General features: G+C 40.4%; 1 protein-coding gene across 1 annotated transcript; it reads left to right on the top strand.

Annotated features, from left to right (window-relative positions):
- Positions 1–140733: 140733 nt before the first annotated feature.
- On the top strand, positions 140734–279805 carry ADGRL1 (adhesion G protein-coupled receptor L1). Its single transcript, XM_032211328.1, is given in 26 exon segments — positions 140734–141922; positions 215663–215808; positions 225374–225417; positions 225419–225484; positions 225486–225592; positions 232870–232979; positions 245022–245036; positions 253288–254088; positions 256191–256502; positions 256940–257043; positions 257186–257371; positions 258473–258511; positions 260115–260298; positions 262170–262292; positions 262466–262671; positions 262968–263138; positions 263510–263719; positions 265517–265737; positions 266097–266163; positions 266531–266622; positions 270716–270884; positions 272066–272194; positions 272368–272464; positions 272849–272977; positions 273323–273340; positions 275390–279805. Coding segments are annotated over 25 exon segments (4449 nt in total). The 5' UTR covers positions 140734–141922; positions 215663–215738; the 3' UTR covers positions 276169–279805.
- Positions 279806–288358: the final 8553 nt, after the last annotated feature.

The raw sequence follows: 288358 nt of genomic DNA, 5'->3' as shown, positions 1-288358 counted from the left end.
TGCATGAGTCCAAATTAAAGAATGACTGGACATGACTGTCTACCTTCCATTCAAACACATCCAATCCCAACCTTTTGGGGTAATTGATTCCACTGTTGAAATGCTTTTATTGTTAAGACTTTTTTTTAGTACCATATAGCCTTCTAGTAACTTAAAACCATTATTTGGCATCCTGCACTCTTGGAACAAGAAAAAAAGATCTCAACCTACTTTATAACATCCTTTCAGGTATTTGGAGTTCTATTATATCCCCTTTTATCCATCTTATCTCAGGGCTAAACTTACTCAGCTCTTTCACTCTCTCTTCAAAGGGCTTTTCTAGTCCCACTATCATCTTTATTGCCCTACTCTCAACCCGTTTCAAGCTGCCTTAAGAAATGGACATATTATGTAAGGTGCAATCTGACCAAAGAAGAACAAAGTGGCTCCATTATTTCTCATGATTTGGAAATTATAGTTATGTTGGTGCAACCTTATACTACATTTGTTGCCACATCTAGCTTATATTCAGTTTCTAAATAATGGCTATTCCAAAATTATTTATTTGTGGCACTAATTTTATCAAACCATGTAGCCTCCATCCTGTACCTATGCATCTGATTTTTGTTTCTAAATAAATAACATTGCAGTTTTAAATTTCATTCTGCTTCCTTTAGTCATTTCTTCAGTATATCAACATCATTCTGATTTTGTGCTTCTGACTATCTAGTCATTAGCTATCCCACTCAGTTTTGTATCAATTGCAGATTTGCTAAACTCCACCTCCGTCTCTTTATTCCAATCATTAATTAAAATATTGAACAAAGGAATATGTGGCTGATTGTTGGCACATCTGTTTGACAAACACTCTGTACAATTGCCAAACTTACTACCGACACACACACATATAAACATACAAACACACACACATTTATATATATAAATAAATTATCATTCCATCCAAACTTAACTAATGAAATGTCATGAGGCATTTTGTTAAATACTTTCCTACATTATGTTTAAGGTACATTATGTTTAAAGCATTTCCACTATCTATGGAAAGATACATTATGTTTAAAGTCACTATCTATTTAGGGACTTGTCCAATCAAAAAACTAGATTAGTCTGCCAAATATTGAGAAATCCATGCTTTCTGATAATTATTATTTTCAAGAGATTTACAAATTTGTATTTTTATGATCTGCTCTTAAATCTTTACCAGAATCCCTGTCAGACAGAATGATCTGTAGATTGCTGACTCTTCCTTTTTCCTCTTTTTTCCCCTCTTTTTAAAGATAGGGACAACATTTGCTCTTCTCCACTTATTTAGCACTTCATCAGTTCTCCAAGATTTTTTAAAGACTGTAGAGATTATTTTAGCCAGATCATCAGTTAGTGCGAGGGAATATAGTAAGGAGGTGGATTTCCAGGAAGAAAGGGGGGCATTTCAGAAAAGAGGCAACTCAGTCTGGATGTTACATGTGAAAGAAGAAGGGTGAAGACAGCACCTCCCTAATAGTAAACAGAGGTATATTCTAGATGCAGATAGTAGAATCTTCAGTCTGGCAAGATTTTGTTTATAAGTGTGAAACCAATAAAGAACTCAGCTGGGAAAAATCACCATGTTACATTCTTGGTGTTCGGCTTGAAAGTTTCTTTAGTACAACAGGATGTAATTGATCTATTCCTGATAAAATGATGTAAGGAAAAGAAATATTTCCTGATCATGTTATGATTAATCTCAGTCTTTGACCCTCCCCCTTCATTATGCCCTTCATAATTTCCAAGTGAAGCATGTGATTTTTCTTCAGAGAGAATTAAAATAGGAGTTGTTGAATAGTCTTGATAAGTCTTCAAAGTTCTGCCATGTCTTTGCTCCTTGTAACAGCATACTTCATAATCCAATTGGTTGGTCAATATAAAAAAAATCAATTCCTCATAGTAATGAATCACCAACTACTAGGACTCTTCTCTTAGTTTCCTTACAGCTATATTGTGCCCTTTAGTGATTCACCATCCACTCTCTTATTCTGCAACGTCTCTTTTTCTTCCCATGAATACTCAGGGTCCATTTCATCTACAAGGACCTTAAAACTTTTTCTGAGTTTGAAAAATGCAAAGTATCTTCTATGTCCCATGTTACTTATTAGCAGTGATGTGCGGTGAGGTTTATGGCTAGTGAGGCACTGACACAGTGGTGGGTTTCAAATTTTTTTAGACTTGTGGATTTCAACTCCCAGAATTCCACAGCCAGGCATGCTCAGTTCTGATTTAAAGCGACAGCATTTGTTTTTCTCCTTTGCAAAAAAGTTTCCTTCATTCTTTTTCTTCTCCCTCCCCCTCCTTCCTCCCTCTCTCCCTCCCTACCCACTCTCTCAAACAGACACAAACACAGAAGTTGGATTCGATATATTTTCCAATGGCTTGAAAGCAGCTCCTCTGCCACACACGCCCTCACGCTGCCTTTTCAAACTTGTAATCAGTGAAGCTGGGCTTATATAGTTTTATCCAGCTGTGTGTGTGTGTGTGTGTTTGAAAAGGCAACATGGCTCTGCTTTCAATCAAACTACACTTGGGGAGGGATCTACACTTGAGGATGAAGTTTGAATTCCTCCCCCTCCCTCCAACCCACACATACCTTTTTCCAGTTGTTTCAGAGAGGATTTCAACTCTGCTCTTGCCTGTCATCATAAAAAAAAAATGTAAAAGGAAAAAGGCAAGAGCTGAGGTCAGGCTGAGCTAGTTGCTGCCAGAGTCACCATGGATGACTCTGCTTAACTGTTTAAAAAAGCCTCTAAAAGGCACCCCCTACAAGAGGAGGCAGGAGAATGACGTCCCTCACTTACGTTAGGAATTTTTAGGCTTTTAACCCTTGCTTAACTCTGTTTGAGTGATCATAAAACGCCTAAAATCAGACTAGATGAGGCACATCAATGAAGGAAACTTTTTTGCAAAGGAGAAAAACAAATGCTGTCGCTTTAAATCGGAACTGAGCATGCCTGGCTGTGGAATTCTGGGAGTTGAAGTCCACAAGTCTAAAAAAAATTGAAACCCACCACTGTGTCAGTGCCTCACGAGCCATAAACCTCACTGCACATCACTGATTGTTATAGTTTAGTAATACAGGTTTCCAGATTTTATATGGGCTCCAATATAAAATAATGGATTCCCAATAATGAGCTATATGGGCTTTAATGCTTAAATTAGCATTAAAGATACCTTCAGACATGTCTTACTGTCTTGGATTGCCAGTTCTATGGGTCTTTTCAAAAGGGAAGCAGATGTGGGAAGGGGGGAAAAAGTAGAATCCACTAATCAAGAAACTTGGTAAACATAGTTTAAACAAAACATTAAGCCATTAAGTCAAAATAGAGGATGAAATTGATTTCTGGAAAGGTGACTAGGATTGCCTATGACTATTTTGATCAAAAAGACTTTCCTACAAAATGATACTGAATCAGCAGAAAATGTGGCAAGTGGTGCAAAAAGTAAGGTTATTAATATTTGCATGCTTTATTTTTTTCCCACTGCTGTCCCCAACGTTATTTTCCTTTGAAAAATGAAATCAGGTAATATTTGGTTCATGAATTCTTAATTTTGTGCTATTCTTGATTAAATTTATCAATTATTCAGTCTCTCCCAATATGTAGGCAAGAGCTAGCTAGGAATTGTGGAAAGATTGTAGTGAATTTGACTCTTTTTGTTTTGCATTAGGCATTGCCTTACAGCCTTTCTGGTTATGCTGATTGTTAAATCCAAGGAACACACTATAACAATTAGCCTACAGTTCTTCATCTTGGAGTCATTGTCAACCATTGTGTTCAGAGAACTGGCAGGAAGTAAGGATTGGAATAAGAAGGGATAGCTAGTGTAAAGGATTGTACATGCAGTGTTTTGGTAATGTTATCTTAATTTTTGAAACAATTCCAAAGTGTCTGAGTGAGTTTAAATTGAGTAATTTCATTTTCCCCCACTTTTCATCTTCAGTTCTGTCTTTGCCAAATATGCCTTCTCCATTCCTCTTCTTCCTCTATCTCTGTGTTTCTATCCCAGCCACAGCATTCTTTGTAGGAGAACAAGTTCCACAATTTGAGAAAGGAATAAGGTTGGCCAAGTTTTATGAATTCAAAGATTCCAAGCTATTTTGATATGAAGCATGAACATGGAGAAATGTGTCTCTGTAGCCCTGTTTGACAAACCTCTCCACCATTTCCTTTACTGTAATGGGTAAAATGCTTTTGTGTGTACATTCATATTCCTACTCGTGCATACATACATTTGGTACATCTCTTGTTCCCCATCACTCTTTGTGTGTGCGTGCATGCGCATACTTGTGTACATGTGATATCTTATATCATTGATGGTATGTATTTCTTGATAAGTCAGGATTACATTTTTCTTTTTGTTTCCTTATCACACCATTATTTCATATTTAATGCATGATCCTCTGTCCTTAGGAGCACCAATATTGTCCTTCCAGGCGCTGCAGACAAAAGGTGAGAGACAATCTCAGCCTCAAAGTGCTCGGAGCTTGTGAATAGCTCGCAACAAAAGAAAGCTGGAGATTATACACAGGCGTGCTGCCCATCAGCTCAGTGGGGGGAAGGTGCAAGGGAGGAGAGACAGGACTCTAAAAAGGAAAATGAAGGTGAAAGCTCCAAATTCTGGCTTACTTTTGGAGCCAGTAAAATGTATGGGAAAATGTGATTCCCAGAGATGTTAGGGTTAGGGTTAGGCATCTCTGATGTCAGAGCCAAAAATTGACATCAGGATTACATTTGCAATGGGTCTCTAAGGAAGTGTGGGGTGCAGTTTTTTGTTCAGACTTATTTGTGTACCACAATAAAGTACATGGGAAAATCCTATTCCTGGTGATAATTAAATTAGGGTTAGTGCTAGAGTTAAGCTTTCTTGGAATCAGGCCTGAAAATCAATATTAAGGTTAGATTCGCAAAGGCTCTGTAAGAAAAGTGAATCTGACAGCTTTGCATTCAGACCTATTTTTGCAAATATACCAGAAAATATTCCAAGTGAAAATCAAACTACAGTTAGGGTTAGGTTTCCTTGAAGACAGAGCCGAAAAGTGACATCAGATGTAGGTTTGCAGAGGGTCTCTAATAAAAGTGAAGGTGACAACTTTACATTCAAACTTATTTGTGGAGCGCAGTGAAATGTATGGGAAAATCCCATTCCAGATTAAAATTAAATTAGGGTTAGGGTTCAGTTCCTTGGAATCAGAGCTGAAAACTACTTTGTTTCCTTGAAAATAAGACAGAAAAGATTATTTTCTTTTGATTCCACGAAATAAGCACTTGGCCTTATTTTCAGGGAGGTATTATTATTTTTGAGGTGCAGGAGGTGGTGAGGGTGGTCACCTCATGACTGCTGATATGTTGCAATATTTTCGGGGAGGGATTATTTTAGCACATGGGCTCAAAAGCCCAATTGGGCTTATTATCCAGAGAGGTCTTATTTTCATGGAAACAGGGTATCATCAGGGTTATATTTGTAGAGATTCTCTAACTAATGTGAGGTTGACAATTTTCATTTGGACTTATTTGCCAACCACGATAAAACACCATGAGACAATCCCATTCTCAGTGAAAATTGAACTAGGGTTAGGGTTAAGCTTCCTTGAAATCAGGGCGCAAAACTGACCTTCGGGTTAGATTTGCAGAGGGCCTCTAAGGAAAGCTAGCATGACAGGTTTACATTAGGACTAATGTGTGAACAAAATTATGTAAAGGTGTTGGCTCTCTGCTTGTCCATCGGTGGGAAAACACTTAAACACAATAAGGTGGAGCCAAACTTGGTGTGGCAGGAGAAGTTGACCAGAGGATGCAGCTAAAAGTCGCAGAGAAAAATATTTCAGATACAAATCCTCCAGTATTTTCCTTTGGGAGAGGGTCAATGACGTGGAATGTTGTTGGCTCCTTCATTCTAGATCCCTCTCCATCTTCCTTCCCAGACAGAATTATTTTTAAGAGATTGGAAGGAATTCCATTAAATTCCATACATTTAATATGCTTTTCTGAGCTTGTTCCTTTGAAGAGGACAATAGAACAGCATTTTCTTTCAGCAGAGCTAAAGATAGGGCGGTTGTGCTTCCTGCTAGCTCAAAGGTGTCAAACTTAAGGCCCGGGGGCTGAATCTGGCCCACAGGGTACTTAGGTCTGGCCTGCGGGGCTGCTTTGGAAATGGCGAAGGACTAGCTGGTGGTGCCTCTGTCAGCGGAAACGTAGCTTGGGAAGGCTTTGCGTGGTCAAAAATGGAGCCCAGGGAGCCATTTTCGCTGGCAGAGTGCTTGGGCTGCCACAGGAGTGACATTGAGCTGGCCACGCCCACCCTGCCATGCCTACCCTGGCTCCCTGACGTCAAACAACCCTGATGTGGCTCTCAATGAAATCAAGTTTGACACCCCTGCTCTAGCTGCTCTAAGTCCTCTTAGGATGCTAAGGATGATTATTGATCATCTAAGTCCTCTTAGGATGCTAAGGATGATTATTGATCATTTATTGAATACTGTTGGTGTTACAGAGAGATAGACTCTGCCCCTAGATTGTTTTCTGAATTATACAGGCAGGGTAAGGAGATGGGGAGAATGTACAATCCAGCCCATTTTGCTGTATGCACATAAGCCAACTACATGGAGAAAGGAGGTGGTGTACTTGGGCAAGGGTCTTATTTCTAAGTGTACTGAGTAAGAACAATCATGTGAGAAGGAGAGGCAGAGACTGTGCCCTGTCTGAATTTAACCATAGTACAATGGTCTTCTAGCAAAACCAATCTCTTGCCTTTTCCCATGATGGAGCTCTATCAGTGATGAAGTAGCTTAAGTCATCACTAACCTCACTCTAATAAATATATTTTCCCCTTCAAGCTAGCACCATTCCAGCACAATTTTAAGAAATGTGTATATTTGGGAACAGTACATCCCTCATTACTTGGTAGTAAGCTGAATGGAAGTGTAATTGCAGATATGTTTGAGGTGTTCTCAGTTGTGAATGTCTGTGTGCCATTACCTGTGTTCATTAGCCATTTCTCTCAGTTTATTCTCTTTGCTAGCATTGCCTCTTGTGCTCTGTTCATACCCATACTCTTCTCAATCTTACATCTGATGCCAGGAGGGCTTCTAGGCTTCTGGCAAAACAGAGGGCAGCAGAGCTCTACAATTCTGTTTGAGAAAGAAGAGGGGGGATATTCCAGTTTAACAGTATTCTGAAATGCATATTGATTGTGTGATACTATCTTTTTGCTTTGCCTCATTGCAGCACCCACAAAATAATGAAGGTTTTTGAAACTACATTTGTGGTTTATTTGCCAGTTTTCCTGCCTATCAATTCCAGTCATTTCTTCTCCTTGAAGTAAATGATTGCTCAGCATTTCTTGTATTTCTTGGGATTTAACTGTTGCACAATTGCAGAAGGATCTGCCTTCTGTCTCTTTCCAGCTATTGTTGCCCAGGGTTTCCCCATATACTAAACCAGAGCCCATGGGGCAGATGCGTCACATGCGGGCCATGGCCACCCCAGCTCCACAAAGGAAAAAAAACATTGCAAAACATGACGCCATGAGTTTGACACCCGTGTACTAAACTATGCTGATTTGATCAGTGGTGAAATTCAATTTGTTTTTACTACTGGTTTTGCGGGTGTGGCAGGGGAAGGATACTGCAAAAATCCCCATTCCCTCCCCACTCCTGGGGGAAGAATATTGCAAAATCTCCATTCCCACCCCACTCTAGGGCCAGCCAGAGGTGGTATTTGCTGGTTCTCTGAACTACTCAAAAGTTCCGCTACCAGTTCTCCAGAACCTGTCAGAACCTGCTGAATTTCACCCCTGGATTTGATGTTTTATGTTATGTTTTAATATTTGCATGCTGCCTAAAGTCGCCCCTAGGTGAGACAGGTGGCTACATGAATTCTTTAAACAAATAAATCAATAAGCTAATTTCTGTATTTTGGTTTTTCAGAAAAACACGGTGGATGCCAAATAGAACGAACCAATCCAACATCTGGAAGGGAACCATCTTGACTTAGAGCATGGGTATCAAACCTGTCTGGGCCACAGTGAGTGAAGAAGAATTGTCTTGGGCTGCATATAAAATATATAACATAGTTGATGTATATAAATAACAAACGTTATTTTTTAATATTTTATTACATCATGTGAGGCCACATTACTAATGGTCCAGGGCCGCAAATGGTTCACAGGCCATGGATTGGGCAGCCTGACTTAGAGGAAAGCTAGGACATCAGAGACAGGCCCACACACCTACCTTTATTCAGGACTCCATATATACCTTTCTCCTTGGCTCCCTCCATTGTGATTGATCATCAAGGCTATGTCCCTGGCTCTGCAGTAATCTACTGTTCAGCTCTTCACTGCTTTGTTTAATCTACATGTATGTAAAACATGCATGTATGTATTTTCCCTCATTTATCATTTTTTTCAATTGAAGTAAAAATGCAACATCTACACTACCTTTACATGGGTTCCAGTGCTGGGCAAGTCCTCCATTTAGCTAACTAATTGCCCTCTTGTCCTCCTTCCCACTCGCTGCCTTCCATCACTGCATTTGTCCCTCTTGGTAATCAGAATCTTTTGCCACCACCACAATTTTAGGGCATGTACCCTACTTCCTTCATTGGGAAAAAATGAGGAGACAGGCAAGGCAGGGTTGCTGCAGGAAACAACACATTGTATGAGAAGCAAATCTGTTCACCTATTGTGGTAGGTAGGTGGGTAGGTAGATAGACAGCTGATAGCTGATAGATAGATAGATAGATAGATAGATAGATAGATAGATAGATAGATAGATAGATAGATAGATAGATAGATACGGTAGATACGGTAGATACGTTTGTTTATTTAACAATCCTTTTACTTTTTTGCAATCCCAGAGAACTCTAGGTGGCAAACAGCAATATAGCAAAAACCCTGAATCATAAAACTTCAAAAGTGAAATGCGCAAGGTGAATGCTGCACTCAGATCACTAGGGTTCAAAGGCTTAGTGAAATAATACAAACTTTGATTGCCTTTGTAATATGAACAAGTTAGGGCTGTGCTTACATCCAGGGGCAGAGAGTTCTATAAAGAGGGGGAAGGGACAGACAAGATCTGCTATCTGGCCCATATTCTGTGAAGCCCACAATGGGGAAGAAACTTTTCATAGATGCTTCCTAGAAGGCCAGATTGGTAGATGTTACAGCTTATCCTCCATTAACCATAAGAATTGGAACCAGCAGTTCCATTGCTAAGCAAACACTATCATAAAATGTGATACCACACCATCATGTCAGCTTATGTCAACAATTCCAGCAATTCCAGTTGCCATCTTTAAGGGAAGCCTGCAGTCATTAAGCACACCATCATGTGATTACCCTTTGGGATCTGTCAGATCCCCCATCAACTTTGTGGGAATCTGGCAGTGCAGGTTGCAAATAGTGATCGTGTGACTGTATGATAATTGTGAATTGGTTGCCTTATCACAATCATGTGAATGTGGAGATGCTGCAACGGTTGCAACTGTGAGGACGGATCGCAACTTTCCTCATTCAGGGCTGTCATAACTCTGAAGGGTTGTTTAACAAGTGGTCGTTAAACAAAGACTTCCTATATATACTATAGATTACAGGAATTTAAAGAGAACAACCAAGGCTTTAAATTGGTTGCAAAATATTTTGAGTGTGAATGGTTAAAGTTAGTTATAATGTTTTATAGCTTCTATATTTTGTTACTTCTGATCTTCTTGGACTACATATCTTTGAACATACATCTAAACATGCAATCAAGATCCTATCCTATGTATAAGATAAAATAGACTACAGTCCAGGAAAGCATATACCATCTTAAATGCATCAGTTTTTAACACCATTCAAGATTTCATTGGCTTTCCTTATATGTCAACTTCATCAAAGGCATTTAACTAGAGAGAGAGAGAGAGAAAATGTGCTTTGAATGTCAGTTTTCAGGAAGGTGAATAGGCATGCATGTTTACAGAACATCACACTGTTCTCTTTATGGCGTTAACTATTATAGATTGTGATGCATATAGCCTATCTATGGATGATGATGATGATGATGTTAGTGATGATGCATTATGTTGGACAACCATTTGTCTGCAATGGTACAGGGTTTCCTGCCAAGCAGGGGGTTGGACTTGAAAACCTACAAGGCCCCTTCCAACTCCGTTGTTCTGTTCTGTTCCATTCCATTCCGTTCTATTCTAGTCTTCCAAAATTCTAAGTAGCCAGAACATACAGACATTCTCACCAAGTGAGGCTTTTTGGGCAGGTCAACACATTTGAGTATCACCTTTTGCCTCTCCACTTGGATTGGAAATAGCTCAATATGGAGAACTTGGGGAACTGAATCACTACCTACAGAAAGCCAGACCTGAAATCAGAGGACCATTTAATGCTAAGTCTAGTTAGAGCTCTTGTACCTCCCAAAGTATCCCAGAGATGCTAAGAGGCACAAGTGCAGAGAGAGTTGCTTACAGGGGTAGGGACTAGAATGAATTAGACTGTAACTTTTTGTCCTGTGTACAGTCACGGGCATATGGCAGACTACTGTGCCGGTTCTATTTTGATTCTTCCCATACCATGTACCAGCAAGAGTCATGTCCCTGTCCTGCTATTACCATATTTATGAGGTTCAGTGGAGCATAAGAAGCCTAACCTTCTGCCAGTTCTCCTTTTGCATCATCCATCCCCTTTCCCAGCAAGGTGCCATGAGATATTTATGAGTAGCCTCATTCCTTTCCCAGTGGGGCCTTGCTGCCGGCTGGCAGTCAGTACCATCTTTTTTTTTAATTTTTTACTCAGACACCTGGTAAGGCTATGCCAATGTGTGTGCATATGTGTGTGTTCATACAGCCCAGAACTGCCATAATGTTAGATCAAGACAGACAGCATCACAGCTTGATTCCCAACTATCCAGATCTGCTCCACACCCTGCCTTGCATATGTTTCTCTAGGCCTAGTTTGTACTTGTTACATAAACAATGTCAATGAACTACTGGGGATCAGTGGGACTTTTTTTTTTTGGATCATATCCTCAACTGTACAGTGTTAGTTCACCTAGATTCAGATTGAGAGGTTAATGGTTCTGTGGCATGGTAATCAGTGTCTGAGCATAATGGCAAATCCCAAACTCAACCTTGTCTATGACAAAAAATGCAAAGCAATGTGCACAGCAATTGAACTGATCCCCTCCAGGCCTTCTCCGTTAGCCTCTCCTGATCTTGATCCAGACTTGCTTTTTTCCTGGACCTTAGCTTTGCCTTCTGGACATGATCCTCCCTTGATCCCAGTGCATGAATATAAACAACTGTTGTGCAATTGGTCAATCTTCGTTGGTCAATTTTCTTTTAATCCATCCCTCATTTGGAGGGAAGCAGAATTGGCTTCAGCATGAACACTGTTGCAAGTCAAGGCTGCATAGGACAGTGCAGGCATTCTCCCATGATTTCACTCTTTGGTAATGTATTCCAGCCTGACTGCAAGCATTCCTTAAGTCAGTGTTTCTCAACCTTGGTGACTTTAAGTCCTGTGGACTTCAACTCCCAGAATTCCCCAGCCAGCTATGCTATGCTGGCTGGGGGATTCTGGGAGTTGAAGTCCACAGGACTTAAAGTCACCAAGGTTGAGAAACACTGACTTAAGTGTGAGAACTGGTCTTAATAAATGTTTGACATTCTATCAGGAAATTCCTACCACCTTGGAAAATATTTCAGCGTAGCAAAGGGGTCAACTGCAGAAGATATGTGGTTTGGAGATGTATGCTATTTCTTGAAGTCAATACTTTTTCCTCCAGCCTGCTAAAGCTAGCAGCCACAAAGAATCAGAACCAATTCACAAAAGTACAAATTAAACATTCTTTTTTCAAACCTGCACTGGAACTAGGTAAGGCAAAAATGAGACAATGTGGATATGAAATTTTACATATTGCATTCTTTTTTAACTACAGGTGGCTCTCAACTTATGACCATAATAGAGCCCAGCCCAGCTATTACTGTGATACGTCATGTCAATAGTTAGGTAAGGCATCCATATGACTGTCTCACTTAACAACCACTATCTCTGTTCTGCCTGTTGTAATCTTTAAGTGACTGTCCGAGTCATTAAGCATGGGGTGCCTCACACAGTGGGAATGGCCCTGCCTTTTAGGACCTGCCAAACTCACACATGGTCTGCTTGCCCTCTCAGGTATCTCAAAATAGGCCCTAGGTATGTGGGCACCAGTTGGTTGAGGTGGGAGCAATTGGGGGGGGGGAGAGACTAGTGCAGCATCCCTGCAGTCAATTATAAGGGAAGGCATATTACCAAGTGCCCAAATTTTGTTGGCATGACCCAGGGATGCTGCAGTGGCTGTAACTTGGTGTATACCAGGTTGTAAGTCCCTTCAATTAGCACAAGTTCAAGCAGTTGCTGAATGAATGGTTGCAAGTTGAGGACTAGTTGTATTTAAAGTTTGGGTTTTCTTCAATGTGCAGAAAGGCTTATAATGCAGCCTTTCCCCACTTGACATCTGAGTGCACTGGACTATAATAACAGCCAGGTGGGATGGATGGATGGATGGGCAGGTGGGCGGGCGGGCGGGCAGGCAGGCAGGCAGGCAGGCAGACAGGCAGACAGATAAATGTTTTTCCCCGAAAATAAGACCAAGTCTTATTTTCTTTTGGGCACTGAAATAAGCACTAGGGCTTATTTTCATGGATGGCTTATTTTTTTCCATGTATGGGCGGTCCACTTCTGCTTAGTTGCAGTAGGGCAGTAGGCCACATGGGGCACCAGTGCCACTCATGCACCGAGACTTGTCTTGCCTCGCTGCGGCAGCTCCAGCAGCCCTGTCCAGCAGGACCCCATGTGGCCGCCGGCTCATTTCTTGGCTGGCTGGTTGCACAGGTGCTTATTGGGGGGATTAGGGCTTATATTAGGATCAATTTAAAACATGCTAGGGCTTATTTTCAGGATAGATCTTATTTTTGTGGAAACAAGATAGATAGATGATGGGTGGGTGGATGGATGGATGGATGGATGGATGGATGGATGGATGGATGGGGAGGGATAATATATATTGCACATATCCTCACATTATGTAAAGCTATAATGTTTGATTTTGGTTTACCACATTGCACAAACCTAGCCACTTTGTACAATATATGACTTACAGTGTTGCACAAATAGTTAAACATAGCTTAGCACAGCATGTGAATTAGTGTGTCAGTGGTTCATTGAGTGAAAGCTTTGTGCATTGTTGACATTTCAGTGAAGAGGAACACTGGTTAGGAGTCAAAACTAGCATATGAAAAAGAAGACAAGAGTCTTCAGAGAGACTGAGACTCGAAGTATATTTTATTTGAAAACCATTTTTTTATTTGTGCTGATTTTTTTAAAAATGTAGATTATATTCACTAAAGGAAGCTAGAAATAATTATTGAGAATGTAACAGACATGGTATATGCTCCAACCACAGTTGCAGATGAAGTGGAATAGTTCCAGGAGGAATTGCAACACCTCGTTGACACTACCTTCCCAAAAGACACCCTATCAATTATAAGAAACTAGAATGCTAAAGTTGCAAATAAAATACCCTGTTTTCCCCAAAACAAGACCTCCCCGGATAATAAGCCAAAATAGGACTTTTGAGTGCATGCATATAAGCCCTCCCTGAAAATATTGCAACACAGCAGCAGCCATGAGGTGACCACGCTCTCTGCCTTCTGCACCTAAAAAATAATAATACCTCCCTGAAAATCAGGTGGAGCACTTATTTCAGGGGGTCAAAAGAAAAAGGACCCTGTATTATTTTCGGGAAAACATGGTAGAATCTGGACTGATGGGAAATTTTGATATTGGTGATTCCATTTGGTGGTGCAGCACCATGCAAAACATCTATTTGTAAGAGACTATGAAAGTCAAGGGTGATTGAATGTGGCTATACTGGAACACAGAAAGGTTTTCCAGCTCTGCCTTTCACCAGAATTTTGTTTCCCATAATTAACACTTTCCAGTGCCAAAATGTATCCTAACTTTCTATCTCTGCATTTGGTATATCCCAAATCTACAAAAGCAGCCTTTTTTTCTTTTTGCTGAATAAAAAGGGGTGGGATCTTCTTTTTCTGTCTATGGAGATTCTTAATCCAGGTCGTGGTTGTCCAAAAAGTGTTTTTTTTTTCCCAAGAAGCAATTGGGTTTTCTTGGGGTTTTTTTCTTTGAAAATATTTCTTTTCTCATCTGTTTATCTGTATCACATAAAATGGCTTCAACGACTCTCAGAGAGCTAATGACCAAATAACTGCAAGGAATATAAATCCTTCCATTCCCCACCATTCCGTTAGAACTGAAGAAGCTTCTTGGATTAGAAGCGAAATATTTTCAAAGAAACACCCCCCCGCCCCCAAAAACAGTATAGATTCCTTTTTGAAAAAAAAGCAAAAAATCCCACTTTGGGATCTTCTTTTTCCCACTGATTTCAGGAAAATCAAAGCGTGTGCAGTTTGGCACAAAAGGGAAGGATGTTTTTATTCCCACTTCCACATTGTCAATTGGTTTGTTAATGGATTGGGAGAATGATTTTGTTTTGTTGCGTTATTTTGCTTTTCTGACCATATGAACGGACATATTGGCAATCAGAATCCTGTACCAATGCCAGACTCTGCAGATCGAAAGAAGGGAATGCTTTGTAAAGAGAATGCTAGCTAGTACCATCACTGAGTGACTGTAGAGAAGCAATTTTTGTTTATAACCTCTTTTATGCTGTTTCACTCTGGATGACTCTTAGTGACATACAAGTCAACAGGGCCTTCAATGCATGCGCAGAACCAAAAATCAAGACGCTGCCACCGCCGATAGAACCAGTTTGGGGGCGTGGCAGGCCGAGTTACTACCTACTTGGCTGAACTCATCTGGACTGGTAGGAACCCACCTCTGCCTCAAGTGCATCCTCATCTAGACCAAATTACAGTAAGCAATTTACAAGGTGCAGGGGTGGGTTGCTAATCCCATTCCAACCAGTTCGGTTGGAACGGGGCCTGCGGCGTCCTCGTGCACGCGCGCAGTTCACACATGCATCTTAGCGCCTGCGCGATGCTCCAGCTGCTTGCGGAGACTCACGCAGGCGCTATATGTGCCATCCAGCTGCTCACGGAGAATCGCGCAGGCGCTGTATGTGCCATGCACCTGCGTGGAAGCGCAGAAGCCTTCAAAGACCGGTAAGGAGCACGGGCGGGCGGGTGGGTGGGCCCTTCGCCGTTCCCGGAAGTTACTTACTTCCGGGTTCGCCGACCAACCCGTTCACGGGGACCGCCGCGAACCGGTTGAAACCCACCCCTGACAAGGTGGCAAGGTTTTAAGTGACTGTAATTGGTGCCTTTTGTTCCAGAAAAGGCAGCTACTGGAACACTTACAATACCTGGCCTTTTTGGCCATAATCTCCAGTTATATATGCAGGTAATCTGTGAATTCAAGCCCCCAGGAGAACAACCCCCTCCCCATTTAGGGCTGTTCTTTCAGGAAAGTGTAATCACAGTTGGAGTCAATTTGGAATTGGCTAGTTTCTGAACTAACATCCATTTCATCATCTTGAGGTAAGCCAGAAACTATTTCTCACTATCCAGGCCTGATATCCTCTAGGGATTGGATCACCTCATTTGTTTAGCCAAGAACCAAGATGTATAACCATGTATTTTCTACAAACTGATCTTACTTAATCCCATGCCAATAAATGACCCCAGCTAGTATTTTCATGTAGATTACAGATTTAACAGAGTTGGAAGGGACCTTGTAGATCGACTAGTCCAACCCTCCGCCCAAACAGGAGACCCTACACCATTTCTGACAAATGGCAGTCCAATCTCTTCTTGAAAGCCTCCAGTGATGAAGCTCACACAACTTCCAAAGGCAACTTCTGTTCCATTGGTTGATTGTTCTGTCAGAAAATTTATCCTTTTTTCTACGTTGAATCTCTCCTTGACCAGTTTCCATCCATTATTCCTTTTCTGGCCTTCAGGTGCTTTGGAAAATAGTTTGACCCTCCCCTCTCTATGGCCGCCCCTCAAATATTGGATTCAGTGTAGCTATTCAAAAGAATGGGAAAGATGGTTGACCCAAGGGCATCCCATGCTGGAGTGCCTGAGGGGTTCACCTGTCCTCCCCCATGATCACCAACCGAAATCTCACTCAGGAAGAAGCAAAGCTGCTGTAATGTGGTGCTCTTACTCCTAACCTTCACAGAAGCCCCGGAAGGATACTATGTCCAGTGATATCAAAGGTGGATGAAACATCTCCTAGGCAAGGACAGTTGCAATGCTCTCTTGAACTCCTGCCACAGATCACCCACAAGAGGAACCAGGACCTTTTTATTTGTCCTGTGCTCTTATCTGAATGCTGGATTTAGAAGACAGGGAGGCCAATCTCCAACTCTGTCTCATCTCTCTCCTCCCAAAACTCTGGGAACTCTGATGCATCTTCGCCTGGAGCAATAGCCACTTGGTGCTATTTTTTTCTGCTGACACAAGTATTTCCTCTTGAATAGCAGGGACCTTGAAGATTTTGATTGTTTTTTCTAAGCTAAGAAAAAATGCACTGATGTTAAGGAAATGATTCTATACACACTTCCCAGGAGTATGCCCGGGTCAATGCCACAGGGCTTACTTCTGAGGAGAAGTGCATTGGACTGTAATATAAGGCTTGCTGCAAAGGGATATCTCATCAATATTGTTTATTCGGTTTATTACTTTTTATCAAACCTTTTTATTGTTGAAACCTTAACCAATTTCTGCTTTTTTTCTTCTTCTCTGCCTCATTGAAATACTATTTTATTTAAAATTCTGCTAGGGATCACATTTGGCCTCCCTTGAAATTAAATGCTGTGGTGGATTAGAGTAGGATTTGTAGGCAAAAATCCAAGGGCCCCACTCAATAGAATAAGCAGGAGTGGTGTGTTGATGTTTGTGCACAAAATATGTAACTATCCAAAGGAGAGTCCTTCCAATAAAAACAGGGACTAAGTGTCCCTGAGGCTGGGCTCAAAAAAGCAGACTAAACTCTTGGGACGTTTCCTGCTTGGTTTTCATTCAGATTTTGCTTCACTGTAAGAGTGAGGGCAGAGTTTATTTCTTTATAGCCATCTGATAAGCTGCAGGGGTATGGCAGGGGGATAATTGCATTGCTGGGGAGATGGGACAAAACTATGGCTCTTTTGGGACAGGTTAGCATTTGAGGGAAATAAGGAAACTAGGATCTTTAAACCTGGTAGAGACTTAATGCACCTAATTTTCTTATGTATTTGTATGAAAGAGCGAAAAAGTGGGGGCTCAATTATTTTATTGTTCAATTATTGCACTATGATGAAATATTATTAGAGAGTCTGTGGGATGTAAGGTGAAAGTATTGGACTAGAGGCCAGGACACCTAGGTTCAAATCCATCCTCATTTACAAAAGCTCTAAGGATGAATTTGAGCCAGTCGCTTTCTCTCAGCCCAACTCCCCTCAGATGGGGAGAAATGGGTGGGGCAGGGTAAGCCACCTTGAGATCCTGAATGAACTGGCCCAGACCTGCCCCCAATATATATCCATTTTGTTTCCCTTTAATAAAATCTCTGATCACTAATAACTGTAAGTCCATTATCATCCAAGACATGCGTCATTCTGTTAGAACATATTTGGAAGGATCCGCTTGCCTGGGTGATGAGCTGCTGGCAAAGGTGAGACATTTATCCAAATGAACCAATGTTTTGCTGCTTAGGAGAAGAAAGCTAATTCTGAATTCAGGGTCCATGCTTAGAATTACAATAGTAGAGAAATTTCTACCTTTCTGAGAATTAGAGGAAGTCAGACAAATGAACAGTGAAGGAGCTGTGCTACTTAAATAGCACTATTGAAACTCCTTTCATATTGCGGCACTTTAGGTCAATGTGATGGGCACCGGTAGAACCTGGCTGTTCCTTTTTCATAATATTTTTAATTGAAGTTTAAAAATACAAAGATAAAACACTAATAGAAACTAAAGATAATATTAAAAAGAGAAAGTGCAAAAAAGAAAAACTGGGGAAAGGAAAAGGGAAAATTTATTTAAAAAGAAAGAAAATATAGAAAGAAATGACTTTTCCCTTTATCAAGCCAGGCACAAACACTTTAAATAACTCAATAACCTTCTCTAATATTTCAACCAAAAATCTCTTCATCCCATATATCATCTTTTGTCTATTGGCAAATAATAAAGCCTCATCTTTCAATCTTAATCAGCAAAAGTCCATTAAGAACTACCAGAAATAACTATATGTATATATTTACTTTAAGTAGTAAATCAATTTCATATATCTTTTCCTTACACCATACCTTGTCATTTTCTCTAAAAAATACAAAGAAAAACAATCTTCTTACAATGTCTTATCTCATTCTAAAAACAAATCTTTAAAACCTCATCATTCAAACTTAATCAAGAAAAATCCATTAAGGGCTACTAGAAACAACAAATTAAAAATATTAATCTTTAATCCCTTCAAATGATGTCCCACAAATTAATTTGTTATCTTCTCTTCATCTCCTCTCAATTTTAATACCATAACTTATCACTTTCTCTACAAATACAACAAATCTCTCCTTCCTTTATCTTACATCTATAAACAAATCTTTAAAGCCTCATCATTCAGTCCTAGTCAAGAAAAGCCATTAACATCTGGCTATTTCTCAAGAGAAGAGCAACCCAGCACTTTTGAAGACATGCAACTTGGACTTGAGCCACCATCTGCTCTTGAATGAGAAGATGCCCCCACTGGGGAGGGCAGAACTGAAGATTCCTCCTCCTTGGCATTAAGCTTTTCAATAAATGACTTTAGTTTTTCCTGTTACTCAGGCTAGCAGGCAAGTGGTTTTGAAGTGTGTGATGCTACAACACAAGGACGACAGAATTTTTATTTTAACAGATGCAGCAGAGTAAATATTTGTGGAATAAGATAGCTGTATGCTTAGATCTGCATACAAAAGCTAGCAATCATGTAAACAGAGCAGGCAAAGAAAGGAACAGAAAGTGGGAGCAAAGGTAAAATTATCCAACTGAGCAACACAGTTCCAGAAAGAAATAAAACATCCCTGATATTCTGACTGTACTTTTCCTGCCAACACATCCTCACTAGTTCCAGCTCTTCAGGTCTTTTTATCACAGGATCCTAGTCAAGGTTCAATAAGGAAAAATCTGCTTGCCATATTTGTTACTCCCAGGAGCAATAGCCCATCCAAACTCAGGGGAAAAAATAAATTTTCAGCTGCATCTCCCATCCTAGATTCCACCCCCTCACTGGAAAAGGAGAGTGGCTTTTAGACTTAATCTGATTTACTGCTGGCAGCCAACCTGCAAAACTTAGATCCACCGTGGTACAATATGTCATGTAAATATATCTAATGCATGTGGATAAGTGGGTGTAAACACAGCAGGGAATGGATTCAGCTCTGCCTTACTCCACATTTTTGATGTGCTTTAAAAACAGTTCCACTCTTAGCAACCAGATTCAAAGGAAGACAATGGGATAGGAGCTTTGTGGTGCATTAGAAGCTTTGTGGTGCATTAGTAAAGGGGATCTGAGCAGTTGTAACTTCTGTGCCGTACTTGTTCTGCTGCCACAAATTGTTCTCTACGCCACTAATCCTTTTTAAAAGTTATATACAGCCCAGCTTGAAGCTTTTTTCTCCTGCCCTAGTCCATCTGCATGTACATTTTTTCTCAACTCAGCATTCCAAAGAAATCCCATTGCTTCTCTCTTGCTGTGATATATTGTCTGCAGGATGTCCATTAACAGATGTCAAGCTCCCTTCTGGGTCCTTGCTTGGACACTTTCCATAACATTCCATGATCATTTCACAACTCAGAATCACACCCGATGAATATAATATTAAGAATCATAATTTTTCGGCTTGCCATACACATAGGGAAAAATTACAATTTCGTGATTCTGAACAACTTTTTATAGAAAATGGAGTGGAGATAGCATCACTTGGTAAGTGGCCATGTAAATTGAGTAAAATAAAATCAAAAGTCCTTCTTAAGTAAATTGATGCTTTTAAAAAACATATTTCTTAGCTTTTCCCCATGCCAGATCCAATGAAATCTTTGGAGTGGAACACAGAAAGTTACTTTATGGCATAGAATCCTCCTAATTCAGTATTTATCTCTCTACATTGATCAGCAGCAATCTTCTAAGACAGTGGTCTCCAACACTTGTGGCTTAACAGCCTGGCTGGAGGGGGAGAAGGAACTAGACTGCATGAGTGGTGGCCCAATGCATGTGCGTGGCTCAACTTGCACAAGCGGCAGGACGGTACAAACATGCATACAGCTTGACGTGTGTGAGTGGTGGACCGACACGCACGCACATGCAGCTCAACGTGTGCAACTTGAAATACACACATGTGAGTGAGCATGCTGTCCCACTGCTTGCGTGGCCTGGTCTGAATAGCCATGGCCGGGTAAGGGCCATGGCCAGAGGTGGTATTCAGTAGGTTCTGAACAGTTCTGGAGAAATGATAGTGGAAATTTTGAATAGTTCAGAGAGAACTGGTGAATGCCACCTCTGACTGGCCCCACCCACATCTATTCTCTGCCTCCCAAGTCTCAGCTGATCGGGAGGAAATGGGCAGTAATCAGTAAGCTTCCCCTGGAGTGGGAAGGGAATGGAGATTTTACAGTATCCTTTCCCTGCCATGTCCACCAACCCACGCCCACCAAGTCATGCCATACCTACCAAGCCATACCCACAGAACCAATAGTAAAATAATTGAATCCCACCGCTGGCCATGGCCTAGGGGTTGCGGACCCCTGCTCTAAGCTTTCACACATGAATCTTCTCCATCCCTGTGTGGAAATAGAATGGGATAAATCACCACGGGATAACTTACTGCAGGACAATTCACGTGATAAATGTTATCCACCATTGTTTCTTTGACATTATTTCAATTGACAAAAATGAAAATAATGTAGAAGAAACAGTAGTGGATAACATTCATCACATTGAGTTATCCCATGTGGATTGTCCTGCAGAAAGTTGTCCCATGGTGAATTCTCTGTGGCAAGATGGCCACAGTGAGATGGCCACAGCAAATTTCCTGCAGTGAGATGGCTGCGGCGAGTTGTCCTAGAGCCATGTGGAAATGCCAAGAAGAAGAGAAACAATGATCTATTCTACATTATGATCTTCTATGTCCTAATACTTACTCAATATTTTGTCCCTTTTGCTTCCATTAGCCACACTTACTGTATTAAAGACTCAAACAATTGCTAATTAAGAGAGAACATCTCTTTTGCTCGCTCCACTAGAAGACCAGCTAGATTTTAGGATTTGAAACTTGAAAATTATAATTTAATTTGGAGTCCTTTAATTTTTTAATACACATAGGTGTCACAACAGCTGTTTCTGTACACGATGCTAGAAGAAACTTGGTTTCAAATTCTGGTTCCAAAATGGCAGCTGCTCGGGATATGAATAATACAGTAAACTTTCAGTTTGAGTTAATGAACCATGCTTGAGAATGGTAAGATGGCCATTTGTGCATAGTAACCTAAACTGTTGAGCTTAGAATTCCATATAAACATGGCTTCAGGCACCCGGCACTGCCATCCTTTCTATGCCTGGGTTCTTTAAAAAGCAATGGATCTGTCATTGTCCTTGTGCCTGTTGACCTGAAAATTGGAGAATAAGGCTGTTGCAAAAGAAAGAAACCAGGAGGTGTGATGAGATGAGAATTCCCACCAATGGGGCAATAGACTGCCCAGAAGCTCTGCTGAGCTGCTACACTTCAAGAATAATGATTGGATTTGCTGGGGTTTCATATACCTTGCAACAGAGCTAATAATATATTGACCCAGCTCCCGGAGTCTGCTGATCTCATGAGAACAGACAGATTTGGAGCTGATTCCACACTGCCACAAAAAGTCCATGTGGAACTGCCTTTAGTTATCTGCCAGTGTTTCCATAAAAGACAGTCAACCCATGCAGTTTTCTTCTAACAGTGACCTAGTTCACAGTTGTACTGTCATGATTTATTTAACCACGATTTATTAAATAAGCCACAATTGACTGGTCACATGCACCATACTAGGTTAATAGCTACTGTTTACAAGCCAAGTGACTTGGTTCAAAGAAAAAGCCAAAACAAGCATGTATGCCATATCCTACAGAATACTGGGAACTTGGCCACAATTTCCTTTTGATATCACAGCAGAAAACATGCCCACATTGTAACTAGAGAAGAATCAGAGAAACCACAAATAATAAGTGGCCAATTAATTAGTGCTCTGTTCTAAGTTTGCAAAGCCTCAAATCAGAAATCGCAAATTTGCAACTCTGTCCAATAGCCCTTTCGTAGTGATACAGCCGATTTACACATTATATGGTTTTTGGCAATTGCTGTTGGTTTATGCCCGTGATTGCAAACCTATGGCACACATGCCAGAGATGGGACACAGAGCTCACTCTGTGGGCATGCACGCCATTGCCAGCTGCTCTTCGCAGACACTGGAGCACCGGAAAACGGCCTGGAAACGGCCCGAAAAACAGCCTGTGAATGGCAAAAAATAACCAGCCAAAAAGCTGGCATGCACACTAGCCAGCTGGTCTTTGGGTTTCTGGTGCTCTGGCACACACACATACATGTGCATGCATGCACATTCCAGTTTGGGCACGGTGCTGAAAAGGTTCGCCATCACTGGTTTATGCCATATATGTACTTAATAATTAAGACATGCATCCTACCGAGAATGGTAATGTTGCAGGTTGTAACCATCATATGGAATGAAAAAGACAGCAATAGCTATTACTCCCACCACTTTGGTTTCTAGATGATTATGTTTTAAGGGTGTCTGTGTGTGGTAGAATGTCTAGCTAAGTTGGAGGGAGCAGTCAAGAGAGGCCCGAGTTTAGAGTTGTTGAAGTACAACAGTGAAATGGCACAACCTGGACCTCTCTCAGAATCCTTGTCTTACCATTCCCAAGAGGATGCAGTCATTCTGGCAAGGTTTTTGTAATACAGTGGACTAGCAATAAAATGAGACTCTTCATGTGTGGTTCTGGTTGCTTTTGTCTGACATTAAGCCAGTATTGATCCGTGGGGACTGCCTGGACAAGTCCCTGCAGTTTTCTTTGCAACCTTTTTGGAAGCAGTTTGCCACTGCCTCCTTCCTAGGTCAGAAAGTGACTGTCCCAAAGTCACCCTGGTTGGCTTTGTGCCTATGACCGGACTAGAATTCACAGTCTCCCATTATTTTGTAGCCTGCTGCCTTAAACACTACACCAAAGTGGCTTTAGATTATATTGCTCACCCTTTTTTTTTCTTTCTGTTCAGAAAAATAGGACTTCACTTTTTGCCTGTATTAGAGCAGAAGAAGGATGGAGGGACAAGGTTTCCTCAGCTTGGTGCTTTCCAGATTTTGGTTTAGAATTTGGGGACTGGCTCGTAAATTGTGGAATTTGAAGGACAGCTTAGTTATGATCTAAGTGACAGTGGGTCAGTAAAAAACAAGATAGCAATTGCTACTACATTAGTTTTACTTGTAATACAGGTCATCAACATTTCTTTCTCCATCTGCAGCAAATTTAAAAGATAATTAATTATGATTCATTTATTTCCTATGTAGCTGCCATTATTCCAGGGGCAGGATACCGCCTATACATAGAATAATGACAAACTCTTAAAAGAAGACTGTAATAGCACCACATGGTGATCCTGGCCACAAGAAACATCAATTGCTTACAGGTGTCACTCATGGTTATAATGACACCTTATAATTAATTGGCATGGAAGAAAATAATTATTTTATTTTTGTATTTCATAAATGAACTTACTCATGTCTGTAATAACTGGGTCCAGTTGATTTTTATAATCAATTCCTAGTGTTTTTTTTTAAAAGATGGACCTGCAATAAGTTGGAATCTTGAAAATATATACTATCTGTCTGCATTGTTCTGTTCGGTAATTATTGCCATTTGTTATTAATTATTACAGTTGTGTTTTAACAGTCTCATTCCCATTGAAAATACAATGGTGTGCAAATTTGTCCTTGAGGGACTTTGCCAAGAGTAAAAATCTCATTAAGGGGCTTGAGGTTGTTTTCTTTTTCTTTTTTTAAATAGATTAGGGTTTCTGCGTTGTGTTTTTCTTCCTCCCTATTTGATTTGAATTAGTGAGATAATGAGCTCCCAGAGGGGTGAGATGCCGACAATTCCCAATCAAAGCACCAGAGAGGAATTAAAGAGAGAGAAAATGTTAAGGCACTTCTGTGCTCCAAAAAGATCTAAAGCATCACTTTAGGATATCGAACTAGTACTTTTTTTGGACCCAGTTGAGTACTGAGAGAGGTGAAGATAGGATTTTGGAGTCAAGAATTCAGAATGCTGATCAATGAAATGAGTAGGGAATCCACCAAACTCGTTGGCATGGCTTACTACAGATTGAAGTAAGTGAAACACCCATATAGATTGCTATTTAAAGCAATAGGAACATAAGAATGTATTGAGGCCAATCAAAAAGCCACAAATTAGCTAGCAGCATTGGTGGGCTTTCCTTCATTCTGAAAGTTACATTAAACAACAAGGGCCAAAAGGGGAAAATATGGTAGAAAGACTGCAGTATAAATAATATATCTATTAGAAATGTAGAAAATAACAGTTTTTGAAGTAAAAGCATGACTTTGGGGAGTTTTGAGATTATTATACAAAAGGTGCAGTGTACATGTTACAATATGGTACTAAATCTGCAAACGTTTCACCGAAATAGAACAAAATAGTGGCTTTGAAATTACAACGTACCTCTTTTTGCAGTGAAAGTATTTTAATCCCTTGTGATTACTTTCATGCTTATGATACTGATATTTGGTTTTTCTTGTCTCTTCAGTATTTATCAAATTTTATAGATGATAACATTTCATTTGTTTTATATTCTAGGATTATTTAAGATCATATTAACTATGTAAATGACCTCCATTTCTGGCTGCCAGACTGGCAAGCAAGTAGCAAGCAGCCAAATGAGAAGGGATAAGGAAGAAATGTGGCTTGATTATCCCTATAAGCACCTGCGGATGTGACATGGAATTTCAGCATATACATTTCTTGCCTTTGCTGGACAAAAATCACAGAATAATCAATCATTTAAAAAAAAAAATCTTTATTAAGTTTTAGCAAGAGATGAAATATAAAGTGTAAAAAAGAATTAAAATGTAAAATATAAATAAAAAAGAATTTAAAAAGAGAAGGTTAGAAAAGGGCAAAGTTAGGAGTGCGGAAAAATAAAAAATAAAAAAGAGTAACTTCTGAATATTTTTGGTACACTACACATGCAAATATAAAACACATTAATCTCTTAACTCTGAGATTAACAATAATACATGGTATTGCTATAATCATAAACAGTTCCAATTGTTAAATCCCAAAATTAAATTTTCATTTTTTTCAGTTTTAAACGAAAAGTCCAAAAGTGACCTCCACATAGAAACATAGTTGACAAAGTCTTTTCTTTGATCAAAGCAATTAATGTTGCCATCTCAGCCTATTCCATTAATTTCACCATTCGCTTTTTCATTAAGGAAATTTGTAAGTCCTTCCACCTTTGTGCATACGAAAGTCTCCTTGCTGTTGTCGTACAAAGCAACAAAGTCCCCCATTTTCCTTCAATCTGTTTATCTGTCAAACCTAAAAGATAAATCTCTGATTTCAATTGTACATTTAAGAATTATCTGAATTAAACTACATACATCTGATCTCAATATTTCTTAACTTTCTTACAGATCCATCAAAGAGAATAGAAGTACTTTCACATTGGTTAAATTTCCAACATATATTTGATACTCCATTATACATATTTGATCATTTATCAGGTATTAAATACCAATTGTATATCATCTTACAAAAATTCAAATTATAATTCAGTGAAAATTTCATCCTTTATCCCACATATTCTCCCTTATATTCAAAAAATTGCCCATTTAATTGTATAGTTTTTAACAAAGTCATCTTCCTATTCATTTTCAATAAAAGTTTATATATCTCAGCAAAATGTGCTCATTATTAGTACACAAATCCAACTCAAAGTCAGTCATAATGAAATGAAACAATTCTGAAATGATAACTTTGTAAATCCAACAGGGATTAATTAACTTCAACCCAATGTCAAAATATAGCTGATGAGGAAGACAATACAGCCCTATTGTGAAAATCCCATACAGCTTTAAAATAGATATATGCTGGTGCACACAAACACTTATACATTCACGGAATCATATAAAGAATCTTAACATCAATTCTGACATCTAAGGTTTTTCTGCTATGTGTTGAAGTTGTTATTCCAATTCATGTTAGTAGCGAAACGACACATGAGAAATTTAGACATTGTGACAGGGTTCCAAGTAACACCCCTAATGAAAGTCTGTTCTAGCTGGAAATTTCTCCTAGTTTTGGGCATAGCCAAAAAGCTAGATTAAATTGCTACCCTCCATTTGTAGGAACTGGCAGATAAGTATGCCAAAAAATTGGCTGTTCTCATCATTCATCCATTTTTGCCTCAGTAATGAATCTGGCAACTAGTACTGTCCTTACTGTTATAGTGGGGGACAAGTTAAGGAAAGTGATTAATAGATAACTCTGGTTTCATTTCTCCTCCCACTGTGTATCACTTGCCAACAAGAAAGAACACTATTAATAGCTCTCCTGTTTGCATCATGGATATATTTTACTGTACCATATATACAGTACCTGCTAGCTGGTGAGTGCAGGCACTAGTATATTACTATGCAATGTAGATTATATATTAAAAATCTTAATTTGAATAGTATGGCATGAACATGTCAAGAAAAATAGGTAGTTGCACTTGTGTCAAACTCATCGCGTCATGCTGCCATCACATGACATTTCATGACGTTTTTCCAATTCGTGGAGCCAGGGTGGGCATGGCCTGATGTGACATATCTTTCCCGCGGGCTGCCAGTTTGATACCCCTGCTCTAGAGGCTCCTTAGGGACCAGGGCATATAGAAGATTGCAGTGTGGCTTATAAGAAACCAACTAAGGAAATGAAATTGAAAGCAGGCATGTTGTATGTTTATGAAACTTGAAAAGGGGGAAGTCATATTTGACTAAAGATGGTATAATGTGAAGTGAACGTATAATGCAAAGAAGTAAAAGCACGGTTTTAATTATGAATGAAACAGTTGCAATGTATGTAGAAAATATGAATTGGCATCATCTAAATTAAACTGGGTGATTATGAAATTTGAAATCCGTAGATTGGTGATAGTTACATGTTACATTCTGATGAATGTTGGTAATATTTACTAGTTAGAGAAGAATGTGAGCCGGAACTCTGCTGGCTGGAGATGCTTGGACTGAACCTTAGCTTTTCAGCATGGAAACAGCTATTGCATTTTGAATTCTGAATCTTACTACCCATAATGACCTATAGAAAAGATTAGGCAACCTTCTTGGGGAAAGATTTGTGCTGTTATAGAAGCTTAAAGAGATATGCAGGCATCAGCAAACTGATGGAAATGGACATTCTTAGACCAGAACTCTGTAGTGAACAAGTTTTTCATCATATCTGGGCATAATAGACTATTGGAGATCAATATGTAGGTAGCTGAAATAATTTAGAGATTAGGCACTCCTTAGACCAGGTCTGCTGTCTTGGGATTTGTGTTGCACTCCAAAATAAGTTTCCTATTTGCATTTTGTTGTGTTGCAAGCCACTTTATGAAATACCATAGAATATAACACTAATAGACAAATAAATAAATTATACATTTGAAAGCATTGTCTTATAGTTAAGCAGAAAGCAGGATAGAAATATTGTTTTCACTTTGGTTCAAGCTCTGTCTATCTATCTATCTATCTATCTATCTATCTATCTATCTATCTATCTATCTATCTATCTATCATCCACTTACCCACCCATCCACCATCCATCTCTCTCAACCTTCTTAACCCACATCTCAGGGGCTTTGGGCGGTGTTAATCAAGCATGTTATTTTTTACCTTGAATAAAGCTTAAGCATGATATATCTTACAGTACATTATAATCAGAACTATGAACACTTTCCACTCAAATCTTTATTACTCCTGCATTTCTTGGGCACAGATGGAAATACCTTTTATCTATCCACTTGCAACCTTAAGGTCATTTCTGAATCCTCTTAGTCATTTCTCACATCCAGGCAGATGCCAATTGCTGCCACTGCTGCTTTTTCAACGTGTTTCCCAACCTGCTGTTTTCTTCTTTATAATTATCACTTAAACCTTGCACTAAACCTCTCCTCTTTCCCAGATTAGTATAACCTCTACGTTGCTGCTCTGGGTTTTTTTTTGCCTCCAGTCAGTTCAGAACAATTCTGCTAAATTCATTGTTCTCATTTTTAAGACTTGGCTTTAGTATCTTGCTAGTTTTCTACATCAACATCAAGCATCCAGTCCTTTCAATTTAAAGTTATTTAAAGCTTTCAGTTTCTTCACCTCAATTATATATCTAGGTTTTTCTTCTTTCTCTCAGCCAAACTCTTTCAGACTATCACTTTTTTTTCTTTCTGTAGTACTGTAGATTTGTTCTTGCATTCTCACCCTAGAAAGCAGGCACAGTAGGCACCCGCAATTAACCTCATATAGAATTCACAGGCTCCATTATGTTGCCATAGATAAACAACTGCTATTCTATGGAACAGCTGACAGCAGTTAAATGATCAACACAAGTACTCTGCCGTATTGTTAACTGCAGCAATGGAAGGATCAAAACATCAAAATCATGATCACGACTCCTCCTCCCCCCCCCATGCCATCACTCTGCTAAACACCTAACTCCTACAGTACTGTCTTTTTATGCCTAAAGATATTTACCCATGTAATGGGGCTGTATTGCTATTATCCTTCTCTACTTTCCTACTACCTTCTCCTATTACTATAACTAATTTATGATCTATGACTTATCACTTTGTTGTTTGTATGTACACTGAGAGCTTTTGCACAGTGTGTCCAATCACACAATAAAAAATGTTCTACTCTATGGTGATTGTGACTGCAGTCAGATCCTTCCTCTTCATCTGTTCAGTGTTGACACAAGTACCAAACACATTGTCTCCTGTCTTATATGCTCCTCATGACCTTCTTTGATATTTTTTCCCTTTTATACCCTATAATTGGCCCAAGATTTGCATGACCTCCATAGGCTGGAGATAAGCCAGAAAGATTAAAATACTGTTGTCAGCAAGGTGCTCACCCTATCGTATTCTCAGGAGACGTTCATCATACTAGGATATGGTATTTTTTTCTAAGTACCAATTGGCCAATGTAACACAGGACTGCCTTTCCCTCTGCATTCAGTAGTATTTGGTGTCTCTTAGGTTTGGTTTCTCTTTGCCTTAAAAATAGATCTTTTTATTTCTTCATTACAGCTGGAGGTACTTAAACTAAAGGATTGAGGAACTGGGATACTATTATAAATTGATCATGTCATCAAGATTCGAATCAATAATATTTTAGCCAAGATGGAAACATCAGTTGATCCCTTTTGGTAGAAAATGCTTCTTGGCTAGAGTCTAATAGCCTTCTGGCTTACATTTTATTCTCTTGTGGTAACATTAACTAGATGAAGTGTTTATAGGAAGATATGTGATAGCTTTGGCTTGATAGATGAAATACCAAGTACTATAATCTAGACACAATTGGCAATTGTACTGCTGCTATTGTTTCATGATGCTTATATCCTTACCCTCAACAACAGGGGGAAACTGTTTGGAAACATTCATACATTTTTTAAAGATAGTCTGCCACTGGAAGGATTACACAGGAAAAGTCTATTCTTGAAATTCAGGCACGGCACATCCCTATGCAATGTACGTTCTTTTCTTCAAGAATCCCAGGTGAATCTGAATTAATGCTTCCACTCCTCTGTTAACACTTGTAAAATTACAGACAGTGTCTAAGGGAGCCATAGAAGTAGTCACCTAGCAAGATTGGTGCTGATTTGAACCTTCTTATTTAAGTCAAAAGGAAAGAACAGATTGTACTGTACATACTTTTCTAATTTTTGCTGATGTTAAAGGGGAAAAAGTAGACTAATCTTGAGATACTGAAATAATTGGTAATTCCAGTATTAAAATGTATCAAGTCCTGCTGATACTACCATATATGAAAGGGAAAAAAAGGTCAGGCTAATAATTGGGACATCTTATTTTTCTCTGATCTTTATGTTAACAACTCTTTTTTTAGCCCCTTTAGCCCAGGAAGGAACAGGAAGAAGGGATTTTCCACTGATGAATATCAGTGGGAAGTTGGTTTTGTTTCTTAAAATTTGTTAATTTCTCCAGGGAAAATATAACCCCATAATAACCCCAATCCAGCCAATCAGAGGAAAAGAAAGATTTCTCTTTAACTGAGAAACCCTCTTCTCTTTTCCTTTCATGTAGTTTTAACCTAAGAGAAGCTAACCCAGCTTCCATCACACACAAGCCAACGTAGACAGATATACAGTATGTCCTTTCCCAAAAAATTCTCATAAATTTAGCCTGTTTCTTGCCTTTGTATTTTAAGCTTGTTTTATCCACTTGTCATCCTATTCTTTTCCCAGAGTCAACCTAATGCATTGACCAAAGCTTTGTGAAGATGCATTTAACCTAAGATCTATGTGTTAGCTTGAAAATAGTTGCAGTTACCAAATACCTTCCCTCATTTGCCATTAGTCAAAATTGTATGTAATAAATTGTAGCCATTGGTTATTACTTAAAGCTCCATTTTTGTGCTTGCTGAACACAAAGTCCAGAGTAATAACCTTTGAGTCTGCTCCTGTGGAAAATCATGCTTGTTACAACATCACTGTGATATTTCATTTATTCATGAGGCACACAACCCACTCAACCTGACATTCTAACCTGACTTCCTCATTATTTCTGTTTTTCCTCAGGCTTATATGTTAATTGTAATTGATACACATGATCCTGTAATATATCCTATTTCACCCATTATATTAAGCTATAACCTGATTTATTTGTTGGTATAGCATGCTTACCAAACGTGTGTGTCAGGCCATGGTGGTTAAAACAGTGTATTAAACCCTAGCTTGGTATTACTATATATTTGAACCAGATCAGTGGTGGGTTTCCAATTTTTTTAGAACCTCTTCTGTAGGTGTGGCCTGCTTTGTGGGAGTGGCTTGCCAGACATGTGACCAGGTGGGAGTGGCTTGGCAGTCATGTGACTGCGTGGGTGCGGCCAACTTGTAAAATGTGGTCAAACTCACTTAACAACACTCTTGCTTAGCAAACAAAATGTTGGCTCAGAAACTCTGGCATTTGAAGCACGCAAGTCTTGAAGCTGTCAAGTTACAAGACCCTTGTACCCCTAACCCTTTAGGAAAAAAATCCCAGGCAGGGGTGTTCATACTTGACACTTTAAGACTTGTAGACTTCAACTCCCAGAATTCCTCCTCTCACTCTTCATCTTGATGATGTGCAGACGGGCGGGGGGAGGGAGCTGGAACCGGTTCTAAACGGCACTGTAGATTTGTGGAACCTCTTCTATAGAAGAGGTTAGAACTGGCAGGAACCCACACCTGAACCAGATGGTGATGCCTGATTATAGGAGCTATTACAGTAGCTTTAAAAAGGAACAGTGAGCAATGCTTTCTATATCAGTTTATCTACAAATATTTAGTGTGAGGTGGAGATATGGAGAAAAAATAAACTGAGAGGAAAGAGAGCTGAAAACAAGTGAGTAGGCAAGAGGACAAGAAATGAGATAGATATAGGGATTCTGAATGTGGAAGAAAAGGTCATTGTATTTGTAGTCTTAATGCTTCATAACATTTGGTATGAGGTGTAGTTCAAAGCTACCCCACGCAATAGCTTCATGTAATTCCTCCAGAACCATACATTCAGTACATGATTTCGCAAAACTAACTAAATAAGAAAACAGCTGTGGTCAGAGTTCATTGAGTAATCACTTTATGTGATTTCTCAAATTTTAAATGCTATGGATAAGTAGCCTGAGCTCTGTTGGGTTCATGGCCAGGAGCCAAGAAAGCAACAATTGCAGTTAGAAGAAATATCATCACCACCGTGCCTCCCAGACCAAACAGGTGATGTATAGTGTGGACCCCGCCATCCTATTAAGATCTTACTGAATAACTTACATCTGCACCCCAGAGCTGCAGATTACTAGAGAAAAGATAATCATTTGTCCCTGGAGTTCAATACAGGTTCCTTCTTTCCTTATTTCCCTCACTCCCTTTTTCTTTCTCTCTTTTTCACATACAAAATTGTGCATTTGTCATTTATCTTGTTTAACTTATTTCCTTCTATTCTGAGTTTGGGACCAGTGCCCCTACACTGGGAGATTAGGGACTTTGCCTAATTCTGAGGTTTGTTGGACTCTGAACCCTGTGGTTCTTTTCCCAGAGATGATGGGACAATGTTTATTGAAGATAAATAATACACAGAGGCCCAGAGTTTGTGATATATTCTGCTTCTTTTCCTCCTGCTCTACATGTCATCTTGTTTACTCCTTTCTCTGAGTCTTAACCTTATGCACATGCAATGCTTCACATGTTCTCAAGTAAAGCCAGCTGTTACCCAATATCTTAGATTTGAACTCCTTTTTCTTTTCCATTGTTGTGATCTCTACCTTTGATGTTCTGTTGTTTACTAACTCTCTTCCAATTTGATATCTACAGAAATTCCAGATTACTTCAAATCTGGGCTTTCTGGCTAGTTCCATCCACTAAGGATTACTCACCTCTGATTGACCATACTTCATATTTCTTGGTTAGAAATAGGATGTTTTCTGGAACTCCATGCTCTAACCATCTAAGCATTTCAGACAATCATATAGTTTAGTTGCCCCTGAATTTATTTCAGCTACTGTTTTGTTCACAGCCCCTGTCACTAAGTGATTGGAATTACATAACTTGGATGACCCTATGAAGGACAGGCGAAAACATAATTTGGTATCTGAAGAAGGCAACAGGAACTATTTACTAGGGGGATCCCAATAGCAATAGCAGTAGACTTATATACCGCTTCATAGGCCTTTCAGGCCTCTCTAAGCGGTTTACAGAGAGTCAGCATATTGCCCCCAACAACAATCTGGGTCCTCATTTTACCCACCTCGGAAGGATGGAAGGCTGAGTCAACCCTGAGCCGGTGAGATTTGAACCGCTGACCTGCTGATCTAGCAGTAGCCTGCAGTGCTGCATTTAACCACTGCGCCACCTTGGGCATGGAAGTACAGTTTCTACTTGTTTCAGAAAGTCATTGAAAACTTGGCCATTCTCTCAGGCCTTAGAGCAAAATAGTGCCAGTCGAGGAAGTTTTAGTATTTTTCAGTGTTTGGTTTTTGGATGCTTATGAGCTATTTATTTTTATTATTTCTTTCAATTTAAACCACCCAGGGTCATTTGGAGTCAAGGAGCCTCTAAATTGGAAAGCAGAAAGTGGGTAGGCAAGGAGGACAGACGGATGGATGGATGGATGGAAGGAAGGAAGGAAGGAAGGAAGGTTCGGTTCTGCTTTGGCTAGCAAAATTATCTTTCAGAGTGATATCATAATGATGGGATTGCATTATCAGTCAAAATTGGGAGACCATTTCTCGATCAGTTGCAGTCCTAGACACTTTTCTTTTAAAAGCACCGTAACTGCTAGCAAAAATTATAAAGGAGAGTTTTAAATGGCAGGCAGAGCTAGTTTGGTGACATTTAATGTTGTATGTGTAATAAGCCTGAACATTTGAAACATTCTGGAATGGGAAAACCTTACCCTTTCCCTCTATTTTGCCACATTGTATGAACAAATATTAGAATAAAGTGGTAAGCTGATATTTGAGAGCCATTTATTATATTTATATGAAAGAAAGATTACTCTCTACCTACCCTTTAAATTTTCTGACAATAAAGTCAATGTGGTAATGAATCTTTTTCTACTTTATCTCCTGAAGATGAATGGTCAGCTTACAACTTGGACGATCTTCCTTTTAAGTAAATATGACATTTATTTATGATTATTTTTTATAAACATTTTTGGTGCAAAATGGGTATAATCTTCTGGCTCGAAGATACTAATGTGAGGCTATTTCAGTGATGGAGGTGTGGAAGATCTAAAACGATTGTTTGCTTGCTTTGAAGATGTTACTTAGGCTGGTAACAAAACATCTGCAAACAAAATCTAGCTCTTGAGAGCACCTAAGTCTCCATAGTTTAATCTTGAACTACATATATTCTCTTCTATTAGTATTGATAGGTTAGTTGCTTCCTATATGTTCATAAAATAGAACATTTGTGGTTGAAAAGATGAACAGCTTTGTTGGGAGCAGGAAAGTTTTCAGAAGCAAAACAAAAGACACTTTAATTAAAACACATTTCTCAGTAGCTTCTTTTTTGCCTGATTTCACTATAATAAGCAGGTTTCACACTTGCTTGGTTACTCTATTGCACAAAAATGCATTAGATTTTTCCCCCCCAGAATCCTGGCTAGTGGTTATCAACAAACATCTTGGCACAATCTGCTGATCCATCCTATTTGGCTTTTCTTGCAAATGGAGGAACTAAATTATTTAGGAGCCTGGTTTAAAAACAAATCTGGATCTTGGTGTATTGCCAAGTCTGGATCCAAAAACCTACTTTAAATTATGGCTTCAAATTAGGTTAATTAAAAGAAGAAGCAACAAGAAGCCAAGTTTGGCTATACCACTAAACTTTTCACATACTTTAGGTGTTGTGATTGCTCCTATTTAACCCAATGTTGTATAACCTATGGATCAAACAAAGACATTTGAGAGAGAGGGGTAGGTTTTCCATAGCATATTTTCAATGTATAACTCCAGTGACTCTGCAACAATTATAACATATTTACACAGCCCAAAGCAATTGAACAACATTCTAAGAAGCTGTTACTGATATACCAATATTTCTAGGCCTACCATAGGCATGAAAGCCAGCTGAGTGAGTCTGGGTGAGTCACTGTCTCTTAGTCCAACCTATCACACAAGGGTGGTGATTGTGCAGAAAATATGAGGAGGAAGGAATATTAAATATGTTCACCACTTCTACATATATGGCATCATGTTGCTTGCTCTTTTCTAGGCTAGTTAAAAATTTGCCAATGGACCAAATAATTTGATTGGCCTTAAATATTATATTTGAAATATTGGCTTGAAGATGGTGGGGTAAGAGATTGCTCTTTCTCCTCAAGTATCAAAAGAGCCGTGAATCCTGGGGTCTCTCTTTGTTTCCTTCAATCTGATAACTTTACAATAGTCTGGATTATCTTCTGGAAGGGAAGGTTGGAATGGTGCTTTAGATGAGAGATGAACCATGAATCATGCAATGTGTGTACCCCCCACCCCATTTTTGCAACTTACAGAGGTATCTGAGATTATGTTAACAAAGTAAGTTCACAATCACTGACCAATAGTGACATAACTTCCCACCAATTTTGTCAGGAAACAAATGACATAGAATAACGGAACCGGGCATGAAACTGTTCAGTTGGGCCCAGAAAAGTTTTTTTTTTTAAATCCCTCTGTATAAAAAAAAAGGGGGGGGAATCTCCTTTTCCAATGAGATTGTCCCGTCATTGTCAGCTTGCAGCAGCTCTTGTTCAATGATATTTTCGGATGTACAGTTGAATGATTTGGATCCATTCTCATACAGCAGGGTTGTTAAACTCCCGGCCCGCAGGCCAAATGCATCACGTGCTTGCCATGCCCACGCCTGGTTTAGCAAAAGGGAAAAAAGTCCTTACGTCTTGTGACGTTGCCGTGACGACATGAGTTTGACACCCCTGCCATACAGATATTGATATGTGATGCACTATTATTACAGAATAACAGAGTTGGAAGAAACCTTGGGAGGTCTTCCAGTCCAGCCTCCTGCTTAAACAGGAGGACTCATTAGACAAATGGTTGTCCAATGTCTTATTAAAAATCTCCAGTGATGTACCCCCCACAACTTCTTATTGAATTTGTCCAATAAGAACCAATTGTCTTTAGAAAAAGGCTTTCCCTCTCTCATACAAATATGTTCTCAGTCTGAAATAATCAGAGTTTGCAAAACTCTCAGTGGAAGAGTTACTAGGAGCCCTACTATGGGCTCAGTATTTAAGAGTACTTAAATGCAGAAAGGAAGTATTAATTGTTCCCAAGAAGAAAACTTACTCAGCTTAACCAATCAGCTAATGACTGCTAGAAATCTGTATTTGCATAGATCTTTGCAACATTTCTTGTGGGAAGATAACAGAACAGAAGGGACTTTTCCCCTTCTAATCCACTCAGCCTGGCTTTTAGTACAGTTGACAGAAGCCAGTTATTAATAATTCTGGGAACAGAAGTATGTCTCTGTTATAATGAGCTGCAAGCAAAGAATATAGTAGCCCATTTACATGATACATTTTCACATGTATGTAATCGTGGCAAGGATGCCAAAATCAGCAAGTAGTGCTGAAACTGGCCTGGAGAAGCAAGACTACATGTGCACAATGGCAAGGCTTGTATTCTCGATAGGTGTGTAACTGGTTGTTTAGCTAATTATAACCAAACTTCTCTAATAAAAAGTGGAGTTTTCATTTTGTGGCACACCGCTCTCCCTTCCCCTCCTCATATTTACAAATATTCTTTCTTTGAATAAAAACACCATTCTAGAAAACAGATTCTAATAACAATTTTTATTCTAAGAGGTTCGCTTCCCAGATTGGAATCCAGATTTAAATGTTGAGCCAAACTCTTCCTCAGTTTTTTCTTCTTCTCTGCAGAGATCCATAAGGTTATCAATGAATCACAGAGGATATCAGGACAAGCCTGTGCCATTCATTTTCTGTCTCCCCAGAAGGCAATCCAGTGATGACATGGGTCAGCAATTGTGATTGTGGGGGGATGGTCCAAAGACTTGTATCCCCTCCCAGGTCCAGATTCCCATTTGTACCCAGCCAGATCTTTTCTCTTCTCCGCTCTTTTTTCCATCTTTTCTACTGTAATTCATGTGCAGCCTTGGAAAAAGTTGCCAAGGCTGCTAAGCAACAAATCACAAAGGGATAAGCCTTTGGCTCCCAACAAGCCTCTGGCCTTCCCTGGCTACACAGAAAATGGCTGGCCAGCCTGCCTTCCTTTCCTCTCTCCTCTCCCTCACCCCTTCCATCCATTCAGGCATTCCTGATTTAGAGACAGTTTTTGCCCAGGCAGCTTACTGCTTGGTGATTATTCAAGCCTCCCCACCCCCACCCCTGCCTTGACCTAGTGGGTCACAATGACAACCGAAGACAACAAATTGGCAAGGAATATGCAAATACTGCCCTCCAGCATTAAACTCAGATGGTGCCTGTGTTCTCAGGGGGACCCAGGAGATTGTGTGTGTATGTGGTGGTGGTGGGGTTACCAAGCTCTTGGTAGTTCAAGGAAGGGCAGTGAACAACAAGGCAGCTGCAGCTGCCCCAAGACTTCATGTAGGCGGTACCATGCAGGTCATTGCCCATGGCATGCAGTCTCCATTTTTGGGTCCTCTCATGAAATCGTTTTGTGGTTGGGATTTTTATTTTCATATATTTACTGCTTTACAATTTTGGAAAAATGGACGCCACTGGTAACCCCCAGAAAGCATGTTCAGTGCTGCTGCAATAGGTATGTGCATATTTTACTATTGTGATTGTAGATGCCTCATGGCGCCCTGGAATACTAAACTACCCATCAGCTGGGTCCTATATCCTGAGCACTTTGTGGCTACTTTCAAAATTCAAGTGTCTCCCTCTCCCTCTCTCTCTCTCCCCTCCCTCCCTCCCTCCCTCCCTCCCACACTCTCCCCCCCCCCCCGGTGTGTGTGTGTGTGTTTGTAGAGAGAGACAGAGAGAATGAAAGGGGGGGGAGGTATATATGCTATTCCACAAGAGTGCTTCTGATATGTGTGTATGTTGGGGGAAGGGAAGATTAAATCAATGCAAGGCTACTTACACCTTTTTGCCTGTGATTTGACATGTAAAAATGCTTTTCATCTTCTTTTTCTAAGATAGTTAATATTATTAAAAATAAGTTTCTCTGAAACAGCATGAATAGATGCCAGTTTTTTTCAGAAAGCACCTGAACAGCATGCTACATTTTTTGACTGTTTTATCATGTTAATGATTTCACTGTTTTAAGTGTTCGAAATCATCTTGTAATCTACCTACAGAGCTTTAGTTAAGGACTAGATTAAAGGCATAGTCAGTCAGAGTTATGTGAACTCCTCTGCATCTTTTCCAGTCTGACTATCTCCAATGTACAGCGGCTTTTAGGGCATGATTTCTCTTTGCATGGAAAACAATCCGTCTAGGTGGTCAGAGAGGCACTTCTTCATTCTAGGCAGAGTACATTTGCAGAGGATTCAAAGGAGGCCTTTGGGCATAGTCTCTCACTTCACACCGTATACTGAAGTCTTTTGCTTAGGATTAAGAACTCTGTAAAAAATTTTTATCAAAAGTTGATAGTGCTATTCAAAACATATTGTACTTGCTGTCAGGTCAGGGACTGAAGCCATAACCAGAGTTTAACTAGAGCAGAAAAATACCCTGCTTGTTCCAGTGGTTGATTCTGCCTGTAAAGTTACACCAAGCTGGTAGACTCGTGTTGGATGGAAAGGGAAGCAATTAATGAATTGCGTATATTATACATAATGAATTATGTATATTAATCCTATAGCCTTGTCTATCACTAGCTACTTTATCTGTAGGGGCAGCAGCTATGGAGAAGGCACATAATACCCAACAGACTCTTCTGTAATCTTCATACACTTCCAGGGGGTCCATAGTTGAGATAAACATGTTCAAGAAGTGCTGAATTTTATTCAAAACATTAATCAGAATATCAGAACCCAGCCAATGCCTGGTTTTCTGCAACCCCTTCAAGTAATTGGCCCACACCAAACAAGACAGCTGACCCCTTGCTTTTTGTATATCCTGCAACCTTATGTTCATTGGCAGATGATCTGGGTCTACCCTTGGACTTTTAGATCTTAAATGGCTCTTCTAGCAGTTTCCCCTATCATAGGAACTCCATTGAAAGAAATTGAATGGATCAGGGATCCTACTTATATCATGTATTCACATGAATACATGATACCAAGTATACCATACTTATACCATGTATTCACATGAAGCAATGGAAGAAGATTCAGTCCTCAGAAACATGGAGCTGAGATTATCTCAGATTCTTTTGTAGACTAAGTGGAACATTTCTTTTAAGAAGAGTGTAACTTTGTCACTGGGTAACTTCATCACTTACGCCACTAAGTGTAAGTGGTGACTTCATCAAAATATTTGAGAAGTTTTCTTGACAACAGTACAGATGTAGTTTCCCATTGCCTTTTTCTGGGATGTCTATGGAGATTCTCAGTCATCCAGGTCATGGTTGTCCCAAAGGTGCTTTTTCAAGAGGCAACTGGACTTTCTTGTTTTTATTTTGAAGACGTTTCGCTTCTCATCCAAGAAGCTTCTTCAGCTCTGACTGGATGGTGGGGAATGGAAGGATTTATACTCCTTGCAGACAGGTGGTTATTTGTATTCTTTTAGCGACTCATTAAGGCCATCTATGTCATCAGGGACACATGAGTGGTGCAAATGGGTGTGGAGCCTTCTTGAAACAGTTGAAAGGACTATGCTGTAGATTGGAGATAGATGATGTCATATCCCTCCCCCTCTGTTGAGGGAGGACTATCCAATTTTGACCCCTCTTTCAAACCAGCGGTCCTCTTTTCCCCTGCTGAGGCTTGCAGTATATTGCCGAATAAAACCAGCCCCACTAAAAATAGGAGATGGAGATGGCATCATGTATGTCCTCCCTCAAGAATCCTGACTGCAGTATAAGCAACCTACTTTTTCTCCCAGCTTTTACATCAGCAGTTCCTCAAAATCCAAATGCTTTCTTTTCAAGGTTTCCAAACTATCATCTATCATCTAAAAAAAAGTAGTGTTTCTCTGAATGTTGAGGTGCTGTGCCCTATCTGTTTATTTTATTTATTTATTTGTATCCCGCCTTTATTATTTTTACAATCAAAGGTGGCAAGCATATCCAACACATCTTCCTCCTATTTGTAGGCGGTGAGAAAGTGATAGGCCAAAGGTCATCCAGCTGGCTTTCATGGCTAGGCCTGAATTCCTTTCCTTCCCTCCCCCTCCTTCCCCTCTCATCATCTAAATTTCATTAGTGATGTTCAATTTTCTTCTTCAAATCATTTAGTCAGAACTGTCTTGGCTTCATATGATCACTACATGAACCCTACATACAAAGTACATTCATAATAGTCATGTGAATGGTATCCCTAAGTTTGCATACCTATTTAAAGAACATTGCAATAGCTATCAATAAGATACTGAACAATAAAAAAATAAAGCATCATAAGCATGCTAGGAAGGATAAATATTGGAGGTATAATAGCTAATACAACACACCTCTAATTTGAGAGAAGGCAAACTAAAAGTCTGGGAATATCAAAAGTTCTCCTGGGATAGAAAAAAAAAAGCACTGTACCAAATGTTGTTCCTTAAATTGGAATATGACCCCAAAAGATAATTTCTCTGACATTCACTTGTCACATTCACATGGCTTTGTAACCCAACCCTTCTTGAAAGAGTTTTTCAGAGTTTGGCCAAACTTCGGAGTTTGGCTCAGCCAGAGCACATGAAAGAGGAAGTAGCCATTCTGGTAACCTCCTAATTCTTGAATACAGTGTAGATAATGAAGAGTTTATACGCAGAGTTGAAATCATACAGTCCCCAGTAATAATCTTGTCTTTTTCCAAACTAGATGAATTTTCTGATTGATGCTTAAGGCAGGACTGGATATAACACATATAACACCTGGCTCCTTTCCAATATTTTTGCCTCTAGCAAAAATCCATTGGCATTGGTATTCTGGCTGCGATTTAATGAGAATTGAAGTCCAAAAGACTTGGAGGGCACCAGGTACATTCCCAAGAGGAGTTTAGGGGAAGAAAATACAAGGTTATTTTTCCCATGGGCATTTCCTTCATAATTCATCCAGCATCTGCTAAGAGTTTTCATTTTAGAAATCAACACCTTAATCTACGTTTATACAATATAATTGTCAATGACAGCTGTAATTTGCTTCTCCTCATATCTCCATCTTAAAAGAGCACCCAAACTGCTAATTTGCTGGTCCCAGCATTATGCATTAAGACAAATTTCCACTTTCTATTCTCCTAATCACCAATATGGGAAACCTACTATTTCTTGAATTTGGACCAATGATTTTATCCTCCACCTTTTCCAGTCCATTGCAAATGTACCTCTTATCTATGTTTTGATGTTTCAGAAACTATTTTCTACTAGTAATGAGAAAAGTAAGGTCCTGCACTTACGCAATAAAAACCAGATGCACACAAATAGGATAGATGGTACCTGGCTCTAGTACCAGTAGTAGCTGAGTGGGATGTAGGAGTCCTAGTAAATAAACTTTTAAGTATGAGCCAGCAGTGTGCTATAGCTGCCAAAAATGCCAATGCAGTCCTAGGCTATATCAACAGAGAGATAGCACACAGGTAACATGAAGTGATAATGCCACTTTATACTGCATTTGTGAGATCAAATCTGGATCCAGTTCTGGTTACCATGATACATAAGGTGATCCTAGAAAGACTACAGAGAAAAGCATCTAAGATGATAAGAGGTTTGGAACTAACCATATGATGAATGGTTGAGGGAACTAGATATGTCTACTCTAACAAGGAGAAGGACTAAGGGTGACATGATAGCAGTCCTCTAGTGCTTGAGGGCTATCAGGGAAGAAGCACCTTAAGGGTAGGGCCAGAAGTCACAGGTGGAAGATCATTAATAATAGAGCCAACCTAGAACTCAGGAGAGATTTCCTGACAGTGAGAACAATTAATCATGGAATGGCTTGCCTCCAGAAATTGTGGGTACTCCATCACTGGAGTTTTTCAAGCAGAAATTGGACAATCATTTGTCTGGAGTGGTATAAGGTATGGTTGAGCAGGGGATAGACTAGATTAGAAGACCTCCAAGGTCCCTTCCAACCTTGTTATTATTCTACATTATTCTATGCAGGGATGGGTTGCTGCCGGTTTTACTACTGGTTCTCAACCCCCGCACACATCAGACGCACTGCGCGTGAGTGCGCCGTTCAATGTAAATTGTTCTTCTCGCATGCGCAGAACAATTTACAGGGAACTGCGCATGTACAGTCAATAAAAACACCGCAAAATGGCGGCAGCCCAGTGGCAGAGTGGGAACCGGTTCAGAGGCGTGACAGGCTTGGGCCGAACCGGGAGCAACCCGCCTCTACTTCTATGCTTTCTTTTATTTGGCTGCTTTTCCCTGTTTACTGGTGGCTGAAAAGCTTCTAAAATACACATCTCCTCTCATACCTGTTTCAAGTTGCAGATTTATAGGCAACTCTGCTATGCTGATCTTAGGGGAAAGACTCAGATCAGAAGGGAGGAAGGCCACATGGGTGCCTGCAATTTTTCTAAGTAGCCTACTCTTCCACATGGACTTGGCTCCAATTGGCTGTAGCACCTGGCACACCATCTCCAGCAGATGTGCCCCCATTTTGCTCTGAGCTATGGGGTGCTATGTTCTTTAGTGGGCAACAACTGCCTTTTTATTGTTGAACCACAAAAGACCCATTAAGGCAATGACTTTTTCTTGCCCCGTGTTACCTCTTCCCTCTAGAAGTTCATTGTTCATTCAATATGTATATCCCTCAATGGGCACCCTTTTGGGTATATTAAGTAATAGGAATGATAGTCCAAGCATACAAACACAGACCCATAGCCTGGTTGTTTTAGAGCTGTTATGGATTTCCAATAAGTGATGTCCTTTTTGAACCGTCCCACACAGCTTGGTTGAAGGCAACTGCTTATGAATCTTTTGCTCATTCATTGAGCTTTGCCCCTATTTGGCAGGTTGTTTGACATTAAATTTTGTAAGCTCAAAGGAGAAAGATACATCTCATATAACAAGACGATCGTGCCCAAGAGGCAGATGCTATGAGACCACTTCCATTATCTCGCCCATGTGGTAAATTGGTGTATGTCTCAGTTTAACTCTCTCTCCCTCTTCCTGTTCCTCACAATAAAAAGGAAGTAGGAACAAGAGGACATGTAGCTTTCCTTACATACATTATTCATGCACATACATGGCTGCTTACATATTCCTGAACCCACTACTACTGAAATTCTGAGTGTACTCCAGTAAAGCACTAAGGTGAAGTAGATGAGATGGAAGCCCATCTCACCTGTTATTGTGTCTGAGCTCCAAAAGAGAAATATATTGAAGTGAACTGTGTTTCAGGGTGACTCACCAGACTTTTGGCAAGAATTAGAGGCTTCCTATTCTTCTAGCAATGATTGGAGATTTAGCAACACTTTAGTTTAACAACAAATTCCTCTCCTTTTTAGTTCTTTCTGTTTTATTTTTAATTTTTTTACATATTTAATTGCATCAATTTACTTTAAACTGCTTCATTCTTTCCAGTCGCACAAATGGTAGATGAATTATATCTCCATAGACTGAACTATTAGTAATATTGTTAAAAATTGAATTCTGACTTATCGTATTTTTCGGAGTATTTTCAGCCTCAAAAAGAGGCTGAAAATCTGGGTGAGTCTTATACACCCAGCAGCACTTATACAGCACTTTTTGCCTCCCGAAACCCCGCCCCTTCACCAAAATGGCTGTGCATACCCTTATGGAGGCTTTCAGAGAGCTCCTGGGGGCAGGGGAGGGCAGAAATGAGCAAACAATGGGTTGTCCCCCCCCCCCAGCCCCCAGCAGCACTCTATAAGCCTCCATAAGGCGATGCATGCAATTTGTTTGACAAAAAACAGGCCCGTTTTCATGAAAAATGGGCCGTTTTTTGCTCATTTTTGCCCCATCCCCCAAGAGCACTCTGCAAGCCCCCCCCCCCAGGCTATCCCTGCCTTTTAAAAAAATGGGCTTGTTTTTGTGAAAAATGGGCCATTTTGGGGAGGTTTGCAGAGTGCAAAAAATATTTTTTTTTCCTTTTGGAAAGCTCTTTAACTGATTGATGAGAATTACATTGATCAAATGCTGTGCCAGCAAAAACACCTACCTATCTACTGTATTTCTCTCTCTCTCTCTATTTCTCTCTATCCCTCTACCTATCCACCTACCTACCTACCTACACACACTCTCTCCCTACCTACCTACTCTATTTCCCTCTATTTTTCTCTCTGTGTCTCTTTCTGTCTCTGTCTCTCTCTCTCCCTTTATCTACCTACATACCTGCCTTACTACTCTCTCTCTCCTTACCTATATACTGTATTTCTCTCTGTCTCTATTTCTCTCTATCTATCTCTCTACCTACCTACCTACCTACCTACCTACCTACCTACCTACCTACCTACACACATTCTCTCTCCCTACCTACCTACTGTATTTCTCTCTCTCTCTCTCTTCTATCCCTTTATCTATCTATCTACCTACCTAACTACTCTCTCCCTCTCCCTACCTATCTACTGTATTTCTCTCTCTCTTTCTATTTCTCTCTCTCCATCCCTCTACCTACCTATCTACACACTCTCTCTTCCTACCTACCTACTGTATTTCTCTCTCTATTTCTCTCTCTCTATCCCTTTATCTACCTACCTACTCTCTTTCTCTCTCTCCCTACCTACTGTATTTCTCTTTCTTTTTCTCCCTCTCTATCCCTCTATCTACCTACCTACTTTTTTTTTAAATTTGCCTCTTCAAAACCTTGGTGCGTCTTATACTCCGGTGCATCTTATACTCCGAAAAATAAGGTAATAGAAAACAAAAATCCTTCCCCATATCTATGATTTTAAATCTTCTCTGTAGCTGAACAATAATCAATTTCATTATAGTTCCCACATACTCTCCATATGGCAAGACTTATCTCCCCCTCCCCCCCTCAGTATTTGACATCTATTATTATTTCAACTGCCAATAAACAAAAAAAAATCTTTCTGAACTTGACAATAGCAATAGTGTACATAGATGAAAAAAAAGAGGGAAGTGATGTTTTATTTTGACATGTCCCCCAAATATTCCTAAATGAAGTACTTGCCCTGGTTGTATACAGAGCAGGTGTTGAGGAAGCATCAGGGTTTGGGATGAATAAATTAGCTGAATCAGCACTCTGTTATCAGCATGGTGGTAGCCAAGAAGATCTTTAGCAGCTTGCCCCATCATAGCCATCTGTCACTAGAGACATGGTTGCTCCCACTGAGAAGGGAAAAACTCACCCAGACAGAAGGTGACAGTATCTGTATGCTCCCATCTTCCCATAGAAAGGCAGAGCTCTCTTTCATGTAATGCTGCTGATGGCAGATGCTTCTCCTCTGTTCTCAGTACATTGCCCACAACTACCAAGCAAGTTCATTGCATTGCTATCAAAATAGTTTGTTCACAGGGTCACCATACAATGTCTTCTGAGTGCATATCTTGCGCTCAGACGCAAGGTGCATGACCCCCGACTGATCTCTGATTCAAAATCTCTGGCTATTGGGTTACTGAGGCACAGAGAAGAGAGCTTCACAAAATAGTGGTGGCTGGGGTATCACATGTAGATATTTGTGTATGTGTATAGAAAGGTAGTGCTGGAGTGGAATGTGGGAATATAGAAGCAAGATCCTTAGATAGCTGTATTTATTTCATTTATGAAGAATTAGGAAACTGTGGTGGCACAGTGGTTAGAATGCAGTATTGCAGGCTAATTCTGCCGACTGCCAGCAGTTCTGTTTTCACCAGCTCAAGGTTGACTCAGCCTTCCGAGATCAGTAAAATAAGGACCCCAAATAGGCATATTTTCTTTTACAAAAATCTGCAGTGTTAGCCAAGTGCCAGTCAATTGTTGTTTGACTTCCTAAAAGGGTTGTCTTTTAATTTTGGAGACCCTCTGTTCCATAGGCTTAGTATAAACTATCTAATTTTAAACTCATCTGAGTGACAGTTTCTTGGTGCTTCAAGATCCTGCTGGCTTCAGCTGTCCTACCATCATTCCTTGTATTCTTGTTTACGTACATAAATCCACACAATTTAGATTCATTCCTTTATGTATATAAGAAACTTGTATTTATAAGGCTCATAATAGTAAGTATCTAATAAGCCTTCTGATAGGCTTATTTTGGGATGAAATTCTAATCTTCTGAATTACGTTGGCAATCCATTTATATTATGTGGAGCCCTAGTGGCACAATGGTTAGAATGCAGTACTGCAGGCTAACTCTGCCTACTTGCAGCAATTCGATCCTAACTGGCTCAAGGTTGACTCAGCCTTCCATCCTTTCGAGGTCAGTAAAATGAGGATCCAGATTGTTGGGGGGAATATGCTGACATTGTAAAAATGTTTAAAGAGGGCTGTAAAGCCCTGTGAAGCGGTATATAAGTCTAAGTGCTATTGTTGTTGGAAGATTAAGGAAAACTTAGTCTGTGAATTCAGCTTTTGGTACTGCAGATGTGATTCTCAGATTTTGACTGTTCTGGATAAAATTATCGATTGCCCTGCTGCTTCAGTTCCTCAGTTTTGTCTGTCCTAGAACCAGATTATTCTTTCAGGTCCATAGCAAAGCCCCTTCTTGTTCATGCTCATCCTTTCTTTCCCTGACTGTAGTCACACATCAGTCACGCTTGACTCTTTCTCCAATGTTTCAAACACTCAGGACTGTGCTAGCCATCAACTGTTTCCAATCATTTCTAGAGCTACAACTTCCTGGCCACATGCCAAGCATTAGATTAGATTGATCTGTAGTAGTGATGACTTGTGGGTTGGAAAAGGATTTCTGAGAAGAAATTAATGGTTTGGAAGATGGTCTAAGACCGTGATGGCAAACCTGTGGCATGCATGCTACAGGTGGCACCTGGAGCCATATCTGCTGGCACACGAGCTGTCAGCTTCAGCTGATTTTCGGCCTTCCAGGGAGCTGGGCAAGACTGTTTTCGCCTTCCCCAGGCTTCAGAAAAGCCTCTGGATCCTGGGGAGACCCATTGGGCCTGTTTTTTGCCCTTCCCGGGCTCTGGAGGCTTTCCTGGAGCCTGGGGAGGGTGAAAATGGCCTTCCCCTGCCCTATGGAGGAAATACCAAGCTCAGCTTGGCAAGCAGTGTGGTGCACGTGGGGAGGAGCGTGGGGGAATTGTGCGTGCGTGTGCATGTGGGGGCATGCTTTGCATTATAGGTGCCAGCACGCACGTGGACTGTCGCACACACACACTTCCATTTTTGGCACTCGACAACAAAAAGGTTAACCATCACTATATGCAATGTGCAGGGCTTAGTGAATGTTTAGGCAGGTGGGAAAGGAAACCAATAAAAAAGGAACCAGGAAGCAGTGTTTACTGAAGTTGGTTATCCTTTAATTCAGAGGAATAATTAGCATTATGCCTGTTGGAAGATTTTGTCCTCTCAGAACTAGAAGCAACCCTGAAGCCTGTAACAGATATTTGTTCATATGTTTATTTTTATGCAATAAAATAAAATGGGTATTTTAATTACTGAATGAGTAAAAACACCTTTTGTCCATTTATTTGTTCAAGAGTTCATTTTTAAACTATTTCACAATAAAGTACTATGCACTGGGAAAAAAAGTCAAATAGTCTACAGTGTACAGTTCCCTAAAGAGCACAGCAAACAGGAAAGCGAAAGAACTGTGAAATTAAAACAAGTAGAAATCTCTATTTAGAAGAAGCAGTGCAGATGAGAGAAGAATAATAGAGAGGGGAACAGAAATACACCAAAAAAATGAAGAATATAGGAACATCAATAGACTGAAAAATCTGTTTTGTTTAGACAGCAGCTAAACTGGGACCTCTAAAATAAACTTTGCAAGATTTGTTTGGCTAAATGGTGCTGTCATGAAACTTCAGAACTTATCCCTGGTAACAAATTGTCCTTTATTTTTATCAATACACCACTCAAGCTATAATTTGAAGATGGTTTATAAATCTTGGCTAACAATGGCTTCTAGTTATGAATGAACTCAGAGGTGTGGGCAACTCTTGGTTTGTTTTGATGCTAATTAGAAGCAATCAACCCTTTCTCTGCAGAATTTAATTTTGTGCTTTTGATTCCAATTTCTTCACTTTTTAGTTAAACAATAGTATTTCCATACTTAATATCTTCCTGAGCACAAGACTAAGATCTGTCCCTTCCCAAACCAGCAAAACATAAGGAGGTTCTTAGTAAGAGTGCTCAGAGGCAAATCATGTACTTATTTGACATTAAATTCTAGAACTGCTGCTGAAATTCCACAACAATATAACATTCTCAAACAATCAGTAAAATAAATAGTCCATCAAAAAAGAGAAAATCCACCATCTTCTGAGGCATTCTGTTGTGTTACTAACCAGCTTGAACCATCTTTTTTTTTCAAAACATAGTCTACTTTTAATATAAATTTGTATTGAAAGTTTTACAAAGAACATCAAAACTAACACAAACTAATAAAAAGAAGCGGAAAAGGGTGAAAAGAAAAAGAAAGAAAGAAAATACAGAAGTACAGAAACTAAGAAATAGAAGCTTCAATTCTCTTTGCAGCAAATATAAAAACAATTGCAAAGTTATTTCTTATTCTATGATTACAAAAGAAAGCTCACTTTTTCTATTATCCATTTTTCTAGCCATCAAAACCACAATCTTAAGTGCATTTGTTCCATTTTATGTAAAAAGTCTATAAGAGGTTTCCAGTCACCATAAATGTAAGTATTGTTTTTCTCTAAGCAAAGTACATCTCTGCAAGTTCCATCATCTTCAACAACATCTTCAATATTGTCTATTTTTAATAGTTGGTACCAAGGTTTCAGATCTCTCTTTGAAGCAAGAGGAACAAAGTTGCTTGGATAGCAATATGAGACCCTTTCAAATAGTTGATGATGATGTTCACTGCTTCTTCTTAAGCTAATCCTGTCCAACTCTTCTCTTTCTTCTTAGGAACATTCTTTATTTTAGACCACGGGTGCCACACTTGTGCCGTCATGATCCCGTCAGGTGACATTTTGTGACATTTTCCCCCTTCGTGGAGCTGGGAGGTGCGTGGCCTGCACATGACACATATGGCCCATGGGCCGCCAGTTTGTCACCCCTGTTTTAGACTATCAGGTGGAGTGAATTCTTGAACTTTATAGGGTCTTATCAATCATCATAGAAAGCAAGAGTTGGTAGTTTGCTATCTCTGTAATTAGAAGAGGGCTTGCCAGCAAGCCCCTCCTTCCCCCCTCTCGAGTATGTTGTTCTTCAAATAACATCTCACCTCCCTGTTTAGCTGGAAATAAACCATCCCCAGAAAGGAAAAGCAGCCCCGGCTGTCTGTTGGCCAAGCATAAACCAGCAAGGGCATCTTGGAAACCTATTGTTAAAGAAGACAGGGAGAAGAGAGTGGCTGAAAGCACCAGCCTTTGGACTTCGCCTCTCTTTTGTGAGTCTTTTAGTGTGAGTGTGAAAGAGAAAATGACCGGAAGGGAAGATGAAAAAAAGGGGAATAAAAAAATCATTTGGAGCTATAATTATTCCTAGGGGCAATCAGAGAGAGACAGGGCATGCCTTAACAGCTGGAGAGCCCTTCATGCCAGCCTACCTGCTGCAGAGGGATTAATGATGTGGCACTGGAGGGGACAAGAAGGTTTGGCCTAGGCTTATTGAATGGTTGCCTGGGTGGCTGTATGTATTCTTGCTAATAGGATGAGATTGTTCTTGGGAAAGACTTGCCACAGGCCATTGTACCACTTACACAGGCCTCCCCTCACCCCATGGTCTTCTCCCTCTCTCCTTTTCCCATTTCACCCATGGCTCATCCATCTTCATAGTCCCCTCTCTCTTTTTTTGCAAGGCTGACGCCTGGGGCACAACTGGCAGCCCATTATCTCAGCAGGCTCCTGCACACTGACAGCTACCCTGCCTCTGTTTCAGTGGGTTTAACACAGCAGTGGTATGATCTGTGCAGCTCCACCCTTCAAACCATGGGCCCCACTCGGGTTCCTGAAAGAGTGCTAACAGATTTGCTACACTGGCTCTTTTCCACTCTTTTAAGGGTCCTAGTTCTCCTCCTGTTTATCCCTATTTATTTATTACATTTTTGAGTTGCTGAGAGCAGTAACAAGCAAGCAATAGAAAGCAATAAAAATCATGGGAACATCTATATTTGTATCAATTCCTATTATACAACAAATGTGGAATTGTCACAGGGGTTAAAACGGTGATATAAAGTCCACCATTTTAAAAGTGAATGTTGTTGCATTTTAAATGCTATCACATTTAAATTAATGGTGTAAACTTTTAAAGATTACAGCCCATTTTGAAAGTTCCATGAATTGGTCTCCTGAGCAACAGATTTTTATAGACATAGTATATGGGATGCTGTATAATATGGCAGGGTGAGATACAATTGGGTATCTTAAGAGTGAATCAGAGAGAAATGAAATGTTGAAAATGCATATAGTAACATAGTTTGAATTGTCATTATTCATACAATTGTGGTTATTGATAAAAATATTTTCTGGCATCAGGTAAATCAGATAATACATGATTTTTTTTTTAAAAAAAATAATCTTCACCCTTTCAACTCATAATGAGTTGTAATTCAGAGATCTTTCTCATTCAGTTACAGCCAAATTAAAAGTTTAGCTTATTTGTTTATGCAATTTATTAATTGCTTCAATTCAATTGGCTTCTAAAGGTATACTGTATTAACAATAAAATAACAACTGCAAGAAGCAAAGAATTTCTGGAATAATAATAATGCAGTACTAAAAACTGTAGTTGAGAACAAAAGGTTAAAATCCTATGAGGCTTCCAAATGTAAACCAATAACATTTTAGCTCATAATAAGACAAATATGAATGTGTTTACAAAGAAACAAGTTGGTTATTTGATGTTGCACTAGGTGAAGACAGACAAGTCTTCACCTAGTACAACTAGGAAGAAAGAACTAGGAAAAAAATGAATAGAAAGACCTTCAACAGAGTTTGAGTAAATGGTGAGTGGGGGACCTGTAGTAGTACCAACAGTAGTTGATGTACTTGGTGACAAACCAAAAAATGTCTGAGAAAGCAATTTTTTCTCAGTAATAGAAAATAATAGAAATTAATCAATTTATCCATTACAATTTTTTCTCAGTGCTCTTACTTGGAACATAGCATATAATTACAAAGGTATCTTTAGTACCTTAAATCAATAGGAAGGATCCTATAGTGAAAAATACCGGATCCAATCAGAGCTATCTGGTAAACAACAATAATAATTACAAACACAGTTAAAAACATTAATACAGAAATGTACAATAAAACTAATACTATATTGTACAATTGTATTCATTGTACACTGACCAAGTAACTCTGTGAGTGAAATAGGTGTTATCCAAGCTTGGAGAGCAAACCACTGCCAAATTCACCAAACAAACAAATAAAATAATGGCACTGATGTCTCCTTCCGGAAGAGTTGGGTTTTTAATCAACTCATGGAAGGCCAAGAGAGTGAGGACCCTCTTGACTCTGGAGAACATTCTTCTGCAGTAATATAAACAAGGACCACTGAATTTGGTCTAGCTGACAGGGAGTCTTCAAGAGTAGCCTCACAGTAAATCACAATAATACAAGTAGCAGGTGACAATTGTAGAGTCATTATCCTTAATGCATCCTATTTTCAGTAAGGCTACAACTGGCTGGGGTTGGGCAAAGGATTTCCATCCATTCTTCCAGCAGGCACTATGAAGCTGGAAGCAGAGAACCCACTAATAGTCAAAGGTGACACTGTCCTGTAATTAGCAGGCTTCTGAATGAGTAGCCATTCTGTCTTATTTGAGCTTGGTTGAGCCTGTTTCTCCCCGACCCATCATGCACTGGGTCAGTTCTTTTATTACATCTCCTATTAGGTCTTGGGTAGAGCAATACAGTTTGTGATACTTCATATCAAATTGACAAATGACTTTTCCTGGCAATAGTTAGGATAGGGGAGAGGACTGAGTCTTCAGGCATCTTATAACAGATTTTCTAACAACCATGACCTCTTGCCCTAACGTCACCAATTGCACCGGGAATCTCAACACATATCATAAAACAATAAATCTGTAAGCAAGTTGAAAAATGGATTTGTAAAGATCAAATATTACAAGACAAATCTCAATTTATTATTTCATCAGGTAAGATCTTAGAACATTATGGGATTGCTGTGGTGGTCCTAATATGTCTTGATTTCATCATAGCATTTTCCAGTGCTCTCTGATAGTCTCACCAGCTAACAGATTAACATGTATCACGGTTGGCATAAACTGTACTCGGAGAATGTTCATAAATGATTCCACTCAAGTGGAAGTAAGAGGTCAAGTTGGGTGCCATAAGGTTCAGCAGTATTTTTCTGCATTTTATTAATTATTTAAATGAAGAGATTCATAATTTGTAAATGAAAAAGTGGATGAGAAGATAGCAAATGCTCCACATGACAGAAATATAAAGCTATGTCCTTTTCTCTACATCTGTGTGGAAGTGATGTGTCATTGCCTTCTTTCAGGAGTTGTTCTGGTTTTCTAGACCTGATATTCCTTGTAGGCTCCCACTGAAGTAAAAACCAAGCCTGAACCTGCTTAGCTTTTAAATTCAGACAAGGTTGGCCAGGTGCTGCCACCTGCTGAGACAAAAACCAGAAACAAAATTCAAAATGATCTTGACAGCATGGAGAAGTGGGCTGGAAAGAACAGAATGAATAATGGACGTAAATGCCAAGTTCATTTTCTCAAGACACCATATTTTAAGAAGGAACAGGTGAAAAGTAGGGAAATGATGATGAACAGAGGATTGGAAACAGTCTCATAAGAAGAGAAGGAAAGAATTACCGTATATACTCGAGTATAGGCCGACCCGAATATAAGCCGAGGCACCTAATTTTACCACAAAAAACTGGAAAAGTTATTGACTCGAGTATAAGCCTAGGGTGGGAAATGCAGCAGCTACCGGTAAATTTCAAAAATAAAAATAGATACCAATAATGTTTTTGAATATTTATTTCAAAGAAAAACAGTAAACTAGCGGTGTATTCAATGAAATACTTCACTCACCTCATGATGCTGATGTCCCGCTGTGATGATGATGTCCCGTGCAGCCGCGGGAGCGATGTCCCGCCTCCTATGACACACGGCACAGTGATTCCTATCATTGGATCACTGTACCAGAGGAGGTGGGACATCGCTATGTGGCTGCTTGCCATAACAAGGAGGAGGTGGGACATCGTTGCAGAGCGGCAGGAGGGGGAGGAAGGGGAATCGTAAGACAGCCCTGCATTACATTAGAACGTGAGGAGGGGGGATGGTGCGGTGCGCGCTGCGCGGCAAACTGACACAGAGGGAGGGGAAACTCACAGGGACACTGGGCCATTCACAAGTGTCACCCAGCGGCATGGCCCCGCCCCTTTTTCTCCTCCATTTCGGGCAAATTTTTCACTGACTCGAGTATAAGCCGAGGCGGCTTTTTTCAGCCCAAAAAGTGGGCTGAAAAACTAGGCTTATACTCGAGTATATACAGTAGGTATATTTAGCCTTGAAAAAAAAAGGTATATCACATTTCTGCTTGATTTTCATGACACACAGCTACGGTACTTTACGTTGAGGTCAGAGCAGTTTCTTCTTTTGGTAGCATCTTTCCTATAAACTGCTTGTCCTGACAACTTCAGATAAGCTCACTTTTTCCCATTAGGGGACTAGAAACGAAGTCTTATAAAGACAGATTGAAAGAACTGAAAATGCTTAGCCTTGAGAAGAGAAAAATGAGGAGGATTTGACAGCATTCTTCAAATATCTAAAAAGATGTCACTCAGAAAAGGCCAACCCTGTTCTGCCTTGTTCCAGAACTGCAGGATGCAGCATAATGGATGTGTTTTACAGGACAGCCAATTGAATGTTTAAAAAATCCTTTATAACTATTAGATCAATTTAACAGCTGAACCATTTGTCAAGAGAAATGTTATGGTCCCCTTCAGTGGATGAATCAGAGGCTGGACAAGATAATTCTCTATTTGGGGATACCTTAATTTGGAATCCTGCATTGATCAGAGGTTTGGGCTTAGTGATATAAATTATCTCTTCCAACTCTGATTCTATAATCAGCCTTCCTCAACATGGCGCCCTCCAGACATCTTAGTCAATCACTCCCAGAATTTTGAGTCTCTGTGGTCAAGGAAAGCTCTGAGAATTGTTGTCCCAATATATTTTGAGCATCCAAGTTGTGAAAGGCTATTTTAACTACCAATGTCCAAAGCCTAAAGGACATTAGGCTTAGATGAAAATCAGTAATCTGAATTGGTGTCGTTTCCCCCAAAAAAACCCACACAAAGAGATAATATACAGTAATAGGGTTGTAATCCCCATCAATATTTCTGTTGCCATATTTTCTAAACTGAATTGTCCAAACAACCTTCAAAGGGATTATAATAATCCCAAAAAGTGATTACTTAAATATGGATTAAATCTCCATGTCCTAATTCACTTTTTTTTTAGATTGAGAATAGGTTGAGGAGCTATTAATGTTGGTATAAATGGAACTTGCATTTAACTCTAGGTTGTGACTCCGAACTGGGTTTTGCTCCATTTTAAGGTAGGTTAATTTCAGAGCATCTAGTATACACACACACACACACACACACACACACACACAAACACAAACACAGTTCAGGGTTTTTAAAAAAAAACATATCAAGGAGGGAGGGTGGAAGAAAAAGGACATCGATGGGAAACAAATAAAACCTAAATCAAATTAAAGTTGTTTCTTTTTGTAATTGGGTTACAGATAGATCCCAAGTTAGAAAAGCTGAAGCTGCATTCAATCAGAGATGACTGTGCCCATTTTGGGACCTGTCTTGTTATACTTTAGCTCAGCTGGAGAAATGTTATCTGACAATTTATTTAAAGCGAGTTTGCAGCATCTACCTCCTACTGAAACATTCGTTCTCTACTGGAAATCCTGGCTTTTGTAGCATTTCAGCATTGCAGGCCATGATAAAGTGGCTTCAAGGACGATGAATCCTGCATCTGTGCATTCAACTGGGATCTATGGATTCTGTTCCTCATCATCCTTCAGTCACAAGGAGAGATTGCTCCTGGCCCCCTTCAAGAGCAGTTTGTGTTACTGCTATTCTAGGGAATGGTCTGATCCCAGAACCTGAGATTTTAAAGCCTGTCAGCTGAGCCATGTTATGGCCACAATGCTTCAATTGCAAAACAATCTGATTTTACATTAATCCCATCACTAGCTCCCTGGCACATCCTTGCTATCTTCTAGCCAGTCTAACCTGATGCTCTCTTTGCTGCAGGAAGGAGGTAGCTAAAAATAGCCTCTGTCCAGGAAAAGATATTCCTGGGGGCACTGTAAGTTCAGGCAATTCTGGCTGCATGAAGAGATTCTCCTTTTTCCTCCTCCTCCTTAAACAAGGCTCTATTTTATTTTGGCACAATTTCCCTGTCTATCCTGGAATAATTGTTTTTCCTGCATAAAGCAAATGTCAGATGATGGATAGGGTGCAGGTATTGTTGGAGGTCAGAGGATTGAGAATCAAATATTGTTACGATGAGATGCAATAATGCAGAAAATAAACAAATGACATCTATCCCTCCCCCAATATGATCAGCAGAAGGAGAGGGGCAGCCAAATGCTAAAAATTGACAATAAAGTATACTTAATTAGTGTCAATTAATCAGGAATTTATTAAATAACCGAAGAATAGGCATGTGTAATCTTTACATATTAGAATTCTTTGGATTCAGGGATGAGCAACTCAGGCCTTGCAGGATGTGGTATTTCAGTCCCCAGATATTGTGTCACTGATTTTTAATCATAAACTACCAAGAAACCATGGCCTGGTTTTGCATTGTTTTTCTATAAAGAAAATCTGGTTTGTATATTTCTGTTCAAACTGAACACATCTAAGAATTAAAACAGCAACAACAAAAAGACTTTCCCGAAATAAGAAAAAATAAAATCATGGAAGTCTTGACTTACCATTTCAAAGATATAATCACATTATGTTGTCTATTGTAGCTGTTGGCTGCCCAAAACAAGAGGATCAAAAATATCAGTGCCATCACTCAGCACACACTTCATCTCCATAACAATAAATTCTTTTTCAAGCTGAGCACAAACTCGTGACTTTGACCCAACTGAACCTGGTCATTGTTGCCCAACACATCCCAATGTTGTTGGGGTGAGTTAATCTGAAGGCTGAAGTGGATTCAGAGAATTTGAAAAGGCCTTTTAAAGCTCTGACCACAATTCCTGGCTCCCTCCACAATTTCATATTCAAACAACCATGAAACGTTTTATGGGACAAAATTATGAATGAGTAAAATTTTAGTTCAGGGTAGGCATTTATAAAATTTATATCGCTCAAGCTGCACTGTAAAAATATATTCACACTTTTATTGTTTTCCTTCCTTCCTTCCTTCCTTCCTTCCTTCCTTCCTTCCTTCCTTCCTTCCTTCCTTATTTCTTTTATTGTCTCCCCCACTTCCATCTTGCTATCAAAATATCCTGGAGGAGATAGTTCATAACTTTGCAGTGACAAATTTCAGAAAAGTATTGATTAAATGTAAAGTGGACTGTTTACTGTATATACTCGAGTATAAGCCTAGTTTTTCAGCCCACTTTTTGGGCTGAAAAAAGCCGCCTCGGCTTATACTCGAGTCAGTGAAAAATTTGCCCGAAATGGAGGAGAAAAAGGGGCGGGGCCATGCCGCTGGGTGACACTTGTGAATGGCCCAGTGTCCCTGTGAGTTTCCCCTCCCTCTGTGTCAGTTTGCCGCGCAGCGCGCACCGCACCATCCCCCCTCCTCACGTTCTAATGTAATGCAGGGCTGTCTTACGATTCCCCTTCCTCCCCCTCCTGCCGCTCTGCAACGATGTCCCACCTCCTCCTTGTTATGGCAAGCAGCCACATAGCGATGTCCCACCTCCTCTGGTACAGTGATCCAATGATAGGAATCACTGTGCCGTGTGTCATAGGAGGCGGGACATCGCTCCCGCGGCTGCACGGGACATCATCATCACAGCGGGACATCAGCATCATGAGGTGAGTGAAGTATTTCATTGAATACACCGCTAGTTTACTGTTTTTCTTTGAAATAAATATTCAAAAACATTATTGGTATCTATTTTTATTTTTGAAATTTACCGGTAGCTGCTGCATTTCCCACCCTAGGCTTATACTCGAGTCAATAACTTTTCCAGTTTTTTGTGGTAAAATTAGGTGCCTCGGCTTATATTCGGGTCGGCCTATACTCGAGTATATACGGTAATTGGTTTAACATGTGGATCTATTAAATTAAAAAAAGCAAATAGGATAATAATTGTATCTAGGCCAACCAAGGAGTTTAAAAAAAAAAAAACCAAGCAAACTTTGCCCAAATCCTTTTTTTCAGGCTAGGTACAATATTAAATTAAAATATCAAAAGAGAATCGGAGTGTTTTAGGGTAATGACCGTAGTGTTCCTTTGTGGCTACAGTATAACTTCAGAAATGTAGAAAATATTATTTTGGAATTAAAAATAGAAAAAGCATATAATGAATTGAAGTATTGCATGTACCCAATGGGATACAGGTACAGGTGTTGCATATTTTTCCATGCCTTTCAAAATTGTGCTTTGACCCTGCTAAGAACCACAGAGGTGCGGGCGGCTTCAGAAGTGCTAGGGCACAAGCATTCTTTCCGAGCTCCCTATGCCGTATTCATCTGAGAAGGGAATAACTGGCCCCACTGCTACAGCGCTAGCTTTCCAGCCTTTTTATAAACCCTCTAGCCTCAGGCTGCAAGGACCACTTCTGACTGAAAGGAGGAAAAAATCTTTAGCACATCATTTTTCCCTGCTACAAGTCTGATGAGGGAGGCATGATCAGAGTTTGATACATACAAACAGTGCTGTGAAATGAGACTGTGTGCAATTACCGCAATCTGCCGCCATTATGTTCTGTCACACACACCCCGGGAACCCAGTTTCAGGAATCCAGGCCAGCAGACAGACAACACAGTCAGCAAATAGCACTGGTACCACCACACTCAGCCTTTCCGGGGCTGGTGGGGGAAGAAAGCTGAAAGGAAACAACATGTCTGAGCAAACCTATTTGCCTGTGCTAAAATGCTCACAAAAGCTTAACTACAGGGCCATGAAAACACAAAGACAATTCTAATACAAAGAACTGCATAAGTAATATTTCACATTCCTCCATAGAAGGGAAAGTGTTACCTCAAGCATTTACTTAGATACAATAAACTAAGGATGATGAAAATATGTCTTTTTGGATTTCTATCCACTCCACACACATTTCATTTCCGGGGTGGGGGGGAGCACTGATTATATTACTGTACATTCTGACACATTTTATACATGCATTACACCAGAGATTATTTATTTGATTCTATTTTGGCACCCCCTAACTCTAAAATGATTCTGGACAGCTTCCATATCATCGTACATTATTTTGATAGCAATTAGTTTAACAAAAACTCATAATTTTACCATCCGTGGAGAAAAACAACATTAACATTTGGAACAGAGTTAAAACCATTATAGCAGTTCTAATCTGTAATGTTCATGCAGTCTTTTTCCGCAAAATTCATGTGGATGTTAGCATTGTGAAGTTTTTTCCTACCCCTCTGCCTGCTACTATTTTGCTTTTATAGAAAGGTTGTGTCAGAGTCACCGCATGGAATCATGGGCAGCCTATTCGTTCACACTTGTTCCACTCACACTTACATTTGAATTTGCACTCTTTTTGTCTGCTAATTGCATTTCTTTTCTTTTCTTTTTTTTAAAATCGGGTTTGTATTTGTTCACATCTTGCTCTCACTCTGTCATCAACCATCACCCTTCTGTCATTTCCATGTCCCCAAGCATGTGAGGGTAAGGCTACACAGTAGCATGAATGGGTTAGACTAGAAAGGGAACTTGCATGGTTTGTAGGACTGATTCTGGCTGCTATATGCTGATGATGATGTTGAACTGACAGCTATACTAGTTGCATATTTCCTGAACATTTTTCTAATCCTTAGTCGCTTATTCCGAACAGCTAAGACAATGCAACAGTAGCTATTCCTTTTCCTTCCTTTGCATGCAGTCTTTCTTTGTGTGTGAGTGTAGGGTGGGGGTGAGGGCGGTGGATGTGTGTGTTTGTGTGTGAAATTCCTTTTCCCAAGGAAGAGAGAGAATCAGCTGGGGTGGGGTGGGGTGGAAAATGGGAGAGGAGAGTCAGCTCCCAATGCCTGTGGGCTTGACATGTCCCACACACCACCCGCCAGCCGTCATGCTCCCGCTGATGATGGATGAGACAGAATGAACGGCATCTCCTGGAGGGTTTTGAAGGCAGTGGAAAGAGGAACTGAAATTCATTTCCAAAGAGAAATAAATAAACTTGCCCACCCCGGAGCTGCCATCACCGCTGTATTAGCCAAGCTTTAATTTCATTCTTGATTTGATATGATTTTGTTGCAAGATTTTGGAGGGGGGGGGAGGGGAAGGGAGAGGAGAGAAGGGAATATCCATGGGAAGAAAACAGTTGGGATTGCTAGAATGTGAATGTGGGAGAGAAAAAAGATGTGAATTCTTCTCTCCCTGAATCTGAAAATAGACTGGAGCCTAAAAACAGCTCCAAGAGAAAGAATGTAAGATTCAAAACCCCAGAATTCCATTTCCAATTTTGTGTAGCAAACATAATGACTGGAAGCTAAAATCCTAGAAACTTATTTTTATTGCTTCCCTGTATTTAGCTTTCCTTTAATCTAGATGCTTCTCTATTCTGTGAATAAATGATATTTTGGTCTTATGATGGCTGCCATGGAAAACATGAATTGCAATGTTGTGAACCTGCTCTCCACTCTCCAGTATAGCACCCCAAAATGCTTACATGGGCCTGGGCAAGGGGGCACCCCTCCAATCAACACCCTGACCCTCACTGTTCTTTCCATCAATATGTTTAAGTGTAAATTAAGTCCAGAGGCATTCTTATAAATAAGCATGATACTGGAATAGCTTGCCTTCCCATTGTTTAAAATTTAAATATACTTTCGAAAAACTAAATCAAATGGCGCAGGGAGTCTAGATGATTGGGGGGATCTTTGGGAATCCCAGAATTCTACTACAGGATGTCTATAGGGATCAGTTCTATAGTTTTCTTTTCAAGCATATCCTCGCAAAATGAAAATATAACATCTGAACGTTGAGGATTTGTTTGTATTCTCATTTCATTCTCTGCCCTTACTGTATTTTCCCCCTTGTTTGGGGACCATGAGGGCCAGGGCTTTTAATCCTTAGTTCTCCATTAACCCCTTTTGATGTGCCATGTAGCATTGTTGGATCTCTGCAGCAGCCAACTACACCTAAAGTAGGGATGTGGAATGGAGTAGCCTCTTCCTTGTCAGAAGAGAAAAAGCTTCTTTCTCCCTAAAGAAACTTTAATTGTTGTGCAACCTGGAGGCCCCCTTTCTGGCATTGAAGGCCAAATTCTCAAAATTTCACAGAAGTCATTTCACAAAGTAACAGAGTTGGAAAGGACCCTAGAGGTCTTCTAGCCCAGCCCCCTGTTCAGGCAGGAAACCCTATCCCATTTCAGACATACATTCAGAATGCTAGTCTTTGTCTAGGAGAAAAGAAAACCTGTCCATCCACGAAAGTCTGGTATTGCAACTGAAGCTTCAAGCCATGAAAGAGGACTCTCCATTAAACCCAAAATAGAACTTGGCTGAAGTATGAAAGGGAAACAGAAGCTCTTAGCTACTGCCATTCTAGGTGTCTTCCCACCTTTTCTTTCTTCAATTCTTGGCATTTCAAGGTGCTTTGGCAAAATAACCTGCAACTGCTTCTCTTCCAATGCCTGGCACGAAGGGGGAACAAACAGAAGCAGCAAGCCAAGGGCAGCATCTGACTTGGTGCTTCGGTTCTTATCCTTTTGTGTAAAGGAAATTACTGAGTTAACAACCTTTTCACACACTAAAGAATTTGGACAGAGAATAGAGAGAATCATAAAATAAACCCTGAATTACTGGAGAACAGTATAAAATAGTTATTTGGGTTGCATGTGTGAGGACACGAGAGTCCTCCATAGAGATGATTGATTCATTAGCAGTAACCCATGCTGGGGAGAAAATGTTCCAAAGTAGGTAAACTCACTTTAGTGCATTTAGAGGAACATTGTATAGGATTCTAAGGGCTTGCCTTCAAAGGACAAGGTCATGTTTCCTTCACAGGCTCATTTTGGCTCATTTAAGTGTAGAGGGGAGAAAAGGCAACCCAGTCATAGGCAAAACTGATTGGCTACTTGAAGAGAGAACTCTTCTGTAGGCTACCTTATTTGGGTGACAAAATGACCCAAATGACCATTGAATGGCAGCAAGGAGGTAGTTTGTGCCATATATTTTTTTGCTGCCATCTAACAGTTTCCAGGATTTTTTTCAACCCAGAGTGGGTAGCACTGGTGCAGGGTGTGGCTGGCACAGTTTATGTAATAGAAGGCAAGATGCTGATGTGTAAAACCATATGTTAGAGTTTGCAGCAATTCAACCCTCACACAAGTAAATAATTCAGCAGGATTCATTTATATAAGAAACTTCTTTATATACAATACCAAACAGCAGAAGCCAGAATCAGAACTCAGAATTCAGAAGTACAGAATCAATAATCACAGAAGCTATAGAATATCAGAAGCGTGTGTGTGTATGTGTGTTTTCGTAGATTTTCACAGGTGTAGGTATGCTGGTTTTGTATTCGGGTCTTTTCCCATGTAAGATTGAGATTGTCTTGGCAACATTTTGGCGAGGTCTCACTCACCATCTTCAGGCTGGATTTTGGGCTTAAAGCGTGTTTGGAGCTGCTGTCTTTCTATAAACCTTGGTGGGTGGGTGTGGAGTGCTGGCTTTGTTTCAGTAAGTGGAATGATTGGTTGTGTGGTTGTATCATGATTGGAAGCTATCAAAATAGAGAAACACCCCCACAACATGAATAAATGTGATCATACCTCCCGCCTACCAGACATCTGGAGACCAGCCCTAGTCAACAAACAAGCCCCACCCACCACCCAGGCCGTTACAACACGAAACAACAGACACACAGCCAGCACCAATCTACCAATCATGATACAACAACACGACCAATCATTCCACTTACTGAAACAAAGTCAGCACTCCACACACCCCCACCAAGATTTATAGGAAGACGGCAGCTCCAAACACGCTTTAAGCCCCAAACCCAGCCTGAAGATGGCGAGTGAGACCTCGCCGAAACGTTGCCAAGTCAATCTCAATCTTACATTGGAAAAGACCCAAATACAACAAGACCAGCATACACACACACACACACACACACATCAGTGAACCTAAGCCACACCCAGGCTGCGAGCCATCTGGGTCACCAAACAGTCGCCAATTGGCTGACCTCTTACCATGCCTATTCCAATTCATGAACCCTTATACGCTGACATCATATAGGGCTTTAGGCTTCATTTTGTGGTACTTTCTTTGTTTATTCTAGTATTTAGAATACTGAACTAGAAACACAGGAAACATCTATGCATTTCTACCCAAACTAAATCCAATTCAGTCTAAGATTTGGAAACAACTTTTTATTTCTCACTTGAACGGTGGGCTAATTCACACACGGTAAGCCAAGGTTTCCTGTCACAAATTTTCCTAATGAGGGCATAAAAAGGAAGCTGCCTTGTACACAGGCTGTTCTACTGGCGAATCCTGGTTAAAAAGAAGACTGTGAGGATCCCAAATGGGATTGGACATGGGGACCCTCAGGCAGATTCTTTGCCCCATTCAGCCCCAGCCCCCTTCTGTGTTTCCCTCCTGATGATGTCTTTATGTTGCCAACCTCTCAGCTGTCAGAACCAAGACGCTTTTGAGCGCCCACTCTTCAGAGTTTCAAACACCCAACACTGCCAGACTTGGTTGAAGGCCCCTGAGCTTCTGCCCTTGGCATTTGATCGATGGGATGAGTGATGGGCATGTGAGGCCGGGGTAAGAAATGCTCCCCTAGCTGTTCAAGTATGCAGAAGCTTCACCTAGTCCTCACCCCATCTATCAGCAAGGGTGGCAGAGGGCCGACCCTGCCTTGCTGCCACACATAAAGACATTCATAACCATAAGACAAATGACAGACTCACTCACTTCATACATACGGAACTTCCCAGGTAGTGTGAGAATGCAGCATGTTGTAGTAGAAATGTGAGGATTTCAGCCAAGTTCATGCAGGTACAGGACTTTTTATTTCGGATACAACAGATGAGAGTCCAAAATAAGTTCCTCCAAAATGAGGATTATTATGTCAGCATGACAGGGAAGACCAGTTAAAAGCAGGAACAAGAAAATGCCCTTTGGCCTTTCCTGAGTGGGGGTAGAGGAAAAAATTGAAAAGCTGCTCCTTTACATTTTCTGAGTATAGACGCCCGGTTCCTCAGACATTAGGAAGATTCCCACTGTGCACAACAGGTCTCTTTCTAGAACAACAGGGAGACCTTCCATAATGGAAACAGACAAATCTTCTTATTTGACAATGCCTCTGGCCAGGAGGAATGAATTATACTGGGAAGAAGGAAAGCAGGGAGAGATCTAAATTTGCACGGAACAGAAAGGATTCATGAGTTTTGAATTTTCAATTATTTCTCCTAAGCTGGCAATGTTAAGATTGTTGAAAAATAACTTGTGGAAGTCAAAGCCAGCAGGCATTTAGAGGATTCTCACTTTTGGTGCATTCTCTTGAAAATTAATTTAGTATTTATTTATTTAACTATCAAACATATAGATGGATGGATGGATGGATGGATGGATAGATAGATAGATAGATAGATAGATAGATAGATAGATAGATAGATAGATAGATAGATAGATATAGAAAGATATCTATCTATCTATCTATCTATCTATCTATCTATCTATCTATCTATCTATCTATCTATCTATCTATCTATCTATCTATGCCTATCACCCCAAAAATGACTCCATAGGTAGTCACATTTTATGATGGAGGCAATATGGCCATACATTGAAGTGCCCTGTTGGGGACTGTTTATTTGCAATTAAGATAACTAACAGGAGAACCTATACTTAAAGAATGTGATGCAAAACTAAGTTTCTCTTCTTAATTCAGGTCCAGCCTTGACCAAGGTGCTTCAGTTTCTAATTATTGTGACTCACAGTATGAATTAGGATGCTTGGAAGGTGGTTAAATTGGGAACAGCGCTCCCAGGCTGGTGCCTTTCTCATTAAGACTGTCTTAAAGATAACCTGGGCAGCCAATTATATGCCACTATAGGTAGTTCTCAGCATACAACCATTCGTTCAGGAACTGTTCAAAAGGTCAACATCCCTGAACAAAAATGATAACAATTGATTCTTAAAATTCTAGCCATGACAGAGTTCCTGAAGTCATGTGATCATAATCTGGGCACTTGTCACCTGCCTTGCAGTTATGACATCACAGCATGTTGTTGAGCCAGGCAGTCCTCGCTTAATAACACCAACCGGAACTACCAGAATTGCTGTTGCTAAGTGACACAGTCATGTGACATTGCTCTTTATGACCACATAGCTCAGTGATGAAAATTTTGGTTCCAATTGCCATCATAACCCAAGAATTACCTGTACTATTTGCCTTGATTGATATTCATTAAAGTCCCCCAAAATGCCAATGTTTAACTACAGTGAAAAAAATCAAAGAATATATACACTGATGTATAGGCCAGTATTTCTTGTCTTAACCAGTGTTTATTTTTCCAAAAGAATTGGATGGCTAGAAAAAGCAAGAGACAGCCTTTAAATAGAAATCTTGTTTGAGTGTGGATGAGGGGAGGAATTGAAAAAAAGCAGAAACAGTGGAATATTGAAAATACCTTTATAAGCCAAGCCAAAGGAAGAAAGACAGAGAGAATTATTTGAAGAAATACAGGCTAATCATAAAATGCATAAATATATATCTATACGCCAGAGACAACTATCTAGAGACAATTGAACTGTGGTAATGTATAATAAAAATATGAAAGCAATATTGAAAGAAGACAGGGAAATTATGGATAAATTAACTGAATTATTTGCAGCCGTCTACGCAGCAGAATATCTTAAAGACAGAATCACCTAAACCTTGTTTTCTAGCAATATTGGTTAAAGCATTTGGTCCATTCTCTTAACTGGAGAAAGGGTTTTGCCAACTTTGCCCTGTGTTGGTCTTCAATTCCCATAATCCCCAGCTAGCCCAGGTGCTGCCAAGAGATTCAGGAGGTTAAAGTCTAACGCATCTATGAGGTACCAGCTTGGGGAAAGGCTATTTAGAATTGCTGACCTACTTTAGAAGTTGTCATGGATCCAAGCACTTCTGAATAAAGATTTTATCAGCATGTAGCATTTGGCATGAATTAAAGGAAGAAACAAAAAGAATCAAGTTTCCTAAATAATTTTTCCCTTGTCAGAATCATTTTCAGGGGGAAAAAAATTACTCCTCTGACTTAATTTTGACACATGATTTCCTATAAGGACAGGCATGTTTCATATAAAATTATACTCACTTTGAAAATGACTTGTTTTAAACTCATAGTGGCTGCTTCAGTTTAAAGGAAGAATAACATCAAGTATTAAAGCAATATGGAATTTATCTCTTATTTATCTCTGCTTCTGTTCCTTTGTTATACCTCTCTTCTTTTGTAATAGTTTGTCAGACTCTATGGAGATGTTGCACTCAATTTTTTTTCTTCTTTGAATCATCCTTTCGTTGGGCATCCAAAGTATTAAGGGCTCTGTGACATAGTCTTGCCTCACCAAACTCCCAAGCATGAAATCAAAGGTGGCAGGAGGAAAATTGAGGATTTCAGAGGACATGTTGATGCGGGATTCATCAGTGTGGTTGAAGTTTGTAAGTAAGCAAGTTCTAGAACAGTGATGGTGAACCTTTTAGGCTTGGCATATCAAAAGTTCAGAAAATGCCTAACTTGACTTTGCTGGCATGTGTCACACACACAAACCAAAAACAAACAATATCAGTTTTGACACCCCCCCTTCCCATTCAGGCCACTCTGAACAACTGCACAGTAATAAGAATGGGTGAATGCTGGCATGTCACCCTAAATGTAGTGCTTCACCTTTGGCACATGTGCAGTACCATAGGTTTACCATGACCAGTCTAGAAGCGTGGGGGAATTGGGGGCTGAGCATAGAATAACTGGGAGAGATTCACTGAGACAGATTCCCCCCCCACTCCATGTTCCAACGCTGGCTTCTATGAAGCCCATGGCTAATGGGTAAATAAAGAGGATTGCTGAGAGCTGCTCTTCCATCACTTGATATGGGCCAAGTGCACATCAGCTACCTGGAGACCTATGGAGCGCACACATAATTCTAATAACCTAAGTTGTAATCTCAAAAAGTGCAGGCAGTTTTACTTTAGATATTTCCTTGTAGCTTCTGTATTTTCCTTCTCAGTTTTCATCTTCTTCACTGATGTGAATAAACACATCTCATCATGACATTGGGTAAACTAACACATCAAATTACCAACTAGCCCCTGGTTCAAAGCAGTCTACAGTAGTATACATTGGTACCTAGTTTGGTGGGACTTCCTTTTAATCAACAATTGTAATGTTAAAGGCCCAATGTATCATAATGATGTTCAGATGCTTCCTTATTCTCTAGCAAGAAACCAGTTGGTTAATTACACCTAGCAGCTCCTGCTTAAAAAAAGATCACACGTGGTATAGCAGTTTAAAAACAGGATCAGACACTACGCTGGGAATAAAATAGGAATAGGAATAGACTAGACTAGAACAGAACAAAACAGAATAGAGCTGGAAGGGACCTTGGAGGTCTTCTAGTCCAGAAAAGTAGGGTGGGGGCTTGGGGTAGAAACAGGAAGGAAGCAGACAAGCAGCAGTGGTAGCTTTTCTCCAAAACAACACAAACCTGATAGCAGCTCAATGTAAGATTAAGACTGAAGTGATCCAACTTCAAATCCCCCATTTAGTCATGGACATTTAAGCCTGTAAAACAAACTTCAGACAAATTTGTCTCAAGTTTGTTGTAATGATAAAATGTACTCCTAACATTCTGGGTAAAGCACAAACATAATTAAAGAAACAACTTGATAATATTAGTAAAGCTGCATTCCATTAACCCTGTTTTGTTTTTGCAAAGCTCAAAAGTTAAAGCAAATTGTTGTAGCTCTCCATGGATTATAGTAAATGGGAAGACTATGTTGGCAAAATTTAGTGGATATGTCATAGGTCAATATACGTGTATATATTCTGGAAACTGTCAGACTATAGCAATAGCAATAGCAGTTAGACTTATATACCGCTTCATAGGACTTTCAGCCCTCTCTAAGCGGTTTACAGAGTCAGCATATTGCCCCCACAGTCTGGGTCCTCATTTTACCCACCTCGGAAGGATGGAAGGCTGAGTCAACCTTGAGCCGGTGAGATTTGAATTGCCGAACTGCAGCTAGCAGTCAGCTGAAGTGGCTGCAGTACTGCACTCTACCCACTGTGCCACCTCGGCTCCTATAGTTGGTAGACTATGTTTTGGGAATTCTGAATTTAGAAGTTTGTCAAAAATCCCTTCATGATAAGATCTTAGAAAGGTAGTTCTTAATTCAGACAAACCTCAAAAGAGTCCCAGTTAGCCTAGCTAGAGTGCCCTACCTTTATTGTAGGTGTCAATTACTAAAGATAAAAATGTGAAAAAATTGGGTTTACTGAAGAATGGAAAGCAAGAGGGAGTTTTCTAAAAAGCCACACAAAAGAAATACAGTATGCACACACTGCATCCCATCAGTGATGCTCTGTTTTCCTTGTGGAAATAGACTGGGTTTTTTTAGTTGAGGGTATCAGTCAGGCCCATCAAACTCAGTCCATCTGATCTCCATTGTGACACATCTAGATTAGCACCTATCTGAGAATCATTGAGATCTATGTTAATCTCTGCATTGAATCTATATAGAGTATTCTATTCCAAACACTTTGATGCCAATGATTGGTAAATCACATTCATCAACTATATTTATTGGCTTTCAAGATGGCACAGTCTAAACATATTGGTGAGAGGTACCAAGAGGCTGAAGGAACCATGAAAATGACCTTGAAGAAGCCATCAAGAAAGTGTTAAGAGAAAAAACAGGTGCAAAAGCATGTTCAGCGAGGTGGGAAAGTATTAGAAAGAGATTTAAGCTGGCTCCTCCAAGGCTTCCTGGGCTATAAGAGAGAGGGAAGTGAAAACAGAGGCAGACTCACAATATTTTATTACTATAGCCTGTCTCAATTGAGTATAGTTCTATTTTTTCTGTGGAATCAGTTTCCCAATCTGGGCAGCCTTATAGGGATGACAGAGGCCAAGCATACACAGTGTGCTTCAGGGGTGTGTTCCTGAATTGGTTACTACTGGTTCGCTGTGCATGCGTGCTGGGCACGCATTACTCGCACATGCGCATTTGACTAAAAATTGTTCTGCACATGCGCAGAAACATGCCAGCAATGGCAGAAGACACCGGAGAACCGGTTCAGGGACATGGCCAGCCTGAGTCACTGCCAGTTCTACATCCCAGACAAAAATACCACTGCCAGTTTGGCTGAAAAAATGTCGACCCAGCCAAAAATACCACTTCTAGTGTGCTTCCAGGTGTAGCTGTTAGACTTGCAAGGTAGTCCAGGAAACATGCCCAAATGAACTAATTTATTTTATTGTAAGGTTACATTAACGTAACCCTGAAAGTATGCTCCTCCCTCTGTTGCCTTTACAGTCCAAGAGACAAGGGAAGGTCTCTTCTGACACATTTGCTGTACACACATTCCTTCTTTGGGCTAAGCTGCCTCTTATCCAGCTCTTCCCTCTTATCTCTTCTAACAAGGTCATTTCCACATGTCCTTCGTTGCCATGTTTTTAGTATGGTTTATTTTTATATGCATTGTATTGCCTTTTCTACCGATTGTTGGCCAGCTATTGCAAAATGAGTGGGCATATAAGTCACTTAAAGCAAGGAAGCATTCCAATGAACTGTTTATTCTCGATTTCATGGTTCAGCTTCTGATTCATTAGCCTTGGTATCAAAAAGATATTAGTGCGCAAAATCTAGTAGTTATAGTGGATGATTTCATTGATATTGTAACACTGATTCCATTGATATTATAACACTGACTCCATTGACATTGTAATCCTGTTCCTAACTCTGCTTCCCATCCTTTCCTTCCTTAATGTTGCTAGAGATACCGAAAGCAGAGATTTGAGATGCCTGTCCAGTGATCCCATGCTCAACTTATTCTGATCAATACTCTTGAAACTGGTCACCAGACTCAGAAGCATTTCGGGACTCTATTACCTCAAACAACCAAACAAATTTAAAATAAACAAGAAATTACAACTTTAGATGTACTTCTTGGCAGGTCAAGAGTGAATTGAAGACAATATCAGTTTATGTTCTCTAAATATGGTTGCTACAGCATCTCCAATCTACTATCCACAAGTTATATGAAAGATCCAGTGGAAGGTCGTGAGGATGACTTCCATCTTACTATCCTTGGGCAAAGTAGTGATTAAAGAATGAATTCGTTGGTGGCCTATGATTTTTATATACAGTTGTGGAGTAGCCTTTCTGCCAACTCAGCTTCACTGAAAATCATTCCAAGTGGTCCTCTACACGAGCACAAATCTGTTAATGTGAATGTACAGTCACTGAAATAGTCCTAATTGCTGGTTTAAAAAAAAAACTCATATTTTTAAAATGCCTGCATCAGTGTTTTTCTTTGCATATACAGTATATGAATTTCACGTACAATATACCTCATGCCCATATGATGTATAAATATTGTTATAATCTTTAACAAGATTTTCTTTGGGGATGAGCGTTGTTATGAAAAGCATAAGGAAGCAAAAAAATCAAAAGCCAAAGGAATTAAAGGAATGAGAAGAAATTTAGATGAATCTGTTTACACTAATGCCATCAGCCATTTTTCCATTCTATTCTGTTCTTTCAAACCATTCTTCTTTCCACCATATCCTTGGATCACACATTGACTTTTGGATTTTTGTTTTGTTTTGTTTTTGAGGTTTTAAAAACTTTTACAGCCTGGTGAGCATCAACTTGCTTTCAGAAGTCCCCAGAAATCTCCTTGATTTGAGCCATGACACACTTCCAGGTACCTGTATTAAGAAGATCAGACTTTGATAGTGAATATCCGGAATTTTCTTCTTTAAATAAAGCAGAACCTCCCACACTCACATCTGATTATCATGCCAATGGTTGGAACACCTGACCTGATTCTAATTTCCCCCTTGAACTGATAACCCGATTCATATACTTTTGCCACACACAAATACGTAGCTTTGGATACTTTTCCTCAATAAATAAATGAATATGCATAATATCTTTGACTTATTTATTTGAATTCTTTTAATCTAGTTTTTGGACATGACAGGAACACACTTTAAATTATATTTATGCAGAAATATTGAAAATTCAAAAGGGTTCACAAACCTTATATATCAAATCTATTGATATTATCATGCCCTTTCTCTAAATTGATTAATTGCTTGATTGATTATGTACCAGCAAGCCATTGTCAACTCTTCGCAACCAGATGGGTAGTTTAGCAAGTATAAAATAAACTTTTATTATAGAGCATTCATATATTTCCCAGCAACCTTCTGAAGAGCAACCTCTTGCCTGGCAAAATAGCAAACTGTATTTCCAAATCTTTGTTCATTGTCACCTTGTCAGTTCTGTCTTTTTTGATACAAATTCTTCCACGCAACTTTGTAAACACAGTTAACAAACAATATCTCCCCCCCACAAACACACACCTTGTTGTTTTCGCAGAACTTTTTCTACTAACAGCATTTTTCTAATAGACAGTGATGTAGACTTTACACTTACAATAAACAAATCACAGTCAGTTTAGAAGCAAACCAGATCTATATTTTAACACTTCTCCAGTTACCCCATCATTGCCTGCAGCCTTATCATTTTTTCAACATTCTCGCAGCATTTTAACTTCCTTATCTTTTTGCCGTTTGGCATATAACATTTGCAGCAATTGTTTCAATTCCACTCTTCAAGATATAAGCACCATTATTAGGTAAGTCTCAAAAAGACTCGTTCCAGGATTCACCCACTTAAATTTCATCCCAGGCAATTACATTGCTTTTATTTTGATTCCATTCATTCTAGGGAAGGCTTCTTGTTTAGCCCTCTTCATCTATTCCAAAACAAATTTTGATTTCCACCAAAATTATTCTGAGTGTTCTCTGCCTCTTTTACTGTTCCTTGGCTTCTTTTATACTCTTTCCAGATTTTTTTTTCTTTGCATATACATTCAGTTTCTCTCATTCTCATTTCCCTCCCCTCCCCACAATCTTTTCCTTATATGTGTTTTCTCTCATCCATGGCCTTTTGTATTTCATCATTTGCCAAGCATCCTTTTTCATGCTTCCCATTAGTGTAACTCCACATTTTTTATCTAGCATTTTGGATAGGTGGCTTTTATTGCAAAGATCAGAAGTAGACAGTATAACAGTAGATAACATAATAAAAACCAAGTTAGGTGAACATTAGTTAAAAGGATTCAAATAAAAATATTATTCAAGTAAACTAGAAGTGAATTATTTACGGATATTCGCAGCTGCAGTACAAAAGTTGGCAATGTTATGCTTAATAAAAATTTTCATACCTGATAAAAGAATATTAACATAAAATTCATCAAACTGACCTGGAGCATGTGATAACAAAGGAAAAATAAAGCTTCTTCAAGTGTCACTGTAAAAAGAGCAGTGTTACAATCTGTGAAGGATAGATTCAATTGTGCCAGCACCACAGGAGCAATTTTAACTAAATACAGGAACTTCCCATATAAAAGTGCTGAAAGGAAGATGTTATACCTGATGTAAATTCTTGTTGAAATAAGGAGATTAGTAAAGTAATATAATTAGGTAATTTCCATCTAGGATGATGGCTTCATTTTTCAATTGATTCTCTCTTTTTTGTATTCTTTTTTCTTTTCTGTGCTCCATTTTTTCAAGATTCGTTCTTGATAATACCAAAAAAAATGTTTTGTTTCACATTTAGATTTTTTTCAATGCCCTAGTAACTTTCACTAATTATCCTAATCTCATCAATGCAAATTAATCATATTGTTAGATGTACATATATAGTGTATGTAGAAATAGGTTTATGCTTAAACCAAGTACCTGAAACAAACAGACTTTTCTAAGCAGATTCTTGCCAATTACCATTCTTAGTCATTATTGAATCCCTGAATGGTTCAGTAACTTTTTTCTGTTGAATTTCCATTGTGCAATTTACCTGGCAGAAAAATTTTCCCAGCCCTGCTGGCATTCATCCAGAATGTTGCACAATTCTGGCAGAGAATCATCTCCATGCTACTTCTGTCTGTTTCTGTTTATACCAGAGTGATGTGCCACGATCACCAACCTATTGATTCCTATATTCATACACACCCACAATAACGTCGTAGATGACTTGAATTCATTCTTTCTGACTTACTTTAAACCCTTCCATTCATTATTAAAATTTCCAGCTTCATTTCCCGGCATGATGTATTCAACAACACTCCACATGATCAGACCATCATCGTCCAGACCTCTGCATTGTTCTCCTAACTTCACAGGAACACCCCATATCTACTTTCTTTTTTCATTTCATCCAGTAATTCACCACTTAGTCTGCTTACATTTCCAGTCAGAAATTTCAGTAAGCTATAGTCATCATCCAAAGGGCTTTTAGCTTTAGCAATTATTAGCTTTCTCCAGAAACCTGAAGTCTACCTACCTGTCTCATGCTTGCACATCATCATTGGAAGCTTTCAAGAAGAGGCTGGACTGTCATCTCTCAGAACTAGTATAGGGTTTCCTGCTTGTGCAGGGGATTGGAGTAGATGACCAACTTTGTTATTCTGTATATTCTGTATATGACTGTCATGTTTACTTATTTGTAAGCTTTTCTTTGGGGAGGAAAGATTGTCAGACAGCAGGTTTTTTCTCCTTCAACTATGTTTCCTTGATTCAGATAAGAATGCATATGTTGTGCTGGCCTGTTTAAATCCCCTTCCCTTCCCCCTTTTCATAGTCATGTATACCTGCTCAGGACTTCCCCAAACACTTTTTCTGCTCTGCTGTAACTAATCAGAAGCAACAGATGAACTAAAAGATTGTCTGTGCCCTTTCTCTGCTATCTTACACTGCCTGGATGCTTATTATATCTAGCAATGCAGTAAATGGGGGAATGAGCATAAGGGTATACAGAGATTTGCGAAGGTTGGATGCTATGAATTAGTGCATCAAAAGATCTCCGCCCCTACCTCATACTGTATTCTTGTTATCAAAGAAACTGGCATAGACACTCAGGAAAAAATCTGCTTGCACCATCGTTGTCTTAAGAGCAACATGAGCTTGTCAAGAATATCTTCCCATTTTTCTCCATGTGTCACTGCCAAGAACAAAATCGACTGCACCATGTGCCATAGTTAGCTACATCAACCTCACCCAGTCAATTATGTGCAGTTACAGCATGTGGCCTTCTTGCAAATTCAAGCAGACTCAATAACGTCTTCTGTCAATGATTTCTCCATGAGAAAATTTAATAATAGAGGAATTTCCATCTGAATATTATTATAGCTTCGGGAGCTTTCAGATGTTCCTGCTTATGTCTCCGGGTCAGTTATTACTGTCATGGTTCTGGGGCCCTGCTTTCTCCTCCCCACCCCAAAAAACCTCTGTTCCCAATTCTTTAACATTGCAGCATAAATACCCACCCCACTTTACTGATTTCTTTTTCCACACATGACATGAGAATCCCTACTCTTGTGTGCCTGTGTAATATGGCTTATATCTATACTTGTGGTTATAAAGATATGCCTTCAAAAAAAAACACACACCCCCGAAACATTAGGAACTATTTCATCCCCCCTTCTTTCCATTCCTACTAAATACACACTTTCCCAAAAGGCTAGCCTATGCATAATTTTACACCTTTTTCATATGGACCAATCTAAATACTGTATATACTCAAGTATAAGCCTAGTTTTTCAGCCCACTTTTTGGGCTGAAAAAAGCCGCCTCGGCTTATACTCGAGTCAGTGAAAAATTTGCCCAAAATGGAGGAGAAAAAGGGGCGGGGCTATGCCGCTGGGTGACACTCGTGAATGGCCCGGTGCCCCTGTGAGTTTCCCCTCCCTCTGTGTCAGTTTGCCGCGCAGCGCGCACCGCACCATCCCCCCTCCTCACGTTCTAATGTAATGCAGGGCTGTCTTACGATTCCCCTTCCTCCCCCTCCTGCCGCTCTGCAATGATGTCCCACCTCCTCCTTGTTATGGCAAGCAGCCACATAGCGATGTCCCACCTCCTCTGGTACAGTGATCCAATGATAGGAATCACTGTGCTGTGTGTCATAGGAGGCGGGACATCGCTCCCGCGGCTGCACGGGACATCATCATCACAGCGGGACATCAGCATCATGAGCTGAGTGAAGTATTTCATTGAATACACCGCTAGTTTACTGTTTTTCTTTGAAATAAATATTCAAAAACATTATTGGTATCTATTTTTATTTTTGAAATTTACCGGTAGCTGCTGCATTTCCCACCCTAGGCTTATACTCGAGTCAATAACTTTTCCAGTTTTTTGTGGTAAAATTAGGTGCCTCGGCTTGTATTCGGGTCGGCCTATACTTGAGTATATACGGTAAGTAATTTTTAATAACTATATTTTTATGCAGAATAATACAAAGTTTCTGTGGTCTCTTGTTGCATAAAAAATTGGCTAAGATAAATAACAGGCAGAGAAGATTGGACCCAACACAAGGAGTTTATTTCTATGGTAGTGGATTCCTTTTAAAGATGGCATACATTTCCCATTCCTATACATTTATGTGTTCATCAAATGTTGCACATATATTCTACAGTCCTGGCAAAGTTTCTCTGACAGTTACATCTCTCCCATCCAAATCTCCCACTCAGATTTCCTGATGCCTCTTTGGTTCTGCCTTGCTCCAGTCCTCTAACAGCAACTCTTGCAAATGCATTTTCCTGGAATCATAACCCTCCAAACATGCATTCTTTATTGCTTTATTGCAGATGTATTATTACAAATACATCTGTTTGGGAAAATAGTGCTGAATTGCTGAGGCTGAACAATTGCCATGTGGCATTCACTGAAGCCACATTGATCTGGCTAGCTCACTCCAGGCACTTGCCCTTATTGCCTGCATTGGGGGCGGGAGGCAAGAAGGAAGGAGAACACACACATTGGCCTTTAGAGGAAATAATGCAAGAAGACTGTAGCAGTAAGGAAGGGGAAGTCATTTCCTTTCTTCTGATAGATCAGTTGAGAAATATCATTGTCTTATTCACCAGCTCTGGGCTACATGTGACTCTAAAGCAGAGGTCCATATATGGCCCACAGAGGCCATTAATCCGGCCCACGCAAGACCATGACGCTACCCCACCCACATCACCCAACCATCCTGCTTGCCCCTGGAGTCTGAGGATGTCAAAAACAGGACATACAGAGGCCTCAGGAGGCCAAAACAGACCCATTTTTGGCCTCCGTGGTAGAGACAGAGAAAGAGAGAGAGAGAGAGAGATTGGGCATGCTTAGACTTAAAGGGACAGAGGCAGCTATGGCCTTACTGCTAGTGTGGCAGGCAAGAGTAAAGCAGAACAGGCTTAATTTAGAAATGGATGCCTGTCTCTCACCATCCACCCCACTAACACTTTTGCCTGTGAAAGAATATCCTGCTGATGAATCTGAGGCGGGAACAAATGTCATGAGAGTTGGGACATGTCAGAGACAAAGAAAGGGAGAGAGAGAGGGAGGGAGAGAGGTCCTTCACACATCAAGGCAGCCATATCCCTTCACTAACCTGTTTCCACCCCCAGGAGCATAACAAATTAAAGTTTAATTTGTGTGTATTGTTTAATGGACTGCTAGATTGCCATGTCCATCCAGTCACATGACCACCTAGCCCCAACAGTCTGAGGGACCATGAATTGGCCCTCTGTTTAAAAAGTTTGAGAACCCCTGCTCTAAAGTCTCATTTCTGTGTCCCTCAAACCCACCCACCCCAAACCTAAATTGTTGACAACTGTCAGCAGAGATGTCCACTCTTTTGAAGTGGGGAAATACAATACACAGAAAGAGTGTCACTAGCTTCAAAATAGGCACATGCCAATTTAAAGCAAAAAAAGGGGGGGAACCCTCCAAACTTCCTCCAAATCCAGCTTCATCTGTATGTCTGATGCTGTCTCATTCACTTTGTGACACTTGACATATGTGACCCAAATATTACCTGCTGCGCAGAAGGAAAGAGGTTATAAGAGAATCAGTGAAATTCAAGACTACAAGATGTGATGACCATTAACTTGGACTACCTTGAAAGGGACTTGAAGAAATGCATATACAGTGGGTGAAGCAATCAATGGCCACTTATGATGGCTTTGTATTAATTCTAGTCTCTGAGACTGAAAGCCTATCAATATCAGTTTGCAGTGAATAGAAATAAAAAGCCTCCTTGGAGTATTCTGAGAAGACATCTTGACTGCTCAAAGGCATCCAGACTGGCCTTCAAGGAGAGGTCAAGGAAGAAACCAGCACTGTGCCAAAGAGATGCAAATGTTGCCTCTTTTCCATGTACTGTAGGTTGGGAATTGCCTGCATGTATGAAGGAGGTAGAGTTTGTGATGTGCCAGGACAAGGCTGCTCTCCTTTTAATGAAAGTCCTGGGTGCTAAAAAAAATTTGAAATACGTATGGATTTGAACACCTATCTTTAAAAAAAACCCAACCCTAACATGAATGCAAAGAAAATCTCCAGAACACGAGGCAGGCATAATGGTTGTCTAATTCAGTGTTTCTCAACCTTGGCGACTTTAAGTCCTGTGGACTTCAACTCCCAGACTCCCCCAGCCAGCTATGCTGGCTGGGGGAGTCTGGGAGTTGAAGTCCACAGGACTTAAAGTCGCCAAGGTTGAGAAACACTGGTCTAATTGGACCTGCCTAGACCCTAGAGGAGCAAACCAGAATTCTCATTCTCTGCCACATTGCCAAGTTCTTTCCTCTGATTTGTATAAATTACACACACTACGTGAACAAGGTCGCAGGCATCTGTGTACCTGATGGACACTGCCTAGGCTTCTGACCTGCTAAATAACCACTCACAAAACTTGGTGGGCAGACATAATGAGAGGAAAAAAAATTGTGTTCCATGACCTAAGGATGAATACGATCACTGGAGGAGGGTCTCTAAAAGTGCGGACAGTCAAAAGGCTGGCAGCACCTAGAACACGAATGGATGAGGTGGCAGCAGCCATGTCCCACCTCATGACATTTGTTCCCAGATTCATCAGCAGGATATTCTTTCACAGCCAAAAGAGTTAGTGGGGTGGATGGTAGGTGAGAGACAGGCATCCATTTCTGAATTAAGTCTGTTCTGCTTTACTCTTGCCTGCCACACTAGCAGTAAGGCCATAGCTGCCTCTGTCCCTTTAAGTCTAAGCACGCCCAATCTCTCTCTCTCTCTCTCTCTCTCTCTCTCTGTGTGTGTGTGTGTGTGTGTGTATACACACACACCTTTTTGTCTTTTTCCCCTTTTATAAAAGAATCAAGGTATTGAGCGGCACCAGGGGTGCTCACAGCTGCTGTTGCTGTGGCAACCAGTCTTCCTAACCTGTAATTGGTACAGAAAAGCAACCTGGTTTAAAGTTATTACAATGAAGGCAGACCGGATTTTTAGCCGATTAGAAGCCTCCCCAGGTGCTGGTCTAAATAGAAATGGAGAGATGTAGCAGAGGGACGACTCCATGCTAGGCAGGGGGTGCTCGTCTGTTCTTCCTCCTCCTCCTTGTCGCTGGTCTCCTTCTCCTCCTCCTCCTCTTCAGCCATTCTTTTCTTGGCCTGGCCCTTGATAACGGGACAAAGCTCAGAGGTCTTTATAACACAGAGCTGTTTCACGCATCCCCTCTAGGAGATCCTGCATTGCAAAGCCGGAGTGCTGGGCTTTCTGGAGTTCAGATGCGAGAGAAAGAAGACGTGCATTCAGAAAGGCAGACAAAGGAGATTTCAGCATAATTTTGTTTCTGATTTAAAAGTTGGATTATCGGTCAAAGCTGGCCTCTCTGGAACACGGGAAGGGTGATCCAGAAATGTGGGGATCCATTCTGTGAATGGCTCTGGGCTTCAAAGCCTAGTGCTCACTCCTCTTCATAGAATCTCAGAGGCAAGACTTCCCTGGGAAGCCCTCTGGGCCAGCGGTCACCAACGGGTGGTCCATTGGCCACTGGTGGTCTGTGAGAAAATTTTGGTGGTCCACAGAAAAATTATTTGCATTTTTTATATTGCACTAAATCAGGAGTCCTCAAACTACGGCCCCTGGACCAGATACGTGCAATGAATGTTTGTGTTGCTGCAGAGAGTCTCCCCCTTCTGGGTCTTTTTGTGCGGGTCAGAGGGGGGCAGAAATTCTGACTTGGGGTCTCCTTCAGCCTCCTGGTGTGGGGCTTTGGCTGAAGACTGGAGGGAAATGCTGCTGGTGGTGAAGAGCTGGAGGGCCTCGTTCCTGTGGGACTGCATCATGGTCTGGAAATGGCTGACCATCTCACCCCATTGAGCCTGGCACCTGGCCTTGCACTCCTGCAGGTCTTCCCTCTGCTTGGAAAGCCTATATTCATAGTCCTCAGTGAGGTGATTTTGCTGAGCCTCCTTCTCGGTCAGATCCAATTTGAACTGAGCCAGCTGTTTTGCCAACTCTTTCTCATGGTGGCTGCTTAGCTCCAGCAACTGCTTCCTGTTGGGGCCCTGAGGACCCCAGGCAGGCAGGCAAGGAGAGGCTGGCAAGGCGCCCCTCAACATGAGTGACATCAAGTTGGCCATGCCCTCCCAATCACATGACCACCTTGCCACGCTCACCCAGCTGGTCATTAGGCAGATCATTTTAGTGGCCTGCAGGATTTAAAATTATAAATTTAGTGGTCCCTGAGGTGCAAAAGGTTGGTGACCCCCTGCTCTAGGCCAACCTCCCCTTCTACTTAAGTAGGATGTCCATTACTTTAGTCCCTCCCCACAAGGTGGCTATCCAAATTCTTAAAAAGCACCAAGAAAAGAGAATCAGTGATAGTCTATTCCACAAGCAAGCAACCCAATCATGCGGAAGCTATCCTTAATATTTTGTTTAAACTGCTTTTTCTCGAACTTTTAACATTTCTTCGGACATTTTCTGGACATTTTCCTCAAGCAGTTTTTCAACACAAGCTGGATACAATGCTGTGTAATTTCATAGACTACAGATATTCCTCAACTTACAACCACAATTGAGCTCAAAATGTATGTTGTTAAGTTGAGAAATTTGTTATGTCCTATTTTACAATTTTTTTTCACCACATTTGTTAAGCGAATCACTGCAGTCGATAAATTCGTGGCATAGTTCTTAAGTGAATCAGGGTTCCCCATTGACTTTGCCTATCAGAAGGTTGCAAAAGGGGATTCCGTGACTCCAGGGCCCTGCAACCGTCATAAATGTGAGTCAAGCATCCAAATGTAAACCACGTGACCCCGTGGGGGTGCTACAACGGTCATAAGTGTGAAAATGGTTATACGTCACTTTTTTCAGTGCCGTTGTAACTTCAAACGGTCACTAAATGAACATAAGTTAAGGACTTCCTGTACTGTTTTCATAGGCTTAATGGCCACATACTCTGAATCTAGTTCATGTACTGATTTTCAACTTCCATTACAGATAATCTTTGACTTATAACTGTTAATTTATCAACCATTGACAGTTACAGTGGCACATCCCCACAGTCATGTGATCAAAATTCGGGTGCTTGGCAACCAGTGATGGTTCTGGTGTCCCAACATCATGTTCCCCAGAGGTTTTCCGACAAAGTCAATGGGGGAAGCCTGATTCACTGAACAGCTACAGTGACCTGACTAACAACTGTGGCACAAAAATGCTGTGTCTCACTTAACAACCACCTTGCTTAGCAATGGAAATTCGGGTCCCTATTATGGTCCTAAGTTCAGGACTACTCGTAGTCGTATGGTTAGTCAGCATACAAGGGGCCGGAACCTAGAAGGCAGGAGATTATCCCTATCTGTGAAGCTGCCAATCGGCAAAGCATTTTTAAAAATGCAGCTATGACATTTGTTGCAGCAAAAAGAAGACTCTTGCGATACACGAAAGAGGAATGCACGCCTCATTATAAATGAATGGACTACAGATAGTCCTTGACTTACAATCACAATTGAGCCCAAAATTTATGTTGTTATGTGAAACATTTGTTAGGTGAGTTGTGCCCCATTTTACCACAGTTGCTAAGTGAATCACCACAGTTGATAACTTAGTAACCCGGTTGTTAAGTGAATCTGGCTTCCCCATTGACATTGCTTGTCAGAAGGTCGCAAAAGGGGATCGCGTGATCCCGGGACACTGCAACGGTCATAAGTATGAACCAGTTGCCAAGTGTCTGAATTTTGATCACGTGACCCTGGGGATGCTTCAAAGGTTGTAACTTTGAAAAACGGTCATAAGCCCCTTTTTTCAGTGCTGCTCTAACTTTGAACAGTCACTAAATGAACTGTTGTAAGTCAAGGACTACCTGTAGAATCCAACTTCTTCTGATACATGATATTTTATGTGGGTTTGCGTGTACACATTTATGTAGGCAGAAAGGAAACAAACAGCCAGCGTTAATAGGACTGAAGTACAAAGAAGGGGCATTAATGTACATGTAAGCAAAATTAGCGCAGCGATTCCTTACAACACCAATAATTGGTGATAACATAATCATTTTAGCATTGTTGTGTAAACTGACACCACTAGGTGACTATATCTTGGCAAGATCAATAGGAGAACGTCCAAAGGATGCCCTGTCGATGACATAAGAATCTAACTGTAGAGACTTGCCCTTCCTTATCCCTGTGGAAATGTTGATAACCTGAACTCTCGCAGGCTAGAATGAGGGAAGAAGAAGATCAGTGGGGCATCTATGGCCTTGCTGGAAGAGGCTTACATTTTTTGACAGGATCAAAGCCTTTCCAGGCTTCAGACTTTGCTACACCAACTCTGGAGCTGTCATAATTCATTTTCATTCCATCACAAGCAATGAGAAGGATTTCTTTTAAATAAGAAGGGAGAGGAATAACAACAAAAATACCACCTTTCCTTCACATCCATCTGGAGAGTAGGAACAGGATTTCTCTGACTGCAGAATCCTTGGCACCATCAATACTTTCACCCTGCCCGTGGGACAGGAGGGAAAAAAACTATTTTTATTCAGAAGCGTTTAAAGAGAAATCAATCATGAGCTGGTATAACACAGTGGATTCATGTTAAAAGTTTAATTCCACCGTCCCTTTGTTTAAGATGGCTTAGCAGTAGAATATTCTGGTGCCGGGAAAAGTTCTCTTCCTGCTTCTTTCTCCAGCTTGGGAATTTCCCAGTAGCTGTCGACATAAATGGGATATTCAGAGAACTGAAGGGCAGGTTTTCACTTTTTGTAGTCGGACACTATCAATGCAAGTTACTTACTACTTTCTGAATGTAAGATTGGAGTCCATTGGACGCTGTCATTGTCCTTCCGCTCCAGCCCAATGCAGCCACATCCATGTTTCCAGCTTGGATTCAGAGCAGCTGTTTTCTGAATCCAAGCTGTCTTAAACCTTCAAGCAGATGCTCTTGACTGCCTTCTAGTAGCAGCCCAGTTCCAATTGGCTGCAGTGCCCGTCACACCCCCTCCCCTCCAGCAACTAATCATTGAATTGGGCAGCCACTCTGGCCTTGGTTGCCAGGCTGTATGTCCTCTGCTGGTTGACAGCTGCTTTAAAAAAAAAACGATGATGATGATGATGATGATGATGATGATAGTTCTGGTGTGAACCATCCCCAATTCTAGAAGTTTATGCTCCATTCAGCCTTTCCTTCTCTATGCATGGCACCCTTTGCATTTCTGCCCAGCCTCAGTAGATCATCTGAGAAGGGGCTGGCGGCCCATACGTGCTGATATCTGGGAAAGGAAAAGAGGGGCACAGGGACTGATACGTGAAGACAAAAATCCCTAAAAGGAAAAGGCATGTTCTGGTGGTCTGGTTCACACAGGAGCCAGCCAGTAAGCTTTCGGTCCCCTACATGGGTGGGAAGAGCTAGAACCGTGATGGCAAATCTATGGCACGCATGCCAGAGGTGGCATGCACTGCCCTCTCTATGGGCATTTGAGCTGTTGCCCTGTTCACATGCGTGCGCGACTCCTGCCCGCCAGCTAGTCTTTGGGTCTCTGCTGTGCATGTGCGGGGGGCACATGCGTGCAGGGGCGCACATGCGTGCAGGGGCGCACATGAATGCAGGGGCGCACATGCAGGAGAGGCAGGGCATGTGCAGGGGATCCATGTGCATGCATAGGAGGTGGGGTGTGTGCAGGGGGCTGAGCTGTATGTGCGGGGGCACGCACATTGCATTTTGGGGATTCGTGCACACTTTGGGCACTCGGTCCAGAAAAGGTTAGCCATCACTGAGCTAGAAGAAGCAAGGGAGGGAAAGGCCAATTGGGCCTTGTGGCCAGTCTCGACTAAGCACCCGCATTGCCTTGTTGTCAAGTTATTTTACACCGGATTATCCATTGTGTCCTGTGCAGCACCCGAATTGCACTTCTGCCATAGGAATTGCATTTTCCCTTTTGGAAGATGAACAGCAAATAAGTTCTCGATGTGGTCCCAAACTTGACATTTATGTATGTATTCAATTTATATAGCTGCCCATCTCACTTTTACATGACTCTGGGCAATTTACAATGAAATAAATAAAATACTCATTACATAATCCACATGAAGACATGTTAGTAGGTAGGTTTGTTGAAAGGCGTTTTATGCCTTCATCATCTAGCTTGTTGAACTCAATAAGCTTTAATCTCAAATAAATGGATATAAAATTGCAGTCCAAGTTCTGAATATCCTAAAGGGTCATACATACACTAGATTGCCTTATACAACTCGATGGCAGAACAGACAAGCTGTGCTCAAGTGGAAGAAGGAACAGATAAGCACCTGCCACTATCAGTAGGTTCGTGATACACCATTTACATGTTCATTGTTGAATTCCATAGCAATCGCCAGATTACTTGTCATCCATTCTAGATCTGATGGCAGAGAAATTATAAAACCCAGAGCTCCAAATGTTATTTTGGAGGAGGAAGCTCACTTCTATTCTTCTTCAGAATATGGTCCCATTCCTTTTGAGTGTTTTTAAAATCCTGGACGGGTCTTCACATCGCCGTTTTTATGGTTCACTAACTTCGTAGTGTACTGTGAATTTCAAACCCTCATTTTTGGCACGCCTTGATTATGTTGTAGAACAGGAGTGGCCACTAGAGGGCAATGTGCTGCAGGGAGTAGAATAGGTATAAGGACTGTCTTAGAGACCTGTGAAACCAACCTGCACAGTCGTTGATTAGAAATAGCCATCATACAAATCCCCATTGCCAAAAGCAAATATAAAGCAGCAAGTGCTATGAATGGCTGCTGTGACTGGAATTCTTGAAAACTACTCCCAGCCACCGCTGACAATATTAGATTAATATACAATTAGTATAAGGTCATTTCTTATTTTTCTAACTGTATCCCAGCATTTTCCGCATTTGACAGCAGACTCATCTCATATATCTTCACGGAAAGGCAATATTTCCTTGAATGAAAAGCTGACAGCTCCATGCCTGTAATTTGATTATCAATTGCAGGTCGTAGTAATAGTAGCTTCCTATCATTATTTATCTGCTTTTAAGAAAAGCGAATCAGATCTGAATTATGTTTGGCATGATTTGAGTTAATTCTTAATAAAACTCATATCACTTCACAGACGAGGGTGATTCTGGCTTTTCTGTACCTACTTAGAACGATCATCATCAATCCTAGCTTTAATGGAAATCCATTATAGGCGAATCTTCTATAGAGAGAGATGGATTATTGGTCCTTTTGTTCTTTGCAAAAGAGAGATACAGCAAAAAAAGGAGGGTGTGGATAGGAACCCGGGATTTCGCTTCAAGCAGAAATGATACACAGCGTGAAATGAAGTTTGAAAGCAGGGGCTGATGCTTGGACCCCCTAATCCAGAATCTCATCCCAAAAGTCACCAGGTATTCTGAGGATACTGATCAATTTAGGAAAGGCTGAATGACATGATACCTAGGCTTTTGAGCATAACTGAACGATCTGTATCAGTTTGAGATCCTACAGAGTTTATTTTTATTCTGTTCTTGGAGGAAGGAAGAGCCATTGTCCTGGCGTCCAAGAATGTTACCTTTGTTTTGTCATTCGTAGCGGTAGAGCAGTAAATCCTGATATGCAGATTCTTATTATGACTGATTGCACAGCCATAAATCTCAAGAAGACTCCATAGTTAAAACCCCACAATCATCTTCCATTATTTATAATCAAACATTATTTAGTATAAAAGACAAGGGAATCAAACATAAATAAGGACAAACCATTTCCGCACCTCCACTTATGTTTGCAGACCATGATTGTAATTTTGAACATAGTTAACTCAGAGGAATTCCACCAAAACCATACTGAGACTTACATTTACAGAAAATAGAATAATAGGGTTGGAAGGGATATTGGAGATTTTCTAGCCCAACCTTCTGCTCTAACAGGAAATCCTATAACATTTCAGACAAATGGTTGTCCAATCTCTTGTTGAAAATCTCCAGTGATGGAGCATCGTAGTTTCTGGAGGCAAGCCGTTCCACTGATTAATTGTTCTCACTGTCAGGTAATTTCTCCTTAGTTCTAGATTAGGTCTCTCTTTAAGGCTCTTCCACCCATTAGTTCTTGCCCAGACTCAAGAGTTTGGGAGAATAGATTGATCCTCGCTGTACTGGAAGACTGCTATCATGTTACTCCTACAGTCCTTCTCTTCGTTGGATGAGATATACCTAGCTCCCTCAATTTTTAGTTTTATGATATATCCTCCAGACCCCTTATCTTTATTACTCTTCTCTGAACTCTTTCTAGAGTCTCAACATCTTTTTTTTAATCAGCTTTTGAACCAACTTGAGCTTTTCCAAAATTAAATGTCTTCCACCAGTTGCATCTTGCAAAGAAATGTTATGTTAACTGCTAAAGATGGAAGTTGGGAGGAGATCTTCCACTTATTTTCCTTATTTCTTCTTCCCCCTCTAAGCCTATCTATCATAGACAATGGTAAAGTTTGAAAGCCTCATTATCACCTCACTTCCTTGCCTGAGCAAGAAGATTAATTAGCCTAGAGCTCTAACAGATGGTACCATCACTCTGGCTTTGAAAAAGTGTTAAAATCATCTCCCACTACATTCCACCCGCTCTTTTCGCTACCAAAAATATTACTGGATGCATTTTCAGTTACAAGGCTTTTAGGAAAACTGACTTGGGAGAATAAAGGACACGTTCACATCACCCTCTGCTGAGAATTTGCCCACACTGAAGCTGGCTTGTGAAAGTATCCCATCCTCTTAATACTTCATAAATTAGCAGAAGCTACTCTTTTTCTTTTCATCCAAAATAGAAGTTGATTCCAAACCACACAAACCTGAGGCTACCTGGGCTCAGGTCAATCAATCAGTGGCATCTTCACTCTATAGCCTGGATGAGAAAGGAGAGACAGAGTTTCTCTAGCCAGCAAAAGATACAAAACTGGAAAGGCTACAGATATGTGGGTGGATTCACACAGAATGAATGCTCTTGATGAAGTGGAGGACGGAGCTGAAATCAACCAAATGAAACTTAACCATGAGAGTCGTAGTGTGTGTGTGTCAAAACCTAGATGTACAGATTCAATAGAGGTACGTGGTTGCTCAGAGGCTAAGATACTGAGTTTGTCGATCAGAAAGGTTGGCAGAAGGGGTTCGAATCCCTAGTGCCACGTAATAGAGTGAGCTCCCATTATGTTCTGACCTAGGCTTCCCGAGAAAGCATAAATCACATTCCCAAAAATTTTATTTAAATTTTAGCCCGTAATGATTCACAAACAATCTGTGAAGAGTCCGACAGATGTCTGCTTGAGTTGCCAAAGTCTTTCAGGGTAATGTTGATAAGCACCCACCTTTATCTCTCTTGAAACACTGCCAGAGACCTAATTGCCAATTAGTTTTGCAAGGCCAAATATAGGACAGTCAAACGGAGCTTCTCAGAGTTTGATCCATCCAGAATAATCTAATTGCTTCCTGCAAAGGCTCATGTCCGTTTGCTCCTCTTTCATGTCTTATGGGAGGGGCCAATCATCTCCAAGCCTTACTCCCGAGTTGCCCCTTTTGTCTTAACTGTTCTTGCCTTCTGGCAGCTCTGCGAATGTGCACACTGGGAACAGGTTCACACTGTTCTGCCTTGGTCTGGAGGATCCGGAGGCAACACAGGCCTTGGCCCCCTCTCTGCCTCTGACGCAGAGCCCTCGTCCAAGTCTTCCTCAGACTCCAGGGCTGGCCCATGTTCCTCCCCAACCTCCTCACTGTCCAACTCTGCTGCCAGCTCCACAGGCCGCTGGCAGACCACAACACATTACTTGTCCCAGATTCTGTCAACCTAGCAGTTCGAAAGCATGTAAAAATGCAAGTAGAAAAATAGGAACCATTTTGTTTGGAAGGTAACAGTGTTCCGTGCGCCTTCGGAGTTTAGTCATGCTGGCCACATGACCACGGAGACCTCTTCGGACAGTGCTGGCTCTTCAGCTTTGAAACGGAGATGAGCACCGCTCCGTAGAGTCTGGAATGGCTATCACATAAGTGTAAGCGGAACCTTTATCTTTACCTTTACCTTACAGATACAAGGTGGATAAACAGTGAAAGAGGACAGGGGAACGGTAGATGCAGGGACAGGGCACAGATATTACATTTTGGGGGGAAAATACCTAAGGAAGACATGGTAAAAGAAAACAATTTTTGCTCCAGAATGCCCAGAAGACCATTACATGTATTAATCCTCTTGTAGCAGGGAATGCAGACAAACCTGGAATAGCTCAGAGGCAACTCTGTTCTCTACTGAGTAAGTGCTGGATTCCTTGCCTTCACGCTCAGTCCGAAATGAATCCTGTACCTTTTATGAAAGAAAGGTTTGATTTAGAATAGAAAAGACTTGCCTGACCTGATGCAGGAAGAAAAAAGCATGTGTGGACTGCTCAGGCTTCCCAGAAGAATTGTCGGCTAGCCTGGCAGGATTCGTTCTGCTGGAGCTGGCCAAGCTTGACCTTTGTGCTTTCCGCCTAGGCAGCTTTCTCCGATGGAGCTCCTGTGAATTGTCAAGAGTACCAGAAATGGGCTGTCACATCCAATGGCTCCCCCGGTGCCCACACCAAGGGCAGGATTGGTGCTTCCTTGACCCTTGCTGGCTATTTACAGTACATGTCTAAGGCATCTTGACCTCGCCTACTCTGTACCTTGAAGCTCAAGCCTGATTCTTTGCGTGCTTCTCCAGAGGCCTTGAGTCTCCCATCAGTCTTGGGTTTTCTTTTTTAACTGTCATGCATAGCTCTGGCTCATCCATTCTCCTTGAGATGCTTGTAACTATGAGGACCCATCATAAGTGCCCCTCATTGAGTGCTATTGTAACTTTGAAAGGTTGATGAATAGGTGCATGCTAATCAAAGATTACCTATAAAAATTTAATTATATACAAATAGCATTAATGGCATAAATAAAGTAACTTAAAAAGGTAAAAGTTTCCCTTGTACACATGTGCTAGTCGTCCCCAACTCTAGGGGGTGGTGCTCATCTCCATTCCAAGTAGGTGCACTTTGGCTCTAGCCGCCATTTTTAAGCGGTGGGCTGAGGCACTCCATCAGTTATTCTTGCAGTCAACTGAAATTTTGCATATAGGAGAAGCCAGGGAATTTGAGATCCCATAGCCAAGGTGGCGCAGTGGTTAGGGTGCAGTACTGCAGGCCACTTCAGCTGACTGCTATCTGCAGTTCAGTGGTTCAAATCTCACCGGCTCAAGGTTGACTCAGCCTTCCATCCTTCCGAGGTGGGTGAAATGAGGACCCGGACTGTGGGGGCGATATGCTGACTCTGTAAACCGCTTAGAGAGGGCTGAAAGCCCTATGAAGCGGTATGTAAGTCTAACTGCTATTGTTACTGCTATTGCTATATGTCAGGGGTGTCAAACTCACAGCCTGCAGGCCAGATGCGTCACATGCTGGCAACGCCCACTCCTGGGTTAGCAAAAGGGGGGAAGTTACGATACATCACATGATGATAATATGTCATCGCAAGTTTGACACCCCTGCCATACACAGTAACAGTAGCTCAGTTGCTAAGCCTTTTGGAAAGCAGTTTGAGCATCAAAAGGAATTCACATTGATAGCTGTGGCAGTGCTCTGTTACCCATGGGTAACTTAATTATAATTGTATGGAATTAATTAGATTTTCTGGGTTTGCACAACATGCTGAACCATAAACTGAATCGCATGGACTGGGTTGGCGTTAAGCTAAAATGTAGTTGGCTGTGTTTGTCGCTTAGTCACTTGCGCGAACACAATCGCTGGCCATAAACACTGGAACATAAACAAAGGGATAGAGAGGGGGAGGAATTCATATGGGCATGAACAATAATCTGTTCAGTCCATCGAAAGACCACGGTGACCCTTGTCTAAGGCCTTCATTTTTACAACCCACCTAATGCGTATGGGACTTCCAGTCCACTTGCTTGATGCTAAAGGGGTGCCCTTGTAGTTCCTGGATCAGTGGTTTCCAGCCATGGGAATGTGTGTGCATTCTTCCTTCCCCTGACTAGGGGAATGAGGCGTGGCAGCCATACCGTGTTTTAATGCAAGAAGGTTCAGGGACAAGAAGAGAGTCGGTAGGGACACTGGTTGTTTACCTTTCACCAGCAGGCGGCAGGGGAGTGTGCTTGCTTTTCAACCAGAGACTTTTCTTAATAGCCGAAGCCGGAAGCATTGCCGGTTTCTTGGCTTCCTCCCAAGCTTTTCAGAGACAGGTGTGAATGAGTTTCCAAGCACCCCTGAAGGAACAAGCAGATAAAAAGAGCCAGAGAGGAGAAAGGCATGCTTCCGTGTGCAAAAGTGAGAAGAAAAGGTCCAAGCGGGCAGTCCCAGAGGGAGGGAAGGAGGGAGGGAGGGGGGACTGGGATCCAGGAGTTGCTATACCCTGCACTGATCTGCACGTCCTTATAGAAGAGCTGCCATTCAGCTACATCCTTTTGTAGGATATTTAAAAAAAAAACAATATCCTTCAATAAAAGCTGGACCCCTACTGACTTCAGAGGCATAACCATACAATTTACTGGGCAAAAGTACCATGTGGATTGCTTTTGCCTTTTTCCAATTTTTTCAACTTCCTAATCTAGCCTCAAAGCCTCCCCACCCCCCAATTCCTAGATAGTTTCCATCCATTCCTATCCAGCACTAGCCTGACCGTGCTTTGTTTTCAAGATTCAGGCTGCCGCTCAAAAAGTGCCAAGTTGTTAGAAGCTGAAATTCTACACCAGGTGAATTAGAGGAAGAATGGGAAGCAGAGGAGAGAAGAAAGATAGGAAGAGAGGGATAGGAGAGAGGGTGAAGGGGGAAGTTGCGGTGTATAAGGAGGAGTGGTAAGGGGAGAGAGGAGAAGGAGAAAGGAAGGGGAAGTAGAGTAGAAAATGATGGAGGGAAGACAGGATGTAGAAGAGTGGGAAGCAGAGGAGAGAAGAAAGATAGGAAGAGAGGGATAGGAGAGAGGTGGAAGGGGGAAGATGAGGTGTATAAGGAGAAGTGGTAAGGGGAGAGAGGAGAAGGAGAAAGGAAGGGGAAGTAGAGTAGAAAATGATGGAGGGAAGACAGAACGTAGAAAGGGGTAGGAGAGAAGGGGAAGAAAGTGTCAGATAAGGTATAAATATGGTGTATGGAGAGCAGAAGAGCCAATAACTGGTTTTTTTTCTTTTTTTTCTTTGGTAGTTGATGGTAAGATGAATTGATGTAAGTACTTAATAATACAACTTGATATTGACTATGTAATAGTATACATGTGATTATATGCTATGAAAATAAAAACTTTTTATGATGAAAGAAGCTGAAAGTCACCGTATTACCTCTCGTGACCCCCATTTTGGGGTTTTTTTTTTCCTGATCCTCAACAACCTTACTATCAACCTTGTTGGGTTCTGGATTGTTTTAACTTGTTTTGGTTGGGTGGAGCTTATTTATTTATTTGTTAAATTTCTAGGCCGCCCAATCCCGGAGGAGTCCGGGCGGCTTACAAAGAAAGAAAAAAAGAAAAGCAAAATAAAAGAATACTTTCTTGGTCCTCAGATTTCTCTCAGATTCTTTTCATATATTTTTCTCTGTGTCGGAGGGTTTGACTTCGTTTCTATTGGCATTTGCTTTCGTTTTCATTTCCTTCAGTACTAAGAAAAGAGATGTTCCATTTCGGAGTTTTTTTCATTACTGATTTATAACATCACTGGAGTGACCTGGTGACCCCCATTTTTCTCCATGATCCCCAGATACCAGCCTTGTCTTGTACCCAGGCCATGATTTATAACTTTTCCTGCTGTTTTTTCCCCCAGTATCTCCAAACATGCAATCTTTCCTTCTTAAGCTGTCAGGGTACCACCACAGGGGCAGTGAGAGTAAACTGCTACTACTTCTGCCCAAATTTCTAGGGGTGCATTCATATGGCCAGGCTTGGATTGCAATTCCCAAGCAGGATGACATTGACATGACAGATGTCAAAAGAAAGAGGATAGCATAGATATGCCACTCATTATTAATCAATCAGCCTGCATGCTGAAAATGTTCTTCTCTCCATCCATGCAGACAACACCCTGCATGAAGTAGGCTGACAGGTTGAGCCAGTCTCCTACTCCAGTGGTCTCCAACCTTGGCAACTTTAAGACCTGTGGACTTCAACTCCCAGAGTTCCTCAGCCAGCTTTGTTTTGCTGGCTGAGGAACTCTGGGAGTTGAAGTCCACAGGTGTTAAAGATGCCAAGGTTGGAGACCACTGCCCTACTCCCACAGGGCAATACATATTCCAATCCCAAGGAGTGGAAGTTCAGAGACCCCAGGTCCTCTGTGGTAGTCTCAAAGCTGCAGCAAACTCACTTCTTGTCCTGTTGGGAGGGAGGAGCACTTTTCCTCTGTGTAGGCAGCAGGGTTAAATATCCCCTGCCCACAATCCTTCTGGTTTCTGCTCACAGTTGACTGAGGAAGATTTGTTTAGCCCCAAATAATGTTTTGGGGCTTAAAAAAAAAATCCTCGCTAACTTTAGTGCCCATTAAATTTTGGTGTTTGCATGACATGTTCTTCCCTTCACCAAACACAGCCATCTGATTTGTCAGTTGCAAAACATTTAGGGTGGCACTGAAAGTCAAGACATAGTGGCATGAAGCCACCCCAAGGGCCTGGTTGTCTGCTGTGGAAAGGTTCTCAGATCACACCCTGAAAGCCAGCATTCCTTTCATTTGATCCGCTAGAATCGGATTGGCAGAGGAGCTCAGTCCCGGATGCGAAAAGTACAGTAAACAAGGGCTATGAGTCAAAATGGCAAATTTACATCATATAGTGAGTTGTCCTGGCCTTTCCATTTATTTTCCCATTCCAAGGGTTTAGGATTGGATGTTTTGCTTTGTGTTAAGGATTTTGCTGCTGTTTTTCAACCCTCAAAAGGTGAGGAATAGGGGCAGTGATTTTGGCTTATGACACTGATGAATTTTGGGGAGGGCTCTGCAAACTAAAAAACCACGTGGCCCATCCTTGCATTAATGCTATGCCTCAATCTCTTGGCTTTGCACCATTCTGTATCCTTCCAAGAACAGAAGCATAATTCCACCTTGCCCTTCTATCACCATCTGCCAGAATGTTAAGTTCACACTTGTATCCTCCAGCAGCAGCCCAAATAAGCTCAGGAACAAACATGTTAGTACTTTGTGAGAAACTCTGTACGAAGGAGCCAGTTTCTTCCTTGTGAGCAGATTTTTTTTATAATAGTTTTTATTAAACAGTTTTCTTCATTTTGTATCTTTACAGTGCTCCGGTATCAGTATAACTCATAAGTACATACAAGTTCTTTTCATTATTCTTCCTTTCCTTTTGTGTACATATCTATTCTATACAATATACCATTTTTGTAGTTACGTAACTATATATTACCTTTTTTGTCACCTCTTAATTTACTTTTACATTCTTATTCTTTGCTTCTATTCTCTAACCAATTATGCCATGTGTCCCAAATCAAATAGTATTCTGTTCCTCCTCTTTCTTTTATTTCCATTGTTAGTCTATCCATCTCTGCACATTCTAGCACTTTTTAAAACACCATTCCATCGGAAGGAGTGCTATCGTTGTTCCAGTTTTGTGCATAGATGATTCTGGCCGCTGTTATTATATGTAACATGATATATTGAATTTTTAGTTCCTCTTAATATACCTAATAAAAATAACTCCAGTTTTAAATCTGTTTGTTGTTTAGTAATTTTCTCTAGCTATTTTCTTATCTTTATCCAATCTTTCTTTGCTTCTGGGCATGTCCGCCACATGTGAAAATATGTTCCTTGCTTCTGTTTGCATTTCCAGCATTCCCTGATCTATTTGGGAAGACCTTGTGAGCAGAGATATGGGCAACTATTCTTATCAAGTACAGGTATAGTCTTTGACTAATAACAACAATTGAGCCCGTAATTTCCATTGCTCAGCAAGACAGTGTTAAATGAGTTTTGCTCCATTTTGTGAACTTTTTGCCACAGTTGATAAGCAAATCATTCATTCGATCGTGAAGTGAATCTGCCTTCTCCCCATTGACTTTGGTTGTGGAAGCTGGCTGGGGAGATGACAAATGGTGATCACATGACCTTGGGACAATGCAACTGTGGTAAATACATACAAGTTGCCAACGTCCCAAATTTTGATCCCTTGACCCCAGGAATGTTGCAGAAGTCATGTGAAAAAGGATCGTAAGTCACTTTTTTCAGTGCCATTGTAACTTTCAATAGTCACTAAACTAAGGGTTATAAGTTGAAGGCTACCTGTAATTGGAGAAGGGTGGCAGCCTATAGGACTCTTCTGAGGAGCTGTATTGAATACAGCTTCATGAACAGACATTCAAGGAGGGAAAAGACTTTAGTCTCAGAGGAGCAGGTTAGAGTTTCTTTGGATGTACACAATCAGTATAATCCAGTCTGCACGGATTAGGTGTGTTACTACTAGGTTTATGACTCAAAGATAATTCAATTTCCAGAACTGGAACCTTATATAGCTAACTAGCTGATAACCCTGGGTTGTCTGGGTATTTACTTATAGGGGGGAAATGTCTGGACCAAATGTAATTGCTAATGTTGGATTTTCCCCCTTCCCAGAGGGAGCCCCCTTGTGGAGTACTGTGAAGTCATTACCTTGGCAACTCCACTGCGCTGTACAGTAGAAGTTATTTTACGGCAGTTCAGTAAAATCCATTTTAAGGCACAAAAGGCTGTATTTTAACAGAACACACATCCCAAGGGGTTTTAGGAGTGTCTTACCCCACAATATTTTTTTCCAGAGAGTAAGTCATCTGTGTACCAAATTTGGTTGAAATTGCTCAAGGTTTCCAGAGCTATGCTGGAACACAGACAAACAGACAGACGACAGACAGACAGACAGACAGACACATTTAGATATCACCGGGTGAGAGAAGGCTATTGTGATCCATTGGTGCAAAGATTTGGAGCAAAATTATAAGCAACTTCCATTCCATGGACTTCATGGAGCTCTAACTCTTCCCCCCCCCCCCCTTTCTGGCCAAAGAAAGGATGCTACCAAAATTTCCATTATTTTAAAATAAGTAAAAAGTATTTAATATTCTAATTTTACTTGAAGAAAAAATCCAAAAACTGAAAAGCAGAGACAAACATTTGAACCTGCCATCTCCAGTATTGTCTCTGCAACATCATGACATCTTTGGCTCTCAGTCAGAAGAAGCTGTCCCATTTATTTAGCGGAATTATTTGGGATGGCTATGCTCTTGAGTCTTTGTTCAAATGTGCATGCAGGATTTCTGTTAACCATGCAAGGCATCTTCTCCACCTTAAAATGTAGAAGATAACATTGGATAAACTGGATGCTCTATATCAGTGATGGCTAACCTTTTCCTTGCCAAGTTCCAAAAGCGTGCACACTGTGCGTAAAAGCATATGCGCATGCGCACACACCCATAAAAGCATGTGTGTGCATGCACACACCCATAATGTATTGCGTTTGTGACCACCACCCCCACACCCTTCCCCCCCCCGTGCATGCGAGTCCCCAGTGCATGTATGCAAATTTCCCATACACACACCCGCACATGTGCGGCATAGACCCCAAAAGCAGCTGGTCAGCGGGATGCGCGTGTGCATGCGCTATGGAGCTGAGCTGGGTCAATGGCTCAAGTGCCTGCAGAGAGGGCTCTGTGTGCCATCTGTGGCATCTGTGCCATAGGTTTGCCATCCTGGTTCTACATGGAAATTTCAGTCTAAGTTGAAAAACGACAGGAAAACTATAAACCTTACAGGTTTTATTTCTTTAATTTGTATTTGGCATCTGAGTGGTGCCAAACCTGTCTGAGATGTGCGTAATTCCCCCATCCCCACATCTTCAAGCCACACATTGCTGATGAGGAAATTAGTTCTTTGATCCAACCGTAGCTGTATGCCTGGGAACCAAGGTGGTGTAAATCAAATGTTCATAAACTGTTTAATTTGCACGAAGTATTTAGCCTATAGAAAGAGTGGAGACATGAGCTTCCCTGAGTGCAAAGATCTTTCATTTTGACCTGCAGTCAGCATGAATCATTGGCTGTTGATGTAGCTGTAGAACTCTAGGCACTTAAGAGAACATATTTTTTTAAAGGCTTCAGAGACTCTAGAATCTTAGGAATCTCTACAGTTCTGATACATGACCTTCAGAATGATCTGACATTGAGTTACATGGTTGGGTCATCTCCCTCAGCATGGACAACTCTGCCTATATACAGTTCTCTGCAGTTTCAGCCTTTCCTTGATCTCCTTGGAGATGCTAAAGATTGCCCTGGGATCTTCTGCCTTCAAACAGTATGCTCTCTGCCTCTAAGCTTGGACTTCAAATATCACAGTAAGGACCCATCAGAGTCCAGATTAAACAGTAGGTTGGTCTTCACACATATTGACCTATAATCCCCACGATGCTTTGTCACATAGGCCTACAGGAAGTCACCTGAGCGGAAGTCCCAAGTCTGGAGAAGCCCCCGTGTTATCTACTCCATGTGATATTCAAGGCAGGGGTGTGATTATATCTGTTGAGGCCCATCCATTCCATAATGTAATAAATGTGATTTCCTTACACCTGAGAGTGTGAATTTCTATTTTGTATGTCTTGGCCCTTGCAGTGCCCAACTCCTGGGTACCTAATATGTAATCCTGGAGGGACCCATAGAAAGCTCAGCATCCTAGTTGCTAATACTTTTGTCCTCTTTGTCTTCTCTTCCTCTCAAGCCAGGAGGAGGTACTTGCAAGAAGGCAGATGAATGTTGCAAAACTAAATTTTCTCTGCTTCCTAGCAACAGTCGTCACGGTGCCAGAGTGGGGGTGGGAGGGACACATCAGGGTATCACACACCCCCTTTCCTGCTTCCCCGAGCCTCATGTTATTTATATTGTGTTGACATCATTAGAATCCAATCCCTGTTTCCTATGGGAGCCTGGTATGATTGTTGAGGGTGTGACATACAGGCAGTGTTCCCACACAAAAATGGAAGCAAACTCAGCTCTTTCACATATATGCACAAAAGAGAACAGGAAAATGACTGCACAATGGTTACAAAACTGAGTATAGCTTATGTGGACTCACTCTTTCTCTCCCTCCCCCCCCTCTCTCGTATCTAATATCTGTCTATCTATCTACACAGATATACACACGATCTCTACACTTAACACCACACCCATAGTTATATTAACTGGCAAATGAACAAAACACACAAAACAGAAACATATGTCTGGCTTTTTCTTTGGCAAAGGAGATAAATGGAGAAGTATAAAAGCTAAGAGAAACTTTAATGCTCAAGAGCTTACAGATTTGGATTCTTCCATGTCAAAGATGTCTCCATACAACACCAACGTTGCAGACAAGGGCTACCAGACCTGAGCTGCATAAATTCAGATGGCAGAAAATATTTAAAACTTTCCCCTGCATCTGTTGTGTGAATGTCCAGATCACGGCATCTCCTTCCTATCTTTCTTTCTCTTCCTATCTCATGGTAGCTTTCCCAGATCTGACACTTCCCGATACATTTGGACTCTACTTTTCAATATTCCTGACTGCAAAGGCTAAAAATGATTGAGAATTAGAAGAACTAATAGCAGGGGTGAAATTCAGTAGGTCCTGACAGGTTCTGGAGAACTGATAGTGGAAATTTTGAGTAGTTCGGAGAACTGGCAAATACCACCTCTGGCTGGTCCCAGAGTGAGGTTGGGATGGGGATTTTACAGTATCCTTCCCCTGCCACCAAGCCATGCCCACAGAACTGGTAGTAATAAAAAAAAATATTTCACTACTGACTAATAGGCAACTATTATTTATCTATTAATTTTCTTCTAAAACAGGATTACTCAAGGCAAATGATGGCAATGTTTGTAATATTTCATTTGTTGTTTTTTTAAATCCAATAAAACCGAAACTAATGAAAAAATATGAGTAGTAGAATTCCAGCCATTACTAGCAGAACATACTATTAGATCACATTCATTTGTGGAAAGCTTGCCTGAATAAATAAGCTTTGTTCGGAATATCCTAAATCTTAACAGGGAAGCCACAATCGTACCTCCTCAAGTTATTTGTTTCCCAGCCCCCAAGTTATTTGGGAAAAAGCCCAGATTCCATCCCAGGTTCCCTGTCAATTCGGCTGATGTGGGAGAAAGCCATTTTGAGACAGAGGATTCCCTACCTATGAAGCAGAGGTAAAAAAAACCAGGACATTTGTTTTTGAGACCCAGGAGAATTTGAAACTCATAGCTTGAAGAGGCTGGGAGATCTGGGGCTCTTTTACCATTAAGGGTCCAGGTTCAAGCAAAGGATGAGGCAGAAAACCCAAATTCTTCCATCTGTGTCCCATTTTTCCTTTATAAGCTGATGTGATGCAAATAGTGTACCCTTCTCCTATTCTTTCCTGCAGCAACCCTAAGAGGTGAATAACAGAATAATAGTTGGAAGGGACGGCTTGGAGGTCTTCTAGTCCAACTCCCTGTCTAAGCAAGCGTCCATTTCAGACAAACAGCTGTCAAATCTCTTCTTAAAAATATCCAATGATGGAGCACCCACAACATTTGGAGGCAAACCATTCTACTGGTTAATTGTTCTCACTATCAGGAAACTTCTCCTTAGTTCTAGATTGGTTCTCTCTTTGATTAGTTTACATCCAGTGCTGCTTATCCTTTCTTGTGGCAGTCCCCAAAATATTGGAACACTGCTATCATGTCTCTCCTTGTCCTTCTCTTCACTAGACTAGCCATGCCCAGTTCCTGTAACTGTTCTTCATATGCTTTACCTTCAGCTCCCTAATCATCTTTGTTGATCTTCTCTGCACTTTTTTTTCTAGAGTCTCAATATCTTTTTTATATTGTGGTGACCAAAACTGGCATATTAGGCAAGTGTGGCCTTACCAAGGCATTATAAAGTAGTATTCTCACTTCATGTGATCTTGAGTCTATCCCTCTGTTAATACAACCTAAAACTATGTTGGCTTTTTTGGCAGCTGCAGCACACAGCTGGCTCATATTTAAGTGGTTGTCCACTAGGACTCCAAGATCCCTCTCACAGTTACTGCCCATTGAGCCATGTACTGCCTATTCTAGCGCATTTGGTTTTTCTTATCTAAGTTTAAATGTATTAGTTTTCTCACCATTGAATTTCATTTTGTTAGGTGGGCCCAAGTCTTCAAGTCTGTCAACATCCAGAAGGATCCTGAATCTTAACTTTTCAGGGTTAGTCTGAAAAAGAATGACTGGCCCAAATATAAAAACTGAATTTTTATAATTGAAGGTGTACTTCAACTTTGATTTCGTGGATGCCAAACAAGTCCATCACTGAAAGCACTTCTCACAGAAAAGACGAGGAACTCTGACTTGTGGGCTCACTGTAGCCTATGTAACATCTATCTCTGACTCCATCCAGATCCTCACTGAGGTCCAATCTTTTTCCCACCCTTTTATCATCTCTTTCAAAGCCCCAACCCAGCCCGTTTCCTCACATGTACCCTGAATTCCCCCACTTGCATCGGCTGATTATAGAGAAGTATTTTTTCCCCTTTCCACAAGATTGTAAAATAGCCCTTGGTTTTGTCAGAGTAGAGTTACTCTACAGCTTCTTTTGCTTCATTGCCCATGCAGATTTTAACAGACTGTTACTACTAGGCAGGTCTACCAAATTTGAATTGCAAAAATTTGGGGATGACAAGATGGCAATAAAGCAGAGTTAAAAGTTTTCTGTAATCTGTTGTCGTCTCAGGGCTATAGGGAATTTTGCAGCCTTTTGCTGGGAGTGATGAGCTAACTTCTCTTCGACTCTCTTCTCCAGAGGCTAGAATCCAGCTTTAAAATAACCTTTTCTAGGGTCAGCCAAAAGCATTATTTGAGGGCATTGCAACCGGGGGCCAAACTTCTATGTCAGCCCTCTCTAACAGTGTGGCGTTGTGTGTAATAATCTAGAGCAGTGTTTCTTGACCATGGCAGCTTTAAGAGGTTTGAACTTCAACTCCCAGATTTCTAGTAGTTTAAACCCCCTCATCTTAAAGTTACCAAGGTTGAAAAACTGGTCTATAGTGATATCAGCAAAAGGTATCCTTAAGTATTTTCTACAACTACTGCTCAAAACTTTTGCTATCTTTGTGTCTCTACCACATATTCCAAGGAGTAAGGGACTTGCTGCAGGTGGACTGCTTGGGAGGAGAAGACCAATTATTACAATAGTGGCAGAGTCCCAAGGTTTGGGATGTTGGATCACATGCAGCAGATGATATCTATTTCAATTTATATGCTATACAAACATCAGAGATGCATCACTGAATGTGCTTGCCCTGAACAAGTGCAAACACCCTGAAAAATTCATAGCTATTAATTAAAAATGGTTCCCACCTCAAACAATCTCAGATGAAGCTGTCCCATTTTGAATTTTAGCCACTGATCTATCTAGCATAGTATTTTCTACAACTACCGCTCAAAACTTTTGCTATCTTTGTGTCTCTACCACAGTGGGTCTCAACCTTCCTAATGCCGCGACCCTTTAATACAGTTCCTCATGTTGTGGTGACCCCCAACCATAGAATTATTTTATGTTTTCCGTATTTTTTTTAAAAAATATGTGTTTTCCAATGGTCTTAGGTGACCCCTGTGAAAGGGTTGTTTGACCCCCAAAGGCATCCCGACCCACAGGTTGAGAACCACTGCTCTACCACCATAGGTTGAACTGTATTCAGTTTTAGTTAGCCTACATTCATCAGTTTCCTGCTTTCCAATGTATGTTGCGCAGTAATTGCTTTATTTTTATGTAATTTTGATTGACATTACAGTAGTTGGACTTAATATTCTGGAAAGCAAGATTGAAATGTCATATTACTGTTAAGATAATGTCACCCACAAGTAATTTTTGACTCCTGGTAACTACATCTTTGCAATTTTCTTGGCAGTATAAACATAATAGTTCACCCCTCTATTATATTGGGATTTTATATTCGGCTTCCAGCCATGGATTTTCTACAGTTTCCTATCCAAGGGCTAATGGGGTCAATTCTGGTCAGCTTCCAAGATCATTCAAAGTGGACAAGGTGGTGCCACCTACTTAGGCTATGTACTATCAATACAGCTACTATTTATGGTTATGGTAGTATTGCAATGTGCTCTACATGGGGCTGCCCTTGAGGAGTATTCGGCGACTTCAGCTAGTCCAGAATGCGGCCGCGCGAGCGATTGTGGGTGCACCTCGCTTCACCCACGTAACACCTATCCTCCGCGAGCTGCACTGGCTACCTGTCGATCTCCGGATACGCTTCAAGGTGCTACTTGCCACCCATAAAGCCCTCCATGGTAGTGGATCTGGGTACTTGAGAGACCGCCTACTGCCAATCACCTCCATTCGACCAATTAGATCTCACCGATTAGGCCTCCTCCGAGTTCCATCCGCCGGTCAATGTCGACTGGCAACTACGCGGAGGAGAGCCTTCTCGGTGGCAGCTCCGACCCTATGGAACGATCTCCCCGTGGAGATTCGTACCCTCACCACCCTCCAGACCTTCCGCACAGCCCTTAAAAACTGGCTTTCCTGTCAGGCCTGGGGCTAAAGATTGCAACCCGCCCGAATGGTATGAATGTTGTGTTTTAATGATGTATTGTTCTATATGTTAAAAGTTTGTTTCCCCCCCCCCTTTTTTAAGTTGTAAGCCGCCCTGAGTCCCCCCAGGGAAAAGGGCGGCATATAAATAAACTTAAATACAAAAAAAAATACAAATACAATGGTGATAATAGCAATGAAAGTAAATTTGATTTGAGTGGCCATCCTATGTGATCCCAGAGTTGGATTCCTTGTAGCCCTTGAACCTGGATTCCTTTAAACAGGAGGAGCGTGGAGCCTGATTTTGTACCTTTTGTATGTAAAGCAGAGAGTCGTTTGCTGGGGGGGGGGGGGCGTGTCAGTTGTCATGGGCATCATGTGTCCATGAATTTCTATGCAAAGAACATTGTCATTCTATTCTTTTAGTCTTCTAAAAGAAACTTTTCCTTGACAAGAAAAGCGTCGCTCTTCAAACCTGTTTTCTAAATTTTTCAAAACCTAATTAGATGCCGCTAGATGATTTACATTTTGATAAAAATTGACATTATTAGATTCATTGCAAAACCTCAGTCTTCCCTATTCTGGCATTTTTAGCACAAGAGACATCCCCAGTGCTATCACTCCTGCACTTTGCTCTTATTTCACGTTTTATTACCTTTTCAGCTGAAGAAATAAGTTTCTTTAGTCCCTATGAATAAACTTTCCTTCCTTACAGGTATTTAAACCAATGCCATGTAGTTGTGTACTTACCGCTTGATGATGATATTAATATTGATGATGATATTAATATTAATGTTAATCTGATAATGTCATATTATGGATAATTTCTGTAATGTACTTTAAAGAACCCAGATCAAAATGTGGGATATATTTTCCTCAGAGCAAACAATACCAGAGTTTACCAGTGCGTCTGTGAACTCTTCTCAGGTCAGGATTCTTCAACACGGTGCCCATGGGCACAAGGAGTTCTGTAAACACTTTCCATCAGACCCACCACTCCTTAAACCTTTAAGTAAAAACAATCTTTGGCTCCATTTATTGGGAAAAGAATAGTTTTATTAGATCATGTCAGAGGTAGGATTTAGCCGGTTCAGACCAGTTCTTGCGAACCAGTTGTCAAGATTTTGCACATTTCAGAGAACTGGCTGATCACCCCACTGGCTCGCCCCACCCCTCCCCTCCTGCCCTTCCCAGTCACTCCTTATCTAGCTTCGCCCGCCAATGCCTAAAGTCACACCTGTGGCCCAGCTGCTCTCTGGCTCCTTCGCTCACTCGCTTGCCCAGACCACACAAACCTCACGGCGCCGGGACTTTCTGTGAGAAGATGGCGTATGGGCAAGTCCTCCGCCCCCGTGAGGTGTGTGCATGTTTGCTCTGTGTTTACATTTGGATGAAGAAAGAGGTGGTCATCAGGGAAGAAGTGGGGAGAGTGAGTAAGGGGCCTCTGAAGGAGGGGAAATGGGGCAGAGGTAAGCGAGCCGAGCCGGCGAAGGGTGGAACCACGCTGGAAACAAGCGGGAGCAAGCAGCACAGTGGGGAGGAAGTGTCCCTTTAGAAAGGCAGGAGGTGGGAACACGGACTGAACACCACAGCTTGTGGTGATCCAGGATCTGGAGCTTAGCAGGATCTTCTGTTTTAGAAAGCGGGTTGTGCCCCTAGCCCTGAAGTGAATTTTTCTTTGAAGCCTGGGTGGCCAAGTGCTGTGCCATCTCTCCAGTTGTCCTTTGTGAATCCTCCGGATTCCATCTGCTGGTCAATGTCGGCTGGCGACTCCACAGGGTAGGACCTTCTCTGTAGCTGCTCCGGCCCTATGGAACAATCTCCCCGTGGAGATCCGGACCCTTACTACCCTTCCGGCCTTCCGCAAAGTGACTAAGACCTGGCTGTTCCGGCAGGCCTGGGGCTGTTGATTTATCCAGCCCCATCTTAAGTTATGAATATTGTCGAATTTTTATGTTGTTTGTATTCTTTGTATGTCCCCCTCTTCCCTTTTTTACCTGTAAACCGCCCTGAGTCTTCCGAGATTGGGTGGCATACAAACCAAATAAATACAAATACAAATATTCCCTGTTGCCACCTCCTGCCACCTTTTGCTGGTCCAAGCTAAGAAACGTGAGTTTACTTCATGAACCTCACTCTGCTGCCTTTCCGGCCTTCCACCCCTCCTCCCCATTAAATTTCTCATCCTCCCCCAGGCTCTAGGCCCAATTTAACGAGAGGAATCAAATGCGCGAAGTGGAGTAGGGAGAACTGGGTTTTTGGGTTCGGGATTGTATCTTGGCCATATTAAAAGTCCTTTTTTAAAATGCGGCCACCCCCTTCTTCACATGGGATCGCCCAACGGCGAAGAGGAAGAAGGAGAAGGGGGCAGCTGCTAGCAAAGAGAGGAGTACTTCTGGGATGAGAGGAGGTGGGAAGAGAAAAGGCAGCTTGCAAGAGTGGAGGCAGGAAAGCAAAGCAAGTGAGTAAACATTTGGCCTGCCAGGTGGCCTCTTTATTCCCCTCGCTCCCAAGGCAGCTTGGTAGCATCTGTCTCTTCAAGTGAGAAGCGACTGAAGGGCCTTCCCGCCAGGAGCGCTGCCCTTGTTCAGATTCCCCGCCTCCCTGTGGCAGCCCGGGGCCGAGCGCGGCTGCCCCACCAACCAAGGAGAGAAGCGAACCTGTTTCAGCGACATCACCACCACCTGCTGCGCCCAAAATCTTTTGTCTTGAAATGTTTCTTGAAAGTCACCCCAAAGGGGTGAGCAAAGTAGGCTCCTTATCCTACATTCTCATTAGGGGTAGTCCTTGACTTATGGCCACAACTGAACCAACATTTTCATTGCTAGGCAAGATTTAAGTGAGTTTGCTCCGTTTTGTGATTTTCCTTGCCACCGTTAAGTGATGTTCAGTAGTAGTCAGTGACGTGCGGTGAAGCTTATGGCTGGTGAGGCACAGTGCTGGGCTGGCTGCAGGCCGGGGCAGCAGACAGGCGGCGGCATCGGCGGCAGCGTGAATGTTGGCCTCGGCGGCGGCGCATTTTGCATTGCAGGAGCTGACAAGCGCCTTTGCTGCATACCCGGGTCTGCAGCAAAGGCGCTTGGCGGCTCCCATGATGTAAAGTGCGCTGCCGAGGCCGCCGCCCACCCGCTGCCCCGGCCTGCAGCCAGCCCAGCAGTTAAGTCTGTGGCTTTACTTCTCAGTAGCCCCATATTCGCTTACCATGTTTGTTGGCCATAAATTCCCAAGTGGCTTCCATATGCAGATTGCTTCAATTTCCCATGTCGGGGATGATAATAACAATAATGTCTTAATGCAGACTTAATCATTCTTAAGGGAGAGTTTTTGAAATAAGAGACCTCTAAGTCTTCTGACTATAGATGGCTCTGCTCTTGGCAGCTCCCATGATGCAAAGTGGAGAATTCAACTTGCTCGGAGCATGAACTTTCCCAACACAGGCACGTTTTACAAGCAAGGCTCCTGCTGCTAGATTGCGCAGTCGCTCAACTGCAAGGCATAATGAGTGCTCCCAGATCAGGAGGCGGGAGAATCATGTGCCTCCTTTGCATACGAATTTTTTTGCTTTTTAACCCTTGCTTAACTCTTAAAAGGCGAAAAATTCCTTATGCACAGGAGGCCCATAGTTCTTTCGCCTCCTCCTATAGTTAACACTAAGCAGACTCCAAGTCACTGTGACTTGGAGTCTGGCAGCAACTACCTTGGCTTTAATTATTTTTTTAAAATTCTTTAAAATTCTTTCCTTTTCCTCATGACTGGTGAGGCCACGCCTCCCCTGCCTCTAGTGACTGCACGTCCCTGGTAGTAGTAAATAAATAAAGATTGTATCTTGTTGAGGCCTTTGAGGTGGGCGGCCAGGAGGTGAGGCCAAGCATGGTGAGTGACATTGAGTTGGTCACACCCACCAGTCACATGACCATTCTATCATGCCAACCCAGCCTGTCATTAGGGCAGAGAACTGGTTGTTAAATTATTTGAATCTCACTACTGAGTCAAGGGTATTGCCAGAACTGAGAATTCTGTGCCAAAATCCCTACGTTCATCTTCTCTCTCCCTCAACTGCCTCCCATCACTGATCCCCCTCCCCCAATGACCAATCAGATTCAAGCAAGATATTTTCAGAACGGTCACTTCAAGCATAGGATGGTATGGAGCTGCCTTCTTTTCCCAGCCGGGGATCCTTGAAGTAGCATCTCAGGGAGATACAGCAGTCACTTTCATTTCCCCCCAAGCATCCACCCTCCCATCCACTCTCCACTGAGTTCATAGCACATTGTCACTACATGGTAGCAAAGTACAAGCAAGTGTAAGGTAGCAGCTGACACTTACCTTGAGCTCTTTGGACTTTGTTACTAGCTTTGTACAATGGCAGCCGTTCTGTGAAATGGGTATCCATGCCCACATTTCCTTGATGGTAGCCATAGTGATACTCTCCAAACCCCAAGTGTGTTTTTTGATCCTAGAAGTGGGGAAAGGGTGGTTGTTCATGCAAACAGCACAAGGTTTGAGGCAGAATTGAGGGCAGATTTCAATAAAGTCATCAACACAGAGGAAATGTTCTCATACAACTGCCTGCTGGTTTTAATATTCATTTCTCCAGGGAACTTTTCAGGGAGAAGCTCCCTGAAAACCTGGTTAAGTGTTTTTCCTCATCTTGTTTTTTAAAAAGCCATCTAATCTCAAACGTAACAAATGTAGCTAGCTAGATAGCTAGCTAGATAGCTAGATAGCTAGATAGCTAGATAGCTAGCTAGCTAGCTAGCTAGCTAGCTAGCTAGATAGATAGATAGATAGATAGATAGATAGATAGATAGATAGATAGATAGATAATTAGATAGACAGATAGAGGAAAGATCGATAGATACATAGATGATAAAGAGATAGATGGATGGATGGATGGATGGATGGATAGATAGATAGATAGATAGATAGATAGATAGATAGATAGATAGATAGATGATAGATAGGCAGAGATGATAGATAGATGATAGAGAGATGATAGATAGATAGATAGATAGATTGATTGATTGATTGATTGATTGATTCAGCCTTCTTTGTAGCTGAATAGTCACGGAATAGGATGAATCTACAGTTTGAATGGTATGTTTTACTCATTTAAAATATCAGAGTGGAAAATTATCAAACAAACACATTTCCTAAATATGTATTTTTAAAATATTCATGGCATGTTGTGGTTCCAGTTGGCATTCATTTGTGTAATCGGCTGTATAAGTTTTCATTATTTTATTCTCGTTCTTCCCTCCCAGCCTCTTGGATTTCATTTATTTTCATCTCCAGTGATGAAGCAATTGTTGGATTGGCGATGCAGAACAACAGACAATGTTCCTTTCCTGCCTTCCTGGCATCTCTGTCCCTTTGGTCACCACGATTCCAGCAAGAGAGATCCCGCAGTCAAAGGTTGCGTGCTAAAAGTCAAGAGAAGATATGCTGGAGAGTCAATCAGGGCCCTCCTGATGATCATTCCTTCCATCTTTGTCAATATATCAGAGTGAGAAAGCAACACATCCTTCACAATTTTCTCTGTCTTTGTTGCATCCTGCCAGCAGAGCTGATAGCAGAGTCAGACAGTGAGGAGGTTGGGGAGGAGCATGGACCAGTCCTGGAGGCTGAGGAAGGCTCGGGCAAGGGCTCTATGTCAGAGGCAGAGACGGAGCCAAGGTTGTCTGGCAGTGATCAGGTGCCTACGGAGCTAGAAAGCAGTGAGGCAGATGAACAGCTAGAGCCTGTTCCCAGTATGCGCATGCAGAAATCAGTGTAGACTTGGTAGTAAAGTCACAGGTGGAAAGTGATTGGCTCTCCCATAGGAAATAAAAGAGGAGCAAAAGGGGAGTGGGCTTTTGCAGGAAGCAATTCGTTCGGTTTGAGATTCATTTCAGGAGTGTGAAGATCTGTCCGTGAATTTCAGAGACTCTGTGCCCAGCCTTTCCTTGCACAGCATCTCACTTGGAAAACATTTATATGGCAGCTTTCCAAGATAAATAAGGTCTGTAGTCATAAATATTCCTTTGAAAGACTGTTTGCCAGGCCTTGCTGAATATGAATGAAAGGAATTTACATTTGTTTAATAAAAGGGGGTTTGTTGGGACCAGGAGTCTGCCTCGTGCTTTTTGGGGAAGCCTAGATCAGAACAGTCTTCCTCTCTATGTGCATTATATTCCTTCATCCCTAGAGAGACTGAATTTTAAAAAAAATATAACTTATTACAAGTAATCCTCGACTTACAACAGTACATTTAGTGACCATTCAAAGTCACAATGGCACTGCAAAAAGTGACTTATGACGGTTTTTCACTTTTGCAACCATTGCAGCGTCTCCATGATCACATGATCAAAACTCAGATGCTTGGCAATTGGCATGTATTTATGACGGTTGCAGTGTCCTGGGGTCATGTGATCTCCTTTTGCAACCTTCTGACAAGCAAAGTCAATGGGGAAGCCAGATTCTGACCGAGGCTTCCCAAGAGCCTGTAGCAAACTCCTTGTCCCGACAATAACTCCATTTTATTAATTTGCTGTGAATTTTGCTCATTCACATCCACCAAAGCCTTTCAAGGGAGGATTTACAATCACAGACCTTATCTGGCTGGGAGAGCTGACAGGCTAAAATCTGCAACACTTGGCAAGGAGTCTCGGAGAGTCATGAGCCAATTAAGCAAACTAATTGTCTCCTGCAAACTCCACTCCCCTTTCGCTCCTCTTTTATTTCTTCTGGGAGGGGGCATTCATCATCCACCTGTGGCCTTACTCCCAAGTTGACCCCTGTTCTTTAGCTGTTCCCTTTATCTGACAACTCTGCTCATGCACAAACTGGGAACAGGCTCCAGCTGTTCTTCTGCCTCACTAATGTCTGACTCCGAAGGCAGCTGGTAACTGGCATACGGCTCTGGCCCCGTCTCTGTCTCTGACACAGAGCCCTCATCAGAGCCTTCCCCAGACTCCAGGACTGGCTCGTGTTCCTCCCCAACCTCCTCACTGTCCAACTCTGCTGCCAGCTCCGTTGAACGCTGGTGGGCCACAACACTTAACAACTGTGTTACTAACTTAATAGCTGCGATCTCGCTTAGCAACATAATACTTGGGCTCAATTGTGGTCATAAATTGAGGACTAGCTCTAACTGGTTTTGAAGCCATGTGTCTTGCCCAGAGAGAGCAGTTTTCCCAAAACCAAAAACAAGGGGCAGAGGTGGCACAGTGGTTAAATGCAGCACTGCAGGCTACTTCAGCTGACTGCAGTTCTGCAGTTTGGCTGTTCAAATCTCACCGGCTCAGGGTTGACTCAGCCTTCCATCCTTCCGAGGTGGGTAAAATGAGGACCCGGATTGTTGTTGGGGGCAATATGCTGACTCTGTAAACCGCTTAGAGAGGGCTGAAAGCCCTATGAAGCGGTATATAAGTCTAACTGCTATTGCTATTGCTAATCTGCAAATAATGAGAGGGCTAACTGAGCTGAAACTTTGTTTAGAGCTGAGGAGATATTCTTTCCCTAATCCCCAAATCAAAAACGAGTGAGCTAGCTGGATCTGAAACAAACAGCCACCCCAACTCATAAGACGCTTCTTTCGTTGCCTGCAAGTTTCTGTATGTAGCAAAATTTGCTCCGGTGGTGTCTGGTGATTATTCAGTACCGTTATTTCTTGAATATATTGATTTTGGATGTTATTGCAGCACAGAGAGACGAATACCTGTGTATTGTGCATATTGCTCCAGCTGCAGAACGCCCTTTTGCTGCCTTCCCTAAGGACAATCTGACCTCAGTTGTATTTTTTCCTAACCAAGCTTGAAAATACCTTAACTGAAAACATTGCTGTGTTGGATGAGGAACACCTATTTTAGAAAATGTGCAAGTGCTGGAAACTGTGATTACCCAATAACTAGTTCTTGCTGTTTGGACAGCTGATGCCAAAACAAATCAATCCATAGTTTTGCTAAGCATGTGGCAGGTAGATCTGTGAAATTTTGGTACCCCTTGAACTCCATACAAAAATAATTCTGTCTCCTAAGGGATAATGCATCAGGAAATTGTTCCCAAAGAGAACCAGAGATTCTTCCTCCTTGAAGGATATACCCAACTACTGCTTTCAGAAGTAGGTCAGCAAATAGCTTTTTCCCTATATTTTTATACTTTTATCATTATTATTTTTTTAAAGCAAGATGAAAAACTGATACAAATTAATATAAAGTGGGTAAAAAAATAAAAGAAGAAATAAGTAAAAGAAAAAAAGTTAAAAGTATAAGAAAGGGAGGAGCTAAAAGAAAAAAGATACAAAGAAACAGCTTTTGATCTTCTTTACCGCGGTTATAAATACAAATATAAATTTACCTCTTACTCTGTGGTTACAACTGAAGGAAGTTAGCACCCACCCCCTCTCCTTGAAAAATGAAATATCCTAGGAAATATTAAAAAGGCAGAATATTATACTTCCCTGAATGAGAAAAGGAGAAACATGTTTTAAATACAAAGCAGCTTCCTGCAGCTCCTTCCCCCCCCACAACCTCCAGTTCAGCTCTAGGGTGAGCTGGAGATTAAGGCAAGGCCCTCAGGACATGGTAGGATTGTCACCAGAGGTGGTATTCAGCAGGTTCTGACCAGTTCTGAAGAACCGGTAGTGGAAATTTTGAGTAGTTCAGAGAACCGGTAAATACCACCTCGGACTGGCCCGGCCCCCATCTATTCTCTGCCTTCCAGCTGATCGGGAGGAAATGGAGATTTTGCAGAATCCTTCCCCTGCCAGGCCCACCAAGTTACGCCACGTCCACCAAGCCATGCCCACAGAATCGGTAGTAAAAAAATTTAAATCCCACCACCGATTAGCACTCTACCCATCTAGCAACAAATCTCACCACATGGCACCTGGGGAGATTGCATCACCCAAACCTGGGACACAGACAGCCTACAAAGTTAGCTAAGACCGCCCACCCTCTGGGAGTCTGACAGCCAATGGGATACATTTCTTGGACAGGAACAGGAAACGTTAAGGTGGGGGCCAAGAAAGGGTATAAAACTCACCCTCTCTCAGCATCTCTTCTCTTTTTTCTTCAAGATTGTCAAGGCATGTGACCCCCTTTTTCCCCAGGAGCTCAAACCATGTGGTCCTGTCTACCATCAATAAACCTTCTTTCCAAGCAACTTCCATGAATCCAGTGTCTTTTTCTCCACTTGGAACTAAACCCAGAAGGATATTTCTTCCAACACAACATAACTCTATCATCTATTCTATATAATCATCAAAACCATAAATTGTAAGTTCATTGTTTTCTGTTTCACACAGAAAGTTTACAAGAGGTTTCCAGTCAGCAGTAAATGTAGATAACTGTCTTTTCTCTGATCAAAGAAGTCAATTTAGCCATCTTAGCAAACACCATCATCTTTATCAACCAGTCCTCCATTGTGGATAGTATCAAATCTTTCCATCTTTGTGTATACAATAATCTTGCTGCAGTTATCATGTATAAAAACAAACATCCATGATTTTTTTTATAAATGTATAACTTATGATTTCCCCCTGCCACTCAAATCCTTTTGTTTAAGTGGTGCATCAGTTCTCAAAACACATGTATTGTCTGAAACAAAAACATCATTTTAGGCAAAACATTCATTTTTATCACATAAATTCTCCCCAGCAATGACAGTTATAGTTTCTCCCATCTTAACAGATCTTTTTTAAATTTCATTCTATTTCTTAACATAATTATGTTGAAATAACATACAATTTATATTTGTCATAGTGATACCCAGTTATTTTATCTTCTTTTCAATCTTAAAATTCATTTTATTCATCAATTCTGTTTGATTCTTCTACGTTCATAATTTGTTAACATTTTTCCTTCAGTTTATTAATCTTAAAACCTGCTAATGTACCATTCTTTTAATTTGCCCATTAATATTTCAGTTCCTTTTAAAGTATCTTTCAGAACCAACACCAAGTCATCTGCAAAAGTCCTTAAACTGTAAGTTTCTTTTTTTAACCTTTATTCTCATAATTCTCTCATCTTATATCTATATATAATATTTATCTATCTATCTATCTATCTATCTATCTATCTATCTATCTATCTATCTCATCTTATCTTATATTGCTATCTCTCTATATATATTTTCTCATCTTATATCTCTGTCTCATAAATCAAAATAATATTTCAAGAACCAAAATAAACAAGAGGGGGGACAGTGGGCATCCCTTCTTGTTCCTTGGTTTTGTTAGGTCACCATTAACGGTTATTTGTGCTTTCTGGGAAGTATAAAATGATGTTACCCACTTTATAAAGTTCCTTCCAAAATTCATATCTTTCAAAACAGCAAAGCACAGTTCAAACTATCAAAGGTCTTCTCTCCAGCTAAGAAAATCAATGTAGGTTTTTTTATTACATTGATCCAAAATTCTAAAATGTCCAACACATTTCTAACATTGTTCTTTACGTATCTTTTAGATAAAACCCCACATTGAGCCTCATAAATAAAATCCATTTCCCCTTTAAATGAAGCAGGAATGGGCAATTTTTGGTTCACAAGATGGATGTCACTCTGCAGCATCTGATTTGCAGCCAACAGCCTCTCAAGTACATACATCCAAAATCTGGTTATAAAGTGACTGATTTCTGATAGTGAAATGAGCTCACAACCCATCCCCATTTTTGTTGTAAAAACAAAGGTGAGAGCAGAAGTAGAACTTTAGATGGCAAACCGCTATAGTTCCTGCTTATACCATCCCATTCCCCAAGTGTAAAAAAACTGCCATAAATCTTCCACTGAAATTCAACTAAATTCAACCATGCATTTGCTATTAAAACTTTAGCTTTTCATATTTGATACCATGACTTTGGGATGCTCAAGTTTTCAAGAAGTAAAATATGAAGATGGCCATGGCCTTTGTCCCCCTCCAAAGTCTCCTTCTCTCCCCCCCCTCCCGATCACACTCAATTTGTCAAAAGATAAGCCAAAATAATTCAAGCCCATCAATTCCCATGACATCACTGAGTGCTCCTAACAACCACCAAATGGCCAAGAGGTTATACTGCAGCCTTCAAAATCACATGCCAAGAGTATATATTCCATTAAAGCTTCCACACTTCACTTTGGACAAGACAATTTCAGATGGTCTGTCAAGTTCCAGTTTTGGAATAGCTGGGATGGGAGTAGGCAAGGAAACAAGCAACCACAAACAAGTCTTGATTCAACTTCTGAAAGTCTTCCTTGGTGATATCTGTAGAAAGTATGTACTTCTTATGTCTATGGTTTAGTCAGACATCCTAATAGACCAACACGTACTATATTATGAAAGGATCAATGTCCTCATGTCAAAGCAACATAATAAACTTTTCAAACAGATGTATAATTGTCCTGAAATAACAGAATGTATAATTTATACACTGCAGGATCCAATCTGGGTCGGTCACCGGAACCAGAGTTTTAGTCTTCTGAGCTTTCGGATTCATGCTGGAACCCATCCTCAGGGAACTTCTCTTTGCTGAAACATTTCTCGGTATCCTGGGAAAACATACGTTGGCCTTCATTCGTAATTTATACACTGAATCTTTGAATATATTTGCTCTCTATTTTCTCAGATTGTTGGATGTTTCTTCTCTGTACCTATTGCTTTATGGCTCATTATCATCACCACAGTGAGCTATGGTCTTTAAAACCATCCCAAATGGGTTTCAGATGTGGGAAACAGGCTTAGCTACTGATATTGGAATGTTGGAAAACATTTCTGACTGTCATTAAAAAATTAATGTCTTCTCTGAAAAGTTTTTTTTTTGGGGGGGGGGTTATATTTTTTCCAAATGGTAATTGAAATGCACCAGAAAATCACAGGGATTGGAGTAAAATCTGTTCCATATTTTGCTGCTAGATGTGTACATCTAACTAACGTGATACGTTTTCCCATAATTTCTTCTGCAGAACTCCATTTGGCTTGCCAATCATTGCAGAAGCATTAAACAATGCTTTTGTCTTAAAACACTACAAAATTCTCTGAGTCCTGAATCAGAGGCCTTTTTCAATGACCTTTGCAATACTTTCAGCAGTTGCATAATATATCATGAATATATCCAGAAAAAAGAGTTCCAAATGAACCTTGAGAACCTTCAAATGTGGCGAGAACCTGCCCACATTAGAACTACTTTCTATTCTAAATATTTGTTTTTTCTTCATAAGAACGTAGCTACAGAACAAAGGTATAAGAGGTTTTTGTGCAAACACTGTGATTTTTCAACTCATGGCATTTCTGATAGAACTGAGTTTTGAGAGACAATCATTTCATTGCTTCACTTTTTTTCTTCTATAGTTGCATTAAAGCAGAATCTAGGACAGTAAAATTATTTGTCACTTGATTCATCTTCATGATTTGGGATTTAGGATGTGCAGTTCAAAAATGGAGAGGCAGCCTTCAGAGAGCAAGCACTTGCTTGAAAAGTAAAGAAAAATGATTTTCAGCTCAGTCCTAGTTAGGTTTACTTAGAAGTAGGTTCTCCTGAATCCAGTGGGATTTAAACGCTGGTAAATATGCATGAAACTATGCTTCCACTCCGGGTTTGGAGGTGGAATAAAAATCATTGGCCAGTGTACATGGGATTGAGAGGGTTGCAAGACAAAAGAAAGATGTGAGTTTAACAACCCAGAATAAGGGAGTTTCTCATACTAGTAGCTTCATCCTGATTTCTCTCCCCCATCCCAAGTTAGAAAGCAAAGCAGAGTTTAGCAAATTAAATGGGACTTCATCTGGGACTTTTGAGGTGATTGAGGGTTAGGGTTAGGGTTCTGGAGTTGTTGGACATCATGCAGATAATTGGCCAGAAGCCAGGAAGCTGTTCCAATGGGAAAACCAAGCAAAGAGGAAAAACTAAAATGAGACTTAAGCAAAGCCAAGATGTCTGTGGGCACAAAACATCAAGCTCATGAAAGGCAGGTCAGGAACCTTACTCAGCGTCTCAAACATACCACCGGGAGAAGCAAAACCAAAGTGGACTTAGTAGACTAGAGAGAACAAATATTGCCCCTTCATAACAATGTCCCTGAATGATGTTGCCCCAAGTCTAAATTGCTACAAGCTTAGATTGCTACAAAATTTTATTCTTTAGTAAAAAGTGGTAATTTTTACTAATTTTTTTTTAGTTTCCTTCATTGTTCCAGTTTTCCACATTTGTTGAGGAAAGGTTAAAGTAGTAAGCAACCTTCAGCAGACAAGATCTTTTGGGAGGGCCTGGAGTTCCTTGGTAGAATTGAGGCTTTAAATGCAAAAAGGCTAAGCCTGAGTCCTCAATATCTCTCACTTTAACCTTCCCTAGCCTGTATGCCTTCTACTTGTGTTGAGTTCAGCTCCCCAAATTCTCGTGGCCAGTAAGATCATCACTGAGAATTCTGGGAATTGCAATCTCTATAATTGCAGGATGTGCAGACTGGAGAAGGCTACTAGCACTAATAGACCTGAGAGAGGCTTCTGTTGAAAATCTTGTAGACTTACTGCTAGCGAGATAGAGAGATGAACCCTGATGGCTTAGTGGTTCGAATGCAGTATTGCATGATAATTCTGCCGACTGCCAGCAGTTCGTTCCTGACCAGCTCAACGTTGACTCAGCCTTCCATCCTTCTGAGGTTAGTAAAATGAGGACCCAGATTGTTGGGGGCAATATGCTGGTTCTGTAAACCGCTTAGAGAGGGCTTATAAAGCAATATGGGACATTGGTATGTAAGTCTAAGTGCTATTTCTATGGCTTAGATGAGTTCACATCAAAGTACCCTAGAGATATATTGGATGACAGCTTCTAGACTGCCTAATCCCATCAATTTTGGAATTCTAGAAGGTACCTATACAACTAGAGGGCACTACATTGTGGAAAACTGGCATTGTTACTACTGAATATTAATTCAGTACCATTCTATATCATCATCTTTTGGCCCTTTCTACACATGCAGCTGCCAGTAGGCTTACTATTCTGCAAGAAATCCTTTGCAAAAGGAGACCTGGCTTTCAATAATCTCTTAGCAGCTACATAGCACCTACATGTACACCATCTCTAGAGCTATCTAGGCTCTGCTAAGGAAGGAACAAATACAAGCAATATGTTCTGTAGTTTTAAGGTAACCACAGGCCAGCTCAAGCACCAGCAAAGCACAATAGAGACCAGATGTGGATAGTTCCAATATATATATATATATATATATATTGGTGCTTCAGGCTCTTGCTCAGAAAAGGTTATTGTACTGTGTTTCCCCAAATATAAGACAGGATCTTATTTTCTTTTGACCCCTGAAATAAGCATTTGGCCTTATTTTCAGGGAGGTCTTATTATTTTGAGGTTCAGGAGGCGGCGAGCGTAGTCACCTTATGGCTGCTGTGTTGCAATATTTGGGGGGAGGGCTCATTTTGGGGGGAGGGCTTATTTTAGTGCATGCGTTCAAAAGCCTGATTGGGCTTATTACCTGGGGAGGTCTTATTTTCGGGGAGACAGGGTAAGATTTTTTCTCTTCATTCGCTCTCTTCCCCCCCTCCCCACCCAATACAGCTGGAGAACTTAGAATGACTGCACAGAAGTAGGATCGATGCATTCAAAGATGCAGCCTTTGCAGCACTCGCAAGCCCGTTTTCTCCCCTTCCCTTTCCAAAGACAGAAAGCGTGTGATATTCCACAAGTGCAGAAGATCTAGGAAACGCATTCTTTCCCCTATTCCCCCCCTCCCATCTCCCTAAGAAGATTAAAGCCCCATTGTTCTCTTGCCAATTTTAGCCCATTAAGCAAGCTAATCACAAGGAAAGGCCATTATTGGCTGAACAACACACTGTAAATTATTAATGCAAAAAGCAGGATTGCGTCTCCGGAGAGAAATCCTGGGCATCAGCCATCAGGGATAGCCCCGGTTCTGGGAGCTCTCCTAAATGAGAAAGCAGGAGCAGCACTCATCTATCGCCTGTGTCAGTGGGGGGAAGAGGGGAAAAAAAGGGAGGGCACCTGCCAGAAGCCATCCTCCACCCAGAGGAAAGATGCAACACTCCTTCATGGGGAGGAGCTGGCCCTGGGTATTTTCAGAAGTGCTTACCAGATGTAAGCGTCCCTCTGGATATAACCAGAGATTTCTCATTTGGGGGGGATCAATCAGGTGGTTTGGTTCAGGGCACCACGATCCTCATTCAGCAAAGACGGTGTTGCAGAGCAGCTCCCTGGATGTCTGTGTGGCTTACGGGGAGCGGGAGGGGTGGAAGGGGGGGGAGAACCTGATCAGTTTGCAGCATTCGCTATACTTCCTTGCAAAAAAAAAAAAAAACCCAGTTACGGCAGTTATATTTTTCACACTCCCTGCTTGAAAGGCTCTAAAAATATGGAACTGCTTTACACCGAGCCCAGCTATTATATTGCCACTCTGACTGACAATGGCTCTTTGAGGCTTCAGTCACGGTTTTTCCCCCCTGTTCTGTTACCTTGAAGTGAAACACTTTGGTCGTGCAATTTAGGAGTGCTCTGAGGGCTGCATATATCACATAGATTGGGAGGTTCCCCGTTAGAGGTACATAGTCCTCTCAACAATGACCCTGTAAAATACACCAGGAAGAAAATTAGTGATATCTCATGTGTATTCATCAGTTCCATGCATTCGATCATGAATCCTAGGGGCTGTCCATAATTACCATGGCAGAGCCCTACTTTGCTCAGTTTCATAACAAAGAATTCATGAATGGATGGCGGAACAGCTGTACAGCTGGGTAGTTTCAAAAGCAGGGGAAGAATAACCAAGGAACATTAAGGAAAATGGTGAATGCCCCAACTCTTCCTCGTGCAGAGCGGAGAACCTCGCGCTCATATCTGTCACAAAAGCAACTTGCTTTTCTTCCTGGGATTGATTGCGTTTGTATAAATGTGCAACGCCTTTGCCACATGAAGCCAAAAAAAAAGTGAATAAATTGTGGTGCCTAATTTATGTTCTCTGTGATAATGGAGATCTGACCATGACACCTTCCGAGTATTTGGCTTCTAGTGATACTATAGTCAACCTTTCTCAAAGCACTGATGGGGGTGATGAGAGATGCAACTCAAAACAACTGGAAGGGACCTAGTGAGTAAAACTACTATTTTTTTTAAAGTGTTTCTGGAGAGCATTAAATGACTATGTTGAAAATCTGGGTGCCTTTCCTACACTCTCTCCTATTTACGATGGACTTAGGAGTAGCTTCAGAGTACAGGGTCATCCCTAGGCTTCAAGAAAAGCTCTCATGCTTTTTTTTTCCATTTAAAAAAAAACCTGCAGTAATATTAAGAAAAGCTCCCCTCCCCCATTTGAGTAAGTAAAAGAAGCAGCTTATCCTGTGCTTTCAACTCCTTTTGCAAATATTCTTCTAGCATGCCTTTATGTTGGCTACCTTGCAGGTCTACCTATACAAAATGACTTTTGTAATAAACCATGAATTGGATGTAGGTATTAGGAATGTATGTCAAAGCGTAAAGCCGCCTTATATTTGTTTTTAAAGGGTATGCATACTGAATGCTTAATATTGCTAGAGATATTCACAGGTATAAAAAGTAACTACCAAAACCTGCTTTCAAGAATCCTGGTTCTTCGCTTCGTTTTTTAAAAAACGAACCAATTGTATTACCACCCAGTATTGAGATAGGTGGTAGAAGGGAGGGGGGGAGAGGGGGAAGGAAGGAAGGAAGGAAGGAAGGAAGGAGATATTTCAAATTACCCTGACAAAAAAAGCAAAACTTGCCTTGGTAACTTCTTTATATATAGATATAGATATAGATATAGATATAGATATAGATATAGATATAGATTAGATAGATAGATAGATAGATAGATAGATAGATAGATATAGATAGATATAGATATAGATATTTGTCAACAATATATATATTTATCAACAAGTACAAGAAAACAGGTATGAAAACACATGAAAAACTGGTACAAATAAATGGATATAAATAAGCAAAACATAGCCATAAACATATAAAAAGAGTACATATAAATGGGACAGTAGGGCAGGGATGGTAGGTACACTGGTGCGCTTATGCACGCCCCCTTAGGAATCTAAGAAATATGTAAGGTCCACGGTAGACAGCTTAAGGTAAAAGGTATGGGGGTTAGAGGAACTGACAACATATGATGGATTACAACTCCCATCATCTCTCATCAGAAGTGCTTAATTCTGGGGATGGCTCTCCTAATTTGTGTCACGGTGTTCTTTTATGGGCAATGGCAATTCAATCAATGTTTTCTTCCAGGCAATATGAAGGGCGGGCTAATGAAATCTAGCTGGAATTGCCAACTAAAAAAGGGGGGGGGGAATCTGGCAGAGCTCCTGTGCCTTGCAGAAACCTAGAAAGCATTTCTTCACATGACCTGCTTGTGTCTGAAGAGGAAGGGAGAGGAGGCTTTTTCAGAGTAAGGTTCTCTTGTATGAAAGCCACAAAGCATATCCATAGCTGAAGTAAAAGGAGAAAAAAAAACCTGGCGACTTGAGTGAAAACCTTGGGTCTGTGCTGCGACTGCCTTGCTCATGGGACTTCACACAGCAGCCGCAAATGAACTTTTATGCTGTGGCTCGTCCTTGTCTTGGTCTGCAGGGTTCCCCTTGTTGTCTCAGATGGACGAGCGTGAATTTGAAGAGACTCTGGGGTCTCTGGTCTGATGCCACCGTCTGGCTTTTCTGCTCCCGTGGAGCTCCCAGCTTGCTGCTGCTGTTGCTATATCCCACCAACTGCCCCGTCTGACCTCCTTTCTGGGAAGTTGCACCCTCTGCACCCCTGAGCCCGGCACCGGCGCCATTCTCACAGCCAACGTGGTACCCGACTCTCCTGCCAGACGGGAATTGGCGTGGCCTTCTCGTAAATCACGCTCGGAACAGAGTGGGCTGGGAAGTAGAGCTGGGGGAGAGAGAGTGGCGAAGCCCAGAGGGGTAAGGAGGGAGGGTTTGAGGAGGGAAGGGCTTGCAAGGCCATTAGTGAGACGAGGAGGGAAACCCTAATGGAAGAGCCTTGGGAGACTGGAGAAAGGAGGGGGGGGCTTGATTGAAGAGTTTAATTAAAAAGAAATAGAGGCTGCTGTGCATGAGTTCTCTCTCCCCCCCCCCCACTTCCTATGGAGGCAGTTTCCAGAATCTGCAGGGCCGGCAAGGCAGTGTGTTAGCAGCTCTACCAAGCAAAATTAATCCTTGCAAACCTTGAAGAAAAGGCAGCACCTGGAGCCCGTGGCATCCTTTTGCCTAGCCTGCATCAGAGCAAACATCTCAGGTGCGCATCAGACCCCTGTGCAATCTGATCCACCCTCTGCCTCCCAAGAGTTGGTGTCCACAGCACGGTATGAAATGGCAGGCATTGGTTCGGCAACCCAGGCCTCTCCATCAAGCAAAAAGCTGGAGGTTGACTTCTCATGTCTCCACACTGAATTACTGCCACACGATTGGTGAAGTGAACCAAATCTGTACTCGTGAAACATGCTTCGGTGTACATTGAAAGGAAGGGGAAAGGAGCGCAACCCCCCCCCCCCCCAAAATCCCACTTTGATGTTAAGCAACAACTACCCTCTTTCCCCAAAAATAAAACCTCACCAAATAATAAGCCCAACCGGGCTTTTGTGTTCATGCACTAAAATAAGCCCTCCCTGAAAATATTGCAACACAGCAGCAGCCATGAGGGGACCACACTCACCGCCTCCTGCACTTCAAAAATAATAAGACCTCCCCAAAAATAAGGCCAAGTGCTTATTTCAGGTGTCAAAAGAAAATAAGACCCTGTCTTATTTTCAGGGAAACATGGTAATTCATGTACTGCCTCTTTGTACCCCTCCCCTGAGTATCATTGCCTCCCAAAATGAAAAATCAGAAATATGTTGTTGGTTTTTTAAAAAAAGAATGGGCTTCACACAGGGGTGGAAATCATTAAATTGTAGAGTGCAGAGTCTCCTTGTAGAAAGTCCTTGGGTTCAATTCATGGACTCCTTATCTTACAATGGGAAGATTTTTGCCTAAGACCACAGAGTATGACTTCCGCACAGTGGAATTCAGTGTAGGCAACAGGATGGATGCTTCCCTTGACCTCTGCCAAGCTTTAGATTCCATCTGATTAAAATACAAAATGAAGATCAGATGAAATGCTGAAAAGCTTTTGCCTTCAACATATTCTTTAGAAGAATTCCTTTTAGCCCCCATATAAGCCTCAAAGGCATTTTTAGTAAATAAAAACTCTGGAGTGGTCCTTTATTTTTACCTTGGAGAACATTAGAGATAAGTCGAGATGGAATGAGAGCCACCTACTCTCATAAAGGCATCTGACCTATTTTGTCAAGGTGTTGACCGCTTCTTTACAATGATCAAGTCAACTAAACTCATATAGCAATGCAGACAAGAGTGCTGGAGAGAGATGCAATAAAAAAAAGAGAAAAGAACCAAGGCTATTTGTATGTCTCTAAAAATGAATAATTGTATTATTTGTGTTGCAGCTCCTCACATTATGGATCTGCAAAGGTGTCAAACTGCCAACATTAGATGCTGCGCAAATAAGAATTGGAACCATTGACTTTCCCCTCCCTCCCTATATTCAGCTTGAACATATACATACACATATATATAAAGAGAAGTAGAAGGAATAATAATAATAATAGATATAATAGCTGGATTTATCTTCTACCATTTCAATTTCCTAAAACCATTTTAACAATGGTTTAATTCAGTGTACCATTTAAGAGGGTTTCTATGCAGCATATCACAGTGAAAGAAAAATAGACTCAAACTAAAAAAATAATATTGTAGGAAACATTACATTTACTATTAGCAATGTCCCAGGCAATGTGCAATGTCAGGCTATGACACTTAGCATCTTTGTATTCATCAAATCTAGCAAGGGACGCTAAGGGGCTAAGTGAATTTGTTGATCAGAAAGGTTGGCAGTTCGGTGGTTCGAATCCATAGCACCGAGTAACAGAGTGAGCTCCCGTTACTTGTCCCAGCTTCTGCCAACCTTTCGTAAAAAAATGCAAGTAGAAAAATAGGGACCACCTTTGGTGGGAAGGTAACAGTGTTCCGTACGCCTTTGGCATGTAGTCATGCTGGCCACATGACCACAGAGATGTCTCTAGACAGCCCTGGCTCTTCAGCTTTGAAACAGAGATGAGCACGGCTCCCTAGAGTCAGGGACCACTAGCACATATGTGGGAGGGGAACCTTTACCTTATTCATCAGATCTAACAGCACTAGAACATTCAGAGTAATCAGTCTTTCTCCCTAGATCTGAAGACCGCTACAGTTTCAAGACAATTATGGTTCCTTCATAACAAGTGAAACCTCCACCTTAAACTTTCATATCATCAGAGTTGGAAGGGACCTTAGAGGTCATCTAGTCCAACCCCCTGCTCAAGCAAGAGATGCTGTAACATTTCACATGAATAAGGTTGTCCAGTCTCTTCTTAAAAGCCTCCAGTGAGCTATTGCACTGGTTGATTGTTCTCACTGCCAGGAAATTTCTCCTTAATTCTAAGTTACTTCTCTGCTTGGTTAGTTTCTATCCATTTCTTCTTGTCCTGCCTTCTGCTGCTTGGAAATAAATCGACTCCCTCTTCTTTGTGGCTGCCCTTCAAATATGGGAATACTGCTATCATGTCACGCCTAGTCCTTTTTTTCCACTGGATTAGACATACCCAATTCCTGCAACCATTGTTTATATGTTTTAGCTTCCAGATCCCTAATCATCTTAATTGCTCTTCTCTGCACTGTTTCCAGATTCTCAACATCTTTTTTATATCACGGTGACTAAAACTGGAGTATTCTAAGTGTGGTCTTACCAAGGCCTTATAATACTTCACATACATGATACTAACACTTCACAAGATTATGATTCTGTTCCTCTGTTAATGCAATCTAGGATTGCATTGGCTTTTTTGGAGACCACAGCTCACATTTATGTGATAGTCTACTAGGACTCCAAGATCCTTCTCACAGTTACTACCATTGAGTGAAATTTTACCTAATTTGTAGCTCTATATTTGGTTTTTCTTCCCTAAGTGTAAGACCTTGCTTTTTTCTACATTGAATTTCATTTTGTTAGTTAGGGCCCAGCATTCAAATCTGTCAAGATTCACCTGGATCTGGAGACTATCTTCTGGGATATTGGCTATTCCTCTCAACTTGGTGTCACCTGCCCATTTGATGAATCCCCTTTTTATTCCCTCATCTGAATCATTCATGGAGATATTAAAAAGTACTGAGCCTAAAACAGAACCTTGGGGTATCCCCTGCTTACTTCCCTCCATGTAGAAGTACTTCCATTAAAGACTTCATGTTGGATATGTTTTGTCAGCCAGTTACAAACCCATCTGGTGGTAATGGTGTCTATCTCACATTTTTCTAGTTTACCAAGAAGTAGCTTGTGATCTACTTTGTCAAATGCCCTCCTGAAATTTATAAATTTACAAATGTCTATATATATTCCCTTTTGTTCATTTGCCAGTTTCCAAATGAGTGGATTACAAATCCCATCACCTATCAAACAATGTTGGCTGGCAGTGATTATAATTTCAGTTTAGCTACATCTGGAGGGCACTGAAAGTTATATGTAATTTATTTCATGATCTGTGAATAGTTGAAAGTAGCAATGTGTTAGTTAAATAAAAAAAATTATCTCAAGTTCAAAAGCTTTTGCATATGACACCTCTTTCTTAAACAAAGAAATATAATGCAAAAAGGCTGATTTACAAATGAGTTTACCCTGGCTATATTTCAGGTGAAAAAAAATAATTACAAATGCCTTGAATGAAATGATTTTTCATAAGAATGCAGGATATTAATAGAATGGCACGAACAAAGGGAATTAGAAGACTTGAAATAAGCATAAAATTGCTTACGCTGTAAGTAGCAAATGGAAAAAAAATCTGCTGTACATTTTCCTCAAAATATGCAGCACGCTGCCACCACTCCAATCTCAATTTAAGCCTTTATTGCATACTAATAAACTAACAAAAATGTCATGAAACAAACATAGAATCCAACCCAGTTTTGTAGGATTTCAAAAGGGAGAACGATGCTGGGCATTAGCTGAACTGTTCATTTTCTCCCCATTGTGATCGGTCGGTTGGTCTGTCTGTCTGTCTGTCTGTCTATCTGTCAAGGGTCCAGCAACTGAAAAGCTCCATGCTGTGTTGAACAAATGCAAACCAGAGAATCGGAGACAAAAGTTAGGGGTGAGATTGGCTGCCCTAAAGCAGCATCCATTTTCAGTGAGGACAGGAAATACACTTAAGGAGTGTAGGACCTGATCTTCCTGGGTTTTTCCTTCCAGACTCCCCTTTCCCTTCCTTTTCTTCAAAAAATGAAAAAGGGCAACAGCACAACTTCCTGACCCTTAAAAAAAGGGGAGGAGCTGGCGAAAGTCTCTGATCTATGGGATGAGTGGAATCTGTCAAAAGAGAAACCAAACTTTGCCCACAATAGGAATCTATGGTTCAACTCACTCTGCAGCCATGCTGATATCTTGATTAACTCAAGAAACTCACATTGCTACATTAATTGCAGATTAATGTAGATGGCAGAGCTACTTCCTTCTATGGGGAATTCTGCATGGCAACCTAAACAATATTTTTTCCTCTCCTCCTGCTGGCTATTCCTGAAACTGACTTTAGCAATCCTTGTTGGGTCAGGATGGTGCTCCCTCTGAACTACAGCCATTGCAGGCCTTCACTGGCCATTTTCTGATCCATGAAAAGTCTTGTAAAGGTAGCCCTGTAAATGCCTACATTTTCATTGAAGGATTGTTCTCTCTTCACTAGTCTCTTCTTCTCCTTTGCTTTCCCAGATATTTGCAAACAAGGATGCCTTCATAATTTCTTCTCAGGTTTTTTGCTTTGATACTAATGCAAATTTCCTTCCTTCCTTCCATCCATTCATCCTTCCTTCCTCCTTACTCCCTCCCTCCCTCCACTATTGCTTTAAGGACCCAATAAAAGGAACCAGTTGCTCCTTTATTCCTATGTTACACTGAAGGTCCATGGAAACTCTGTGCAAGGAACAAATGATGGTTCAATTTCATAAAAGCAAAAAAAAATTAGTTTCAGTCCAACATGCTTATATTGCCATATAAATATTTGAGGGGGGAGAGAAGTTTTGCTATGTTGTGGGCAAGGGATGGGAAAGCAAGAAGAGTTGGTTTCATCCAATTGTAATTTCTAAAAACTTCAAAATAATCCTAAATAAATTTGTAGTAATACAATCTAGATATGAAGAGGAAAGGCATTGCTGCAGCTTGATGACATCCTCCTGTCCTGAGCAAAAATAAATAAATAAAGGGTGGCTCCCAGGTAGCATTTGAAATTGTCCCCACACTTCCTATGGTCATTGTGAAGTTCTGAGATGGAAAGAGAGAGCGCTTGGCCTCTATGGATATTAAAATCCCCAGAATTACCAGTTTAGCAGATTCTGCTACTGCTAGTTTAGATAGGCAAAGCTGTTTGGCATCGGGTGGGAAGCACAGCAACAGAATCTCATTCTGTCTCATTCCTTCTGTTCGGTAAGAAGAACTTTCGAAGAAACAGCTTCTGAATAGGACCTTTATCCCTCTATCTTATCACTTTTGCAATGAAAATCCTGGAGGATGAGCCCACCACTTTCACTTGACCCGGTCTTCATAATGAATGTTGGGTCAACTTTTTTCCCACCGAATTTGATCTTGCCTGATTACTGTATACATATATATACTTCATTCTCCAACCTGACATTCAAGAGCACCATCATTAGCAGTTTTACGCAGTTGGTGGAGTAAAAGGCAGAGATGACAATATTCATCCTATTCATCCTCCCACTTTCTTCTGCAATTATTAGTTTACCTGCCACCACTGTTCCTCTTTGCCCACTATGCTTACAATGACCCTGCTACCTATTGGCTCATGGTACCTATTTACTTTTTCTTTCACTTTTCTCCCTTGTCTTCCTTCTTGTTCTGCTGTTTGACACCTTTGGATTAGTTTTTCCCTGTTTTCCTGTCTATTCTCTATCTAAGTTCAAGACCAGTTGCCCATACTTTTCCCTTCCTTTCCCTTCTCTTCCCACACTTTTTTGTTCTATGCCTCCCCCCGCCCAAGCTTCAAAAGTACACAAGGCTTTCTTTCTTCACCAATTCCCACTAACAAAGAAGTAGCTAGCAGACCATGAAGCATGGCTGGAGTGCACTGGGAAAACATAAGAACAGTGAATCCTCCCTCAGCACTGAAACTGCCTTTTAAACAAAACTGATAGATGTGTCCATGAATGCTAAGAATTATTTACTTTTTAAAAACCTGAAAAATATAGAACTTGAGATTGAATAGATGAGAACAATAACAAATAAACAAACAAAAACAATATTTTTAAATCTTTGAAGAAAAAGGCAGGTGGAGCCTTTAAATAACCAATGAGTAGAGATACATTATCATACCCATCAAAATTAAAAAGTGTTCCAGTAGGGCTGGGGGAAAAAGATTAAGTGTATTTTGGATCCTTGGAGCTGTTCAGTGATTCAGGAAGCAATATTTTTCAAAATATATGTAGTATTTTGTGTGTGTGCCCTTGAGTAAGAAGCCAGGTGCACTGCTTGTGCAAGAAAAAGAATATGCTGACAGGTGTGAGCCCACTGTACATTCTTCACCTGCCCAATATAGGACCTGGATTGTTTTACTGGCTTGGTTATCGTTCCAGGTGCCACTACCAATTTGTTCACATTAGCAATTATGCAAGAGTTATTGTAGTTAAAACTTGATTTTCTTGACTTTTTATCACAGTCAGATTTATATTCTTCATTTTACTATACCTTACCATTTGAGGGGTGAGGGTGGTTAAGCATAACGACCTGTTTATCAATTATTGAAAATTTGATCTGTAAATGACTTTGCTGACTTCAGGACTGTCTGTCTCTTCCTGTGTTTTTTCTGCCCAGCAACTGCTGAGACCGTAGACTGTATCATGTCTTCAGGTCCTTCTACATATTATGGCTATCCCCAACTAGTAGGAGTAGGGAGCAGGAGGCAGGAGGCAGGAGGCTGCTGTGGGTTTAATCAATCCATATGCTTGGGGAGTGTGGCATACCTACTGGCACTTTCATTTTCTCCTATTTTTTGTCCACCTGTGCACTTTCTTCACTGCTCAGGTAAATAGGAGCATCTGCTTTGCTCTGGCATTCTTCCTCTTTGTTTCCCACCATGGCAGCCAAGCTTAAAAACGAGGATTTCCTGGGGCAGGTTTTTGGGCATGAGCTCTTACTCTAACTTTGACCATCATGGCCAATCAGAGAAAGTTGGCATATACAGGAATCTAATTAGCCACTATAAAAAGCTGGATGTCTTTTTTCCGATGCCACATTATGCCTCAGTTGTTCTTCAGAGAATGGCATGAACTGAACCAATGCTTTAACTCGGTGGCTGAACATATACATCATGCTAAGGCTAAGCTGTTTAATAACTGTTCACTGAATAAGCCACAACAAGCTGGGCTCATATATACTTAGCCAGGAAAATAATCTAGGTTTGGGCAGGCAAAGCTACTGTAGTGGCTGCAGTGTCATGTCTGGATGGATGACACCTGATTCAAGTCTCCACATAACAACACAGCACAGTGAATGATATTTGGCCTATTATTCGTATTTAGCCTGATTTATTTCTCAGGCTGTTGTGAGGATAATACCTTTATTGTTTGTTTAAAAAAATACTTTGGAAACACAAGCGTTCCTTAAAAAGGTGACAGTATATATCTTTTTCTCCCAATATTTCTTTGATAGTATCAATACAAATATTATTAACTAGATGGATACCCGTGCTTCACAGCAAAACTATGTGATCAGGAAATGCAGGAGAAATTCAGTTCACTCTGGTTCAATCCGTTGGCTCAGTGGTGGTCGGTGATTGAAACACATAAGAGAATATTGCTCCCGCCGCCTTGAGTATGGAAGCAGTTCCATAGGTGGAATGCATAGACATTTTGGTGAGGTACCAATGTTTAATAATGTAAGGAGCCCCAGACCGGTCCTGAGTGAAGGAGTGGAACGTCTTGCCAATTTGAAATAAGGTAGTAGAATGGGAGGCAACTGGCAGTTGGAACAGAGTTCTTTTTGGGTGGGGAGGGGGAGTAGAATGTCTAACTCCAGTTTGTGTGTGTGTGTGTGTGTGTGTGTGTGTATATCAGCACAAATACAATTGTATTTGTGCTGATAAATAAATAAAGGGAGACTAGTATAGATCTATTTCAAGCTATTTAGCTCTCATCAGCTAGCCATACCCTTACTGAGATTAGAACTGGGCTTACTGGGCTAGCTGATGAGAGCTAAATAGCTTGAAATAGATCTATACTAGTCTCCCTTTATTTATTTATCAGCACAAATACAACACAAATGTAACAAAGGCAACAGTAAAAATATTGGGTTTCTGTCGTGATGGTCTCTTGTGACGAGCCGATGGACAGAGAATGGAAGCAGTGAACTTCCTCCCATATTTGGGCATACCAGGGGTTGTGACTTTAAATAAATAAATAAATATATATATATATATATATATATATATATATATATATATATATATATATTCAGCACAAATAAAAAAAACCACACATATATATATATACACACACACACACACATACATACATACACATATACATATACACATACACACACAGACACACACACAAACCCACTGTATAAGAAATACTGATGATCTGATGGTCATTTCAAAAAATCCTTTCTCAGTGACCACCTAGTTTTCAGCCTTTACGGTTCTGGAGATTCCGTGATGATATGTGAGGGGTATTTCACTTTTATTTATATAGATAGAAGTGAGGATGGTAATAGGGAAAGAAGATTATTGGGGTTTTTTTACATTTCTTTGGAATAGGAGTTCACTGCTTATTTGGGGCATGCTAAGGGAACTTCAATTTTGCCCCAGTGCTCTTTGTGGCCTATTTATATCTCATCCTTCATCTGACAAATAAACAGCCTTGTACATGGTCCTCCTGCTTTATCCTCAAATTAGATTAGGCTGAAAGTTAGCTGTGTGGCTCGATGGGAATTTGTACTTGAGCCTGCTCAGTCTTAATCCAGTACTCTAATCACTATGCAATACTGTCTGATGTGGCATTGAGTTTCTCAAATCTCTGATCCAAGAAAGAGATTGAATAGTTAACCAAAATGTATGCATTCTTATTCTTAAAATCACTTTCTGGCCTTCTAGCTGTTTGGGAAGGTAAGCTACTTGATACAAGAATTGTAGTGCCAAGCAGCTGCAGGATATCAGGTTTTCTATCCCTGTTCACGAAATAAAGCAGGAGAAGAAATATACACATACATGCCCTAACTTTATCACAGTAATCGATTTCATATACTTCCTTGAGCCATGAAGACGAAAGCAATACTAACAAGATTGTTTAATTCTTTAAAAAATAAACATGCAAATGCATAAAATATAAATATGCACAACATGGAAAACTGTGAAAGTTGGTTGTGAAACAAAACAATTGCGTGACAGAATATATGCAATATCCAAAGCATTGTATAAGTATGAAAGTCTGTAACCATAATTTCATGTGATCATATGTGAGCCACTAAAAAAAATCTACATATTTCAGCAATTCTGCTAAAAATTCTACCACCTAGTGACACTAATGCCTAAGAACATTGGAAACCTTTCTAAAAAAAATATTTTGAGAACACATTTGCTATTTGGGGTAGATGTGGGTGATATGACACTTACTGGCACTGTACTATATAACTTCTGTCTTAACAATATGGCCTGGTTCTCCCAAAAGGTTAAATTACAGCTTACCCAGCCTATTTTAACCTGAGATGTTATAGGAGCACAGCCTATAAGTATTCTAAAAGGCCAACCCCAAAAGGAAAAGGCTTTTTTTTTTAAAAGAGAGAGAGAACCAGTCATAGTTTCATGGAAGGTGTTCCTGTTTGTAAGAAAGAGGACTATTTTCCTACATTTTCAGTAACACAGATTTCTGTGTTCTGAGAAATCTCACAAGAGTTACCCCTGCAAACCTTAATGATAATGTAGCTTCACAGCTGGGCAACCTATGCACTGTGCAACTGTTGCACAATAGCATTGGAATGGGCTTTTAAATACTCTGGAGTAGCGTCTGGGGTACAGTTTATTTTAGATAGGGTGATGCCTGCATTCCTCTTTTCCTTATTGGAAAAAGTGCTGGCCTAGGGCAGGAGTGGCTAATAATAGTGACTTTATGACCTAGGGACTTCAGCTCCCAGAATTCCTGAGATAGCATGGCTGGTTTAGGAATTCTGAGAGTTGAATTCCACAGATCATAAATTTGCCATAGATGCCCACCCCTGGCCTAGGGGCAATTAACCTCTAAAATTCATTTGTGTGACCCGGTTTCTGGAAATTGTCCTGATCTTTGACATAACAAGAACTCACAGTTCTGTTTTATCCAAAGAGCAAAAAGTTATGTTTATGATCCTAAATGTAGTATGGATTTTCTGCTGTATGAACTAGTATGGACTTTCTGCTTCTCCTATTCAAATGATGGTGGTACAGAGAGAATGCATAAACTAAAACCCTCCATTTTGGTTAAGAAAGTACCAACTTGACATTTTTACACTGACTTTTAAAGTAATTGTTATTGATGAAGGAGGTAGATGAAATTCAGTGAGCGCTTATACAGTCTATCAGAGGTTTTAAACAAAATACAATCACAGATGGGGAAGGAAACCTGGGGCAACACACCAGAGCTCTTTTTGTGTGATTTACATACAATTCACAAGACTTCTCTGGGGTACTTTTTAAAACTGAAGAACACGAGGCAGTTAACCAGCATTCCTACTCAACTCAAACTAGCTATGTCATGTAGACTTTAAAAAAATATATATATAGCCAGCTGGAAGAAAGTTCTTAGAATTTTAGCAGCAGTAAGGAATAAATTTGATGAGGATTTACGCATACATTCTCTTTTAACTCATGAACTATTCAGTACTGTTGACCTCTCTTCCATATTTACAACTAATCAGATATCCCAGTTGGCTTTTTTGGATATCAAAGCTTCTAGAAAATGTAAGGGCAAGACTAAGTAACAGTTAAACAAGCATAAATCTTTTTCTTTGCTGGGATTCCAGGCAGTACGCATCACCCAACCATCCATTTTTGATAAATTTGTGAATTAGTCCAGGCCTACAAATATTGACTGGCTTGAGATCATACAGTGAACAGCAAGGATAACCATACATTTTGAATCCTGATCTCTCCAGTCCTAGATTAAGTATTACATCAGCCGAGGTGGCGCAGTGGTTAGGGTGCAGTACTGCAGGCCACTTCAGCTGACTGTTATCTGCAGTTCAGCGGTTCTAATCTCACCGGCTCAAGGTTGACTCAGCCTTCCATCCTTCCGAGGTGGGTGACATGAGGACCCAGACTGTGGGGGCGATATGCTGACTCTGTAAACCGCTTAGAGGGGGCTGAAAGTCTAACTGCTATTGCTATTGCTATCACATAGAAAACAGAATATGTGTGGGGGTCCATGCACCTGCATGTACAGTAATTTAAAGTTAGAATTACATATTAGACTTATTATTAGCAAAAAACTTGTTCCCATCGATGTTAAATTCCTAATCAATTAATTATACATGTTACAGTGGCTAATGGAAATATATATTGCCTTGTTAAAGGAAGAAAATGTGTTGATACTGAGTGACGTGATGTTCCTATGTGGATCAGAATCAATCAATCTTGCAACCAATACAGTCAGCCCACACATAACCTTTTGAGAATCAGTCTCTGAACTATTTTCACTTTCTGCTTCTACATATCTCATCCTTTTAAGCAAATCCTTCCTCTAATTATTAGCTAAGTTGCTACAAACAGAGAGAGGCTTATGACAAATAAAGTAGCCCAACAATAACACGATCAGCAGCAGTAGAGGGAATAGAGAGCATTAGTGCAGAGATCTCATAAACGTAATACTTCAGCCACATTCGTAGCATTGGTACAAAACTGCCACTCTGTGAACTCCTTCCTGCAGTGCTTGAATTCAAAAGAGGCAAATCATTGTACTCGGTGTTGTCAGTTGGTTAACGCTAATGCTCTTGCTGCTGATTAACTGGTCAATTGAATCTTCAATTAAAAACTCAGCAATATATAATCTTGGTTCAGCTCCTGGGATCCTGTCCCAAGAGAACACGTATAGTCAATCCTGGATCAGTTCCAGATGCCCTCTGACTGAGCTACCCATCATTGGTAGCTCCATTGACATCCAGGAAAAGTCCATTTCTCTAAAAATACATCAGTCACCCTCACCAATAAAATCACTCTGCCCCTTCATAGCCATATGTGGTTTTTTTCCTGACGCAAACCTTCAGAAGAATTTTTTTTAAAAAAAGAGGAGGAGTTGCAAACCCTCTTCTCTTCAATGTAATTTACATTTTTTAAGATGTACTTTTATGTTCTTTATGTTTTATTTTCTTTGTTTTATGAGCTCCCGTTACTTGTCTCAGCTTCTGCCAACCTAGCAGTTCGAAAGCATGTAAAAATGCAAGTAGAAAAATAGGAACCCCATTTTGTGGGAAGGTAACAGCGTTCCGCGCACCTTCAACATTTAGTCGTGCCAGCCACAAGAAACACGGAAACATCTTCGGACAGCACTGGCTCTTCGGCTTTGAAACGGAGATGAGCACCGCCCCCTAGAGTCGGGAACAACTAGCACATATGTGCGAGGGGAACCTTTACCTTTATGTTCGTCTTACGTTTAACAAATATGAACATGTGTTCTTATTCAGATAGATTTAAAAAAAAATCAAGGAAATGTTCATACTTACAAATTATGAATCTATAGATAACGCCAATCAGGCACCACAATCTTGACTATTCATTCCACTGCATTCCATTCATTCTCTATGTTCCTGGTATGGTTTTTTTAAACCCTCCCTTTTCCCCTATTCTAAGGTCTTTCTGTTTCACCTCCAGCTTTTTTTATGAATTGACCTGGTCTCTAAGATATGCCCCACTCAACCCTGATGTTGTATTTCCATACTATATAATCATCCAGAGTTTCCTGTTGTGCATTCGCTGTCCATATTTGTCCCTACTGTTAGAATGGGTACTTTGCTGTAACTGTTCCTGTTTTATTTGGTTTTCTCAGAAGCTCATACATCTTTATTTAATGTTCATCTTTCTAAGATAGGTCATTGTGCCACCTCAGTAATTTCCAATGTTTTAGGTTTATAATTAATTAGGGCTGTCAGACAAGTGAGGAATTGTTAGTTCATTATAATAAACTTGACTTTTACCTGATCAGTAAATGAATTGATTAAATTTAAATAAATGTGCATATTAGCAAATCTTGAAACAGATGTTTCTGAGATATTGAAGGAAGCAAGAGAAAATAAACAATAATAAACAAAATCTTGTCTTCCAGTTTGACAGAGTACTATATCGTGGGGTGTTGTGTTTTTTTTTTTGCTTTAGTTATTAAACTAAATACACCAGAAGCAAAATAACCTAATCAATGAATAGTTGTGCCCTTAATTCACAGCCCAAGTGTTAAAATTTGGATTTACTAATTAAAAAGCTAAAAAAAAAATAAGAGTAAAGAGTAAGGGGGAATCATTAAGCTGTGAGGCAGTATTGGTTTTCCATGTCCCAAAACTGGCTAATGAAGGCCACTTAAAGGCATCTTCCTGAAGGCCTGCTCTGTCCCAGCACATTATTGGAAAAGACATCCACCAAATTGAAGTGGTAATTTCCCGAGGCTGTAAACAAAGCCAGGTCCTCAAAGAGACCCTTCTTCAAGGCCCTCTTCAGCTTTGGAGGTGATGCTTTCTGTTTTCCGGCAGGAGATGACGCTGATCAATAAGAGCCTCTCTCCACTCCCACCTCTGTGTGTGTGTGAGAGAGAGGGGAGGGGAGAGAGAGAATGAGAGGTGGGGGAATAAATGCATCTGTTGTGGTCCGCTGGCATCCAGGGAAGCTGGCAGCAGATTTGGACAGTGAGGAGGTTGGGGAGGAACATGGGCCAGTCCTGGGGGTTGAGATGAGGGCTCCGCATCAGAGGCAGAGAGGGAGTTAGATAACATTGAGGCAGAAGAACAGCTGGAGCCTGTTCCCAGCGTGTGTATGTGCAGAGCTGCCAGAAGACAAGAACAACTAAGAAAGCAGGGTCAACTTAAGAGTAAAGCCACACCTTGGAGGTGATTGGCCCCTCCCATAGGAACAAGAGGAACGAATGGTGAGTGGGCTTTTGCAGAAAACCATTCATTCAGTCTGTCGTGTCAAGAGTGGAAAGCTCTGTTTGTGATTATAAGAGACTCTGTGCCAAGTTTGTTTTGCCCTGTGTTTGGAAACTAGTTATCTGACAATGCTCCAAATGAGGTATGTGTGGATAAACATTCCTCTGAAAGACTGTTTGCTAAGCCTTGCTGACTGTGAATGAAAGGAATTCACAGTCGTGTAAATAAAAGAGGTTTTGTCGGGACCAAGTCTTTGGTTCTTGTTTTCTAAGGAAGCCTGGGTCAGAACAGCATGGTGTTGGAGTATTTGGATATTCCCCACCATGAGGTTACAGGCCCCCAATGGCAATGGTATTTTGAGAAACTTTGAGAAACTACTGACATGGAGCTGTGATCTGCTAACCAGAAACATTTTATCCCTCAGACTTGAAAAAGTTCTTCCCACTGTAATTAAAGTTTTGCATATTTGATTTGCTAAATGGACTGATCCAGAAAGATCCAGAAACTGTCCAGACTTCATGCAATTCCACTCCTTTCTGCCAACAGATAAACATGTATCAATTGTTCTTTAAAAAAAATTCATCCAATTTAATTAAAGACCAACAAAACATTTATAGCTATTTATTTATAAACGTAAGTGGCAGACCCACTGCTTTAGACTTCCAAATTTATATGTAGATTGGACCTTCAAGTTGAACTGGGTAGTTTTTCAACCACTTAAAAGCAAGTTGCACTGATTTGCTTTCTGAATGGCTGAATCTGAATTCAATCAGGCACTTTGTGAATACCCCTTTATACATACATTCATATCTACAGGCCTATGTTGTATATTGAATAATCTATGCCAAATATTTGATATAAGATTTGAATGTGGTGTCAATTATATTGTGATATTTGCAATCAGCAATAACAACGATTCTGCTTAAGCATCAAATTAATTCCAATGTGGTATATTTTTGATGGTTCTTAAGATGTTCAGTGAATGAAAAATAAATATGCATTGTGGCTGCTTAATCTATCAGCTGTAGATACTTAGAAGACTGGTGTTTGCCCTTGCCTTGGACATGATAGGAAATGCAGAACCCTACTGTATATAGAAGGTCAAGTTGAGCAGCCAACGGCAGGAGGAAATAATCATTTCAGAGCAATGCATTTAAAAAGAATTGACAATAACCAAGAATAATGTTAATTACAGGGGATTTTAGAAGAATTAAGAAGGAGACATGACCCTCATGTTCTTACAAATAGACATTAGTATTGGTATCTATTATACCTTAAATACAAATATTCCACCTGTAATGGAAAAGTAGGAATTATATGGGTCATTGCCAGCAAGGAACGATGGGAAGTTATAGTCCCTCTATAGACCTTCTATTAATCTAGAGAGCATCATGTTTGGGAACCAGGGTCCATGCTAGCTCAGATAGGAGTTTTCAAACTTTCTAGAGCTACGTGATGCCCATCTCTGCTGAATACAAAGAGGCTTTATCTTTTCAGCCAAGGAGAATTCTGCAATCAAGAATTTTGTATATGAAGAGTGGCAGGAAGAGGGAGGTTTTTGAGAGAAAAATCTGTGAAATGGTTTAGAGAGAATGAAGTATTTTGTGGCCAAAAATTGATCAATAAAAACCCGTATTGTTTTTGCATTGGAGCACTGTCATCTCCAAGGAATATGCTGCTACAGTGTGCTTTGGGATAGATGGCGAAGCCACAGGGTATAGCTGACAGGACTACTAAAAAACTTATTCCCTTCAGAAGCCGTGGCAGATTTAGGCACATCGGCTTTGAACATCAGAGTTCTCTCCCAAGGAAGAAAGCCTTCGAGCAATCTTTCCAACCTGAAACCTTCCAGATGTGTTGGATTGCAACTTCCATAATTCTAGTGAGTTCCCCACCAAGCTGGCGGTGATTGCTTGAGGCAGGAAGAGGCCACTAGTGAACCCTTCAATAGAGGATCATGATAAATTTTCAGTAAAATCCAAGATGTGATTCCTCCTTCCCATCACAGCCACATGGCTCATGTTACTTACTATTAGCTCAAATCACAAGATGAGTTGAAATTGGTGGCATACATCAGAATAGTCTCTTCCTGAGTCCACAAATTTGGTTGTACTTGCAGCTAACTTGACAGATAGCTTTTGTACAATCTCCTCCATTCCCTTTTCCAGATTACAATACAGAAAGCTTACATTTTTCTCCAGTTAAACCTTGTATTCATTCCTTGAAATGCTCACATAGAAAACCTGATTAACCCAGGCAGGTACCCATTATTTAGTCCAGATCTTTGGAGGACAAAGTGTATTATACGAGCATTTCCGATTCATTTTTTTAAACAAAATGAATTTCTAACCTTTATGGCAGCAGGAAAAAAAAAGCTTGAAAAGGTGAATCCAAATGACAGAAAAAGGAGATCGGGTTGAGGGACAAAACTGGGGTGGATTCCTGAGTGCTGAAGGAGGAGTGAAATAAATTCTGATTGCTGGTAGGTGGAAAACAAAAACTGGACTGGTTATCCCTTGACAGGAATGAGCAACACTGATAGTATCTGATTATTTCAGCCAAGTAGGAGAAAATAAGCCACATCATTTACTGCTGCACATGTTTCCTCAGAAGTCTCACTAAAGTTAATGGAATTTACTCCTAAGCAAGTGTGTGTAGTTTTATCAAATCTTTTCAAACAGTTTTGTTTGGGAAAACTTATAATACTGCCCGATTTTTTCATATAATCCTATATTGGAGAGAACTTTTAAATACAACCCCCTCCCCATGTGTTCATTTGGGTTACATGGATATTCCATGCAGAAAGCATAGCCTCAGAACACGAGATTTCACATTCCATAGACAATCTCTTTGTAGAGATTTGCAGAAACTCCCAAAGCAGTTAAACCCTGATTAGGAAAACAAAGCGCTTGGCCAAAAAAAAATAATAATGGCAAAGAGAGAGTTCATTTCTAAGAGATACTTTGAGCAGGTCAAAAAGTAAGCTTTCATCATCTTGGAGGCGGGGGGGGGGGACGGGACGGGACCAAACACTTATTATCTCCTCAGACTTCAACTTACTATGTTTTTGTAACTCTGATTCAAAGCTCTCTCCTGTGGTAACTACTTTATTCTTTCCTTAAAAACATGATTAATGTACAGCATTAGAAATATCCTTGTACTATACTACCAGTTTGGAGTTTGGAAATAGTCCGTCCACATATGGGCATTCTTTTAATGTTCTCCAAGGTTTAAGAGTAGATCGAATAAGAACCAAATTAAGATTCTGTTTGGAGAATTATTATGGCAAAAAAAAAATGTGGTAGCACTTATAAAAGCACTTATTAAAAGCTTATATGCCTTTTAATAAAATGTTTTAGTCAGAAAAGGTGCTACTGGATTCCTGATTGTTTGCCACACCGACTAATATGACGCTCCCCTACAATGTCATGCTACTAGTTAAACCTTGATTTCTTGGAATACTAATATTTTTCAATTCTGCCTCTTGGTCAAGTGACAAAAAAGTAATGGCCTTGGAAAGCTATGTCCAGCTTCGAAAGCACAATTATGATAGCAATATCCCATGCTTGTTTGTCTAAAGAGTTTTTCTATAGCTCCAAGAGGAGTGGACTCTCTGGATCTTCTCAGTCTAAGAGTAAACAAGCTCCCACATGAACATACATTATCTCAATGACAAATTCCAAGTTGGCAAAATTCTAAAACCTACTTCAAAAATGTAGTTTCTCTAAGTCATAGTTCTCCAAATGTGAACATATACAAACAAAGACATAACTCAAATAGAGAATCAGAGACGTGTCCTTAGAGAATGATTTGTTCTCCTTGAGGAAGACAAAGCTTTAAGCTTTAATAAAAGATTTTTAAAAAACAGACTGAAGTATAGCTTTCTTTATTAGACACATCTCACTTATGAAACATATATACAATAGCTAGATTTCAGTTAATGATGTCTGCTGCATTACAGAAGAGAAATTCCCCAGTTCTTTATCACTTATCTTTTTAGCCACTATAATATGAAGTAGGTAGAAGATCTCCCATATAACTCCATTTGATTGTCCATTTATTCAAAAGACACTTTCAAGATAGATTGAAGTCCCATATAAATTGGTCTACGCTTCAGAAAATTGACTGTTTTTTATTTGATAGAGCATCCATCCATGGTTAAGAGAATGGCTATATTTCTTTTTAGGGTCTTTTGGTCCCATGTGAAGATTTAGTTTACTAAATACTATGTTTTGTATTGTTTACCTTTATATTACATTACAAATGTTATTATTCATTGTACAGCTTTATTAATATGTTTTAATTAGGATATGTGTAACAATGGAGAAGATAATCAGCCTTTGTGAGGGTTTGTAGACAAAAAAATAAATAAATGTCTTTGTTTGCTTCCTTGCTTGACTTTTCTCTTCCCAGCTTTCTAATCATACAGCACCCCAAACATAGGGAACTGCTTTAGATATCAACTCCTGTGAACCACAATCAGTCTATATAGTCTATAGAACTATAGTCTAACAACGTCTGGAAAAAGTATGTTCTTTATCATGTTGTACTAAATGTACCTGCAAACACTACTTGTTTAACATATACAGCAGATGATCAGAAAATGATTTGGATAAGTCTCTTTACACTATTTGTTCCAACAAAATAATTTTAAGTCCTTAACCTAGTATTGGCTGGGTTTACAGGACATGCAACCACAACCTAGCAGACTATATTGTAGCCTAAAGATATTGTGTGAATTCAGCTCAGGTGGATGATTTATGGCTCAGTGTATTCTGTGAATCTAGGATCAGTTTACCCATGAGTTAGGATTGTATGCAGACATATTCAATAACGAGTCTCTGTGAGAGACTAGAGATCAGTAACTTCATTCTTTCATGATTTGTTCTCAAAATTTCTAGAGCCAAAGAAAAAAAATCTCAGGAAGCATAGCTGAGAAAAATGTCTTCTAGGCAAACATCTTTAGATATAACAGATAATTGATTGTGTCCATCCAACATGCTTACCCATAACTAACCCAATCATGGTTTATTTAAAAACTCTTTTTTATTCCCACAGTATACTGAGTAATTAGCAGCTTCCTCAAATACAAAAGATTACAACCACTGAATAACTAACCAACCACATGGCAAAAATTGCACAACACATAATTATAAAATATGGCTAGGCAGTTTCTGTTTCAGTGTGTCCTACAACAAAAACTAATGGGACTGGGGTTTTTTAAATGCAGCTTCAGTGATAATTAGGTTTAGTATTTCTTAGTTTTACCATGAGAGTAGCAATGTATAACGGCAGATACTATCCTCACATCACACATAAGAGGTTGCAACTCTCTTGTTCACAGAGGTTTTAGAAGCAGAGGACCCCTCTTATCTTGTCAATTGGGATCAACAATGCACACCAGATGGCACTAAAGGTGCCATGATCTTAAAGTCTGTGTTGCATGAATTCATATGCAGTGTCTATTTTAAATAATTCAGTATGCCAGGGATATTAGAGAGTTTTATTTCCTAGCTGCTGTGTTGAGAGGACAGCCTTAAATCCCCTCTCCTCATATCAATAAATGTAATAGAAATTTATAAACCACTTCTGCACATTGGCATCATTTTATTCCCATTTTATAGATGTTAGGATAAGGCGGTTGTTTGGTGTTCTGTGCAAACTCAAGCAATGCATTCAGTACACCATTTTGAAGTAAACCATGGAGTTGGTAAGTTGTGCAAAAATAGCCTGTGTTTTAAATTTGGTGTATAATCATGGAAGATACAATTTAACACAATTCAATTACAAGACTTATCTTATATGAGCCATTCAATGGAACAGAGATAACTTTCCATATGCTGCTAAACTATACCTCCCAACATTCTTCATCTTAGACACATCTGAAGAGGAGTTTTTGTTCAGCTGCAGTTTTGATTTGAGCTGTCTGTGAAATACAAATGAAGACTTGAATTCCCCCCCCATTTAATGAACTGATATCACAGAAATTATTGCTCCACCCACAAACATTTCTAGATTTGTTTATTTCTTCTACTTGCTTGTGATAAACTCTCATTTGTATGGTTTGAATTAATCTGGTATGTGTGTTTTGACATAAGAGATGGATAGTGAATTTCTAATACTGTGACTTGAAAATATGTCAATATCTTCAAAAATAAAGGAAACTGCTACCTGTCAGATCAGACCATAGAGACATTTATTTTATTGCCATCCCTTCTATATGACAAGATATTTCTGGCAGGGGTCTTTCCCAACACTTGCTGCTGTTAGATCCTTTTTATATGGAGATGCCACACCTCCTCAAGCTTTCACTACGGTATCCCCTACATCTATTCGGCTCCAATGTCCAGGGGTTTTCCTCTATTTGTTTAGGAATCAGATCTGCTTTGTTTCAGGAATGACCTACAAAACATGTCTACATGCACTTGCATTATCCTAGATTTCCAGATGTCACACTAGCCCACCATGTACCTGTCAAGTTTGGGGGATTGAGTTGTTCACAGGTCAGTAGGAGCAGCATCACTGAAAACTGGATGGTTCTATTTGCTAGTAGTGACAGTTAACCACACTATTTGTGTTAATAGGACAAACCTATCATGTTTTTCTTAGATAACTCAGGTTTCTGGGATTGAACTGTATCCCATGTAATAAGCATACCAATGGATTAAATTGTGGTTGCTTAGTTTGTATATAAAGTTGTGCAATGAAGCGTAAAAGTTCCCAATGACCTAATTTATAGAATGGAGACCACATAATCTGCTTGAGCCAACTTTATATGAGCAATGCTAGGGACAAACTACAATATTTCCCCTCCCCTTAAAGAAAGTTCAAATAATCTTTGTATAGTTGTACAACTAATGCTGACCAGTAGTGATGTCATATCATATGCCAATCATCTTATTTTTGATCTCATGGACTAGATTTTCTGGTTACATGCATACTGATAATACACAATTAATAAAATGGAAGTTGTCGCGAATCAGCTTTTGTGATTACATTTACCTAGTTTCCATCTGAAAATACAAATGCCAATCCAAAATAACTTGTAAGTCAGCATCTATAAATGCATAAGAAATCTGTAAAGAAGGCTTACTAGAATCCAGGAGTCTTGGTAGTTTGGAGATCTTGGTTCAGGTATTTGCTTTATCCCCTTTGATGCTGGAATTAGGAACTGATTCTAAAACTCCATAGTGCCCATACAAGGATATGGGTACCATGAGCCCACAATCCACCTGTTTTCATCAGAAGTAAGTAGAAACGTATAGATAAAGGTGGCTGCTGCTGGTGACAGTTTGGGGAATACATGTCTTGTTTTGAAAGAGTTTTTTTTTACTCTTTCAGCAACCCTAATCAACCAAAGTTGTTACCGTGCAACACTGAAACATAAACAGTCAGATTTGGGCCTGCAATCTACTCTGGAGTTCCTTGCTGAGTACATTGAAAATGCCTAACCAGATTCCCCAGCCAGGGTGTCTGTAGGGCGTAGTCAAAGCAGTCAAGATGGTGTGATGATCTAATGAAAACTCTCCCTGCGACACCCACTAAAAAATGAGTCAAGCTTTGCTCCATTGCAGACACTGTATTGATTATTTTTTTAAAAAAAACCCATATCCTGGAATGCCTTCTACGTCTAGTCGGGTGTTACCTATTCCTTGTGAGCATTTACCCAAATTGATTCCTCCCTGAAAATCCATTTATTTCCCTGCTTCCCATTTTTTCATAATTCTGGAAGGGACTGGAAACTCCCCAACAGTTGGGGGGTCTATGGAGATTCTCAACAATCCAGGTCATGGCCGTCCCAAAGTTGCTTTTTCAAGAGGCAATTTGGACTTTCTGGTTGGAAATTAAGCAAATACTTGGGAATTAAGCAAATCTGAAAAACAGCCATTTGGGAAGGCTACATGGAGAAATATGTTTCCTATAAGTCCCCTCATATCTGTGTCCCTTTTTCTTCACTATAGCATGATACCTGATGTTTTATAGTGCAGTTCTTCCTCCTCTTGTTATCAATCCTCCAAGACCTTACATAAGGTCCTGCCTAATACCCACCTACAGCTTCATCTGAAACATTCCCTTGCTCCCCATTTTATTCAAATCCTTCAACTGAAGCTTCCTTACACGTCTGCAGTGCAGATCCATCCAAGATATTCCTTCTTCCCAGACTAAATTTCTCTCTTCCCCGTTCCCTTTCGAAACTCCGTCCCGCGTTTTCTTTCCTACGCGGATGTAATTGTCAACGCCTCCCGGGTGTACCCGTCACTTCTGGAATCCGCTCCGATTTTTCCCTCCCGCCTTCCTATCTCCGAATAGCACTGGCTGGCTCGCCGTTGCCTCCCGGTCCTCGGGGAGCAGAGAGCGAACCGTTCGCTTCTCCGTCAAGCACCCCGGCTAGTAGTTCCCGGGCTCTGTGGCTGAGGGTCTCGCGCAGGGGCTCTTGAGGGATCCGCTCGCTGCCGTCGATCGCCTCCGGCCTAGGAACCCCCCTCCCGCTCCCTCTTTCTCCCCCACCCTTTCAGTCACCTTCCCTTTTTTTTTTTTGCATCCACTTCCCCCTCTCGCCTTGCCCGAGCGGGTCCGCCGGGAGGGGGCGTCCACCGCAAGAAGAGAAAGCGGGGAAGAGCGCGTTTTTGCCTGGGGGAAGGCAGCGGGGCAGCTGGAGCGCTCACTCCACGGGGAGACACAGGGGGGAGGCCAGAGCTGTGCCCGGCCGCCTTAGAGCCCTAACCCCCCCCCCGCTTCCTCCTCCCCAGATCTCCTGGCGGTGGGGTTGCTGGTGGGGAGCGCGCGCGTGCTTTTCTGTGTGCACCGCGGCGGGGGAGCAGAGGAGAGACAGGCAGGCAGACGGAGCCCCCACCCCGTCGCCGTCGCCCTGCGCTCGCGCGAGTGTGTGTGTGTGACGGGGGGAAGGTGGATCTTGGTCCGTTTGCCTCCGCCGGCTTCAAAATGCCCAGACTGCTTCGTACGGATGGCTATATTTCAAGATTCCCTTTGGCAAAGCTAGGCGAGGGGCATCGCCTTGTGGAGGCGTCCGCCAGTGACATCTCCTCGGTGGAAGGAGGGCTTTGATTTGGTCCTTCTCGTCCTCCCTCCTCTCCCCCCCACCTCTTCCTCCCATCTGCTATTTTTCCGAGGGGGCGGCTGCAAACAAACAACAACATAAAAAAAAATTAGGGACATAGTCGATTGATAAGAGACGCCCCCTTCTCTTTCTTTCTTTCTTGCCCGCCCCATTTAACTCGCCGGCCCACCGGGGGTAAAAACAATCCGAAATCCGGACGCGTCGTTCTCAGTGTGTGTGTGTGCGCTCGCCCTCCCTCCCTCCCCCCCAGCTTCTCTGAAATTGACGCCCCAAGGGGGAGCGATCGGAAGAAGATCGAGATCACGCATCCGATTGCCTCGTGTTTCCTAATATCTGCGGGGGGCTCGAGCCCTGCCATTCCGGAGGCAGGGATGGATTAGAGATCTCTGAATGGAGGAACCCGAGAGGACTGGAACGCAGAAGGTAAGGAGAGGGAGGCTCGCTTTCGCGGGGGTGTATGTGTGTGTGGGGGGGGGGTTGGGGGGGTTTGCTCGCGGGGTTGGTGTGTTGGTGGAAATTGAACGGCGCTCTCTCTCTCTCCCGCTCCCCTCCCATTCATCAGTGACTCTATTGGCCTCGGACACCTGGAGAAGTCGGATAGATGGCGGGTCTATTTGCAAGAGGGCGCTGGTAGTGTTTGGCAAGGCGATGGTGGTGGTGATGATTGTTATTATGGGGGAGAAAATGGGATATTATCGGCATCGTTACCTGAGCTTTCTTCTTGCTCTCTCTGCCGCCCTCCCTCCCCCCTTTTGGACCTGGTTGTTTGATAAGCGTCTCTCATGAACTGGCTTGCTTTGCGCCGTGAGACTTGAAAGGGGGGGTGCTGCTGACTGAACTATGAAGCTGGGAGGAAGGGACCATTTCCTCCCACCTTCCTTCTATCTCACCTCCCCCCCTTCATTTTCTCTGGAGATTTGCGATCTAGTCGGGGGGGGTGCAAGTGAGGGTCCTTTTCGCCTACGGGTGAGGCGGCCGCCTACCTTCCGTGATGCCCAAGACAAAGCCCTCTGCAAAAAAAAATTTTTTTTTTAAATTATCCTGCTCCTCGTCGCCGGTACTGCGGTATTTCCTCCCCCTCGATTTTGTATATATGTTGGGGGGGAGGGGGGAGGAAAGGAAATTGCCGTCAAAATACCGTAATGCACAAAGAGGAGGGTAGGGCAGTTTCTGGCGATCTTTTTTCCCTCTAGTCTTATTCTTCTCTTTCCCGCAGCCCGTCTCCGGGCTCATTTTGCTGCAGGAGGGGGAGAAAGGGGGACCCGGAACCTGGTTTATCATCGCGGCAACGGTCCGTTTCTTGTAATTATCCCCCGCCCCAAATTTCTCTGATACGTGTCTATATGCAACAACCAGGTTTTGAAGGAAGGAGGGGGTGGCGAGCATACAAGCGCGCGCGAATTCCCCCCCCCCAGTACAGTTTCAAGATGGGGAGGAGGAGGAGGATGCAGGCAGAATGGTTAATTGAGAATGCCGGGAGGGGGGGGGAAATGGGTTTGTTGTGATGGGTCTGGAGCTGTGCCATCCACTCCCCTCGGTGCCTACCCCACCCTCAATACATTTCTCTAGGGGTAAGTGGATGTGTGCCCCTTACTTCACCTTAGGCCAGGCCTTCCCTAAGCAGCTCCCTTATGGCCGCCAAAGGGTCCCTGGAGCTGAAAATATGGCCGTGAATCTAATTCCGTAGCAGTGGGGCCTGATCTTGATCTGTCCACAGAAAGGTTTTCAGTGAATGGTGGATGTGAGTGCCACACGCGTGCGCGCACACACACACACACACACAGAGACACATTTTGGTATCTTGTATAATATCTCCTGATTGTCTCTGCCCCATAAGAAAGGAAGGCTGGCAAAGAATGGATGGGGGGCAGGTGGGCTGTCTAGAAGAAACTTGGATTGAAATTATTGCATCCACTCAAGTCTATTCTCCCCCATCCCCCTCTCCTCAATTAGCTGACAACCATGATTATTAGACTTGCACTTGATTTTAGGATGGGAGTGGAGATGGGATCAAATTATCTCTGCCCCCCCCTTTCCCCCATCATTATTCCCAAAATTAGGTTGACAGAGATGGTAGATTGATTGCTGCAACACAGTTTGATTTAAAATTCTTTGCAGGGGCTGAGAGATAGAAGGAGGGGAATAGATTCAGTTTTACGGTGCCCTGAGTTCTTCCCTAATTTGGTGAATATAGTCTGTGTAGTTGTAATTATTAATGTTTTTTTAAGTGTTGGAAAATGAAATGACTGGAAAAAGGGGCTGTGTGAGTTTCTATGTTTAGGAGGGATTAGCTAGAATGATTGGTAAATGCTAAGGGGGAATACAAATGTCAATAAACTGAAAGAAATGTAGATAGAGGGGAAACAAGCTCAAAAAAAGAAATGGTTAGAAATCAAGCTGCCTTCTCCTCCCTCTCCAAATTTATTATGCATAAACCTCTCCCCCAGTTTCCTCTGGTAGGTTTCTGCTTTCTGTGGCAATTGAATAATCCCCCCTCCCAAACTTGTGAACCATAAATGCCTTTTCTCAGCATTGGCTTGCTTGGCAAAGGTGAGGAAACTGAAAGATGTCAAACAATAGTTCTTTGGGAAATATTTAATATATATTAAAAGGGAAAGTTGGTACCAAGAAGCAGAAGCTGGCCTTGCTTTTTCTGAAATCTCCAAGTTGGGGAGATAAGATAAAAGGGATAAGAAGAACATCTTCTGTTAAATATCTTCAATTCTCCCTTGAATCCTCTCTATAGAGCTCCCTTCTCTCTTCTGCCTGTCCAGCCTAACCCTGATGCCCATGTTTGTTCCTATTGCTTAGAAGACTCATGAAAGATAAGGTAAAGCATCTTTACCACCTTTTTGATACATCAGTTCGTACCCAGTACCCACCCATCTAGGCTTGAGGGGGTGTTGTCTTGGAAAAGTGGGGCACCAGTCCATTCCTCTTGGAGCATTTTTGCAAGGTAGGGGGAGGAGAAGGCAGAGCTAAGCCAGTGTGGCTTTAACAGCTTCAGAGAATCTCTGCAGCAGCAAAACTAAAGGCAGGATACTATAAACAATGAGAATTTAAACCTATTCTTTTTTTCTACAACAAGAATAACAATGGTTTTATGGTCTCAGTGCTGAGACAGGAATATCATCTGTTTAGTAGGATTACAAAGATTTTGGGGAACAAACCTTCCGGGATCCATTACTATTGAATCTACTGCTACTGAATACTGTTGTCTTTGGATCTGCCATTCAGTTTAATAACTGGGTGCCCAGGAAGTTCTTCCTGGAAGTTCTTCTCTGAAAATTGGATGTGTTTCACACAATTGTGGTTATTCAGAATTAACATCACACTGCTCAAACAGTGTTCATTAATTACAACCATGAATTCTATGCAATTTTGTTGAAAAGAACATACAATCTTTCATGTTAAATCTTTCCGGTAAACCACAGCAGTAAAATGTGGTATTGGGGCACTCTGGATGTGTTTGTACCAGCTAAAAAAATGCAGCCATTCCTTCCTCGGTGAATTAACTCATGGTTCCATTCCAGTACCATGCAATGATGAGGACAGAATCTGATATGTTGAGTGTGTGTGTTTGTGTACATACACATAAACAGCATATAAACATATACATCATATGCATATACATATACATTACACACCCACATACACACACACAAGCTTCCTCCAAACAAGTGCATCTGCTTTCTTATTTTTGGGCTGCACACCTCCAGATTTGTTACACCTATGGAACATTTACGGCATAAGCAAGCTTAGGAGTTTTGCAAGCAATTCTTAGGAGTTTTGTGCAAATGGATCAGGACCCCTAGCTTGGTTTCATTTTCCATGAATCAATAAAGATGGATTTCCTGGTGGATGGATGTAAATTGGCATTATTCTCTTTGAACGCAGGGGCGCTATGCTGCTTAACACCAGCTGGAAGTATGCATCCTTTTGCCAAACATATTTGTGCTGTGGCTCTTGTGGTACATTCACATTCTGTGGCAGATTCTTCACTTATATGAGCCTATGACGTTTGCCTGGAGCTGGGATCCTTTTTTTTTTAAGAACCCTGTCTTCTGAAATTGACCAGCAACAGAAAAAAAATGCCTGTGAGCAAAAAGCTTTTCAATCAGATCTAAATCAACACCTTTCAGCATAGAGGCAACCTTGCTTTAGATATATCAGCAGCTCCTAAGTTCAGGGGTTGTCTTGGATGTCTGTATCCATGTCCATTTGTACCCAGAACCACTAACGACTAGAAAAATCCTTTCTTGTGCTTGATCATATGGGATCCAGATTTCAACAGAATTCAGCCATTTGCAAGCTATTGAGTGCTTTCCAAAGGAAATGGGAAGGCAGTTGGGTACCTAACCAAGGACTTGTGATGCAAGCTAACCACTAGGTTTGACTGGGGAAACATTTTAAAATGTATTCTCCCTCCCCCCTCTCTCTCCCTTCCCTCCATCCCTCTGTGTGTGTATGTGAGAGAGAGACAGAGAGGGGAGGGAGAAGGGGGGAGGGAGAATGCATTTTAAAATGTTCCCCCAGTCAAACCTAGTAGTTAGCATGTATCACAAGTCCTTAGTTATGTACCCAACTGCCTTCCCATTTCCTTTGGAAAGCACTCAATAGCTTGCAAATGGCTGAATTCTGTTGAAATTTGGATCCCACATGATCAAGCATAAGAAGTAATTTCTCTTTCCCCTCTCTCTCCCCTCCCTCCCTCCCTCTCCCCCCTCCCTCCGTGTGTGTGTGTGTGTGTGTGTGTGTGTGTGTGTGTGTGAGAGAGAGAGAGAGAGAGAGAGAGAGAGAGAGAGAGAGAGAGAGAGAGAGAGAGAGAGAGAGAAAGGGAGAGAGACCTTCTCTTACTTTATATATACAGGATTTGTTTAAAAATTCTGTATTTAAGAAGTCAAGAAATAGATATCTCAAGCTGTGTTACCTGTTCCTTCTTTGAGGGAGGGGATGCGTACATCCCTAGAGGCTCCCTGTGTAGTGCTGAATATATTAGTGTTCTGTCATCTGTGCTCTGAACATCCATCTCTGCCTGTATGGTGAATGCAACCCTATTCTCTTATACATAATTATGCCTGTGTATTCTCACATGTACACATACTTCCTCTTTTGTTATATTATCTTCTTTGATGGGATGCCCAGTCTTAGTAACTCTGTAGGGATTTTAAACAATATGTTGAGGATGATTAGGGGAGGGCAGTCAGCTGGATGCTGTTTGAGGTGAAGCAGATTCTTAGATTCTGTTCCATTGCTTTTATTCCCTTTATCATTTCAAGCATTGTGTTAATGAACAAACCCCTGTGCCTGTCTCCCATACCAGAATCCTTCAATGGAGCCAGTGTCATTATTAGAGAACTGCTGCAACCCCAGTTTGGTCTAGTGGTTAAGGCAGAAGGCTAGAAAGTAGGAGCTGGGTGGCCTTGGGCCAGTCTGTCTGTCTCTCTGTCTCTGTCTCTGTCTCTCTCTCTCTCTGTCTCTCTGTCTCTGTCTCTCTCTGTCTCTCTGTCTCTCTCTCTCTCTCTCTGTCTCTCTCTCTCTCTCTCTCTCTCTCTCTCTCTCTTAATTCAACTCAACTCACAGAGTTGTTGTGGTGAAAATAGGAGGAGGATTGTGTACTGGATATGTTTGCCACCTTCAGTTCTTTGTAAAAATGAATAAAGGTGGCATACAAACAAATAAATCTGGGAGAAACAACATTGAAATCTTTCAAAACGATATTAAAAATAGCCAGGATCCATTGTTTTGATTTCCAACAATACCCGTAGAGGTACTGCAGTGAAGGCACTATGGAAAATGGTGGTTAAACTTACAATTTAGGCTATCACTGTCTCTTCATAGCTGATGATACCTATGAGTTGCTTATTACTAAGCCAGGGAAACCAGGTTAGCTGTTTCTGGTAGGAGACAGGGTCTGTCCGAGGGCTTCTTCTGTCCAGGACCTTCTCAAACCTCATGCTGTTTTTCTTTTCCAGCATTTAGTCATGTTTCCTTGTGTGCACATGCTGGAAAGCTATCACCTTTCACTGTAAAATGCTTAGGCAGTGTCAAATTTCCATGGAGGATTTTTACTTTTCATAGAAAGGGTATAATTCTTTCCTGATTGATATTCAAGCCCTCCTAAGGGACTACTAAATTACCTAGAAAGTTGATTAGAACCAAGGCTGTCTAAATTTCAGGCATACTCTGAGCTGGTGTGATAAATCATCCAACCATAGAATTTTGGCATCTTGACATGCCCCTTTGACCATTCTATTATTTGTAGTAATAGTTCTAAGTACTATAAAACATTACAGGCCTAGCTTGGGAGATATACCAGATCACTGCAATAAACTGAATATCACAAGAAAGCAACTCACACGAATTGTTGGATTTCCCAATGCATGTAAAAGTTATGTTTACAGTATACTGTAGTCTATTAAAGTGCGCAAAAGCATTATATTTAAAAAATACCCAATCTGCCTAACTTAATTAAAAAAAAAATTTTATTGCTAAAAGTACTTATCATCGTCTGAGTCTTTAGCAAATCATTATCTTTTTGCTGGTGGAAGTCTTGTTTAAAAAAATACAATATCTGGGCAGTGTGGTAAAGCAAAGTGCAATAAAACAAGGTATGCCTGTACAATGAATTTATGTTCTTCATTGAAAAGTCCCTTCTGCTTGTTCTCATTTTACATCTTTAAAATGTTGTACCTGTGTATGAGCTAAGTTGTCCATCTTTGTGGCTGATCCATGAAATTCAGCCTTTATCCTGACAGCCTGCATCTCTTCTATGCTTGCTGCCTTTAATCTTCTCTAGCCCTATGCTTAGTCTTCTGCTTCTTAAAACCTTGGTAGCACCCTCTTAAAATCTTGCAGATTGGGAAAGTGGAAACACTTATCCATTATATTGGCTTTGAGAACATCAGAACATTCCTAAGCAATCACTATAATATCCTCCCATCCATGATGTCTACTACCACTAACCTATCAGCTGGTTGGTGCTGATAAGAGTTGTAATCCAAGGCCCTCAACTACCCTTCTGTGGTTTATCTGTATCCTCACTGGATATTTCACCAATTACTGATCAATGATTTTTTAAATTTAATGTTTGTATCTTGCCATATTGGTACTTCTAGTACCATATATATCCCGAGTGCAAGGTTATTGAGCTTAATAAGGCTTTGATATGACTTTCAGTTCTATGTAAGAACTTTTAACTTTTGCAACATCAGTGTAGACTTATATAAAGTAGAATCATAATATCCCCTTTTTGGTCTATGTATATAAAAACACCCTTGATTAACAAACCATATTGTTGCAAGTCATTTGCTAACTGCTAACTCATGTACATTGTCAATTAGTCAACTATACCTATTCCACACTCTGTGCATCTCTTCGGGTAAACCATAAAATTATTTCAAGTCAAATGATTATTTTTTAACAAGAGGATGGTTATTACTTTAAGAAGAAGGAGAAAATAAACTTATCAGTGTTCGCTTGCATGAGGTGACTGTCATGCATACAAAATTAAAATGGCTTCTTGTCTGGTGTTTAGAAGCACACCTAGCTCAGCACAGTTGAAATTGAAGTTGTGCAGACTCTAATGATAAGTGATTGATAGAATATTGGTGAAAACTGAAAAGAAAGCAAGTGTTGAATAGCCAAGATCTGGATTCGGAATCTGAGGGAAACTTTATTTAAGGGGAAGAGAGTTGTAAAAGATTCCCCAAGAGCAAAACTGGAATCTATATTTATTTATGTTACTGGAACCCCAAAGAATCCTGAAGAACATGTATTAAAAAAAGTGTTCAAAAGGATAGACATGCATTGACAATTAAGAGCAGGATGCTTTCAAGTCCATGACAAAAATCCACTTATGGCTTTCTCCCAGGCTTTCTCTTTCAGAAGCCTAATTTAAGATATGTGTAAAGAAAACCTCTTTGCTGTTAATGTATGACAATTGGAAATCAGAAACTCTTGTAAATTGCTTAGAGCTAGGAGTAGATTTACAATCAGTTTATGGTTGTCCCTGTCCCAGAAACTAGAACAAAATGAAGCTTTTAGTTGAAAGAAATGGAATAAGGGAAGGTGAACTCTACTCCAAAGGTACATCCAAAGGTAATTCTTTAGACTATTTGGCAAGTGTAAGTAGTAGACGGTCCCAAAATTCATGCCCTGACTTAGGCTATTTCTAGCACACTGAATGTCATGGTTAAAATATCCTTGTTGTAAAAAATGCCAAGCCATATTCTGACTGCGCCAAGGTGGCGCAGTGGTTAAATGCAGCACTGCAGGCTACTGCTAGATCAGCAGGTCAGCGGTTCAAATCTCACCGACTCAGGGTTGACTCAGCCTTCCATCCTTCCGAGGTGGGTAAAATGAGGACCCAGATTGTTGGGGGCAATATGCTGACTCTCTGTAAACCGCTTAGAGAGGCCTGAAAGGCCTATGAAGCGGTATATAAGTCTACTGCTATTGCTATTGCTATTGACTTCCCTTGAGAATGGGTTAGGTTTTTGTTTACCGACAGACAGAATAAAAGAGTCCATTATGAGTGCGGCTAATTAACAATGATATCTCCACACTTGTGAATGTAGATCATGAACTATATTCATTTAGGCACCTTGCTTGATATGCATAAACTCACACCGCTTTCTCAATCATTATTATTCCTATTAACCCTTGGGGCTTTGTGTTTCCATTAGTTTTAGCCCCTGATTTTTAAAAGTGAAAGCTCCCACTCCTAGTGCTCTGTTATTGTTCCACATTTTGATTCTTGCACTTTTTCATATCTCAAGACCCCAACCTTAATTCTCACCCTGTAGAAGATCTTACGGTCCCCCACAGTGACACTGTACTATGAGATTGCTTTTAGTCCTAATTCTTCTTATCCTTTTAGCTGTTACTTCTGTTTCAGTAGTACAAAAAGTGTTCTACATAGAGGCAATCCACTAAGGTAGGCGAGGTCCTTGTCCTGCACACTCTAGCAGCTGACAAAAGTATGTCTCGGCATTTAGAGCCGAGGTGGCGCAATGGTTAAATGCAGCACTGCAGGCTACTGCTAGATCAGCCGTTCAGCGGTTCAAATCTCACCGGCTCAGGGTTGACTCAGCCTTCCATCCTTCCGAGGTGGGTAAAATGAGGACCTAGATTGTTGGGGGCAATATGCTGACTCTCTGTAAACCGCTTAGAGAGGGCTGAAAGCCCTATGAAGCGGTATATAAGTCTACTGCTATTGCTATTTACATTATTTTCCACTTCTCGTCCTTTTTATATCCTCAGCTGTGTAGTTTTGCAGGGTGTTTAATCAATTGATCAAGTTGGCTGCCAAAGCATAGTGTGGAGGGAAGCTTGAGATTTGCTCCTATCTTTTATACAGTGGCAATGCTGGCTAATGGGGAAGTCATGGCGGTAATTCTGTTTCTGGAAGATCTTGTTGGAACTTGAGTTTGGGGTGATAATAAGAATAAAAAGATAGATTTTTCCTCCCTATTGAATTAAAGCATTATCCACTCATCTTTGAGTCAACAAACATCCTGAGAAATGCTGCCCATAACATTTATTATACCCATTGCCAATCCCTGTCCTGCCTATTGCATTGGTTTTGAGTCAATGCCAAATAATGTCCTCATGGTGGAATGTGGCACTTATTATGGGCAAGTGATTTGGTTTTCTCTTCTTGGTTTTGCTGCCATCTTTTTTCAACACATCACCAGCTAATGAGGAAAACCACCAACTAACATTGCAGCAGGAACCGAGTGGCATTTCTCAACTTAAATGAATATGAAGCAAATGTATTATGCAAAGACGCCAGGACAGAAATAGCCCCACATTTTGGGAGCTATAGATTTTGTAACTACTTAGATGGTCCTGGAGTTCAGGAAATGTGAAGCCAAGCAGCCGATAGAGAACCACTCCCTTACTTCACCAGAAGTGAGGCTGGGAGAGGGAAAGAAATGATTGAAGGTGTCAAATACAGGAGACCTGGCAGATCAGCCACAAAAAATTTCTGAACAGTGTAATGAAGAAAAATGGGGCTGCTGCATCTGAAGGTAAAAGGTATATCAGTTAAAGCAAATTAGAACAAACACTGCCTCCATTCTTCCTCTAACTAAATAGCAGAGTTGTGGCTCTTCTCTCCTTTATCTTGTCAGATACCTGGAGAGAAGTTGGTGCAAAAAAAGAAGAGAGAAGTAGTGAGATGAGGAACACCTTGATGTTATTGCTGGGATATGTTAGAACAAGGGGAAAAATACTAATTTTAGATCAATAGAGCTAGGGGCAATGAAAAGTTGTCTCCGTTAAAGGCTAGGAACAAGATAAGGGCAATGCTGGGAGAAAATTGGTGTTATCAGGACATGATTGCATCTTGATTAAGTGCAAATGGGGAGAGAGCCTATTATATGAGGACTGTTCCCCATCTGAAACTAAATTATAAAGCAGAGGAATTTGCTCAGTGACTCTTTTATAGGAACAGGCAGTTTTATTTTTCTGAAATTGCTAAATGTCCACTACAATGTAAGATTTTAATCCACTTTTAGAGTCTGGGTATCTTTTTTAAAAAATAGCCTCTTCTGCTGATCACATTAAGTGTAGCTGGTTGCATTTGTTTCTCCAAAATAAAACTGAGCAGTGTTTATGAGCAATTTCTTTTGATACTGAAAACAGGTACTTGCCAGAGCTCTTCATGCATAAGTATTGAAAGTAAAAAAATGTGAAAGACAGAAGATGATAGGAAGAATAAACCCATGTCCTAATTTTTGCCTCCCACTCTTACCCATATCTGCAGCTTATTTATTTTGTATTTGTTTTATGTGGGTGGAGTGGTGGGTGGATATATAAACTGTTCCTTTGTAGAAAGTTTTGTGCTTCTGATCCAGCATGAATTCTACTTGGAGTTATTCATTCTTTTAGGGGAGATTCTGGTTTATTGCAACAACCTTTCTTAGAGAAGTCGTATAATTCAATATGTTCTTTCCATTTTTGCTTCAAGAAGAATTTGATCTCGATGCATGTACAAAGTTGGCACTGTGGATGTGAATCGTCTCCATACACAATACATTTTCTCTTATGAAAATTGCTCAGTGTATTTTAATATATAAATAATAAAAAGTAGACATAACATCTGTGCCCCTCTGTCCCACTGTTAGGGGGCTGTGTGGGGAGAAAATGTTGCCAATTTGACTTTTCATGCTTACCTTGAAGAAGGCGGTGCAAGAGAAAGGGGCATGGAGAGTTCTGATCCATAGAGTAACTGAAGGTCGGACACAACCAATGGTGGGATCCAGCCAGTTCGCACCGCTTTGGGAGAACCAATTGTGAACTTTCTGAGCAGTTTGGTGAACTGGTTGTTGGAAGAAATCATTAGGGCAGAGAACTGGTTGTTAAATTATTTGAATCCTACCACTGCACACAACTGAATGGCTGATGACGACACATACATTGTTCTAAATATATAAATCAAGACCAAGATAGATGTTAGCTGTATTGGCAGTTATATGCTCAACATGACTGTTATTTCTGCAGAAACATGAAATGGTTATTTTCCATTCACATTAAACAACATACATCTTTTCCCCACCCCCTTTTCCTACCTTCCTTCCAATCCACTCTCCCTTTTTCTTAGCACTTTCCCCACCCATAGTTCCCATTCAGTTTTCTGATAAGGCAGCAGTTAATTGATAAATGGACAGTGATGTGACTGTGTGGTAAATGGTGACAGCCAAGTTGGGGAGAAGCATTCTAGGTTAATCGGATCAAAGACCTGGAGTGTTTGGGAAAAGTTCAACCCAAGCTTTTGTCCAAAGCAACACATTCCTGCAGGGGGAAAGAGGAGAGGTCTTTCTTTGCTGAAATTCCTGCTTGGAAATTTTGATGATGATGAAGAAAATGATATAGGGCTCAAAAGCCAACTCTATACCTCTTTGACAAATAGCAATTCAGTTAAATAGTCCTTCAGAGCTTAATCCAGGAACTGGCAAGCTGGTGATCCCAAGCTGTTTCAGATTTCAACTCTCATTACCTCCAGCTAGCATGATAATCAGTAAATGGTTGTGGAAGAGTAGTTTAAAATATCTTCCTCTGAGTTCTTTTTCAGGAATGAAAGTGGTGGGCTTCCAGAGGGGATGGGCCCATTACGTTCAAAGTTGCTTTTCCATAATGATAAAACATTCTTGCTTCTTTCGATACTTGGTACCATAGGGGATCTTGAATAGGACCCAGGATCCTTGACATTCAGCTCCATTGCTCTACAGTCAATGGAATAGAGCCTCTTACATTTGTTTCATTCCGCTCTTACGTGTGATACTATGAGGGTCATTGACTGAAAACTGCAAAGCCAAACTGTAAACATTGACTAAGTGTTCCCAGGAATGGTCCCTGCAGGAGCTATGGAGATTAATGAGCATTAATTATCTCCTGGCTGCCTGTCACCAGGGGATCTCAACACACCTTGCAGACGGGACTGAATAGGCTCAGAGAGAAAGAGAAGAGGAACTTTATTAAAGCTTTGTTTTAATAACCCCTTCTATCTCCTACTTCTAACCTTCTCTCAGAAGAGCCTTGGCTTTCAGGAAACCTCAGCCTTTTTCAATGTAATGTCTATCTTCTTTGTGGCAGTAGCTTTAGTTTACCGTAACTGTTCTTACTTTTTAATTAATAATGGCACTTTCCATATTGAATTGTTCTTAGGCACACTGTTTGGATTATACCATGTGATAATTATATTTCAGCACAGTACGCCATCCATACCTTCCAGAACAACTGGTTTGTCCTAATATAGCTGCATGGAAAGAAACTTGAATGATACATTTTAGTGCAAGCTATCTGGAACAAAAAGTGTAAAATGCTGCACAGCAATCTATTTTGGCAATCAATATCAATTATTAGTATGAGAGGAAGAGAAGGGAAGATGGAATCCCATATTTTGATGCAGAAGGACACAGCTTTAATCCGAGGCATCTCTAGTTCAAAGATCAAATAGTAGGTAATGAGAAAAGGCTGGGTCTCAGAGCTTGGAAATCCATGGACTGAATTCACAGATGATCATCCTCTGGGTATTCACTTTCACTTTACTGAAATGTATTTATTTTAAAATTCCTTAATTTAATTTTAAAAAATGTGAAAGTAACTTTAACTGAAGCATTGGTCTCAAATGTAAATGGACACAACAGTGACTGTGGGTCAGAGGTGGTATTCAGCCAGTTCTGAAAGGTTCTGGAGAACCGGTAGTGGAAATTTTGAGTAGTTCGGCCCCTGCTGCCTCCCAGCTGATCTTCTTTTGTTGCCCTGAACAGGAGAATGGAGCTGGAAAGCAGGTTAGTGGGGTGGGGTGGAGAGGGAATGGGGATTTTGCAGTAATCTTCCCCCAGGAATGAGGAGGGAATGGGGATTTTGCAGTAATTTTCCCCCAGGAATGAGGAGGGAATGGGGATTTTGCAGTAATCTTCCCCCAGGAGTGAGGAGGGAATGGGGATTTTGCAGTATCCTTCCCCTGCCACACCCACCAAGCCATGCCCACAGCACCAGTAGTAAAAAATGTTGAATCCCACCACTGCTGTGGGCCCTAGATGTTTGCAGCCCAGTGCTTGAATTGCATTCTGATAAATTAATGTTTTGTAATTTGCCACACATTCCAGGGTTATTATTTTCTGAGACTTCTGCTAAATAGTTTTGCTGTCAAAATTCAAAATATTCTTCCTGACCTTAAATGATAGATATATCTCCATTAAAACATATTGCGGTTACAGTTTAGATGTATGACTCCAACCACTGTGATTTGTAAATCATGGTTTAAGTCTTAGTATCATGCTCGAATGTGGCAATCCTGCAAACTCCTAAAATGATAATGTATTGCATGCCACAAATAATATGATTTCACTTAGGATCAGGCGAGAAATAAATAGACCATTTGCCTTAAGATACATAACTTTCTGCATGCATACTTTTTGGAGCTAGTCTTAGTTTTATCAGTCCTATTGATAATTTGTTCATCTCCCACGAATTGTAAGCCGCCCTGAGTCCCCTCAGGGAAAAGGGCGGCCTATAAATGCCAAATAAATGAAATAAATGAAATCTTTAATTTTTTTCATAAAAATCTCTGTCTTAAGATAGAGAGTTAAACTTCAGAATGTACATCAAATCACTCATATAAAATATGTGGTCAAGCAATTACTGCTAAAATATATAATCTGCTGGGATCACAGACAAGTCATAGCAGATACCGTAAGTCATTCTGAACTGCCTTTCCTATATATATATATATATTTTGCTGCAGTATAACACTGAGTCTCCTAAATATGTAGCCACATATCACTGAAAGACACATACATGCATACTATTTTCTGAAAGGAAACTCCCACACATGGGCTCCTACCCTTCATTTGCTACCCTATGGATGAATTGTGTGGATTACAAGAACATCTGATAGAGTAGCAACGGAATTGGAGATGGCTACTAGTCATGATCACTCAGACTTCAAAAGATTAAGAGCTTAATTGCATGGCAGGATGTGACATTATGTCTTGCTGCTGGGTGACAGAATAATAATCTCATTTTCTTCCCCAAGATACTTTCTTGCTTTTAGCAAGCACTGGTGGCTACCTCTTCTATCACAAAGGGAATGCAGGGGTTGAGCAAGCATACAAATGAAAAAGCCTTAGAAAGCCAGGGGGTGGTGGTAGTGCAAGAGCTGGAGCTACTACATCCCCCTGACTTTGCCTGGTGTCCAAACAGCAGGAAGAAGGTGGGGATACAGCAATATATGCATGATTGCATGCATATACAGAACAAAACCAGCTTGTTACAAGCCTACCACCAGCAGTCTCCCCTTCCTCCTCAATGTAGTGCCATGGGGTGCTGACTCCCTCCATTTGGGAGCAAGCCATCGCTTGAGGGATTTGTTATTCAGTTCTTTTCTAGTCCATAATATGAATACCATAAATAGGGCATGAGCATAATAGCATGTTCCCACCTGTGTTTCCTAGCAAAAACGGTACTGAGGAATATGTATGTGTCTTCATGTCAGTCTTGATTCCTGTTAAAGTGACTGGACAAGTCACTGCAGCTTTTGGGATAAGATTTGGGAAATGGTTTGCCTCCTTCTTAGGGCTGAGAGAGAGGGACTGGCCCAAGGCTACCCAGGTGGCTTTGTGCCTAAGGTGACACTAGATCCCACGGACTCCAAATTTCTAGCTTGGTACCTGAAACCACTACACCAAACTATTTGTCACTGAGGAATATATTGTCTCAAATACTGGAAATAATATTCTAGGGAGCATGCACACATTCCTGCGGGGGAGTATCGGAAACCGGAAGAGTAGTTTCCCTGGCATGCATGCACGTGCCGGGAAGCTGGTCTTCCGGTTTCCGGTGCACAGGTGTGCGTGAAAACCAGCTGGCCAGTGCGCATATGCACACTGGAAACTGGAAGCTCAGCTTCCTGACGCGTGCATGCTTGCCAAGGAGCTGTTCTTCCAGTTTCCTGCGCCCCCCACAGGTGTGAAGACGGAACCCAGAAGAGCAATGGGAGACGTCTGGCGTGCCCGGAGAGATGGCTCTGAGTAGGACATTGAACATGATTCAGAAAAGGTGCTTTTGACCTCAGGTAAACACTGCCCCTCTCTCATGCATTAAACTTGCAGGCTTCCATACAAGCCTGGGGAAAAAAAGAGTCCAGTAGAATTCTTAAAGGGTTAATATATTTATCCAGGCTTCAGGAGAACCCTGGGGGAAAAAAGTTGGGCTGCTTTATTGAATCACACCAAGGTGCTATACTAATCCCAGGCCTGAAGCAATTCTTCCAAATCATTTTTGAAGTGTGGGCAGCTTTAATGAGTAGGAACCTCTTCCATGAGTTTAAATAATCCCTTTTTAATGGTGCCCCAAGTTGGTGATCATCACTATTATCTTGCGGTAGCAAATCCCACAATTGAATTATGCATAGTTTGAAAAAGTGTAACTTTATTTCCCCCCCCCCCCTTGGACTTTTTAGATTCTAATATTATGTGAGCAAGAAGGAAAATACCTTTCTTTGTTCTTCTACAAACGATGCTGGGCATCTTTTCATAGGCCTTTTATTTTATTAGTTGATGCTCTGCTTTATTATTATTTAAAAAATAAGAAGGCCCTTGTGTTGTAGAACTGTTTCTCTTGGCTATGATCTGATCTTGAGCTTCATTGGTCCATGTGACATTTTCTCAAGGAGAAGGTGCACATGCTGCCATGAAGATGGATCAACTTGATACAAGCTCCCCTGTTCTCTGGCTTCTGTTTCTTGAAATGCTGAATTGAAGCTCCCTGTTGTGAAAGCTTGGGTTGTGCAACGTGCTCTACATTTTGGGCAACAGCAACGCCTCTTTGACGGCATACAGGGCAAAAGCCCTGACCTCTGTTAATGAAACTTATGTTTGGCTGTTCTCCACATTAGAATTTGACTGGATGTCAGTGAGAGCATTCTGGGAAGAGTCTATTGCACTGTGTTCTAACTATCTGCGATCCTGTCACTCTTATAAGATCACTCTCTTCCTGTCAATAATATCATTCATTGCTGAGACATAAGCACAGGGAGGGGAGGGGGAGATGTCATTTCTTCCAACCCACTCACCAGTGAAATAATCTTTTAGTGAAGTAATATTCCACAGCAGGAGGAAATTCTGAGGACTAATTTGGATGAATAAAATATTTAATAGGGTTGGAGATGACAATGACATGTAAGTTCTTTTAAAAGACAAGAAAGGGGAAAGTTTCTTTCTTCTTCTTCTCAGTGCCAGTTGTGATAGCCTAATCAGTTCTTTCCACTCCATAAGCACACCTCTAATCTGGCTATGTCTCCCCTACCCAGTGGGTGAGAACTCCCTTAATTTTCTGGTTACATAACTCTTCCAATTTTGTTTGTTGAAAGTGAGTGGCAAATTGAGTAAAGGACAAGAATAAGGGGACAGAAAACAAGGAAGACCTGGAGACTGGCCAGTTTGATATATTTGTCAATTTTCCTATCCCATGGATGGTCAGAGGGTGATACGCCTCTGTAGTGATGTATTGATCTTACAGGTCTGTGTTTGGCCCATAAATTTTTGGGTGTTTTGCCTTGGACGATCCATGTGTAAGTTGTGGTGTTGAAGGCAGATCTTTAGCCCTCTTGTGATGATCAGAGATGGTAGAAAATTATGGCGCTATCCTGGCTTAAATGCCCATTCTTATCACCTTATAGGGTACCTGTTGCTTCTTGAAGGCTGGTCTTAATTAGAATGTTAAAAGAAGTCGGGTCCCATTCACAGGATTTACAAACAGTCTTTATTGAAGTTCATTCTGATTTTGATAGCAGGAACAATTTGGTTTGGATAGCCCCAAGTCAGTTGATAAATAACTAGTATAAGATAAGATAAGGAGAAGGGATTGCAAAGGTTAATGATTAGAGCTGAGAATCAAATTACACATGATTAAAAAAATGCTCCATTGCTTTATAAAGTTGACAATGTTATATAGCACCAATTGACAATTGGGTCATTTATAGTTGCCAGTTCCCTATTCCCATCCAACTTCTGATGAATCACAACACCCAGCAATCACATTCCTTTCATTTTAACACAAAGCAGCAGGCAAAAAGTGCATCTCTGGCAAAAGCCATGGTTGGAAGGCCATCCTCCACAAAACAGATTCTCATACATACAATTGCTGTCATTCAGTTACTGATAAAAGGGCCCTCATTAGATTGAGAGCTTTTATGAGTAACAACCTATTGTTCTTACTTTTTCTCACAGAACTAACTACGGTAGGTGCTGTATGTTACCTAAATATTAAATAGGGCTTTGCATGCTTCAAAAATGGTTCAGAAAAAAAAAATTATTGAACTCTATGGGAAGACAGCATCTTTGTTATTCATCACAACTGGCTGTTTTTCCAGGCTGCCATGCAAACCTGAAAAAAAAAAGATGCTGCTACATTAAAAGTTGCATTAAAAGAGCAGTTTCTTTTTTCCCCAAGGTTCATGCAAAAGCTTGAAAAAGTCAGCTTGCTTTAATGAATACCAAAGAGAAATATGCCATGTGAGCTGCAAAGCTCTTCTTCTTAATCAATTTTGAAACATGCACCACCCTACTGAATATTTAACTCTCCTGAATATGAAATTGTCCAGATAGTTAGGACAGAAAGGTCTACATAACTTTTAATTACTAACCGTAGCCAAATGAAATTTTTGTTGAATCTATTAGTGACTAAATTTGCTTGACATGCTTACCTATGCTTGTGGCTTAATCAAGTGAATTTCTTGAGTGACAGACAGTGAACTGTAAATTAACCATAAATAATAGCATGTTTTGATAGCAAAATTAGCTAAATTACAGTTTGCTGGTTTGCAGTTCAACGTGTGGTACAAGTCATTTGCAATTTGATCTCAGTCTTGACTTAAGCAAGGCAGAGGACCTTGGCTGTCACCCTAGAAAAGCCTTTGCTAAATATGTGTATGAGAGAGGAGAGGGGAGAAGTTTTAATTAATCATCCCAGCAGTGTGTGTTTGTGTGTCTAAAAATCTCCCCTTTGGTCAGAATTTCACCTCCTGTGATTGCCACAAAATGGGAGAGCAATCTATGTTCTGCTCCTCCTGAATTTGGCTTCTATCACTGACCTAGATAGAAGTAGTGATCAGGTATGCCAATACTACAACACAATTCACAATTTAAATTCTTCTCAATAAAGGAACAAGAATCCAACACTTCTGGATGTTTCCCCCTTGCAACCCTCCCAATAATGAATACATTATTTAAAAGCAAGAAAGCAACCCTCATTATCATATCTAGAAAATTACCCCGCTCCCCTGAACCAGCAATTTGCCTGCCATGCAGCTCCGCTCCGACTTGCCCATTAATTACAGGGATGAAAAATCATTTGGAAGTCAGGAAAGGAAACTAATTGGATCTCCCCCCACCACCAGTAAGAATTAATGAGAGACGAAGAAGCTATAACCAGGTGGGATCCAGAATCATTGGAAAGGGTCTACACTGGAATCCTTCTCTTTCCCTTCCTGTGCTTCCCCTGTTTCCTTTCTTTCTTTGAATTATCATTTATAACTATCGCACTCATCTTCCATTTAGCCTGTGGTGGGATTCAGCCAGTTCACATCACTTCTGGAGAACCAGTTGTTAACTTTCTGAGCAGTTTTGTGAACTGGTTGTTGGAAGAAATCATTAGGGCAGAGAACAGGTTGTTAAATTATTTGAATCCCACCACTACCTATAACCCATATTGTCTGTTGAATTGGAAGTCCTGTGAACCCCAGCCAGTATCATCAGTAGTCCCATTGATTGGAGAAGCTCGAACTGTCCTCTGACTCCTCCTCCAAATCAGTTTTGGCTGGAAAAACTGCTCAAGAGTTGGTGCATCATGGTGGCTAAGGATATGAATTATGGTCCAAGTCTTGCCTTTGCCATTAATGGGGATGCTAATTATCTAGTCAATAATTTAGGCAAACCCGCATCTGCAGTAAGTAGGTAAACTGGGCTGGCCTGCCTTATAAAGTTGGAGCAAGCTAAATATACAAATCCTTTGAATATCTGAAAGTACTACATAAAACATGCTAAGTATTATTATAATCCTCTACATTGAATACTCATTAGCAGAGCTAAGAGCACCTAGAAGGAATTCATGATTTAAGGGTTAATAATAGCCCAGTTCAAGGGCAGCACCACTTTTGTGAAGAGATCGATTTAAGTTCACACTTGACATGATACAAGAGATCCATGAACAAGTTTTTCTTTTAGAACTTAGATGGCCTGATTAGAATCAGAAGTATAGTTTCTGGACAAAATGGAGTTCTTCCTCTTAATTTCTTTCCTCTCCAAATAAACTGTCTCTATTTGGAATCGACATAAAATGAGTTCCCTCTCCCACAGCCTTGCCCTAAATCAGCAGTAGGCTGTGGTATAGTTGCTTTTAATTTCATACTAATGGATGCTGGAAGGCCTGTTAATGAGAGTAAGGCCAGTGGACAGTAGATGTTTTCTGTTCCAATGTTGCAGGTAGCAGAATTGCAGCCTGTGAGAAGAGGCCATTGCATCAGATGGATTGCTACCTTGCGCCCAGCTGAGGTTACTGTTTTAGAAGAGGCAGTGTTCCAGCTGTGTCCTGACCTTGATTGCTGGAATTGCTGATGAGTGGGAATCTGACACTGGAATCTTGGGGGATAAGACTCATTTCATAGCAGCAGAGCTATCAAATTTCCTTTGCCTTATGCATTACTTGCTTAATCCATTGGCTCCATGATCTTAAGAGATGCGGATTTCTGCTCTTAAGACCTATGAACAAAGAGTATAAGGCTATGTAAATGAGCATTACCAGCCTAGCCTGACACATGCCTTTCCCATGTGCCAGCCCCACTCCAAACATGTTTGCATGCTGGCAGTGCTGATGCATTTTAGTACAGACTGGGATGATGTGCGCTTTTGTTAAGTGTGCGGCTTATGAAGGATGCATAAAACAGAGCTAGTTTGGTACAGTGGTTCAGGCATCAGGTTTGAAGCCAGGAGACCCTGAATTCTAATCTTACATGAAACACAAAGCCGGCTGGATGACCTTGGACCACTTACTCTCTCTCAACCCTGGGAAGCAAGCGAACCACTTCGGAAAAACCTTGCAAGGAAACCGAAGAGGCTAGTCCAGGCAGTCGCCAAGTGTTAATTGTGACTTGTGACTCAAAGGCACCAACACCCACCCATCCTGCCCCACAAACAAAAATACTGTACGAAAGAAAATTCATCTTTTTTCAAATTCATCAATATGATAGAAATAGGTTTTTAGATATAATTGCATATATTCACGTGGGCATGTGAAAATGAAGGTATATGTGTTAGATGTGTTAGACTATATATATTATTGTGATTCTTTCTGTACATAAGCCAAGTCGGAACAAGAATATCTGTTTAAATGAAACACCCAACATATGAAGGTGAGCAACTCATAAAACTGCATATTATTTCTCTACATAAAATCATTTCAAAGGCACACCTTCGTAAATCTCAGATTATATCTACGGATATCTATTCTATATCTTTCCTGCCAAGGATTGAAAAAGAGAAAGAGGTTCCCCTTTATTTCAGTCTGTAAATGCTTCCAAGAGGGGGAGAAAAATTAAATTGTGCTATTGTTCTAGTAGATTCCCAGAAACCTGAAGGCAGACCCTGAAATCTAGCTGTTGAAGTGCCAATGTTATGTTGATTTTCTTCTGTTTGTGATTGAAATGATTTGTGGTTCTTTCCTTTCCTTTGGCAATCAGCTCAAGATGGGGTAAATACAAGTCCAAGAACAGAAGAAGACCTTCTCCTTGAGGAATCATTCTTCCATTTCATAGTTTTTAACTATAATCAGAGCATCTGGATTGGAGCAACCTATAACCCCCAACAATAAATTAAAAAATAAAAATAAAGACATCCATGTTGCCTAGCCGTAGAGTTTGAGTGACAAGGAGCTAGAAAGGGCTGCTCAGTCTTCCATCTCTTCAGAATTAGGCTATCATCTAATTAAGAAGATCTTAGTTGATTAAGCATAATGAGTTTTAGTTGATTAAATAATTGATTACTCAATTTATTTTGCAAATGAGTTAGGCAATTGTTCTAAAACAAACAGCAAAACTTTGATTTTAGGCAATGCTTGCCTGTGCCACAGAAGAGTGAAATGTACACTTGGTCACTCCCTGTTTTAAAGATGCATTAAAGAACTAGTTTTTCTTTTAGCTCAGTATGTACTTATGTACATACTCATCATACTGCCCGTCTCATATGTTTTTTTTATTACATTTTGCAGATTCCAAAAAGTGTGTGAGTGTGTGTGTGTAATAGTAAGCCAAAAAGTGAAAGGCATGCGATAAAAGCAAAATGAAATACAGCTAAAATTAGTTTATATCAGCTCCATTCGTTATATCTCTGGATATCTTCATATTCTTGCAAATATTTTTGCTTCCACTACATCCACACACCAATTCCTATTTCGCCTTTTGTTCTTCAATGCTGATCATTAAATAGCATTGAGCTATTGGAATTTGTTGTCATAGGAAGTAGTGTTATTCAGAAAGCTAAATAAGGGATTTAAATCATGGAGGAGGAGGAGGAGGAGGAGATTAATATATACTAATCAAGGATATATATTGTCTCCCAAAAAAAGTTATATTGCTTTTATATTTCCTCCACATTATTCATCCATTCACATGGTACTCACCAGTACAAAAAGAAAGAGTAGCTTGGCATTCAAATCTTCATGGTGGCTTCCTAGAATATTTAATTGGTCAATATATCTTCTTTCTTCCCTATTAGATTGCCTTTATTACTCAGTGATGAGTTCGTAAAATGCATTAAGCAATGTTGTAGTATAATGTTAGTCAGTATTTTAAATTGTGGTTAGGTGTGTCTTAACCAACATTTGAACCATCACTGTTTGTTCTAGGCTAGTTTCCTGTAACCAATGTAACATTTAAACCCAGACTATTTGCTAAATTAAACAATCATAGCCACTGTTTTTGGTAAACAAAGTAAGAAGAAGAAACTACTATGGTTTTTAGAAGAGCATCTTTGCTTCCTCCCTTTTGTTTTCCATTTTCTGCAATTGTTGTAAATCTCTATGGGAAATGCTGCAAAGGGTGCTGGGATACTGGATGGAAAGGAGGGGAATGTTAACATCCAGTGAATGCAGTTTGCCATGTCATTTAGGAAGCACCCACTGAAAGATCCATTAATTAATTAATTGTGTTACATGATATCATTGTACTGGATTGCATGGAATCATATTACTGGTCCAGAGGTGGCCAACGTGGGGCCCCACCCAAATTTGTAGGATTTGAATTCCCATCAGCTGTAGCCAATTTAGACAGTGGAAAAGGTATTAGGTATGCCCACCAAAGACTTCCTATGGAAGAGTTCCCCCCCCCCCCAATTTTGTTACTTGAGATCCATTTACATTTCTGATGCTATGATGGTGTACACAGAGAATAGATTACTTCCCTGAACTGTGGCCCTCTACCAACATGAACATTTGAATGAGGGGTGGGAACGTTTCCGACAACCATTCAGTCTTTTTATGTATCCTTTTGTTTCTGTGCCCGTGGAACATATTCCAGCTTTCTTCCACAGCAAGCAGATTTTGAGCAGAAAAGAACCAGATGACAAATTATGAGAATTAAGACCACAGTGGGAGTAAGCTTAGTCCTGCTGATAGAATGCCTCTGAATTAGAGAATGAAGCACTGAAATCTGTTGCGGTATTAAACAATGACATTTCATGCAAGTGTTTCCAAAGAATGGCAGATTTGGTGGGTACAGTTATATCTGTGCCAGCTGCTTTCTTGTTCTCCATGGGTTGGATCCAGAGTTAGAGCAGACCAATTGAAATCAATAAGACAGTCATAACTTAGTTTAATCCCATTGGTTTAGTCTGTCTGGTCTAGGAGTGACTAAGTCTGTACCAAGTCACTGACTCGTACACGGGGGTGGCGAGAATCTGTAAGAGTTTTGCCCATATTGTTTTTGCGTGTCTTGTTCTGCAGTGCTAAACAATTATTACACCAATTGATTGCCCGGGTGCTTCAACAGTGTCTTGGCGCCAAGGCTATTGCTATTCCCTGCCCTTCTCCTGCCATAGAGCCACAGGTCTGTAGATCAGCAGTGTGTTTTAAATGCCTTGTTATGTCTTTGTAAAGGGCAAAAGTGTGCGCACAGCATAATCAGACCATTAAAACAGTAAGACACAAAGATACACAATCACTTTTTTTTCCTGACTGTTTTTGAGAGGTTATCTTTTCACCCTTTTTTCCCTGACTATTCTAGTCCTCACATAACTGAACACTTGGAAATAAAAAACCACTTATAGAATATTTTTAAAAGGTCTCTAGGCAGCAACAAAGTTGAGAAAAGATGTAAATTACTAATAACAGCCAAGCCACAAAAGATATCAATCACTTTAGCCAGAGACCATTCAAAGGGCACACCCCCACAGCTAGCAAAGCCATTAAGATAGCAATCATCTGAGGATGCCTTGATGACTTCTTGAAAGGCAAAAAGAAGATTTGCAACTACTGTCTGTCTTGTTGCATTTTACGACCACCGCTACACAAATAATGTGCAAATTCATGTTGGTGATAATCCATATCTTTAAAAACAAGTACGGAATAGTTCCTCTGGACATATGCAGACAGGTAAAAGTTGGAATGGACATTATGTAATACCATGTTCTCCTGTGTGCTGCTTGGAGAATCCAAGCATGGGTTCAACTTCAGTTTGTCTGCCCGGTGACTGAGTTAATTTTAGAGTCTTTAGCCACGCCTCCTGGCTTGATTGACTCAGTTTTGTCAATTCAGTCAAGCCCATCACAGTGACTTAGAGACTCTCTCCTCAGTCAATGAGCAGAGAAAATTGGAATGGACATTGTGTAATACTATGTTTTGGTTCTTTCTGTTTATTTTCTGTTCTGTTCCTATTTTATTGTTATTTTATTTTTCAAAGGGAATGCTTTTAAAACAATCTATCAGGGACCTATGTATGCACTAATTCTATCAGCTTTGAGATTATTATTTCTCTGGGATCTTTAGCATATTCATTCTCCAGTTTGTGCTTTCCAGATGTGTTGGGAAAATAACCCCCACACTTTCTAGGGAACATGGCTACCAGAATTGCAGTCTGCTCTAAAAGCTGATTTTCTGAATATAGATGGATACCTTTGGATTCCCGTCTTCCTCAGCTTCAGAACAACATGCATTGATACAAAAGTCTCATGTATTGCCATCCTTCTATTTCTCAGCATGAACTCTTATCAAAATAGAAAGTATTGCCAAATACTTTTTGAATTTCAAAGCAACCCGTAACAGGTACCAGCTAAAGACAAACCTGTTGCCGTTAAGGAAAATTTTCTGTTAATTAACTAATATATGAGTACTTCACAAATCAGGAGAAGACACTGTCAATACATGATAGAGCTACAGAAAAAATGAACGTACAGAATGGAATTTGAGAGAGAACAAGAATATTACAGATAGACAAGATTTTTCTTTCTGCGAAATATCACTGAGGATGTGTATACACATGTTTTGAGAGTGCTTTGTGTGTGTGTGTGTGTGTGTGTGTGTGTGTGTGTGTAAAATGTTATCTTTGCAGATAACAAACTGGGTTCAATGAATTTAGAGAAGTAGGAAGCAGGATTGTAGCTAGCAGCAGACCTAACTTCTGGGTCAAAGCTTCACATGTCATGAGGATGTATTATAGTTTCATTAAGACAACAAGTGATTTCTCTGTTAAATGAAATCAAGCCAAATTCAAATGGAGTTGAAACTGTCTGGTTTTAGAATAAGATAAAGGTTCATGCACATATGTGCTAGTTGTTCCTGACTCTAGGGAGCAGTGCTCATCTCCGTTTCAAAGCCAAAGAGCCAGTGCTGTCCAAAGATGTCTCCATGGTCATGTGGCCAGCATGACTAATTCCCGAAGGAGCATGGAACACTGTTACCTTTTACGTGCTTTTGAACTGCTAGGTTGGCAGAAGCTGGGACAAGTAACAGGAGCTCACTCCGTTATATGGCACTAGGGATACAAACTGCTGAGCTGCCAACCTTCTGATCGACAAGCTCAGCATCTTAACCACTGAGCCACCTTAGTTTCAGAATGGCCATCGTTTAATGAATCGTGGTTAAGTTTCCAAGGAAAGCTGAAACTTCCATTAATCTAAAATAGCAGCAGTAGCAACCAAAGCCTTCCCATGGTTGGTTGGAGAGAGAAGAGAGGAATTTTCAAGCCCAAAGTTAATTGTATTTTATGGCATCTGAATAATGGTGAGCAGACTCTATTATTTTCCATTATGATCCCTTCTGCCAGTGGTGCATGAATTGGAGACTATGTAGCTGATTTTTAAAGGAGTTTTCCTGCTTTCAGAGTCTACGTGAAATACCTGAGTGATTCACACTCTGGTTATAGGACAGTCTTCTACTTGATCAATATAGAATATTTAAAGAGCAACAGGTGGAATACTGAACAGCTTCCTTACTAACAGCCCAGCTACCCTGGAGCACCAGAGGAATGTAGTGTACTCCCAACCTATATTTAACACCTTTCATTTTCACAACCAGTTGCTTTGGAGGCCTCTGTTTAGAAAGAAGGGTGGAGTGTAAATATTGTAATAAGTACATGAGTACAATAAATTTATTTTTATAAATATTTTAAGGAGCCCTTTTTAGGTCTAGTTTCACAAGACAACAGGTACAATTAAATATAAACTTCTCCGTTGACTTCTCTTTACAGTAATTGCACAGACCAGTATGTTATCAAATGGCATGACCATCATGATAATACCCTTTATTGAACATCTGGACAGTTGTGAGAAAAAGTAGTTTCACCAATAGTGACAGAAAGAATCAGGTTTAGTTCCTGACGCTTCCAGCCAAAAGAATATCAGAAAGAAACACAGAGAAGGCTCCCTTTCTACTGCTCTGGGGAACAACAGCCAGCTAGGGGAGATCAGGGAGAGGCAATTTGGAGGGGGCGGGGCTGGTGAGATATTTGAGAGTGTGAAGTATATGCTCAAAAAAGGGATGCTGTGCCTGTTCACAACATGGTGGCCATTTGTGGTAGAGCCATTCACAGAACTCTGCATTTAGCAGAGAGCCAGTGTGATGTCGTGGTTCAGATGCTGGACCAGACTTTGGTTCAAATTGACACTCAGTCATGGAGGTTCCCTGGGAGACTTTGGGCCAGTCACCTCTCTCAGCCCTATCTACATCACAAGGTTATTGTGGTGAAAAATAAGAGGAGGAAGCACTATATATCCCATCTATATGCCACAACAAGTCTACCTCTGGCCAATAAGTGGTGGTGAGATTGCCCCCCACCCAGTTTATTTTCTGCCCTGGTTTTTTGGACCTCTTCCAAGCAAAGGACTGAGTTGCCCCTCTCCTTTCCAATTTTATTTCCTAAGAAAGCGCCTACAGATTTCAGAGTCATTCTTTGTAAATAAAAGGACACTAAAGGTTATTCATTTCCTTTGTAGCATGCCAGCTTCTTTGAACAAATATTAAATAAAGTAGCATTTAAAACATTTAAAAGAACAAGTTGAGCAAAGCCAGGGGCATCTGCGAGAGTTGAGTAAAGAAAAAAAAATCAAGATAATGGCAGCAACTGTGCAATCAAAGCCCCCCTCCCTTTTTTATGCATGTCACATGCATAATGTACATGTGGAGAGGGGTTGGCTTTGATTTATTAGAGTATTATTTGTTCAGTGCGTGAAACATGAAATCCTTTTTCATATAATTTATGTTACTAGGTTTTTACACTGCAGTGGTTTGTACCAGTAAAGATAAATGGTATTGGGATAAAAACAATTAAAATCTTGGGGTGGATACATCTGTGTATTTAGGACTGAAACATGCATATATCTCGTTCCTTTCCTTATCCCTTTATTTTAATATTGAGCACTTGATGGCCAAAATATTGTGGAAAATGGAAATTAAATTGGGTCTATGGCATTAAGCCGAGATTCGGATTTGAAAACATGGTTATACCTTACCTATAAACTCAGCTGGGTAGTTATTTGACATTTTTAGCTGTAATCAACCATAGTGCAGTTAACTGAGAGTAACAGTATCCCCCCTCAGATATTTGCAGTGAGAATGATATTTAAAAAGCCTTAAAAGTGTCGTACATAATTGTTTACAGATAAATAAAAGAGATTACTAATAAAGTAATGTTCCTCATCCAAGGTGTTGAATGTAGTGTATTTGGCCCTTTTCCAACGTGTTAGTAAAGGTGTTACAAAAAGGGAGAATTTGCTTTAGCTACAATTGGTTTCTCATTATGTTTCTGTTTTTAGCTTCACAGCATGGTGTCTATGCCAATGAATATGCCATTTTAAAGTTGCCAAGCCAGGATTTTCAGCTACAAATCCTGCAGACTTGTGGGGTAGTTCCCTCATGTTATTTGTTATGATCCAGACTCTTCTTTGTTTACAGCCTACAAACATCCAATTTATTTTTTGTTATAAATGTACTTCTTGACTTCAGACATCTGCAGAGCACTTGGGGAAAAACTCTAAAGCCCAAGGTGAAAGTGGATGATTTCTGAATGGAAAATGTAATATAGCAGAAGGTATATTCCCTCTGTCTGCTGTTTCCTTTTTCCTCTCTCTGCTGTTTTCCCAAAAGCTCCTTATCAGGTGCTTTCTTTTTTTCTTCCAGGCAGCTCAGATTTTGAGTCATGGAGCCTTGCTGGGGCAAAATGGCTGAGGGTAGAGAAGCAGAAACTGCAGGAAAAGGTTTGGTGTTGGCCTCCTCCCAAAGCATTACCTTTTCCTCCTGCATTTCACATGGAGAAATGAGTTCAGGGCCTGCATTCAAAGACGGGAGGAGGGAGGCCTGAGAGCTGGTGGCCAATGGATCCCCTCCCTCCGATGACCTCAGGTAATCAAGGCTTCAGGAAGTCACATCATAAAGAGGCAAGAGAACGATGGCATTTGCGTGAAGGTTTCCTGGTATGAAACCTTAGCTTTTAGGTAAAGGAGTCTTTAAATACCTTTTGGTCCAGTTTTCCAAGCCTGGGGGAGATCAATACCATGGTATTAATCAAGGTTTCTACAGACATTTTGTTTCTTATCTTTGCTAGGCTTCCTCCAGGCTAATATTCAGAACGGGATATGGAGGGAGGTTGCCTTGTGACGTTTAAAGTCTATAAGATTCAAGAGGATCTGTTGCAGAGGTGGTATTCAGCAGGTTCTGACCAGGTCTGGAGAACCAGTAGCGGAAATTTTGAGTAGTTCGGAGAACTGGTGAACACCACCTCTGACTGGCCTATTCTCTGCCTCCTGAGTCCCATCTGATTGGGAGGAAATGGGGATTCTGCAGTAACCTTCCCCTGGATTGGGGAGAGAATGGAGATTTTACAGTATTCTTCCCTGCCACGCCCACCAAGCCACGCCCACAGAACCAGGTAGCAAAAAACTTTGAATCCCACCACTGATCAGTTGGAGTTGGGCGTTTCCTAGAAAGTATCACTTAGTTGTTGGGAGTGATGTTGTCTTCATTTTGATTGATCTTCTGTTTGTTTTGGATCTGATTTGGATCAGCCACCTGAGTGAGTGGTAGATTGTACCTATTAAAGGATTCTTTCTGCATTTTAAAGCTTAGCAGTCCAGATCAATCCTATCCTCCTACCCTGATTTAAGCTTTTCTCTGACCCGTTCATTTTAAGGCAGAGCCTTCTTTGGGATAGAAGTTTCTTTACATCAGAGACTATTCCGTTTAGCTTTTATGATTGCTGCCTCGAGTGGTCCAGGCCAGCCACAGGTACACAGTATAGTAGGCTGCTGATTGTTTGGGCTTGCATAGCTGCTGTCCCCGAGTTTCCAAAAGTATATTAGTACTGAAGTGGTGCCTGCAGGAATGGTCTACAGGTAGTCCTCAAATTATAACACTTCATTTAGTGACCATTCGATGTTACAACATCACTGAACAAAGTGACTCATGACCATTTTTCACACTCATGATCATTGCAGCATATCCATGGTCACGTGGCCAAGATTTGGATAATTGGCAACTGGTGTACATTTATGACGGTTGCAGTGTCTCCCAGATGGTGTGAACACTTTTTGCAACCTGCTGACAAACAAAGTCAGTGAGGGGGAGCCAGATTCACTTAACAGCTGGGTTATTTATTTAACAACTGCAATGATTCACTTAACAACTGTGGCAAAAAAAGTCATGACATGGGGCAAAACTTACTTAACAAACATTTCACTTAGCAACAAAAAATGTGGGCTCAATTACAGTCGCAAGTCAAGGATTACCTGTACTTGTGCAAAAGCTGGAGTAGGCCAGCAAAGGCTGTTGGCTTCTTTCTATACTCTGAAAAGTAGCAAGTTTCGGCTTTCAGTTTCATAGAAGGAAACACAGGATTTCATATGACTTCATGCTTTCTACCTATTGCTGCTTATTCAGACTCCACTTAACTCAGCAGAGCTTCTATGCATATTTGCTGTTGGTTTTTCATCCGAATAAAGCTATAATAAAGTTGATTCCCATTGATTTGATGGACTTGCTCTTGAGTAAACACACATTAGATTGCAGTGTCACTAAGTTTTTTTTCCTCCAAAGTTTCAACAGATGTTTGCACATTATGAAGCGAGATTGACAAGTTTCCTAGACTATGCATTCAGCATGGAGGTCAGCAGCGTGCTTTTATTTTTCTGAAAGGTGATCCTGTGTGATACATAAAGTTATCATATGTTTAACATTTGAAAGGAACATTGAAAAACTTTAGATGTACCTCAGGTACACAAAGCAAAGGTTGATATGCTTCTCTTTGTACAGCCCTTGTGTGGATTTGGAAGCTGTGTTTCATGTTCATGTAGAAATAGGGATGTTGGCCAATGGCCACTGAACACAAAACTACTGAGGACAAAGTAGAAACTGCCAGGCTCTGAAAGACCGGCATTTAGACAAAGATCAGATAGGCAAAGTTGTTGATTAGTTATTTTATTGGTTAGAAAAAGGGAGGAGCAGGTAGATAGCTTTGCTATAGCTAAGATTCATTTCAGGGCAGCCCTAGAGCAATTGTATTATCAGTTTTGTTGAATGGATGGATGGATTGATTGATTGATGGTTGAATGGAGATAGATATAGATAGATAGATGATAGATAGATAGATAGATAGATAGATAGATAGATAGATAGAGATATAGATAGATAGGATAGATAGATGATAGGTAGGTAGGTAAGTAGATGGATGGATGGTTGGATGGATGGATGGATGGATAGATAGATAGAGTACCTTGATTAAATTCTATGATGGAAAATTGGATCACAAATACAATGGAGCTGCCAAGATGGTAATTGGAATTGGGCCTAGTAAAGCCCATGTAAATAGAATTTCTTCCTCACCTAACTGCAAGATGAGATTAATTCCTGGGAGAAAAAAGTAGAAAGAGAAATCACTATAATAATGGCAGAAATGGGCCATTTATTTTAAATTGGAAGAGTGAACAAATTAGCGGTGCCTGTCCAAAAAAAGGGGGGAGGGGGAATCTAAGTAGGTTTTCAATACTACTTGCTTTATATTTGGTTGGTTGGTTGGTTGGTTAGATGGTTGTTTAATTGCTGCTCTACTATTTTAGGAGTGACTGTGGTCACTCCTTTCATAAATACAAGCTTAGGCTATCCACTTGCCAAAGCTTTAGGCTTTTGTAGTTAGATGTCAGGGGTTTAATATTTAAAATCTATTATTTGACTAGCATATTATGCTAGTGCATATTATTTAAAGTCACTTAGATATTTTTTTTCCATAAGCAAAAAAATTATATGGAAGCTGTCCTTGGTGATGGTTTTTTTCCCCAGCATGTGACCCATTGATTTCTTGTATAAATTTCCATTTATTTATTTGTTTGTTTGTAAGGATTTTATGTTATGTTTTTCTTATTCTACTATGCATCTTTTTGCTCTCACTAATGAAGGCTGATTTGTGAGATGGCTAAGGAAGGTGCTAGTTTATATACAGTTGACTCTTTCTGAATATAGGAATATGGATGGTCACCTTATTTCAGTCTGAACTTGTCTTCTATTCAGCCTGGTAACGTCCTCTCTCTTCTGATTCATAGTAGCTATTTTCCCAGCATCTGCCATCTGATCCTGCCAGTATTGTATCTAGGACCTTCTCCATATAAAATATGTGCCCTATTGTGGTCTTTACTTCGATTTTATGATCTGTAATTTTATCCCACAGTGAGATAACATTAATGGCTCTTTTTCTTTCCATCTTTCGAACCCTTTGCTCGTAGGTTTTCCCATCTGTCTTTCTGGCATCTGAACTGAGATCTTGCTACAGAATCATTCCCCTTCGCACTCCCAGTCTTTCCAGTAAACAAAGTTTCAGAGAGAGTTTCAAAATTAGCTATATGAGTCTATACTCACTTAGGAATCAAAGTCAGGGAGGAGGATAGTGTCTCCTCTAAGTTCTCATCTTTTCATGAATGGTCTACTGTGCTGGGAATCTAGCAATGACCTATTATACCTTTGTCTTGGTGAACAGACTCCAGCCTGGAATTAAGAAAGTAGCCACTCGACTCTCCGACAGTGCACAGTTTGCCATTCTAGTTTTAAGAAGCTGTTAGGTTTCCATGGATTTGAGATTCTAGTACCTTGTCAGAAATTAATGCTTTTTTGTGTGTGCAAGAACCAATTTGAGATAGCACCATGTCACCCACAACAATTGTGTCATTAAACTCACAAGGAAATTAGTGTCTGCCATGTCATAGCTACATATCAGATCATTTGCAAGAAATACTGCTTCTGATGAAGATCCCAGCACATTAAAAAAAAAAAAAGCCTTCATGACCAAAATAGACAATGGAACAACTATTAATCTACCATGCCCAGGGAAACAAACCTGGATAAGCTAGCTCTCTATTTCTCGCTTTTAGCACTACGCTTTAGTCTTCACCAGCAATTTCTGTTCCCCTTCCTGCTGTTACTACAAAGTCAAGTATATGAGCAATCTAGTGAATTAAGGAAATGTGAGAAGAGAAAAACTGGATTAAAATCTACTAAAATTATAAAGGCTTCAGAATTATAGTAGGCCCAAAATTAAATGCTATATATTAAAGTATCAGCTAGAATGATTTCCTAAGGATAATAAAATATTTGTAATCTGCTGTGTTAGCACAATAATGCAATATGAATTTGCAAAGTAGATCATTTCAGAAGTTATTTTTGACCAGGAACATTAAAGATGTTGGGGAAAAAAGGAACTGAAAGTAGCAAATGGTTGGAGTTGTCAGATATATTCACATTTATGTGTAAAGTAATCAAGGGTGGGTTCCTGCCAGTTCTAACCTCTTCTATAGAAGAGGTTCCACAAATCTACAGTGCCGTTTAGAACCGGTTCCAGCTCCCTCCCCCCACCTGTCCGCACATCATCAAGATGAAGAGCGAGAGGAGGAATTCTGGGAGTTGAAGTCCACAAGTCTTAAAGCTGTCAAGTTTGAACACCCCTCTAAAGGGTTAGGGGTACAAGGGTCTTGTAACTTGACAGCTTTAAGACTTGGGTACTTCAAATGCCAGTTTCTGAGCCAACATTTTGGTTGCTAAGCAAGACCATTGTTAAGTGAGTTTCACCACATTTTACAAGTTGGCCATGCCCACCCAGTCACATGGCCAGCAAGCCACTCCCACAAAGCAGGCCACACCCACAGAAGAGGTTCTAAAAAAATTTGAAACCCACCACTGAAAGTAATGGTCAGTATGAGGAAACAAGGAAATAAGTCCAGTAAATGCAATTCATTTACTGAGGGACTGTCAGAAGAAGGATATAAAAGAAGAAGATGGATCTCAGATCATGGCCACTGGCCGTAGCTATTCTTTGCTGGACCTAGCTATTGTCTCTAGACCTTATTGCAATGAGTTATTGATATAAGTTGTGTTATGATAGCTGTTCATTTTCCAAATTGCTCATGAAATAAACCTCTGAATCTTAAAGTAAGAATTGTTTATTGTATTGCTGTTTCCTGTTTCTTTTGTTGGAATATTTTTACGAAAGAAGAAATAATCTTTGGACAGAAAAAGGGGAAACATGATGAAGATGGGTTAAGCTGGAGAAGTCACTTTTACTCCTCTGCCATATGGAAAAGCTAGATTTGGAGATACGTATGTTTCTGTTAAAAAGTAAGTCGGTATGATGGGAATTACCCATATTAATTATATGATTTTTTTTCTCCAAATATTAGGACAGCCCAAAAGAAGTGTGTAATTAACTTATAAAATGTATTACATGAGTTACCATTATCATCATCGTATCAGGAAAAGATTATGTTAGCTTTACCAATCCAAACACCCTCTGTATGTGCTGAGCTCCAAATTTTTTAATTTGCTGGTCATTTTGGCTAAGGAACATAGTTCGACATGGTTGGAAAACCTCAGAAGGCTAAAAGAGAAGGTTAAATAAGACAAATGCATGGAGGACTTAACAAGAAGGATCTGTTTAAATGGACATATATATTCATAGTTTTGAGTATCACATGAACAACATTCTGGACTAGATGAACTTTAAACTAGCATAACAGCCCATCTTATTACCATGATGAGAATGGGAGAAAGAAGTTAAAGGGGTTTTAAGCTCTTTCTCTCACTGTCCTCCCACAAAACCATATGTATATATTTACATTTGGGCAAAGGCTTATTGAAGGACATCGCTGCAATAACTTTTACTTTTTCTCTGTATCCCATTTTTTTCCTGCTCATCCCATTTCTGGGCTCCCTTTATTTCTTCCGAGAGAAGAAGATTGGATTGGATCTCCCACCCAGCTACGTGCTTCTAAATATCTACCTGCAGAGGTATTGCCATTTTAGCTTTCATTCTTACAGTCATAAATCCTGACTTGCTAGAGCCATTTTAAGCTTAAGGTTAATTGATTTGAGACCATCTCTCGCTTTTGTCCTTTATTTACTACCTAAAATCTCATTAAAATAAACACAATGGAAAGGAGAAGGAAAAACTCAAGGGGCAAAGTAACAAAACTCAGCATTATAAAGCTGTGGATTAAAAGAACACAGAAAACAATTACTTAATTTTTCTGTAGCCGAGGAAAGGTGCAAAGGTTTTGCCTAGGAGATGAGCCATCCCAGAGTGAGATACTGATGCTATGGTTCTATCGCCAGCATTTGCAAAATGTCTAGGACAATAGCAGCCTCAAATATGCCCGCAGAGTATAATTATTTCCTGGTTTCCTTTTAAGAGCTCCCAATATGAATTTCCAAAAATAGATATTTTATTCTCTTTTATTTTAAATCTTTCCTATTCTATTTACACATATACACACTAGCAGAATTACCAAGGATCCAACATAAAATAGTCCTCAAATTCTAAGAATTAGCAAAGAGATGGTAGAGAGGAAGAATCCTAGCTGTGTTCAGACAAACTCTGCTCACAGCCTGGAGTTCGATCCCAATGGAGCTCAAGGTCGACTCGGCTTTCTACCCTTCCAAAGTTGATAAAATGAGGAACCATTTTGTTGGGGGCAATATGCTGACATTGTAAACCACCCAGAGAGTGCTGTAAAGCACTATGGGGCAGTATATAAGTCTTAAGTGCTATTGCAATCAGGCTCAACTAAAAAAAAAACCTGTCTCAATTATTTATAAGGGATTGGATGATGGGAAGCGATAAGACAAGACCAGCTAAAGAGAGAAGATACTTCTGGAGCCTGGAAACAAGGATTGAAAATATCTCTTCTTCCTTTACAAAGAGGCTTTAAGAAGCCCCCCTGATCTTGGGAGAAACTGGTAGCCATTTCACACCCATGTTCTGAACAATTCAATGTCCTAGGTACATAATGCAAGCTATTGGTTGGGATCCTTTTCAAAATGGAATTTGGACCTCAGCCTTAGGCGGTCAGACAGGACATGAGTAACGTCCCAGTCTGATAATCATAATGATAATTTATTAATTTTATATGCAGCCTGACTACCAGTGACTCTGGGCCATTTGCAAATGGTTAAAAACAAGAAAACAATAAAAAAATAATAAGATGGTAGGAATGACAAAACCAGGTGGCACAAAAAGGGGAAAAACAATCAGGCTTGCCAAAGGCCTGGGAGAAGAGCCAGATCTTCAAGACCCTTCAAAGCACCAGCAGGAGCAGGGCTGTTAAAATCTTGGGGGAACTTCATTCCAAAGGGCAAATGATGTTCTCAGACAAGGAACACTTCTGAGGTCTGTTTAAGTGAAGGACACTGGAGCGTGCCAACCCTGTCAGATTGGATTAGCTAGGCAGATATATGGGAGACAGGCAATCCATCAAGTAACCATATCCTATATTATAGGTGACAGTCAGGTCCTTGAACTGTATCCGGAAGTAAACTGATAACCAGTACAACTTGCAAACCATGAAGATACCAAGACATGCCTATCACTGCCTCCCAGCTGCATTCTGAACTAGTTGAGGTTCCCAGGTGGTTCTCAAGGGCAGCCCTACGTAGAGTGCATTGCAGTTGTCAAACCACGAGATAACCAAGGCATGAAAAACTGTCTATAAGGGCATAACTGGCACCCCAGATGAAGCTGTGCAGATGCCTTCCTCACCACAGCTGCCACCTGCTCAAGCAGGACCTGTAGTTCTGGGAAGACTCCCAAATTACCATACTACCCTTGAATGGGGAAGTACCAATGCTTCCAAGATTAAATGTGGAATATCCCCAGATATGGTTGGCCCAAATACTTTTAACTATTTGATTTTGATAGCCAGAAATAGTTCCTCCTCATCCAAACATGTACAGCCTCTAGGCACGGGCACAAAATCTCAACAGCCTCACTTGGCTGGCCTGGAGTGAAAAGATATATATCATTGGCATACTGCTGATACCAAACTCCAAACTAGAGGATAGCCTAACGCAGCAGTTTCATGTATATGTTGAAAAGAAGGGAAAAGAAAATAGAGTCTTGTGACATCTCATAAAGGAGGAGCTTGAGGAATGATCAGTCCCCCCTCTACAATTAACACAACCTGAAGCTGTCTCTGGAAACGGGAAGAAACCAATTGTAAAATCCCCAAACCACAAAACTGGCTCAGAAGGATACCATGATCAACACTATCAAGTCACCAAGAGGACAAGCAGCATAAGGATGGATGCACCACTGCCATTTGGGCTCTGCCACGGATCATCTACAGACACAACTAAAAGTGTTTCAGTCTAGGAAAAATACCTGTCAGAAACTGCAAGAGTGGAAGGTCATGAGACCTTGAAGCAGAGAGGAAGAATTTTATCTGCCAATCAAAAAATCTGCTGTCAAACTGTATACTAATTTAGAACTGTCGTAACTTTATGTGCTGAAAAGTTTCCTATTGATCATGCCTTTAGTACATGCCAAAATCCATAACCGGGAGTGGGGGGAGGAGGAGACTCACTGTATTTGTTGGATAACCATTTGTCTGAAGTAGTGTAGGGTTTCCTGCCTAAGCAGGGGGTTGGACTAGAAGACCTCCAAGGTCCCTTCCAACTCTGTTATTTCTTTGGACTTAACAGTTGTCCCGGCTCACTTGTTTTTAATAAACTGTAATTTTAAATTCTGTGATTTTAAAAACCCAGCATGGTAGTAGCATTAGTGTCTCTTTTTTAAAAAATGTTTACAAGACTGCATAGGTCCCACAGATACTTCTTGAAAATAAATGTGTCAGGTTGCTACAACCACATGTGTGCTTTGTGTGAAAATGGGCTGTTTGTCAATAAATAAATAAATAAATAAATAAATGGGAAAAACAGCATCTAGCTGAATTTGGTTATTCGGATAAACTAAGCAAGGTTAGCCTTAGTTGTATTTGAAGGTAGTAAAAAATATTTTAAGGGCTGTGGCTTTTCTCTCACTGGTAAATTGACATTTGTGTGAGAGCACCCACACTATGCTGTCAACTATTATGTAGCGCAGACCTCCCTCAAAATTCTAAATGTGTCTCTCAGGTATGAACTCCCAGTAGGGATGACTGTGTTTAGCCTTTGGTTGGTATTAGACATCCAGACTTAGTCATCCATTGAAATAGTTGTCTTATGAAATGTTCTTCATTATCACAGCGAACTAATTCATAGTATAATGTATAAGCAGCAGCAATAGCAAATAAGCCATTATTTTTAGTTGGTTTAGATGACCGATAAAGGTTTTCCTATTACCATTTTGTGACCCTTCATCTTGCAAAAAGTTCAAGCATGCAGTGATAAATACATAGATTTATGAGTTGGCAAACTTGCTCGGAACCTAGCTGTAAATTTCAGGATTTACATTTTTTTACTCATTTATATTTTTATTGCATATAGTCTTACCTATTGTAATGCTTTTATTTGTTCTAGAATTTTTAGAAATTTTGATAAGCATATTAACACAGTTTATGCCAAGTTTGTATTCAAGATTTGGTTTACATTGTGTAAGAGAGCTATTATTAAATCAGATACATATTAAAACAAACTCCCCAATTATTTAGTTTTTTTATTTTTCCATGTTCCTCATCTTACTGTAGCAGAAAAGCTGTTTCATGTGTAGTTTATGTCTACCTCATTCTACGGATGTCCAAGCCATTCATTAATTAGTACAAATGCTCTTGGTTTAGTGTTCTAGTCATTAGCATCCATTTTCAATGTGTTTCTGGTTCTCTGCAGAGAATATAATATATTGTCTTATTGTAAGAATAGAGACTGTTGAAAACAAAAGTGGAGGGAGGTTTGCAAATGGCTTCAGACATCTTTATTGAAAAAAATATGGATGCCTTTGAAGATTAACGCAAAAATCAATCTTTGCTTAGGAAGGATTGCTTCCTTTCTGAAATTTACCCTTTTGTGAAATGGTGATGCTCACTGTTTTGTTTATCTGTCCAATTATCCTTTCTGCCCTCCATCCAGTTTTGTTTCCCACTTTCCTTTCCCTACCCATTGAATCTATTAGATAACATCATCCTTAACTATCAAACTGTCCCCTGTATGGTGCAGAATAGAGAAACTATCCCAAGAGGAGAATATATGTTGTTAAAAGTTGAATGTGGAGACCTTGATGCTCTCTGAGCTGGCTCGTTTGCTTGGAGATGTTTTGCTACCCAATTATGTAACATCATCAGTGATAATGAGTGTAGAGTTTGCTTCTGTTTATACAATATACAGTACCTTGCACTGCGAATTTTGGTTGAGGTATGGTTTTCTCCTTGGTAGTTCCTTGATTAGGGTAAAGCTTTCTGCTTGACTATTTAGTGTTAATAGAGGGTGGGAGTTTTGTCTGAGGATAATTGAGGAGAGATCATCATCTGGTGGCCTACTTTCCACCTCTGTACTGCTTCTGCAATATATATCAAAGAGTTAAAGCTGGAACAACCAAAGGCTACTTTTGGCATTCTTCATGCTTTCCCTGTGGCTCTGGAAAGTTCTATATCTTTTGATAGATGTATACTATAAATTCTTGCTTATTCATCTCTTTTTCTCTTTGTCTCCCTCTTCCCCCCCTCTCTCTCCTTGTTTTGCCTGCCTTTTGTCTTGTTTGTGTCATTTAACTGTTTTGATGTTTGCTGATGTTTAATAAATATCAAGCTGTATGTATCTCTACTGAACTAGATAGAAAGACTGACTGGGAGTGTGCTGGTTGCAAGCTAAACTGGATATTATCCATCATAATTTGTCAAGAAAAAAGGTAGTGGTCCCAGCAGGGAGCCAGAACTAAACTCTGCATGCTCAGAGTGACCCAGTACACCATAGGCACAACATGTCCTATCCTATTTTCAGGCATTTGGTCAAGCATATACTGAATCAGCACCCAGGGACCACTCTTCATGGATATTTACTAGGATTTAAAACACTGTAATCCAGGAACACTTTTTTACACCTACAAAATTAGCATAAAGGTTTTGAAAATGATGGTGACATTGCAACTGGAACATCTTGTTCTTGAAGATGGAAAAATTACTTATTCTTCAGCATGAAGATGGAGACGCTATTTGAAAAGGCGGTGCTATGCCCAGAATAAACACAAATCAGGACAACTTGCATGAAAAAGGATAGATTACTGAAATATGAAATACTCTGAACTTGATCAATCTAAGTTGATTTACAATAGTGCTCCAGAAAAGAAATCTGGGACAAAATAAGACATATTTATGCTCAGGAATGAGCAACTGTAATGTTAAATAAACTCATAAATCTAAAATTATCAGGGGATGGAAGTTCAATAGAATATGTGACTGAGTATCTCTCTGTTCAAAAGACAATAAAAATAGTATGAAGTTTTCTGATAATTGAATCAAGGAATTGATATTTATCTCATTACCAGAAAAGTACAGACACATGGAAAAGTTAATCAACCTTTCTAATAAAATTTTCTTTGAGAATAGAAAATGAGAAGGGGAGACATGCTGGCATGATTAGAGAGATGCAACTGAAGGGAATTCTGTGAACCAGAAAAAAAGGAGAAATGTCATCCATCATTACTGTAAAAGAAAGGGACATATTAAAAGAGAATGCAGACTTTACAAAGCTAAGACTCATACAAGAAATAATGAGATCAAATGTCATAAAAGAAAAGTCAAACCTGCCTAAGAATTGGAAAAACAATGAGATGTAAAGAAACAGCAAATAAATGCTTACTTGATGTTGGATATGATTCTGAATTTGACAAAAAAACTGTTTTCTTCTAGATAGTGCATCAAGTTAATCTATCCGCAACGAAGATTTGCTTATAAGTATTGATGAACCTTACCAAGGAAAAGTTACATTAAGAAATTGAATGTTGATAGATATGGAAAGGGTAGTATTAAACTGACATGCCTAATAGATCATCATGAAAGGAGAAATATTTCAAGAAATATATTACATACATGAATTGTATGCAGATTGCTTATGTTTTTATGTAATGGAACTGTAAAATTGTGCTTAAAAATAAAGTCGCATTGTTACAAAAATGCATGAAGCAGTGCAGATGGAAAAGCACTGTGAAGCTAATTTGCTGGAGTTATGCAATCCGAGGCAAATAAAATAGCAGAATGCATGCATAATAATAATCCTGCAAAATGGCTTAGAAGATTTAGTCCCAGAGATGATTCTGGTATGAAGAAAATAAGGGATAAGGACTTGGCAATTGGACTGGATGTTTGTCCTTGCAAGAAACAAAAGGAATCAAGATGTAACTCTTGTTTAAAAGCAAATGGAAAAAGGAACAGGCTTTCCAAGGTTGAATGAAAATGAGCCCGTCAGCTATTGGAACTTGTATTTTCAGTCTTATGGAATCCCACGCCAATCAAAATAAAGATGGGGGAAACTATTTTGTAATGCTCAAAGTCTGCAACTCAAAATATAGTTGCACCCATCTCTTAGCCAATAAGAGTAAAATGTTAGAAAAATTCAAACTGTCCCGTCTTTATATAGAAAACAAGTTTAACAGAAAAATCAAGTTATGAAGGTCTGATAATGGGGGAGAATATTGCATCCTGGAATTTGAGGACAACTTGAAGAATGAAGGCACAAAACATGAAGAACAACAGCATAGCAGAGTTGGAAAAGATCTTGGAGGTCATCTAGTCCAACCCCATGCCCAAGCAGGAGAGTCTATATCATTCCAGACAAATGGCTGTTCAATCACTTCTTAAAAACTCTCCAGTGATGGAGCACCCACAACTTCTGAATATTAAGCAATAATCCTGAGCAAAGTGGGAAAAGCTGATAAGGGCAATAAGGTGTTTTTTGGTTGATAAAAATTTTACTGAAGGATTTTTGGTGGAAAAGCACAACATAACTACTTATCTGAAAAACATTTTATCAACAAAAATGGACGTAAAATCCCATGTGATTACGGAATGGGAACAATCCAATCTGTCGTACTGTACATAAAGTTATTTAAAGGCAAACTTTACTAATATATCACTAAAGGGAAAAAGGGAGTAAATTCAATTGCATTTGGAATAACTATGGACTATCAAGTGGAACCAAAAGCTATAGAGGTTTGGAAGAGGGAGAAGGAGACAATAGATGAGTTGCAATATTTAAATGCTAGCGCATACCAGTAGCACCTGGTTTTGCCATTTAATTTTTTTAGTTTGCTGAAGTTTAATAAATAAGCATTAAATTATGCTGGGAGTTTTTTGTTTTTGCTAGCTGCCCTGAGCAGTGCATGTCCTTTCTGCAATTTGGATATAGGGGTTGACTGGGAGTATATTAGATGTCAACTAACTCACATCAACAGCTGTTTTTCAACAGAATATACCATTTTTTATTATGTTTCCTCTTTTCTTTTTCCAGATTCTTTTGAAGGAGAAAACAAATATTTATGTGTGAGGGAATGGTTGGACATATCCAGATGAGGGTCAATTAGTTTGATCAATGTGGCCATTTTAGCCAATAATTATTTGTATTTTTCAAATTAAGTTAGATTTATCTGTTTATTTTTTCTTGGCCATGCCCTTTGGGGGGGGTGTATATTTGCACCTGTAAATATCTCTGACTTTTCCTGGGAACCCTGAGTTAAAAAGCTGGGAAATAGACAATTATATAAAATATTTTATTTCCAGGAATATCTCTGGGCTCCATATGGGTTTTGTGGACATTTTTAGAAAATGAAAATCATGCATGACTGCTTTTCTTCAAAATACACTCAATTGCCCAGTAAAAAGCAATGATAGACTGAAAAGTGCTACAGGATTCCTAATAGGGATAGAGAAATAGTGAGGAACAGGTTTTTACCAATTTACTTTCCATTAAATCAGTATTTTCTGACTACATTCATCCTGGCAGCCATTTTGTGAGAGTGCTCACTTTTCACTTTCAAAATTCAAAAGGTGGAGCTGCTATGGTATGCGTAAAGCTCCCTATTACTGTGTACAATGCAACTGAGATGACATTTTCAGGAAAATGTTTCCAGCAATTCTGAATGAAAAAAATATGGGGAGTGTGGGGGGGGGGGGTGTAGAGTTCTTTGTGTCTTTGCTAGTTCACCTTTCTGCAAATTTGCTAGCATGCCATTATTAACTCTTGCTCAATGCAATGATCATTTATTTTTATTATGGTTAAATTTAGTATTTCTTGTACTGTTCTGGTTTTCAGCTACCATTTTCTTCAGGAGAAAGGACCATGACTTTATGGCATCTTGAAGTTAAACCAGAGGTGGGTTGCTGCTGGTTTGGCCGAATCGGTAGTGGAGTTCAGCCTGGGTCGCAGAACCGGCAGCGACTGAGGCCTTCCACGCCCCTGAACTGGTTCCCTCGCTGCCACTTGGCTGCCCCCATTTTGGATTTTACTGACCGCGGATATGCAATTCACTGTAAATTTTTCTGCACACAGAACAATTTGCATTGAACAGTGCACACACGTGTAATGCATGTCTGGTGCAGGTGCACATGTTGTGAACCGGCAGTAGTGCCGGCAGCAACCCACCCCTGGGTTACACTAAAATTTTTGAGAGAGAGAAGGGTGGTGGGGCATTGGGTAATAATAGAAAACAGCCTAGATGTGAATGGAATTTGGGGGAGTGTACTTAGATTTTGTTAAAAATCTACTTTAGGCTTTGCGCTCTGTTTTCAATGTTTTGTTTTTCTCTTTATCAAAATGATGGGAAACCAATTTTTATTTTATTTTTTGCACTTGGGCGGAAAATGTCCATGGACAAACAGAAGGATTTGTTGTCTTAGACAGATTATCTCAATTTTGGAGAAGATTTCAAATATTTCTCTTTATTGGGAGTTTGGTCTCCAAATGTATTATTCCTAAGAAAATTGGAGAAATTGTGAATGATAAGACATGGCCAATTCCAAAACCGTAACTGCTTATAAAAACTGCTTTCCTGACTGAAAAGCAAAGCAACACTGGTAGATTTCTCTTCAACATTGTTCTGGTGATGGATTTTTTCACTCAGAAACTGTTGAGAAACATTCTCTTCCCATTTTATCTAGGCTGGCCTTGAAATCGCTTAGATTGCCACTACCAAAGTAGCACTGTGTCTGTCACTAAGCATTTTTCTTGAAGGAATGGGTTTTGCAGCAGCTGCCAAGAATAAGAGGATAAGACAAACTCCAGCATTGCCCTTGGGTAAAGGAAAGGCCTGTCTGGCTCCACACAGAAGCATCCTAAGCCCAGGATGACTAAATCAGAGCCGCCCAGACCAGAAAGTGCCTGCTCTCAAAGGGGAGCCTTTGCGAATACATTCTTCAGAGATCCTGGGTATCAGCAAAGGCCAGAAAAGAAAGGAACATATCATGTATGTGTAGGGAGAGGACCTTGTTTGATGGCCATCTCTTTAATTTCTCTAAGGAGCCTACTTTAATATAAAATAGGTGTCCGGATGTCCTAATAAATCAACAGCGTCTACATGGAGAAAAAAATGGTATTTCCTCGGGCAGAATTCTTCATGCTGACAAATCCTGTACACAGTGATAAATCAACCTGTATCTTCTACCCCAAACAAAAATTCATGTGCAAACCAATTAGGGCCATGTCCCTTCCTCCCCCACCCCCAGGAAAAAAAATACAAGGAAAAATATATGCCTACTTGTTTACACCGTTGTGTGTGAACCACACATTTGTCTATTTGTTTCTGGTGATGTATTTTTGGAAGTCACTTCCAGATAAGCATAATTATAGTGACGTAGACAGTTGCCTGATTTGAAATGACAGTGTAATACTCTCCTCTCCCTCCCCCATATTAGGATCATATCTGTATAGGGGGAAAAATAATGAGTGCAATGGTCCATAGCCTTTAAAGAACTAAATCAATTTTCTGTTCTTCATTCCATGGTCTGAAAAGGAAGCATTTTTTTCAGCTCCTTTGTGTATAAACTCATATCTGTAGTAGAAGGATTATAACTGGAGTATCCTGTAGCCCAGCTCAGGCAATACAGTACACTGCACTGTGTAGATCTCAGAAATGATAGAAGTCCCTTTGCTTCCTAAGTTATTTCGGTGACATCACTGACATGTCTGCCTCCATAGACATGGCATAATTGACTGCAGAGGGGAGGCCTTTACCTATTTGTAGAAGTTGCCACATGAGCGGGAACCATACCAATACAGTTTCTCCTCACTTACATAGGGACTTTTGTGTGAATGCAATGGCTTCTCACTGTAGATTATTGCAGTATAACATCTGGATACGATTTCTGAGGTCATAACCTGCCTTAGAATAGGGAGGGTTGCTCATCATTTGTTGTGTGTTAAATTGTACATGGTAATATATCATCTCAAGGTTTGTGTTTATGTTTCTGGCAAGCTTCCCCCAGATCTCAGCCCAAGGGGTCCATTTACAAGCTTACTTTGAGAAGAATAGTCAAGAAAAATTCTATCATGCAACAGAACAGAACATGTATGATAGCATGCAGGCTTTGTAAAAGGCTCAAGATATTTTCGTATCTCTAATTTAAAAAGCTTAGAATATTGGTACGTAAGTGATGTGCAAAATGACTCACATACAAGCATTTTCAAATGAAAATATTTCAAGTATGCAGAGTTTACCTCTAGAGTCTCTGTGTCCTTCAAGCTCAAAACAATGTATCATACATGTGTGTATGTGTGTTAATACTGTAATTTCCCCTTGTTCCAATACCATGTTTATTTTGCAGAAAATTGGACTCCTAAATGCTGCATCTAAAGGGAATATATTACTCCTGAATGCCTTCAGTGTTCACGTATAATAGATGCTGGGTCTTTTGAATGGTCTTAAAAACCTTAATGTTGAATGTGTTTCTAGCTTCATCTATTCTTACAAATTAAGCCTAACAATAACAAAGAAACCAGGCACCTCTGTTTGGTCACAGAGTTTAAAGAACAAAAGGGAAACCAAGTTTTAATTATTAGAAGGTAACTCTTTAAGATCTGGTTCTGAGAATGAGACCTGGGATGGATTTGATGCAATTTTCTGCAGAAGGGATTTTAAATCCTGCCACTGAAGGTGGTGGGTTCAATGTAATGTGGGTAAATGCCCTATCTTGTGCAGAATTGCTGCTTACAGGGCAGACAACAAAACAAACTATTTAAGCAAGGAAATTGATAATCAAAGGAAACACAAATAAAACAACAGGAGAGTGGATGTATAAAGTGGCAAAAACAGATAAAACCAAATTCACTTAGTACTTCAAAAAACCTAGAAAATTAAAACGTCTTTAATTGATGTCAAAAGATTTGACTCCACTTATGTTTTCTCTAGTGAGATTAAAAGGACAGCCCACACCCAAGGAAATTTCTCTCGTAGTACTCTTAAAGCTCTGAAAACAAGAATGTAAAGAAAAGGGACCCCAAGTGTGGGCCGCTGGGGGTTCACAGGGGTTCAGGAGTAACTAAGATTCTGTGCAGTTTGGAGAACCCACAAATCCTATTCCTGGTTGGTCCCGCCCCACCCACTCTGCCCTTCCCAGGAGTCCCCGTCTGGCCCATTTTGGATGCAGGTAAGTGCAGGGCACGCATGGAAGTTTGGGCCCGTTTCTGGACTCCAGAGGGCCTCCAAAACCTGGGGAGGCCGTGTTCGTGCTCCTAGAGGCTCAAATACAGTCTCTGAAGCCTGGGGAGGGCAAAAACACCACCCCCCACACTGTGGAGCAGGAGGCTGACTAGGCCACACCCACCCAGCAACTGAGCAGAGAACCTCTTGCTGAAAATTTTGAAGCCCACCCCTACCCCGGGTTGATGTTGCAATACTCAACATCCTGTGGGAGGAGATAATCTTTAAAGTAGTTCAGTCTGAAATCATTTAGAGCCAGGCTGATAAACAACAGCATTTTGTCTTTTTCCTAGAAATGGACCATCTGCCACTGGTGAGGGGGATGGCTTTTGTTTTGTTTTGACTTGTGAGATGTATTTCCTTCCAACGACTTCCAACTCTTCCAAAAAAAAAAAAAAAAAAACTTTTGAAACAATAACAACATAAACTGGCTGTTTTATTCTGAACTATGGTTTTTAAAGACAGTCTGTATATGTCATACAACAATTCACAGTGTATGGATCCCTGTGTGCCCTAGTTATTTCTCCACTAATATCGAAAGGTAAAAATGGCAATTGCCCAAAACTTCACTGTGCAACTAAAAAGGTTCCAAAATACCAGCTTCCAAAGTTAGGGGGAATCAGAATTTAGGATTGAAATAGTAAAATACTTAAAATAGCAAGAGCTATTTTGAGCAAGTATAGCAAGAATCACTTGTAGTTTATTTATCTGTGAGCTTATATGTCACCAGCTCTGGGTAATTTGCCTTCTCTTCCCTTGCCCATCACACACACACACACACACACACACACAACAAACACATTATACAATTAGTAGCAAATAAATAAATACATCTGTAAACTATGTTCCAGGTAGCTTGTTCCATATTAAAAAAGCAGAACTTGCTGTTGATGTTAGAAATACCCCTAGCAGCATCTGCAAAAGTATTCCATCAAGCAAATACTTTCTTTCTGCTATCTGACCAGTCCCTGGGCTAAGATGAAAAGACAAATGGTAATCTCAGTTCCTGCCTTGCTTGCTTCTCAGTAGTTTTGACAGCTTTCCTTCTGGTCTGGGATTGCTGTGCAAGCAAGTCATTAGTGATGGTTTCTGTATTACTATAATGGCATATTGGTTCCTTCTAGAAGCAGTGTGTTGCCTTGAGAAAGAGTGCTCAGCATATCTCTAAAAACTTATGATTTAACAATATAAAGTATGCAATCGTGGTGATGGGAATGCAGTCCTACAAGCAAACTCTGCCCACAGCCAGTAGTTTGATCCTGACCAGCTCAAGATCGACTCAACCTTCCATCCTTCCCAGATCGATAAAAGGAGGACCCCGATTGTTGGGGGCTATCTGCTTACATTGTACACCACTCAGAGAGTGCTGTAAAACATTATGGAGCAGTATATAAGTCTTAAGTGCTATTGCTATTCAAGTTCTCCAGTTTTTTTTTATCAGGGAGGGTGATAAATTGAAGAAAAAGGAGGAAGGGAAAGGAGTATTTGCCATGTGGAAACTGCTTTTAGGCAGCTTTGAAACATGACAGAAACTTTTCAAGTTAGGTCTGACTAATAGAATAGATAACCTGATGTTCCCCACAGTGTTTTTGAAGAAAGGTATGGGAGGTATGGGATCACCTGTCTCTGCTGTGCTAGACACTGAGATGGTTTCAGTTTATTTCCAGGGCTTTTCCAGGGATAGCTGGAACAAAGAAGCAAGGAAACTATTGTTGAGCACCCATTGAAATGTATTCAAAGCCATCAAGTTAGTGGAAGCCAAAATAATAATAGTTTCAATCACTAGGTTGAGAATTTGAAAAACTCTTAGACAATAAAGTCCAACGTTTAAATATAGAAAATTCTTTTCCTTCGCTCTAGGAACCCATTGTTGAATGAGGATATATTGGGTTAAGATAATAAAAGGACTGGAAAACTGCCCACTATTGTGGCTTTTGGCACTATAGAAACATATTTGAAATAAATCTCTAAATCAACTATGTTCCAATTCCAGTTTCCAGGGACATCCTATAACATTTCCCTATCTACAGGGTATGTATTGTATGTAAGACTGTTTCTTAAACTTTTTGCTCTTGAGAGCACTTTTAAAACTTATGGAGGACCCCAAAAGAGCTTTTTGTATAGGATAAATTTGTCAATATTTACCCTATTAAAAATGAAAAATGTTGCCCTTGTAAAATATTGATTGAATCATGCAAGAATAACAGTATTAAACCTATTAGATATTAACATAAAATTTTTCCTGAAAAAAGTCCTATTTTTTTAAAAAGAAATAGAAATAAGAGGAAGAATGACATTCTTTTGACATTTTCAATATCCATCCAATAATTTTGATTTCACAGACCTGTTGCGAGTGTCTTAAGGCAGTGGTCTCCACCTTGGCAACTTTAAGACCTGTGGACTTCAACTCTGGGGGTTGAAGTCCACAGGTCTTAAAGTTGCCAAGGTTGGAGACCACTGTCTTAAGGGACCTCCCCGGGGTCCTTGGATCATGTTTTAAGAAAGACTGGAAACATCTAGGGAGACACCAACTGTCTAATTTCCACAGTGCCATTAAATTGTATCAATCTAAATTTTAGTATATACACTACTTGGACCCAAACTAGATATGATGGTTTGCCATGAGCTGCTTCTTCTTAAATTAACTTAATTCAAAGCACAGATGGACCATGTATCACTCACCCATTGCCTATGCAGCCCTCAGTGGCTAGCAGCTGATTCGGTGGGCTGAGGTGTAAAGTGCTGACATGTTTTTCTCCCAGAGGGGAGCTATTCCTGACAAGGTGCCAGGAAGAGTTGCTTGCAAGCGAGAGGGGATGAAGTCTTTCCTCTCCAGGTAAATGTGTATAATAGTCTGAGTGTGCAAGGACGCATATGTCTTCAGAGCTCCCAACAAAGAGTCCCAAAGCAACTATGGAAATATTATACCTGATTTTAAGAAAAGTAGGAGCTTTGATCATTTCCTCTTTAAAGAAAACCTATTTGGCAATCAAGAACAGAAGAATTAGCTCTTTCTCTCTCTTGTGTATCTGTTCAGATTTAGAAATTATTCTTTGTTTTAAAAAATAATAATAAAAAAAACCCACAGATCTTTGGAACAAAGAAATGCAACTTCATGTCATGTCTACATGAAGTTGCATTTTACAACATGAAGTCCCAGTTTGCAAAATGACACATTATTATTAGAGGAAAAAAATAATAACAACACCCACTTTGCTTACATCCTATTGGGCATCTTAATGAGCTATTTGTATTCAGTGAACGAATCTTGGAATAGTTTCCATAATTTCCTGGAAATATTGTGCAATGTGTTTTTCTCATGAAAAAGAGAACAGCATGTGTAGGACTACAGTAATATTAAAAAGGGGAGGAGGAAAGAAGGCAGCAACTAGAAAATAATACAAAAAATAATAATGGGGACCCTTTATAGCCCCAATCTAATTCTGACTTCCGTTCTCATCTGAAGTCTGTACAAGAATATGTAGTTTATTCCCATTTTCGTCGAAATGCAGATATCTTACTGGAGCTCAGCTGAACTTTGTGGTACCATTAAAAACTTTTCCAGCAGATGTAGATTTCCATTTCTATCAGCTATATAGATGATATAGATGGGTGGATGTTTTGGCAATGAACTCCAGTTTGCTATCAAAAAGAAATAGAAGAATCAAGGACAACAATTTTATCATAGAGTTCAACACCCTGTGAACCATGCAGATGAAAGCTGAAGGGAGCTTATTTTAATTAGACAATGAAAGTAGAGGCGATTGGAGATATCTAAAAAAAATTGTAAATCTAAATGTCTTTCTCATTCACGATAGATATACTCTAGGTATGATGATGGAAAATTGTGTAAAATTTGTTTAAAAGTGCCCAGATAAGAATGGTGGAAGATGGAAGCCGCGGCTAAGGTAGTTAGCCCTCTCATCATCTTGCAGATGCTGATTCCAAACTGTAGACTGACCGAATCGGGCTATGATTGATGGAACTGGAATTTCTGGTTATGCCGCTTTGCCACTACGCGGTTCCATAGATAGGAGGCATGTCAGGAATAGAAATAAGTCTAGAGGGACCATAGATGGACACAGTAAGCTTACTGTTCAGATATGCATGCAGTCACGACATTGAATTGTCAAAGACGACAAATCTGTGCATTTCAGTTTTGCTCTTGGCTGGCTGACAAAATGTCATAATGGATTCTTGGGTGATGCAGAATCTCTGGAGTACTGGTTTACCCAGAAGACCCACATCAGAGGAATTTGGAAATCATAAAAGACAGAAGTCTGGCTGTTCGCTTCATGATATGTGAGCCTTGTGATACAAATAATAACGAGTATTGAAGATTACAGTATGATGGCTTAAGGAAACAGAAAACGGGGTGATTAAGGTTGCACTGTATCGTTTACCCTTGGTTTAACGTAAACCTGGATTGCCCAGCTATTGATTGCCCATCTAACAATTAGGTTTTGGACTGCTGGTTATTGTTTCGGGTATTAATTCAATGACATTGAAAGAGAGTAGGAACCTGGATTGCGCTAACCCAGCGCTTGTGAACAGCAACTCACTGAACATTTGAATCCTATCTCCTTACGGAAGGCTAGAAGACCGGAATCCAGATTAAGATCAACGCACTGGGTGGATAAAGGGTTACACCTTGGCTGTTGCTCTAAGCTGTGTGAGGATAATTTATCAGCCGGCAAAAGCATTGGCTTCTATTGATCTGTGCGTGGCCCTGTGCAAATAGAGTCAGAGGGAGTGAGAATTAGTCCCAGCATGATGGTGACATTACTGTTTCTATTACAGAGCAGGCCTGCTTCGGCTTAAAGCCATGCTGTGTTAGGCGGTGAACAAATGCAGAACACAAAATAGCCTCTGTCCCAGAGTTCCCCCAGCCCAGGTTATCAGGGATAGGAAGTTTGGGAAGAGGGTCCAAGACTGGAGAGAGCCACATTCTGGATTGGAGAGAAATAGGCCCATTCAGTAGCCTTTATCTGCCTGCCTGCCTGCCTTCCCAGATCTCTTTTACACTCAAAACTTTCAGGGATGGCTTTTAGTTATTTTTAAGCACGTATCCCTTTTTTCCCCCTGCCTGTCTCATTTTTCAGGATCCCCTCTGCTTGATTTCTTCTGACCTCACCCAATCTTCTATTTTTTTCCTGACCCAGTTGCTGCCTACCATGACAGGGAGAATATGAGAGACAGACCAGAGGGCAGACAGGCAGACACTCAAGTTCAGAAGCTCAACCATCAAGTGCATCAGGAGTGAAAGAGAGGTTGCATCCAGTTAGAACAAAAGCTCTGCCTTCTGCACTCTGCAGCCAGAGCATCCCACTCACCTGTGGTCCAGCCTTCCTCCCAGTGCTTTTGCTCTTCCTATGGCAGCAGGGGCTGGACTGCTATAGACCGCAGATACTGGTCCTTGAGGGAAAAATAGGCAGAAATGGGAGAGCAGGAAGGAGGAGAAAAAGGAGAAGGAAAGAGAATAGCAATAGCACTTAGACTTATATACCGCTTCATTGTGCTTTTACAGCTCTCTCTAAGCGGTTAGCAGAATCAACATATTGCCCCCCGACAATCTGGGTCCTTATTTTACCCACCTCGGAAGGATGGAAGGCTGAGGCAACCTTGAGCCTGGTGAGATCTGAACTACCGAACTGCAGCTAGCAGTCAGCTGAAGTAACCTGCAGTACTGCACTCTAACCACTGCGCCACCTCGGGTCTATTAGAAGATATGATTATCATAAGAAGGCAGAATTGGGTCTCATGTAGGAAACCTTTGAAGGTGGAAAAAGTTGCTGTATCACAAGTTGTTACTTAATTATTCTGAGGTCTCATATCACTGAAAGAATGAGGAGAAATTCATATTGTTATTGGATCAAATTGGTTTCACATAAGATTGTCTCTAATGCCCTTTCTCTCTAACGCAGTGTTTCTCAACCTTGGCAACTTGAAGATGTCCGGACGTCAACTCCCAAAATTCCCCAGCCAGCGAATACATCTTCAAGTTGCCAAGGTTGAGAAACACTGCTCTAACGGTTAGTATTTGTTCCTTGGCTGGAAACTTTATTCAAGGAACAGTGAAAACAGAAAACTCAAGATTTTTGCAGTGACTGTTCAGTACTGAGATTAAAAACATGAAGAGCCCTCTAAAGATCAAACAAGTGTCTGTACTCATCCATCAAGGGCAAAGCACACTCAGTATCCAACATCGGTTGGTTTCTGGGATATCCTGAACTCCCAATTTAGGGAGACAGAATGGTAATCAAATAAGAGGAGATCTAGAGAATTTTTTAAAAAAATGATTAAGGGGTTTTAGGGGATTAAATAGGGGTGATTAAAAGAGCTCAGCATATTCAGAGCAAAGGCAGGAAGTACACAGGAAACAGCCTGATGCATTCATGAGGCAAATGTAAATAGTAAATAAAGGTAAACAGGGATTTTCCCTTTTTGGAGCACAAAGTTGAGGAAGAAGAAGAGGGTCAGCATAATCGGAAAACATAAATGAAGGAAAACAAGGAAGAAAGTGCTGTTGAACTACAAATGTTATTCTTCTTTCTCCTGATAAGGTTGAGGAAAGAACTTTTTGCCATCATTACAGATAGCCTCAACTTACAACCACTTGTTTAGCAACAGTTCGAAAATAGGATGGCATTGAAAAATAGTGATTTATGACTGGTCCTTGAATTTCCAAGAATTACAGCGCCCCCAACTGGCATGAATTTGTGATGGTTGCAGTGTCCCTGGGTCACCTTGATTGGTATTTGTGACCTTCCCTGCTGAACTCTAACAAGCAGAGTCCACGAGGGAAGCCATTTTCTCTTAATAACCATGATGATTTGCTTAATGACCATGACAAAAAGGCATTAAAATTGAGCACAGTCATGTGATGACACGTTTAGTGACTGCATCACTTAGCAACAGAGGTTTTGGTCTGAATTGTGGCCATAAGTCAGGAACTATCTGTACCCATTTTCATAACTTCTGTGTTTTGGGGAGTCAAAGCCCATATATGTTAAAGCTGCGGAAGTTGAGAAACAGTAGATTAATCATGCTGGCCTGGGGGAATTCTGAAGTTGAAGTCCATCTATTTGAAAGGTTTGCCAAGGCTGAGAAACTCTTAATTTGTTTTAATATGAAACAATGTATATTCTCGGTAGCCTTCACTTAGGATGCTCTGGTGAATGTTCTGCCCACTTCTGCCAAGGATCCTTTTTATCCTTTCTGACACTTGTAAATGAGCTGATAAAGAAGACTCAAGCAGCACTTCAGTTGCTTTTTCAATCTGAATAAAAAAGTGATGGTTTGTGTTTTGTTATGCAAACCGGAATAAGACCCTGATTTCATAACTTTAGAGAAAATGGGAAACAAGTGGAAATTTCTACCCCCAAATGGAAGGGCTGCCTATGAGGAAAGAGTGTAATAAGCAAATCTGAAAATTGGTGATTCAATCAGGCCATTTGGATTGATGCTCAGAAGTAAGCCATGCTAGGGAGTTCTGGAGGGGAGTACTGTACATTTTGGTGTTTCCAGGATGAGGAAAATTCATATTAACAGATTAACAAAGTTGGAAGGGACCTTGCAGGTCATCTAGTCCAACCCTCTGCCCATGCATGATTTGCTCCAGGTTCTGTTGTTTAGAATAATTGCCATTTGAATGAAACAGATCTGCTCTCTGTGATACATACCATATTAGCCTCATGGTATTTTATTTCTGCAAACAGAAAAAATATTGTGGTTACAAACTGTTTTAATGCTTTAACAGCCCAATAATTCTTTAGTAGTCATTTACAAGGTTGAAGTTACCAACCTCTTTTTGTGTTAAATATTAAACCTCCAGACCAATTGGATAAACAGCCTATGTGTGCATGAAGAAAAGAAGTCATTTTTCAAGATGAGTTCAGTGAATAGTTTTGGAGTAGGGGCCAGATGGGATCCGTTTAGACTGGAGCAGTGTTTCTCAACCCTCTGTGGACTTCAACTCCCAGAATTCCCCAATCAGCATAGCTGGCTAGGAAATTCTGGGAACTGAAGTCCACATAGCTTAAAATTCCTGAGGTTGAGAAACATGGGTCTAGAGCAGGGGTCAGCAATCTGCGGCTCTGGAGCCGCATGTGGCTCTTTCATCCCTCTGCTGCGGCTCCCTGTTGCTCAAAATATGTGTCACAACCGCCAATGTGCGACCCCTGCTGGTTCATGATTTATAGACCAAACATGGTTAAATCCAAGAAAAAAAGGAAGATCACTACTTCCATTCTCTGTCCTTCGGCTCGTCACAAGAGACCATCCAGGCAGAAACCCAATATTTTTACTGTTGCCTTTTTGTTACATTTGTTGTATTTGTGCTGATAAATAACTAAAGGCAGACTAGTATAGATCTATTTCAAACTATTTAGCTCTCATCAGCTAGCCATACCCTTACTGGGATTTGAACCTGGGCATGGGTATGTAATGTAACAAAAAGGCAACAGTAAAAATATTGGGTTTCTGCCTGGATGGTCTCTTGTGACGAGCCGAAGGACAGAGAATGGAAGTAGTGATTTTCCTCCCATATTTGGGAATACCGGGGGTTGTAAAATCTATATATATAATATATATATATATATATATATATATATATATATATATATATATATATATATATAATATATATATATATATATAACAGTAAAATATTGGGTTTCTGTCTGATGGACTCTTGTGATGAGCAGTTAGCTTCCTCCCATAATTGGGGCATACCAGGGGTTGTGACACTATATATACCCTTACTGGGATTCGAACCTGTGCTCTAATATATATATATATATTATATATATATATAATATATATATATATATATGTGTGTGTGTGTGTGTGGTGTGTGTGTGTGTGTGTGTGTGTGTATGTATATATGTATATATGTATATGTATACCATTACCCCACCCAGCTCCACCCACAAGTCCACCCAGATGACACCATCAACAATCACCATGACCCACACCCTCAGCCACACCCCTACTCAGTGTCATCATAGCCTCCTTCCTGATTAGCCGCATCCCAGCAGAAGAGTTAGGGCAAAGTAGGCAGTTGCACCCAAGTAGAAGAGTTACTCTGCAGAGTAGTGAGGGAAGTCTTGCAGAGCTACATGCAGCTACAGGCTCTGCCGACATCAGAGTCAACATCAATGTGGTCGCATTGGTGGAATGTAAGCATGGCCAAGCAGGCATGGCAATGGACAGGCTCCCCCCTGAATGGCAGCCCGAGGGCTGACACTCGTCTGTCGTAAGAAATTCAAGTATGCCAAAGTTTCCCAGCATCAAAATTGTGCTAGTATTGCTGTACAACTCATGTTAAGAGATAAATTACCAAGTGCTACAGGTATCTTTAGATCAAACACAACATGGGTCATTTCTATATGCTGGAATGAAACATTTCACACACAATATGGTACATATAAATGTTCTGTATCTTCTGTTTGCACAGTTTCCACAAAATAAAATAACTGAGATATTTGGGTAAAAGGATATTGCATTTTCCACTTTTATAGATGCAATTAACTGGGGGAGGGAGGGGTCTGGCTGCTTGGTGACCGTGCATAAGATTCAACTATCTTCTCCTATAAAGCAGGCTTGGAAACTAAATTGTTTGTTGATTAAAGTACTAAAATGAATTCAAATCATTACATTAAAAGAATACAATCATTAATCTAACTCAGAACATTAAAACCATTAAGGGGGTTACAATCATCCATAATAACCTTTTAAAAAAACCTGTGTATAGTGAGGTTTAATATTAGTTTTATATTGCACTGAGCTATGATTGGTAATTAGGCGAGTCTAGGTTCATACCACATGCTAAGATAAAATTAAATAAGTCACATAAATCTCTCAGTCTGATGAAAGGAAATAGTAATAACCTATTGATAAGTAATTTACTAGGAAGCAGACATTTAAGAATAAACTAAGGCCTTGAGGCAAAGAAGACATTTACTTTGGGAATGTGTGTTTTCCTGACAAATTTGAAAGCTGAAGTGGCTTTTCCTTGTGTTTTGGGGGAGGAAGAAGTGGAAGGTGTGGGACAAACTCGCAAATGATCAGTTCACAGATAATCTCTCTGTGATTTCTTTTATCCAGGATCTCACTGAGATGACCAAATATATTTCTTATTATCATATACTGAATGTTTATGCCTCCCATCTCACGATTCATATCAGCAGTGTATGGGAAGCTGTATGAACTTGCTTTCCTGAATCTTTTTTTTAAAACAGCACCACAGAACTGTGGTGGCACAGTGATTAGAATGCAGTATTGCAGGCTGGCTCTGCCTACAGCCAGGAGTTCGATCCTGCCTGGCTTAAGGTCGACTCAGTCGGTCATCCTTCTGAGGTTGGCAAAATGAGGATCCAGATTATTGGGGGCAATATGCTGACATAGTAAACCAATCAGAGATGCTATAAAGTGCTTTAGAGAGGTATCAGAGGAGGTTCTGACCAGTTCTGGAGAACTGGTAGCGGAAATTTTGAGTAGTTCGGAGAACCGGTAAATACCACCTCTGACTGGCCCCACCATCTATTCTCTGCCTTCCGAGTCTCAGCTGATCAGGAGGGAATGGAGATTTTGCAGTAACCTTCCCCTGGAGTGGGGTGGGATGGGAATGGAGATTTTACAGTATCCTTCCCCTGCCACTCCCATCAAGCCACGCCACACCCATCAAGCCACGCCCACAGAACCGGTAGTAAAAAAATTGAATCCCACCACTGAGCGGTATATAACTTAAAATGCTGCTGCTATTTAATCTTTTTGCTCCTTTCAACACTTAAAACTTCAAATGCGCTAGCCTGAGTAAAACTGACTTGTAATTTTTCTTTACATTTGGCTTTGAAGAGGAAGATTAAACCCAACTAAGATATTACATTGTGGCTACTTGTGTGACACCCACCTCCAGCAAGATCTGCAATTTTACAAGCCTTAATGGAAAAGGATGGGAGCATTCAGAATCACTCACAAAATGTCACTACTCCATTCATCAAGGGGAAGCAGTGTGCAAAATTTCATAATGCTGGGGCTTCCCAGAGCCTATAATGTATTCTATTTCCACCTGACCATGCTAAGCCACAGCAATACATCACAAACCGCAGTTGTCTAGTTCCATGCTAAGCTACAAACTCTTAGGTAGTTGGATTCACATAACACAGTGATGTGTTATGGCTGGAGAATTCTGTGAGTTGAAGTCCACAAGTCTTAAAGTTGCCAAGTTTGGGAACCACTGACATAACACATGGGCGCTTCTGACTGACAACATCCTTCTTGGCTGACTATGACCACTCAGCTGTGTGCTAAATATTCTTATCTAGTAGGTAGTTGTGTCCCTTGTACCACCCACAACCGAAACCTCCGTAGTTGCCCTTCAGTTCATATGGCCTCTTGTCCTCACGTCTCATCAACCAGCTCCCTGTAATTGTGTTTTTTTTCCTCCAATAATTTTGAAAAGGCCCTGGTTTCTATGGTGAGCAGAAAGGTGAACCGGATGGGCTGCAGAAATAGTTATGTATAGCACCAAGGATACCCAGCATCTTTTCTTCTATTTAACCAGTAAGACTTACTCCTACTTTTCAACTACTGACCATAGAAGGTAGAGAGATCCTCACTCCAATGCCAGTTCTCTGTTCACAAGGCTTTTGTTTGAACTTATAAAAACAGTGGTTCTGCTTATAAAAGCACAGGATACACTGCAGGGAAAGGAGTTTAATGACAGAAGTTGCCAGGGCACTTCTGTATTTAGAAGTGGAATCTAGTCCTCTTGACAGCCAATAAATCCACTGGTGCTGGTCTCTGTTAGCACTGCTGGACTCTCTTATTTGCACCTCCTTTGGGGTTATTGTAAAGCTCTTACTTAGCCAAGCTTGGCAGAATTGGGAGGGGAGAGTTCTTTTAGACAACTTTTAAAGAAGCTCTGTTAGGAATGTATCTTTTGCATTAGCACAAACCAGAGGCATGTAAGGCAGTTATTTCAGAAATCAGAGTAATAATTAGGATATTGATATAATGCCCATAGGTTTGGCTTTAAAACAAGTACAGCTTGTCAGCTAAGCTATAGTAATAGGTCAACTTTTGAGCCATCAAACTCCTATACTTTTATGTGTTGCTTTCTATGTGTAGAGACATTTTCTGTTCAGAATTACTGACTTCAATATATGCCGTTCCTTGGTTTTTACATGTATTTATTACTGTTGTAACCTTGTGGGGTTTTTAAAGCTACAAAGCAGTATACTTTAAATATATAAATATAAAATATATACATATACATACACATAAATTAATAAAAGCAAGTAGTCCCCTACCAAGTTACCAAGCTGTAGTATTTCAGATTTCAATTTGGAATAGTGGTTCATTTCTGGTATAGAATCCGAATCTTTTCTTGCTAGGCAGTGGTTTATTTTCAAGAGTACAGCTTTTCCTTGTGACTAAAATAGCAAAATAACATAGCAGTTATATTGCTGGGCTAATGGTTTCATGGATAGCTATTTGGGTGTTGAATGTTGTTTCTCAACTCTGACTAAAGCTACAGAACAATTTTAATGTGTTACACACAAGCATGCATCCTGCCTTTCATAAGGCATCTCCTCTCTCCAAACAATGACTAGGACAGTGATGGCTAACCTTTTTGTCCTCGCGTGCCGAAGGTGCGCATGTGTACATGATAGCGGCCACGTGCATGCCCACACCCATAATACAATGCATGAGCGATACCCCCCTGTGCATGAGCGATATCCCCCCGCACATGCACGTGTAACCCTCTGTGCCCCATTTTGGGCCTAGCAGGTCTCCCTGAAGCCTCCTGGGACCAAAAATGGAGTACAGGGGAGTGCACCATACCCCCCCATACTCCCTCCCCTCGTGCCTGCATATACTATTACAGGAGTTATGTCTGTCTTGTATGCAGCTTTATTCCTCTCTAGCATTCAACTCCATTGTTCAGGGATGCATTTCCTGCCTCTCTAGGATGTACCTCTATCTGCTCCTGTGATGCACTCCTGTTCCTGTTGGATGTATATAGTTATATTCTCGATGACTTGTATAGTTTTTTAACTGCATTTTGATTAAACAACATGCGCTGCAAAGACCCAAAAATCAGCTGGCTGGTGGGAGATGTGTACACATGTGAACTCAGATGAGGCAATGGCTCGTGTGCCAGCAGAGAAGCCTCCGCGTGCCACCTGTGGCACGTGTGCCATAGGTTTGCCATCATGGGACTAGGACAAGACCTAGTTTAGCTTCTTCATGGCAGTTTCAGTGTAGATCTCTTCTTTACACATTGCATACTCATCAGTTCATGCTTTGTTTGTCAATATCATTCTCCACATCCCCAAATTAAGAATAGATCTACTTTAGACCGAATATTTGCTGTATGACCAGATTGGGGTAAATGATCTATCAAATGACCAGGTGGTGAGTTAACCTGCAGAAGGCTTGCGTGCTCCAGTCAAAAAACTAAAGAGGCACCAGCTTGAAAGTGTACAACATTTAACGAGAGGTGTAAAAAGATGCCCTTCCTGCGTGAATCTGATTTCTGATTCTGGGAGTTCAGAATCCATCCGCTTTAGCCATGGGTCTGGCAAGGAAGTGAAGGTCAATGTTAACAAAATTCCCATTCCAGGAACCTTTTGCTGCCTGGGAAATAAAGGAGTTGCAAAAGCACACATGTAGGAGGCAGTGGCTCAGTGACTAAAACACTGAGCTTGTTGATCAGAAAGGTTGGCAGTTCAGCAGTTTGAATGCCTAATGGAGGGAGCTCCCATTACTTGTCCCAGCTTCTTCCAATCTAGCAGTTCGAAAGCATGTAAAAATGCAAGTACAAAAATAGGAACCACTTTTGGTGGGAAGATAACAGCATTCTGCGCACCTTTGGCATTTAGTAATGTTGGCCACATGACCATGGAGCCATCTTTGAACAGCGCTGGCTCTTCAGCTTTGAAACAGAGATGAGCACTGCCCCCTAGAGTCGGGAACGACTAGCACATGTGTGCGAGGGGAACTTTTACCTTTACCTTAAAAGCACACAACTTCCTGGGATGATCCTCACATGCTGTTGCATTTTTTTCATGATTTAGATGGATATGAATCTACTTTATTCTAGGTCAACTGTTTGTCCTGTAGTTGGATGCTGACAATACCAACAAAGGGATCCCGAGAACATGCAGTTTAAATGAGCTAAAGGGGAAGATCTGCTTACGAGCACCTAGAAATAAAACCCACTCATTGAAGTGAAGGGCAAAAGCTGTGTTGTCTTTGCTTCCACTCCAGTGTTCAACCACTGGATCATGCGGCACCTGCTCAGCACGCAACGACAAATGGCTTTTTGCTCCCCCTGCATAATCATCTCTTCTGGGCCTACATCTGGCTGCTGTCTCACCCTGGTGTACATTGCAGAGTATGTACATCGCTGCCCTCTTGGGGGTAATGCAATAATTTGGCAGTTTTAGATGTAATTAGGCAGTTTCTTAAGAAGCCGCGTCTTTTCCCAAGAGAGTGCAAGCAAGAGAGCAGCCTTGTGGAGAGTTGATAAATCCATAATTAGGGAAGGGTTTGAAAGTGTCTTTAATGCACATTGCCCTGCCTGGGGAAGCGTATTCCTGGTCCTGTTTCAGAAAGCCCAGAATCACTAAACGGAAGCATCCCAGGACAAAGACTTGAGGCCCAGCAGAGGAACAACTTTCTCTCAGCTCCGGGAAAGGGCAGGCAGGGGGACAATTTCCCGCCTGCTTGTTAATCTCTAGCTTAAGCTGGGACAGTTTGAGTCAGTTTGTCTGGCAGAGCAGGAAATTAACATGAAAGACTCTGCAGGGATAATCTCTCCCATCATTAAGAGCTGACACAATTGGTCAAGAGCCAGGCACTGCAAAGAAAGAGGGAAGGAGGTGAGGTTGGAGCAAGGATGCTTTCTGCACCATCCCTGCACACCGGCCTGGCATTAAGGCTGCTTGGTGGGATGAGCTTTTCTCGCTGAATGCATATAGAAACCACAACAGTTCCCTGAAGCACTTTGTAAATTTTGTCATCATTGTGACCAGTCACTTTTATTGTTTGGGACAAGCATTAACCCCACCTGGTGCCTGATAATAAAAATCTGAATATTGAATATTGGCAGTTTGGGACAGCTATGCCCTTGGAAAATTAATAGCAGGGACTTTGGTCAGTGGTGTATGTATTCAATTAGCTCATGTGATCGTCATCAGTCAAACACATTACACTGCAGAGATACATGACATTTAGCTGTGATTAAACTTCTGACATAAGTTAATACCCCATTATTGATCTTATTAGAGTAAAAAAGATTGGGTATAGAGCTTCAGTGGAACAAGTATTCTGTGTCAAGATGTAAATTCAGAATATTTAGCAGGGTTGGGTGAAGAAATTTGGGGTGCCCTGCACAAATGCAGCATCTGTTGAATAAGTCAGGCCTATTACATGTTTCCTTTTGTGTGGCAGAGCCTTCTTTGAAGGTAAATTGTTCTTCGCATTAACTGTAGGTAATGTAGGTTTTGGAGGAACATCTGTTTAAGATAAAGGCCCTCTTGCGTCAACCTGAGCTGCTTGTATTTTCAGCCATAAGGAAGCAATTTGTCATTGGCTTTTTCTAGGTTCTTATTTTGTTTCTCAGACTATATTATAGTCTTGAGATTTCCTGATGGTTTCCTACCCAAGTACTAATCAAGTCCAATATGGCTGAGCTTTTGTAAAGATCAGTCAAGTTTGGATACCCAAAATCTGAATAGTCACCATGCTAGCACACAGAAGGTGCCAATGGAAGTGATTTTTTGCCTCAGCTCTCAGCGTCCTGCTCAGAACACAGTGTTCCCTGGCTGTGATGTATACGGTCCTATTTTACCCCATCTCCTACTACCCTATTCTGTAAGAAAATTTACAACTGCTCGCTCATGTTGTGTCCTCAGCTTCTATGGGGAATCACTGTCTCTGTGCCAGGGAACCAGGCACTGAAGCCAAGACTTGGACATCTGTATCTTCTCATTCCCTTGTGCTGTAGCTGTCAGCCTTCTCCTTCACGTTAGTGAACCGGGGAGAGTTACAGTGCTCAGGAACAAACACTCTTTCCCACAGGGATTACACTACCTTTCCGCCACAGTAGGAAGAACTAGTAGGAAGAACACCGTAGGAGGAATAGCAGAAGGCTTAGGATGCGAGAGAAACTGAAAACAGCAGTTTAACGCTAGTTATTTTTGTAGACTTCATTGAAAATGTTGAGTGATTTATTATGCTTCGCTCCAACAAAGCGTCTCCTTTTTCATATGCAGAACTCACATTCCGAATGAATGTAAAAAAGCTTGGGGGCCTGTGGATCTTCTTTATAGGACCTACAAGTCCTGAGAACTCCTAGCTTGAGATGTCTCTTTTATTGTTAAGAGTTTCCTAGAATCAGCTTCCAAGGTCTTTCTTCAAAGCACACTTTATTACTCTTCCAGGTCAGGGAATGCAAACCGATTCCCATACAAGGCAATGGAAAGAGGTGTAGGGTTTTTTTTGACAGTGTCCCATTACTGAGTGGACATTCCTTTGGTCATACTCTGTAAGGGGATTCTGTTCTGAGCTGTAGCACAGGAGGTGGCCAAGGAGAAGAAAGAGCCATTGTGTTTAATTCAGTTAAGACCTCCGGTAGAGCTAAACTGCGATTGAGTAGTAGTTGGTGCAGCATCTGTCTACCAGCAGGGGGATTAAAGCCCAGGAGCGAGTTATTGTTTTTCTGTGTTAGAGATACTTAATCCCATGTTTACACCCTCCTTTGAGTGAGCAAGGGCTATGGGTGAGCCCTACATTGATCAAATCTTCTATGTAAATGATGCTTTGGATGAGAACCCCTGGGCCCACTCCTATTTTCTAATAGTCTGTTAAATTTCAGGTGTTGGTGCATTGAGAAAAGTAACCACATGTTCTTCCGATGGTTATTGGGTCTGCATTAACCAAGCTTTACTCAGCATCTCTCTAAAACTCAAGAGAGCACAGATAAAGCCTTCTAATGGTCCATTGTCTTAGAACTTGAAAAGTCCATTAATCAAAGTTCTGCCTCACTTATAATCACTGCACTTTATGAAAGGGAATCTTTATCTGCCAATGATGATGCAAATATGTGGCATAGTGATTAAGGTGATGGAAAACCTTGTGCATGGGAACTTCCTGGGTGATATGCTGTGGGTTTTTTTTAATTGTTGTCTTCAATACATTATACTGGTGTGGTGTAGGTGTAGGATCACAACTTACTTTCAAGTATTTCTCCTTCAACTATTTCAGAAGGAGCTCAGTATTTTCCAAGTTATCATGCAATACCTCTACATTCCAATGCCCAACAAAACTGTTTTATTCCATTGAATTGTCTGTATGTGCCTTTTTCTTAGTGGGATATAAAATTTGTGTGTACCATTGAGAAGAATGGTTAGCACTGTGACTAGAAAAGGTATTTGAGGGGAAAAAAAATTATTAGAGAAGAAAATGGAGAAAAGAGATGACAGTGCAGAGAGCTGTGTAGTGGAAAAAATGGAAAAAGGAAGATTGATGGAGATACAAAGAAATCTGTTCTACAGCAGAGAGAACAGAGAGTGCAATTCATTGTTTCATGAGTGGACAGAGACACCCTCCCCTCAGCCTCCATATGCCCTCAGCATCCTATCTGAAGGTTTCAGGGACTCTCACAGATATTAATGATGCCCGGAAGGCTTCAGAGAGACAGAAAAATCATACCACCTATTCTGTGAACTGTTTCCACTTCCATTCATTGAACTGTTCCATTGGTTTGCATTAGCAGCGATTCTAGAATAGAATGGGGGAAGTCGAAGAGAAACTCAGTGTTCATAAGTTATCTAGAATCAAGGTAAGCTATGAGATTTGTGTAAAAATTCTGATCATTCAGGATGGAAGGATCCTAGACCATTGAATGGTTAGCACTGTGACTAGAAAATTTAATTCCAAATTTCTAAACATTTCCAAAGGGATGGACAATTGTATGTTATGTGAGGCTTGGTAAATACAAAATGGACAAAAAATAAAATCCCTACATAAAATGGCATCTGGGCTATCTTTAGAAGATTGGGACGAAAAGAAAATCTTTCACTTATTGCACCAATGAAAAAAATATAGTTCAAAATAGTTCAATGGTTAAGGCACGAGTCTAAAGATCAGGAAACTGTGAGTCCCATCTCAGGTTTGAAAGCAAACTGGATGATAACATCCACAATGTCATGTTCAAACAACAAGTTGGTCAATCATTTCCTATTGATTGGGTAAATTACTCGTTGATCTAAAAACATGGACCCTGCACTTGAGGGAAAAATGCCAAGAAGAAAAAAATGAGAAACTGCAAGAAAAGAAATAAAAATGGAAAATCAAATGCCGCCATATGTTCACTAAATCTGAGTTGCCACTGTACTGAAATGTGGAGAAAAAAGATCCAGAGGTAATGGTTCTTACCAGATTTGCAGATGACACTGAGCTAGGGAGATTGCTAATTCCTTAAACACATATCAAAATGACCTTGAGAAGTTCGGCGTTGGGCCAAATCCAGCTGTAGGAGGTTTAAGGTTCTAATCAACCAGAATTTGAACATGAGCAATCCATAGGATGCAGTAACTAAAAAAGCTAATGTGATATCAAGCTGCATCTAAAAAAAACCTTCATATCTGGATCAGAGGAAATAGTTGTTTGACTATATACTGACTGGGTTGGAGTGCATTTTGAGTACAATGCTGAGTTCTGGGCATTGCACTTTAGAAAGGATGTGATGTTGGAGATTGGAAGGAGAGATAAAGAGTATGATAAAGAGTCTGGAAAGTAAGGTCAAGAGAAACAATAAAAGAAGCTGGAATCTTTGGGTTGCAAAAGACAAAATAATGCAATATGATAGTAATCTTCAGATATTCATACAGATTCCACATCCAAAAATGGGAGGCCCCTTCTCTATTGAAACCAAGAGGAAGACAAAGACTATTGGGTTAAAATTAAAAGAAACAAGATTCACAATTAATTTTATGCGAAATTTCCCAACAGAAAAAGCTGGAAAGTAATGGGACAGTTTGCTTATTACAGCAGTAGAGTCCTCTTACTGGAGGATTTCAAATGGAGGCTGAATAACCACTTGGTAGAGAAATCTGAATTGATTCCTGTACTGTATGTTATCTAGCCAGGAGCTTAACTAGAGACTTACAGTGTCTTCTAAATCATATGTAATTTTACAATGAAGAAATATTTTCCTGATGATGGCTAAAAGTCCTCAGTTAACTAGTGAAAGTAACTTTAGAGAAAATAAGACTGGGAACAGAATTTATATGGTATGAAGAAAACAGAGAACATTTTTTCTCACACCTCAACATAGTAAATTTTGGGACTCACCAATAAATCTAATTGATTGGAGATTCCTGCCACATAATTAGGTTGTGCAGTTACTAACCCAAGATGCGTTAATTGCCACTTATTTAAGTAGATTTAAAAGAAGATTAGACATGGTTCCTGAGGGATAATAACTTAGTGAAGCCTGCATGTATATAAAAAGTATATCTCTGTCTACCAGATGTGATGATGGAGGCCTTTCTTTCTTATACTATTGCTTCCTGGAGTTATTTGGCTTCTCATAATGTAAAGTGGGATGCTGGATTTTAGATTAAAGATTTTAAATTAATCCAAGAAGTATTTTCAGATAGAATTGAAAGATGGAGATGAAGAGGGGGAAAGAGAAAGAAAAAATTTAGGTAGAAATTAGTTTGTGGAGGATATGACTTCTTACAAGTTTTTGTAATAATGCCAGTGGACTAATAGACTCTATTTCCTTTTTCTGACTTGTGCTGATGAGTTATTGTCTTCAGCGTTTAATTTAACCAAGGTAGGGGTGTGTTTTGGATAGTATAATTATATTCTAATTATCAAGTAGCATGGGTATTAATTGTACTTTAAGCTACGGTATTTCTTCATTTCAAAAATGGGGGAGACAAGGGGGAATGCATCATCAAAAATGAGGAGCATGTGTATTTACATAAACTGTAAATTTTTAGATTTTTGAATGAATTATTGTAACTTGAGTTAGGAGGACTAATACTAGACATAACTCACTATGCTCTCCATGTACTAAAGGTTTGCTCTATATTTTTATGATTATCTTTAAAGCAGATTTGAACTGGAAGCCTCTTTTAAAGAGGAGTTGCTATTGTAAAATAGGACAAAAGGATACCCTGTCACATCTGAATCAATAGCATTATAAAACGATTTAGTATTTAATTCTTGACTGGGGTGTCCACTGATTCTTTCTTGGCTGTGTATTTAGAAGTCAAGTCTAGGTGGACAATATTTTTGTAGCCAAGCTTTTGGGGGAGGAGAGGTATGATAGTCATGCATATCAGGACTACATTTTCCAGGTTTCCCTCTCTTCTGGGAAAAGGTAAGCAGGATTTTCTTTCATTCTTCTAAATATTTAGAGCTAGCTTTAGCATAATTTTCACATTGATTTTCCACTATTGTCTGATAAGCATCAGCTGTACAATTAGACATTCCAGGACCTTTTTGAAAGGATATGTACAGGTGCCTTTGCTTTAAATTTCAGCTTTCCTAATTAGAGAAAGAATACGACATTGTTTCCTACACTGGAATCTTTCAGTTTTAATAATCTTAGTCTTAGCCTTAATGGAAGGAAGCTAGCTTTGCCCCAGTCTCCTAGCTCCATAAGGAGGGAAATGGATGGCACAAAAATTCTTCTTTAGAATAATGGGAAAGAAAGCCACAGCATTTATTAATATTTTCCCTTTGTTAAAGATAAACCCAATTTTAAGAATGTTCTGGCTAAAGTTTGAGGTCCCTTACATCCCTGAGAAGAATGTCATCTTTGAAAGGGCAAAGAATTTAAAAGCATGGGGAAATTTGTTGAAGAATTTGTTAGAGCATTAACAATAGTCTAAATGTGCATCTATTATTTTAAAAAGAGGAGCACCTTAGAGATGGATGCTTGGAATTCTAGACAAAAGTCTTTCTGCAATATTTCAGCTAAGGCAGGACTTAATTCTTCACAAAGCCATAGAGATGGCAAGGCTCTGCGAATTGATCAGAGTCTAAGGACAATAAGAGAAGGTTTTGAAGCAGATAAACCACTTTCCATAAATATTGCAGGAACTATTTTCAGAATTCATTCATAGTTCTACCAAAGTTCAGAAAAACATTCGAAAAACACAAAAGCATTCAGAAGCAACAAGGCATACTCCCTTAGGTAACATGTTTAGGTTTCAAAAGATTCATTATATTATGAACCACTTCCTACTTAAGGGAGAACATGTTTTCCAAAAAATCCTATCCATATCTTGGGCCTCATATATTCAGATAATGGCCACTACAGTAGAAGAGAGACAAATTTTAATTTCACAAAGATATATTCTCACTATGGCGTACATTTAAGAATTTGTTGGGCAGCTAGTTTGAAAATACAGTCATAACCTTAGATAGCTTCCTGAATTGTGAAGCAGTTCCAAAACTGCTAAAATTGGGGAAAATAGAAGGGGCTGAAGGGATGACCCTTTGAATATTTTGTTCTAAACCTATGTGAAACCATGGAGCATACAAACACCCTCTGGAATACATTGTTCCATTCTTTGTAACGTGAAAATGATTCTAGAAAAAAAAAGAAAAATTAATGCCTTGCGAACAAAATGGCAGGCTATGTTTTGTAAAATAATATTTAAATATTGCATAATTAAGAAAAACACGATGCCTGTGTTGTACCGTATATGCATATGTCTAGCTCTTGAATTTTAAAGTTGCATTTTAAAAGCATATATTCCCATTAATAGAAGTTGTACTCTCACAAGTGGCAGAAGACAATGTATTTTCCAGGCTGTATGTCCCAGGTGGCTTCTGGAAAATGCTGTTGACAATCAGAGGGCTAAATTGACTACCTTTATCGCACCCTTTGAGAGAGAGTCTGTTTTTAACTTTCCCATCATAATACATACTCTCAAAGTTTTTTAGGAAAAAAATGAAGCGGCTATGGAAATACAAAAGGAATCATTGACTTCATAGACAGTATTTTAATTTTTGCACACAAAAGCAAAACCATTACAAAAAGTCGAACCTTCGATTTGATTAGGATCCCTGAATCCATGCTGGTTGAACAAAGGGAAATGTGTTTCTGACCAAATGGACAGGATTACATTCTACACAACATGGCACAAAGCCAAGGAAGGTAAATGTCATTGGAAAATGAAAAGCAGTTGCACCGTTTAGAAACAGTGAAGTGCTTTGTTGCAAAAAGCCAAAGTAGTTCTGTTGGCTGCAAAAGAGAATGTTCTATTTAAAAAATCCTCACTAGCCAATACTTTTATTAGACGAATTCAAAGTTGCAGACAATGCAAACATAAAGAAAGCTCACACAATATTCTTTAGCTGTTGACTGACCTAATATTGTAAAGACATCATCTCAACGTAGCACATTAAGTTGCATCTATTTGCATCTATTTGTTTCTATTATCTATGAAATCTATTATCCTAATTTTGAGAATTGGATGATGGCACTGTCTTTACAAAGATAAAGGTGATTTCCTAATTTTAAAGAATGTATGCTATCGAGAAATGTGCAATGGTCCATGCTGATGTAAGGAATCAGCTATGTTGGGATCCTACACTTCATCTACTTCATTATAGATCCCACGTGTAATCTGCTTCAGAAATCTTAACAAAGGTAAAAAAAAACTCTAGTCATAAAAGAATGTCTTTTTAATATTTGGGCATGCAAATCGTTTTAAAGATGCCTGAACATATATTGATTAAAGGAAAAGATGTTGATCAGGTGGTTATTAAGATGTGATTATTCTACTAAGAATGATATTCTTTCCAATAATTGACTATGTTCCATAAAAGTATTGATTATGAAAGTTACTGTGTCTGCTCCACAGGATAAGTGGAGAAAAAATTAGGGGGTAGGAAAAGTCATATATTTCTTAACTGGGGATTTTTCATTAGATACAATCTCTCACCAAGATAGCTTTAAGCCACCTTACATGAAGTTTCCCTAAATAGGTGCAAGCCAGATACTTTGAAATTAGAGCTCACAAAATCCTCCATTGAGATTTGGCTGCAGGTTTTCAAAGTGGAGCTGAGTATCAGGCCATGGAGGGGGTCTTCCAGGAAATATTCAACCGGAAAATATTTGTATGCAAACCAAACAAATATGGTCAGGGTGTGTTAAAATGTTTTGATATCTTAAAAATAATCAAAAATAACCTTTTTGAAATATGTTTAAGGGGCATTAAATAAATATAACATATTTTACTATAACTTTTAAAACCTATAATTAAAAATTTAGTATAATATGTAATGATTCTTGATGAATTGTTACAAAAATAAATGTAATTTCTTGTACTGTGTTATTTAGAAATCAGTAATCTGCATTTTTTACATAATTGCCTAAAAAAACAAACCCTGAAGCCATCCTGCTTGCATAATACATATTTCTTTTCATGGTCATTATAGCTCAGCCCACACCTCCAAACTGACTCTGAATGGAACACCACAAGGACAAAATCAAAAATAATTCACTAAAATCATCAAGGAGCAAAGTAAATTAAATACTTGCTAGAAAACTCAGCAAGGTAGAGACCATTTATATCTCTTTGGGGGTGGTCAGGTTAGGGGAGGGAGGAGCATTCCATAGGATAACAGTGCCAGTGAGGAGGCCTATGTCATTCCCATCAAAATGTTGAGGGACCTGCCGTAGACTCTCCTATGATGAGTGGCCTGAACAAGCAGATTCTACCCTGGCATGGCAAGTGAACTTATCAACTGGAAATTTTTCCATTCAAATAACTGATTCCAATTTTTTAGAAAATCCCAGGATGAGTAATGTTTGTTTGTTCTATACCAGGTCAGGATGTTCAGAGATAGTGTTTCAGAAAACCATGGTTGGTTGGGGTAAGTAAAAATGTTCAGTCATAATGAAAAGGAAACTCAGTATTATTATGCCATAACACAGGGAGAATAACCAATATTTGCAGTATGCATGGGTGCCCAGCCCTCTTTTTGCAGCTCCCAGCCATGCTAGGAGAGGAAACCAGCATCTCCCAAGTCACATTATAGAAGTTCCTAAAGAACCTGCTTGTTGGTTACAAAGTGAAGGTACCACATCCAGGCCTGTATGTACACATGAAAAGTCCCCTATGGCAGTCAATTTTGCGATCTCTTAGATTGTGTTCTCTTGGATTACTATAGATGTCACAGCGTAATGTGCGTAATGAGCACTATCGCTCTTACATTTAGTTCTATACATGAATGTTTTTTGAATAGGACTGGATTTCCTGTAGCAAACCTCAGCTGATACTAAAGCAAATTCAGCCTCCATGTGATTACCTCTTTCCTATAATCCTTGACTGCTAAAGGCAATAATTTAAATATATGACTTCCAGTTGTCAAAAGATGACCAGTCCCTGAACAACAAATATTTATTTATTTTTTTTCTCACCAAATACCTGAAGGCCTAATTAAGTGCAGCAAGTATCTTTAAAATGAGCTATTTCTAATGGGCATCATTTTTACTCTTACATACAATGAGATTTATGGTCCTGCAGAGACCTAGTTGTTGGTGTCAGAAATAGGGTCAGTAGGTACAGGATGCACATCATCTGAAGTTTAGAGATGTAGCCAAGGGCTATGAGAATAGACTCCAGAGAAATACTTAAAAAGCTTTGAAAAGAAGACAAAACAAAACAAACAAACAAAACCGAGGAGAGCAGAAAAGCAGTTTGCCGTTGGCTCTCTGGAAATGCTAAAGCTAAAGTTGCTGGCAATCTTACAGTATATGTGTGTGAAAGGAGTCGCTGAGGAAAGAGAGAGAAAAGCATCTCAGATATATGGCAGAATGGCCATGTATTCTGGGCTTCCCCGCAGTCAGTCCCTGAAGCCGTTCAGCAGTTCTTGGAACTGACAGATATTTCAAGTCTTGAGTCCTTGTAAGACGTCCTTTAGGCTGGCAGCTGACAACTGCCTAGTCTAAAAATCTGCTATAAATATGAAATGGTAGCCTGTGTGGCCTGTTTCTTGAATCCCCCTATAGCTGAATCTAGTAAATGACATCTGGAAAGGGGGAGTATGATCTATTCAGTATATAGCTGTGGCTTACATTGTGTCTTATTTTTCCTACGCTTGGCTGCACCAGATTCCCCTCAAGGCAGGGACCAAAAGCCATCTGATTGAGAAGCTGGACAGAATAACCGTGCGGTGTGAAAGACTATGCTGTCATTATTGATCTCTTCTTTGGGTCTTCTGTGTAACTTACCCTCTTTCCTTAAGGAATTATTTGTGCTCTGATATGAGAAAGACACACATAACAAGTGCTGATAGTGTTATTTGTTCAGTCATGTGACTGGGTTGTGTTTTTCTGTGCCTTCAAGAGTAGTCTGACAAGCCAAAATGTATTAGGTGAAGCTTCTCCTACAATTCATATCCTGCTAATTTTCTGCTGAGGGTTTTTTTTTTTTTTTTTGCAATTCTTTGGTGAAAAGGAGCCATACCCAAAGTTTGAGGGAGAGGGGAGGGTCAGAGTGGCATGGTCGTGAACTATAACAAGTAGAGTAACCAAATTTCCAAAATAAAACCGGGCATATTAGTTTGGAATATATTTGAATATTTATTAATGTTAATTCATAACTTCAAGTATATGTGTAGGCAGAATTGGGCACTATTATCTGCAAACATAAAGACAGCCACTATATGATGGGTGGGGGTGGGAATGGGGAGTGGACCAGCAGAAAACTCTATTTGCTGCCATCTAGTGATGATCTAATTTATTGCAGCCTGGATATAGTAAATACCTATGGAAATTCTCAATTCAGTTCTGGCTGTTTGGAATGTTCTGAAGACACTTCTTGGGCGAGAAGTTAAACATTTTCAAGGAAAAAAAACCAAGAAAGTCCAGTTGCCTTTGAAAAGCATCATGGAACACCCAGACATGGTAGCTCTAAGCACCATGAACAGTTCAAATTTGGAGGTTGATTTTTCCTGTGCCAGGACTTATAGTGGTACAGCCACTGACCAGGCTGCCAGGGTAGGATAGGGTAGGGTAGGGTAGAGTAGAATAGAATAGAATAGAATAGAATAGTAACTTCATTGTCACTTTGAGTGTTGCATACAGATGATGTCTGATCACATCCCAAATATGTGAGGTCCTATCACTCATAGGGCCAGGATTTCGCTCACCCAAATTTTAAGCCAGTTGAATGGAAGATTTAATGGTGTTATATTTAATTAGAGCTTGTAGACCAGGTCTACAGCAATTCATGTCTCAGAAAGATGGAAAACCCACACTGCATAATTGGGCAACTGTGGCACTGAATTTTACAAGCCAAAACATGGATTTTCATAGCTTCACACAGTTCAATTTGCCCATTCCTTTGAAGGAATATCATACTGAAGGAATACGAAGAATGCAGCAAAGAAAAAAATTCTTATTTTATTCAGTTCTTATTCAAATATTTACCAATATTACTATTGATAATATTTATCAGTATTACTATTGATAATATTTGAATAATGATGGAATACTGAAGAGACTTTTCAGGGGGTTTGGGAGGTTTTTGTGTTTTTAAGGTGGGTCCTTCTTAGCATGGTTTCAACCAAATTATCTTGGGATGTGTGAATAAAGGCACAATTCAATGAAGAGGACTTTGAAAATGATGTTTTGGAGAATCCGGAGTTTCCTTGGAAGCTATTTAGTTTTACTCAGGGACAAAACTGTCAGTAGTTGAGAAGCTTCCACCAAAACTGCTGGGTGTATTCCAGAACCCATTCTCAGTTCACACGAGGAGACTGCCAGATCCAGAAAGTCTGCCACGTGTCATGGATACTCTAGATTGATGCTCTCTTGTGCCTCCAGCTTCTTCGCAAGGCACAACTGCTTCCATGCCTCAGATACAGGAATTTCTCAGGAGGCAGGGAAACACTGAAACAGTGTTCTTGAGGGTTTTTTTTTTATCTACAAGAGATGAAAGACAGAAATATGGTTTACTTTCTGATAGAATGTCTCATAATGTCCAATATAACTCTGTATCTCAAAAGTAAATCTGACAGAATTTAACTATGTTATAATCCTATATATGTGCTTGTATCCTATCCAAATGTTGAGCTTCCCTTAACATAAAATCTTAATATTCTGACTCTAAAGAATCTGTTAAATCAAAATAAATATTCAAAAGCTTGGATAGAACTTACAATAACTTTGAATCTTATTTTAAGATATATACTTTGCTTATTATACTGATAATATTTATATATACTTGGATTTTAACAACCATCTGTAGTTTTTAAAATGATATAATATGTTCATCAATTACATGAATCCAAGTAATAAAATATTGAAAATTCTAATCTTGTTATGACACTTGTTAATTCTGTTTACCAACTATTTTGTTTTAACTTTCTGAATTTTTCTCAGCTGTTCCTTTTTTCTTTTACAAACTCTTAATGTCATTTTAATAAATGAAAAGCACTGCAGTAATGTTACCTTAGCTTTCAAGTATTAGAAAGGTTGCCACTGTTCCTTGTTTCAAGAACTCAAAAGAAATTCATCTCTAACTGACATCGGTCTTTGGTAACATTTGATTTGGAGGCATTCAATGGAGGATACATTATGTGGCTGTTGTTTTTGAAGTAAATAGGAGTATAAATAGCTGTGTTTGTTGAAGATTCTTTACAGGAATGTCTTAAGTTTTGAGATGTGTGAATGAGCAAGTGGGCGAAAACCCTGCAGAGAAACAAGTTCTCTTTTGGAAAAACAGAGACGTATAAAGAGAATCTGCTTCGAATTTTTTTTTATCATTTTCTAGCAATGGCCAAAAATGAATCCTTGTGGATTCCAGCTACTTCTTGTCTGGATATATTGGTTTCATGTTATTGCACAATATGTTCTGATGAAAGTATTCTTGAGAAAAATCTACTCTTTGGGGGTACATGTCCTTTGGATAAAAACAGTAATTCCAGCTCAGTGTTTTGATTCTTCAAATATCCTCTTGTAGAGAGAATAGACAGGGTTCATAAAAGGCTTCTAATTTTTTCTGGGAAGAGATAGATATGTTAATCTGAAGGGCCAAAGAATAGAAAGGCTGATTAAGGACAACAATGTATATCCTTTAGAACAGGAAAAATAATGTTAGCGTGATTTCTATAGGAGGCAGATTGAGGACAGCAGGTAATAACTCACCCCTGTGCTAATTCCTGACTCAAGTCTTCTCCTCTTTCCCCACTAGGCCTGCTGTGATTTACCCTCCTTGGGGATGAACAGAGTGGCTCCTGGTCGCTGACAACTCCAGCACTCACTGCAGGATGGCCCTGCTCATCCATGCCCTTTGGAGCCTGTGCATCACCACTGTCCTTGTCACCTCAGCCACACAAGGTAAGAGAAACAGAGGAGAGCAGCTTCCAAAACAGGGGAGCCCTTGCAATGAATTAATTCATGAGCCTGCACCACCTGATGCTGGAAAAGCTGAGGAAGATAGATACTTCCTTTTCTAGACAAAATGAAAAATGTGAATTCTGTTGCAATTTCTGAAATAAAACCTTTTATTTTCCTTTCACAATAACGGTAAAAGATTTTTAGAATAATGTTTGGCAACTTCCCTTGACAATGTCAAAATATTTTCCAAGTAAGTACTAAAAACAGAATTGCTTATTTAGAAATGCACAACGTTTACAGTTGAAATCCCTGTCTCTTTGTCTCCTGTATATAGGTACCTGATCAAATTGTATTTAATATCACATCTTCCTAACTAGCAAGAACAGGCAACTTCCCTCTAGTAATGCAAAGGAGATCCTGGTACTATGGTGGTGCACTTGGGACAGTTACTGAATTCCAGTTCTGAGGCCCTGGGGAGGGAAAACACTAGCAGCAAAATGAATGAGCATGTTAACATTATAAACCTTGTAAGCAAATAACCTGAAGCTGATTTGGGAGGACCCAGTTCTAGTAATAGATGGTTAGATACGTTCACTGTGAGGTGACACAGTTTTCTGCAAAATTAGCAGTCTATTTTGGTGCTCATACTGAATTTAGGCACTTGGAATATTTTTGAACACTTCTAGCAACTACTGTGACTGCTATCATTTTTTTTTCTGGTAGGCATCCCTTACTTGTAATAAGTACAGAAAAGTGAACATTAAGAAGGAAACTTTGTCTAACAATGGATTTCCAACCAAAGCCTTTTTTTTTTTAGACAATTGAAAAGAACTGTCAAGTAAGAGAATCCGGAGGGTTGGGGGAGCATACCTCCGGAGAACCGTACCGGAACGATATCAGGTGCTCCAGGCTGGCTCCAGTACCTCCATGCCAAGGCATACCGCCAGCAACCATTGATCTTGGCTAATGAAAGCTCAACAAATGCTTCTAGTTCATCCTCTCATACATATTTTCCCCACATTATGGTTAGAGCAGCTTTCTCAGATTTGACATCCTCCAGATGTGATGGACATTCTGGTGTGATGACTGAAATGTACTCCAATAAGTATATCTAAAGATCCTAGATGGAATAAAAAATAAGAGATTGATTGTTCTAATAGGCAGCTTATTAATATAGTTCACATATTGGCTAAGTATTAATTGCTTTCTAAAATACCACTCATATGTTGCTCATATATGTGATATACAATCAGTGTACAACTAATACTAAGAACAGGAATCCTGGTTATCAGAATAACAGAATTTGAAGGGAACTTGGAGGACTTCAACTCCCTGCTCAAGCAGCAAACCCTAAAACATTTCAGACAAATGGTTGTTCGATCTCTTCTTAAAAACCTCCAGTGTTAGAGTGACCACAACTTCTGGAGGCAACATGTTTCACTGATTAATTGTTCTGTCAGAAACTTCACCTTCCTTCTAAATTGGTTCTCTCCTTGATTAGTTTCCATCCATTGCTTCTTGTCTTTCTTCAGCTTTGGTTTGTCCCCTTAGATTTCACATCTTTTACACCCCCATAGATATCCTAAAAAGTTCTGAACAGGGACTAGAATGCAGGAAAAAAATGCATTGAAAGTTACCAGCTTGGTTTAAAAGAAAAGGGGGGAGATGGATGAGGATGTAATGGGTGCTCCTCATAACAAGGTATGATTTCCTTTCATTATTTGTAATATAGTCCTGCTTACATTAATTGGGGAGGAGACTGTTCTTCAGTGATTATGTGGCATTTGCACATTCAATTTATATAATGTTAAATATTTCCTGCTTTTGGAATCAGCATCCCACATCCCTCAAAGTACTACTTCAACTCTAAAGCTCCTGGAGGGGAAGGAGTGGCAGAAGATATATATATATTTAATGGATCCACACACCACCATCTGTGTCATATTTAATCTTTTAGACTGGCTGACTTTCACTAGTGAAAATAGAGTTGATTAGAAGTCTCAGGACTCCTGCCAAGAAGAACGGGGATCCTCGGTCTGAGAGTACAGAGTGACTCTATTTGTTTAGATGAACAAAGCCTTGAAGATCTACCATATTTCAGAAGGCCAAGGGGGAAAAGGAACAGATTTGTTCCTAAAGTGAAATGCTCAGAATTCATAGAATGTTGCCTACCATGTTTGTCGTAATGTGAGACACCTTCTGCTTGCTTTCTTTTGCTTTGGGTTTTCAGATTTGAAAGAAAGGGAGATAGGTAATGGAGTACTGCCAATTGCAGGGCTGTCAAACTCCCGGCCCATGGGCCAGGTCTGTCACATGCTGGCCCTGCCCCTGCCCAGTTTAGCGAAGGGGGGGAAAGTCCCAATACATCATGAGATGCTGCTGTGATGATGTGAGTTTGACACCCCTGTAAAGGTAAAGGTTCCCCTCACACATATGTGCTAGTCAGTCCCAACTCTAGGGGGCGGTGTTCATCTCCATTTCAAGAGCCAGCGCTGTCTGAAGATGTCTCCATGGTCATGTGACTGGCATGACTAAATGCCGAAGGTGCACAGAACACTGCTATCTTCTCATCAAAGGTGGTTCCTATTTTCTACTTGCTTTCGAACTGCTAGGTTGGCAGAAGCTGGGGACACATAGTGAGAGCTCACTCCATTACGTGGCACTAGGGATTTGAACCACCGAATTGGCCACCTTTCTGATCGACAAGCTCAGCATCTTAGCCACTGAGCCACCATGTTCCTGACCTATAGGAACCACTAAACGCCAGCTGCATTTAGATTCAAGTATTTGTCCACTTTGAAAACATCTCTTGGCTAATATATTTAACCACTGATGCTTCTTACACACAAATATACTGGCCTATCAAATATATTTTAAGTGCTACATGTTTTGATATTTCCTATAGTTTTGTATTACAAAAATCCTGCAAAATAATATTTACTTAACTCCATGATGAGCTGTATGAACTATGCAAATTATTATAGTTTTCACTTTAACTGATGTGCTATGATTTTTTTTCTACTTCCCTTTGTACTGAAATTAAGGTGATGGAAATGTTGCTGCCTTAGCCATATGGTTTCTGTCCTAATCTTATTCCATATCACCCTCTTGGGTTTTCACTCAGACGGATTTTGATTGGTAGTGTCAGTTTGTATGCCTAAATTAAGAATTAAAGGTAATCTCAGTTTCCCATTTGCACCTGTATGCTTTTAATTTGACAATTTGGATTTCTGAAAAAAAAAATGGAGAAAACTGCTTTAAAATAGGCTTGGTCATTATAATACTGAATACATGCAATTTGTTAAAGCCCTTCTGATGTCTATTCTAGCTGTTTGTTTTAGTATCATAGTCAGATGCTTTGACTGTGAATTGATAATTGTTACCTATCCTGAGCCTTTTCAAATATTGAAAACTTTAGGAAACAAAAAACAAAACTGAAGAAATACTCATCAGAATCATTATATGTATGTCTTGCCTTTTGTGAAATGATCTGAATTCCAAAGGCAAATTATAATGCAAGTTTTCAAACTCTGTGAGTTTTCTTAAGCTTCTGTATGAAAGATTTTAAATGAGAGATAAACCTGGAGAACCCTTCTCCCATGCATCAAAAAGAGAAACTTAATTTAGTTTAAAACAGGAAATCTTTTTGGAAACAAACCTTAATCAGTTTTAAACCATGGACTCAAGGCCTGTGTTTTAAATCAGGATTCTTGCTTAGGATAGAAAACTATATTCAGATTAAAATGAAACTTTTTCTGTATTCCTCTTGCTATCAGAAACAAATTTATTTGGCATTGACTTAGCAAGAGATACGAACATGTAATGTAGCATGTAAATCAGTGTAGTGTCTGAACAAGTTCAACGGACCATAGGTAAAACCTTAATTTTAAAAGAAATCTTGACCATCTCTTTCAGAATGGGTAGGGCCACAACTTTTGTTTGAGTGACAAAATGGGTGCCTTAAGAATCTACAAGTCTTAAGCCTGCTAGACAATAAATAAAACAAAGCTAAAGACAATTGAAACAATGGGGGGGGGGAGAAAGTCACAAACCAAATTAAATTCCTTCATATGCATAAAAGAACCAAGAAGAAAGTGTGACCAAAGTTATGCTGAAAAAGCAGTTTTTGCAGCCTTGCGAAATGCAACAGCTGGGCTCAAGCATACCTTTGGGGGAAGCATGCTCCTAGCTGTGGAAAACTTTGAAAGTAATAACCATCACTTTGAAATGGAGATGTAGGCAGTATGTAACTACACAAGTATGTAACCACAAACAAATATCCTGTGCAATGTTGCAAGAAAGCAGACAGTACTAATGAGATTTCTGTCTTATCCACTTTGTGGTGAGAGATGAGCATTCTACTTTTCTAAAGAAAGTTCTAGTGGAGGAGATTTCACCATGAACCTAACAAGCTGTCCGAAATCAGGATCTTTATGTTCTCTGCTTTTCACTGTTGTTGGTACTTCATTTCTTATAGCCCTTTGACAACAGCCTGGGACTTGGGAAATGCTTAAAGCCAATAGCCTCTATGTATGTGTATGTGTGTGAGTGAGGTGTCTGTGTGTCTCTAAACAAAACCAGATGTGCAATAATGCTAGGCTCATAATCTGCATGACTGAGCTTGAGACCTGAATAGAAAAGGCTAATGGCCATCTGTGTTCCACATAAAACAATAGTGGACAGAAACATAATTGGTACTTAGGAGTGATGAAAGAAATATCCTTCTGGGTTCATCTCCAAGTGGGGAAAAAGACACTAGAGACATGGAGGCTGCTTGGAAAGATGGTTTTAATGGTGGACAGGACCACATGGCTTGAGTCCTGAACAGAAAAGGTGATCACATGCTTCAGTGTTGGTGGAGAAGAAGAGAAGGGCTGAGGGAGGGGCTTGCTAGGCTTTTTATAACCTGTTCAGTCCCACCTCTCTGTTTCCTGTTCCTGTGTAAGAAATGTATTCTGATTGGTTGTCAGACTCCCATAGGGCCATGCAGGGGCAACTCTCTAGGCTGCGTTTTGAATCCAGGTTTGGTTGAGTTCTCAGATGCCATGTGGTGAGTTGGGCAAAGGGCCAATATTATCATGCTTTAATCCCATGCTTTAATCCCCTGGAGATGAAGTGGAGAATTATTATGTAAAGGGACTATCTTGGTCTTCTTAATGGCCCATTGACAAAGTGGGGATGGGCAGGAAGCTACAGGGAGCTATTCTGTCTTTTAAAACATATTTCTCTCTTTTCACATCCAGAGAAATATTCTGCCTTTTCAATATTTCCTAGGATATTTCATTTTTCTGGGAGAGGGCTGGGTGATAACTTCCTACAGGAGGACAGTAGAGCTCACACAACAAACAAAAATCCAGATTATTCCCCCATTTTTCTTACTAAATAAATAATCTTGGACATATAATGTCCAGGATTTCTGTTATCTACCATCTGAAAGTCAGCAAGTCAGCATTTTGTGTCATAAACACACTAAGGATATCGATGATTTTTTTGAGCATGAAATCTCTGCATTCTGTGATGAATAGAGTCAATTCATGTCAATTAAATCCTCTTGACCATCTTCCTGTCCAGTTCTATCTTTTTGTCCAATTCTGATTCTTGGTACGTCTTTTCTTATGTGTCAACAGTGAGAGTTAAGCATTCATAGGTATTCTGGAGTGGAAATGCACCCTCCTGTAGCTAAACCAGATAGATAGATGTCATCATCTATCTGGTTTAGGGGATCATCTTGTGGTGGAGGGGAAAGAAGACAAGGCTAGAAACGGTGAGAAGGAATAAGAATAAAGGGGGACATTACGAGCATTGAAAAGCAGTTACTAAAAATATACACATCTTTGCACACCACCCTTAGGATTGCCAGGTTCAGATTTGGAAATGAAAGTTAATTCTTTAGGACTCCAACCTTGGAAGAGTCAGCCTATGTGAAGAAGAAGTAAGTCCTAATCTGCCACTTGGAGACGTTTCAGATTTGTTCATAATTGTCATTTTAGCTATCCTTCATTCTTGCTGTGGAGAAGTGAAACAAGAGTCCAGCCAGGCCGAAAGGAAAGGAAATTAGACCAAAGAAGGGCTGGCATTGTCACTGCAGACCATTGTCACACACTGCTGGAGCCTTTAAAGCTTCTGACACAGATATTTGGGGTTTCAAGCTAGCTACAGTACCCAACTCTGTGATCATCTTCCTATTCAAAATCACAGCCATGTAGCAAAAAGCAAAGTAGTAAAGGCAGCTAGTGGAATGAGGAGGTGGAAACAAAGGTTTCTCCACAATGTGATGCCCATGAAGTGTTTAGAAAGTTTCTGATCACACCTACCAGGACCGATGGATGAGTGAGTGTGAATTGCTAGAGAACAGACATAAGTATACCATCCCTTAAGCTAGCCTGTTATTCTCGGTTGCAGCAGAGGACATTGCTCTATTGGCTGTGTTGAAGCTACAAGCCAGCCTCTGTTGGATAGACTGTGGGTGGGAAGGATCTGGCTCTTCACTCCAGGCTGTCAATTATTGGGGGCAATTCTGATACCTACAATTAGGCATCTCTGCCTTGAAACCAAATCGGCACCATAGCCTTAGCAATTGCAAACACATTAAGGTGCAGTTGGGAGGCTGTGGACTTTATTGAATAGAGCTTCTCCCTAGGCTACCAGTGTGAAAATCCATGGCGTTTGACATCTCCTTTTCTACTGGAGCCCAGCTCTTTCATCCCTTCTTAATTTTCTGTCCTCCACTGGTATTGCTATTCTCAATTGCCCTGTTTTTTTTCCCCTCCAGCTCCAACCTTCTCTTGTCTGCTGGGCTCTCTCCACATCTCAAAACACCAGCGCCTGGCTGTACTAGTTAGTTACTCAGCTAATGGTTTAATTACAGACTGCCTCCACAGGGCTCTTCCATTAACCCAGCAAGGGGGAAGGAAAAATTACACAAAGAGCATCTATGACATGCTTGCTTTCTAGCCCCCTCTTATCTTCCCTTTGAAGTCCTGAGTGCCACTAATGTGTGCTTCCCGCTAGAAGCTTTGACAATTGCCCTTGCAGTTCAATGCAGGAACCTCTTGGCTAGTTAGAACAACCAGCAAGGATGAAATAAGAAGCCCAAAGGAATGCAGATGTTCTGCCCAGGTGGGGCCATAACATGATCCCAAGCACCACTGCTAAGCTCTTCCTGCCATTGTTACCTGGTGATGCACTAACACCTTCCTACCCTCTCCTTGGGAGGACGAGAGAGAAATGGACATGTTAACCAATGTCAGCCAGATTGTGGTGGCTTAAAGCTGTTGCTAAGAAGGCAGGGGAAAGCAAATATAGCTCTGAACAACTGGGTCATTTTGTCTGGATGATGCTGTGGAATGTACTCAACAGTTCGTATGTTCTAGATCATACAAGTATTTCATTGCTATATTACCATTTTGTCAAGCTCTTGTCCTTGTTAGTCATCCCTGAAGGGATTATGAAAAAAGCTAATACAATCCTTGGTTGTATAAACAGAGCCATAGAATCAAATCAGGTGAAGTATTAGTAATGCTTTATAAATCTTTGGTAAGTAAGACCACCCCTAGAATAATGCATCCAGTTTTGGTCACCATGTTACAAGAAAGATGTTGAGACTTTGGAAAAAAGCGCAAAAAGAAAAACCAAGATTATTAAGGGCCTGGAGACAAAACACATATGAAGAACGATTGCAGAATTGGGTATGGCAGTCTAGAGAAAAGAAGGACTAGCAGAGACTGCCACAAAGAGGAGAGGGTCAACTTATTTTCCAAAGCACTAGAAAGCAAGCCCAGAAACAATAGATGGAAACTACTCAAGGAGAGAAGCAACCTGAAATTAAGGAGAAACTTCCTAACAGTGAACAGCTTGCCTTCAGAGGTTGTAGGTGCTTCATCACTAGAGGTCTTTAAGAAAAGACCGGATAGCCACCTGTCTGAAATGGTATAGGGTATCCTGCTGGAACAGGGAGTTCGATTAGAAGATCTCCAAGGACCCTTCAAGTTCTATTCTGATTGATTGATGAATGCATACTGTAGTGCTGCTGCATCTTACCTTTTAGCAATTCTGACCATAAAATGAGAGCAGCACCTGCCAGGTAAGAAGCAACACTGCCTCATCCTTTTACTTTATCATCCAGAGGACAAGAATTATAGTGCAAAGAGGTGACCTGTTGATCATCTGTGCACTAGGGAACAAGTCATCTCCTTTTTAAGACAGCTTTAATTGTAAATGGAACATCACATGACATTAGTATGCAGTTACAGAAAATTTACAGTGGAGAAATCTTTGGGATAAAGGTAGTCATTGAAGGTAGATAGATATTCCAAAGCACAAGATGAATCTGGGTAGGGGTGGGGGAATGGTTAAAAAGGTGTGTGTAAAAGTGAATTTTTCCTATATATGGCGAATCTATGGCACGCTTGCCCAAAGTGGCACATGAAGCCATGTCACCCAGCACGCACGATCTTGCCTGTTTATCAGCTGTCCTTTGCGCGCACGGTAGTCCCGAAAACAGGCCTGTGCATGTGTGTTGGCCAGCTGATCATCAGACGTGCATGCGCACTAGAACCCAGAAGTTTGGCTTTTTCCAGATGTGCAGCCCTGACAATCTATAGCATTCCCAGGAATAGCTGGGCTCTAGTACCCTAATACCTCTTGCCCACATTTTTTTAATCTCATATAGAAAGATTTCTAACATAAATATTTAACCACAATTGTCTGATAAGTAGGACTAGTTCCAAAGCTATCCCGAAACTGTTGGGATAGGTGCTTGGTGTCATTGTCTCTCTGGCTTATAGAGATGGTGACAGAATTCAGCAAATATAGACTTCCAGCTCATTGTCCATTGTTATCTTTTCCCATCCCCCTTTAACAAAAATAAACAGAAACATCTAGTACGAATCTTTCCGGAAATTTTCCTAATGGCATGTTTTGGCCTTCAAATGGTTTTTCCTCTTGTTACTTCCCACCTCCACCTCTTCAGTCTCACAAAACCTTGCAGGATTCAAAAGGATTGTAAAGAATTTTCTCAGACCCTTTTCTCAGCTGCTGTCTCTAAAGTGGGTGGTGTGGGAAGCCAAGAGCTTTATGAAAAAACATGTCTGGGTTTTTAAAGATATACCTGCCTGAATGTGTAGTGTTTAGGTGGAATATGCAGCTCAGCCCAACAATAGGAGCCAGTGGGTTGTTTTTTTTTCCTTTTTACTTCTTGGGTGGTGCCAGGACACACATAGCTTCACATTTAAGACCTACCCAGATGTGCCACGGTGGATGTATAAAGGATTCCAGATCCCTACTATTCTCATCAAGGAGTGAAACTGAAAACAAAAGATGTGGAGAGAGATGTTGAAGGTCACAAGCAAAATATAAGACAGCCTATAAGAGAAAAATAAAATTCTGGTTTATCTATCTCCTATTCTGTGTAGTGTGGAAAATAACCATAGGTTTTCCAGGCTTTGGTCTCATTGAATACTTAAACAGGGGAGAAAATTACAGCCAGCAATCAGGAGATGGAATCGAATTTCAGGACTGAGTTGCATACTAACTTGTTTCCTTGCTCTCATTTTTTTTATTCTAGCAGGCCTAAGCCGTGCTGGCTTACCTTTTGGCCTGGTTCGGCGGGGAACTGGCATGCGAGGGCTATCCTATTGAGCTGCGATGCCCAGGCAGTGATGTCATCATGGTGGAGGAATGCTAACTATGGTCGCACAGATGACAAGATCTGTGATGCTGACCCCTTCCAGATGGAGAATGTCCAGTGCTACCTGCCGGACGCCTTCAAAATCATGTCCCAAAGGTAAATGGCTTTATAGGTTTCAGGAAATTTTATGGAGCAATCCTTCTCCCATAATCTTTCTCTGTGTCATGCTAGTAAGTCCCAAAAAATGATATTGTAGAGATGGAGAAGTTGCAAAAAAAGCAAAATCTGAGCAGTTTTGCAATTCAATGTCTTAAAAATAACAGTGAGGAGTGTAATTGTTAACTCACACACAATACTGGAATTCAGGGTGACTCCCTGAAGCAAAATGCAAGGAATCTGTTCTTTATTGTAAGGATGAACAAGAACTATCCAGATCACTTGAAATAGGAATTTAATACTATCATCATCATCATCATCATCATCATCATCATCATCATCATCATCATCTAGTATAGCTATGGTCATATGCTAGTTTTATTTGGTTCAGTTTAGTAAGATTTTTCTGCAACTAGATTTCACATAATGAACCCTGCATGAAGGAAATCCACTTACAACCTTCAGCTTACTGAAGATGTTGAAAATATGTTTCATTATAGATACAGAGCCCACTTTGTCCAGGAGAGGCTAACAAAAGACAGAACGTGCATATGTTTTGGAGTAAATGAGCAGAAAAGGGTGGGTGAGTGGGTCACCTCAAACAGAATAAATTACAAAGGAAACTTGGGAATCCACAGCACTGAAAATGACAACTGCTCAACAATTCAAATCTCAGCCAGTCTACCTTCATTGTTTTGACCCAGAAATAATTCAAGTTTATACAAGCCATCAACTATTCTATTTATTATTCCTCATTAAAATTTCCCTGAAGTCTCCACATATTCCATTATGTATACAGGTCAGGTTTTCACAGATTTTCCAGGAAATCTTTCCATCTAAGTAGTTTGACAAGGTAACTACTTTAATGAGAAATAGTGTGGATAGAATCCATCTTGATTTCAGCAATGCTTTTGACAAGGTTCCCCAGAACATTCTCATTGACAAGTGGGATTTGGATGATAAGGGGAGCTCTAGAACTGGCTGGCTAACTGCACTCAGTATTAGGGATGTCAAACTCAATTTGAGGGCCTCATGAGGGCTGTGGTTAACCTTGGGGCAGGGGAGCGAGCAGGCATAGCTGATTGGGTGGGTGTGGCCAAATGGGTGGGTGTGGCCAAATAGGTGGGCATGACCAGCTTAACACCACTCCCCAAACTGCTGCCATGTTTTCTCTTCGCAATGGGTAGACCGGGCCGAAGCTACGTTGGCATGATCTTTCCTCTTCACATTGGGTAGACCAGGACAGCCCCGCAGGCCGGATCCAGCCCATGGGCCTTGAGTTTGTCAGCCCTGCTCTAGATCAATTTAGAGAGCCAGGAGGACCATTGTCTCAAGGCAGTACTATTAACATTTTTATTAATGATCTGGGCAATAGGATTGGTGGGCTACTTCTCAAATTCATTTAAGAAACAACATGGGAGGTCTGGTCAGAGAAAAGCAAGATATCCTCACAGGGAAATAAGTAAGGTATTACATTTAGGGAGGGAAAATTCATTGGACATTTAGAAGATGGCTTGGAAGCACTACACTATGTAAGATAATGACTTGGGTGTGATCAGTGACAATAAGCCATGAGCCAGCAGCATGACATGGCAAGTAAAAAGATTAATGCCATTCGGGACTGCTTAGAGGTAGCATTGTTTCAAAGATGCATGAAGATCTGATTCCCCTTTGCTCTGCACTAGTTACATCATACATGGAGTACTGTGTACAGTCCTGGGTTTCCATTTCCAGAATATTGAGTGGTTAGAAGAACAATGGTTCTCAACATTTTCTTCATCACATTCTCTTCAAATACCTTTTGTGGCCATGGATCATAGCCCTGGACCATGACAAAGGTGCCATGGATAAGTGAGGTGGGGGGAGATGGTTTTTCCATTGCCATAGAGATTTGGCTGCATCTAGTTGCTATTGTTAGTGCATTGTGCAGCAGGATGACATGTGGTCAAAACATAAGGCTCCCAATTGTCTTCAGGCAAGTGAGAGATGAAGTGTCCATTTAGTGAGCTGCATCTGTCATTCCTTTTCCCTAAATGGAAAGTAAGTGAAATTTAGGTCTGGTTGTAAATATACAGCATGGCCATTGGTGTAAACTTGAGCAAGTGATACTGAATTCTGACAAAACAACTTTTCTTTTACTTTATTTTTTCTTCCCATGGCTTTATTTAAATGCTTTATTCTTTTCAAATGGGCTTAAGTGAAATATCTGCTAAATATATGAAGTATATGAATTTGTTTGAAAGCCAGTTTGCAATAATGGTTGAAGCCGTTCAGATAGAATCTAGAAGACTGTGAATTCTGGTCTTGCCTTAGGCATGAAAACCAGGTGGGTGAGTTTGGTCAGTCACTCCATTTCAGCCACAGGAAGAATACATGGACCAACCACTTCTGAAAACATTGCCAAGAAAAGTGCAAAGATTTGTCCAGACAATTTCCAGGAATCAAGACTAACTCAAAGGTTCACACAAACACCCACAAAATTACATAATAGAGTATAATTGGGTGATATTTTCCCCAGGAAATTCCTTACCAATTTTTGCTCATACCTTTGGCAATTTTAAGAAGGGATAAATTAGCAATTTTTGACTGATGGGAAGTGGGCAATGATCTCGCATTGGGAGTTTCAGAATATGAATGAAGGGATTTTGGATCCAGTTTGCCCTGGATTCTGCCCAAATTCTGAATTCACCCAATTAATTGACCTGGAAGTTAGGATGGTTTCTCTAGAAACAGAGATATTCAAAATGTTTATTTCTTTCCCCATTTGCCAGTGATGGGAAAATCCTTGTTCAATATACTGCAGTTTTTGCCTTTCTTTATATCATCAGCATCCTCTGTACAGTATTTATTTTAGAACCAATATTTTTCTCTTGCCTTCCAAGATAGAAAGCTTTTTTTTCAAAATAGTCACTCATAAGCAAAAATATAATAAAATAAAAATCCAAATGTGATAAAAGATTGGCCAATTTAATATTTGAAATCTCCAAAAGAGTCTTAAAGGGGTTTCTTTTCAGGCTGCCTTTTTGTGATCTTTGAAAAAATCATTGAGGGCGGGTGTAGAGCCAGATGATTGGAAGAGGACAAATGTTGTTCCTCGCTATCGTAATTCATGCCTTCATCACCTGCGGTGAACTCTACATGGGTCAGCATTTAAGACCATCTAGAAGCTATAATTGGTTCAAACTGCAGCCACTTGCTTGTTAGTGGCACACATCATCAGGAATATTTTACAAGACCCTGCATTAATTTCTAAAAGGCTTCTGGGTGCAGTTCAAGTTGCTGGTTCAGACTTATAAATTCCTATATGATTTGACACTTGGATATCTCCAAGACTGCATTCTCCAGCCTGAATTGAACTGACCAACTCATTTGTTCAGGAAAAACTGTTGGTAGTGCCCCATTTCCATAAGGGGCATTGAAGCACCATCCCAATTAAGATCTGGCTGCCCCCCTTGGTGTGCTCTTGGAAAATGCTGAAAACTAAACTCTTCCAAAGAGCTTTTGTAGCCTGAGGAGGTATTGTTTGGTTTATTTTATTTTCTTATTTTTACTTGCTTCAGCTTTGGTTGGAATATTGTTATTTATTTATGGATTACTTATTTGTATTATATGGACATTTTTGTTGCATCATCATCATTATGCACCAAGAGTCCTCAAATACACTAGGTTACAAGTTGAATGAATGAGAAGGGGGAAAAGAGAATCCAAATAATTACAGATTGGTCGGAGGCGCGGGCAAAAGTGTAGGACAGTTTTTAAATCAGATTTTTAATATGGCCCAAATTGTATTGTCATGAGCTAGATATAAACCGATTGAACAATCATATTCAACTAGTGCAGTCATGTGTTCAAGCTAGGAGACGGTGTTGAGCAGCATATTGTGAAGCTCTTGTCTTGGGCTCTATGCTCTTCGACTTATTTTTAAGTGTCTTGGAGGAGAAATTAGTAAATATAAATTTTATATTTGGACGGCCCAAAGACAGAGAAACCACAAACATTTTAAAAGATGGTGTCAAATCAGAAGTCCCTTAACAAGTTGGAGGAGAAACCAGCAAGATGCATTTCAACAGGGACAAATGTAAAGTGTTTCATCGGAGTAAGAAAAATGAAAGGTGTGAGTATAGGAATGAAAGAACCCAAACTGAGCAACAGTATATGCAAAAAGAACCTGAGTGTTTTGGTAAATCCCAGGATCAACATGATCCAAGCAAAGTAATAATTCATCTCTGTTCTACATAGGTTCAGACAACATCTAAAATATTGTGTCCAGTTCTGGGTGCTGCAATTTAGGAAGGGCATTGACAAAGTGTGTTCAAAGGAATATTCAAAACAATGAGGAGTCTGGAAGAAAAATCTTAGGAGGAACATTAGGCAGTATTCTTAATTTGGGGAAAAGAAGACTGCAGGGAAACATGATAGCTGTCTTCAAGTATCTGAAGGGCTGTCATGTAGAAGGCTCGGCAGAATTGTTTAGATTATTTCAAAAGATACGACAAAAACTATTTGCATTACAACAATGTAGATATTCGTTGGCCATAAGAAAGGACTTCAAAATGGGAAGTGTTGTTCAACAGGGTATTGGAGGGCCTTGGGACCCTCCTCTGTAGGAATTATTTAAAGAGAGGCTGGATGGCCATCTGTTGGAGATGCTATGACAGTGCACCATCCTGCACTGGACAGAAACTTAAAAGTACAGGATCCCCATTGTACATCCCAATGCTTACACTGTACAGTTCAAGAGACGTAAAGCACTTCCAAATCCAGCATAGACAATAAAGCAATAAAATTCTAAATATCTCTGACTAAAAACAGAGGACCAGTTTGGTGTGGAGGTCAAGATACCAGGCTACAAACCAGGAGACTGTGATTTCTGTTTCCACCTTAGGCATCAAACCACTTGGTGATCTTGGGCCAATCACTCTGTCAGCCCTAGGAAGGAGGAAATGGCAAACCATTTCTGGAATCTTGCCAAGAAAACTGCAAGGATTTCTCCAGAGAGTCACCAAGCATCACACTGACTTCAAGGAACCAAAAACAACAACAATAACAACTAAAAATAGAATTGTTTGCTCTATTCCTGCATTTTAACTCCTGTGACATGCATTTTTCCACCCAGTTATAGTGTGTGAACTTTACTTTGGCTTCCCGTGTCTTTTCCCACTATTATTTGCTAATAACTCCAGTTCTGTTCTTTCTCGTATTCTGATTGGTTTATGGGCAGTAGATCTGGCCTCCATTTTACAATTGTGACACAATAGGATTCACTTTCCAAAAAAGCTAATCTGATTTTCTTTTTAAAACTGCTTTTTTTTTGTTCGAAGTCTAATGCTGAAAGGAACCATGTGAGCAGTTGCACAGTTCACAACATTATGTACAATCAAAAAACTTTCTTTAAATAGCCAGTTTTTAGCTTGATATATATATATTTTTGAGTGAGCTCCCCTTATTTGTCCCAGTTTCTGCCAACCTAGCAGTTCGAAAGCATGTAAAAATGCAAGTAGAAAAATAGAGACCACCTTTGGGGGGAAGGTAACAACGTTCCGTGCACCTTCGGCTTTTAGTCATGCCGGCCACATGACCATGGAGACGTCTTCAGACTGTGCTCTTCGGCTTTGAAATGGAGATGAGCACTGCCCCCTAGAATCAGGAACAACTAGTGCATATGTGCGAGGGGAACCTTTACCTTTACTAATTTTTTTTCTATGTGCAAAATTCCCTCTGCTTAAAGAACACTTTCTCAAAGAGGGAACGTGAGATTTGAGGAGTGCAGTTCAGAGAAACACTACAATACATCTGACTGCAAGCTTAGGAGATAGGTCAAGATTAAGAAAAAACCTTGGTGGGGGGAAGAATTGAACACAGTAACAGAATTGTGAAAATTAAGCAATAGACAATTTTCTTGAATCCAAATGAGGTGCACATCTGTTTCTCGCCAAGAATTGTGCAAAAGTTGGGAAGCTCTTTTCGGCCCTTCGAATGAGGCATTCAGAGATGTGGGACATTAGTATGTGGATTTTTCAAATAGAATGCTATAACCACCTGACTAGATGCTGACTGATAGGGCTGGGCAGGCCTTAGAAGCACCGCTGCCCTAACCTTGTCCAACTTATTTTACAGGTAAACTGAGCTCCTGTGAAAGCAGGTGGTGCCTGTTTGGTCCCGGTAGGCCTAAGCTGATACCGGCTCCAGTTGCTTTGGCAGCCGACAGCCCCTGGGAATCCCCCTCCAACCTCTCTTGCCTGTTGCATCAGCCTTTTGAGGAGAGCAGGTGGCAGGAGCTAACGAAGTGGGAAATAAGGGGACTGTGATTCTTAGATCCCCTTCTGGACCTCCGTTCTGCTAAGATCCGAATTATTTAGCAATAGTCTATGAGGAGAGGCTGTTTCCTTGAAATGTCAGATTGTATCTGGAAGGATAGGTTGGCGATTTTTTTTTTTTAAATCATATACAGTTTTTATAATTTGGCTGGTTTCATTTGGGGATCAGATAATAATGTTCATTATTACCTGATCCCCAAATGTACCAGATCAAATTTGCTCATCCGTACTACTCCCCCTTCCCCACCTTTCCCAATTTTCTGCTTGCTTTTAAGATGTAGTAAGTTCAATGTTTTTTTTTATAGTACATTTCTTATAGTACATTTCTTATATTGGGCCGGATGGGCCTATTATCCAACAGCAGAGGAGGAACTAACTGGATTGTATTTTGCCCCTATAAGACAATATCCATGTCTAAACAGTAGTGCTCTGCAGGAGTTATGCATCTTCTTCAGGACTTGTACAAATACATGTTGGATCTTGACTGGAAAGAAATGTAGCTCAAGCATCTATGTGCGTGCATAGATTTCTGGACACACTTTAAATACCAACCTTCAATTTTTGAATTTTATTTGAATTTGCTTGGGATGGTCTGTGTTGAGATCTGCCTCTCAGGCTGTAGCCAGCTGCTACAGTAGTCGGCTTATCATCATCACTTCAGGGGAAAGTATTTTTTTTAAATTTCTGACAAGTTTTCAATGGACCAGTTCTGTTGTGAGATGAGTGGAGGACTCCCTAAATGTACATTAGGATAGGCATATTTTGTTTTATTTGAGATTAGCACATGCATCTGAAGCTTTGAATAATGGGTGCAGAGGTGGGTTTTTTGGTGGTTTTTTTTTTAAGTTCTGGAAAGCAAGTGCAATTAAAAGTGTCAGTCAGTTCCATCTAGTGGCTTCCCTTAGAACTGCATTGTGTCTCTCCCTTAATAATATTTCCTCATTTTCCTTTTTCTTTCAGGTGCAATAATCGGACACAGTGTGTAGTGGTGGCTGGCTCAGATGCTTTTCCGGACCCTTGCCCTGGCACCTACAAGTACCTGGAAGTCCAATACGACTGTGTCCCTTACAGTGAGTTCATTTCACATTGTATTATGATGCATCATCTTGTTTCTGTTCTTGATCCAAATGAGATCCCCGCCTGACCCAGGGAGGAGAGATTCCACAGGCTGGCACACCCATCTATCAGCACAGAGCAGGGGATCTACATAGGAAAAAAACTATTTAGCACTGAAACAAGTCTTGACTATAGTGCCTCTTGTGCCAGCGGATTTCAATGGCTAAAATAATAATAGAGCTCACCCAATTCCCAAGTTCTAAGAATGGGATTGGATCTAATGCATTAGTTCTGGAAAGCTGGGCAAGAGGAATCCTAACCATTCCATTGTCAACTTACCTTGTGTTGGATGATCACTGTTTTCATTTCTCCGCCTTTTCTTGCCATCCAGTAGTTTGTATCCTTGGGTGCCAAGTTCATGACCGGGCCCAAAGGTCTAGTTTTAAATTTGGGGGATAGTACTTTTGAGCAAAAAGGTTTTTTTTTTTTTAAATCAGATTTTGAATGAAGGCTGAATACCAGTTCCTTTTTATATTATTACCCGATTCCTCTATCACCTTTGAGCATCTAGAGCTAAATATTGCCCAGCATTGGTCTTTTCCAGGATCATATTTCAGTCTGTCTCCCCTGAAGCCAAATTTAAGAAAAATAAAAATTTATCACAGTACGGGCCTTCAGGAAAAAATGTTCCCCCCATATAAGGCCACCCATGTGTTAAGTGCAGGGGTTTAACATCCTAACATATGCTGTATGTTTCTGATTGTTGTAGATTTGTTTTTGTACATACATATGGATCAATAGCATTTAGCTAACCCTTATGTGAGTGTCCATCTAAAAGATATACCCACACTCTATGTTATCTATATCTATATAAACATATGGATATACATACATACCTTCATATTCATGCTTCATTTGATCTACACATATATGTATGTATATATGTATGTATATGTATGTATGTATATATATATATATGTAGATATGTATGCATGTGTGTATATATATATACATACAAATATACATACATACATACAAACATACATACATACATACATGCATACATATACATTGCATACATGCATATATGGACTGCCCATATGGATGGTGCAGTGAGGTTTATGGCTATCTACATGTTGGTGTGCATGCACATGACTCTCTGTATGTATGCATATGCATGTCTCAACGTTCTGGTGTGTGCTTGGAGGTGGTTTTGTGTGCTTTGTGTTAGAGCTAAATCATCTGGGTGGTGGGAGGTGGGAACCTGTTTTGAATGTAGCCATGGCAGCAGGACGAAGGGTACTGCCTCTTGCCAGAGGAGAAGCAAGTGGAAAATGACTCTGCCACATGGCTGTCCTCAGGCGCTGAGGTTAGAGTTTTTGCACACACACCACATGCTTTGAATGCTGCTAAGCTCAACTGGGTGTATGACCATTTGGGTATGTGTACATTTCAGTTTTGAGTGCCTGTATGAGAGCCCACATGGTATGAGTGTTATATCAATGGCCTTATAAGTATGTCTATGCATATTTATTGAATGTGGCCCCGTATGTGCTTGTACCATCATCCAGACTAAGATACTTAAGATGAAACTTGACTGCTGTTCTCTTTCTTGGACAAAGAGGAAATCAAGGTAGGCATCCCTTAAAAAATAAAGATAAGTCAATTATTTTTCTCAAAAAGGATGTGTGATTTTAAAAAAAACACTCACAAGTATGCTAATAAATTGAACTTTAGGAGAGTTTTGGTTTCCTGGCTTGTGAGATAATTGTGAAAATTGGAAATAGGACAGTTTTCTATTAGAAGCTGCCCTTGTCTTCTGGAATCCATCTTTTTTCATTCCTATTGAATAGTCGCAGGGGTGAGGGTGATATAACTGCCACTCCCTGAACTAGTTTCGCAACACTAGGACTTGCTGAGGAATCTGAATTAAAACTGGATCCTATCATGTTGTGGCGGTTGATCAAGGAAGAAACTTTTTTATTTCAGAGTAGCTTCACAAAGCCTGACTTAAACCTATTTCTCTTTGTATGGCCAGTTTGGGATGTCCTTGATCCTGATAAAGTCTAGTAAGTCTCACCTGGCAAGCCTGATAAAAGCTACTGAATGGCCAGTTTGGGATGTCCTTCCTCCCTGGGTCAGCAACCGATACACCCTCTCCTTTCCTGTTCTGTTATTTGGGGTCTGTGGAGAGATTGGGTCTTCCTTGCTTCATACCTTACCCATTCTCCACTGGGGCTTGGGTCCATGTGGGAGGGATAAATCATTCAGGGTGTATCCCCCTCCCTTCATGCTAATACCCCTTTGGTTTCTCCTCACAGATGAAATGGAGTGATGCAGGGCAGACGTGGCCTCTTAACTTCTTAACATTCATTCCTGCCCCTTTTCCTTCCAGCTACCTGATGGTGCCGAAATAAATCAATCAACGCTCATCTCAGGGTGTAACCAGTCCTGACCCCTCAGAGTTAACAGCACTGAGAATATACCAAACCAGCAAAGGGCACTAAATTATTGGTTTATAAAAAGGGGAGAAAAGATGCCGATGGTATTCTGGTAGGAAAGCAGGATGGCTGGATGTACCAAGGAGCATAGCTGTGGAAATAACTGTCTTCTCAGCACAGGTGACCTCGGGGCCTGGAAATGACCCACTGCAACCATTTGCATACATCGCAGTTTATGTATTATTCATATAAGTAATATTTACATATAAGTACATTTACAAATTCATTTCTTTAGTTTTACACTTTTCCCCCCTGCTCAATCAAATCCAGTTCTCAGAGAGCCCCTGGACAAATCTCTGCAGTTTTCTTGGCAAAGAATTTCAGAAGTGGTTTGCCATAGCCCTCTTCTCTCAGGGGTTGAGAGAAAATGATTGTGCCAAGGTTACCCAGCTGGCTATGTGCCTGAATTGGGGTTACAACTCACAGTTTCCTGAGGCCTTAACCACCACACCAAGCTGGCCCTCAGTTTTACACATAGTCATATGGATATTACATATGCGCATGTTTCTGTAATTTAAAATGTTTGTATTCATGCATTATGTGTATATGTACAAAGGCATATGCACACAAGCGCCCTTATATTTTTTCAATCTCATGCAAAAAGACATATTTTTATATATGTAGTATTGTGTACAACAGAGGTATGTATTGTATGGATGCAGACAAGGATGGCCATGTAGATCTGTTGGCACACTTCATGTTTATTTAGGAATTCCATACCAAGTTTTCCTTATCACGAAAATGCACTAGCTAATTTACTTATATATTTTTCCCATGAAGGACTTTACATAGCATTGTTTAGGCATTCATCCACCACGTTTTTGAAATTGTGGATAAGCAAGTTAGTATGAACTCTTCCATGATCCCCTTTTCCCTCCTTTTTTCTCACATTCTGGTCTTGGCATGGAGAGATGTTGACTTAGGCTAAACCAAAGGTTTCTATAAAAACCATTTAATGAATGAGTCCATTCCAAGCTAGAATATCTACACACATATCTAGAGTGGACATCAACAACTTCCAAGCCACAGTTTATGAAGCCAAGGATATAGCATGGCTAAGTGAAGCCATTATTCCTTCTTTTAAAAATGCCTTGTGGTCACATTGGGCTTTCTGTAGAAACGGAATCCAGTACCTGCTCTTGTTACACCTCGTCCTGTCTCTGTATTTCTGCTATTCTCCGCTGGTTGCTCTATCCTGTTTATTTAAACAGGGGAAAGCTTGACCCAATGCTGTTTCTGTTGGGCTCAGGACTGGGGCAGGTGATGGGAGGGAAAAGCAAGACACTGGAGTTGTGGCGGGGAGAGATGGGTCACAGAGTGAGAGCAGAAATGAGAGTGGCCTCTGTTGTCAGATCCTTTTGCTTCTTTCTTTGCAGCTCCTTCCACTCTAACCATACACCAATCTTCCTTCCTCAGGGGCCAGTCTGTCATGTGGAAAAATAATACCATTTAATGTGTCCTATTTTTTTGGTTTTGGTTTTTTTAAGTGGATTTTTATTATGATGTCAATATTTTTTTTTTAAACACAACCTCCCTCTTCCCTACCTTCTTTCAGCTTCCTCCCAGCTATCCTTTCTCTTCTTTCACTCCACCTTTTTCTGCCGCTTGCTTCCTTTGCTTTTTCATAGACCAGGGGTACTTGGGTTCCTCTCTGCTTGAGGGATTTTTTTCAAATGATGGGATGTGGATATTTAAGCACCTTGTGATGCCACCACCCGCCCAGGAAAGGTAGCTATTCGTACAGTATCTGGATTCTCTCCTATAAATGATTGAAATGGTTGAGGAGTTGCCAAACAAGACTTGTTAAAACTAGGCAAAGAACAGGAAGTTGCAGGGAATTGTGCCAGAAAGAGTATTCAAGGGTCCACATTTTTGGAGCCTGACCTTAGTAGTCCCTATTGGTAATTTAAATATTTATATCCACATTGGGCAGATTTAGATTAGATGGAAAGCTTCATATTGTCAACACTTTTGCAGAAGATGGTCCAGATTTCTAAGGTGAATGTATGGTGTAGTTTTCAACAGGTTCTTTATTCATAATTGGTAAGAGCTTACTTCCTCTTAATTTGGCTATTTGTATAAATAATATAATTGATCAGCTGAGCTTAGGCCCAGAGATATGTTTGAGCCCTTGTTTAGTCACAAATTCCTAGAATGGTTGATATCAACAACTGTCTTGTTGCTGTGGGGATAAATGGAGGAGAGGCCTCCTAAAGTAATGTCAGCTCTTAGAGAAAATGTGTGTTTTTGTGGCCACCTGAAAAAAAAACCACGATTTTATTGTGGAGTAGGGAAGCCATCGTTTTCTCTAAAGGAGGGCAGCCTACATCGAAGAGCTGGGCCCAAGGTGAAGTAGGAGTGCCCTTCACTAGGGAAATGTACTGCTCACCAGCTCTGTGAAGTCACAGCATTTCACAGCATTGCAAAAAAGCAAACAAACCAGTTTTCCTGCAATTTCACCTACACCGTATTTGAGCAAGAAATAAATTGGTTCATCTCTCCAACGCTGCCAGCATGATAGGATTGGAGAGATCCAGAACTGCTTTCAGAGCAGTACAGAATTCTTATGAGGTGCTGTAGGAATCAAGATATGTGAGGAGGAGGAGGAATTGGGAGGCGTAATTCCAGAGAGCATTAAAAACAAATTTTGAGCCTTAATTCAGACAACCTTATTGCTTAATTTCACACAGTGTGTTCCTCCTTTCTTAACACTATGTCACATGTGTCTCCAGTTTTGGTTGTAGTTAAAAAAAAAAAAAGGAAGAGATATTGCTTATCTGAGGTGTGCCTGGCTACATTTTTCAATCTATTTTTAAACAGGGTTTGGAAATTTAAAAACACATACACACACAAATCAACAAAACTTGTTTGCTGAAGGCAAAAATAGGATAGGTATACACATCAAGAAATGAAATTCCTTTTAGACTGCCTTTAGCTGTCTGCCGAAACAAATAAAATCGTATTATCTGTTTCATTTGGAAGTCAGTTCCATAGCCCAGAAGTGGCTACATTCAGGCTTGTGAGTTCTATTTAATTTTTCTTTTCTCGAATCACAGGAGTAAAACCAAGGCTTTATACATACATGGAATTAAAAATGAAGGCATCTCTAGGCACAAACCTGGGGATCTGAATTCAATATCTGAATGAACTAAATGCTGAGTTATTTCACATGAAAGTCCATTCTTGCCAGCTCCAAGGTTTTTATTATTATTACTATTTCACTAACAGATTTAGGCAGAAGAAAATCTTACAGTTAACTATTTTTAAACAATTGGAAGACATTGCAAATTTACTACAAACTACTCTTAAGGTCTACCAATAAATACAAATTTAGTTTCTGTTTTTCCTTGCCCTAAATAATGGAATCATTATGACTACTCCCAAAAATGTTTGTAAAATGTTTAATAAGGATATGTCTTGAAAGATCCTTCTCTGTTATTGGAGAAATAAGTTCTGAAGGTTTATTTGGGGGGGGGGGGTTGCTTTACAGCCATGAAATCTGACTCAACATATGTCTGAAGGGTAGAAAATAAAAATATGTAGTCATTCTAGCTGTGCTATGAGTGGATGGTTTAGATCAGGGGTGTCAAACTCGTATTGTCACGTCGCTATGTGACATATCGTGACTTTCCCCCCCTTCGCTAAAACGGGAATGGGCGTGGCCAGTGTGCGATGCATCTGACCCGCGGGCCATGAGTTTGACACCCCTGGTTTAGATTAAACTCATTTTTTTAAAGATTATTATTATTATTATTATTAAAATTATTTTGGCTCAGTTTGTTAGCAGAGGTCAGGAAATAATACTTATACTGTTCCATTAGATTTAGAGGAGCATGTTCAATTTTTGGCATCACTTTAAAAAAAGAATAAGAAAAAAAGATATTATAAAGAATTGAAAGGAAGTATGCTTGAATTGCCTATTAGTGTTCTAAAACAGGTGAAGATAAAATGGACTTTTAAGTGGCTTCAGCTACTTCGATAATTCCATAGAATGTCAAATAATAGTTGCAGTGGCCAATGACAGTAGGACTAAAAGCAGTAGATTTATGGTGTGGTACAATAGAAGTGCTGGAATGTTCTTGTAGTAACAAGAGCAGCTAACAAAGGAACTAATTGCTGAAATAAACAATAGCGTAGGTACAAAGTGACTAGATATATGAGGAAAGTTTTTAAGACTTGCTGCAGAGTCCATGTTTCTTTAAAGAGCTCTGGCTTGATTTATTTTAATAGAACAAGTCTTCATCATTCTATTTTTTTCCTCATTGATTCTCTGCTCACATCTATGTGTTGGCAAAATTGGAGGCCCTTGCTGTCTCTAGCTACAATCTACTTGTCCTTATTTATGAGCACTTGCAAATGCAGTCTCCTTTTATCCTGATCTTCTTCACTCAGACCATTTCTTCTAGGCTTCCGATGTTCCAATTCCACTTCTGACTAGGGAGCTAGTGGTGCATAATTCTTGGAAAACCCTGGGTAGTGGTTCCCATAGGTCAACCTTGGGACACAATTAGCTAGAAATGTCCTTTGCCAATGGAGGCGACAAATAGTGTAGGCTTTTGCGACTTATGCAATTGTGGTTCTTTACGTTCTTTTGTGAGAACTTAGGAACTTCGTCTACCGGATCTCCTTTTAATACCATAATGCTGCACATGTTTTTTAACATATAAAATGTATAATTGGTTTTATATCATTTTTTTAAAGGCAGTAAAGTATGGTGTTAATTTGGTTAACCTAAGGATCAGAAATACCTTCCTTCCCCTCCACACACACACTTTTGATTGGTTTGATAATCCAGAACTGGAATCTCCTTCTTAAAGTTGATTCCAGCAACAAAATTAGATGTCTAGGCATATTTTTTCTTACAAAAATCTGCAGTGTTAGCCAAGTGCCAGTCAATTGTTGTTTGACTTCCTAAAAGGGTTGTCTTTTAATTTTGGAGACCCGCTGTTCCATAGGCTTAGTACAAACCATCTAATTTTAAACTCATCTGAGTGACAGTTTCTTGGTGCTTCAAGATCCTGCTGGCTTCAGCTGTCCTACCATCATTCCTTGTATCCTTGTTTACATACATATATTCATACAATTTAGATTCATTCCTTTATGTATATAACAAACTTGTATTTATAAGGCTCATAAATAATAGATAATAAGTATCTAATAAGCCTTCTCATAAATTTTGGGAAGAAATTCTAATCTTCTGAACTACAACATGTTGGCAATCCACTTATATTATGTGGAGCCCTGATGGCACCATGGTTAGAATGCAGTACTACAGACTAACTCTGCCCACTTACAGAAATTTGATCCTGACCAGTTCAGGGTTGACTCAGCCTTCCATCCTTTCGAGGTCAGTAAAATGAGGATTATGAGGGAATATGCTGACTCTGTAAACTGCTTAGAAAATGCTGTAAAGCACTATGAAGCAGTATATAAGTCTAAATGCTTTTGCTATTATTCATTATTTTATTCAAATTCTGTGTAAATGATCAGTAAATTTGATGTCATGTTCTGACCATTAGCATTGGTGTATTTTTAGCAATTCAGAGAGTTGCTAACACCCAGTAGATGCAATGGATTACAACACCCATCTGTAATATTCTGTCAATGGTCATATGAGTTAGGATTATTAGTTCTTACAGAGGATATCACATTGGTAAAGTCTGATCCAGAGTTTCACTAATTGAAAAATAAAAAAAAATATCCTCTCTGTTAATGTTAAAATTTTAATGTATGCTAAAGGCACCGAAAAGTTAAAATTAATCTCTCTAAAAGATAATTTGGAGAATTGTAGAAACAGAACTTGAAGGTACTAAGAAATTATAATTTATCTTATTCTATAACTTTTGCCAAGCCATCTGGGACTATACAGTGTTCCCTGAAGTTTTGGATTGTGAAATGTAAAGTCTCCTTTAATTTCTGATGATTTCATGGACATGTCCATATAGTTTCCTTGGCAACCAATGAAAATGGTTTGCCATTACTTTCTTCTGGGAATTTTTTTTAACTCTAGTCTGTGCCTTGAGCATGTCCTGGTAGACTCCCTGGATAGTACTAGCATGACCTGCATTTGCTTAGCAAAATTTCCATTGTGTTCCTGTGTGTATATATTTATACCATTTGCTTATGGCAACTTTGTTAATTTTATGAAAGTGCTCTTTATACATCTTTCTGCAGTTGAAGACAAAGTTCATCTCCAGTAATCTTACTATTTCGATATTTCTTTTTACTCAAATTTTATTCTTTATTGATAGTAGACTATATAAAGCAGAAAGAAAGATCTAATTACAGATATTTCTATAAAGGTCACAGTCAAAACATTAAAAGAAAGAGCAAAGAAACTTTAGAGATAAACCTATTCTGAATATGGAAGTTCCAATTAGATATCATGACTAGTAGATAATTGGGACAAATTTTCTATGAATTTGTGTTGCCCAGTCTTGCCTTTGCCACACTATAGAGCTACCCTTTATTTACACTCTGAACTGCAGCTTAAATTAGACCCAAGTTGCTATTGGGCTCAGATCACTATTTGGTGTGATTGCTACTGTATGCCATAATTTATATTAAGTTCAGAAAGGTTTCAACTTCATTCAAACCACAGCTCTCCTTATAGCACTATATTCTTGTTTTTGCTTCCTGCTTCTTATTATAAAAAATTCCATCAGAGAGTAAAGACATGCTACTTCTGACATTTCCTTCTTATATATCTGCTTAATTTTGTCCTGTGTAACATTGATGTTACAATATATGTAGATTACTCTACAGATTATTCAGAAGTCACCACTCCAATGTATGTTGCTTTAGATCTGGTTTTGGGAGAATAAATGTATCTAAAGAAACGAGGCCTGACAGACCTTAACTTATATATTTTGTTAGGTTAAACTAATTAATAGAAAACCATATACAGACTATGATATTAACAATATAATATAAATGCAACATTATAATTATGACAATAAAACACGCCTGGAAAATTATGTTGTAAACTGATCAACTCCAGAAAATTGGTCCATATTTCTTGAAAATCTGAATTGTTAATATGCGTTGTTTTTTTACCAGTTGAATTGTTTGTGTGTTTGTTGTTTTCTTCAACAAGAAAAAAGAAACACACATATATGTATATGCATATGTATATATTTCATTCAGTTGTGTCCGATTCTTGGAGACTGCCTGATCAAGTTCCTGTAGCTTTCTTGGGAAGGGTTTTAAGAAGTATTTTGCCATTGTCTCTTTTCTAGGGCTGAGAGAAAATGAATGGCCCAAGATCATGTAGTTGGCTTTGGTGGTAGAACTCCCAGATTCCTAGCTCTTCTTATATGACTACTTTCTAAATTATTCACCTGCCATCTATCATATCTCTTCTATTTGAGGCCAGTCTTCGGAATCTTCCATTTGTCCGTTGAAGATTGGGTATTTCTTATAGAGATTGTCTAAGCCCTTTATCAGAAACACCTGGCATGAGAATTGGAAAATCTAGTAACTAGCATTGTTTAATTTTGAACGTGAACCTCTGATTTGATATTTTAATCTAGCTATGAAGTTGAGAAACCGTAACTGAATGGCAGAATGCCTTCATAAAGCCCTAACCTAGATTGAGGGATGGATCTTCCTAGAATGTTTTCAGAGCTACTTCCAAGTTAGCAGAACATTAGTTAGACCCTGGAAAATGGTGGACTTCAACTTCTACAAAACTGCTGAAAATATGTTTATTTACAGCTATACTTATAAGTTTAGATGCTGCCCCTCTAAGAGCTCTCAGCAACTTACAAAAGTATACATTTAACAGGTAATTCTGAACAGTTTAAAAATTCTAAAACAAGGGTTAAATTCAGAAATTTAAAATTACTCAAAAAGTTACAGGTGAAAGCCAGTTTAATACAGACATTAAGGAATCAGGCAAAAACTGGGAGACTCTGAAATCTTGCCCCGCCCTACGCATGAAGCCAGCTGGGTGAACATGGAGCAGACCCCTCTCTCATCCCTAGGCAGGAGGCAATTGCAAACCCACTTCTGAAATCTTGCCAAGAAAACTGCAGTCACCAGGAGTCAACATTGACTTGAAAGCCCCAAAAGGTACAGGTAGAAGGGTTTTAAGCCCCTTCCTCAGGACTAATAGGAATGGTGACTGCAATATATTCCATACTATGACCGTCCCTTGGGCAGAACAAATTTGCTGTTGATGTATTTGTGGTGAGACCCATTTAAAAAATGCCCCATAGAGCAGTGTTTCTCAACCTTGGCAACTTGAAGATGTCCGGACTTCAACTCCCAGAATTCCCCAGCCAGCATTTGCTGGCTGGGGAATTCTGGGAGTTGAAGTCCGGACATCTTCAAATTGCCAAGGTTGAGAAACACTGCCATAGAGTCTGCCCCTCAGTTTAAGAAATAGACTGGCAATCTATTTGGTCCTACGCCATGAGGAAAAGGGATATAGGAACAATACTAACATGTAGAAATGTATATTGATTTATAATTTAGATTAGATTAGATTAGATTAGATTACTTTATTTGTATGCCGCCCTTTTCCCTGAGGGGACTCAGGGCGGCTCACAATTCAAGGGGAGGGAATGACAGACAAGTTACAAACATGAAGACAATACATCGTTAAAAAAGCGCAACAGTCATACTATTCGAGTGGGGTTGAAGTCTTTAGCCCCAGGCCTGTCGGGACAGCCAGGTTTTAAGGGCTACGCAGAAGGTCTGGAGGGTGTTGAGGGTACGAATCTCCACGGGGAGTTCGTTCCAAAGGGTCGGAGCAGCCACCGAGAAGGCTCTCCTCCGGGTAGTTGCCAGTCGACATTGGCCGGCTGATGGGATTCGGAGGAGGCCTAATCTATGGGATCTTATTGGCCTAGTGGAGGTAATTGGCAGTAGGCGGTCTCTCAAGTACCCAGATCCAATACCATGAATTTACAGATGATTAGTTTTGGTTGGATTTAGAGTAGGCGAACCGGTAGTGCACGTCTGTGGTCAGGTTGGGGGTATGCGTTCCATAGACGTTAAGTAAAGATTTGGGGAATTTTTTTTTCTTTTCTTTTCAGTCTTACTCTTTCCCTTTTCCATATTTCTGCTTACTCTTTCTCTCTCCCCAATTCTGCTCTTTTCTCCTGCAAATGCTTTCCACCCAGCAGACACCCCCCCCCCTTTTGTGTTTCTTAATTTTGTTGTCCTTCCTGGTTGGTTTTGATTTCTGATTTTTCTTTTGAAGGGCAATGTCGCTGGCACCAAGTTTAAGGGTGGGTGGGGAGGAGGACCCCCGCACACCTCAAACTGTTCAGATGCGGTCAGGAGGGGGAGACCCAGGGGAGACCTCCCCCAGCAAACCCCACACGCTCTCTGCCTTGATGTGACTCCAAAGCGGGAGGGGCTGGTGTTTGTTGGGCTGGTGGGAAGATTGGGGAGGGTGGGAGATGGACAGTTGAAGAAAAAAAAATGGTTACTTTTAGGGTGGGGGGCAGAAACAAAAGGAATTTAATCTCTTTTCTCTTTTTTTTCCTTCTTGCACCTTTTTTTTTCAATATATTTTTTCTTCTCTCCCTTCGATGCATAAAGTAGAAGTGGAACAGAAAGGTAAACAACAACATTACCACTGACCCCACCCCTAACCCAGCACCTTGTTTTTTTTTTCTCTGTGGCCATATTTAATGTGACCTTCCTTTCCCTCTTCTCCCTGCCCCGTCTTCTCCTAACCACCCACCTGCCCTCCCCTTGGCTTCCCTTCCTCTTCTTTCTTTGGTCTCACTAATTCCAATTGGCATCCTCTCTAGAAACAAATCTGCCAATCACTAAACAGCCACTCAGCAAATAAAGGAGGTAAAGCCATCATCTAACAACAGCCCTGCCAAACGTTCCATGTTTCCGTGCTCACATGTGGAGGGGAAGCACCATGAATGCTTGGGCGATGCCTGTCCTTCTCTGGTTTTGCTTCCTTCAGGGGAAATACACTTTTCCAAACCGTTCTTGCCTGCGTCTTTTATCATTCAACTGATTTTCTCTGCTCCTTTCTTCATGTTTCCATGGCAACCAACTGGGTACCTTGGCCTACCTCAACCACCTTTCTTTCTTTCTTTCTTTCTTTCTTTCTTTCTTTCTTTCTTTCTTTCTTCTTTCTATACTTACAATTTTTTGAAATTACAAAAGAACAATAGGTGGGGTTTTTTTTGTTTTTATTTAATCCCCCTGCTTTGATTTCAATTTGGGCATTTCCAAACACTTCTTCCTGGGCTTTCTATGTATTTTTTTAAAAAGTCTTTACATGTATGCATTGATCATTGTTACCATTATGGAAGCCATTTGGGTTTAGACATTCAACAAGATCCCAGATGATATGCATACCTTTTGATCCTATATTCAGCAAATCAATGGGGCCTTTTTTCCTTCTCCCAAACTACGAGTTCAGCCTCAAATTGCTCTCTTGAAATGATAGGGTTTTTTAAAATCCACTATTGGGTGCAATGGGGATATTCTTTTGAGCCTCTCCCCAACTTCCAGAAGTGTGGGTTGTCCCTGACTATGGTGACCGGAGATGATGAGAGCTGTAGTTTAGTCAGGATGCCACCAGGTTGAGGAACTCTATAATTAGTAGTATACTTCCTAAGGAATAGATGCTGACGCTAGGCATCATCCTAAGCAAGGATAAACTCAGCCTTCGCTATGCTCTGACAAGCAAAGTGAATCATGTGTGGCTAAAGCTGAGCATTAATGACTTCATTTGTAATCCATACTTCAGTGGAAATTTCACTCAAAGCTTGTACAGTTCTTTGATGAGAATTCCCAAGCTGTATCTCAGATTGAGTTTACTTGCCTTGCGAATATACTCAGAGTTAGCTTGAAAAGCCTTTTTTCTCTTTTTGGTGAGCCTTACCTATCAAGATGACATGGAAATCAGATAAGCCCAAAGTAAGAATATGTATGCAGTCAATTATTCTGCTATACCAGTGGTTCCCAAACTTGGCAACTTTAAGACTTGTGGACTTCAACTCCCAGAATTCTCCAGAATTCTGGGAGTTGAAGTCCACAAGTCTTAAAGTTGCCAAGTTTGGGAACCACTGTGCTATACTAACCACTTCAATGTGAGCATTTTTAATTTTTGTACATATTTCTTTTTCTTCCTTCCTTCCTTCCTTCCTTTCTCTTTCTTTCTTTCTCTCCTTTCCTTCTTTCCTTCCTTTCTTCTTTCCTTCCTTTCTTTTTTCTTAATTCCTAATCAAATCCTGGGTGATTTTGTGTTTTTTAAAAAATTCTTTTCCATTTCTGCTTTTTTTTTAATTTAAAGAAAGCTGCAGTCATGATCATTGGCTCTGTCTGTTATTGGGGGAAGATGGGGATGGTGCATGAAGGAAGGGGGTCACTAAATGTGTCGTATTGGCTAGATTTATTAACCTAATGTAAGAAATCTGAAATCACAATTGCAATGAGCCTCTTTGAACAAGAGACGAGCTGTCAAGTTAGATCTAGGAATTCAACCAATTAATTGCAAGGTAGTACAACTAAAAAGCCAGGCTTGATTCTACCCAAACCATGTCTTTCTTTTCCCCCTCTCTCCCCTCTCTTTCTCTCTGTTTAGTTTGTTCTAAAAGCACGTTTTTCCCCCCACTACATTGGTTTGGAATTTTTCCCCAAGATTGGGGATGGAGGCATATACTTATACTTTTCTTTTCCACAGGTTTCCATGGTTTTTGGATGTGGTTTTTCACTGATGGTTTCCTTCTCTGTTTCTGACATCTTCTCCCCCAACCCCAGAACACAGTTGCCCCCATCCCGAATTAGAAGGCTGAGCCGGCACTACCCCATCCATGAGGGATCGGAACCGGTTAACGCTTTGTGCTGCCCCTCCCTCTCCAGCGCTTCATTCTTTAATGGTGTGTTTCTCCTCCCTGTGCCAGGAGTCATCCATTCCACCCCACCAACCCAGATGGGAAACTGGGCTGAGCTGAACCTGTGAAGGTCCAGGAAGCTGCTTCGGGGCAAGGTTGCCAAGCAGGTGTTCAGAGCAGGGAGGCAAGATTAGAGCCCTGAAATCCTTTGCGTCTCTTCTGTGTCCCCATCCTATCCCATCTCAGGTTCCTTAGCTTCAAAGTGGGGGACAAGAAACTGAAAATGATGTTCAAGTAAAACAAACCATCATTCAGGTCAAATTATCTCCAATACGCCGACATCTCCAGTCTGATGGGTGAAAATAATACATTCACTTGCAGGTAGTCCTCAACCTATGACCACAATTGAACCCAAAATTTCTGTCCTTAAGCAAAACAGTTCTTATGTGAGCTGTGCATCCCATTTTGTACCTTTTCTACCATGGTTGTTAAGAAAAACCACTGCAGCTAAGTTAGTAACACGGTTAAGTGAATCTGGATTCCTCATTGATTAGGCTTGTCAGAAAGTCGCAAAGGGTGATCACATCATCCCGAGACATTGCAGCTGTCATAAATACATCCCAGTTGTGAAGCATCCAAATTTTGATCACATGATCATGGGGATGCTGCAACAGACATGCCTGTGAAAAATGGTCATAAGTCATTTATACAGTGCCGTTGTAACTTTGGTCACTAAATGAATGATTATATATAAGTTGAGGACCATCTGTAGGTACCTACAGATGCATGTAGATATTTTTACATGAAGAACAATATAGTTGGATGCGTTTGAGTGAATGTTTTGCATATATGTAAAAATACACATGTGCAAACAAATATCTTACCCAAATGCACAAGAAACACAAACCATAAGCTTCATTAAATTGGAAGTATACTTTTAAATATGGTCCAGCTGTTCTTATAAGCATCAATTGATATAAGGATGTGCATCTGTGAGTGCTCCAAAGAAAAGCATAAAACTGTAAATCATGACATTCATAGTAGTTATTGATCTTGAGACTCCTCTTTTTTTTCAAGTTTGTAGTGTCTTTACTTGGGCTTAGCTGCACGTTTTGAAGAAGCAGGCTTGGAGAATGGCTCCAGGCAATCTGCCCATTTCCAACCCTATAATTGACAGTCTTGTTTGAAAGAAAGGAAAAACACAATGTGCAATGCACGACAGAATAGTGACACAATATTTAGATAGTTACATGTAGACCAGCCAACCATTCCAATGGCCTTCTTGAATCAGAACAATGGCAAATGAAGTTCAGCACATCTGGATACTGTTGAGTTGGATAAGACTGGTTAGGAATTTCTAGACTAAAGGCAACTTTCCTTTGAATGTATCTCTTAGAAGGAGACTCTATAGACAAGGATACTCGTAAAGTTCCATTAATAAGTACTGAGAGGATTTCAAGTGCTGGAAGTCAATAGACCCATGTCCATTGGAGCTCACAGGTTCAGACTCTGGCTTTTCACCTATGACTACTTTTCCAATTATGAACTATTTCCCTGAGGCATGACCATCATTTTGCAGGGAAAGTTGGTTGGATTTGGGCATGATATAGCATGGGTCCCTGGCCACATGATTGCTTTTATCTTCTGGGGATAATAGTAGGGAGGGGATTCTCCAGCTTGGGAAATCCAACATGGCCCCTGCCAATAATAAGCAGAGAAACTATTTCCTTAGCAAAAGGGAAAAGTCCATAGTAAATATTGGAGGAAATTATCATGATCAGTGAGTGATAACTTTAACAAGTCATACACCTTGCTATGGAATCCTCTCTGGCTAACATTCATTTCTAGACTTATTTTACAACAGGAGCAATGTAGGCAGTTATTTCTCACATTATGCTCCAGGGTTTTGGTGGGTTTTTTTTTCTGACATGAATGCCAAAAAAAAAAAATGATAACATTTCTGAGAGTAAAAGTGAACTTCATTTGAAACATATAAAAAGTGTTTTGTGGAATACAGGTATCACCAATATGAAAGTAAAAATTGGGTTAGTAGCCAATTTGATGCAACACCGACATGGTCCTGAGAATTAAGTCTTAAAACCCTTGTGGGTAAAAGCAAAACCTCAGAAATTGTCTTAATTTACACTTTGTGAGTGTTGAATAAGTTTGCTCTTGACTTTAGAGGGACTCACTATGACAAAAGTTTGAAAATCAGAGATTAGGCAGAGATTGATAGCTAATACAAGGAACATCATGCAGTGCTGCAGAATCCAACTGTTTCCCATTAAGCAGTTCTTGTCTGGTGATTCACAACGGAAAACACTACAGGGATCTTTAACAGTCCTTGTCATTAACATCTAGGCTAGTTGGCTTCTCTCCTCCTTGACTCATTGCCATACAGTGGTAAACCCATTTGTCACTTTGCATTTCCACTGCACTATAGATCAAATAATAGCTCTGTCGTCGTATGCGAAAAGACTAAGTAGATGATCTTCAAACACCTGGTAGACAATAACTGAGACAAAATAAGTTCTCCTTCTTCCTAATTAAAAGTGAATAGGCAAATTGCAGATGGTCTTCCTTGGCCTGCTATATCAATGCAATCTTTGCACAAGAGTACTTAAAAAGTTAAAATGTAAACACTGGATCTCTAGCTGGCACATTATAGCTCTAATATGAAATGTAACTTTCAAATAACCATTATCTCTCTTAGCCTGGTTCCTTGAGAACTATTTCCAGTTCTCAAGGAAAGAATGATGTTTACTAGTTAGGTTTATAGTAGCCAGCATCCTTATTTTTGACAGGGGATGAACAACATGGGGGCCGTATGTGGCTACTCCAACCTCATATTTCCTTTCCTTAGAACCCCCAAGGTCATAAAACTGAATTTCATCAGCATTTTTTTTCCAGTAGGGGAAGGGGCAAAATAGATACGTTGACCCTCCAGGGGAAAAATAACACATTTATTGGGCATTAAAAGACATCGTCAACTCTAATAAAGCCTGCTTCTTTCATTCTTCAAAATCAGGCTGAACATTTCTGGTGCCATCACAGCGTTATTGGTCATAGTCCTTGCAGCCTTCGTAGACAAAATAATAATAAAAGTATAGTCACCTACATCAGAAAAGCCTTGGCTCAGCCCTCTTCTACACTCATTATTACTCACTGTGAATACCTCTTTTCCATTCCCTATACTAGTTCTCCAAATGAGCTCAAGAGGCAGAATATTTATTAATCAGAATTATTTATTATTACTAAGTAGGATGCAGCACAACATCACCATGGAGACCCAAACACCGTGAATAAGAGTGAAATCACCAGGTTGCTGACTCAGCCCTGCTTGCTCCCTTTGGAGTTATCCAGCGATTGTGACCATTGAAAAAAAAAAGTCCATCACCCTCTTAAGCTCAAAACCCGTTGGTTTTGAAGAAAATTAAACTTTTTAGACCATGGCACAGGGTATGGTCAGAATCCCAACCTAATCTCCTTTATGCAAAAATGGATATGAAATGCATTTCTGTCCATTTGCACTGAAGCTCTGCCTGAATCTGGAAAATCGTGGGAGGGATATTTATAAATATTTATAAGAGCTGGCATTGACAAAAATGCTATTTTCCTCCATGACTGATGCCAATCTCCTTCCTGGATTATTTGCAAATCATTTCTAAGGCTGTTGGTGTATCTCATCTACTTCCAAGTGTGTGGTGGTATGGTTTGATGTGGAATCTAAGTTATGCCCAACTCAAATAAGACTTGCTACATCTGGAGTGTTGTGGCATTTCATAGCAACTGTGCAGATATAATACTGGGAGAGCAGAGAATTCACTATTGTATCCACAAAAACTATTGCCAGATACTTTAGGGCTGCTATAACAAAGCCCAAATGCCATTGAGACTACAGAGCCGGGGGGGGGGGGAACCTTTTAACAGTGGAAACTATAAGCTAGCACCCAGCAGTAGCTGGGTTGCTGACAATCCAGTTTCCCCTAGGCATGTACCAATATGTCAATACTTGTACACCAGAGCAATATAGTCCTGGGTCTTCTTAATGGAAACATCTTACAGCCTTTAAGCCCTACAATTTGCATTTGGTTTGACTGCTCCAACGTCTTCTCTGTAGCTGCTTAGTAACAATGTGCTCTAATGGAAAGGTGAATTCTCTGCTGCACTCCTGCTCTCCTCACTCCACTCCACCTCTCCTTCCACCACTAAATGCTTTTCTTTCCTCCCAGCCTTGCTCCAGCTAACCAGAGGCAGATACTTGCAGAATGCTGGCCTGTTTTTGTCTTCCTTTCAAACTTTTTCCTCCTGGCTTTTCCCAAGACTGCGGGCAGCCAATTGGGGTGTGGGTGAAAGGGAGGGGTTTCCTTTCCCCCCTACCCAGCCTCCTCCCCCCCCACACTGTCACTTCACTCCTCCACCTCCTGCCATGTGCACTTGCCTCATGTCCTTTGCTGCTTCGAATCAAACCTGGCTGATAAGTTGCTCAAATGGCACCCAGGATATGGGAAGCAGAAGCTTTGGGTAATGAATGGCATTCTTCTGCTATAATTCTGTAAGCTCTTATTTCCAGAAGGGAGACAGTCCCTGTGCTAATCTGCAGCTCTCTGTCCCCAGGATTTAAAAGTAGTCTGTTTCAGAGGAAGAGGAAAACACCCTGTCTTTTATATTCAGTGGGCTTCTAAGCAGCCAAGCTTTGGATTATTTTGTGCTTGTTTTTCTTTTCCCATTGCCCATTCAATAATGTTTAATAATGGTAGAATATTTCAGGCTGGCAGGCCCTCATTCTTTTTCCATTAGAAGGCATTTCCTCAGAACTGTTTGGAAGACAGTGATAAGATGTAGAAGAACATTTCTCGGAGGGCGTGAGATAAAAGAGTCTGAAGCAATGGAAGTTTGAAACCTGGGCTCCTAATTTCTGCTTCTAAATGCATGATTACTTTCTGTTTTAGGAACTGCACTGAGCTAACTTGCAGCTCTGATATTCTAGCTAATTATACTGCAACCCCAAGGAAAAGAAAGACCACTAATAATTGCCTTTGTAGATGCAGAAATGGGTCCAGTTTCTTTCTGCCTCATTATTATTGATGGTTATGCCAACGTAAAACTGGGCTTTAGGTTGCAGCATGATGATGGGCGTAGATTAATCTTGGTCAATGGAGTTGGTCAAGCAAATTCCTTTTATGAGTGCTATATATAATCTTTTGATCAGTGTATTTCAAGATTTAATGGAATCAATATGTTATAAGTTTCCAATAAAGTAAAAAAAAAAGGTGTCCTTCCTCTAGAGATACCCACCAGTCCATCAGCCCTATAAACCCAACGACCCTACTCAATGCATTCCTTAGGATAGACAGTGCTGTAATTCCATACTTAATTTCAAAGATGTCATGTGGAAGCTTTAACTTCCATGCCATTAGATGTATCCCCTAGCTATCTCCGGTGGAGAAGATTTGTGAGGTCTAGCTCATTGTAATTGCTTTTCCAGAGCTTTTAACTCTTCTGACCTCCATAGAATGAGTAAAGTATATGGTCAGGGAATAGGGGTTGTAGCTGTAAGTTCAACAGTACTCCTGTTCATAGTTCTGACTTATCCAAATGATATTACTTAGAACTTGGCAGGGAAACAATTTGACATTCCCTGCTAAATTTCAAAGTACAGCAAAGTGAGGGAGGATGTTTTGGAATCCTTATATTCCCATTTTAATTTGATCTGGACAAAGTGTTGATTTCCTCTGATGCTCCCCACCCATCCCTCCCATTATTTAACATCACTGAGCCATCTCAGCTCAATAACAGATAAAAGTGTCATGATTGCAGCTGCTCTGAAAACTCAGCGCGGATTTCACTTCTCCTGCCAACAACCTTTTACAAATTTATCCTCTCTCTCTCTCTCTCTTTCTTTCTCTCTCTTTCTTTTTTCTTTGTTCTGTCACATTCTTTCTGAATTTTCACCCTTCCCCTTTTACCCAAACATCCTTTCCTCCCTTACATCCCCTCCCTAGTATTCGTTTGCCCAGGGACGCTGCACAAGATCCTGGAACCTACCTCGGCTCATGAATCAGAGCACCAGTCTGGAGCTTGGTGCAAGGATCCTCTTCAAGCTGGAGACCGAATATATGTCATGCCTTGGATCCCATACAGGACAGACACCCTGACAGAGTATGCCTCATGGGAAGACTATGTAAGTGCCCGACATACCACCACATATCGCTTACCCAACAGAGTCGATGGCACCGGCTTTGTGGTATACGATGGAGCAGTCTTCTACAATAAAGAGCGGACACGCAACATTATCAAGTATGATCTGCGGACACGGATTAAAAGTGGAGAAACAGTTATCAATACAGCCAACTATCATGACACTTCACCCTACCGCTGGGGTGGCAAGACTGACATTGACTTGGCTGTTGATGAAAATGGGCTATGGGTCATTTATGCCACTGAAAGCAACAATGGACGGTTAGTGGTAAGCCAGCTCAATCCTTATACTCTACGTTTTGAAGGCACATGGGAAACTGGCTATGACAAACGCTCGGCATCCAATGCTTTCATGGTGTGTGGAGTCCTCTATGTGGTACGGACAGTCTATGTGGATGATGACAGTGAGGCCGCAGGGAACCGTGTTGACTATGCCTTCAATACTAACATGAATCGTGAAGAACCGATCTCTCTGACCTTTCCTAATCCTTACCAGTTCATCTCTTCCATTGACTATAACCCCCGTGATAATCAGCTCTATGTATGGAATAATTATTTTGTTCTGCGTTACTCTCTTGAATTTGGTCCACCTGATCCTAGCACTGGTGAGCTATCATCCTAAGATAAAAGTTTGGGTGGGGAAGAAAAAGGAGCGATCAATGTTTGGAAATTATGAATGCTTGATTTTTGTTCCAATTTTTACAGTATGGGTAAAAAATATTTAGGGGAAAAAATAACGAGTCAACTTGCAGAGATGTGACTTCCTTCATTATACAATTTGGCACATAAACCGTATGAAATTAACTTTTTAAAATTAGATTCTTTAATACGTATTTTATACCAACTTTCTTTAAGTTGGTGCCCTCCAGCTGGATTGGACCACTAGAATTACTGTGTGCATTTTGGCTGAAAAATTTGGGATTTGTTGGCTAACACATCTGGAGAGCATCAGGTTACATAAGACTTTTTACACTAAATCTCATATATCATCAGTCCTCCATTGCATATGGATTAGGATTGCTACCTTTTGACTTGAGCTAAATATCTTTTGACAGCTATCTCTTGACTTGAGCTAAATTAGATAAAACAAACATATATTTTGCATATCCTACAAGCGATTGCAGGTTTTTCAGGCAACTCAGCTCCTGCTATTTGATATGAAGGACAATAATCATATTTCAAGAAATTTTCGAGCATGTATAGGCAATATCACCTTAAAAAGAAAGGCTTAAATTTTTGCACTGACATCTAAAATACCTTTAATTTTGCTACTTGCTGCAAGCAGTTCTTCAGGCTTCAGTCAAATAGTAAGTATTAGAAAGTTTATTCACCTCAATTCAAACTCACTGTGGCCCCAACAGAGTCAGCATGTGCCTGAAGTTCTGACAGTTAACATCACATGGAGTTTAAATTGAGAGATGGATTGTCTGATGTTCAGTATTTGGCAGAAGCCTAGAGGCTACAAAAAATAATTCCTTAAAGCTGGGCAGAAGAAGAAAAATTCAGTCTACTTTGTCATGCTCTGGTATAGGGCCAGATTAAGATCTATTTATCCCAATATATCACTAATTTGTTTTTTTCATACATTCTCCATTCATCCCAGTGGCACAGCTTCTGTCTGAATGGCATTTGAAACTGAGCATTTGCACAGTTAATATCCCCATGCTGTGGCTGGATGAATGGGATTTAGCCTGAGTGAGAATAACGGATCAGTTGTATCTGTAGGAGTCACATGCATATTTTTTAGAAGGGATGGGACAGAATGAAGCTTACCTTTACTTAAATTAGCACTTAATGCTACAGTTTTCTATATTTTAAAATTAAAAATGATTTCAGTGTGAAAACATGGCTTGTATTTTCATATTCCCAAGAAAGGTCTGACAGAAGATGTCATAAATGGTATATGGGCTAAGGAGATACGAGGAAGATAATCCAGATTAACCATTTTAGATATACTGAAATAAACAAGTAATATAACTTGGAAATTTGATGAATTTTTGCAATTTATATAATCTACACAGGAAAGATCCAGACACACTGATATATAAAGGAATATACTGTATACTGAGCCTCATGGAATATTTGTTCAGCAGTAAAACAAGGGTCAAAAAATTTGGGCTGGAATCAATAGAGAGGAGGAAAGAATACATATAATTCTTTTGGTATCATTAGCTCCTTTTCAGAATATTCTGCATTTGAACATTTAGTAATCACCATCTCCCCTTTTTTTAAAAAAAAATATGTTTGCAACCATGGCAACTAGAATTTGTGATACTAAAGAAAATCTGGGACTCTATAACCTGGAGAACTGCATCTTTTGTTACAAATATGATCGTGATTAAATGATGATTCCATGCAATGAGATTTTCTGGCTAGAATAAATAATACTGTGGTGAGAACGTACCGAGGGAACGTATGTTTTACATGTACAAAGTTTTAAGGACAGCCCCTTATATTTTCAGGGTAAAGGATCTGAAATAGCAATACAGGGCTAGAAAAGACTCAGCTGAAGATTTTAGGGATCCTCTGCAAATCAAGAGGTACCATAAGATTGGATCAATGCAAAGCAACATCAACGAAAGTGGAATTGTAATAGCATAGGCATTTCTAAAAATTAAAATTTTATAACTGAAGACCTGAAAGGGAAGGGAGGAATATTTTGTTTGTGGGGAGGATTGCTTGCCCTCAACTGTCTTTCTGTCCACAGGGCCAGTTACCTCAACACCACTCAGCATGACAACCACTATTCGCCCAACCACTGTCACCAGCACAATATCGCCTGCTGTTACAACTACTCGGCAGCCACCCCTTACAACTCACCCTATAGGTGCCATAAATCAGAAGGGTACAGAACTGCACACAGTCACTGCCATAATGCCCAGTACCCGCCGTCCACCAGCAAACAACCAGCACATCTTTCCAGAGCTCTTCTGTGAAGCAAAGGAGGTGAGGCGTGTCCAGTGGCCAGCCACGCAACAAGGCATGCTGGTGGAAAGGCCTTGCCCTAAGGGCACGAGAGGTAAAAATAAGCAGCTTTCAACAGGGTTAGCCTTAGGCAAAATGTTCTGGTCTTTATTGCAAGGCATTCCTTGGGATGCTTACCAGATCCAAATGAAAGAAGCCGGGGTCCAGGCAGTATGTGGCAGTTCTTTCATTAGCCCTACAAGTTATAGTGCTATCCTGGAGGTAGCAAAAACCTGTATTGGAATGAAATCTGCTGGCCTTATTCCTGTTTCTCAACCTGCCTTTCTATGGCAACTACCTGATTTCAGTCTTCATGGAGCTTATTTGTATTGTAATTAAGGGCAAGGGAAGAATCTACTTGGGAAGCCAGCTCTGGACAAACTTAATGCTTCTTCAGAGGCCTTTAATAGTGGGTTGCTTTGTAGTGAGAATGAGAGGCTGAAGCCACAACTGATATTGATTAACAAGTCTTTCTTGCTGTCCTACCCACAGGTATTGCTTCTTTCCAATGCCTTGCTACTCTTGGTATTTGGAACCCACGCGGGCCTGATCTCAGCAACTGCACGAGCCCCTGGGTCAACCAGGTGGCCCAAAAGGTATCATTTTCTTCCCAGAAATTCCTCCCGCCCTCTAGTTATTCATCAGACAGTTCATCTTCACAATGGGTATCAGGCTTCTTCACGCCTGCATAACTCTTCTGCTGGATTGAGGTAGTCTATGTTTCTTTCCTCTTGACAGATCAAGAGTGGAGAGAACGCAGCCAATATTGCTACTGAGCTTGCCCGACATACGCGTGGTGCCATCTACGCTGGAGATGTTAGTTCCTCTGTCAAATTAATGGAGCAGCTCTTAGATATCTTGGATGCTCAACTGCAGGCACTGCGTCCAATAGAGAGGGAATCAGCTGGCAAAAACTACAACAAGGTGCATGGTGATATGTTAACTGGGAGAATGTTCTCAGTAGGTTGTGTGTCCTAACCCTATATTTCACTTTCCTGGACCGTTGAAACAGAATAGTCATTGACACAAATAATTTGGCATAAACCTTTTAAAGATCCAGTGGTTGGAAAAATATATGTTAAACATCTGCATGTTTTTTCCCCCTTTTTGTCTTACAATAAATAACAATAAATTTTCCATGCCTCCTGATTATTAACCTTGATATGAGAATAGTTATGAAGAAATACCTTTAATTTTTCTGGCTAATTTTGTGGTACAGTCTACCAGATGCTGTTGCTACATAGAAACTCTGGTCATGTTTATTGGTTTTCCTATAGGATTCTATATTAGCTCTGGTGATAACAATGCAGAATGTTTAAATACTGATCGATCATGTGAATGCATTCAAAGAATAGATAATGTGTTATTGAGTTAATCCTATGTAAGTGTCTAGGATTACAAATTGACAATTCTGGTGATAATTTTGAATTCGGACCTGAAAGCATAAATCAAAAACTTAAGAATTTGATCAAATGTACAGTGTAAGGAAATAAAAAAGGTAAACAGTGGATACAGTTGTCAAATATAACCTGTCTCTTTAAATAACAAACAACCAGTAAATTAAAATTTACATTGTCATTTAGGATATTTCTTTTTTATTCTGCCTAACTGGAGACTTTATGTATGGAACAAACTATGTTAATGAAACCCATAGATAAAACGTACCATGTTTCCCTGAAAATAAAACCTCTCCGGATGATAAACCCAATGGGGCTTTTGAGTGCATGTGCTCAAATAAGCTCTCCCCTAAAAACAAGCCCTTACCAAAAATATTGCAACACAGCAGCAGCCATGAGGTGGCCACACTCAACTGCCTCCTGCACTTCAAAAATAATAAGACCTCCCCGAAAATAAAGCCAAGCACTTGTTTCGGGGGTCAAAAGAAAATAAGACCCTGCCTTATTTTTGGGAAAACACGGTATTGGGGTAGACTAGAGAGAGGCCTTTGGAGATTTCTAATTATTTTCTCCTTGTTTTGATATATGGACCGTCATTGACTCTGGGCTTGTATGCTGTACTCTGCAGATGCATAAGAGAGAAAGGACCTGCAAAGACTATATCAAGGTGAGGACATCAATGTTCTAAATTTGGGTAGGAATAGCTGTGGGCAAGAAGTAACCTGTCAAACATCTGTGGGTCTCAGAGAGATACTGACATTTCTCTGAGATCTGCATGTTTCTATCTCAAAGAAATTGTTTCATTTAGAAGCACCCTAAATTTAGAGCAGCACTAAAAAGTTGCTTGTTTATGTTTATTAAAATATTTTTATCCCATACCTGATATAGTCATATTATATTGTATAACTTTCTAATAGTATATAGGAAATTGTTCAGCAACCTGTGGAAATTATGAGGGAACGGACAAGAGAATCTTTTGGAGAAGGACATGCTTTGCTACCAAAAATATTTTTTCCTTTGGTCTTGTCCAATGTTATCTGAATTACAGGTGGAACACAGGAAAAGTCCTTTCTATAACATTAACTTGTTCTGGATATACAACTGATATGGATATCCACAAAACATCCCACATGAGATAGCCAAAAAATCTTTACCCTGGAAACAATACATAGAAAGCGTCCATCAAACCTATATCATTTTAATTTTATTTGGGGAGCTATTTGTAGTTGTCCAGAACACAAATAACCATGCAAGTAATCTCTCAACTACTACTGCTAGTAGTACTACTTAAACACTACATTTCATTCTGTGCCAGTGCGGCTGATTTAATATAATATAAAGTTATGTGGGGCTTTTTAAAATTAATAAATAAAAGATGCAGTTCATTTATTTGGAACTAGGATCACAAATGCATGCTCTTTAATTGAATGACACAAAAGGGGCTCTAAGTCAACCTTTTTAGCTTGGCAACCATCCCATTGTGTTGAACTTCAATCCCTAGACTAAATAAAATACACAGGGGAGGGGATAACCACCAGAAAAGATGTTCACTATGGTGACTGAACTTCCCAAAAATCTGGAGGATACATGCTGAGGGGGAAAAGTCATTTAAAAATAAAGGAGAAACAACTTTTCAAAAACTGTGATAAATTATATGAATATTTAAATATGGGAGTTATGCTACTTCTCACCCTGCAAGCAAAGTAGCTATATCTTGTAGTTGCTTGTAGAACTGACTTGCCCACTTTATAATACTCAAAGTAATGATGAGCAATGCTTGTAGTTCCTGAGATGAAGAATTGCGTTTTCCAGTTGTGGATTGTTTGGAAAATACTACGGCTTTAATGCCGAGTTAGCATTTCAGAAATTGAAAATCTCCTTCCACTCCTACAAGAATTTTGATCCAATGAGAATAAGCAGAAGTTAGGTAAGAAAATGGGGCAGGGGGAGAATAACACAGTTACTACAGCTCTCCCATAAATGGTAACATCTTTGAATTGGCCCCATTCTACTCAGGAGGTGCACCTAACTGACATTAGCAAAATGACAATCTCAGACCCTCTGGGTTTTGAGGGTTATCCAGGGTATCATGGATAAAGATTAATAATACGTATGACTTTTGCCTGTTAAATGTAAGCAGTAGCATGAAGCATGGATCTATAGCCACCTTTGCTCAATGGCAAAGAAGAGAAAAGGAAAGTGCAAGAGCAGAACTGCCGGGAGGGAATGGAGTATGAGATCCATTTCCTCAAAACTCAATATCATTCTAGGCTGTGGTGGAGACAGTGGACAACCTCCTGCGTCCAGAGGCCCTGGAATCATGGAAGGACATGAATGCAACAGAGCAGGTGCACACTGCCACCATGCTGCTTGATATCCTAGAAGAGGGAGCTTTCCTTCTGGCTGACAACGTCAAAGAACCAGCCCGCTTTGTTACTGCTAAGAATAACGTTGGTAAGCACCAGCCTGTATGCTTTATCTTGAAGAAGTCAAGAGGGAGGGAGGGAACTTCACAGAGCGTGTGGGTGCAGCAGACTTGTGCCTCTCTGCGGCAATTCTAAGCCAGCCAGCCATTCTTTTTTTCAGAATGTGTAATACTGAACATTATTGAACACAGTGCCTGTGCTCTGTAAACCTAGGGAGGTGGGAGCCTTTATCAAATGCAGGCTGTCAAAAGAAAGAGGAAGGTGCCATTTTACTTTTTAAAGGCTCTTGATTTATACCTCCCGGCAGTGTCCTTATTTCTCCATTGCACCCATAGAAAAGCGATCTGTATTTCCATTGCATGACACATTGGAGAAGCAGGTTTCTTACATGGAAGCAGCACTACTTTCATTGATTCTTCATTACATACAAGGAAAGGGTATCTGTAGCATTCTCCCCTTCCTTACTTCATGAGCCTGCTGCAAATAGGTCTGTGGGGTAAAAACAAGAGAAAGGTTTTTGCTGATCAGGCACAAGACTGGGTCTGCTTGGCACATCCCTTGGTGGGATGATAGCATGTTGCCATTATCTCACTTATAAAGTATCTTTTCATCATAAAACTCATTCCAATCATCAGTTGCAGAATCATCTCAAACATGGTTACATATTAGATGGCACATTAAAATCCTTAGGCAGAAAGTACAAATGCAACTGATGGTGTTAAAGCAAGTAGAAAAGAAGAGGGTATTAAATCAGAGAAGGGAAAGAAGAGAAGAGTAGAGTTAGGAGAGGTAGAGCTTCGAACTTTCCCATTCAGTTCCCTTGGGCATATTCTGCCCAATTGAAAATGGGGCGGGGGGTGTTACATTCCTGTATCCCAGGCAGTGGTTATCTCTTCTTGAGGTCCCAATCTATTCCTAAGGTTTTGCAAACCTTTTAGCAATATAATCCAAGCCATTTCATTACATGGAACATCTCACATAATGTGATGCTAGCTCTACCCAAAAGATTAGAAAATCCAGTCGGTTTTGCAGACCATTTTCCCTGTGTGGAAAAAAATTCTCACAATAGCATTCTGCATAACTATAAATTAATATCTTGCCCAGGCAATCTGGAGAAACATACCTTTTGTGTCTGGTGCCAGACTGAACTCATAGCTCTTGAATAATAAATATAGAAACCTAGTCTCCTGCCAGGTTTCTCTGGCGTGTCACTGCTTCTTGGATTAAGTGACCTCAGAGCAATAGAGCAAGCAATAAAACTGTAAAATGGCTCAATCTCTTTAGATACAAAATGAAAACAATGAAATCCACAATGGACTGGAAAACAGATCAGGATAAGGGAAATGGTACAGTTGCCTATACAGAATTCTTGCATTTATCACAGAGTTTAACTATAGCAATATGATTGTTAACAGAACTGATTATAAAGAAATATAGTATTAAGAGATCGAAGTAGAGATGGTAATTTAACAATTATCAAGCATTCGAAGTTCATAGTATAAACTTAGCATGACAAAAGAGTTGTTGAAATCAAGTCACCCCATTTCTACTCTGATTATCTAAACAGGAAGAAACAGGAAGATTACATTCGGTATCTATACAGAAATATGAAAATTTTAAGATGAAAGAAGAGTGATTACTACAGCTTTTTATGTCTATGGAGATTCTCAGTCATCCAGGTCATAGTTGTACCAAAGTTCTTTTTCAAGAGACAACTGGACTGTCTTATTTTTCTTTGATCTTCTCATCTTGGATTGAAGCTCTTGAATGAGAAGCAAAATGTCTTCGAAGAAAAAGAAAGCCCAGTTGCCTCTTGAAAAAGCACCTTTGATACAGCTTCTTATATTGTTTGACCTGCGTTTTTGTGTTAACCTATTCCATTCTTCTCTCCCATTGTAGTGTTGGAGGTCTCTGTGTTAAATACAGAGGGGCAAGTGCCAGATATTGTGTTCCCACACGAATATACTACCAGAAACTCGATCCAGCTGTCAGCCAACACAATCAAGCAAAACAGTCGTAATGGTGAGCAAGAGAAGGAATTCCAGATTTGGGGAGGATCTCGATAAACATCTTCCCAGAACCTTTTGGAGACCATCATCATGAAATTATGTCTTTTCCTCCCTTTCTAGCAATAATTCACCCCGTCTATTACATCCCAGGTGGTAGGCCTGATCTCCTTTCCCTTTGTTCCCTAGGGGTGGTCAAAGTTGTTTTCATCCTCTACAATAATTTGGGATTTTTCCTCTCTACTGAGAATGCCACAATCAAGCTTGGAAGTGAAGTTGGTCCACTTAGCCCCTCACTCGTTGTCAATTCCCAAGTTATCGCTGCCTCCATCAACAAGGAATCTAGTCGTGTCTTCCTTATGGACCCCGTCATTTTTACTCTCTCCCACCTGGAGGTGAGATAAGCATGACTCCTGGGATCACTCTATCTGTTTCCTTTTCTTTGCATATGTCAATAAGTCCCATACCTTGGTCCTTGTGCCTTGTAATCAGCTCTATACTAAACTACAACAGTGGCAAAGTTACCCTCTGTAAAGGATTCACCGCTAATGTTTTGAGCATGTATAAATTCACTTTTAATCAAGTCATACATTTTTCTGGTATAATGAACTATCTGTATTCAGGGAATGCCCTTTTCTCCCCTATCTTTATTCTGCTGATGACATCCAGACCCATTCCTCTTTCCACATAGGACAAGAATCACTTCAATGCCAATTGCTCTTTCTGGAACTATTCTGAGCGTTCCATGATGGGATACTGGTCCACACAGGGCTGCCGACTGATGGAGACCAACAAGACCCACACCACCTGTGCTTGCAGTCACCTCACCAATTTCGCTGTCCTCATGGCACACCGCGAAATTGTAAGGATATCACTTACCTGAAGCAGGGTGAAAATATGACAGATTGTTAGGGGGAGGAAAATGGTTTCCTATCATCAGGGCCATCCTTTTAACTCTTACTGCATGCTGAATCTTTATCTTGTTGTGTGGGCCATATGTAAAATCAGGGCAGCTGTTACTCTTCAAAATGTTAAGAAGATGGGCAATCTATGATGTAAATAAACATGAAGTGGCTTCACAGTATTTGGAAAATGACCAAAGCACACCAAGGTTACCCAATAGTGGAGACTATCGTGCTAATTACTAAGTTCAGTATAAAATATAGCATGCTGCTAAGGAGATAGGGAACCACACACATACACACACCAGGCTTTTTCCTTTTTTCTTTTCAGTATCAGGGCCGCATCAATGAACTTTTGCTGTCTGTCATCACATGGGTGGGCATTGTGATTTCTCTGGTCTGCTTGGCTATTTGCATATCCACCTTTTGTTTCCTCCGTGGGTTGCAAACTGACCGCAACACCATCCACAAGAACCTCTGCATCAATCTCTTCATGACTGAGCTCCTATTTCTTATTGGAATTGACAAGACGCAGTATGAGGTATGTGATGGTTTTCCCTTCCTATTATATACAAAGCCACCCTGGACTGCTCCTCTGCACAGTGGGATCTGCGAGGCACATTAGAGGGGCAGGGAGTAGGCTATGCTAGGATGAGGATCTCACGAGGTTCCGTGTGGCTTGCCAAATTCAGGGTGACATTGATGAGCCTTTTGGATTCAGAAAATAGTGTATATGTCCGTGTGCCTGCCTACGTCTCTTAGACCACTGATCCACTGAAGACCTCATTGATCTCTCTGTATTACGAAGGAAATATTAGACTGTAAAAAAATTTCCAGATAACATGTTTTCAAATACCTATAATAACTTCTCACTTTTCTGAATGATATAGTTCACAAAAGTGAGAAGTTATTATAGGAAAGAATAATGCAATATTACTTTAGAGAGAGATGTTAAAATATTTATAACCACTGTGAAGAATATCAAAAGCCACTTTATATCTTTTTTTCCTTCTAATTTTCTTCAACGCTTTCTTCTTTTCTTGGTCTGTTTTTTTTTTGCTTTTGCTTTTTTTTCTGCCTTTATACTAGTTTGTATTAGTTTTTATCGCCTTGTTTAAAAGTTTCTATAAAAATTATATAAAGATAAGACGTGAGAGGTTTCTCTAGCTCGGAAGCAAAATTCTGTCTTCTCTGTGAAGTTTCTTCCCTTTAAAGATCCAAATGTCTCATTATGGAGGGAGGTTACCTGCTGCCCCTTCTCAGCGCAGCAGCCTAGTCTTAAGATGATGGCATTGATTATGATTGCATGGGGGTGATGATGATGGCCATAGCAGGAATAGCACTGCATCACGAGTCGTGGTGGCGCAGTGGTTAGAGTGCAGTACTGCAGGCCACTTCTGCTGATCACTGGCTGCCAGCAGTTTGGCAGATCGAATCTCACCAGGCTCAAGGTTGACTCAGCCTTCCATCCTTCAGAGGTTGGTAAAATAAGGGCCCAGATTGTTGGGGGCAATAGGCTGAAAGGGCTGTATGTAAAGCACTGTGAAGCATTATATCTGTAAGTGCTATTGCTAAGTGCTATCACTCATTTATGAGGATTACCTGTGGTGGGGGGGGAAAGTCTGCTTGTCTGTCTACGCTATGTATCCAAATGATAAACAAACAGAACAAAACAAAAAGGTAAAATTGAGTAGCTTGCTCTCATTAGTCATCAAAGAGAGAGAACGGGGAGGAAGAGACTAATAGTTCTTTCATTCAAGAGCATTTGTAATAGTATCATTTCAACTGATCAAAACTGGGAGAAGAATCTGTGTTACGAGTGACAGGAGAAATATTTAAGACTGGGGAAGGAGGCACTTAGTACAATTTAGCACTGCTGTGCAAGCAAGAGCCGCAGATGATCCCGTTGGCCCCAGAGAAGTCCCAGGGCACATGACGACCAGTGGAAGCAGGGAGACTGAGTGAAAGAATATTATTGCAGGGGGGCAATGTACGAAACAAATGGAAACAGCGTGTGGCCTTGCGTATATGGTTACACAGAGGTTCCATCACTGCTCACCGTTATGCAGGATGGCTATGCTAATGGAACTGTAGTTTGGCATTTGGACTGTCTTTAAAGAGCAGGAGCTAGGGCACAGAAAGATTTGTAGAGATGAAGACAGCCTTCTCTTTTTCTAATATTAACAACATACAAATTGCATGTTATCTTATAGTAGAGATATGTAGGGACTTTAAATAAATCATTATATCACACACACACACACACGCACGTACACCCCCCCCCCCCAAGTTACACAGAACTCCATGCTAATTGGTATTCTTTTCTCCTCAATCCCAGATTGCCTGCCCCATCTTTGCCGGATTGCTACACTATTTTTTCCTGGCAGCATTCTCCTGGATGTGCCTGGAGGCCATTCACCTTTACCTCATGCTGGTTGAAGTCTTTGAAAGCGAGTATTCCCGTAGGAAATACTACTACCTGGGTGGCTATTGTTTTCCTGCCCTGGTAGTGGGAATTGCTGCCGCCATTGACTACCGCAGCTATGGCACTGAAAAGGCGTAAGTAGAGGGGTCACAGCTGGTGGAAGATGAACAAGAATGATGTTCTGGTTTTAATCAAAGTTCCAATGTGTAAATTTAAGGAAGAGGGTCATTTCCCTTTGAGAGGCAGTAGAAATACTAGATTTTATTGAAAGAAGAAGTGAGAATTTAGAGATAAGACAAGGGATACTAAAAGGAAAGCTATGGTAGAAGACCAAAGTAGTTGGATGACCGAGGAGTTGATCTAGGTTTCAAAGCAGGTTTTAGTGAAATTGTCATTGCGTGCCAGTCGAAGTACTATATGCAGTAGTGAAGGTGTGGGATATCCACTGTTCTTTGGGTCTCTCTTTAAACATGTCTTGCTCTACTTTTGGCAGTTGTTGGCTTCGAGTTGATAACTACTTCATCTGGAGTTTCATTGGACCCGTTTCTTTTGTTATTGGGGTGAGTCATTGAAGGATTGTTTGGAGTTATTGAGGTGGGATTGTCCCCTCAGCCTTATAATGCTAGACTTCAAACCAAACCTGGGGAGAGTAGCTAAAGTCTTTATTCTAACACTTCCCAACCCCCTAGGTATCCCCAAAGCTCAGAAGATGTGCCGTAATGCACATCTCACTCCAAACCATGCAACCCTGCAGTGTAGTGGGAATTCATTGCCAACCTCAGAACGGGACAGAGAAAAGTTGCTAACTGGGGGAACTGTAAGACAAAGAATTCCATCACACACATCCATCCATTCATTCACACATTCACTCACTCATTCATTCATTCATTCATTCATTCATTCATCCATCTGTACATTATCTTCCAGATCAACCTTGTATTCCTCATGATCACTCTGCACAAGATGATCCGCAACACATCTGTCCTCAAGCCTGATTCCAGCCGACTGGACAATATCAAGTAAGTTTCTCTTTGGATTCCTTTTGATGATCTTCTGATGTAGTTTGAAGCGCCTCTGTATCTTAATATCTTAATTCTGATGTTGTCTGAACACAACAGCGTCTTGGAACTTTTCAACCAGTACACTGGAACAAAACATGTCCAGCCCAGACAAAATAGGCCTCTCTGTGTTTAACTGTAGGACCTTTCTCAAGACAATAGGACCAATGTTCCCTCTAAGCTGCACAGCAGTTAGCAATAGGTGGAAGTTTTCTACTTTGGATTTATAGTCAGACTTGATATTATAGTTTCTGCTTCTTAATACTGTTATCAGCAGAGTACAACTATTATTTTCAGAAAACAGTTCAGTTCAGTTCTTTTTCTTGCTGATTTTTTATTTTGTTTTTCCAATTAGTTTAATGGCAAAGAATGTATTCACTATTGGTATGATTTTGCAGCCCACTTCTTTTATTCTTGCCCATGTCTATTTTGGATTCCAGTTTAGCTCAGTCTGTCAACATGTTGTTTAGGGCTTTTAAATATTTCATACAAATTGACAATGCCTGATATTTGTCTTTATTCAGAAAAGCAAAATAATTAATTTTAATGGATATTTATTTATTTATTAAATCAATCATTCAAATATATTTCTCATGTAATCATCCCAAAACAGTATACAAATAACAAAACAAATATATAATAATACATCAATAAATAATACACAAACATCCCCTGGATGTGGATAGATAAAGGACATAAAAATAAAAAGAAGAAAAATGCATAGCATTCGGAGAGAGAGAATACATGAATATCTGTAGAAAAAAGAAGGATATTTGTGACCTATGTTTGCTCAGAAATAAGTCTTGTAATAGTCTCATAAGTATTTATTGGCTCATTCCAGAGGGACATATAGTGGGGGTGGTATAGACTCATTTTTCCATACAGTCTGTTCAGATCTTCAGTATCCACAAGCAGAGAATATTAAACAACAGAATAAAGTTGCCCCCAAAGAGACAACATCATACCTGCTCTGACAACGGAGTCCAAATCAAAATGCATCTTCTGTGGCTTCCTTTGCAAACAACCATATCAATTGAGGTATAAAGTCTTCCAACTTCTCATTACACACACACACACACACACACACACACACACACAGACAGACACACACACACACCAGTAATCCTGGTAGAGGAGATAGAAAAGCATTTGCAGTCTTTACAGCCATGGAATATTGTTCTTAATCAGCTTGAAACTTTGGTGTCCTGACTGATCCCAAGATTTACTCCAGGTGTTCTCAAAAAGCTGTCTTTTGTTTTATATATTTCGGCTCCCCATCAAATCAGGTGTGGGACAGTGTTACATATTGTCCCTACTGTTTTTGTGTTCCTCTGATCAACCAGTACAGGAAAATCCCCAAGTGGATTCAATTCAGGAAATCAAATCCATTAGATACTAGGGGAAAACCATTTTGAGTAATCCATAACCTGAGCAGAAGCTTACACTGATGGCCAGCCTAAGGTAACCAGATAGTTAGTACATAGTGCTTCTCTACCCTCCAGTCACTTATTACCAACTGAGCAGAATAGTGAGATATGAGGCCAAATACTAATTGATACTCTCAATGGTTGAACTGCTGGTTGACTATGTTAGTAGATTGTTGATGCAAATATCAAGTCAGTGTGAGAAAATTCGAGCACTTATGTTGTGCTTTAAAAAAGTGTATAAGGAGAAGGCATTTTTATTGAAGGTTTTCAAGTATATACTGCACATATGAAACGGAAGGCAGAGCATATAGTATGTTGACCTGAGAATCAAAATGAGTTAAGGTTGATTCAACCCGTGTATGACTCTGGGATTGAGGCTAATAATAATATAAATATATAATTAGAACTGGAAGCCACTTCTTTGAAGATATTTTGGATTCATAACAGGTGACAAAGGAGTAGACCTTCTGTTGTAAGGCTTCTCCACCCCCTCCTCCCGAAAAGCAATCATGTTAGACTCTCCCACTAAGTGGCAATATTCTGGGCCTGTTATCAGCCTCACTATACAAAGAAAAGAATAAGAAAATGATTTGGACTTTCTTTGCTGCAAAACACAAAAATGGGAAACAAACCTTTCAGGGAAAATAACAAGAAATACAATTGTAGAGTTCTATGCATCAGGGATATTTTAGTAAGAAATCCTTTTTGAAAAGAATGCACTCAGAGGTCCAGATATAAATAAAAACGTACTGGGAATGGGAAGAATAAGGGAAAAGAAGAATCATATGAAGACTATTCTGAATATAAAAGAGTGAGGTCACACTTGTTATACAATTTCTATCCGAGGAAGCTCTTTCTTTTTTTTGTAGGATACATGGATAGTTCCATATAGAGTGGGTGCTATGTGATGGGGAATATTAAACTTCCTGTATTTTTTAAAAAAAATCTGAGAACAAACATGTTTATAGAATCAGAGAGCAGCAAAAGCCATTGTTTTAATGAAAATTCTTCAATCTAATAAAGTATCTTCCATTTCGGAGTGTCTGGAACTTTCTTCTCACTAATTCCAATCGTATCAGTTCCAGTAGAATGAAGTTTAAGAAAGAGAGTAAATGTACAAATGTGTGCTCAGAAACAAAGCTGAATATCTAATTACGGTATTCAGGCTTTCTGGTGTGAGGCCAAGCTTACAAAAGGCTAGGCTGGGGCATAGTTGTATTACAGAAAAGGTGTATGTGTTAAATTTGGAATACTTTTGATATTTTAAAACACCAAGCGATTAAAATAAATGTTGCTATGTGTGTGAGAGAGATAGGAGAAAAAAAGAACGCCAAGATGACTGCCAAACTAAATGTAGGGAACTGTGAATGGGGAGTGTGATATGATATTCCCCTCCCCTCCCATTTCATTTCTAATACATGAATAAAACCAGAGGGTAATAGCAGAGGACAAAAGTAAAAGAAGCAGCTTTATAGTCCTTAGCATGATTGGATAAGGATGAGTAAGAAAACAGAGCCCACTAAGCAGTTTTTTGACTAGTAACATCTGACACACACAACCTCAATCAGAGAACTGGAAGAGGTTTTTTTATTTTATTTTCCCGTCTCATATCTTCTCACCCATTTCTTTCTGGTTCACCCTCTGGCATCGGCAAACATCACAGAGGAAGTCTTCTCTTCATTATATATACAGAAAAACAAGTCCCAATGTTCAGTCACACACACACTTTCTCTTTCCTCACTCCTAAACTCGCCCTTGGGAGAAAACCTATGAAAAACAGTTAATCAATTTTTTCTTAGAGAGCAGAGAAGGAGACAGTACTTCCAGGACCCTTAAGGCTTGGGAATATGAATTGGCCCTGGAGAAAGTAGTAATGTGTTCCTGCAATTGTTACCTTACCTTGGATTTTATAATCACTGTCTCAGGCTGTTGTTCAGGGTATAAGTCATTTAAATCTCACTTAAGGTCCTTCCAGTTCTTCTCCTTGTGGCTTGTTGTGTAAATGAGCACTTTGGTGTATTTTTGTCATAAAATGCGCAGCACAAGCAGATTCTGGTCCATTTACTCAGTAGCTCCATCTCATCTCAAGCGTTGAGTCCATCCCTTAAAAACCACATCCGCCTTCTCAAGGCAGCTTGCCCTAGGGACAGAGTTGAAGAACCTTTTCTGAGCGTAGGAGGAAGATGTGAGTAGTGAAGCCCCAATGTTACCAAGGCTCATCTTTTTTTAATAATATATGTATTTTGTTTTATCAACAAAAGTAAAATACAAAACAGAAAAACAACACACACACACACACACACACAGAGAGCACTAACAACAACAAAGAAAAAAAAGATTGGTGTACAAAGAAAAAAGAAAAAAAATGCTCCAATGTAACATCAAACATAATAGAATCCACCCTGGCTGAATGCTTGTGTGTGTGTGTGTGTGTGTGTGTGTGTGTGTGTGTGTGTGTTTGTGTGTGTGTGTGAGAGAGAGATGAATTATCCTCTTCTTTACATAGTTGGTCTACAAATAGTTATAAGCTTTCCCATCCCTATCTATTTAATATTAAATAAGCAAATATTCCAGGTGAGGGGAACCAATTCCCATCTTGAATTTACTACTAGTCTCTCTTTCCACAGGTCATGGGCACTTGGAGCCATTACTCTACTTTTTCTCTTGGGCCTCACCTGGGCCTTCGGCCTCCTCTTTATCAACAAGGAGTCTATTGTCATGGCCTACCTCTTCACTACCTTCAATGCTTTCCAGGGCATGTTCTTCTTTGTTTTTCATTGTGCACTGCAGAAAAAGGTGGGTAGTCCTCGTATTGAAGAACATGACACGAATCGGAATGGGAAGTTGAGGAAAACCCGGTGGAGCTGATGCTGCCTTGGCTGTAGAATACTTTGAATCTGCAATGACTAGCATTGAACTTTCTGATACAATAATTTTATTCAATCATAGATAACCCGTGTCAGTTAGTTCATCATTTCAGAGATATTTCCTTACCAGAGCCCTCAATGTCTTTAACAATGGAAGAACTTCTAATGTACTTGAACAGTTATTTGAAATTCAGGTGACCTATTAAGAAACGTATATGTCTTGAAAGTAGTAGCCCATGTTGAAGTGTATAGCACATTCAAACATCAGAAGTTGGTCACCGGAAATGTTTTATAACATTTTTAATTAAGTCATAAAATGTTTTGTAAAATTTGCCAAATTCCAGTTCCATGGGAGTCCTGGGTTTTGGGTGCATTCTCTTAAGTTAGCTCATTTGAGATACCTTGTTTAAAAAAAAATTGCACCATTCTGCTTAGTTAAGAGTTACAGACACAAGAGTCTTACTATAATAGAGATACTAGTCTTAATAATTAGCTGATTAAGACATCAGATTGACACAGATTTTGTATAGGAATACAAATTCTAGTTTTGAACCTGGATGAATTAAATCATGTACAACTCATCATGATTTGTGAGAAAAAGAATATTTGACTTTTTCAGACAGTGTTTGTTACCTGGATGGGTTGTTGTTGTTGTTGTTGTTGTTTTGTAATTACTACTCTTTATTTTAAAAATATTCCTGACAAATTGAGACATCTTTTTAGTTTATATACTTTTCCTTATATAAGCAATTAAGTCAATGTTGCATCTCTAGTTTTGCATGATGGTAAAGATTGTTTCTGAAAAGCTAAGAATAAGTTGCTAAAACAACAGAAAGTATGAAGAGTCCCTGTGTTACTGGGAATTATACTTCTCAACACCAGTCAAAAGATATTGTGTAAGTAGTATTTTTCTCTTAATGCTTGTACGTATGTGATAAGTAAAAAGTAAAATAAAAAAGTCAGAAGCAGCAACAAAGGAAGTTCCAGGTGTAATATTTTGCCAGTTGGATCCCTCTTAAAGCAGAGTACAATGAATGACTTGTTTGAAAGCAGAGTGGAACAATGCATTTTCTCCCTTTCCGTTTTTCTCTTTCCCCTATTTTGCATTAGGTGCATCGGGAGTTCAGCAAATGCCTGCGACATGCATCCTGTTGCCTCCGGAGCCAACCAGGGGCCACTCTAGGCTCTCTCAAGACCTCAGCTATCCGCAGCAACAACCGCTATTACTCTGGAACACAGGTAAAGTCTGGCAGGCATTAGTGCAAATCAGTTATTGAGCAGATGATTTAGTTAAATCTAGAGGATTTAGCCAAACTAAAATTTTGGAGAAGATAAGGGTATGGAAAGTAAGACGAACGGGGAAAACAAACAGATAAAGTTCTCTTAAAGCCAGAATGGGGTTGTCTTTTCAGAGCCGAATCCGGAGAATGTGGAATGATACTGTGAGGAAACAGACTGAGTCCAGTTTCATGGCAGGTGATCTCAACAGCACTCCGACACTTAACCGAGGTGAGTGGTCCATCATTTCCAATGAACCTGCCCTAAACCAGAATGAGAACCTGCACCCGTACAAGTAAAGAGGGAAATCGGTACTGCTGAGTAAGACAATCTCCTGCCCTAAGCTGGCAGTTGCGAAGCCCCCTCTTTAACTCCTAACCTAATACTCTGCATCAATTTCTTCTGAAGTAGCTTTCTCTTTCTTTACTATCTCCGGATGTCCACACGAGAGAATGATAGAGCTCCAGTCTAGCTTATATTGTAGTGTCCATTCCTCCAAAGACCTTCTTTATGTTCTACAACTCATTGCCACCCACCCACAAACTTTTTCTTGTCCAGATACGGACATTTGTGTCCTGCAGAATCCTAACACTTGTGCCTACACTCTCTTTGCAGGGACAATGGGGAACCACCTGTTGACCAACCCCGTGCTGCAGACACGGGGCGGGAGCAGTCCCTACAACACACTCATTGCTGAGTCTGTGGGCTTCAACCCTGCCTCACCCCCTGTCTTCAACTCTCCAGGTAAGACAGCCACCGTCTTGAAGGAGAATCCTTCTTTTTCACTTCTTTGTGGTTGGGAAAAGGTCCTGCCTCCATGTACCTAGTCAATAGAAGGGACTTCATACAAATCTGGACTACAGGATATGCATTGTACACACTGTGGGAGAGCAACCTTTTCAACTCTGCAGAGGTTGTATTTGAGACTTTATCCATGCAAACCACATGCTCTTCCACCAAACTCTGACCAGTGGGATACGAAGATTATGGATCATAGCTAATATTCGACAAAAAGCTGTGGCCACCTGGGTAACTCCCTTTTCTTTTCTTTTTTCCCCCTTTTTCTCTCCTAATCGATGCTGCCTCCAGGGAGCTTCCGAGAGTCCAGTACGTCCCTCCTTTCCAGTTCCATTTCGCAGTAATGTTTCCTTCATTGCTAGTTTGACTGGCAGGCTGGGGTGGGTGCGCAACAGGCATGGGCAAGCGTGTGCCATTCTGTCTGTTGGCTGCAGGGAGTGCTGGCTCTGGGAGGGACTCTTCGGGCTTTACTTTTTCATGTCTTTATCTGCGGGGAAGCCACACGGATTTTGCAGTACTAGCTGTGGGCACCAGATGGAGCACGTGGCACCCACGGAGCTCCAAAGTACCCAACCTAGCCACTCTCCCAGTCATGCTGGGTTAAAGCAGTGGGCCCAGTAATCCGGCTGGGGCTCCCTCCCTAAAGTATCTCCTTCACTGCTAGGAGATAGTTGACTCTGTTGCCTTTCAGCATCTTTCTTCTGTGGGCAAAGAGGTGGCATCCATAATGCATAATGCATGTGGCTGTGCTTGGCTAAATTAGGCATTTCCCATATGGCTGCTTTCTTCTCCATCACCCTATAAGTTATGCGCAATTACACTTTTTCTACACACCGACACACTTAAACGCCTAAAAAAAACCCATTTGACATATGTAAGTGGGCATTGCTCACAGATGCAGCTGTTCTAACACAAGCATTTTTAAACCCCCGTACCCTTGAATCCTAAGCGATTTGCACACAGTCACAACTTGCACACAACCAAAAGAGACGTGAATTGCAGGTACTGACTGAATGAAAAAGAAAATCAAAATTATCCAGCTTCTATTCAGAAACACTTAATGTTGTCTTAATGACAACAGCTCTGTATGTTTGTTCTTTGTTTTAGAATGCTGGGGTCTAATTGTCAAAGTGACTCTATGCTTGTTTATAAATCTTGGGAAACAAGGGGGCCAAGACAAGGGAGACAGTAAGATGCTATTTCATACATGCAGCCATCACTTCAAACACTTTACAGTGTTTTTCAATCTTTTTTGTGCAAAGGCACATTTTTTTCATGAAAAAAATCACGAGGCACACCACCATTAGAAAATGTTAAAAATTTTTAACTCTGTGCCTATATTGACTATAGGCGGGCGTTTTTCCCACGGCACACCTTACACTATGTCACGGCACACTAGTGTGCCACGGCACAGTGGTTGAAAAACACTGCTTTAGCAAATATTTGAGCCTTGCTTATTTAGGGAGTGACTCTTTTACTTAGGAAGAGCAACTCCCTAGCTTAACCATTCAATGCTTTCTCAAAAGCTTAGAGATTATCCCACATTGGGTCTAGTATGACATTTTTCCCCAGTGCTGCAGTTATATAATTTCATATTCTAGATTTGGTGGTTTTCGGTGGGTGTGGAAATATTTGGTTAGACAAATATTTCTCAATGTGGTTAACCAGCCCTGTTGCCTTTGGGGAACTGGTGTCTGTTGCATCTGTGCCTGAAAGCCCTACTCTGAAGGCTCTTTAGCCAAGAGCAAATCAGTAAAAAGCAATTTGGCATCCCCCGTGTGGCTGTTTTCTTCCCCATCACCACCTTCTGTTTTAACAGGAGCGGGTTTGGTTAAGAAGGTTCCTTGTCTCTTCCACAGGATGATAGAAATGGTTAGATCAAATCTTCAGAGCATCTTGTTGAAATAAAGGAACCTGTATAGAACTCTAAAATAAGCTCCTTTTTTCCCCCTCCTGAAATGAGCTGACCAGTTCAGGTCAGAATAAATTGCCTTGCCAGCATCAGTTTTAGATTCACTTCTCTTGGCCTTTTTTTTTTTTTCTCCACAGAGGGTAGAGGTGGAATCAGTTTGATGCTACCTTCTTTCTCTGAACACAAGCCAATTATCTTGGGAATCATCCCATATGATTCCCATCCGGGCGATTCTCCTTTGTCCCAGCACAAACACATCCATAGCGCTCATGTACCCGAACATTCATAAGTTCATGCTGCTCAGCTGTCTTTCATACGTTTCTGGTGAACAGCTTGCCTTTTAATGTACATCTCGGAGTTATTGCTTCCACTGCCCCCAGAAGGTGCGCAGGGCTTCCCTCCCTATTTTCTGCCACTAATGCCCCTATCTGTGCTGCCCCTTACAGAGCACCCCCTGAACAACAGCCGAGACGCTTGTGGCATGGACACCCTCCCGCTCAATGGCAACTTCAATAACAGCTACTCCCTCCGCAGTGGTGACTTCTCCGCCGAGGGTACCAAGATGGCTGATTGTCGACGAAACCTGAGTGATGCTGCGGCCTTTGAAAAAATGATCATCTCTGAGCTGGTGCATAACAACTTGAGGGGGGGAGGCAGTGGTGCAGTCAAGGGAGGCGGGGGCTCCACTGAGACCTCCAACCCCCCTGGGCCTCCTCCCCCTCCCAATGTAGTAGCAGGGGGAGGGGGAACCAACAATGAGGATGACGCCATTGTGCCTGATGCCCCTTCCTTGACACATGAGGAGAACATGGAAATTGAACTTATGTATAAGGCCTTAGAGGAGCCACTCTTGCTTCAGAGGGCACAGTCCATCCTCTACCAGAGCGACCTGGAGGAGTCAGAAAGCTGCACAGCTGACCTGACAGAGGGGGGTGACGGCCAAGCTCCTTCACCCAACAGGGACTCATTATACACCAGTATGACCAATCTGAGGGACTCCCCGTATCCGGACAGCAGCCCTGAGGCAGTTGGGGAAGTGCTTCCTCATGCCCAAGCCATCAATGAGATCTACTATACCAACCGGCCAGCCTTGGTGCCGCGCAACCAGCTCCAGGCCTACTACCAAGTCCGGAGACCCAGCAATGATGGGTATTTGGTCCCAGCAAGCTTAGAGAACCCTGCAGTGGAGGGAGATGGCCAAATGCAGCTGGTGACCAGCCTTTGAGGGGCTGAAAAGGGACTTAAGGGACCATACCTCCTAACCCCAACATGGCATCCTTGCTGTGACCTGAACATTTTCATTTTTTGCTGGAGAAATGGTGGGGAAGAAGAGAATGGAGCAGGCTGGGGGATGAGTGGAAGAGAGAAGGTGGAAGAAAGAGTGGAGGCAGAGGTCTTCTCCAAAGGGATGGGTAGCCATTTTATCCAGCTATCTTTCCATCCACTTAGTTTTCCAGACAGAAAGTGAGACATTGCCGATTAGAAGATCTCAGTTCCTTTTCCAGGCAAATGCAATGGAGGAAAGAGAGCAGTATCTAGGCAAGAAGATCAGACTTATGACAATACCTCCTAGAAAGTGGAGGAGGAACAATAGATTGAGAAAGTTTGAAAGTTGAAAATTAATTTTTATTGCTTCAATAATCAAAGCCATGAGGGTGCCGTGTGCAGAGAATGGGGCACATGGAGAAATATCCTGCACCCACTCTCCACCCTCCCTTCCCCATGACTTTATTGGCTTGTTTTTAACAACAAGAAAACACAGATAAAAAAGGCATACGGCCTTCTTAGGGTTTAGATGCAGCGACAGCCACCACCTGCCCCATGTCACAGGAAAAGGTACACATGGGGGGGGGGGAAGGAAGGAGTTGTTCAGTTGATGCTAAGACCACAGCTAGCCTTCCAGTATTCGTTGGAAAGCCCACAGGTTATCAGTGGGATTTCTATTGGCTCCTTATTTGTTGCCTCTGAATGGCAAGACTGCAGAAAGAAATGATCTTCCTTCCCCCCCTCCCCCGTCTTTTTAAAGCTACATAGATGTACTTAAGCTGCAGCATTGTTTCTGGGGAAGAAAGAGGATGTAGCACTAAGCTGGCTTCTTTTCATTTTTGCTTTACTTTTTGTTGCCACATTTAATGGTCATTCCCCCCCACCCATTTAATTTCTTTTCTGTGGCCACCAAGCTTGAAATCATACAAAATACAGATCAGGAGGGATGGAATTATTAAGGGCAACTGTCAGGCTGGGTCAATCCCTCACCCAATCTACTGTGTTCCTTCTCCAACATTTAGTAGTGATGCAAGAAGAATCATCTTCCTTCTGTTTCATTCCTGCCTGTGAAGACGCAAAAGCAAAAATCAGGAGTACTTGCAATGCAAATATGGCTGCCATCCGAACATATTTGGGACCACGCGGGGAGAATGAGGAGTGTTGAACTCTTTTTTTTTCTTCCCGCCCCCCCCCGCCCCAACTGGATGGATTGTGTCTTTCACAAACAAACGAGAAAAAAACAGAACAAAAACACTAACCCAGACTGCACTTTTTCCCCAAAGGAAGAAATAGCAAATCTCCCTCTTCAAGCACAACTCCGACTTTTCTCAGCAGCTCTTGTCCCGGGAGAGCTAGAGGAGGAACCGGTCTCACCTAGAGGCACCATATCGCTGGCGGGCGGTGGGCAGGGTGAACGGGGTCTAAGGGAAGGGGAAGGGATATCAGTTGAAATGCTGTAAATAGGAGATCCTCAAAACAACAACCAAGAATCGATTTTACTCACTTGAAAAAAAGGAAAACTACAAACCAAGGAACTTTTCTGTCTGGGTTTGAAATATATCTATATCTATATCCTAATATATATAGATATATAGCATTCCGCTCTGCTCTGGCCCCATGTGTATATGGGAGCATTACAGGGGAAAGAAAACCCCTGCTTTGATGAAGACAATGGGGGGGTGGAGCCTACCAAGAGCAGATTTTTACAATCAAGGAAAAAAAAAACATTTTGGCACAATTTTTATGTAATATATAACATATACTGCGTCATTTCTGTGACCTTGAAGCATTTTCCCTTTCCTTCCAGATGAGGTACTTTTTTCATACATTCTGATGAAGTTGGTTATTTTCTCATTAACTGACACTTTGCAACTGTGGGTGGGTGGGGGAAATCAAAGTTTTTACCGCAAGACCCAAAGATGCTGTAGTTCTGCAATGCTGTAGGAGCCAGGAAAATCCTTTGCTTTTAGAGATTTTAGTAGCAGGGGTGGGCAGAATAGCGTTTCATTTCCTTTTTCTTTTTTTAAGAAGCCACACTGCACGTATTTATTTGAAACATCCAGGCTGGCATTTGCTAGGTGACATTCTATCAAAAAAGGGAAGTGATGTGTGGTTTCGCTGGCCAGAGCCTCAAAGCATTCCGTGTTTTGGTTTCATTTTGTTTGGCTTTTGATCCCCTGAGAGCTGGTAGATCAGTGACTGTTCAAAGCAAAAACAGAGAATCAGCTGTTTTTAAGCAAGCTTTCTAGATAGCTTGGGCTTTCTCTCTCAGCATCAGAGAGGAAGATGAGCCATTCTCCGGTGTCTTGTCCCTCTGTCTCTTACCTCACCGCCAATATTAACAATGAACCCTCCCTGATAAATTACCATGTAGGATCCTTAGATTGGATTTCACCAGGAGGCAAGTCTAATCCGGATGCATTTGCATTTACAGCTCCTCAGTTTTCCCCAGGAGTGCGGCTTGACTAGATCTTTCTAACAAACATTGGGACACCCCCAACGTGTCCTTGAGTAATTTTTTTGGGGGGGAGAAACCATGCTACATGTCATTTTCGGCCAGTAACCCAGGTTATCTGCCAGCAGCAACAAAACATGTAGGTGAATTGCATTCTGTAGCTTTACATCTAAGATAAATGGATAGTTCTCTGGAATGCAGAGCTTGAGCTGGCGTGTTTTCAAATCAAGAGGAATTATGCATAGTAGAATTAGATGGAATATTCCACACAGAACCTTTTTCCTCCTGCCGCTCCAGCTCACAGTAATAGCCACGCTCCTGTATATTAAGTCACAATGAAATTGGCACTTATTAAAAGTGTTCAAACATCATCTGCTTTATATCCAGATCATGAGTTCACAGGGCACAAGGGAATGGATAGCAGGGCTTTTTGTGCTATTGTATTACTCATTGGTATGGCGGCGCAAGAAATGGAGAGGATTGGCTGGGGTTGCTAATAAACCCTTCAGAGTCCAAACTCCTCCTGCCACAGTTTTGATTTTGTCCCCAAGTGTGGTTAAGTAAAAATAAGGTCCCATTTTCATTTCCCTGTTCCATCCACAACCTGTGGTTTTGATCAGTCCCCTTCCAATACCAAATGGCCTTATTCACCCTACATCCCTTTGCTGCGTTGATCCAAGGAAGGCTCTGGGTTCAGGAATCTCCTTGGCTTTTATACCAAGAGGTACCTCCGTGCGGAAACCTCGCATTAAAAGCAAAATGAAAACAAAGAAACCAAAGACTGCCCTTGTTCTCCCTGCGAAGAGTTGAAGCAATGAGGATTGAGTTTCTAGCAGCCCAACATAAAGCTTTGCACTTTCCTGCATGTTAGGTGTTCAAGGTCCATTCAGCTGGTGAAAAAGGAAGAAATCAACAGACAGATGAGTTAGCATCAGTGTTATTGCATGCACTCTCCTGGTATCAGAGAAAACGTGGGAAAGGGGGCTGCATTGATAGGAGCTGTGATAAGGGGATTTTAGGGTCCAACTCAAACATTGTCAGCGTTATACAGACAGGCAGCCTTTTCCTGTTCTCACATTTGGCATTTAACATTGCCCCGTTCTTTGAACGCTAGTTGTCTCCATGCAAAACACTACTATTTTGAGTAGCTATATAGACACAAAGACAGGTATTTTAAAATTAAGCTGAAGAGAGAAGCCCCACAGAGTTCTTTATATTAATGAGAATGAGTAGAGACACAACTAGCTGTAAGCGGACATGGAATAAAAGGGAATAGGAGCCATATGCCACCCAATAGAGCAGTGCTTCTCAACTTCAGAAAGTTTCCAATGGGTAGACTTCAACTCCCAGAATTCCCACCCAGCGTAATATACTGTGGGGAATTCTGGGAGTTGAATTCCCACCAGCGTAATATACTGTGGGGAATTCTGGGAGTTGACGTCCACACATCTGAGTTGAGAAATACTGATCTAAAGCTGCAGTAGTTTCATGTAGGAATATTTGAGGAGAAGGGATTAACAGCATCACAATGTCCCGGATGTAACGAAGCAGTGCAAATGGTAAGTTCTAGTTTAATTGCCCAGTGGCAGAATCTTTTAAACGGTTTTGTTTTGCATTTGGAAAGCAGGCCCAAGGAACATATCAACAAGCTTTGGGAATCCAGATATGTGATTTGCAGAAACTAGTTTTAGAGCAGACTGAACTTATTATAATTTAAATGGAGGACACCTCCATGCTCAATATCTCAGAAGATAACATGCCTGGGCTGCAATTATATTTAAACATTACGCATCTTTATAATCACACGTTATAATCTTTTTCCTCAGACTTCTGAAGTTTCCCACTTCTTTGTTCTTACTGCTCTTGGGAAGGAGGCGGAAGGAACATAAAAGCATCCAAAATAACATTATGCTCTAAATAGGGTTTTACCATAGGTTGTAGAATGGCACTGTGTTGCTTGCTGCTCCCTAACACTGAAGTTGGTGGGGGAAGGGGTGCTTATTGCCACAGCATTGATACCATTGCACTTTCCACCTTGAATCCAAGACCTTGTGTATGTGTGTCCTTCAGATCTATTAGCAGGTTGTAGAGAATTGATGGGTGAATATAATTTCCCTCTGCAGTAATGATATTACTTCCTTCAAAATGGCAACAGCATTGATTGGGAGAGAAAAGAGTTTTGCTTCTTAAGATTTTTTTTTCCTGGGGACTGCATCATTCAGATTCCCCCGCCTCATTCCAGCAACATACACTAAAGTAGGACACCGCCTCTTGTGCTGCTTCCAAAAAAACTCAGTGTCATTCTGTCTGAAGTCCTGGATTGAGTTGGTCAGGGAGAGTGTCTTTAGCTTAGGTCTCGTGCAAATTAATCTAGTACAGATACTGAATTGTCATGTCGTTGTACAGGATCCCTCTTTATATTTGTCTTTTATTTTATAACACTGAAATCTCATTCTGGAGGTCACAGGAAGGAATGAAAAATATCAAATGTTTGAAGAAGAAAACCAGGAGATAGGTATTGCTCATCATGAGTGCTTAGGAGACAGTAATTGCTACTTCCATGCTGATAGCCAGAGAGGGCATAGGCTTCCTGATGAGAGCCTGCTCAGCTTCCCCTTCAACAATTGTTTTAAATATCTCTGGTTGTTCTTTGCATGGCGTTCATTTCTGCTTGCAATCCATTAATTGAAGGGCCTGGACTGCAGTTCTCTTTCTCTACACTTTTGTCTAAGACTTATGCAAATCTGTGAGCTCCGCTCACTTCAGCAAAAGTATTCTATTCAGCTTTTCCAGAGCCATTTCTTATCACTGCCTTGGTGCAATGCAATCAGATGTGGAAGTTAATCCAAATTGTCCCCTCCTGGCCTTCAGGCCAGCATAGAATGGAGGATATGGGCCATCATATGGACTATGTTCTCCATTCTTCTGAAGATGGATGGGGAAGTCAGCCCTTACCAGCTACACTGTTGTCTGCTCATTGAGGCCATCTCTGTTTTCTTTAAACCTGGCTGTCTGCAAGTCAACACGAGGGGCACATATGCATAAGCTAGTTCAGGACAGCACTACCTCTAGGGCAACTTTAGAACTCAGACTCTGCTGCTCTAACTATCACTCGGAGCTTAATCACTGGAAGCAGTGGCACACATGCTCTGTTCCCTTTTTGTGTGAGAGTGAAATGCACTTCTTTCTCTGCTAGGAACTCTCAGGCTGCTTCCAAAGTCTTCATGTGTGAGACTGAAGGGTTATTCTTTTGCAAAGTCCATGTGAGGACAGCTATAAAGCCTGAACCAGCAACCGGCAGGTCTCAAAAGTGGAGAACTGCTCATCCTTCTCAAATTACACGAACAAGGCTGGTGTTCCAGTAGGATCTCTGTTTAAGGGGAGTCCATTTTCCTATTTGACGAGGAAGAGTCTTCTGTTGGCTCCTTATCCCAGCAGCTCCTCACTTGAAACTGGTCTTGTTTTTAAGGTCCTATGCACCAGCCTGTGCCTCTTTGTGTGTGCTGGGGTACCCTTAAACAAGACCACCAGGGGTTCCAGTGAGAGCTTTTGTGTCAGTAGATTAGTCTACCCCAACAGTGGTGCTGGCTGGGGATGATGAGACTTACACTGTCAGGGAGAGACTGGGTTGGGGAAGGTTGCATTAAATGTTTCTATGTCAAGCAAGCACAGCAGTGCAAGAGAAGTGTTTGCACTAGGACAGGGAGGGAATGTGTGACAGCAGAAGTGAGGATGGCGGCAGACTCTGGAGAGCTTCACTCTGGTTTCCGGTTCAAGCCACACTGCCTCTTTGAAGCTGTCCCATCTTAGCCCTTTCCCTGCCTCCATTGCTTTCCCAGTTCAGTTTCCCTCCAGGTTTACCGGTGAAGCCGTGCCTTTTGAATGGCAGCGTGAAGGAAGGCCTGGGCCAAGAGGTCAGGGCTTGTGGGGAACAGTTTGACTCATGCTCTCCCACCTTGGTCCCTCACTTCCCCTTCTTCCCCATGGTGCTGATCCATTTCTATTTCCACTCCATTGCTTTGGTCTAGTACGTCTCTTCTTCCTTTCCATTTCTCTGTCTTTCAGTTCCTTTCCCTTCCCTTCAACATGCCAAACCAATTTTGGGTCGAGTGCATTAAACAGAAAAAAATATATAATGAAAATTTTAAAAATATTTAAAAAAATGGAAACTTGTTGAGTTACAAAAAAATTAAAATAATAAAGGAAATACAATTTCTTGGAACTCTAGGTGGCTGTGATTTTTTTTTCCAGTGTTCATTTGTTCAGGAGAACAAAGCCAAGGATGGTTAAGCCTCTTAACTAACAATTTAATCTAACATCATTCTTCTGGGTTCCACCACAAAACCGCGGACGACAAAATCGCGCTCGACGAAAGCACGTACGTGACGTCATCACAGCGCGACGAAAACATCGCGCTGTGATCGATAAATGTAAAAATAAAGCGAAAACCTTACCCTAACCCCCCCAAACCTAACCCTAAACCTAACGCTAAACCTAACGCTAACCCTTAACCTAACGCTAAACGTAACCCTAACGCTCTAAACCTAACCCTAACCCTAAACCTAAACCTAAACCTAAACCTAACCCTTACCTTTATGTGAATCGGCTTGCTTTAATTTTATTTTTATTTCAATTTTGAATTTTTTTCGTCGCGCTGTGATGACGTCAAATGCGCGCTTTCGGCGAGCGCGCTTTTGTGGACCGCGGTTTTGACGGGTCACGATTCTTCTGGGGCCTCTAAGACATGCCGAATCCTTGTGTCAGTTCTGAAATAACGACGCCTCAGTCAGGGTCATTCATTCTAAGGATGAAACCAGTTATTGAATGTAATACTGTGTTCTAACATGCGTGGTTTTAAAAAAAAAAGATCTGAGAAGTGTCTTGTTTTCCCAGCAACTGTTCTAATTTTTTTTTTTACAGCCAGAATTGACTAAACATATTTTGCCTTGTTTTGTCTGGATGAGAACTGAAAAGTTGAGAAGAATCTGTTCCCGTGTCACAGCGTTAAATAGTTGTGTTTTGATGAAAATAAGAAGTAGGAAGTAGGGAAAGGGACAAAACTCAGTGGTACGGCAGAGCAACGGTCCTCATTTGTTGGATCATGAAAGGCCTTAGTAACTTGGTTACAATGCTACCGATCTCACCAAACTACCGTAGAAGGGCAACAATTTGGTTCATAATAAGGGAAACCCCTGTGTTCTTAAAGAAGCCAAACTCTCAAAATTGTTCTAGCTTGTGAAATTTCTTTCTAGCTTGTTGGGGAGCTGGGGAGAAAGAAAGGCGTCTGGATTGTGAGCTCTGTGGAGGAGGCCTCTTTCCACCGATTTTTCTGTAGGTCCCCCAAAGGAGAACTCGGCATGCCAGGCTAAGCACGGCCTGAACTTATTGGCTGGTCTGCTACTCTTGCCACCCACCCGGGGAGACCCGCCACAATTCTTCATTCTCCTCATTGAAAACCCCGGCTGTGCTCAGGAATGCCTCCTCCATGAGAAGGCTGGGCGCGAAGAGATCCTGTGGTTACTCATTGTTAACTCCCAGACCCCCCAGGCACTCTTTCAAAGGGAAGGGATGCTGGGTGTTGTAGTCCAGGAATATCTGAAAGGCCTCCGCTTAGACTTGCTCTGTGCAAAGAGCTGCTGTGCTGTATTCTACCTACTCCACCACTATCTCTGGAGCTGTTTCTCTTTCCTAGCAAAGCACGCAGTGCAGCCTCTGCTCTGGGTCTGCCTTTGTATGGATTTTAACCTCCTGCTCAGTTTGTCTCTGAACAGATTACTTCGACCAAAAGGGGAACCTGGTTTAGGTGTACTGATTCCCATTCCGTCTCTTACCTCAGGGTGGGCTCTTTTCAGGGGAACACGCTGAGGATGAGACTGGTGAGGCGAAAAGAAAAGGGAAGGAACTGCAACCAACTGCTGCAAGATTCATGTTTTCTTTTGTATAATTTCATGGAATTTTTATTGAGAAGACAGTTATACAGAATTAAAAACTATGGAAATGCAAAGAAAGAAGGAGAAAAAAAAAGAGAGGAAAAGAGAAACAATGGGAAGCAGTAAAAGTTTAAAAAAAGAGGGGGGGACAAAAAAGGCACCAGACTAGAAACTAGGAGATTATGTGTTCTAGTCTTACTTTAGACCAGTGTTTCTCAACCTTGGCAACTTGAAGATGTCCGGACTTCAACTCCCAGAATTCCCAGAATGCATTCACTGGCTGGGGAATTCTGGGAGTTGAAGTCCGGACATCTTCAAGTTGCCAAGGTTGAGAAACACTGCTTTAGACACAAAAGCCAGCAGGGTGGTTTTGGGCCATCTCGCCCCACCCTACCTCACAGGACTGTTGTGGGGAAAATGGGAGGAGGAGAGTATTAAATATGTTCTCTGCCTTATTTGTAAAAACAAAGGGAGGGGGGTAAAAAAATCTTAAATGAGTGCCTTCCGATCTACTTTACAGCAGTTATAAACATGATTGTTAGCATTTCGAAGCCTCCAAATCTTGGTTCCCTTTTTCCTACAGTTTACTCATTTTTTAATGAGTAAATCCCAACATCAATTCAGTTTTATTTATTTTCAACAAAAAGTCCATAAAAGGTTTCCATTTTTTTTTATCAAAGTAGTCATTCCTTCCCCATTCAGATAAATCAATTTAGCCATAATATTTTTATTCACTGTAGAGTGGCTCAATTCTCACTGGATACTAACCTGCATCTCACTAAACCAAGTTTTACTGAATTAATGTAATTGGCTGATTCATACATTGAACAATAAACTAAATATGCTGGCTGGATTTACACATGATACTTAGATACAAACTAATCAATCATATTTCAGTGCTTTGGACCATAGTTTAATGTTGTTTATACCCAGCAACTTTTAAATATTTTTAATCCCCTCTGTATTATTTTTATAAATAGCTCAAGACAGGGAGCATATATAATACTCCTTCCTCCTATTTTTCCCACAACAACAACTCTCTCGGGTTGGTTCAAGATCACCCAGCTGGATTTCATGCCTAAGGTAGGCCATAACTCACAATCTCCCAGTTTCTAGGCTTAGACATCACACCCAACCCTCTCTCCTTGTTAGAAGCTTCTGAGTGCAAAACATACAACTTATCACTGATACATGATCCTGCCTTAGATAATGAAGTCTCATGCTCTTGAGTCAAGAATCCTCCAAAGACAGAATAATGCCCAGCTCTAATTTGGAGGAGAGCTACATATCCACTGTGGAGGATGTAACCTAGACTAAACTTCAGGTCACGAGCCAACCCCCAAATCTTAAAAATCTTAAATCTATGTTGTGCATATACCAATATGGTACACTGGTCACTTCTTATGGCTTGGAGCTCTGTTCAGCATAACTACTACCACCATCTCCTTTTCGTGCCACAGACTCATGGGGTAGTTTGACAATGGCACAGAATGGAGCTCTGAGCCACATGTTCAAACTCTCCACTGATTTAGACCATATTCAAGACATACTGTAGACTTTGTGGTTGTAATAATAATGGCAATAGCAGTAGATCTAGCAGTGATGATAATAGTGGTTGTAGTGGTGATACTGCTTTTGCCACAATATGTTCTCTGGTTCTGGCCTTGTAAAGGATCTTTCTATTGTGAGGAACAAGCTTCATTGTACCTTGCAGGTAATGATCAAAGGGGAACTTATTCTGTGATGATGCAGCTAATGTAAATGCAGCCGTAAGAGGGGATGGGACACAGCCAGTTCTCACCACTTCATTAAAAGGCTGCACTGCAGTTTCTTCTTAAAACATTTTAAAAGCTACAAGGCAGCCTTTCTGTGCCATTCAGACTCACTGAACTACAACTCTTATAGTCTTCAGCCAGCATAGCTATTTGCTGAGGTGAGGGCCACTGTGGTTCAATCAATCTGGAGGGGACTAAGATGAAAAAAGGCTACATTAGAAGATATATTTCTTTCCTTCCTTCCTTCCCCTTTTCATCCCTACAAGCTACTTTCCTGATTTCCCACACAAGAGCAAATACCACCTTGAAGTGTATGGGGAGAAATGGAGATTGCATTGTGGGTAGCAAATTATCTAGCATTTTGACCCTGAGTCAAACATGAATTACATTACACCCCTCACCTGCATTCATAATGAGCAAATAGTGCACGAGATCCCATCATGGAAGTTTCCGTCTCATCTGAAATTCACTACAGTAAAGAGAGTATTCATGTTGGCTAAACTGGCAATATCCTAAATCTTTATGTAGTTTGTATTTGGCCAGGATATCATTCCCCATTGGCTTGTGATTAAAAAGAATGCAGCTACTATATTCTGGTTGTAGTGAATGCTAATGAAGCTACTCATGCTTACTGCAAGTTGGAAAAATGAGATTTTTTTTTTAGTTCAGCACAATTCTATTCTGCCACACTTCACATAAATATCCACTGAGCAATGTAAAAAAAAAAACAGAAGTTTTTTTTAAAAAAATCAGGGATATGAATATGCAGTGAGATAAAGCAAAATGCAGATACATGAAATTTAAAGTAAATGAAGCTTAGCCATGACTGAATTATATCTGGGAACAATGCTGAGTTTTGTGAATTAATTTTAAATCAAAGGATATTTGCCATCCTGAATGATGATGATGATGATGATGACGACAACAACAACAACTACATCTAATCAGTCATATCTGATTCTTGGTGAGTCCATGGGCCAGGTCTCTATTTGTTCTGATCTTGTACTACTTCTGTGCTCTGGCTGGTACCAGCTTTGATGGTGTCTGGCCATTGTTTTTCTTTTTACTCCTAACTCTTCCAAGCATAATTCTTTTCTCCAGTGAATTCCACCGACCTGACATGGCAAAACAAGCAAAACACAGTTTTGTTATTTTTGCGTACAGAATTTCATATATTTGTTAACATTTTCTTCCCATTCTTGATAAAGCAGGCAGGCCTACTGACTTTTATAGGGGAATCAAAGGTATTTGGCTATGAAGTCATACCCAGAATCAAATGAAATAAAACTGTCATAACATGGCCTGTCTACAACATGGTGGAAGTAAGTCGCATGCTCTAGAGTTGCTGTCAGATCCTCTCCATTAGATAATTAGGAAAGAAGACCACGAGACTCCATGAGTAGAAATCAAGTGTACTTTTACTAATTATAAATGATTAAAGGCATAGCGAAGCGAAGTCTGGTTATTTAGGCGCGAAAGCGATTGATATATAGAATAGCCCATTCCCCACCCCTTGGCATCACAGTTACAGTCCAATCATAATTCTCCCAAGTGTCAGGTGTGAGATAACTTCAAAAGGCATCACGAAGATGGAATGTCGGTGCCGTTAGTCCTGGCGGGAATCTCCTACGCATGCGTAGTCCGACAGGCAGCGGAGCTCCAGAACCTTCCTCCAGCACTATGAGTAACCCCTCCCAAATACCATGCCCTCCCTCCCCGTTTCATGACAGCCGAAGCAACAGCAAAGCAGAGGCTGACAGTTGCATTCTCTCTATTCTCATTCTTTGGCATAACCAATGGCTCCTTGTAAGGAAACATCAAGTGACCTGGATTCAGTCCCAGAATTGTTTCTCTCTAATAAAATACTTTTTCATAAACATAGCCACCCACACAACCATGCTGAATTCTTATTAGCCAGGACATTGTATCAGAAAGATCAGTTACATTTTCATGGAGCTATAAAATGTTAGAAGAAAGTAAGAACAAGAA

Source organism: Thamnophis elegans, chromosome 2 (genome assembly GCF_009769535.1).
Source record: "Thamnophis elegans isolate rThaEle1 chromosome 2, rThaEle1.pri, whole genome shotgun sequence".
NCBI lineage: Eukaryota > Metazoa > Chordata > Lepidosauria > Squamata > Colubridae > Thamnophis > Thamnophis elegans.
Note: the sequence above shows the minus strand (reverse complement) of the source record. Positions and strands in the feature narration are given on the sequence as shown.